General features: G+C 40.5%; 11 protein-coding genes across 29 annotated transcripts; 7 read left to right on the top strand and 4 right to left on the bottom strand.

Annotated features, from left to right (window-relative positions):
* Window positions 1-1,021: 1,021 nt before the first annotated feature.
* nfat5b (nuclear factor of activated T cells 5b) lies at window positions 1,022-28,225 on the bottom strand. Of its 3 annotated transcripts, none has more exons than XM_058628600.1 (13): window positions 27,931-28,225; window positions 14,600-14,725; window positions 12,083-12,716; window positions 11,123-11,312; window positions 10,702-10,892; window positions 10,215-10,387; window positions 9,037-9,171; window positions 8,883-8,935; window positions 8,155-8,287; window positions 7,627-7,701; window positions 7,409-7,512; window positions 5,362-7,258; window positions 1,022-4,789 (listed from the first exon to the last, which is right to left on the bottom strand). In XM_058628600.1, exons 1-13 carry the CDS (start codon window positions 28,001-28,003, stop codon window positions 4,557-4,559), a joined length of 4,017 nt encoding a protein of 1,338 aa, XP_058484583.1. In that variant the 5' UTR covers window positions 28,004-28,225; the 3' UTR covers window positions 1,022-4,556. The 3 variants fall into 3 exon arrangements, with proteins under 3 accessions (XP_058484583.1, XP_058484584.1, XP_058484585.1); XM_058628601.1 differs by lacking the exon at window positions 27,931-28,225 and adding an exon at window positions 17,967-18,034; XM_058628602.1 differs by lacking the exon at window positions 27,931-28,225 and adding an exon at window positions 13,133-13,195.
* Window positions 28,226-30,048: 1,823 nt separating this feature from the next.
* On the bottom strand, window positions 30,049-51,292 carry LOC131459664 (polycystin-1-like protein 2). The gene is made up of 41 exons (XM_058629688.1): window positions 50,063-51,292; window positions 48,255-48,413; window positions 47,968-48,156; window positions 47,314-47,424; window positions 46,720-46,867; window positions 46,352-46,581; window positions 45,855-46,265; window positions 45,638-45,756; window positions 45,426-45,546; window positions 44,570-44,768; window positions 44,376-44,487; window positions 44,149-44,290; window positions 43,357-43,605; window positions 42,970-43,112; window positions 42,707-42,886; window positions 42,473-42,610; window positions 40,990-41,136; window positions 40,786-40,910; window positions 40,587-40,707; window positions 39,618-39,746; window positions 39,312-39,537; window positions 39,038-39,228; window positions 38,727-38,957; window positions 38,240-38,341; window positions 37,988-38,166; window positions 37,288-37,434; window positions 37,000-37,199; window positions 36,062-36,288; window positions 35,759-35,975; window positions 35,025-35,500; window positions 33,947-34,043; window positions 33,715-33,855; window positions 33,446-33,631; window positions 33,027-33,357; window positions 32,389-32,522; window positions 32,174-32,301; window positions 31,939-32,099; window positions 30,980-31,190; window positions 30,753-30,854; window positions 30,541-30,672; window positions 30,049-30,468 (listed from the first exon to the last, which is right to left on the bottom strand). Exons 1-41 carry the CDS (start codon window positions 50,370-50,372, stop codon window positions 30,307-30,309), a joined length of 7,464 nt encoding a protein of 2,487 aa, XP_058485671.1. The 5' UTR covers window positions 50,373-51,292; the 3' UTR covers window positions 30,049-30,306.
* Window positions 51,290-54,291, top strand: bola3 (bolA family member 3). The gene is made up of 4 exons (XM_058629690.1): window positions 51,290-51,465; window positions 51,611-51,719; window positions 53,505-53,593; window positions 53,758-54,291. The coding sequence occupies exons 1-4, from the start codon at window positions 51,394-51,396 to the stop codon at window positions 53,821-53,823; spliced, it is 336 nt and encodes a 111-aa protein (XP_058485673.1). The 5' UTR covers window positions 51,290-51,393; the 3' UTR covers window positions 53,824-54,291.
* Window positions 54,292-55,066: 775 nt separating this feature from the next.
* On the top strand, window positions 55,067-64,668 carry vat1l (vesicle amine transport 1-like). The gene is made up of 9 exons (XM_058629689.1): window positions 55,067-55,584; window positions 56,016-56,145; window positions 56,238-56,453; window positions 57,286-57,428; window positions 59,788-59,891; window positions 60,617-60,672; window positions 60,802-60,996; window positions 63,696-63,779; window positions 64,522-64,668. Exons 1-9 carry the CDS (start codon window positions 55,367-55,369, stop codon window positions 64,618-64,620), a joined length of 1,245 nt encoding a protein of 414 aa, XP_058485672.1. The 5' UTR covers window positions 55,067-55,366; the 3' UTR covers window positions 64,621-64,668.
* A 4,098-nt stretch (window positions 64,669-68,766) lies between these two features.
* On the top strand, window positions 68,767-70,146 carry clec3a (C-type lectin domain family 3, member A). The gene is made up of 3 exons (XM_058628918.1): window positions 68,767-68,926; window positions 69,031-69,117; window positions 69,714-70,146. The coding sequence occupies exons 1-3, from the start codon at window positions 68,830-68,832 to the stop codon at window positions 70,109-70,111; spliced, it is 582 nt and encodes a 193-aa protein (XP_058484901.1). The 5' UTR covers window positions 68,767-68,829; the 3' UTR covers window positions 70,112-70,146.
* A 2,193-nt stretch (window positions 70,147-72,339) lies between these two features.
* usp47 (ubiquitin specific peptidase 47) lies at window positions 72,340-89,451 on the top strand. 2 transcript variants are annotated; one of them, XM_058628915.1, is made up of 29 exons: window positions 72,340-72,640; window positions 75,279-75,335; window positions 76,415-76,609; window positions 78,249-78,365; window positions 79,238-79,391; window positions 79,484-79,580; window positions 79,683-79,828; window positions 79,946-80,025; window positions 81,078-81,227; window positions 81,429-81,524; window positions 81,625-81,777; window positions 82,048-82,206; window positions 82,336-82,467; window positions 82,613-82,689; window positions 83,002-83,057; window positions 83,429-83,541; window positions 83,620-83,721; window positions 83,903-84,110; window positions 84,249-84,364; window positions 84,489-84,608; window positions 84,692-85,559; window positions 86,659-86,834; window positions 86,919-86,999; window positions 87,140-87,255; window positions 87,326-87,444; window positions 87,625-87,755; window positions 87,834-87,881; window positions 87,959-88,089; window positions 88,696-89,451. In XM_058628915.1, the coding sequence occupies exons 1-29, from the start codon at window positions 72,596-72,598 to the stop codon at window positions 88,868-88,870; spliced, it is 4,218 nt and encodes a 1,405-aa protein (XP_058484898.1). In that variant the 5' UTR covers window positions 72,340-72,595; the 3' UTR covers window positions 88,871-89,451. The 2 variants fall into 2 exon arrangements, with proteins under 2 accessions (XP_058484898.1, XP_058484899.1); XM_058628916.1 differs by lacking the exon at window positions 75,279-75,335 and having other exon boundaries at window positions 72,341-72,640.
* A 1,633-nt stretch (window positions 89,452-91,084) lies between these two features.
* dkk3a (dickkopf WNT signaling pathway inhibitor 3a) lies at window positions 91,085-95,026 on the bottom strand. 2 transcript variants are annotated; one of them, XM_058628917.1, is made up of 6 exons: window positions 94,556-95,026; window positions 94,108-94,191; window positions 93,363-93,455; window positions 91,792-91,936; window positions 91,547-91,703; window positions 91,085-91,301 (listed from the first exon to the last, which is right to left on the bottom strand). In XM_058628917.1, exons 1-6 carry the CDS (start codon window positions 94,970-94,972, stop codon window positions 91,214-91,216), a joined length of 984 nt encoding a protein of 327 aa, XP_058484900.1. In that variant the 5' UTR covers window positions 94,973-95,026; the 3' UTR covers window positions 91,085-91,213. The 2 variants fall into 2 exon arrangements, 1 of the variants encoding a protein (XP_058484900.1); XR_009240233.1 differs by having other exon boundaries at window positions 91,212-91,301; window positions 91,547-91,674.
* Window positions 95,027-96,942: 1,916 nt separating this feature from the next.
* On the top strand, window positions 96,943-129,175 carry mical2a (microtubule associated monooxygenase, calponin and LIM domain containing 2a). 7 transcript variants are annotated; one of them, XM_058629140.1, is made up of 24 exons: window positions 96,943-97,228; window positions 105,009-105,371; window positions 109,773-109,980; window positions 110,649-110,765; window positions 111,652-111,753; window positions 113,957-114,112; window positions 114,186-114,286; window positions 114,966-115,223; window positions 115,482-115,597; window positions 115,968-116,094; window positions 116,188-116,278; window positions 117,472-117,619; window positions 118,357-118,556; window positions 118,647-118,750; window positions 118,833-118,898; window positions 118,977-119,111; window positions 119,213-119,320; window positions 119,744-120,028; window positions 122,426-122,533; window positions 123,572-123,752; window positions 124,487-124,563; window positions 124,650-124,755; window positions 126,134-126,196; window positions 128,114-129,175. In XM_058629140.1, the coding sequence occupies exons 2-23, from the start codon at window positions 105,111-105,113 to the stop codon at window positions 126,151-126,153; spliced, it is 3,075 nt and encodes a 1,024-aa protein (XP_058485123.1). In that variant the 5' UTR covers window positions 96,943-97,228; window positions 105,009-105,110; the 3' UTR covers window positions 126,154-126,196; window positions 128,114-129,175. The 7 variants fall into 7 exon arrangements, with proteins under 7 accessions (XP_058485123.1, XP_058485118.1, XP_058485120.1 ...); XM_058629136.1 differs by lacking the exons at window positions 96,943-97,228; window positions 126,134-126,196; window positions 128,114-129,175 and adding exons at window positions 99,359-99,465; window positions 99,676-99,912 and having other exon boundaries at window positions 124,650-126,050; XM_058629135.1 differs by lacking the exons at window positions 126,134-126,196; window positions 128,114-129,175 and having other exon boundaries at window positions 124,650-126,050.
* A 10,749-nt stretch (window positions 129,176-139,924) lies between these two features.
* Window positions 139,925-183,709, top strand: tead1b (TEA domain family member 1b). Of its 8 annotated transcripts, XM_058629106.1 has the most exons (15): window positions 139,926-140,214; window positions 140,640-140,771; window positions 151,499-151,751; window positions 168,583-168,647; window positions 170,356-170,418; window positions 170,509-170,571; window positions 172,302-172,313; window positions 173,269-173,400; window positions 173,690-173,736; window positions 173,836-173,897; window positions 175,621-175,745; window positions 176,659-176,832; window positions 178,714-178,854; window positions 178,953-179,105; window positions 180,448-183,709. In XM_058629106.1, the coding sequence occupies exons 3-15, from the start codon at window positions 151,604-151,606 to the stop codon at window positions 180,559-180,561; spliced, it is 1,299 nt and encodes a 432-aa protein (XP_058485089.1). In that variant the 5' UTR covers window positions 139,926-140,214; window positions 140,640-140,771; window positions 151,499-151,603; the 3' UTR covers window positions 180,562-183,709. The 8 variants fall into 8 exon arrangements, with proteins under 8 accessions (XP_058485087.1, XP_058485088.1, XP_058485089.1 ...); XM_058629104.1 differs by having other exon boundaries at window positions 139,925-140,214; window positions 170,356-170,571; XM_058629107.1 differs by lacking the exon at window positions 172,302-172,313.
* A 1,798-nt stretch (window positions 183,710-185,507) lies between these two features.
* rassf10b (Ras association domain family member 10b) lies at window positions 185,508-187,438 on the top strand. The gene has a single exon (XM_058629744.1). The coding sequence runs from the start codon at window positions 185,857-185,859 to the stop codon at window positions 187,210-187,212; it is 1,356 nt and encodes a 451-aa protein (XP_058485727.1). The 5' UTR covers window positions 185,508-185,856; the 3' UTR covers window positions 187,213-187,438.
* A 19,932-nt stretch (window positions 187,439-207,370) lies between these two features.
* Window positions 207,371-214,732, bottom strand: btbd10b (BTB (POZ) domain containing 10b). Of its 2 annotated transcripts, none has more exons than XM_058630262.1 (9): window positions 214,621-214,732; window positions 214,069-214,216; window positions 212,592-212,785; window positions 211,921-212,236; window positions 211,649-211,751; window positions 210,808-210,928; window positions 209,406-209,603; window positions 209,171-209,281; window positions 207,371-208,393 (listed from the first exon to the last, which is right to left on the bottom strand). In XM_058630262.1, exons 2-9 carry the CDS (start codon window positions 214,167-214,169, stop codon window positions 208,062-208,064), a joined length of 1,476 nt encoding a protein of 491 aa, XP_058486245.1. In that variant the 5' UTR covers window positions 214,170-214,216; window positions 214,621-214,732; the 3' UTR covers window positions 207,371-208,061. The 2 variants fall into 2 exon arrangements, with proteins under 2 accessions (XP_058486245.1, XP_058486246.1); XM_058630263.1 differs by having other exon boundaries at window positions 214,065-214,216.
* Between the last annotated feature and the right edge of the window lie 53,490 nt (window positions 214,733-268,222).

The raw sequence follows: 268,222 nt of genomic DNA on the forward strand, positions 1-268,222 counted from the left end.
GTTGCTTTGATGTGCTTTGATGGGCTTTGAAGTCAGTTGACGTCGATGCTTGTCAGATGAGAGACACGTTCACTGGCTGGGATGTGATTGGCAACTTTGAACTGTGGAGGGCAGCGTTGCACCTTTTAGTGTAGAGCTGGCAGCCTGCGGGAACTTAGTGAGAGAAGAAGAGTGGTGTGGCTTTGGTTGTGTGACATTCATCAAATGCATCAAAGGCAAGACTCCTTTGCCTGAGATAAACATAAAAGGGAAACTTTATAGATCATAGGTATAAGTTCTTCTGTGTTTTAGTACTGTCATGTACACTGCGAGGTGTAATACATGCTGCCCTCCCCAGTTCAAAGCTCTTAATCACAGTTTAGAGTCTTGTTCAGTGCAGCTCACTCCTCTTCTTGTCTCCTCAGTCTCTTCCTCACAGTTCAAAGTTTTCCTTTATTCTCATCTTCATTCTTTTATCGTCATCCTCATTCCATCACAGTTCCTAGTCACAAATTCTCCGAATGTGGTTTCATCAGACTCTTAGACTTCTTTAGACTTCTCGAAAGCTTTTTATCCAGTGGAACATGATTTCATCGTTGGCAGGTTGTACAATAATTATTAACAGCTGTGTGTTTCAGTGAGTCAGGGCATTAGACACATGACACATGATGGGAAATCACAGAATAATAGTAAGCCAATTTGTGGACGACACAGCATTGCTTTTAAAAGATGAAGGGACGTTTCAATTTCAAAATGTACTCTTTACAAAGTGGGTCCCCATATAGAAAGTGTGAGAAAAGTGGGATTTAAACCTTACAAGATTATTTTTAAAGCCTTCTTTTTGAAATTCTCCTGCTCTATGTCTCCTTGTAGGCTCTTAAATAAAGAAAAACTATTAGATTAACACTGTAGATTATTGTTGAATTGCTTTGTGCATGTTTTTAACAGTTGCTCTGGAATCTCAGTCACAAAAACAAACAAACAAACTACAGACACATTGTAATGTAATTTCAGCATGAAATAAAAGCTCTACAGTTACCAGTTAAAGTACAGCATATATGTTTATTATAGACAGCAGCAAGTTTACAAAATGATTGGCAAGAAAGAGAAAAAAAAATCCCAACAAAAGCCAAATATATAGAAACTTTTCCTTTCTGCTCCCCAAGCAGATTATTTGACAATTGTTCACTTTTTTAGACTCAACATTTTCACACTTGCTTGTTTTCAGGAGGCTGTTTATCAGTGTAGTGGAAACAAAGTAAAGAATATATATTTAATCCGATAATGCAGAATGTGTCATTAACACTGTTTCTAAATGACAAACAAACCTTTATGTATTGAAGCTATTGTTTATGAATATGTGAGAATCCCATGATATGGAAGAGGAAAAAAACACTACACCAATAAACAGCAATCATAGCAAGATTTTCATTAACAAAAGGTGGAACACGGTGAAACTTGAATCACAAAAATGGAAATAAATCTGTGTGTGACGTTGCTGAAAGAGAATCTAAAAGGTTTTGATTTTAAGGTTGCACTCAAAGCCATATGAACATTTGTTGAAAAGTATTTATCGACAAGCGACATAAATAAAAGACTGAACATCCATTTCGGTTTTTCAGGAGAGGCTACTGTATATAGAAAAATATATAAAACAAAAACAGACACATCTACATTTACAGTATATCAGCTGCATAGCAGTTTCAGGGAATTCTTGTCTGCATCTACGTTGTTTAGACATAAATGCGAAGGATACTTCAGTACAAACGACAACACATTTATCTGCTCACTGTTGTTGAATTATTGAAAAGCAAAGTGAAGAGTTTTTTGCCTTCAAAACATTCTGAGACCAATTATCACACAGACGACAAAGGTCAAACATCTGGTCAATACTACAACATCTCCTCAAGACCCATCAATCAATCAATCAATCAATCAATCAATCAATTTTAACAGCACCTCTCATACAAAGCAACGCAACTCAAAGTGCTTCACAGGATGAAAACAAACCAGGCACGACAGCTCACCCATCACTCATCCCCACCAACACACACTCTCAGATTAAGATATCATTGCAAACGTAATGGAAAAGACAATGTACAGCTTATGTTAGTGTCTAAAGTGACATTTTAGGGAAAGGAAATGATTGGTATGATTTGGTAACGTTAAAAAAAAGAGAGACCATCGTCTTGTTCTGTTGCAGGGAACAGGCGGGTTTTTTTTGTCGTCTGTAGAACTTTTATCAACAACGTAAAGAAACACACGACAACAATATGATAATGATCTGCCCAGTGTGTGTAGAAAAGAACATTCTGGATCTGAGTGACACATTTCTCTACTACTATCAAATACTGAAACTTGTTGATCTTAAAATAAACTGATCATGTTCTTATTTTGACGGGTTTTTTTTCAAACTTGGATAAACTTGTTACATGTACATTACATAAGTAACCATGCACAGGAATGTCTTTATTAATGTGAGTGTAGGGGATCATCAGTTTGACTATGATTACAGGAAACCATTTGGAAAATAAATTAGATAAAGCTTAGTACAACAACAAAAACAACACAAAACAAAAAAAAGGAAATAAAATCATAAATACTCAACACTGCAAATCGTCCTCTTTTTTTTCTACTTCACAAGTTTAAGAAAGCCAATCACGGATAGCTCAGGTTTCCTTCAGGAGTAAAGGGTCCCTTTAAAAACTGACACACAGATCACACGCTCACACACTCTCGTCTGTGTCGCCGTGAAAAAAATGTATAAAATGTAACTGTGTTTTTTTTGTGTTTCTAACAAACTGTGGAGAAAATTCTGCCATCATCATCATCATCATCATCATCATCATCAGAGACCAGCCCCCTTTACATCACACACTTGAAATAAAACAACACAAGAAACAGAGACAAAGGTGTGACAGAGACAAACAGTCTCTGTCTATGTTTTCTTTGACAAAGGAAAATAAAAGCTCACGAGCCATAAAACTGGCCTCTCATCAGGATTCATTTGGAGTCAAACGTTTGGTCCTGAGGCCGACTGCAGACATGGAATCAGTGGAACTCGCCTTTATTCACAAGAACACGTGTAAAATGGACAACACCTTCATCCAGATCAGATGCTCTATGTACAGTTGTCTCCTCCACATTCACTCCATCCATCACATTAACAAAACTGGTAAAAAGGCTCTTGTGTAGCTTGAAGAATACTATTCCAGTTCATGCGTGCCGGACGCAGACTTGACACTAAAAACATCACGATCCTACCCTTACGACACAATTATACTGATATGCTATTTTACATTCCCTCTGCGGCAGACGCACACACGTGTGTGTGTGTGTTTAAATAGATTTAAACTCCTTCAAACACAATCTGTCCACATGTCTAAGCAAATGATAGATTTTGTTGTTGTAACAAGGTGAAAATGACGATGTTTGTGAGTCTATGCTGCCAAACCAACACGGGGGTGTATCCTGTAAACAATGAGGACATGAAAAAGCCACCTCCTGTGGGACTGTAGTGTACCCTCAGTGAGTTAAGTAGTCACAAAGAACAGCGTTATTATAAAGTGCTGAACATACAGTTATAATATGAAGAAAAAAAAAAGAAGGAATCAGCCATTATTTGTTGTTTGGACCACAACACGCCCTGTGATGTATGCAAAGGAAAAAGAAAAGGCAGCGAACACTGACACAGTCTGAATTTGACGGACACAGACTAAATGTTAGCCTGAACATGTTTATTATTTACCTACATTAACAAAGTGCTCTGTGTACATTGTGTCGACTATGGAGAGATTCTGCGACCGCACTGACAGCTGCGCGCTCAACGACATCACAGAGGCCTAAACAAGTCTGCACTTTATTTATACAACAACAGATGCTAAAGTCTTTTATTTATACACCTGCTCAGCTCACTTTCTGTCTATTTCATGTCATCACTCTGAAGTCCCTGTGAGTGACAGCTACAGTTCATCCATTCATGTCATCAGGAGTAAGTTTTGAAGCGTTTGTGCCTACATGTTTACATACTTTACTTTCTACTTTCTACTTTCCATTTCCTCCACCTGTCCAAACGTCCTTCTCTACACTTTCTGCACTGTTGGGAGAGGATTATTAAATCTGGTCAACAGCGGTGACTTTACCTTCAACAACCTTTCACACCTCAGTCCTTTCCAAACGTCCCTGCTGTACCACACACTCCAGCGTCCATGCAATAACAGAGAAAACAACAACCACAAACAGAGTATTAAAGGGAACACTAGTCATCCAAACCACTTTACGGACAAATAACACAACGGTGCACGTACACATATGGACACAAATTTACAAGATAAATTAATTCCATTACATTTTAGGCCGAATTTCATCAGTGATCGTCGTCATCTGGAGTCTCAGTCCTCATGCGGGACAATCAGTCATAACTTAGTAACTTAGTAAGAGATCATTCACAATCCACTCCATATTCATTTCTCTGACCGTGTTTATCTTCACAGTTCTTTACTCGTGAAACTTCTGAAGGAACCCAATCATGTTTTAGCAGGTTTGAAAACAAGAACAATAGAAGCCAAAGATTCAGGTCAATATGAGCGCGTTAAGCTGCTGCTCGTCTCCTGCAAGCTGACGAGCAGGTCGTCGATCTTCTCCATGCTCTGTGACATGCTGTTCTGCACGGTCCCAGACTGAGACATGGACTGGTTCAGCAGCGACTGGATGCGGGCGTCGTTCTCTCTCTGGCTCTGACCGGACTGACTGATGGCTATGATCTGGTCCGAGAGAGTGTTTCCCGGAGTGTTCATCAGCTGGCCACATCCTGTGGAGAGGGGAGGTGATGAGTCAGAGAGGTTTTCGATATGCAGTAGCTTTGTGCTTCATATGTGCAAAGTTCCCCTGATTATCAGACACAACAGTTCACAACTTATTATAAATAGATAAATAACAAAGATTACAGTGATATAATTTTGTAGTTTCCTTCATAACTGTATATTAGCTTTGCTGACATTGTTTTGGCCACTTGGGGGCAGCAGAAACACCAACACTGTCCCGTGTTTATTTAGTGTCATGCTTCTGGCCGACCTGACAAATCCAAAAATGCAGGTTTTGGATTAGTCTTTGCTTTGGCTACTTCTTATGATGAATATCTGTGTTTGAATGTTGAGCTGTGTACAGTGAGTCTTCACAAAAAAAAAAACAGCCAAGCCAAATCAGAACATTACAGCTGGGGCTGTAAAACCCCAGCTGAACTCATAAATGTGGATTGTACAAGTTGTACGTTTCATGTGCAAGTCGTCAATTATTAACACACCACTAATTACAGCCACCTGAGGGGAACTTCAAAACCATGTGACCGTCATCGCCACAGTTCCAAGGTTATGAGTTACTCACCGTTCTGAATCCCAAACAGGAAGAGGCCGGGTTGCTGAGGCTGGCTCGGCTGATTCATGCTCCCACTGACGGCAGTTTGGAAGAGCGCCCCCGGCTGTTGAACGGGGGACGACGTCGTCGTCTGGAGGTTTGCGACGCCATTATGGGATGCAAACATGGACGACTGCGTGAGCTCTTGAGCCATGCCCCCCTGTAGAGGGGCCATGTTGGATTGAGGCATGAAGAGTCCCACAGGCGGCTGCTCCTGCCGGGGGTTGGAGCCGCTGCCCAGCTGCATCGGCTGCTGCTCCTGAAACATGACCTGCTGGTTCCCCAAAGCCATCGGCTCCGAGCGGTCCTGCTGGTTCACCGTCACCATGCTGGACTGGGAGAAGAGCAGAGACGGGTTTTGGGGCTCTTGAGAAACCAGATTGCTGCTGGTCAGAGGAGGCATCTGGCCCTGGCTGTTGAACAGGAGGCTGGAGGCCTGGTCCGGTGTGGACAGGCTGCTGTTGCAGAACAGGAGGCCGGCCTGCTGTTGCTGCTGCTGCTGGCCAGGAGAGAGTGTGTTTGAAGACGGATGTGAGGAGATGCTCTGAAACAGGGAAGCCTGCTGAGCGGGCTGAGTGTGGGGCTGAGGCTGTGAGGACTGCTGCTGCTGCTGCTGCTGCTGCTGCTGCTGCTGCTCCATGGGGCTTCTCTGCTGGATGGGGGAGAGCTGGGTCTGAGTCTGAAATACTGATTGTGGTTCAGGTGCAGGGGATTGTAGAGCACTGAGAAAGCCCAGCTGCTGTTGCTGCTTCTGTTGCTGTTGTTGTTGCTGCTGCTGTTGGGAATTGCTGGGTGTGAGCTGAGGGGGCAACGGAGTTTGGGGCAGAAAAAGTCCAGAGTTTGAGGGCTGCTGCTCTGGAGACTGAAGTACTGTCATGGTGTTTTGAAAGAGAGCAGCCTGGACCTGCTCCTGGGACACTTTCTGAAACAGAGCCACCTGTGGATCTTGTGTTTCAGCCAAAGTGCTGGGATTGTGGAACATGGGTGGTGAAGGGTGAGAGGGTGTCTGCGGGAGGAAGTTGGTCTGAATAGAAAGTAGGTCATTGGCTTGCTGAAAGAGAGCTGCTTGTTGTTGCTGCTGCTGCTGCTGCTGCTGCTGCTGTTGCTGTTGCTGCTGCTGCTGCTGGACCTGCTGGAAAAGAGACCCATGGTTTGGCACCACCCCCTGTGATGAGGCCTGCTGTTGTGCGTTCTTGCCCTGGGAAGCATCCTGGAACATACCACACTGCATCTGAATCTGCGACTGAAACAGCTGCTGCTGCAAATTCTCCAACGCCTGCTGCTGCTGCTGCTGCTGCTGCTGCTGCTGCTGAAGCTGCTGTTGCTGCTGTTGCTGCTGTTGCTGCATCTGTTGCTGCTGGATTTGCTGTTTTTGGATCTGTTGCTGGTGCTGGATGTGCTGTTGTTGCTGCTGTTTGGCCATGGAATTGTCAGGCTGAAGTGGTAAACTACAGAAACCTTTGGCTTTAAGCTGCCTCACTGCCTCCTCCAGCTGGGCCACTTCATCTGGGGGTAAGAGTGGAAGCTGCTGCTGCTGCTGTTGTTGGGGCGTGGGGTCTCCACACAGCCTCCCCACACCTCCAGAGCCACTGCCCAGCCTCTCCTGTCCAAGGCCTTCTCGAGGCTCCAGGAGGAACTGCTGTGAGCTTTGCTGGAGCAGAGAATCTGCAGGCACAGAAAAGGAGCCGGGGGCAGCGATGTCCTGCTTCTGAATGGTGCTTAAGGGCTCCGCGTTGGTAAAAACAGAGGCCTGGCCTTTGTCGGGGTCAACTGCAGCCTGAGGCAGGCTGTTGGAGAACGGCCTGTTTTTACTTAGATGTCCTGCAGCCATGTCTGTGTTCTGCTGGGCTGGACACAGATCAGCAGTCTGCAAACACACAAACACACGACTACTGTTTAACCCATAACCACAGAAACACCACGACAATGAAACATCCAACCAACCTGCATCATTTTTTAGTTATTTAAAGTTTATAATGAGGTGTGTCGTGTGGTAATAAAGACATCAGTGTGTCACCTTAAATACTCCAGAGGATTGGAGGTTGCTGGTCACTTCCATCGGAGTCACATCTTCTCTTTTCACTAAAGGCAACATCGAGGGCCTCAAAGCACCGTCCAGGGCTGTCAGAGCAAGAGCAGGGACATCATTAAATATATTACTCTCAATGAGCTTTCCAATGCAAGGCAAATGACTGCACCCCCCATGTTATTTATGTATAACTAAAGGATAATAACCTTTCATTTGTTCATCAAAAGTACAAGTCTTCACTGGAGAAGACATCTCTTTCTTCACAGGAACATCTTGATTTGCTGCAAGAGAAATCAGCACAGATATCCATAAATATCCTGTCATTGCAGACGATGAATGTAACACAAATAATTAGGCTTAAAATTAAAGAGGTGCCATTAACTGACTCTTTTAAATCACTCCTTTAAACTGGAAGGCATCACAGATACCATATACACTTTATACATATATATATATATATATATATATGTATATATATATATATATATATATATATATACATATACATACATATACTATATACATATATACTGTATATATATATACACATATAAGTATGTATTATTATATATATACATATATACTGTATATATATATATATACACATATATATGTATATATATATATATATATATATATATGTATATATATATATATATATATATATATATATATATGTATGATCATATATTATCTATCACATTTCTGGTGAATAAAAGTGAAGTGAAACAAACCCAGGTCTGGAGTGTACGTGAACGGCTGAACATCGTGGGATCTGCCAGCGTTGGTCAGCACGTATATTCCCACCAACACCGCAGAGGTGATCGCCTGGTTCTGGTACGGAGGAACCGTCACGATCAAGTGATTCTTGTGGACGAGCAAACACAGAATAAAAGTCAGTGAACCATTTTAGCACAGTAAAAAAAAAAGAAGTAATAATTTAAATAAATCTATGTCATTGTTGTGTATTTAGTGACTTGGGATTGTGGGAATGTTTGGACGAGCAGGTCATCTCTATGTTTGCATCATGCTCCACCTGCACATAGTGAGCATGAGGATGACGTGACACTTTTTCAGTGTACTGTAAAAGTGCACTGGAGTGGATTGACACAGGGAGCGTGACTTTGCTTTCACTTATGAACAACACTGAGCAAAGTTAACAGAACAAGTGTTTATCTCCACTGTTGCAACCACAAGAACCCTTTTTTTCACTCCTCAGCATTTGTTCACGAGGCCAAAGGTTTAAAGTAAACTGTAGAGACACTCAGCCCACACTTGGAGACGCAGTGAAATTAGGTCAGCACACAATGGGACTACTTAAACCTTTGAACCAGCAGCCATTTAAGGATTTAGACGACGACAAGGCCCACACCAATGTGAAATGGCTGTTTCTATGCACTCAGCTCATTAGCAAAACTGCCTCAATCTCTTGAGACAAAAAATAAAACAAAGACAATTTTACCTGGTGAAACAACTCCATGTCAATTTCAGCCTCTGCCTTCCATGATTTGTCATCTGAGAGAGAGAGAGAGCGAGGGAGAGAGACGTCACATTAAAAAAATCAATGAATCTAACTTTCTATTTAACCAAAACAATGTTTTTAAAAAGACTCTTACCAGAAACATTCTCGTGAAATATGACTTTAGTGTCTTTAAGAAAGTTTTTGCCAATGATGAAGACTTCTTCTCCGCCCCGGACTGAGCAACTGTGGAGTGACTTCTTCAGGATTTCAGGGACTCCTGCAGGCTGGGCTGCAGAAAGAAAGAAAAAAGACTGATACAGTGTTCACTTTGTGAGTCTGTGTGTGTGTGTGTGTGTGTGTGTGTGTGTGTGTCATTATGGAACAGAACTTTCAGTACTTTTGGCCAGTGTTTGTTATCTGTTTGTCTGTCACAAAAATGTGTAATATGTCACTGTGTGTAAGTTCAAAGATGGGTGTGAGCACATGCAATTATGTAGTACTTAGTGATTAAAGAGTCACTAGTGATTCATCAGAGAGAACATATTTTATATAGGGACGTTTAATGTTCCCCAACAACTCCTCAACAATGAATACTCAGTCAGTGTGTAGGTTCACTATAGACTCAATTCATACGTGCATAAATATACGATGCATTGATAAAATCAGAATCTTGTTACCTATGTTTTATTAATAGCTTATGAAATAAACATTGCAGCCTTTTTTAAAAGCAGGCGTATATGATCAGGACAACACTAACCCTATTTTTCTCTCTCTAAAAACCACTCCCCTTTCCCTCTAACACACTTCACAGATCTTTTCACTACGCTGTTTCACAAACACACACACACACACACACTCGCATGCACAGATGCCACTAGGGATTTCTTTTTAATTTTAGTTTTGAGGAAAGATATTTCCCTGGATTGCATGCTGGTAGTGTAAACAGTAGAACTCCGCACACCTCTATTGTTATGTCCTTTCCCTCTCATTCTCCCGTCGAATCCACTAACACAGAAACTGTCTTGTGGCCCTGAGCCTCTTTCCTGTTTATGAAACCAACCACACCCTTATACTGTATGTATATTATTAAATAACACCTGAGTCTGAGGGAATATTTACACATTGTCTCCACTGCTGACATCAAAAGACAACAGTCTCCTGACCCCAGGCTACACTGAACTTTAGACACAGGGCCTCTCCTGTTAAAAGAGACGGGGAAAATGGCTCAGTTTACGGAATAAATGATAATTATTAGCTAAGTAGGTCACAGGTCATCTGTATGTTGAGCTTATTCTTATTCTAATCTTATAAAGATGAAGGGGGCAGACGTACTGCACAGGATTGGAGACGAGGGAGTTTGAAGTGTGAGCACGGATCCGTCCGGACGAGGGATGTTGACGCGAAACACCAGGCGAGCGCGCGTGCTCTTCTTCTTGGACCCAGCGACACCGATACGAGCTTCGACGTCAGCGTTACGGAGCTTCAAGATCCCGACGCAGTCAACCCTGCACAGAGACACATCACTGATAAAAGAGCAGCACATGATGCATCTTATCATGTCTCATAATTCATTTCCCCAAAGTTATCGGGAGAATTTATCCGTGAGTTATTCCTGACTTTGACTTTTAGTGCAGCAGACTCAAAACACAACACAGCACCTAGCTGAGTTATAATGATAAATAAAGGTTGCATTTGTATGCTTCAATAACACAATCATTTTATTAAGCAGTTGACTGGATCGATCAACACTTCAATGGGCTTTGTTTTTTTTGTGATTAGACAAATTAACAAACTACCCAGTCTCATGAAGGGTACATACGCTAGTGTCATGTTGGTGCTTGGATCAAGAGAGACCTCAATGACTGTTGTGCCGTTGACGTCCACCTCCTTGCAGGCTGTGGTGTTTCGACCGGTCACCCTGCAAGCTTGGTAAAATCCGTGAGGCTTCACGCGCCCGTTATCGTTACCCACAAACACCTGCAGGATCACTGGGTCGTTCACTCCCTCCAGCTGTGAAAGGGAAACAAAAAACAAACAGATTTTAAACACTGTCTGATGTCAGAGTGACAGTAACATTCAGTGCAAATGTGTGAGTACAGATTGTGTCAAGAAATGTACAAACCATCACTAATAAGTCATTTTTACGCCCCTCTGCAAGTTCACTAAATCCTACACACACGCCTTTCAAAACCTCTGACAATAAGCCAATAATAACTACACACCTTACTAAAGACTGTTACCTTTACAGTAGGGAAGCCCTGCTGCGTGCGGTCCTTCACTGAGCCTCTGCTGCCTTCAGTCAGATAACGCGCTCGGTGCTGAGTCTCGGGCTGGACGAGAATCTTCAGCTCTTTCCCGTCGCTCTTCTGCGGGAATTGCATCGATAGAGTTCCTCCCTTGTGTTTAACGGTCTGATGATGATCATCAGAGCTGAAACAGAGGTCATTGTTCACGTTAGTCTACTGCAGTACACAAAACCTACAAATACATCTTTTACCAGTGCCAGGGTCAGGATAAAGTAACTTATCGATTCATAGGGAGAGGTGATTTACTGACTGTATGACACGCTTGGCATCAATTACTGTATATAAGATTAATAACTTACTTTTACTAATTTATACTCTGGGGTGTGATGCTGTAAATACCCGATAGTTCCCACTGCGAAAAGGCTGAGAAGTTGCCATGGCACACTGAGCAATGCAGAGTTAAGAGGCCGACCATCAGCCAAGCATTTTATATGTACAGCTCTTAAAGCCTTCAGAGTTATCTGCTGAATTAATGTGCCCTGCTTATCCCTGGTGTGTGAGTCACTGTGGATGACCATTGTTTGTACTTTAGTATCCTGCCCCTCCCTTCGCTCACATCTAACCGCTCTTCTTCAGTCGCCGCGCAGTGGTGGGAAATTTCGAGGCGGCCATTTGTTATTTTAAAAGCTGGTTGATGTTTGCTGCTGAATAATAATATTATAATAATATAAAGAATGACATCACCAGATTTTCAATTGTCATTGTAATTTGAGCAGAAAATGTCAGACTGAGAGCCAATTGAGATGATACTGTGAAACTATTGAAATATAAATTCTAGTCTATTTATCATGACTTTATTATGAAAGAATGGTGCATCTAAATTCATTGAGATGACGAGGGACATGACGAGGGACATGACTCAAACAGATCAAGGATTAATTAGGTTCCACAAACCTTCCTTTCGAGCCCGTCTTGTTGTCGGGGCCTAACTGTGACAGTACGAAGTGTGGCCCTTTGGCACTGTCTGCATCAAACACGTCCATGCTGGCTTCTGCTGCACGCACAGACTTGGGACCGGGCCTCTGTCGAGGAGTACGTTTACGGGACTTTCGTGGTACCTCGGTGTTATCGTTGTAAGAAGCTGAACTCATCATGCTGAAGTTGGACAGTGAGTCATCCATCCAGATGCTGTTACTCTGCTCCGAGTCTAGGGACACCTCATCGCGGCAGGACATCTGGCTGTCATCAAACAAGTCTTGTGGAGGCGGAGAGATGTTCAGCACGGTGCGGCGCTTAGACGGGGTCATCTGGTGATGTGGCTGGGCCTCCAGCGACGCCACAGCTCTCCCATCCGCTAGTTCACTGCTCCCTCTGCAGGTTCCACCACTGCTGCTGCTACCATTCCCGCTCTCTGCCCCGGCCACCTCTGGCACCACTCTGCTGGCCCTGGTGTCCTCTGGGTCCACCACACAGCTGCTCTGAGCTGGGTTTTGGTCACTGGTTGAAGCACTGGAATGTGTGATGGAGCTGGAAGGGGTGGAAAAAGCACTGCGGGGGCCTTCCATGGTCATAGAAGAGGACATGGCATCTACAGTGCAAATAATTAGATTGTGAACAAAGGCATCTCAACCAGCGTTGGCTAGCAGTCCCAAGTTTTTGCTGTTACTAAAAAAACTAAAATTTCCCTCTTTTTACTGTATGTTATGTGTGTGTCTGTGTAAATGTACAGTATATGAGGAATAGTATACTGTATGTATGACTCGTGGTGAGAGGTGAGCAGTCCCCCTTTTTAAAAGATGTCAAAATGCTATAAATGGATGAATTGATGTTCAATATTAGCATTTTTTCATGTTCAGAATGGAAGTTCAAAACAGTTATGTGCATATAAAGATGCATGCCAATTAATGGAGCATATTTTAGTTTTGTCTTTTCTTTTTTTGCTACAAAAGTTCATTTTGTTGGGACTGAACGTAGCCACAGAGACAGAATAAACAAGCTTCTGACCTATGAAGCAGAGAACTGCAGACCATTTTATATGCAGACACTCCCTGCTTCAGAGGGAACTTCCTGGAATATAAAAATGAGACAGCGAATGAGCAATAAGAGCTGAACAGTAAGAATTTATTCAGAATGAAAAAAAACACAGGTTTTTTTTTTGTTTTGTTTTTTTTTTGTCAAAAAAGTGCTGCTCCAGCATGCTGACATACACTGTGATGTAAATTCAAAAGCATTCAAATAGTTAAAGTGACCTCGATGAAAGGTGGTGGTGGGGGGGGGGGGTGTAGTTTAGATGTAAACTGTTAAAAATACACTGAGACGTCTGTTAATTTGGTGACAAATGACTTACAGTTGTAAAGAAAACAACACAAGTACATATGTGATGGTATATAAACATGGACAGATGGTGAAAGGTGGTTCATCCTGTCTGACTCTAACTGTCTGTGCTGCATGAAAACTCTTTTACTGGAGTGACTGAGAAAAGTGGCTGATAAATGATCTGCACTACAACATAAAGTACAATATGGATTACTATGAACTTCATTTGTCGTTTTTTTGAAACACTGACCTATTATGTTTTACATCATCATCAACCCAACCTCTTCCTCAAGTGTTCACTTCCTTTAAACGGGAATATTATCTGACTCAGGGTTTGCTGTGTGGGAATTTGTTACAATGTTGAGTTACATTGTTACAATGTTACCAAAGAAAGTCAAGAAACTTAACCCAGTAAATTCCATTTTGCATGGTTGATAATCAAGCCTTTGTTCTATTTTGGGTTAGACACATCTTAAAGGAACAGTTATGATTCATCAAGTGAACTCGGTAGCAAAATGAAACCTCATTTTAAGGCCATTAAGATGTCACGGGTGCTCAGACGGGCTCGGGTGCTCAGGACATTTAGACTGTGCTTGGTGCTACTCGCGTTATATCATTTCTGGACTTTTGTGTTTCTCTGCCAGCATAATTTTCTTCTGTGAACAATAGCTCCATCTTGCAAGTGCCAAATGGTCAGCAAGGTGATTACAGCCATCTAAGCGTATTAATTTCCTTCACAAAAGGGACAAAGCTGTTACAAACAACCAAGCACTTTGTACTAAGCATGCAAAACCAAAAGAAAATCTAGACAATGACAGAGCCTGGCTGTAAATACTGTTTGAGCCTGTTGTACACATTTCAAAACACTTTCACAGCAAGAGCCTACAGTAAATAGTCAGTAACAACAATCATAGTGTTTTAATACAGCCAGCAACTTCATCCAACTCCAATCATTTATATATAAATGATATTTAAATGTATTTAATGTTGTGGGGCTTTTGTTTTTTTGTTTTTGGACCAACACGTGAGGATTACAGAGCCTCGGGTCGTCTGACTGGCTTTCCTGTCGTATGCAGGTGTTTGTTTGCCTACAGATACAGAGTGTGTTGGGGTGGGGCAAAATCAGGAATCAAAATAAGAGGAGCAGGATCCTACCTGATCCTAGAGACACTGAAGGAGGAGGCCCTGCCTCTCCACCACTCGTTTGACTCATGACTTTTGGTTTCTGCCCAGTGGAGGAAGGCAACTGCAGCTCTCTGGGTAGAAAGTCATACACTGACTCTGTGAAGAGAAAGCGAAAGGGACAGAGAGAGAGAGAAGGGGGTTAACGTGGTGAGACATTAACAAAATGTCAACAGTTTTCTTTAGTATAATGGAAACACGGTGGAGCATGTGGATAGCAATTTTGCTGGTTTGCATCGCGGTTTGGGCTTTTTTTTGTGGAGGTTGCATGATCTCCCTGTGTGTGAGGTTAACTGGACACTCTAATGTCGTTTTCACACCTAATAGTCTCCGCGAGATCGGGGGTCGCAACATTCAGCCGGTCCGAGTTTGCTCTCACAGTTTTGCACTTTAGTGAAATGAACCGAACCTTTTGAATAACGTGTTCCCCTCCTCACCTGAGGTGGCGCTGTATCAAGAATTATTGAAGGATAAGACGAGACAAACAATGAACAAGAAAACAAAACAAAGTATCCGCTGTAACAATGGGCTCAGCCATTTCTCCCGGCTATCGTTCGACACGTGCGTATATGTTGGTTGTGTTTACCCACAATGCCCTACATTGTAGTCCACTTGAAGCGAACTGAGACCTACGTTTTTAGGCGGACCAGAGTTCGCTTCTTTGGTGCACATCAGACTTTCACATCTACCAAAACCAACCGAAATTTTTCCAAGCAAACGAACTGGGGTTCGATTAAAAAGCGCTCATGTGAATACACATCTAAATTGAGTGTAGTGTGAATGTGAGCGTGAATGATTGTGCGTCTCCATATGTTTGCCCTGCAATGGACCGACGACCTGTCCGGAATGTAGCGCCCTTTCACCTCATGTCAGCTGGGATTAGCTCCAATGGCCCTGCGACACTCATGTGGAGGATAACGTGGTAAACAAAGACATTACACACTAAAAATGATGAAATCAACATTCCCCATTGTCATTCATTTATAATCAGTGTCGCACATAATTGCAAACAAACACAACAGTAAGAACATACCTGTGACCTGATTGGCACCATATCTGATAAATGACAGGAATCTATGCTGCACTCTAAGCTGTTTTTGGAACGATGTGTGACAATTATAGCCTCAGTTCAGTTGCCAAACAGGCTTCCAACATTTTATTACTGGCAATCTCTGCTGTTGACTCTACAACTTTGTCTTATTATTATCATTATTCTATTTTAGTAAACCTTTTTACTTTGTTTACAAGATCCAACTTTACTTGATAAAACAACAAAAAAACTAGCTCAAAATTGAATTTTTGTGGGATTCATGGTGGACAATAAAATAAAAAAGTAAGTCATATAAATTATTACACTGTGAAGCAGCAAAATGATGTCACACAATTTTCGGTAGCTGACGCATCGATCGTCATCCAGCTGACACACCCCACGGAGGAAAGGCAAGCCTGATCAGAGTTTATCATTCTTAAAAAAATGCAACTTCAGCGAGATCTGCCGTTGCTCAACTATCTCGTCCAAACGTGGTGTTTTCAGATTTCAAAAGGTTGAGATGGCACTGGCCAAAGACATTACCCACCACGTAGCTTCATAAAGAGATTTCTGTTCTCCAGATTTATTTTATCTTCAAACTCAAATGAAATCACTGGAGGCCATTCTTTAGCTTTCATCAGCGATCCTCAACTAATCTCCATGGGTTTCTGTTATTTAGTCCATTAAATACAAAACAGGGTGGACAATATTGACGGGTGTTTCCCAAACCACAAATGACAATTATGTCCCCAAAGCAAAGATTTTACTGCCACGAAGAATCAAAGAAATTACAATAATAGTTCTTGATTCATTAAGTAATCAACTAATCAATCAATCTTTGCAGCCCTAGTTCTCTGAAGCACTTTGTAAATGAGGGGTGAGCAGATTTGATTTGTTGTTGAGGTTTGTTGGGGGACCTGCAACAGTAAGTCACTTAACTGGCCACCAATTTGATTGGATTGTTAGTTGTGCTGTGGGTACCTTCTCTCTCTCTCTCTCTCTAAGCTAAAATGGTGACTGTAGCTCTACCTGCACCATGAGGAGGGAAAACAAACATAGCAGATGGGAAATGACGAGATTAATGATGTCAAATCAAAACCAGTGTCCTGCGGCGGCTTATTCGTCTCTTCCCTGAGGAGCAACAGGACACGGCGAGTGGAGAAAGCCATGGGTCAACAGCATGACAACACTTTTACGAGCAGCCTGATTCATCATCCAAATATTATGGTTTGAACTTGGAGCAGCCATTACAGTCGCCTGACTCTCTCCTCTGCCAACTGCCAGCTTTAATTACTTGCAGCTGAGTCCCAGGGTTTGGTGTGTATATCAGATACTTAACCCTCCCATTGTTACCACTCTCTGTGTACAATAGACAAACCTGGGACACAGTGAAATCAGCCCATGCCTCTTCATTCCCAAAGCCCTCCAGTCTCTTAGCCCTCGCTGTAGAGGAGCAGGGAATGCTGGTTCCCAGAAAGGGAGCTTAAATCTGGGCTCAGCACACTCATATAACTCACAGTGAACCACACATACACACAGGATTCTAGTGTGGTTTTGCTGGTTATCCAAACAAAAATCACACAGACACACACATGCACCAAACGCCCCCCAAACCACCGCCACAAAAACACTTTCTCTGCCCCAGCGTTTACACTTACAAACTCTACAGTCTTCTCGGGGCTCACTGACTGAGGGCACATGCAGCAACATGTGCTCTGAGCAAGCAGCCCTTCCAGTAAACAGATTGCCAACCGCACACACAGAAAATATGTACTCTTCTCTCAAAGCAGTGGTCTTGAATCACTGGCTGGCCTGTTCAAAGAGTTTCCACAGTCCCCGGACTTTTTAGAAAACTCAAAACAAAAAACACATTTAGCTGCATATTTGTTGCGTCTGAAGCAGACAGAGCACTGTTCTCTGTGTGCACCTGACAAACAACACAGGAGAACATTTAAAAACAGAAAAAGATCAGAGAGACAAACAGAAACTGACCATGTGATGTTTGGATTTGTACCTTGGGAGTGCAGAACACTGACACACGGAGGAACCTTTCATTTGCAGCGTGTCTGTGATTGTAACAGACACTGTGCTCACGTGATCGGCTCTACTTCACCTATTTACGCAATTTTATTACATCAACTGAAGGGAAAAGCAACCGCAGTCACAGTCACTGTCACTGTAAACAAAAGGGCAGATAACACACCACATACACTAGCATTCACACCAACAGAACCAACACACACTCACCATACTGTGGTGTGTTTACACTGAAAGAAGTGGACGCTAAAAGTGAAAAAAAAAAGCACTCACCATGTGAATGGCAGGACTTACACTCCCATTCATTTCCCTCACATTCCTGTTGCTTGCTCTTACTAGCCCTGGCACCTGGGGTGTGGCATTGGTTTTTTGGCTGAGTGACAGATTCGACTCCCCCTCTGTCCCCCTCCTCCACCCCCACCTATGCCTCGCTCCCTCTCCCTGTCTTGTTTACTGTGCTCCCAGAACCTTTTCTGTACTTCGACTTGCCCAACAGGTTAGCGGTATTGTCATGTGCAATCCTGTCGAGCGTAAATAAAGCGTATCTTAAAAAATTCAGGCTGCAAAGACACACAAAATGAATTTAAGCCACAAAAAAAAAGTGTTCTACTGCTTCACTGAAAGACATGGGGAAGAATAAGTGCACAGTATATTTGGTATTTAATCCAAGCATAAAAGAAAAACAGTGAAAGGGCTGGCACCTGCAGCAAACCATGTACAACAACCCTGAAATGTTTACAGCCAAGCCTACATGAAGGCTGCCAGAGACTCCATAGCAACACAGATCAGGAGACAAGTCTTTCAAGTCTCTGAGTCTCTCCTGATATAACACGGAAAAGTGAGAAACAGCGTTAAATCGAATGAAGAACTACACGGTGACGATGCAGGATATTGCAGGAAGAACCTTACAACAGTGAAAATGTCACCACATGTAATCTTCTTTGTAACCACCGTCACAAACTAACTGTCATTAATGCTGAATGTAGTACAACCAATGTCACAATGAGTTATTGCCTAATATTACGATTTATAATTGACGGGATAGTTTTAATAACTGTAACTGATTAATTACTTAACACGTAATGGATAATGAAAGTTAAACAGTCATTCACATTTAGGTCACATTTTCATTAAAGTAGCTGCCAATAGACGCTCGACTGGTAATACCGGGAACAAAGCAAAGACCAACTTTTCAGCTGCTGCTCATTGTTTTTACATATTTACAAAACAGCGAGCAACATATTCACATGTCAGTGTCAGCATCTGCTCAAACAACAGTCTGAACACTCTCAACTGTGATTAATGCATTGTTTCAAATCACTGCCAACAGCAAACGACTGTTTTCTTTTACAAATTCAGTTTAACATTTATTAACCTGAATATAAAATCTTTCTCAAGCTACACAAGTTCTTTTTGTGGCACAAAAGTCATAATTTCATTGAACAGACTCCTCTGCTGCAGCTGATCTATGTCTTTTTACTGCACAACGTTTGGAGTAACATTATATGAATTACTTATATAATTCAGGTTGCTCAACTTTCGTTTATGACCACATACGATTATTACGCTGCACACTGAAATATGTTGAAAGAGAAGCTCTTTGCTCAGCACAGTAGCAGACACTGTAATGACAGGTGTGATCAGTGCATTTACAGTCATTGCCTTCATTAAAGGATCATGATGCCGTCATTGTGTTGTGGAGGAAGAGTACACAAGTTTTACTTGACAGTAGGATGACGTGTGCAATCAGAGAAAACCTTGATAAAACCCTGGAGGACATTGTGTTTTGTTATAATTGAACTATAATAACGTAAGCATGTAAAAAAATATGACATATTCAGATGAATCAATCCAATATTCCTACAATGCTCAATATCGATGTTTTAGTTAAAACAAAGGGTCAAAACATGTCATATTTCAGGCCAAATCAAAAAACAAGTGTTTGATTATCTTAATATTTCGATGGTGTTGTTTGATGCCTTACAGAAAAGGGCTCATGCGGCATGAGCTGCAGGTTCTGCACAGTTTTTGAAAAGGTGAAAGTCAGTCAGGCTTGAGAACAAGCTAATTAAATTGTTGCGCACCAGGCTCAGAGTTTGTGGCATGTAGCTCTTTCAGTGCAGCTAATCCTGAACTGACCAGGAACGACCTCCAGGCATCGGTTTACACCACTTGCTTTCAACAAACACCCACCACCATCCTGACTTGACAAAACAGGCACTGAGGCTCTTGTGGGGGCCTAACCACCCGGCTACAAGTCGGGTTAGAAAACAAAGAGGGTCATTACTCATACTTTTATATCCTTACAGCCATGAAACTAAACGTTACTGCTTGGATATTTGGTTGAGTGTGAATTTTTGGTAACTTCTCTGTGTTTATTTGCCGACGCAACACACAAGAGACGCTAGGCTAAACCTAAAAAAGTGTCACTTTGACAGAAGAATTCAAATCCTTTACAAACACAGACACATGTATATGCATCTAAAGTCTGCCCAATACTTCCAGGGGATTGAGGCAGAACTGACGAGATACGTCTGCCTGTTTTCCAGAGAATCAGGGAAGACGACAGAAAATGACCAAACTATGGTCTAATATGACAGTCTGACAAAACATTTGGTGTGCCAACACAGGCACTTCTGTCCTGCTCACAGGAAAACCAGGCTGAGGCAACAGGAAAAAGCCTGTAGCAACACCGCACGCATACACTCGCCCTCTGACCACAAACTCAGACAATATCAAAATGACATTATTCAGAATATTGTGACCTGCAGCAACATTACACCCATTACATGTTTTATTTGGAGAAAGTGAGTTGCTGCAAAGCGCCTGAGAATTGAGCTGAAAACTTTGAGATGTTTATGAATATGAAACTATAGCAGCAGCCTGTTATCTTAGCATCAACATTTAACCATTTTTTTAAGTGAATACAGATATATTATGTATTTTTAAAGTTTCTTGGTTAGCATTTACGTTACAATACAAAGTCATTCACTGTAAACGAGTGACCAGTGAAAGAAGTTTAGAAATCCTGTGAACTGACTTTTGATCGAGGCTGTTGGAGCTCTGTTGGAAGATGAAAGGGGTGGCACTGCGTCAACATTCATTATTGTTATGTTTGAGTCTTGAGGCATCAGAAATTCACACTAAAACAACAAAAAGGAAGAATGTACGAGCATTGGAAACCCAACGCCAACATTTTGCAAACCGAGAAGCCACTTCATATTAAGCAGCGACTTTAAACAAAAAGAATGGAGCCTCCTCGGGCCTTTGACTCGTAAACACACTGTGTCGTCTTTCTGCCCTCATTTCTTAAGTTTTACTAGCGTAAGACTCGCCATTTCCGAGATTTATGTCACTTTGTGTTTCAGCTCACAAGCACTTCAAAGGATCTGGTGCAGCAGACAGAGGAAACAAAGCCCACAACCACACATCTAAATATGTTGAGTGATGTAATGAAAATAAAAATGAAAATTAAAGAGTGCTAATGTTAGTGATCCCATGTCGTCTCTGTTGCTTTAAATTTCCCCTTAAACTAAGGCCACGCAACCTCGTCTTCTTCTGGATTTTCAACACGAGTAAATGAAATCAAACTAATGCGAAAATGCATTGAATCATATTCCGACTAAAACAAGTCGTAGCTTGCTTAAGACAGTGAGCGATGAACACTGTCATTCAGCTGATGACGTCTTTACAGCAAATTAAAAAAAACTCCATCTTTGCCAAACTCATGAAAAGGAACCAGAGAGTCGCAGGAAGGAGAGTCATGAGAAAATAACACTGACATAATAAAGCCCTGTCGTCAGGAAGGCGATGACAAATGATTACAGTTTCTTAAAAGTATTTCTAAAAATGATCCATGCAGAAAAGTATCTGATGAGTCTTTTATTGATTATAAACAAGCAACACTATGTGTCTCGATTCAGTTAGGGTATAAAAAGTGACATTCAAAACTAGTTTGCATAAAAATGTACGTAAAGTAACTCAGTTGAGACCAAGTTTACCTTGAACCTGAGGCAAAATACTGTGTGTGTGTCAGGAAGATAGTAAACAAACATGACCTTTGATTCTAGTGAAACAAAGTTAACACAAGGTTAAACTTTTTACAATGCAGTTTGGAGAATATTTTAACATAGACTCAATTGCCAGTTTATTAGGCCAACCCTTATCAAAAGAATGTTCCCTGCACGGGGTTTCAACGTTAAAATTTAACACAGAGGAAAGACGCAGGTGTTTGGGCTACAAGTGCAAAGGTCCTTTGGTTTAACGGGTAAAGGCGTCTAACTTTCATCTCAGTGAACATATGACATGTGGCTGTGAAATTAAGTTATATATATATGTATATATATATATATATATATATATATATAAGTCACACATGGAGAGTGTTTTTCAACATGGCAACAGTCTCAGTGTCCAAACTTATAACTGCCAGTTAAATCAAGACAACAAAAATGCCAACAATGACAGGATGCAGGGGGGAAATCTGACCGTGCCATGCCAGTCTGCCGAGGAAGCCGAAGATGACTCAGAATAAAAAGACTTAAAAGACAGGATGTTGAGACACCACGACTATAGACTGTAGGATGGATTGTCTGACTACTTTATACCAAAGGTATTCAGATGTGACAGACAGTGTCTGAAGAAACATCAATAGCATGAAAAACCAGAGTGCAGATCATAGCATGTGGACATGACCTGGTGACATTTCCACTCACAATGGAAACGTAAACGATAACAATAACAAAAGTTTGCTACCAGTCCAAAACACAATGTGCATAAAGATAAGGATTTAAGGATGCACCATAAACCAGAATGTCTTACAATGAACATGGTTGTGGTTTTTTGTAAGTGTACTATAAATTGTGGTGGACATTAGTTATTAAACTCCCCTCACTGCCTCCATGTATATACGCTGATGTGCATTTAAGGCCTTACTATCAAGCACTAGTCCAATCTAGACGTTGTGCATATGTGTTGGTGCAAAGGTTAGTGTGTTGTAGACAAACCACCGAACATGTCCGCTGTCCACATCTGAATCCAACTCTTTACCCAAATTTCAAGAGCCTCACTCACATCGGCGGCAAAATAACTCTTGGGTTTGCACTAAATGAAAAGCCAACATATCAGAATGATAGATTAGGTAATTATAGATGTCCATTAACAGCATATTTCATCACTAACACATTACCAACGAGATGCAGTCGTTTGTCAAGTCTGACAGCAGAGAAGCAGCATACAGGACAACTACTGTAGAAGCTATGTGGCGTAAAGAGTAAGACAGATGTTTTAGGGTCAACTCGTTTCAACTTGAAGATTGTTTGAGTATTTTCTTATCAATCACAACAGACAAAGACTTGAATCAACGGGGTTCTGGCACACACTCAACGATATCTAAATATGATAAACTTCACGGAGAGGGGTTTATTTTAAGGCTGGTATATTGGATTACATGAATCTGGTGTTCTGGTCTGTGGTGCAGTGTGGTGTGGTGCGGTGTGGTGTTAGTGCATGTTAGTGCTGCAACTAATGATTATTTTTATAATCGATTAATCGAGAAAATAATCGACAGATTAATCGATTATGAATTATTATTATCGTTTGGTCCATAAAATATCAGAAAACCTTAAAAAATGTTGATCGGTGTTCGTCAAACCTGTAAATGCTGATGTTCTCAAATGTCTCGTTTTGTCCATAAACCAAAATGATTCACTTTTACTGATTTCTTTGTTATCCAGATCAAAGAAATGAAGAAAATACTCACATTTAAGAAGCTTAAACTATCGGAAATGAAAAAGCTTCAAACCGATTAATCGATTATCAAAATAGTTGCTGATTAATTTAGTAATCGATTAAAATAAAAAAAAAATGCAACGTAAAAAAGTTTAAAAACTACAAAATAGACAAATTGGGTGTGTTCGTTTTCTTAAATAAAAATGTAAAACTGAGGCTCAATAGGTCATTAGTTGAGGGCTTAGTTAGTTTATCTGCCAGTGTGGTGAGACTCTGGCCAACCAAGATTCACCTCAGTTCATATTTAATTTCTTGGTTCAGAACCATATTACCCTGGAGAGAAAACACAAGGGTGGACGTGAGATCTCACAGGTGCTTTGAACTTCTCACAGATAAGTGTCATGGCCTCATGTCTTCTTCATCTTCCTCTGGACCAGGGACAAACTGTCAAGTCAGTCTGAAAACATCACATTTCCCAAATGCAACTTCACTAAATGGGGGCGAGAGCAACAAAAGTCTGCTCCTCTTTTCATATAAAACAAAAGAATACGTGATTGTGATCATTATGAAATGTTATTATTGAAATAAAAATGTTATTTTCTGACTATTATATATTGTATATTAAATATACTTTACATATCACACATTTTTGTACAGCTTTTATGTGCAAATCAAGAGAATTTGACCAAAAAAATGACAACAGAGAAAACGCTGAAATGAAACAAACTGCTCAAGATGTCAACACACACACACACACACACACACACATCAGTATGTTTTAACAGGTTAAACCACTCATATTTGCTGTGGCCAAAGCAAAGTCACAGGTGTGCAGTAAATACCAGAGGAGGTGACATTTTGACCTGACCCTGATTAGAGGTTTTACTGGCGTTTGCTTAGCATTAATCATTAATTAAAGAGCTTTAAAGGGAGATAAGACGGCAAGTCACACCACATTCAATGGTGTGGGTAATTTGCATCATAATTTGTTGTACAGGATGTACTGGATGAGTTTATATAAGGTTAACATTTAACTTATTATTTATACAGTACCAGAAGTGCACATCTATAGCACCAGCAGATTCAGTGTGTGCAGAAGGACTGACTGATGCAAGAGTGTTTAAAAATGACCTAGGGTGAACGTTTGAGTAACGAATTTCGATCCCTTCTGTCTGGATTCACAGTAGAAGCTCCTCCAAAAGGGTAATATCTGACACTTTGACCCACTCTTCACCCTGGGTTGTCTCCGTGAACTTGCATTTTGCAGATTCTGATGTGTTCCGGTCCACTGCATTCATAGAACTGGTGCTATAACACATTATAAAAGGATAAAATTGTGCTCCTCCTGATTAAATGTGCAGCCTTAGCTCACTATGTCACTATTCAAAATAGTAAGGGGCTATATATACACACCATATATATATATATATATATATATATATATATATATATATATATTCCCTGTATAGTTATTATTCTTTCATCATCAGTGCCACAACAAGCTTTCAAGGCAATCAAATATTTTTGAGCGCATGCCACTAAGTTTGCTTAACACAGATGTCAATATTAATACAGTGCTTTTTAGGGTCAGGTTTACACACTGAGCAGTGTTAATGATTAACCAGGTTTCGGTGGGTGTCAATAAAAAATATCGAGAAAATGCGGTCTTACAATTGCTAATCAGATTTGATGGAACTTATGGGAAAGCCATAACATCCTTCCCCTATGACGTGAAACTGATGGGAAGACATTTTATGACGTCCATTAACGAGCAGTCTTTACGGAGCACAGAGGATAGTGTGACGAGCATTCCTATCCTGAGAGCCATTGTGTGTTGTTTTTCCTTGGTATTCCCTGGTCAACTCACAAGCTCCAAATGTGTGTTCCTCATTATGTTTCAGCATGACTGACAGAACAACGCGGCACATGCTGTACGAGCAAAGAAAATAATGAAACCTCAATCCATCAAGTCATGGAGTACGTTATAGAAAACCACTGCCTCTGATAGGAGTGTGGGTCATGATTTTTCAATACTGGGGATTTGAGGAGTTTTTCTTCCTCAGCTAAAAAAGGGCAAGCGGTGCAGGTGGGGGAGCTGCATGACCCGGCCTTGTCGGCATGATGAAAGCTAACTTCACCTCTCACATGCAGCCCAGTCAACTGCCCTGACACACATTCACGACAGTGTGATTGGTAAGCAAACAAAGCAGCAGGCTAAAGAACAAGTTAGCGTTGGTCGAGATCGCAGAGGAATTTTGGCGGAGAGAGCGACAATTTAAGTCCATAAAGGGCTTTGGAAATAGTCAAAAAACAATGAATATGGTGAGGAATAAGGAACCTAATCTCAGAAAAAGGTTTCATTTGGAATTATTTGGTCAGTTCCAACTACGGTTTAATATCTGTATAATTATTCTGACGTCCAGAGTAATTACCCAATTTATTTACTTATTTATGTAACATACTTTTACTTCATGCTCAGTGTCGACTGTGAACTGTCAAGAAACAAACAAACTTAAGTTTTACAAGAATGTCGATGCTTTAAGCTCAACAAATGAAATTCCTCTCACTTAAATTGCATTGGCATACAGCAGAGAGGCAGGCGTGTGTGTGTGTGTGATCAGTTGTCATGGAAACCAACACCGGGTCAAAACCACATTTCTGAGGAACTGGTTAAGTTTTGAATTATGGTTACGGTTAGGGCATAAGGTTTCCAACTGAATGGAAGTCAATGCAGTGACCTTAAAAGGATAGATGTGCAAACCTGCCTGTGTCTGTGTGTGTGTGTGAGACACTCATGTCAAATAAACGGTGTATCTGACTAATTGAGTTTTCACTCATTGTAGCATTAAGTAATCAAACCGTTCTAAAGGCCAATTCACGGATCACTGGTATTTCGGAAAATGTGCAAACTCAACGCACAGGAGTATCAGTTAACAGTTTAATCTGTGCACAGTGCTGAGATAAGCTTATCTTAACACAAAGTAATTACATTAAAAAGCATGAGGCTTTGGACGTGTGAGACGCAGTGAGACATGTCAAATATATGAGTCAGGAGAACTTCAAAAGTTTACTTTGCAATAATATATGTGGATGTTTTTAGCACAACATTTTGCAATATTCTTTTGTGTTTTTAAACTTTGGATGTTTGAGCCATAAGAAAAAAACATGCAACAACCCGAGTTTTTCAAAAGATTCAAACACAGAAAAAGAAGACTCTGATCTCATCTGGTCCAGTCTGACATTGTGAGTTTCACTGATCCTTGCACAGGAACTAGGTAACATAGATGACATGTCAAAAAAAGCTTATATACACATGAGCTTTGATAAGATATCACTCCAGCACAGCTGTATGTGATTAGCTAGTGAAATCATATCAAAATACACAGAATCCTCTGCAGTGGTTGTTTCATCTCCTGAGTGTAATACAGTTACTATACATGAAGTTTGCCCGAGGCTTCCACACCCAGGACGGCACACAGTATGTGAGTGAGTGCACAGAGTAGCGCCACCCTCAGGAGCTGAGTGGTGTGTGTATAGTGTCTCGGGGGGATGGGGGGGGGGACGGGCACCAGAAAATACACAACACTGCTTTTCAGCTGGCAGGGGAAAAGTAAACTGGTCTGACCAGTGTGCAGATGCAGCCGCTGAGAGGAAACGGCAAAAAGGGAAAAATAAATATCTTCACCTCGCAACCATGTCTTCAGACGTAAGGACAACATACATGGACATCTATGTCCAGAGATTCTTCACAGATATGACACACACACACACAGGTCAGTGCAGCTACTCTTCTGAGGACACTGCACTGACCTCCATTGATTTGGACATCCTGGACCATGTGTTATAACAAAAGACCCAATAAACCAGTTAATGCCTAACTTTAACTTTAACCAAACACAATTCAGATCTTAGCCTGAAACAACTTTCTGCCTCAATAGGACCAGGTTGTGGTCTCCATGAGGACTGCTGGTCCTGACAAGGTCAGTGTTTGTCCCAAAGAGGTGACAAATACAAGTAAAGATGCACACACACACACACACATTCTTGTCCAGTAGTCTTAGTGAGGCCCCACGTAGACAAAACCACCTTACCTTTACCCTTAACCATCACAACTAAATGGTTGACCTTTACCTTTAACCGAAATCTGGTAAATCCGGGTCTATGGTTTGAGAGGTTTTAGGTACTCGTACTCTCACACACACACACACACACACACACGCTACACTGACTTACATTCATTTATGACAGACTCAACAAAACCACATCCTTAACCATAACCAGTTAATGACTCATTGGGACCAGGTGTTCACCCTCAGGACTACTATTCCTGAAAGTCCACGTTAATAACAGAAAAGTTCCTCAAAACGAGTGCGCGCGCACACTCACACGCGCGCGGGCGCGCACATCTGCGTCAGGTAGGCGGTAAGTAAAAAAACACACAGTTACAGACTCAAAAACACAACACAAGAGCGGCGTGTGAGTGTAAGAAGATTGTAGTGGTCGTTACCTTTATAGAAGAGAGAGGTGGGAGCCGTCAGGTCGAGGTCCCCGCTGAAGAGGGAGGTGAAGTCAGAGGGCATGGCAGTCCCTCACGCCGAGGAAAGCAGACACCCTCAGCCGGACACAGCGCGACGTCACTCAGTTATATAAAATATAGATAAGTGAGTGAGAGTGAGGTGAAAAAGCTGCTGCGTGTGTTCACAAAGCCACTCTCACTGACCTGACTCTGTCGCGCGAGCGCTTTCAACTGACTTAATTCCCTTTAACTGCCTCCGCTCTGCTGTCACTCACACACACTCATACTTGGCCCTCCGCCCCGCCCCCTTTCACTCCTCCCACACTTATCAAGCGGCCCACATGGCAGCCACGCCCACACACATGTGACGCAATACTTTTATCTTCTTTTTTTTAATCAATGAATTATGTCAGTATATATTTAAATGTATGTAAACTTAGTAAACGTATATGCATTGTTTTAGATTTTTTATTAAATTGCTTTTTTTAATTTTTATATATATTTTTTGCTACATATCACTTTATGTAATTCTGCTCCAGAAGATTCCATTTTTACTGTCACACCGGTTAAACAGGTCCTAACATGTGTGTGTTGGTATGCTGCTTTTAAATTGAGTTCATTAGAATCGATTATATCACATTAGTAGACAGTAGTTATTAAGGCTCTCTCACTCGCACACAAACTATTATAATTGGCATTATTATTATTATTGTTATATATGTTACTTTATTCACATGAGTAGAATATTTGTTTCACAGTTAATTTGATGTGTTAGTTTTAACAAAGCAGCCAAATAAATAGTTAATAAAATAGTTAATAATAAAAGAACACACAATAAGGGCAGTGTAACTGGAAATGCAATAGAAAGGAAACAGGCAGCACCTGTTACATACTGTACAATGAATTGAAGTATCTGATATGTACATATAATAGAGCGAGCACACATGTCCGCCATAGGGGGCGCCATGTTGAGTAATTTCTACTAGTAGTAGTAGTAGTTGTAGCTTGAAAGGATAGTGTGCTATCGAGGATGACACCCAGACTCCTGAGAAACTGAGGAATTGTCATTTGAAATGGAAAGACTGAGGAGGACCTCGGTTTTTATCACTGTTTAATTAGAAAGTTGTGAGTGAACCAGCTTTTGATTTCATGAAGACAATCGGAGAGGTTGAGGATGGCTGGCGGGAGAGTGGTGTTAGGTTTGGTAGATGGGTAGAGCTGGGTGTCATCCGCATAGCCATGAAAATGGATATTAAACTTACAGAAGATATGGCCAAGAGGTAAAAGCTAGTCGGTGGCTCCTTAAATCAAATTTTCAGCAGTTTATTGCCTTAAAGCACCAAAAGAAGAAGAATCCGTGCATTCAGGTGACTTTTCCTTCTTTAGCTCGTCTCAGCGACATATTCTTCCTGCTCTGCTGCTGTCATTTGACCTTAACCCTTAATAATCAATATCGCTCAGTGTTATAGAGCAGTGAGGTGACACCCAACATTTGCACCCCACAAAGTTCTATAGCAGTGTCTGCCATAAAACACTTTTTATGGGGACAGACATCACAACACAATTCCTAATGTAGGTCTGCAGACATTTGGTCTGAGCACTGAAACATCACAGCAATGAATCTGTGGATGCAAGTTGGACAGTGTGTGGGATCTTTTCGTTTGTTCTAAGAGATAAATCTCAGCTTATTTTAATGGAAACATAAGCATTTGTTAAATACTTGTGACCAAATAAAGTGAATAGGATGTCTTGATGTTTACATAGGCATTATGCATTTGAATTATTCTTAGATTTATTAGGTGCAGTGTTTGGTCTATTACTTTGTTTTATTCTATTTTTATTTGAAAGAAAACAGAAAATCCCACTGCAAATCCTGCAAAGACACTTTTAAAGGTTCCAACCCACTGACTGTGAGAGTTAATAAATTGGAGGTGGCAGACGCCTGAAAACCACAGCATGTCAACTGTCTAAGTGACTAGACTGTGGAGTAAAGCTGCCAAATATCTGGTGTTAACCTGACAAAGGCCTGACGTCCTGTGACTGTATTATAGTACTGTGTGTATTTTGACTGCATACATACAGTAAAATTGACGAGTCATTCAGTTGTAGTCGTACTGTATGCTTTTAATAACATTTCCATTTAATGCAGTCACAGAAACACATTTATTTGTTAAATAAACACATTGCAGTCTAAGAAAAGTGCCTCGCTTCATAACATAACAATCGTCTCTCTTTGCTCTTTAGTAATGACAGGTCAGTGCAGACGTGCAGGGGTTAATATTCAGTCACAAAAGCCACACGTTGATTTGCATTAAAGAGGCCGACAGGAAAAGCAATAAAACACAAACACAAAGCATTCTTTGTCTTTCAGTTTGACTGAATCACGGAAGAATTTGTCGATGCTGCCGAAACAGACGGAACAAACGGCCTCTCGGTCGGTTCGTCGCCTCCTTGTTTCTTAAATTTAAGGCCAAACAAACTGCAGAGTTTCATGAGCATCAGGTCCACGATCTCTTCCTCCTCTGACGGCTGTGGAAAAAGAGAGTACAGTGTGTGTGAGTGGAGGATTAAGTGGATTCACATTCAGCGTGGGTGAGTCACCTTGTGATGGATCTGCTCCTGACTGAATGCCACCAGGATGACAGAGATGAAGAGGTTCAGCACCACAAAGGTCATGAACACAATGCAGGAGCCGATGAGGAATGCACCAAGCACCGGATTATAATTCAGAACCTGACGGGTCGAGAGGAGGACGTAAATGTTTGCTTTGCTTTTTGCGTATCTAAGTACATTTATAACAGTCTCGCACTCACCTCTTCGTAGTTAAAGATGCCAAGTTGCAGGCTGACCATGGTCTGTGCTGCATCCAGCAGAGTGCGATAGGAGTATAACCTCCACCCGTACATCAGGTTAGACTGAAATGCAGAAAGTTCATCTCCGTGTCAACGTTTTTGGAACGAGTTATGTTTCTTTTTTACAGATTACAGATTACATATAAGGAGCGCAGCATCTCCAGCAGCGAGTGTGGGAAACTCCTCACCGCAACGGAGTAGGCCAGAAACATGATGGTCATGACCACCAGGAAGCCTGAAATATCAGTCCAGGCTCGCTGCAGCGTCGATGTTATCATGTGCAGCTTGGGGTTCAGTCTCAGCAGGTGCCACAGTTTGACTGTAGCCAATAATACTAAGAAGGCAATCAGATACCCCAACACTGCATCGGCCTGCGCTGTCTCATGGAAACTGGCATATCTGGAGACAGTGAGTGAAAAGCAAACGAGCCCTGAATCACAGTTTATACACACATTTAAACTGCTTTTCATGTTGTCCTTTCGGGTAAAGTTTGCACTTTAAACATACTTTGCACTGTGTTTAATGTTGTACTTTGGTCCCAATGAAATACTGGTGTATTGTGTACTGTATATACCTTATGGTGATTTTTATTTTTAAAGTGGGTTCTAATAGTATAAAATACCTTACTTCTTTACTTGATCTACCACTAGAGCTGAAACAAATAATCGATGAATCGATTACTAAATTAATCGACAACTATTTTGATCATCGATTAATCGGTTTGAAGCTTTTTTCAAGATTAAAACAAGATTTCCAATTGTTTAAGCTTCTTAAATGCGAGTATTTTCTTCATTTCTTTGCTTTGGATATCAAAGAAGTCATTAAAGGTTAATAATTTCGGTTTGTGGAGAAAAGAAGATAATTTCCAGGTTTGACGAACACCGATCAACAATTTTAAGGTTTTCTGATATTTTATGGACCAAACGATTAATGGAGAAAATAATCGTCAGATTAATCGATTATGAAAATAATCTTTAGTTGCAGCTCTATCTACCACACTTTGGTCTTGAATCAACAAACATAATTACCTTTACTTTATTGTAAATTGTATTGTACACACATATTCACACCTATGTTCAAAAAGGTTTCCTGGATATAATTGGATCTGATTTCTGTGATGTGTTTTTGTGATTGTCTTGTTGCTCACTGGTCCCGGTTATTCTGGTAGTAGTAGATGTCACGGTTCCCCAGTAAAGTCCTCTTGATGAACACAGACAGTGCACTCCAGCTGAGAACGATGATGGCCAGCTCCAGCAGGTTCCACTTACTCTTGAAATAAGCCCATTTCTGCTGCTTCATCTGTTTTCCCTGTGGTCAAAGGTCCCAGTCAGCATCTTTACTACAGAGTTCCACCGGTAATGGTGAGATTAATAAATACAAACCTGAACAAACATGTAATAAACGATAAAGAGGAAGTAGATGACTTCAGAGGCCATGACAAAGATGTGAAGGCCGCCAGTCGACTGGTAGAGACGCACGCTCTGAAGCTCACTGCGGAACTGGAAAGCTCCTGAAAGAAATGCAACAGTGCAGCAGTCGTGTTACGGACTGTGCCGCTCGCACACCGCGACGTGACTGAGCGCGGCTGAATACTCACCGATGGCTGTGGTCTCCAGCATGAGAGTGACGATGCAGAACAGGTTGACATTGGCGTTGTATACTGTGAACTCGACAAAGACGGCCTGAGTGTACACGTCAAACCAGGCGCTGTCATAAAGACGCTGAAGGGATCTACACAGACACATAAACAGGAAATCAAACTAATACTGAATCAGCAGCAGTTTTAATTTAATTACTTACACTAAATCAGAGGTCTCAAACTCGCGGCCCAAGTTCTGCCCACGATCTTCTGATTATGATTGTTAGCTAGTGCCATGGACAGTGAGCAATATCTTTATAACAGTAACATCTAAGGTTGAGGTTTTCTTTCACCCCAACCTGTCTAGGCAGCTGGCCGCACATGTTTGAGTCTGCTTCTATCAGAGATTTTCTTACGGTTAAAAGGGAGTTTTCCAATTTTCAACACTTTTACTGTGCAATCCTGTGAAATATCGTCATGAATAAAGTGATTGCGTTATCGTGACGGGATATTGTGACATGATTTCAAGCTAATTTCCCACATAGTTGGACTGTTTTGTCACATGACCGGCCCCCCTCATGACCAGACCGAACCCTCATTGGCCCCCAGGGTAGTTTGAGTTTGAGACCCCTGAACTAAATAATTAGAATGCCTACCGACTGGAATTTGGTAAATCAGGCCCCAGATCCACCACAAACCCTCCTCCTCTGTAGAAAACCACACTGCCCCAGAGGGGGAAGGCCCTCAGTTTACCCTGGGATTGATACGTCCACGGGCTCTGCAGGTTCACGGAGACGTTGCCTCCCACAGAGCTGCTCCACGCCGGACCGTAAGAGCCCATGTCCTCCAGCTCCCACGAGTACGGAGCGTGACAGTCCAGGAGAGACTGCTGCATGGAGCGAGCGACATGGCAGGAGTTTTTCTTCACCCTCACCTGACGGAGACGCGCGTTACCCACCAGCTTTGAGTTTCCGTCCGTGATAAATCCTGCAAAATGATTTCAAGAATGAACCAAAAGCTGCTGGAGGGCGTTCATGCAAAGCTTGAGTTGTGTGCATCTTCACCACACACTGACCCGGGCGCTCTCCAAACAGGTTGCTCAGCAGAGTGGTGTTTGCCCAGTGGAACACGTCCTGAATGCTCATACTGTCTGAGATCCCTTTGCTGAAGCTCTGGCGAATGTGGTGTGTCAGAAAGTAAGCGTTGGGATCCCTCTGACCGTACGCCACCAGGAGCAGCATCCACATGAATCCCATGTAGGCTGCATGAACACATCTCGCTTTAGTGGATGGTGGATTGGTGGATTGTATCTTCTGATGTGTGTATGTACGTCTTTTATCTTACCAACAATCTCCCCCATTAGTGTAAAGACTTTGCGCTCTTTGATCATGTTGTTCCTGATCCTCTCGATGTCAGTGGGAGGCGGTGGCTGATAGAAACTACATGTGCTGTCTCTCCTCGCTGCCCGCACAGTGTCAGCATCATCTGAGGATGAGCCATTTCAAACTTTATTTTATTGTTTGTCTTTTATTAATTTGAATGAAATGACACAGAAAAGAGAGACAAACAAACTTGCCTGTGTTTCTGAGACTCTCGTCTATCTTAGGCTCTCCAAACTCCTCCTGGTCAATTTTCTTCAGAACAAGAGCAAAGAAAGCAGCAAAACCAAGAACCTGCAGCAGAAGATTTCCTCATGTCAACATCACACAACTCCATGAGGTAAGATTAACTCTGTACACTTACATCATCAGTTTATTTACGAGGTGCAGCATTGCTCATTTACTTACATAATAATGAATGTTTTTTAAAATAAAAAATATGAGTTGGACTTGGACAAATGGATACAAAGAAATTAAATAATGGAAATTAAATAATAGATTTTAGAGTTTTAGAGTCATTTGCTGCCTTGTATGAACTGCATGAAAGCAAAAATCTTTTTGTAAATACAGATTATTATTGTCTTTTTCTTGAAAAAATGAATTTATTGATAATTTTCAGGATAATAGAATTTTATTCAACACAAAAAACTAATTTGGCTCCAGTTACTGTAGATATTATATTATACGTTATAAAAATGTATTACGCTTCAAAATATAAACTCATGTCCTTTATATTCAAACTAGAGCTGCAACTAAGGATTATTTTCATAATCAATTAATCTTCTCGATAATAATAATCAATTATTTTCTCGATTAATCGAAATCGTTTGGTCCATAAAATGTCAGAAAATGTTGAAAAATGTCGACGAGTGTTTGTCAAACCTGGAAATGATGATGTTCTCAAATTGTCTTGTTTGTGTCCACAAACCAAAATGATTGACTTTTAATGATTTCTTTGTTTTATGGAGCAAAGAAACCTGAAAATATTCACATGTGAGAAGCTGAAAAGATCAGAAATCTTGTTTTAATCATGAAAAAAGCTTCAAACCGATGAATCGATTATCAAACTAGTCAACGGTTAATTTAGTTATCGATTCATCGAGTAATTGTTTCTGCTCTAATTCAAACCATTGTCAAATGACACATTTTCACACTACACACAGGAAGTGACTGAAGGATGCAGCATACAAATAATGTCATTTATTTCTGTTTAGAACGGCCAGACAGAAGAAAAATACTAACTACACTGTGATCATATCCTGTGACGCTCCTCACCTTTAGAGGCTGGGTGATGAAGAGACTCTCAAAGAAGGAAACCAACATGGAGATGAGCCAGCTGATGGAGCGATCTCTTCCATATGTCAGCCCATACATCATGGTGAAGTATCCTGACACTCCACTGGTTGCGATCACCAGGATCCATCCAATAAAGACAAACCACCATGGCAGCCCTGCTGGACAGCATCTTTTGGACGAGTCCCCACCGGTGCTGCCCTCTTCTGGACTGGGGCTGCGGTCAGACTGCTCACCGTCCAGGCTGGACGCTGGCAGGTGGAAGTTCAGGAGACCCTTCATCCCCTGGACCTGATGCATGGCTCGGTTGTAGCTGTCAGGGTTTGGGAATCGAGAAGGTCCCAACAGACTCAGCTCGTTCTCAACGTGACGCAGCTGCCGGTACAGGAACCTGCTGTTGTTGCTCTTCTTCTGAGATTCGTCTGAAGTCTTCTCGGGGCTTTCGCACATGCTGTTGTCTGCTCACACACAAACCAGCAAAGGAAACACCTGAGAGATCTCAATGATTTGTTGATCTACTGGAGAATTAAAATGTTCTTATATCGTGTGTTATTCCTCTAAATGTTCTTGCATAACATTATCTTTCAACTTATTAAAACAATAATTCTTTGTCATTTGTAGATCTGTTTACCTATAGTATTATTTATATTTATTTTATTTAGACATTTCCCTGCATGTAATAAACGTTCATTACATTCATTTATGGTGCACTTTACCTTGTAAACTGACTGCACCTAAACTGAGGATGGCGGCGTGATCCGTTTTGGCGGTGTCCGTGTAGAAGTCTCCGCCGGCTCGGTTCTGCCGTCTGATGATGTCCTCCACCAGAGACAGCAGAGTGTTGATGTCCGCCTGCTGACCAGCATGGACGTCCTGATGGGGCAGTGGACTTTTCATGGCCTTTGAAAGCGACTGAGCGATTTTCTTTATGTCCTGATGTAGAAACCATATCAAGCTCATGAGACATGGAGCAGAAGGAAAGTAATTAACCTTCAGAGACGTGTCATCTATGGCCTCACCTTGATCACTGTGTCTGCTGTGATGTCCTTCAGCTCTTTCTGTGGGGAAGACGTCTGTGAAGGAGACACTCGGCCGGTCTTCCCCTGCCTGGACGCGTCTCTTTTGCCGGTTCTCTCTCGTGGTTGAGTGTTTCTGAAGATACTCACAATCAGTAGATTGATGGGAAACATGATGATTGAACTCTGTATTCCGATCATAACCTGTTGCCAGGTGAACTCGATGTGACCTGTTAGATTAATTCATGGGGAGAAGTTTCTTTAGTCTGAAGTCTTTCAGGGAGAATTAAAGTGGTAGATCAGTTTATTTTCAGTGTGGTTGGATGAGTTATTAACACATTATCAGTTATGACTTTGTTTTCAACGTGTTCACTGCTTTATTTTTTACTATTAAAGCAGAACTTTCCGTCTGGATACAAGTTTGTAAACTTCTCCCTCTCCTGCACCAAAGTCCATAAAAGCTGTGTTTACAGGTCACAGGGAAACAGAAACTCACTAAGCCGAGGTCGACTGCGAACTCATTAATCATCTCATAATCTCACAACTCATAATCCTGTTTAAAGATTTCAAACACCAAAGATAACGTGAACTTACTGATGGAGGTAACAGTGGATTAACAACTCCTGTGAGTCACGATGTAAAATTCTCCCTGAACCAAAGTGCTCAATGAAGAGTGATTTACAATCTTCAGTTTCCAGCAGGAAAAGGCTGTCGAACAGTAAGATCATAAGACATCACAGACTTAAGCAGACATACATTTCATTGCCTGAGCCTTTTGTGAAGTAGCTAAAATGAATGGATCCATGGAAACTCAGTGTTGATACTGTATTAATTCCTCATGCAACCGTCCTTCAAAAACACAAACTGTCCCCTTCAGATATTCCTGTCTGAGGTCATTAACCAAATAAAAATAATGTACATTTATATGGTTTGTTCCTTACCCAGGTCCATGGTCTGCTCTGACGGGTCTGTTGGGATTCCCCAGAACATGATGCTGGTCAGCATCGTGCACAGCAGCAGAGAGAAGCAGCAGGAAACTCGCTGCACACGTGTGAACGTGCTGCACGGAGGTCGACTCACGACGGAGAACCAGATGTGGCCGTCACTAAAATCTTTGGCTGTCTTCATGAAGAACAGGTTACTACAAAAGGGAGGAAGAGAAATTAGGATTGATTAGAGCTTTAGTGACAGTAACATAGTATTCATAACAGGTGAGTGACAGGTCTCACCTAAACCTCTTCAAATCCATTTCTGAGGCGACTGGGAAGACCTTGTCCAGAGCGCACTCTCCCACATCTACAGCCAACCAGGAGTTACACAGGAAATGCCATTTCTGACCAGTCTCCAGATCCTGCACCATGACTTTGTTCACATACCTGCACATGACATCAATATTTACGTTGATCGTTTTTTGTGAAAGTTCATCATGTCTTCTCATTAAACTGAATTTTTTGGTTCGTTTTTTAGACAATAGTAAGTTTTCCTTTATTTCACCACCTAACATCAGGTGAGGGAGGTGGAAGATTCACGCTGTAACTTGTTAACAAAGGTAAAGGAAAACTTACTATTGTCAAAATATTTATAAACTAAATATTTATATCATTCTGTGTCATAATAACCAGAAAAGAGGTCCAGTGTGCAAATTTTAGGAAGGTTTACTGAAAGAAATTGAATATACTCGTTTGTATAAATGTATAACGGCTTTAAAACAAAAGGCCACCATGTTTCTACAGGAGCCCAAATGGACAAAAACCAAGCAGGGCATAAATTCTGCACTGTGATACGTGATGTGGTTACTACACAAAGAAGAATCAGGAAGAAGAGGCCACTTCAGTTCCCTGACACACTTGGGAAATGGAGGGGTGAGTGAGGAGTCACCAAGTCTTACATACTGGGCCTTTAACAATAACTTAAATCTAAATCTCTAACCACGCAGGGTATCCTCCCGAGTTGTCGTGCCACAGTCTGATGCTTTGCAGATCTCCAAGAGAAAAGTGTGTGGTCAGCAGGAACATGTCCACCCCGCCCCGCTCAAACACCGGCTTCTCGTGGTCGGTCAGGTGATGCGGGTCACTTTCTCCCTCTGTGCCCAGCAGAGTGATCGTCACCTACGACAAAAAAGAGCAGCGTGTATCAGAGTCAGTGTTCTGTTATCTCTGCGTTTCATCAGACGCCACTGACCTGAGAGGAGGTGGAGGCACCGCGTCGATGCCCGGTGCCGACACTCAGCACGTAATGATACTCAGCCAAGGGGTCATTGTCTTCGAGCACTGTTATCTTAACCTGCAAGTGCAAGTCAAGACAAAGCTTTCAGGAAGTAACATTTATATTGATTATACAAGAAAATAAAGTTAAACGCCCCTTAACCTAACTAAGCAGATAAAGATTAAAACCTTGACTTAATTGTATGTTGTCTTACAGTTTTATTACATTTATTCATTTATTTGCTCTTAATTGCTCTTGTGTGACATTGTCTTCTTGGTTTTATTTCTCTATTTGGTGATCTGACTCTCATGGCTCTGTCTTTGGTTTGATCAGACGTCTTTTGGTTTTCTGACAAATCCTTATTCCCGTACGCTGCTTTTGTTTTTTGGTTTGTTAAAGAGTATTGATATTACAAAACATTCAATGAACCTGTAACATTCGATCCCACATGGCCTGGATTTACCTTGGCTGAGTCCTGGATGTCTTTCCTGCGAGCCCAGACCACCGCCACCAGATAAGCAGCGAAGATGGCGCCCACGAAACACACCACCACAGGATTGTTAGTGAACGTCGCAAAGAGTTCTGCCGTGCGCGACACGTCCACCAGGTTTGGCATGACAAAGAACGAGCTGCCGAAGAAAGTCAGGTGGTTACAGAGACACTGAGTGACCAGAGGCGTCGTCAGTGGACCGACCTGCAGACAAACAGAACAACAGCGGCTTTAAACGTCACGGCTGATCCGTGTGGATGACGTATGTTGGGTTTTTAACTCACCCTGCAGCCATTTTCACTCCAGGAAGATTGAGTTTCATTCCAGTATTTGCACTGGGCAGCGATGGAAGTGAAAGCGACTGTGGCGTTGATGGATTTGACACCGGGCTCAACAATGGGCTTCAAAACCAGGTAGTGAACGCCGACATCTCCTGTTCTGTTTTGGGGACTCAGCACCCAGGTGTATTTTTCCTCTGTGGTAAAATGACACAAAAATATTCTAAATAAAGTGTAGACCTACATTTGTTTATCATTGAATATGTTTTAATAACATTACCTTCTTTTGAGTTCTCTTGGGGAATCTGAGTCTTTGCCACATAATTCTCATCATCTGGATATTCTTTAAATCCCAGCAACACGATGAAAGAAATGTCTTCAGAAGGCTCCATCTTCAGCACGAGCGTGACATCCGGCGACGGGACGTCAATTATGACTGTGCTGAAATTGGCAAGGTCAATGATTGTGCTGTTCTCCTGCCCTGCATCAGGCCTGGGTAGAAGAATCTGGAAATAAAAAAAACATCTATCAGCATTGTCCAAGTTGTCAGTTTACTCAAAGTGTCTCTAATTTGTTCTTAAATGACCTCGATCTCCTCAGGTAAGTTCTCCACAGGAATGGCAGAGCCGTTGACTCTGGTGAGAGACACTGATCCCACCGTTCCTGTGATGTTTCCCTCTTTCCAGGAATAGGGATTCTTTTCAAAGCTCATCATCTAGGAGGGAGAAAGAAACTTTGATTCATTTAAACTTATTCTGATGTGGTGCAGGTTCACAAAGGCGGGAATACTGGACCACAGTGATTTTACAGAAGCCAACAATGGACAAACTAAACATGTTGAACGCTACATACTGTAGGTTCTCCATCACACTTGGAATGGAAGGTGAGGGACATTCACCTGCAACATGCAACTTTACTAATAAAAAGTAAGTACAATTTATTTATATACAGTAACACCTTCACAGATATAAAATCACAAAGTGCTTCAGTCTGCAGACGGTCAAGCTCCTTTTGTATTGAAAACAAGTAAAAAGACTATTGCAATAGTCGAGGCGAGATGAGATAAAAGCATGTAGGATCATTTCTTAATTCAGCCTTTGACACAAAAGATGTGATAAAATAGCAGTTTCTGATTAGCTGAGACATTTCTGAATCAAACAACAAACACGAGCCTAAGGAATTGATTCGCTGCATGATCAGTGGGATTTTCCCATCAGGGGCAATGATCAGGGTTTCTGTCTTGTCAGAGTTGAGCTGTAGATGATCGATGGTTGTTTAACCGCTTCTTGATGCTCATCAAACAGTTGATTAAAGAGGAAAGTTTATGGAACTCGGTGGATTTGAAAGCGCAGTAACGGCTGAATCATCATCATCAGCATAAAGATGATCTGAGACATAGCTGAAGTGTCTAATGATCGAGGTATAACAGGAGGCTCCAGGACAGAACTGTTGCTAAATTTTACACATTGTACCTTCAATTGTCACAGTGTGAGTGTGAATACAGTCTCTTAACTAAAGTTTAGAGACTGTTACATTACTGTAGAGAGTCACTCACTCTCACGTCCATCGGCTCCTCTGGAGAAACAACATCATCAGGCAGTCGAGGGAAGGAAAACCTGGACGAGCTGCTCTTCTGTACGTTTATGTCTTGCATCTGCATGGACTGTGCAGAGACTCTGCAGACAGAACAGAACACAGTCATTCCAGGAGTCTCTGCAAACACCGGTAAAGTAAATGTACCAGTCATCATTTACCTATTGACGTACACACTGATCTGACCAGAATCAATGATGGCAGGGTTTCCATCCAGCTTTTTATTGGTCAGCAAAGCACTCTGAACGTTGTTGATCCCATTCAGAAGAAAATCGGAGACTTTTTTCTGGTGCAAACATAAATCTGTTTAGTTCAGACTGTAGAAAAGGGATCAAAGAAACAATGTTAAGTGTTTTTTATCTTACATTTGATGAAACACTTAAAATATTACTGGCTGCTTCAACTATGGGTGCAGCCGCTTCGATGACTTCTCCATCGTCGCTGTCGTCCTGATGAACACTGATGGTGTTGAGGGAGGAGCTGAGGTCGACCAACAATGAACCTGCTTCTTCCTGAAGAACAAAAGTGAACGATCTGTGGTCGATCTGTGTCCACACATTTAACTTTAGCATTGATTTTCCAGTTGCTTAACCATTAGAACACAGAGCAGCTGCTTTTTTCCATTACTATATATATATATATATACATACATACATACACTATACTATAATTTTCACCAACTATATAAACACACCTGAGCAAAAAGTTGTTTAAAATCGGATTGAATTTGTGAAATACGTCACAGTTCAATGTTCACTTGGCTCGTTTTTATGAACAAAAAGAAAAGAAAAATGATTTATTTTGTGACTTCTGCACAATTATTGCTACTTTATGTTACTACTAAAAAAATAATCATAACTTTGACTCAACAACACATCAATAACACATTATTTAAAAGCCTGAATATTTGACCTATAAACGCACACCCCATCTTCTGCTGCTGTCGTGTAACCTAATCCGTTACAAGCTTGGTTGTGATGAATATTTATTTGAGTGACTGTTGCTTGTTGTTACTATTATTTTGAATCAGTTTGTCCATATTGGAGACATTCTACTTCAAAAAAGCTGATATTTGTGGATACTTTTTCTTTTTCAGAAATCTTCTCTGAAAAACCTAGCGATGGTTGTGTGTGTGACCTTTCTTCCTCATTTTGATGCCCAGTTTGAAATTCAGCAGGTCGTCTTGACCATGTCTTATGTGCTTAATGTACTTAATGTACTGAGTCGCTGCCATGTGTTTGGCTGATTAAGTCTGCCAGTCGCTGTTAAAATCATTAAATTCAACATTTAATTATATATAAGTTTGTCTAGTGTTTTAATTACACTCGTCTACATGTATATTTTGATTTAACATTTTATTTCTGTCTGTTTTTGTTATTTACAGATTTGAATTATGTCATAAATGTGTTGCTTTTGTTGTGAGCTATGCATCAAAAACAAACACTTTTACTTTGAAATGGCGTGCAATGTCGTCCTGAATATTTGTAATGGCAACAACATAATGGATTATCGAGACATAATAGATTTAATTTCTAATCACTAAACTGTTTTTTCACTTGACCCCTCCTGACCACACTAGAAGTTCACGGGCCCCCAGGTCACTTTGAGTTTGAGGCCCCTGCCCTAGAAGCTAAAATGTTAGAGCATCTTGGGAACAATGTGCAATTTGTCAATATAACATGGTGCACTGATCTGTAATCACTGCTGATTATCAAGTATTGCTGCTTCTGCTGCGAGCACAGACAAGGTGAGTGTTTGTAAACTGTTCAAAAATAGTTTTAAGCAGCTTCATTATTATTATTATTGTTGTTATTGTATATGTTGTTGAACTGATCCAGAGTGGTGTACTTGAGCAGCAGGACTGAGCTCGTCCGAGCGCTGGGTGAGTCCAGCCACAGCTCTGGCCGTCACTTGCACTTCCTGCGTGGAGTTGCTCGGTGAGTCCACAAGCACTGTGGCCATTTTGTTCAGCATCTGCTGCCTGAGCTGAAACACAGACAGAGAGCAGCACTGATTATTAACACATGCTGAAATAACAGCAGTGCATTATTAACAGTTTTAACTTCAGACACACTCGGTTACCTCAGTCCTCGCATCCTTCTGCTCCTCGTTGTCCTCTGCGTTCAGAATGTCTGAGACTGAGGTAAATATTTGCCCAAGAGCCTCAGTGGTGAGCAAACCCTGCTCCTCTAACTGAGTCACAGTGTCCTCCACTGCAGACTGCAGAGCCACCACCGACGCACTGGACTCACTTTGCTGTACCTAAAGTTTAAGATAAATAATGAATGAGTTCCACTTTAGATTTCTTTACCTCTCCGTCGTCTCTGACATTCATGCTGACAAACCTGAGTGGTGACAGTCGTGGAGGTTTTCTCATTTCCACTTTTCACAGTCACCACGACAGACAAACTGTAATCGCTGTTCGCGTCTCCCAGAGGCAGGAAGACGGACTTCACCTCGTTTGTGTTACTGCAACGTAGATGTGTGCCTTAAAAACACAACAAACCATTTAGTAACAACTTCATTACTGTTGATTATTCATCTAAATCAATTCTGTGCATATTTATGTAGGGCAGATTGTCTTACACAAACATTTTAAGTCTTTTTTATTACTTGATGCTTGTGTAACAGCCATGAGATCTCACATTTGCAGCCTCATAAGCTCACTTTCTTGGCTTTTAACACTCAACATTCATTTCTTTTCTCCACTTTTTAATGATGTGCATTCTCACCAGTGTCAGTTTTGAAGCAATAAGAACAGCCCTCAGAGCAGAAGGAGCTGGGTTTGCAGGTGATGTCAAAGGCATCAAGTACAGTCCCTGATGTGGGGGAGATGCTGCAGGACGGAGGGCTCGGGGCTGTCAGAGCCTCAGTTGTCGGAGCCTCAGTTGTGGGAGCAACAGTTGTACTCGGAGGTGGCTCAGTTGGTTGAGGATCAGGTACGGGGAGAGTGTATTTGGCAAAACCAAGCTCATTATTGCCTGTAAAAAAAAGAAAAGAAAGAAAAACATGTATTTTAAAATCAATGTGAAAATTGTTCAGTATTGCCAAGTCACACAGTGGACAGGTGACCAGTCCATCAGGGACAACATGGAACCTTATCATTCTATTAATTATATAAATTAGTATTAATTACTTTACATAATAATTTACTTATAATTTTCCAGCCTGATAGTTTAACCCTTTTAAAACAAACTGTGTTTATTAAATCAGCATGTTTTCATGCATTTTAGCTCATTTTCTATATTTTCTGGGACTATCACACTGTCTATTTTGGAATGTTTGTGCTATATTAGGTTTTATACATATCTGTAAAGGTTTCTGATTGGCACATTGAATGTTTTCTAAGATTTAAAGAAGAATTCATTTATCTTAATCAAAATATTTGTGCTCGTTAGAATTTAAATGTCACGTTTATTATTACCTGTCCTATCACTGCAGATCCGTTTAAGATTGAAAATCGATTATGGAAATGAAACATATCTAATTCTAGTCGTGTTAAGAGATTAAAAGACAGAAATCACCATAAGCGATGACAGTGATGTTCTGCCGCGTGTCCCTCGACACCTTCAGATGTTGACTTTGTACGATATATTCAGCGCTGCCATCCTGCAGGTCAACAGGGGGCGTCCTTCCTGCTCTGGAGTAACACCTTTGAAGGTTAGTCTGTGGAAAACATCTTCAGTTAATACACTCACAGGTCTTATTTTGAAATAAATCATCTGAGGAACGTGCTGTTTCAGACTTATACCTTCACAGGTTTGGGGTCTTCAGTGAACCAGACAACATGTGGACACGTCGTCACGCAGCTCAGTCTTAGCTTCACACCACCGTCCACATTCACAGGAGAGCAGTTATCACAACTGCAAAATATAACATATAAGTATAAACTTTACTGAATTTTAAAACCATCTGTAACCACAGTTGTTGACTTGATTTTGTTACCTGATGGTGACATTGGTGAATTCTTTTGGAGTCACGGTGATGCATTTAGAGTCTGACCCGAGATCTGCCCACTCCCTGAACCAGGTTTTCTTCCTCACAGTTAAAGTGTATTTGAAAAATTCAAAGGGCTTGGGAAGGCAGTCTTTCTCGATGATGTGAAATTCATCCTGTTGTATGTTTCTGCACGTGCAGTTTCCTTCTGTAAAACACGATTTCAACAGCATACAAACGTCCTCAAACACAGCATTAGTACAGCATGTTTATACACATGTGTCATCATGGCAGAATGTTGAGCTGTGAAAACTACCACAGTTTTATGTCTGATGTGATCACCAGAGACCAGAATGTGAAACAAGTATGCTGATCCACTGAAACGTGGCACCAGTAACGCTCAAATCAGACATTGATAATAGGGAGAGGATTGGATTATCAGATGGGGAAATGTAGGCCACATTCACATTAGCAGCCAATTCTAATCAGATCAGTTCATGATCTTGACTACATGTGTCTTGCATATGACTTCCATGAGAACCTGATAATCCTGACAGCTACGTGTATTCTGATAATCTGATTTCTGTGTGCATCAACAGAAATTAAAACTTAAGTGGGAACCAACTGCTGAGAAGAAAGTACTTGGTACAGAAATATATGCAATTTCTGGATGTGGTGGAATTTTGGTGAATGAATGTTAGAATCATGTCAGTATAAAAGTCATAATTTGATCATATGAGCATTAGAATAAAAACACTTTTAAGGCTGCATAAAAATTTCAAAAATAAATTTAACTGATCCTGCTGTTATTATCTCAATCACATGTTTTATTGCTTAATGCTCAGTAGACTGTTACTGTACTTACTACACTTCCATTCAAACGCGAGTCCTGTGTTGGGTAAGGCTTCGGTTCCCGCTGCCCTCAGTGTGACGCTGTGACTGTAGTCGCTCAAAGAGTCAGGAGCAGCAATTATTCTCACATCTGCCTGTGAAAGTGAGCAAAAACACAACTCGTCTGTGCAAATACATTCATATTAATATGATATCACATCATATTAATATAGGCGTTCATCATACTGTGTTTTCATGTTCATGTGCTGAGTGATTTTGACAAGCTTCCAGGATGTTCTCCAGGTCCACATCCACATCAGAGGCTGAGAAAGCGTTCATGGCTCGCACTTGAATCTTTACCAGTCCTTTCAGAAAGAAACATTTTGTATTTAAACACCATGTAGTATGATAAAATCATCATTATTTTCTATTTAATTACAGCACAGTGTTTTTCTTTCATTACCTTCGATTGGATTGGAGAAGGTATAAACCTGTGAGCTGCCGTCAAGCAGGTCCCTGCTCAAAGACTGTGTCTCCATGGCTCCGGTGAGATTGAAGAGAAGCTGCACCGGGGTTCCGAGCTCCAGAGAAACATCAATGACCATGTCAGCTGAGTCTGGACACTTGCCTTCCTCTGACACCACTGAGGCCTGCAGGTTCTCCACAGGCTGCAGCAGACACAGCTGCAGATCTGTGGACACGGTGCGTGCCGTGACACTGTTCGACGCAGCCAGAGTCAGGTTGTGGCAGCCGGACCCGAGCTTCTCCACCGCAGCTGAACTCAGTGTAATGTTGTGAGGTTTGATGCCAGCGTCCACGGATGACTTTGCAACCAAATGTTCTTCATGATGAACAGTGTAGGAAATATTTGTACCTGTTCAAGACAAGAAGAAAAGGGATTCAATTATTGAGTTTGAGTCAGACACATGTTTGCTTATGTTTAGATGGATGTTTACTCACCAGCCTCCATCATCACCTGGATCTGAACAGGACGTCCATACAGAGCGTTGCATTTGTTGCCCTCTGTTGACACGTTCCTGCTATTGCAAGTGATGTCACTAAACTCTCCTACAGGCTCCTGAACAGTGATGGCTCTCTCAGCTGTGACGTGCCAGTCACTCGTGGTGCACTCCACCACCACCACGAACACACCGGGGCGGCTGAATTTGTGCATGATGGTGCTTTCCATCCTGTAAAGGCGTGCAGTAAAAACCAAAGTTACATCACATTTGTGCACAACTAGGGGAATCTGTATGTCCAAGAGATTGATGATGAGTGTGGGATCGACTGATAACGAGTGATCTGGTTGAATGTAAAGTTCTGCTCACTCTTCGGGGCTGTATGGATCAATCGTGTGTCCGTCTCCGGCATTGACCGAGCACGTCAGGTTCCCCTGAAACGGATGAAGGAGCCACTTCACTGTGATGGTGACGTTATCAAACACGGCCGCCAGTTTGCTTATCAGTAAGTAGAGACCTGAGAGGAGATCACAGCGTTAGAGTGATTCAATAATACTCAGGTTCATGTTGAGAGAAAATAAAAAATTAACCATTAATTACAGTGCAGTAACAACATGGTAATAACAATCAATATTAGACACCCGTAATCAATATGGGGGTAAGACACATAGATAATAGACACTGGCACATTATTGGACTCTGTTTTCTATTACTTTACTTTACTTTAGTGTCTGTGAATAAATAGATAGGAGATAAAAAAGCCTTTATTTCCCTCAGGGAGCAATTTTATTTGCAACAGTCGTCCATACACCAACTTATGCAGTGAATAATCAATAAATAAAGACCAAATGCTCATTGGCTGCCAGGTTATTTGTGTTTGACAGCCCTGATCCACAGATTTTTACTTTAGAGACCAAAAGTCTAAGTTTAGAGGACGGAAATGGACAAACTCATGTATCTGACCGTGTTTGCAGTGATACTCCACAGACAGGTAACTTCCCAGCACAGGACACGGTTCAACGGAAGAGCTCAGATCCACTGGAGCCTGACAGGCCTGCAGTCCGTGGCAATGAGCTGCAAGGAGGCAGAAGTCAAGCAAGTCATGACATGGCCAAATGAAGCTGGAATATTATTTTAATTATTGTTTTAGTGATCCATTCTGATTTTCAAAATCCCTCTAATAAAAAAAGCACTAATCGAGCTTCACAGAGGTCTATGAACAATAAGGAGAATCACCGCTGTTTGTTTAGCATGAACTTCTCCTGTAAAGTGAATTCTAGACTCATATGAAGCCATTATTCAGCTCCTATAGGAGGGGATTTGTCTCATGTCTCCTCTGGCAGTGTCATCCTTTTGTCTGCAGTCACGGAGCAATCATCGTTTTGTGTCCGGCACAAAGCGTGAAACAAAAACAGAGTTGGCGTTTATTTTGGTCTGTTTATCTTTTAGCAAAGCCACAAACAATAAGTCCCCATAGATTCTACTGTAAATACAAATATACCTGAATGTATGGCAAAGTAACAGGTGAACGTTGTAGTCATATTATCATAGTAAAATGTATTTTTCCACTTTTCTATATTGATAATTGTATTTTTAAACCATAATTCATGATCGTACCTGTGACAGTGTCTACTACATCTATCCAGCTGCACTCCTCCTGTGAGGACGTGGGTAGAGCGGTGAGTTTAGAGCGGCAGAAGTGAATTGTCTTTCGCCCGTAGAAGCTGTCAACGATCTCGATCACCTGACCTGAACCACACTGCAGTGTGGCGTTTTGGCCATGACATGCAATGGTTCTCCCAGAATCTGAGGGTAAAAAGGGGGGGGGGGGTAAATCAGCAAGAGCAAACACAACAACAGTAGACACTGATACTGTGTGTGATTATTTATGTTGGAGCGAGCACCAAACTGGCAGATGAAGTCGAGCTCCCGGCTGCAGTTGACTGTTGCTTCCCACTGGAAGCCTGAATGTCTCAGGATGTGTCCACAGGCCGCTTGTGGATCTGGCAAATTCACCCAGTTATTGTAGCTGACATCTGAGCTGTCCAGCCATGCAAGGGAGCCTGAGAGAGCGGTAACACACACACACACACACACACACACAGAAACAAAGACAGAAAAAGTTCAAATACATCACACACACACAACGTCCTCCTTTCTTTGTGGTGTGTTAATTGTTCAGATGAAATTACGGATCATAAAAGAACAAAGCAAAAGGCGGAGCTGGTGACAGATGAATGATAGAGATTTGTTCTCTGTGATGGGAAATAAAGACAAGTTTGTAAATCAGGCCACTTGACAGCGATATCTCTCATTACACCTGCTGCTGCGGGGAGATAACGGAGTGTAGCAGGCAATCATGAAACACACGGAACATCTCTTCTGTTAAATGATGAGAAACATCCCAAACGTGATAGTTAGATATAAGGTAAAAATACTTTAAATGCAAGATACTAACAAGGTAGTTGGAGCATCCCTGACTGAATAATGGTCTGCGTCCTTTACTGATGGTTCAGAATGCTTTATTTAAAACTTAATTCACTCCAAACAAGCCGTTCATTTATCCTAAGAGCTAATGAAAAGACAAAAAATGAAATAAATTAAGTTTTCACTCACATGAACATAGGAGTTATCTCCCTTTAACTCCTCTTTAGCCCTTTTAATGCTATTTCGGGCAACCTCTACTGGAGTGCTAATTGTACAATATTTCTACCCAAACATGTTATTTCTATTTTAGGAAAAACACCTTAATATAGGAATAAAGCAATGAAATGTGTACAACTGTGAACAACTGTGCATATTAACCAACTATAACAACTTTAAATGATGTTTCCTTGTAAAAGAGGATGATGCTAATCAAGTTATAATGAAGTGATGCTACTAGCATAACATTCACATTCACACGCCACTCTATAAAGTACTAACTGAGATTAAAAACAACTCCAAACATATAATACCAAATAAAACACATACAGACCGTGTGCCCTTGTCAGCCAGGTGCTAAAATAAATCACGAAAAGTGCTTGAGACTCCGTTTGTAGCCTTAATTGGCACCAAGTTTCTCTCGTTTTTTCTCCTACTTCCGGTATTTTAGCCTTTCAAAAATAAAAGCATCCCTTTTGCACAGATGATCTACCACAATAAAAGTGAGACAGCATTTATGTCATTTACAGTAGTTGATTAGTCGACGATTCAAGGTTTGACATGTGTGTCAAAGTGTCTTTTTTAGCAGCCTTGTCAAAAAAAGCAGTTTAAAAAAGTTCTGGTGATTAACAGAATGAATAATAAACAATACAATATAAACAACACAAATGGAGAATTTATGAATTTACGGGTGTTATATTGTCCTTGTTCAGATACACTTGGCTGTAGCTGGACAGAAACTCTTCTAAACGCCTGCACATGTGTAAAACACAAGAAATCACTTCTATTAAATGATGATCATCATGAAACATCACAAACTTGTTTGTTTAAAGTAAAATACTTTGATTTATTTTGCTGTTTGTACTTGCAAAGTTACAGCACGAGTGTGTGAAGGTATAAAAAAGGTCTGGTGATTACCAGAATGAATAATAAACAACACAAATGTATGGGTGTATATTTCATATTTTACAGTTATATTGTCAGATACAACACCTGCACTGTGTGGTGTCCATGTCTGATGTGATGCTACCTGACTTAAAGCACAGCACACACACACACAACCTCTCACCCTCAGTGGCAGCAGACTCCAGCGTGAGGTTGGGAGCAGCAGGTGCCAGCCCGAGCCACCAGTCCTTGTCCGGCTGCAGGTGCTTCTGCAGGAACTGCTGCGTTTCATCGTTAAGGATGAAGGCCAAGTGTCCTCCTCCTCGCTCACACCATCCCTGGGCACTGAGGAAGGAGCGCTGCAGGGCCACAAACTCGTAGCAGGAGCCGTCAAAGCCCTCCTGGTGGTCTGGGCAGGACAGATTCTGAGCGTAACAAGCCCAGCTGAGGAGCAGAGCCGTCAGAGTCAGTGTGGGAAGAGCGGCGCCGTCCATGTCAGCATCTGTCCATGCTTCACAGTCTGTGGGGACAGGACTTTAAAGGGCTCTGACGTCAGCAGCTCTCACACTAATCAGCTGTTGGGCATCGTGGCCTGACACTGGGATGGTTTCCTTCATGGCGGACCATCTTTGTGTTTGGCCCATGATTGTCGAGCACAAACAAAGCTGAGGCGTGTTGTAAAAGGGGACATGACAAGTGTCAACAGCCAGGGATTGTCCCGCTGTCTCTATTACAGCAGGGGCTCCACAACCTGCACAGTGAGATAAGCTTCTCTTTCAGACCTGCTCCCATCAAAGTGTCACTCAAAGCTTTAACTGCCTCATGGATCTGATGTTGTTTTTCAGAAGTTAGATAGATAGATAGATAGATACTTTATTCATCTCACAGAGAAATTCACATTAGTTAGGACAACTCTATCTCTGTTTTAGCAAAGTAATAAAGTCATATTTACCTTTGAGCGAGGAACTGATGATGCAAAACTGTGATTGTAAGTCTTTTAAATTCTGTGATCTTTGGTATTTGGCATACAACATGTGTCATAAGCATGTCTTTAAATAAACCTGGTGACATTTTTCACAGGACAAACACAGCTGTAATAAAGAAAACAGTAAATAACTGTTCCATAAGTCTTTAAGGAGGTTTAACACACAGTAATAAAGGTTTTTTTATGATGCCGGTATACAAAACTATTATTTTGTAATGAGAAATACTATGATAAACATATGTATTATCTTACTGCTTATTAAGCATATGTTATTTTTGCAGCTGTAGTTGTTCTTTGAGTTTGCTGGTTTATCTATTAACAATAATAAACGTTGTTAATTACTTTATATCATGCAAAACTTCTTCTTTCTTTCTTTATTAGAGGGCTCTTTAAAAAACTGCCGGATGTCTGACGTCATATTGCTGCGACGCGTCTCCACTGAGGACATGACTTGTTGAGCTAACCGGTGTGAATGTAAACATTCCCGCAGATTAATTATTAAACTTAAACTACGTTTGTACATTTTCACAATGTTGGCGTGTAAACGGGCTTTGTCCGGCACAGCGACCTCTGCTCTGCGGCTTCTCGGCAGCAGTCACCGGGTGAGTTTCACCGCCGCTTCGGTGGTTGAACCTCTGTGTGTTTCCTCTGGAGTTCAACTCACCACTGACTGAGCGTTAATCTCACCACTGATTGAGCGTTAATCTCACCACTGAGCGTTAATCCGGACATGTTTCTCCTCCTCAGGCTGTGCAGAGAAGTCTGTCCACGCAAACACACGGAGAAGTCCGCATCGCAGAGATCCTGAAGGAGAAGTTCCCGCTCGCGTCGTCGCTCAAAGTCGTGGATATTTCAGGTAATCAGTGAGTGCAGAGCCGACCCTGCTCCCTAACACGTCCGCCCAACCGCTGTCAACAGTCTGACATAATCTCATCAGATTACTGAGAGGGGAAAAGTCATCATTTCTAAAGTTTCCTGTCAAGAACCAGAGGTTTCAAAGTGTGACAGATGATAATGTCTACTCTTGTTTTGTGCTTCATTAATGAAACTCATACTCACCAGTACTGAAATATAAAAGTACCCTTATTTTGATCAAATTTGACTTAAGTTCTGGTCTAAAAATGTACTTAAAGTAAAGTAAAAACAAGTAGCATGTTTAAAATGTACTCAGAGTAAAAGTTACTTAGTTACTTAAGTTCTTTCTTTCGTGTTGTGCAAAAATGACAAAATGGGAACACAAATCTCACATGAATTGTTTTTAATTAAAGGCAAAACTTTACAAATTAAAGCACTGACAAAATAAAATATGCAAACACATATTGTGCCAGTCAACATGGGTCAAAGGTCACAAATGTTTTAACTTTCTCACTCACTCAGGGACCTTAATTAGTGCCAATTCACCTGTTCTCATGTCCTCATCATTCACCTGTCACCACCTGTCTTCATCATTTACCTGTCTTCATCATTCACCTGTCAGTACTTCAAAAAAACATACTTAAGTTAAAGTAAAATAACAATTACTTAAAAAAAGTACACAAAAATACACAAAAACACATTACTTTCCACCACTTTTTCAGGTGTGTTTATACATCCTAAAGTTTCCAGTGTGGTTTTCTGCTGCTGGCACGCAGCAGTTCTGCATACATAAACAGTGGTTATTAAAATGACTGCTTCTCCTCTGACCTCTGGCATCAATAAGGCAAGAAAGAACTGCAGCTCACTGGATGTTTGCTCTTTTTCTGAGCAAACATCTCTGTAAACACTGGAGATGATTGTGCATGAACATCCCAGAAGATCAGCAGTTTCTGCCTGACACTTTCACCTATAATCACCTTTCTCGTCACATTCTGATGCTTCTGATGCATTCTGATACTTCAGCAGTCAGTGTTGACCAAGTCTACATGACTGAGGTCAGTGGTTCTCAAAGTTTTTATACCAAAACACAACCTGAGAAAAATCGAGCTCTAGGAGTAGCAGAGTGGTGTAAACAGGTCGTCAGCTCCAGACTTTTCACATCATTTGCTCTCTTGTCATCCTCCTCTTCCTCACAAGTATGTGACACAATGGTATAATGGAGTTAAGATGGAGTGAGAGATGTTTATTTGTTTGTGGTACCTGTACCACAGTTTGAGAACCATGGGCTTAGTGCAGTGACTCGCTGTCTGATTAGCGATTTGTGTCAACATGAAGTTGAGCAGACGTACCTAATAAAGTGGTTGCTAAGTGTGTACGTTTTAAATAAGGTGATTCAAATTAACTTGTAGTTAATTTATTAAAAATAGATCTCTTGTAAATGGCTGGTTTTACCTTTTTATAAACTTTTAGAAATGCTTTAATTTGCTCTGGTCATGATTTATATTGTTATTATGTTGTTATTATTATTATTATTATTATTATTATTATTATTAAGGTGGCTGCAGTTAAAAAGTCAAATATTACACACACAATGGAACATATAGTAATTGATTCCTGACATTTTACTGACTTATAAAATTTCTCTGTGATAGTAACTGAGTATAGGTGCAGATTCTCTGTCTTTATTCATGTTTATTTTACATTTATCATGTCGTTATCAGACAGATCCACTCTTATTGTTGTGCAGAAACTCTATGATTGTGTGTGTGTGTGTGTGTGCGTGCAGGTGGCTGTGGGGCCATGTATGAGATCCACATCGAGTCCAGTGAGTTCACAGGAAAGAGGGTTGTTCAACAACACCAGTTAGTCAATCAGGTAAAAAATAATAATCATAACAGTATTTTTTGAATCACCTTTGTTTTCCTCAGTATTCGTGCTGACATTTAAAGTTTCATTTACTCGATACTCAATGTTTTTAAGATAATTGTGATTATCTGTAGCTACACGGATTCAACAATGACCAACATTTTGTTCCACAGGCTCTAAAGGAAGAGATTCAAGGAATGCACGGACTGCGAATATTCACCAGCACCCCGACAATGTAGAGAACGTCCTTCCACTGCTGAGCCACCACTTATTCTATTGTTCACTCTGTCTGAATGTAAACTATCACAGAGGCTGTTTTATAGTAAAATAATTCAGTGTTAATGTCTGAGGCAGAAATGCAGAGAACATCAACACTGAGAAAAAAACCCATAGCATCACAACACAAGTCATTTTTCTTTACTATTGAGAAACATTCTCTGACATAACATGTATACATATATGTAATATATATACAACCAAGCTGTGATACGCACAAATTAACGTTGTAAAGACATTTTACAGGGTTTCAGGGTTAAAAGGCTGCTGGTTTCATGAGGAGTTCTCCAGGAATCACAGTGTGATGAAACCTCGTGAAATGATGCGACTGCTTTTAAGTTGGTTGTCATGCATTGGATTTGTACATGGACCTTGAATTTATGCTAGCTATGCACCAGGTATTCACATAATAATAAACAACAACAGACGACTCACTGTGTTCATTCTGATCTTCAAATGTTTAAAAAAGAAGGATTTAACAAGCGTGATGTGCTGACAATGACACAGACGTGGAGTCTGCAACCCTCCACCCAAAGAAATGTAATCTTTGATCCATAAAATGAAGATAACATCATGTATAAGGTTTTATATACAGATGTAAAAAAATAGTTTGCCGCATTTATGAAATCTAAAAAGTAGAAAAAGAAAACCCTCTGAACTTCTCTCCACATTTCAAACACAAGTTTCAGTTCTGAGACGTAGACATGAGGATGTGACGCATATTTTCGTTAAACCACTTTCCTTTATCGCCTTGATCCCTTAGGTGTTCACTTTGAAATAAATAAATAAAATAAAGATAATTATAATTCTTTCAAAGCTACGGGGAGCCACTGCTGAGGTGCTGAAGAGCCACATGTGGCTCGAGAGCCGCAGGTTGCAGACCCCTGGCATAGGCCATATAAGTGGTCACCTTGGGCACCGTCTACTGGATTATATTCATTAATAACATCTTGGGTAAACGTATAAATCATAAGTTAAAACATTTCTTAGATGCAAAATGTTTTGATACAGAATATACTGAACTGTTCACATTCTAATGTGAATACATCCCATAATTTAAAGCACCTGTACTGTCCTGCTCTCTGTTCTGTTCTCTACACTGTACAGTGCCATCATGAAGCAACACTGAAAATCAATATACATTTGTATAATTAAATTAAAAACACTTTCGCCAGCAGATGGCGCACTCCATACTGAAACCACACACACACACACATATTTTGTGGTTTTCTTTTTTTTTAAATGCTGATTATTTCTGTAACTTAATTTAATTTGACATGATTGCATGAATACGAAAACAGCTCCTGCACTGGGAAAGGAAGAAGCATCCATTCATCCATTCATCCAAGCGCTCAGCGCGTGTCTGCGCACCACATCACCACCACCACCACCATCATCATCATCATCATCAGTGAAGCCTGAGGAGGAGCAGGGAGAGGAGGAGATCAGCAGCAGCAGCAGCGGCGGCAGCATCGGGTCTCTGGTCTCAGGTCTCAGGTCGTCGTCATGGCTAAAGAAGGAGCGGGAATGACCGAGGAGACCGAGTACATGATCGACAGACACGTGGGCAAAGACGCGGACTGCAGCGCGGATTCTCCGCACGACGCCAAAGAGATGCGCGCGGTGATCCTGTCAGGCTTCGGAGGTCTGAACAAACTCCGCGTGAGCAGGAAGCCGATGCCCGAGCCTCAGGAGGGCGAGGTGAAGATCCGCGTCAAAGCATGGTAAATATCACACCATCATCATCATCACCATCATCACCACCATCATCATCATCATCAATGTTCTGTCTCTGTCATTTACTGGAGGATTTCACACACTGATGATGCCACAGGTTGGTTTTTACTGGAGCTCGTTCACACCAAGCAAATCTCACCTGCCCGTGATTTTACATTCTTCAGTGTTTTTCCTGCGTTTTATTCCAGATTAGATGTGTTTAAAGGTTTCTATGCACAATAATCAAACTCACTAATGTGATATTCTGATGACACTGTGTTTACTCTGTGTATTATTCTATTTTCGGTTGTGTAAAAACAGTTTATATTCTTTTACTGTGTGCTAAGTGTGTGATAATAATAAAGTAATAAAGGGTTATCTTATCTTATTTAATCTTATCTCATCTTATCTCATCTTATCTTATCTCATGCTGTTGCAGTGGTTTGAATTTCCTGGATCTGATGGTGCGTCAGGGGACCATCGAGAATCCTCCAAAGCCTCCTCTTGTCCCCGGGTTTGAGTGCTCTGGAATCGTGGAGTCCGTGGGTGAAAACACAAAGGGATTTGAGGTCGGTGGAATGGACCGTGTGTGAACCACAGCGTGCTGAGAGTAGGATCATGTGACCAGTGTCTGTCCGTCTCTAACACGTCTCTCCCTCAGATAGGTGACCGGGTCATGGCCTTTGTGAATTACAATGCCTGGGCAGAGGTGGTTTGCACGCCGGCGGAGTTTGTCCACAAGATGCCGGACAGAATGACTTTTGCTGAGGCGGCAGCGTTCGCCCTGAACTTCGTGACCGCGTACATGATGCTCTTTGAGGTTGCCAACTTAAGAGAAGGGATGTCAGTGCTGGTGCACTCAGCAGGCGGCGGCGTCGTAAGTTCCTTTTCCTGTGACTGTGAGACAGTTAAGGCCTTTCACCACGTGCTCATTAAAGATCCAGTGTGTAACAATGAGAGGTTTATCAGTAGAAAGGGAAAATTCCACCTAAAATAAAGATGATATGGAGCCACAGGGTTGCTGTGGTGGTTCTCTGGTTTCTGAGGATTGGACGCTCTAAATTGACCCTCATGTGGAGGATAAAGAGCTAGAAGATGGATGGAAATGTATATGGTTACCATGACGCTGGAGGAGCTGCTGTCTTTCTGCTGCAGCCTGGACGAACAAACCAGCCACATGGTGCACCAGAGTTCATAGTTCATAGTTAATGAACTGATTCTAATGATTCTAAAGCTTTACAAGTCACTAGTCACTCGTTTGTATGTCACGTGTAAAACGAAGTCACAGCAGTTTCATGCATCTGTGCAGTGATGACTCCGCCCAGGTTGTACTTTTTTGTAGTGGAAAACCAATCTAAACCGCGCCGTGCCGTGCCGTGCCGAGGCGAGCTGGGACCATAGGTGGAAAATGGGCTTTTGATGTCACAAACTCTTACACACTGGACCTTTAAAGCTACTTTTCATAGCAGAAAATGAACAGCTTCTGTTGTGTTTACTGTGTCACGACGCAAAATCAAAAACACACACTGTGCTTTAACTTATTTCCATTCTTGATCAACCTTTAGAGTAGATTTAATTGTGTATTTTTTAATGAATTAGCCTATTTTAATCTACCAATTATCTTAGGAGTGTGTGTTTAGGGAGTTGTGGTACATTCACACTTCATGTCTCTGATAAATTGCCGCACCTCTGTTTGTTATTTTTTTTAGGGTCAAGCTGTGGCTCAGCTGTGCTCCACGGTTCCCAACGTCACGGTGTTCGGCGTCGCCTCGTGCTTCAAACACGCGGCCATCAGAGACTCAGTGACTCACCTGTTTGACAGAAATGCTGATTATATACAAGAAGTCAAAAGGTCAGCGTGTGTGTGTGTGTGTGTGTTAGTCTTTGGCTCTTCATGAAGGAAACATTAACTTCAGTCTGTGGTTAAAATGCGACTGTACTCTGACGTCACGCCGCACACGTCAGCTAATGCGATAATGCGGGGAGGACAGGATGCAGACGATACCTGTTGCCTAATTTGGTCTTGTGTGGCCGTGGTCGCCATGGGAACGCACAGTTAATCTCAGACAGCAGCAACATTGTGTCGGGCGGAGGTCTGCACCGGCAAAGTGGAGCGACTGAGCCAATTAGGCCTAAACACGGAAAACACCCCCTATTCATTCATTCATTTATTTAGATGTAAATTGGATTAAAAAAACTATTTAATGAAAACTATGTGAACTATGAAAAATAACAGGCACAGTGTAATAAACATCATTGTGATTTAATAAATACAATTCATACAGATGTAACAAAGCTATTTCTTTAGCTGTAATCTACTCTCACTTGTGGCTTAACTCTTAACCCTTTAATACCTAAGCCTCAAAATACCATAAAAGAGTCAGAAAATTCTCTGTGAGTAAAGGTTTTTGCCCATTTTTCCAGAATTACTCTTAATATCTGGCAGTTATTTACAATTTACTGCCTGTTAAAATAGTGTATTAACAATTTAAAATGAAGAAAAACAGAAAAAATGGAATTTGAACAGCAGATTTTGTGAGTTAAACCTGAAATTTGAACAGTATAAATCAGTATATAGCATTTGTTTGAGTCTTTGTCTCAAGCCAAAAAATCCAAACGTATGTATCAGCGTTTTTCCAACTCTTTCGTCTCCGATGCTGATTCTCCGTCAATGGCGCGGGTGAAATTCCCATAATAACCACACATTGACTTTGATTTTCAACTTCTCAGCTTTCGGAAAGTGTTGGGATTTTTCCGATCACACAAACTGTCGCGTAATCAAACGTGTCGTGTTCGACGCACTCGGCGTTAAAGGGTTAACACGTGGCCCCTCAGGTGTGATGATGTTTAGTTCAGGGCCACTTCTGTGTTTCATTAGCACTGATTGTTTCAGCCTCTCACATGTAGTCGTGGATTAATGGGCTTCTTTCATCGCTCTCTCTCGCTCTCTCTCTCTGGCCCACACATTCTTCTCAGGATCAAGAGCAAAGTACAATCAAATTAATCTTTTTACAAAAGGCAAAAAACCATGGGAATCACAAGACCGGCGAGCAGGTGTCCACAGAGCCGGGAGGCAGAAAGTGAGGAATTTCCAGGCCTGTGATAATAAAATACCTCTCATTCTTCCGTATCTGCACAAGTCCACTCACGACTGTTTGTACACAGAGAGACAGAGAGAGAGAGACAGAGAGACAGAGAGACAGAGAGAGAGACAGAGAGTGGGCAAAGAAACGTGGGTTTTTCTTCAGATAATCAACGCTGATGTCTTATTATGAACACATGATTAGAGTGGTCACGAAACTGCTGAATATAATCGTAAAACTGTCCGTATATATATGAACGTAAAACTGTCTCAGACCATATTTCATAATGTTTTTAACATTTGGTCGACCGAACGATTATCTGCAAAAATAATAATGGATAATGGAGTTAGTCAGCAGTTGCTGCTTAGTGGGAGGACTTTATTTTTGCAGTACTTAAAATAGATATTTAGATTCCAGAAAATGACTTTAAAGAATGTTGGAGCCTTATTTGTTAGCCACGCCCCCTCACTGTCCACTTTTAAAACACATCTTAAAACTATTTTCAAGAGACATTGTTTTTATTATCTTTTTTTTATAGTTTTATTGTATGACTTGATTATTTGTGTTGTTTTTATACTTCCTTATTCTGAGGTTTTACGTTTATTATATATTTTATTTTATATTTTATCTCTGACGTTTCAGCTGTTGTTGTTGTTGTTTGTAAAGTGCTTTATAAACAAAGTTGGATTGCATTTGGTAAGTAAAAGTCTTAAAGTTTATAATATTTACGGTACTTAAGTATCAAAAGTAGCACTTAAGTTTTATAAGTAAAAGTATTCGAGTTAGAATAGAGCGAGTCGTCTTTTAACTGGAAGGTTGTGGGTTTGATTCCTGGCCTCCACTAGGCTGTATGCAGATGGGCAAGACACATAGATGTGCTGTATGAGTGAATGAATGTGTGAGTGAATGGGTGAAAACTGTAGTCAAAGCAACTCTTCTTCTTCTGATCTTGTAATGGTTGTAACGAGTAACAGGAAATATTTAGAGGAAATGTCAAAGTAAAAGTTTGTTCAAATATAAATAACAAAGTGGACGCTGCATATCCAGTGAATGTGAGTTTCTGTGAATCCTCTTCACCTCGACTCTGCTCTTCTTCTTCTTCTTCTTCTTCTTCTTCTTCTGATGCAGGATTTCTCCTGAAGGAGTGGACGTGTTGTTGGACAGTCTGTGTGGAGAGAACACGGGGAAAGGCCTGAGTCTGCTCAAGCCTCTGGGAACGTACATCCTCTACGGTGGGAGCGCGTGTTTTAAGTGTATTATAGTATGTGTCAACAGACATGAAACATTAGATTTATAATTATTCACCCACACATGAAGAAATGTTGTGTTTGTTACTTTTGAATACGTTCTTTTTATTAGATTATTAGAATTAGATTAGAGAATTAAAAAAGTTGTCATCCTTTGTTTGTTTGGAAAAATAAACGTTTTAATTTGAAGTTTGAGCCCAGAGACAAGTCGCCTTTGTTTTTCTGCTGTTTGACACCATGAAGAAATAAGCTAATGCTAAGAGACAGTTCCAGAACCAGGCTTAATGCTAAGCTAAGCTAAATTCCGTCTGCTTTCTCCTGGTTTTTACAGAAACTACTGACAACAACGCCTCTACGCTCATTTCTGTAAAACTATCATTTCTGGAAAATGACGAAACAACAAGATTAAGTTTGTTATTTTTGTTGAAAACAAATAAGATATGCAAATTGGTAAGCTATCTTTATCCTGGGTTTGCCTCTTGTGTAACTACTGACAGGAAAATATCCCAAATGTCAAAATATTTCTTTAAAGACGAGTCCTTGCATTCACTCAATTGAGTAAAATATAAATGTGTTATTTATCAGTGAATTACTCTGAAGTAACATAATTACAGAGAGTTTTTTTGATTGTTTTATTGTTTATATTTCACCGTCACTCGTGTCTAACCTTCTCCACAGCGCAGTGAGATCCGTTCTCTTTGTGTTTCCAGGCGCGTCAAACATGGTCACCGGGGAGACAAAGAGTTTCTTCAGCTTTGCAAAATCTGTGAGTCAGAGACGAGGCCTGGGCTGCACATCTGAAGGGAAACAGAAGATTTCATGGCAAATAAGACTCACGCGCTGTGAATGAGTCACTCAGGACCGACGTGTGTCTCTGCTTTTCTTCCCCCTGCAGTGGTGGCAGGTGGAGAAGGTGAACCCCATCAAACTGTACGAGGAGAACAAAGTCATCGCTGGATTCTCGCTGCTCAACCTCCTCTTCAAACAAGGCCGGTGTGGTCTCGTGAGATCGGTGATGGACAAGCTCTTGTGTCTCTATGATCAGAAGAAGATCAAGCCTGTGGTGGACTCCCTGTGGGCTCTGGAGGAGGTAGGACGTCGGTAGGCTGAGATCAGATGCTTCGAATGGTGATGGGATTAGAAAATGACGACATGACAACAGCTGTTTTTCAACAGTTGTCGACACATGATTTCTACTCCTTTGCTCTAATTTGTTCTGCCCCAGTGAGGGAATCCCTGTAGATAATCCAATCCAATCCAAATTTATTTATAAAGCATATTTAAAAACAACAAAGTTGACCAATGCTGTACAGTTAGACATAAAACAACAGAAGAAAACACTAAGACCAACTTAAAACCAACAGAAACATTCAAATAATAAAAGCGTTAAGACCAAGGAAAGATGGATTCAAACAGGCAACTCTCATGCCGAGCCTGTCACTGACTTCCCTTGATGAGGATAATAAAAATCCTCATCAAGGGAATGATAATAATAATAATTAATAGTTAATCCCGCAAGTAGTTCATGAGAGAACGCAGCAGATTATTATCTTTGCCGACTGCATTTTATGTCATTTTAAATATTTGGTTATATTTGGGAATCACGGCACCTCTTCGTCCTTCTGTCCCTTTAATTCTGAACATATTTCACTCGCTCTTAATCCACAGGGTTCGGCTGAGCCTCAGGAATTACTGTGAGAGGGGATATTTCTGACGGCATCACATCTGTCAGGTGTTTGTGGAGAACCTGCCTTCACAATCTGTGTTTCCCAGATATCTCACTGCACCTTTCACTGGGTGTTTTTGATCAGTGATATTAAACCACATAAAATGTCTGGAATTTGTTCCACGCCCAGTAAACTCTGGATAAATTTAGATAAAGGCAGAAATAACGTAGGAGGAGCCGATCACGAGTTTCACGAGAACTTTTCTATCTCTGAGAAAACACGGTCTGAGTCGTCAGGTTTTGATCTCTCATGGGAAAACATCCCCCGTCCTGTTGTCATTAAACTTTGGCAGGTTGCTGAGGCCATTCACTGAAATCACTGCCCGTGAACAATCTCATCTGATGGGAGGATGGCGTGGGATGTGGTGTCGGAGGCACAGCCTGCCTCGTTTGTTTATGTGCCTGCGAGGAGAATTCAGAGGGCGGTAGTTTACACGCAGGCCATGGCAACATTTTATTCTGCAATGAAAATAAGAGGCGAATAAATAAATAAATAAATAGGAGGTTTTAGGTTGAGGAAACTTTGGGATCCAAGGTGAATACTGTTTCTGATGCTACAAAATAAGAGATTAACCTCCATATATACAGTATTTCACTGAGTATTGATCATTGTACTAAATTTTTAGGTGGATTTGTCCTCATTTGTTTGAAAACTATGTCATTTCTATCATTATCTACATGCTGAACAAGTGCATGACCTCATTTCGCTCTTGGCTTGGTTTCCAGAATGTCATTTAACAAGTGACTGCCTGTGACACAGTTGCTTCCACACAAAGAGACGCATTCAGTTGTAATGAGAAAGTAAAATGATCCTCCCTTCATGTTTACAGTGAGTCAGACAAAGCTTTAATGAGCTGCACTGATCTGTGAATCGTTGTTTTTGTGGAGTCCAGCGCTGCAGCCCACACTCTCACGTCCTCACGTCTTCACTTTTAGCAGCAGTGGGCTGAGGTTTGCTGAATAAATCATTAAGTGAGTGGACTCCCTGATAACAGACGTCCAGCCTCTCAGTTTGAGTCCATACTGATCAGAAGCCGCGGCTGCAGAGCGTTCAGGCTGTGTTCAAATCAAACACATGCTGTCCTGTCCACAAATCATCTTCATTTCTGCATAAATAATAACCTACATTGACTTTTTTCTGGCTTTCTGACACTGTTGTTTAAAGGAGTCTGATGAGGTTCTGCTGAAAAAGAGGATATAATTCACTCTATACTGCACATTCTTATAACCTCTGTGTATAATAATTAAATAATTCAAACATAGTAATGGAAAATGCTCTGTGTTAAGGGTTACTTTAAGGGTTAAACTGTGCCTTTAAATGTTCTGACCACGGTAAGACGAGAGTAAGAACTGTTATCATAAATCACTGATAACTGCATTTTTGTTAGACCTAGCGCAGCTTTTTCAAGCCTTTACTGCACAAACAGATCAGAGTGAGTGAGACAGATTATCACTGATGAACGTGTTCTTAAAGGAGAAATGATGATGAAAAAGTAAAAATGTGAACTTCATTTAGCTAAAATTGTTATTTTAAGTGTTTTATATTATATAGTAATAATAATAATAAACTTTATTTGTATAGCACTTTTCTTAACAAATGTTAGACTCTGATTTTCTTTTTTAAAGAAAGATTACATTTTTTATTTATGATTGCAGTAAGAATCTTTATTTCCCTCCAGGAATCTGCACAGACGTTTATTATTCACATCATTTATTTGTTCTTAGAGCCAATATACTGTACCAATGTATATTGATCGTGCAGCGGTGATTAAAATGAAGCAGTGTAATTATGTGTCTAATATAGAGGCTGCAGGATCGGTGTTCAGTGTGATGTCAAACACCAGCCAGCAGCGTGAGTCACCCTCTGTTAGTCACCGTTTCCGCCATTAACGCTTCACACTGAGCAACTTTCGATTATCGCTGCCGCTCTGTGTCTGTGTCTGTGGTGGGAAATTAAATTAAATTTGACTGAATATACAGATGTTAACATGTGTAAGGAACCACATGTTAAAAGGTGATCGTGGTGTGAGGTAGAATCTAGTCAGAGTGTGTTTTCTTCTCAGGTGAAAGACGCCATGCAGAGAATCCATGACAGAGGCAACATAGGAAAACTCATTCTGGACGTGGAGAAGTCTCCCACTCCTCTGGTAACAACACTTTTCATGTGCTTTTACTTTGTTTAGTGCAGTATTTAAAGTAAATAAAGACCATTGAGACGTACTTTTCTTTTTTTATGTGGTGGAAACAAAAGGAAAATGTGAGGGATGTTTTGTTTTTTAATGTTAGTGAATAATTAACCACAGAGTTCATTGGCTGAGCTGCAGTGAGGTATGTGTTGTTGGTCAGTCTGACCTTCCTGTGACCTGTAACTGTACTTTTAGGTCCAGTGGCATCTTTGAATGGACACCGTTACTATTACACAACAACATTTCTGTTTTAATTAAATACAAACATAAATACAGATATTGAAATTATGACCTAATAATAACAACAATGGGTTAGCTCTCTCGGTTTTCTCCCACAGTCCAAAAACATGCAGATTTGGGGATTGGGTAAATTGGAATTTGACTGTGAGTGTGAGAGTGGATGGTTGTTGGACGGTCTCTGTTGGTGTGTTCTCACCTCGACCGACACAAGAATGAAGCCAAACAATGCCGAACTGTAGATCAGTGAAAAAGACTTAACAATCCTTAAAACGTGGGTTAATCTCCAACAATTCACACGAAACAAACCACACCTGATTCAGATGAGCAGCTCGTCATCAGGCTTCTGCAGAGCGTGATGACGACCTGAAGCAGGTGTGTTGGAGCGGCGTCTAAAACATGTACGGCAGTTACAGAGAAACAAACAAACACAACTGAACACTATTTAATGTTGTCACTAATGCAGATGGCGAGCGACAGCACAGAGACCAGTGAGGCAGGGGAGGAAGAAGAGGAGCCTGAGGGAGACAACGACAGCAAGGAGCGAATGCCTTTCATCCATTAGACCCTGCAGATCCTGCAGAACCTGTAGAACCTGCAGAACCTGCAGAACCTGCAGACTCTGCAGAACCTGCAGTACCTGCAGACTCTGCAGAACCTCTAGATCCTGCAGACTCTGCAGAACCTGTAGATCCTGCAGAACGTGTAGATCCTGCAGAACCTGCAGAGCCTGCAGAACCTGCATATCCTGCAGAACCTGTAGACCCTGCAGACCCTGCATACCCTGCAGAACCTTCAGAACCTGTAGACCCTGCAGATCCTGCAGAAGCTGTAGATCCTGCAGAACCTGCAGAACCTGCAGAACCTTTAGACTCTGCAGTACCTGCAGATCCTGCAGGCTTTGCAGACCCTGCAGAACCTGCAGACCCTGCAGAACCTGTAGACCCTGCAGATCCTGCAGATCCTGCAGACACTACAGAACCTGCATACTTTGCAGATCCTGCAGAACCTGCAGAACCTGCATACCCTACAGATCCTGCAGATCCTGCAGAACCTGCAGGACCTGCAGACACTGCAGAACCTGTATACCCTGTAGACCCTGCAGAACCTGTAGACCCTGCAGAACCTCTAGATTCTACAGAACCTGTATACCCTGAAGATCCTGCAGAACCTGCAGAACCTGTAGATCCTGCAGAACCTTCTGCTGCGGTGCATTTAGAGACTGGAGAGGCTGCACAGATTCACCACAGTGGAACAGAACCACTCACCAGTGTTGTACAGTATGTGCTGTGTGCATGAATGTGCTGTGTGTGTGTGTGTGTGTTCACAGTGTGTGTCTGTGTGTGTGGCTCCTGTCTGTTACCTTTTGTTTGTTGACAACATTTTTTTTATTATATGAAGGTTCATTTGTCATCCCGGCAGCAAGAACTAAGTCCTTATAGCAGTGTTATAGTTTATTACAAATTAAAGGTACATTTACAGTTCATTTAATCTTCCAGCTCACGTACAGTATTTGCACCACTTGCACCTTTCAGAATTAGATGTAGTAATGAGTGTGTGTGTGTGTGTAACAAGCTGAGAAAATTACATTGAATTCCCCGACGACCTCACATGGTTTTGATGCTTCTAACAAAGGCAGTGAATTAGCCTTCGACAGGTGAAAGAAAAGTGTACCAAGATTATTTCAACGACATTTTATTCTTAAGTGCTGCACTTGTCATATTATGGCATCACCAGTGCCTTTGAGCTGCAGAGGGGTGTCTGTGACGGTTTGATACTTGAAATGCTTTCCACGTTCCACAGAGTTCATATTGAACAAATGAACAGAAACGGTCTGATAAAAAAACTCTTCCCTGTTTGATCATCACAGTTTCATCGTGTATTCACCCACCAATTCAAAAATATACATCACACAGTTTGAGAGATCAGATTTTATTTACATCAGAGTAATAATCAGCCAAAAGCGAGGCTATGATGAATCAGTAACTTCAGGATTTTCTTGGAACAGGCAGGAAATGGAGTCTCTGCTTTACTTACTGTGCGCGACCAAAGTTTACTTGCTGGTGCCTCACATCGAAAGTGCCATAAGACTCCGGAGATAAAGGATTTTTACAGTTAGCTGGTGTTTAAAAGCTTGTGTATGACTTTATTAACGTGGGATTCCCTCCACTCTGAAGAGATAAAACCACTTTATTTTTCATTTAAAGTCAAAGCAAACATGAACTTTGTCATGTTTGCACTATTTATTGAGCCTTTGCTTCTTCATGACGTTTTCATACTGACTCTGAGAATTCCACTAGTTTAGTTACAGTAACTTCTACTTTATTAAAAGAGGGTTTTTAGAGTGTAAATCCAGACGTACAGGATAATAATAATTACATTAGATCTGGATATTTGCATCACTGGCTAAAGAAGTGTTAAGGATTTAAGTAAATGCTTGAATTTCATCATTAACTGTGGTTCACCTGTGCTTGTGTTTTTGTTGTGTACTTTATCTGAGTACAGTTCTGTGATACTTGAATAAATTTACCTGCAAAGTATTCCACGGTTGTATTTTGTCTTTTGTCACTTTTGGCCTGAAAAGTACTTTTCCCATCCAATCCAAGTTTATTTATAAAGCACATTTTAAAGTAAACGAGATTTAAAAACAAGAAGTGTGGACCTGGAGCTCATTCCATAATTTAGGAGCTGAAACAGAGAAAACTCGGTTCCCCCTGAAGCTTCAGCCTTGATTTTGGGACGAGTTGATCTTTAAAATGTTTCTAGCACTTTATCCTCCACATGAGCGTCGCTGGTGCCAATCTCTGCTCACAATACTTGATCAAATTCTACTGGAAAAATGCTTTATGTTGTTCAAATTTCAAAATTACAGAGTTTCTTCTAAATAAAAACACGTTTTTGTGCTCTTTGACATGCAGTAAATTGTAAATAACTGCCAGGTGTTCTGTAAAAATGGGTAAAAGCACTTAATCAAAATCGAATCAATTTTCTGGCACTTTTTTGCTTCTTGTAGCAAAAAAGGCAGACGGACATTTTTGAGGCTTAGGTGTTAAAGAGTTAAATTAAAATGCACATTAAAATTATAAGAGATAAAAGTGTGATTTGCCAATAAAAGTTATCACTTCATTCTTGTCTTTTAAATGCTTATATAAGATGATTATCTGAGCGTTTCAGAGAAAGCTGCAGTAAATAATAATAATGATTTAAATGAGCAGACCTCAGGTGTTAAGGAAGTCTGTTCCACAGGTGAGGAGAAGAAGAACTGGTTCTGCTTCTGGGAAACTCACAGTAAACCACTGGATGGTTCACAGGGAACTCATAAGTCCAGGATGTTATTTTGGTCCAAGACCATTCAGTGCTTTGAAGACCAAGAGTATGATTTTGAAATGTATCCTTTGACTCACAGGAAGCCAGTGTCGTGGTCTGATGTGGTCTGATGTGGTCTGATGTGGTCCAGTTTCCTGGTATTAGTCAGGGTCCACGGTGGACAGCACAGAGCAAACACACAGAGAAGAACCGTTCACTGTGTCACTCTCACCTGCTGTCAGTTTAGAGTGTGTGTTTTGGACTGTGGGAAGAAACCAGAGAACCAGAGTTTATGAATGTTTGCTCTCACACGTGAGAAGTTTGAAGATTTAAAGGAATTACACAGAAATGTATGTGACTCTGTATAATTCCTCAGTTTGGCACCAGATGGCAACAAAGTGTCAAACAATGTACAGTTAGAAGATCATCACGTCTAATTCATCATGTCTGATACACGAGTGTCTCACTGATGATTGTGTTTGACCTTCACTAAAATGTCGACCTTTGATGGCTCATGTGCTGATGACAGAACTGCTGTTTTATTTATGTGCTGCCTTAATCATTCATTATTGATTCAACCACAAGTATTGATCCTCTGCAAAGTTTTCTGTTTCATCCCCAACTACAGCGCCAGAGTTTGGCTCTGATTTCTGCTTCAAGGTGGAAACAGAGTAACCAGGTCTGGTTCAGGTTTTCTGTAGAAACATCATCTCATATTGAAGAAAATAAGTGTTTTCATTAGGGAGCAGAATACGTTATACTTATGTATTATTTTGTTATTTTTGCAACTCTAATTGAAACTTAATGTACAGTTATAAATATGTAAAATGAGAAAATAATACATGAGCATGAGCTTTGGGAATTGTGTTGCTATATCGAGTGCACACGTCCGAGGGTGTTTCATATTTAGCTCTCCCCTCCCGTCTGTGTACAACGTCTCGCTCTAAAAATAACTGGCTGCACCAGAGCTGGGAGCTGGACTTCCTTCAGCTCTCACAGGTTTGATTTTCAATATTATACAGTGAAGAGTCTGTTACTGAAACACTGAGGGTTATATTTGACACGTGTGACCCTCATGTGAAGGGTAAGGCTGTAGAAAACATGATTACATGGTTACATGAGGTGCTAAATGTAACATCATTATTGTCACGGTCTGTTCAGAACTGACATGAGACGAAGAACACTCTGTGTCAGTGAAAGGGAAATACCGCTCCGTGCTCCCTGTCCCGAGTAAATATTTTTCAAAAAGCCAGACACAAGGGAATCGTTATTTGCACCTCCACCCTTACACCTCACCTCCCTCACCTCCCTCACCTCCTCCTGATGTTTGGACAAAAACAAACAGAGATGGAGCCAATGCAGGAGGCGTGCACAGAAAGAGGCTCACACAGGGCCAGTATATATACTGTATGAAGCATTAGCTGGGTCACTGCACGCTCCTGTCCCAGAGGATCCACTGGCCTCAGACATGGCTCGTCCGGCCCTTCCTGTCCTCCTTGTCCTTTGCCTCTCTTTGCTCCACTTCAGCTGCGGCCGCCCGTCTCGCACCAGGAAGGCCGTGTCAGGTATAAAAACTAAACTAACCACACACATCACATGCATGTGCTCTGTAGAGATATTTCACCCCCTTCCCTCCTTTTTCTTCCTGACTTGTTTGTTGAGAATGCAGCTGCAGAGGAAGAGGATGTCAAGTCCCAGATTGAGAAGTTATGGCAGGAGGTGAATTCACTGAAAGAGATGCAGGCGCTGCAGACAGGTACTGTTTTCACTCAGTTAATGTGGTTAAAGAAAACAGATTGGACAGTTCATTACACACAAGAACAGCAGTGAAAACAAAGGTGATTACTGAAAAATAGACGTGTTTTTTTTTGATAATAGTTATGTTTCTTTTAGTCTCATTTGTAATATTTGAGGCAAGAGTTTGGATGCTGCAAAGAGAGAGATTAATAACTTTTAACTAGATTTCAAGCCTGTTAGTGAACAAGTTCACCAGCAGAGGGCAGCAAATCTCAGCTCAATCGGTCAAAGGCAAAGTTAAGTATCACAGGAAATAATAGCTTTTACTTTTAATAATTTGGAGAAATGTTATGTTTCTGATGTCAGTAAATGCCGTAAATGATAAATTGATTATATAAAATGTAATTAATCTATTTTTCCTTTTATTGGCTTATTTATTGGTCACTGTTCCAACTGTTTATACAAACAAAAATGCAGGATTCAAAGGTTTTATAATGTGCATCAGGATCATTTTTCTATTACTGGGGAAACTAAAGGTTGGCATAATTGTGAACTCTGTAAATACCACATGTTTACTTTGAAGCCACTCATGAACTGAGCTCTTTGTGTTCCCAGTTTGTCTCCGAGGCATCAAATCTCACAGGAAATGTTATCTTACCATTGAGGAACCCAAACATTACCATGAAGCAAACGAGGACTGTATCGCTCAAGGAGGAACCCTCGCGACCCCTCGGGACATGATGGAGAACAATGAACTGAGGGACTACGCAAAGAGGAGCGCTCCGGGATCCAAGGACCTGTGGATCGGCGTGGCAGACATCGTGAAAGAGGGCCAGTATGTTGACGTCAACAGTTTCCCCGTCAGCTTTGTGAACTGGGATCGCTCCAAGAAGCAGCCCACGGGAACCAAGAGGGAGAGCTGTGTTGTCCTGTCAGTGTCGGCACAGGGGAAGTGGTACGACGAGGTGTGTCGCAGTCTGAAAACCTACATCTGTGAATATGTCATTCCTTAAGTTTGATCGTCGTGGATTAAAACTGTGTTGTCACATCCGTATTATGGAATATTAAATGTTCTGTTAAGGTCCGGTGTGTAACTTTTAGGCAGATTTTATGGGCCGAAGTTGAATATTCTACCCATGACTATGTTTGTATAATGATTATTACACTAAGCCTCCTTGCTTTATTGTTCTACAGCATTAGAAAGTGGGAACATTGCTGTGTAAACACAGAAGAACACTGTTCTTTGTGGTATGCAAAGGCCACCGTAGCTCCCTGATGACAGGGAGAGCGGGTGAGCTGCTATCTGCCCTCTCAACATTAGATGTCACACACTGGACCTTTAATATAAAAACAATGTTAGGTTGCCAGTTTGCTTTATTAATAAAAATAATAATAATAATAATAATAATAATAATAATAATAATAACCAGCTACATCATGTTTAGGCTGTTTCATAATAATAGTCCCAAAGAATCAGGTGACAACTGAACAGCATGTGAAGTTACACTAAAACAAACAACTGTAAACTCATTTTTTGTTACTAACACTTCTACATCCATATCCTTTATTGTTACAGTTGTAACTACCTCAACAATTTCTGACCCGTGATAATCTCAGTGAGTGACAACATCCCAGTTATTTATTCCCAGAGGCCTCCCAGTGAGAAAGTTTTAAACAAAAGATTAAGAATAATATGAAAAGTAGAGACTGATATAACATATTTTAAAGATAAAACAGACTTCTAAATGGTGTATAGAGTAGCCACAATTCAATATATTATTATTTTCTAGAATAAAACATTTCCTCCATTCCAGCCTTCATATCCACATGTTTAGTGCAATAGTGAGTGTTCATGTTTGTTTACCCTTGAATTATTATTTTTTATATATATAAAACTCTATTTTGGTGCAGTGAACCCATCTCTAATGCCCCAAACCACCTTTGTATCCAGAGTCAACACAGTAACTATATGTAATCTGGAGTCGACTGCATGGCTCGTCCCAGGAATGCGGGGAGAAACCGAAAACCCTCGAAAATAGACTTGAACAAACAGAGAAAGAACACGCAAACATACAGAAAGGGACTGTTATCAAACCTTGACCCCTGCTGCGAGGTGACAACGTGAAATAAAATGCATTCTGAATTAAATTTGTTCTATAAGTATAATAAAAGATCTAATTTTGCATTTTAACATGTACACTCTTGCTTCACAACAGCCACGAGAAAACAAGTCACTTTAAGAGTTTATTAAAACATATACAGTATATTTTAATTACAAGTCAAATGGGTCCATATGTCAGCTGCAACATTTTTTTGTGGTCTCTTCTCCCAGAAACAGAAATATATTTTGTCTCTTGGATAAAATGACTGGTTAAGGCTGTTCATCCCTCTTTCTGTGTATTTATTATAGCCTCCCTGCCCACACACTGGTGTGTGGTAATATGATCAATTACAAATCTATATGTTTTAATAGTTACAACAACACTTTGATAAAGGACTTCAGTATCCACTTCCCATAAGATTTGGAAGTTTACTTTTATGAATATCTCCTGGTTTCTAATCAATGGCACTTGCCACGCAGTGGTGCATTTAATGAGGGTCTTGTGGAGTTGCCAGTGTAGTTTGGTGAGTAATCCATGCATTTTGGATATGATTGTGTTATATTTGGTTGCATTTTCTGCAGTGCATGACTGTTTTCTTCATATAAGAATCATTTTAGGAGAGTGGGGTCAGATTGCTTGCGCTAAACCCCCCAAAATTCATTGACTAATGTATGTACTCCATGCAGAACTGTGGAAAAAACAAAGCTAATGTCACTCATTCATACATGATATTCACACCGAGCTGTTAAACCAGATCTGGTCCAAAGTAAAGAATTAGACATTATATTTCAATGCAGTCTGTCACAGGAAAATATCCTCATGCACTTAGGCAAATATCTCAATACTAAGAATGACCTGGTTGACACCGCAGATGATATAATGGAAGGAAACAATCAATGAAATCTCCATCATGGAAAGAAAAACACAGGAGAAGTCAGGGACGTGGTTGATGTGTTGGGGAAAAGCCTCATAAAGATCAGATCCATTCATGTTCTTTGTTGTCATTGTTGCTAAAGTGAATTATCATCTCATCTCAAACACACACACACACACACACAGGCACCAACCTACGTCACCCAGGCCGCACACATCACGCACGCTTGTCTGGATGGAATGTGACGCCACAGCAGCTCCGTGCGTGCGTGCGTGCGTGAAGTCTCGCGGAGTAAAACACCGGCCATTTTTCTCCGCGTACAGCAGGACACTGTGAGTGTGGCCAGCGGATCCGACATCACTTTCGTGAGACTACAACTTTTGTCAAGTTTGATTTCGTGACGCGACCGTTCAAAGTGGCGACAAGCGGGCACTCCCGCCATGTTTGTGCTCGTCGCTGCAAAGTTTGTCCGCTGACATCGCTCGCTGTCCGGATAGATGCTCGTCTGAACTGTCGCTCAAATGGAAATGGTGCCGAGCGAGGAGAACCAGTTCGTATCCAAAGAGGTGAGGCTACGGTTCGTGGTGGAGTCAGCCCGGGTCGCAGAGTCACTGAACACGCACGTTAATAGCGACAAACAGACTTTCGCACCGCGGTGCTGCGGTGTTTTCACGCAGAAGCTAACTCTCCGCTGCTAACGTTTAGCTCAACATGACTTGAACGGCCTATCATGACACGGCTAACTAGCGTTAGCTTCAGCCGCCGTCAGTTAGTGTCTTTAGACAAAGTGAGTTTACGAGAGCAGCTTAATAAGCTCCAGTGTGATTATTATCACACGATATAACCGTCTATTATGGCCTTTTCATGACTATAAAGTCACACGGTGTCAAATGTTGTCACTGCCATGAAGTTAATCCTTTTAACGGAGACGACATTTGTCAACATTAGTGAGCTAACTTGCAAGTAACGTTAGCCTGTAGGCTAGGCTTTGGCTAGCAAATGTCGTTAATCATTTAAGTCTGGTTTATGGCAACAACTCTAGTTAATCTTTGTGTTTTTGATATTGCAAAAGCAAATGTAGATAGTCACGCCAGTGGACACGAGTGACAGCAACGTTTTTATTATTATTACACCACCGTGGCATCATTTCCTCTTTCCACATTGTTTTGAATGAACTTTAAGCTTTGAGTTCGCTCCTCCTCACATTACTGTAAACTTAGATGCAGGTGTGTGTGTGTGTGTGTGTGTGTGTGTAAAACCGTCATCATATTGTTATTTTGTTTCCTTTGATATAAAGATCAAATTCTATTTTAACGTCCCCGTCAAAGCTTCAAAGCCGTTGCGAGATTATCCTGCCATGTTTGTCTTGGTACTCAAAGCAAACATTAACACGCAGATTGTTACGTAAAATACGAATAATGTGTGAGTCTACGAGGATACAGTGCTGTCATTCTCTCACGGGAGAACAATGCGAGTGTGCTGCAGCCACTGGCATCGACACTGGCGATTCCCACGGACGGTCTTACGTTAACGGGGGGATTTGAGTTGTTGCTGCGTCACACGTCGAACATTGGACGTCACTGGATGTTATTAAGTGCTGGGGGGGTGTGGGGGATGGATGGGATGACGCAGAGCTGCACTTCTTAAACGTTTTTCACAGTGGCAATTATGGCAAGCTTTTTTAACATTTAATGGTTGAAATTGTCACATCAAAATTGACACTAGAGATATCAACAACATGGATTTTGACAAAATATAATTACATTTTGACTATTCTAATCAAGAATCAAGGTTCATTCAGTATGATTTAAGTCCAGTTAATTAAAAAAAGATGTTCTGACTAGTTAAAACTTCCATCTTCTACCGCTTTATCCTTCACATGAGGGTCGCGGGGGGATGCTGTGACAATCTCAGCTGGCATTAGGCGGGGTCACACCCTAGACCGATCACCAGACCATCACAGGGACCAAAGAGACAAACAACGAGTGTCCAAATTACCATCATCCCCATATTACATGTTTTTGGACTGTGGGAGAAAACCTTCAGTCACACAGGCAGGTCATGCAAACTCCATGCAGAAAGACCCTTGTTCAGACTCGGTCACAAACCCAGGTCTTCTTGCTGCAAAGGCAAGAGTGCTAACCACTACATCAACCGTATGGCCCACTAGTTAAAACTTGATTTATCATGTTATTTCATAAAACATGTTCCCTTTTACTTGCCAGTCTAAATGTTGTTTCAATTTATGGAATAGCCCAATATGTGTTAAAGCCAAAATATGTGTCAAAATATAATTTTAGATGAATTAGTGTCTTGATCAATACACATCTTATTTTACAGACTGAAGAGAACATTGTTGTTCCTCAAATATCACACAGTAATCATTTCCAGTGAGAATAATGATGTAAAAATGACCATTCCCTTTAAAATCACAAATCATATTGCAATCACAAATATTATTCAACATTGTTCAGCCCTGGTCTTTTAGGACATTTGCATGTTTTACCCTCCAATAGTCATGAAAGAAATGGACCACTTTTATTTACAAAAAAAAAGACAATAAATTGACTTAAGGATGCAGCAAATCTTTGAATCATGAATATGAATTATTATACCACAGACTTTCTTATGGGGCAAATGTGATAATCACCACTCCTGGTGCAGGTGGTGCAGCCAGAGGGGGCTCCAAAATATCATCCCTAAAAGATCAAATCTGGTTTTCCTTGTGCTCGTGCTGGTAGCCTTGTTTTCAGTAAATGACTGTCTGGGTCCCAGGCTGGTTCAGTGTTGATAATGTCAGTACCTCATTCAGCCACAGTTAATAAAATATGAACTATCCCTTTAACAACTGTAAAGAAATACTGCCTGTTTGTTTGAAGTACCCCTGCATACATGTCAGCACCTTGTGATTATATCCACAGTAAAAATAACCTTTTAATCTGATAATACACTTGGGAGTTGTCAGCAGCTGGTTCTTTAGGATCCGTCAGTCACATTTTTCCAAGATCACAAACTCAACAAAGGGTTCACAACAACCGTAATAACAAGTATGTTTACCTGTAATCATCACCCTGTCACTACTCAAGAAAAAATTGAAGTAGGTGTAGGTGGTGGCTTCATGCACCCTACTGTTACTACTTCCTTTCCTTTTTTGTGTTTGTTTTTAATTTGTTTCTCTCCCTAACTATCTCCATGTATTATTAGGGTGTTTTTTGGAGATGCAGACAAAATATTTTTGATGAGATGAAGAGGATTACTCAGGTAGAGTTGTGTGTGTGTGAGAGGGAGAGAGAGAGGGAGAGGGCTTGTGATGAAGCATGGTGTTAAGTAGATGCATGATGCAGCTCTGCTTATCGTCACCATACACAAGCAAGGATCAAGTTACATCGATGAACAGGCAGCTTGACAAGTACCACGGTTCTCTAACGTTAGACAAATATATCTAAATGATAACAATCAGAGGACAGTTCTAATAGTATCAAGGCATTTAATACAAAATACACCATAACAGGAAATCATGTCGCTTACTAGTGATTTGAATGAGGCTGATGTCAAAGAGAGATTAGCTCTACACATGCTGGTTACATCAATGTTTGATGAGTGACCTTTTGCTGAAAGGTTTTGACATGTGTAATGTTTTTGACCAGGTCATTTTTGTACGACACCAGTCACAAAAAAAACTAACTGCACGTGCTGTGAAGATGATAACGTGACTTGCTGCCTCTTGAAACGTCTGGTCCACTTGGAAAACCTCTACCTCCGTATAATTTATAATTAAATGAAGAATGACTCAAGCATGACTTTGAATAATTTAAATATTTGTAGTTTATTGTAGTTGATTATAATTATCAAGATCAATTGTCCATCAACTGGGTTTGTCCAGTCATGAGGTAAAAAGTTTTTTGCTGATGTTTTTGTGAATGATCCAACTGTCAGTTATGTATTTAAAAAATCATGTAGTATCACATTCCAAAAGTGTTCAAGCGTAGTGATAGACTTAAAGAGATGAGCATAAAGAGATGAGTGCTTGTTTTTATTATTTTATTTTATTATTTATTTATTTTATTAGCCTTAATGATGGATATGAAAATCACAATTTCTTGTGAAGGTATTACACTGATGGTAACCTATAGTAAAACTAATTACAATGTTAATACTTGGATTTGACTTAGGAAATAATGTGGAAATATTACTGTAATATCATGTTAATATAATATTACAATATCATCATGATGTTACTTCTTATTATGAACGTATTATATTCTATTGTTACTGAACTATAAAGTAAAGTTACCCATGCAAACTGACAAAATACATCCTGTGAATCTCTTGATTTTCAGATCCAGAATGCAGCAGAAGAGCCCAGAGTGCTGTGCATTATCCAGGACACCACCTGTGCAAAGACCATCAATGAGAGGGTGACCGTCAACCTGCCTGCTTCCACAGCACTCTCCAGACTCTATGAAGACATTGCCCTCAAAGCAGGATATGTAAATGGCTCCTTCACCCTTATCTGGGGAAATAAAGTGGACATGGTGAGGAAATGTTTGCCGTAGCAGTCGCATTTCAGGGTTTCAACATGATTCTAACACGGTGTGCCCCCTAGGGGTATGTGGAGTTATTACAGAAGAAGAAAATAAGAGGCCTGATCTTCTATCTGTAAATGCGGGAGCCATCTGTTTTTCTGTCCGTCTGTTAATCACATAACTGTCACATCACATAGCTGTTTGACAGGCGTCAAACTTGGCAGGTGACTTAGGGCACCAGTGTGTGCAGGGCTGACTTTGCCAGTGTTTGGATGAGAAATGCAAGAGCTATCGGTAGAAACCGCTAAAAGTCTAAATGAACTGAGCATGGCAGCGAAATCTCTGTGTTTTTGTCACAACTGAAGTTTGTGTTGGAGTTTGAAAACCTTTTAATATATGGTTAAATCTGAACTAATCAATACTTTTGTATTACAATGGATCAATTATTTGCACATGAACTGTGCATGAACTTCCAGACTAATTCTATGGAGCAGTCTAGTGTCTGTTAAATGATTTGTTTTTGGGGTCTGCAGTGTTATTACTTTAGTTTACAGCTCAAATGAAGCTCATTTCCAGTAAGCATGTTTCCTGTTCCAATGAAAAAGTAGTTTAAAATTTCAAACACAAACAAATAAGTATTTTCAGTCAATAGAAAAGTGGTAATATTTCTGTTGATAAAGTTTTAGTGACAATAGAGAGCCTCTCCCTCGCGTCACGAGGGAGTCTGTCACATGGGAGTCTGTCACATGGGACGGCAGGAGAAGTTGTACCAACCAGCATCGCTGCTTTTAGACCTGGAACTCAGAGGTCTGGATACTGTGAGCTGTTTCCACCAGCAAAGGCATGTTGGTTTTATTCAGTAATTTTGAGTGCAGGCAGAGTATTGTAGGTGAACTCGAGTGGGATTCATAATCATGGCTCTTAGCTTGTTTGCAGTCGCATTTATTCTCCATTTCAAAAAAGTTTACGTAAGCGTATGAACAATAGCCCCTTCTTCATTGAAAGGGCAGTGTCTCCATATCATGACCTCAGTGAAGCTGATAGTGGGAGAGATACGGTATTTCTGAAAATAAATGCAGTGGGGTTAGCAGTATTTTGGATGATATCAGAGTCAAAAATGGAATTGTCATACTGTTGTTCCCTGCTACAAAATAAAGTCTGTAATGCTGGTGTTGTGAAAAGAGAGTAAAGAGTAAAAATTAATTTCTTATTGTGCTCTTGTAGTGTTGACTGAGGTTGTTCTCTGTTGTCCGGTCGTGTGTGGACATACAATTCCTTTTCTTAAATGAGCCCAGGCTAATCCTGTCACTGACCCGGGCCAAAGCCCAGGTACTGTGTCTGTTATCTCACTGAGTAGGTCAGTGGATTAAGCCTCTGCATGTTTCCACTGCAGCACTTTGCTGGCTCGTCCTCGGCTTGTTTTGGAGAAAGACAGCTCTGTGGCGTTGTTCACATGTTGGCTTCAAGCTACTTTCGTCATACGCGCCACTACAGGGAATTTGTTCGACATGAATTGAGTAGCTGTGTAAGGGTTCTTGTGAATTCATCCAGTTTGTTAACCATTTGTTTCTGTTATCCTTAAGCATTTTCAGGTATTATTGCTGAGACTGTTTTGTGACCCCCCCCCTCTCTTTTTGCTGACCTCTAGGCACCACTGGATCATAACAGTGAGATGTCCCTCTCAGACTCTGGGTTTGAGCCGGGTGGTAAAAAGAATTTTCTCCAGCTGACAGACAAAGATGGAGAGCAGCCACAGATGGCGTCGGTGAGTTGTACAGTTCCTAATTTCTCAGTATTATATTGGGTGTCCTTTTGGGCCACTGCTTACACACAGCCAGTACGACTTAACACAACTGGTTCTGACCGCACCAGTGGATAACCAGGTGCTGTAGCCCTTTAAGAGCAGCAGTGACTGACGAGCCAATGTGCTGAAACAACATTGTGTGTAACTTCCTGTTTCACTGGTGTTGCACTGGTGTTACTACTTGACCAATTCTGCTTATTTCTAACCACTGTGGCTTGACATACACCACTCGCCTTTCTGGTAAACTGTGGAGAACATACCGTACCTATGACAAGCTTTAGCACTACTAAAGATTGTTATAGGATTTGTAGACTAAATATACACTCACCTGCCAACCACCTATTAACCCCAACATAAGAAGAATATTCAGTCACCAGCGACTTAATTAAGTAACACAGGACACCTAAAAAAGTAGCAGGAGTGGCACCTGGTGTAGACTTCTGCTGCTGTAGCCCAATCTGCTTCAAGATTTGACCGATTTTATGGTCAGAGACACATACCTTGCTTGTAACGAGTGGTTGTTTGAGTTACTGTTGCTATTTACTCTTGCCTTTCCATCATTTTCAATTTCCTGAGCTTTGGGATCAACAAATCATTTTTGCAGGGAGTACTGTCACTCAATAGAGTATTCTCTATAAACCCTGTATATGGTTGAGTGTGGAAATCCCAGATCAGATTATTCTGAAATATTACCAACTACCATGATCACTTAAAATTCTTCTCCATGGGCAGGTTGTCTTGACCGTGTCTCCATGTCTAAATGTACTGTGATGGATGATCGGATAAGGAGCTGTACAGGTGTACATTATCAAACTGTGTGTCTGTGTGTGCAGGATGAGTCGGGAGCAGCTGACAGCAGTGGACTGGATGACAGTTCCCAGGAGCGCTTCATTGGGCCTCTTCCAAGAGACAGCACTCCAGGCTGCAGTGGTGATTACAGCAGTTCATCTTACTCCTACTCATCAATCCTCAACAAATCTGAGACGGGTGTGTTTTGGGCCTACGTTACAGATGTTGCATCACTTCTTTTACGCAACCCCAGCTGACCTCTTACTACCTGTTCCTTGCCTCCTTTATAGGTTACGTGGGTTTAGTTAACCAAGCTATGACCTGCTATTTGAACAGTCTTCTGCAGACGCTGTTCATGACTCCAGAGTTCAGAAATGCTCTCTACAAGTGAGGAATTATGCTCATTGTCCTGTTGACGTTTTACTTTACTTGATGAATGTGTTGTGTGTTGTGTATTTGAATAATTACACAACTTGTGTGCAACCACAGCTGGGAGTTTGAGGAGTCAGAGGAGGATCCAGTCACCAGCATCCCCTTCCAGCTGCAGCGGCTGTTTGTCCAGCTGCAGACCAGTAAAAAACGTGCGATTGAGACCACTGATGTGACCCGGAGCTTTGGCTGGGACAGCAGCGAGGGTTAGTTTTTTTTTTTCCCTCTGTTTTACACATTGTTTGTGTTTTTTTATGGACGGAGACCTTGTGCTATACAGCTGTAAACTAAAGGACACTTTTTTTGTTGGCATTTGTTTTTAGCGTGGCAACAGCATGACATCCAGGAGCTGTGCAGGGTCATGTTTGATGCTCTGGAACAAAAGTGGAAGCAAACAGAGCAGGTAGGAGCAAACAGAGATTTCCATAGACCTTCAGACAACAAACATTCAACTGTCAGCCTGGTGACAATCAGGCTTAACTGTTTTCTGATTTTTGGAATGAGATATAAACTGTAAACACTCTTCTGTGTGTGCTTGTGTGTGTGTTGAATATTCATTGGTGCTTTTCCATTATACAGTTTTAGCTCTACTCGGCTCGACTCTACTGGGTTTATTTACTTTCCGTACCTGGTATCTTGCACTTTGACCTCGCCAGACCTCGCCAGAGCAGGCACCAAACCTGCTCTGGCGAGGTTTCAAGTGAGCTGAGTCTGTACTGAAATGTGACGTCAACAGACGCTTTCAGCAGACGCACTGCGGAAAGCTGGCGATCGTGAGGGGGGCGTGTCCTCCTCCACATTTCAAAATGATGTGTTTGGACTCCTCCACATTTGCCATGTAAAATATAGGTGCGCGACCCATACCACTGAAAATCTACTCCAGGTTTTCCTTGTTATTTACCTACAACAACTCGCAGGACACACACATCGCTACAGCAAGTATAGTGTCAGTGCAGGCTGCTCAATTCTGGATGAGGTAACGTCAGCCCCAGTGCCATCTCAAAATGTTCATCTTATGCTAAAGCCTTATTCCTTTCTTACACAGCCTCTATATTAACCCCAGGTCACTTTTTACCACTAAAACTAGGGTTTTACTAGTGTCAGCTACGCTTTATATTGCACAAAAATCCATCTGCTGTTATTTTTTATTATCAGCAAGAACAAAATAATCACATCCAAAAAGTTTATTGGGAGATTAGTAATTAAAAACTATTTGAATGCCCAGTGCTTCAGTATTTTCTGCATAGAAAGAATTTTGTCTGATACCAAACTGTGTAGAGTTGAGTCAAGTAGAGCCGATAAGTGATGATAAACTTATTCAGTTGGACAGTTTTATCTAATTCAAGGTGTTGTATGAAGATCAGCAGTCAGTTGCTCTGCTGATTTCACACGAGCAGCAGACTCAACATAGCATTTTAGTGCTTAATAGAGTCCCTGTCCCGTCCCTGTCCTCAGGCTGACCTGATCAACCAGCTGTACCAGGGGAAACTGAAGGATTATGTGCGTTGTCTGGAGTGTGGCTACGAGAGCTGGAGGATTGATACCTACCTGGACATCCCTCTTGTGATCAGACCCTTTGGAGTCAACCAGGCCTATGGCAGTGTGGTGAGTTTCTACATTTCATCCCTTTTTAAATATTTAGTACAGTGGCAGCAAAGACAAAGACAACAGCACTTAACTCTCATTCATGCTTCGGAATTCACAGCTACTTAAAGCCATCGTTGCATTCAGTACTTGCCGCTCATGTTGATACAGTCGATGTCTTCTATGAACATACGTAAAACTATATTTCATTCTCTGCCACAGGAGGAGGCTCTGCAGGCATTTGTTCAACCAGAAACTCTGGATGGGCCCAACCAGTATTTCTGTGAACGCTGCAAAAAGAAATGTGACGCCCGGAAGGTGAGCAGACTGAATATGTGACATGGGAGTCGTGTTCAGAGAATGCAGCGTTCTGTTATTGACCCGTCTAATCCTCTTGATAAATGCTTCTTTGCTACAGGGTCTAAGATTTCTGCACTTTCCCTACCTGCTGACACTGCAGCTGAAACGGTTTGATTTTGACTACACCACTATGCATCGCATCAAGCTCAACGACAGCATGACTTTCCCCGAGGAGCTGGACATGAGTCCGTTCATCGACGTGGAAGATGAGGTGAGATCAGAGCAGCATGTTCACCAACAGTAACGTGACTTGATTATAAAAAAATCCTCTGATTAAGAGAAAAAATGTGTCCCACGTTCCACTTTAGTTGTTTTGTAATGAGGGCACAGACTAGTGTTATTATGTAACATGACATTTACTTTATGTGGAATACATGTCATGATACTGTATTTGTGTCATATAAAATGTAGTCAACCTGTCTGTGTGTGTGTGTGTGTGTGTTTCGTCTCATTTAAATCTATTGTCGGCTGATGTTTTCAGAAGTCGCCTCAGACGGAGAGCTGCACTGACAGCGGCGCTGAGAATGAAGGCAGCTGCCACAGTGATCAGATGAGCAATGACTTTTCCACTGATGACTGCGTGGACGAGGGCATCTGCTTGGACAGCACCGGCAGCACAGAGAGGGTGTTGAAGCCAAAGGTGATCATTTTTGACCTGGTTTCATGTGGTTCTGCCCGTGTTATGATCGTGTTAAATCTTAAATCTGTAAATCCAACTCCTCCTGGTCTGTTGGTCTTGTCTGATTTAAGATTTTTGTCACATTCACAGAGTTCGTTAACCTTTGAGCTGTTCTCCGTCATGGTCCATTCAGGGAGTGCTGCGGGTGGCCATTACTATGCCTGCATCAAATCCTTTAGTGATGGCCAGTGGTACAGTTTCAATGATCAACATGTTAGCAAGGTCAGTGTCCAACGTGATTCTCTCACAGTACTCACTTCCTGGGCTCAGCAGCTCTTACTAACTAACCCCAGTCACCCTAACATGATCCTGAGTTACACAGCATATCTGTGGAGTAATCGTGTTGGTGTGCATCTCTGTTTGGCAGATCACCCAGGACGATATAAGAAAGACATACGGCGGGTCCTCAGGGAGCAGAGGCTATTATTCCAGTGCCTTTGCAAGGTCAGTTGTGTGCAGTGCTCCGTGGGTTGACGTGCAGCACATTCCTGCAGTAAACTGCTTTAGAGAATAGAATAATAATTAACTGCAACTTGAAACTGGAACCACTTCCATCTGAGGGGAAACGGGTTGTTTATTCTTTGTTCATTGTGCTTTTCCTGTTAAAGTTTCCTGTTTTTTTAAATGGGGTTGTATCAGATATTTATACTGAGCATTGTCAGTGTTTTACATTCATCTGAGCTCCCTATTTACACATGATATGTATTCTTTCTTTTTTTTCTGTAGTCATAATAATCCTTTTTTTCCTCTCAACAGCTCTACAAATGCATATATGCTGATTTATAGATTGAAAGACCCCTCAAGGAATGCAAGTAAGCATTTCATTCAGTTCAGTCTCACAGGAATAATGTCAACGTGAATGAGATGCCAACACAAACATGAAGATCAGTTAACGTTTATGACTCTTACACATGAGAATTAACATGTTCGTAAAACATTATCAAAGGTTTACTTTAAGCCAGTGTCGTATGGCGAGGCTACAATCGGTATTGATGTGATTGTGATGATTTATTGAATTAATTTTCTTTTGTCTTAATGGCGGGAGAATAAGCAATTCTTAAAACCTCATTATGGGTTTAGTGTTAATGGGAGATGTTTTAGTGCCATCGGTTGTGGTTATTATTTTCTGAGCTTGGTATAAAATGGATCACGTGGTTTAATGTGTCCGCTGTTCTGTCGGCAGAGTATTCAGCTGTAGAAGACTTCCCAGAGCACATAAAGAGTTTGGTTCAGAAGGAGAAGGAGTCTGAGGAGCAGGAAAAGAGACAGCGGGAGATTGAGCGCAATACCTGCAAGGTTTGTTTGGCTCTATTCAAATTCTCCATCGTCATGTGAAAATGGATCCGTTGATAAATGCTCTGCTCTCTCCTGTAGATCAAGCTTTTTTGCATGCATCCTGTAAAGATGATGATGGAAAGCAAGCTGGAAGTTCACAAGGACAAAACACTCAGAGAGGCAACAGAAATGGCCTTTAAGGTTAGTTTGTTGTGTGGTTTTAGCTGCAAAATAGTGATCACTGAATGACCATGTGCCCTTAAAATCATTAGCATGTCACTGTGCATTAGTTCATGTAACACTGGCAACTGTTTATAGGGACCTTTGATACGCCAGTGGTTAAAAATAATCCTTGCATCATTGTAATTTGCATTTCCCTCAGCTGATGGAGCTTGAGGGAGTCGTCTCTCTGGACTGTTGTCGCTTGGTGAAGTATGACGAGTTCCACGAGTACCTGGAGCGCTCGTATGAAGGTGAGGAGGACACACCCATGGGTCTGCTGCTGGGTGGAGTCAAGTCCTCATACATGTTTGACTTGCTGCTGGAGACACGGCGGCCGGATCAAGTGTTCCAGCCGTACAAACCTGGAGGTCGGTATTCTTCTGTGGAGTCAGTTAAAGTAACAGTGTTAATGCAGTTCAGCAGAAGACTAAGCAAACTAAAGTACATTAATTACACTTGAAGCTATTACTGAATGACCTGAGGAGTGTGTTTCTGGTTTTCTGCAGAGGTTATGGTGAAGGTTCATGTTGTGGATCTGAAGAGTGAGACCATTGCCTCCCCAATCAGCGTCAGGGCGTACTTGAACCAGACAATCACTGAATTCAAACAGCTTATTGCACAGGTTTGTGTTTTTACTCTCCTCCTAAATCACTGTGTCCTCTTTTCCATTTGAATCATTAACAGTGAACCTTATGTTGAAATAAATGTGAGATTCAACCTTGTCTTGTGTTTGTGTCTGTCTCTAGGCAACAGGTCTGTCTGCAGAAAACATGCGTGTGGTCCTGGAGCGCTGCTATAATGACCTTCGCCTCCTCTATGTTCCAAACAAGACCTTGAAAGCTGAGGGATTTTTCAGGAGTAACAAGGTCTTGTCAATAAATTCTTATTAGAGAATTTATCAGGAAGCTTCGTGACACCTAACGACCTGTTCTCTCTTTTCTTTCATCAGGTTTTTGTTGAGAGCTCCGAGTCGTCTGATCATCAGGTTGCGTTCACTGACTCCGTCTTGTGGAAACTGTTGGATCGTCACGGGAATACAATCCGACTGTTGATCTTACTGCCTGAACAGTCACCCGGTACCTTGGCCAACAGAACTCTGAGCCAGAAAGAGGGCGGTGACTCTGATGTGCCCTCTGATGAGTCCAAGGGTACCAGGAAGTCTGTGGAGGCTATACTCGAGGAGAGCACAGAAAAGTTAAAGAATCTGTCGCTGCAGCAGCAGCAGCAGCAGCAGCAGCAGCAGCAGCAGCAGCAACAACAGCAGCAGCAGCAGCAGCAGCAGCAGGGCTCCAGCACCAGCACCAGCGACAGCCAGAAAAGCTCTGACACCAGTGACTTTGAACACATCGAGTCCCCGACACAAGAGGCCGACTCTAACTCTTCACTCTGCGTGGCCGCAGACAGCAGAGAGCTAGAGAACCGGATCAGGACCACGGCTGGGAGCAGCGGTGGCGCCTCCTCTGACCCAGAGAACCACTTTGCCAGTGAGGAGCGCTCAGACTCTGAGGTGAACAATGACCGCAGCACCAGCTCGGTCGACAGTGACATCCTCAGCTCCAGCCACAGTAGTGACACGCTGTGTAACGCAGACAGCGGGCCCATACAGTTGGCCAATGGCCTGGACTCGCACAGCATCACAAGTAGCCGGCGCTCCAAAGCCCACGAGGGCAAGAAAGAGACGTGGGACACGGCCGAGGAAGACTCCGGAACAGACAGCGAGTATGACGACAATGGGAAGAGCAAAGCAGAGGCTCAGTACCTGTACTTCAGAGCGGAGCCGTGTACTCAGGATGAATCCACGTGGGATGCACAAAAATGTACTCGTTTTAGAACTTCTGTTCCTTACCCTGCTCTAGTTATCATACAATTTAGAGTTTATTTTTTTAAATGTGGTTGTTTGAGGTATTGATACATTATCTTAATTTCTGTACACCTACCTAGAAACCAGATACTCATTCTCACTTGATAAAATCAGTCTGTGCTGTGTATAAGAATGTGTTGATCCACTGATGTCTTCATCAATAACGTCAAATTGTGTTCGATTGTGTGTTTAAAAACCTTCATTTTGATTATTTACCCAAGTGACACAAACCTAATGAAGCAGTAGTCGACGTGCAGTTGCTTTGTCACCACAACATGGAAATGCTGATTTCTCTATAAGGAGTTAAGTAAAGGAGAGAGAACAGTTTACAAACTCTTATTTCCAGCTAAAAAAAATTGCGTCTAACATTGAAATGAATTATAGACTTAAGCAGGTGTCGCTTTAGTTTAGTGAATCTGTTTTATCAGCATCGTGATATCAGTGAGAGTGAATGTCCAGGTACCACACACGTCTGCACAAGTGTTGGCTCGTCAAAGTCTGTGTTGATAATCAGTGAATTAGGGCTCCGTCGACTAAGCGATTTCTAAATTACTTGCCAACTAATTTAACAATCGATTAATCTTTTTTCTTAGTAATTTAAACAAGTTTTCAGATTTTATTTGTGAATATTTTACGGTTTCTTTGCTTCATATAACGAAAAAAAACATTAAAACTGAATGATTTTAATAATCATCTTAACATTCTTCAACATTTTCTGACTATACATAGACCAAACAATTAATTACGTTGTCGAAAGATTGATCGATTGTTAAAATAATCGCAAGTTGTAGCTCTTATCAATATCTCGTACAACCACACTTTGAAATACTGAACTATTCCTTTTAAAGAGTTTTTCTTTTCATAAAATTAAAATGTTATACTGCAGTTAAAATGACACTGAGCTCTTCCTCCCACAATCATATTTGACTAAATGATCAGAGAAAAGAAGAGCGACCCGCATGTTGAATAAGAACTGTGTTTTATTACCAGGTATTTTCTCATATTTAATTGTAACAGACTGTTGAATTGCTGTTTGTGTGTGTGATCTACCTCAGGTTTAGTTGTTCATGTGGACAAGAGAATAACGTTAGCAGCGTTCAAGCAGAACCTGGAGCCGTACGTGGGCGTGGCCTCCACCCAGTTCAAAGTGTTCCGCGTCTACGCCAACAACCAGGAGTTTGAGAGCGTGCGGCTGAACGAGACTCTGTCATCGTTTTCTGACGATAACAAGGTCGGCATAAATACTCACAATTCATTACTTTATTTATTACCTTTAGTTTTGTGTCGGAGTGAATTAATAATTGACTTTCCACAGATAACCATTCGACTTGGAAGAGCACTGAAAAAGGGGGAATACAGAGTCAAAGTGTATCAACTACTAGTGAATGAAACAGAGGTGAGAACATTTATTTTTATTAAACAATGACTCAAAACTGGTTGTATATATATATATATATATATATATATATATATATATATATATATATATATATATATATACTGTATATATATATTCATCATGATGTTGTTTTTCAGCCCTGCAAGTTCCTCGTGGACACGGTGTTTGCTAAGGGCATGACTGTGAGACAGTCCAAAGAGGAGCTGCTCCCTCAGTTGAAAGAGCAGTGCAAGCTCGACCTCAGCATCGACAGGTGAGGCTTTTAGATCGCAAACGTAAGAAAACCCTGCAGAGGCGCTGACGGTAGTTGTATCTTTGTTTAGGGTTCGTCTCAGGAAAAAGACGTGGAAGAATCCTGGCACCGTGTTCCTGGATTACCACGTCTATGAGGAGGACATCAGCATATCGTCCAACTGGGAAGTTTTCCTGGAAGTTCTCAATGGTAACGTCACGCGTGCTCTTCAGTTATCGTTGTCAGTTTATGCTTCGTTTTTTGTCGAGTTAACATTAAAACTATAACTGCCAGAAACTGGAGCCACAGCGCACGTCTTCCACAGTCTGTTGAAGCAGCAGCTGCAGTGAAATGTGATCTGTGATCCACTTATTTTGTTTTGTTTTTCAGAACCAGAGAAAATGAAGTCCATGTCACAGCTGGCTGTTCTGACCCGGAGATGGAGCCCGGCCGTGATGAAGCTGGAGCCTTTTCAGGAAGTGATTCTGGAGAGCAGCAGTGTTGAAGAGCTAAAGGAGAGGGTGAGTCTCATACTACAGTCACATGTGGTAGCACATACGTGAGGGATTAATGTCCATCTGTGTCTGCTTCCTCTGCAGCTCAGTGAAATGAGTGGCATTCCTCTTGAAAACCTGGAGTTTGCAAAGGTTAGTGAAGTTCACTTCCTCACACGTGACTCGTGTGTTTTCTGACAGTTTAATAACTTCCTCTCTGATGTCTCCAGGGCAGAGGAACTTTTCCTTGTGATATTTCCGTGCTGGAGATCCACCAGGATCTGGACTGGAACCCGAAGGTGTCGACGCTCAATGTGTGGCCTCTGTACATCTGTGATGATGGAGCTGTCGTCTGCTACAGGTAAAACAAATCAAACGCACACAGTTCTGTGTTTTTGTTTTGTCTGTGTAGTATGGAGTTATAAATATTCCTCTGTAGTATATTAGTTATTAAAATATGTTTAGTCAAAATTCATAATAATCCTTTTAATCTTAAACCAGAATACTGGGATTGAGACTCTTATGTTTAGATAGTGAATTTAACTCGTCCTTATTACACACCAGTGTGAACACACACAAGCCGGGTGCAGGAGCCGAGGGCAGCACCCAGGGAGCAATGGGGATTGAGTGCCTTGCTCAGGGGATTTAACTGGAAACCTCTTGGCTGTGGGCTTGTTTATAATTTTAGGTGTGTGAGTAAATAGTAATTTTATATAAAATCACTTTAGAATTGGTGCGTTCGATCATGGTGGCTGAATCGTGAGCATATGGAGCAACTGTGCTAATCTATATTATAATCCAGTAAAAGTGCATCACATTGTTATTCACTGAATCACTAGAGTCAGAATTCCCACAGAGACTTGAGTTTCCAGAGCGTTGTGTCTCTGCAGCAGCGAGTTGTGCCTCCTCCGTCTGTCGCCGTGACTTCAGATCGACGTCACTGAGCTGCGTCCTGGTTGTTTTGCAGGAACAGCACAGAGGAGCCCATGGAGCTGTCGGAGGACGAGCGCAGTGAGTTGATGAAAAAGGAGAGCAGCCGCCTGCTCAAGACCGGACACCGCGTCAGCTACTCTCCACGCAAGGAGAAAGCCCTGAAGATCTACCTGGATGGAGGCCCCGCCAAAGACCCGGGGCAGGACTGAGGCACAGAGAACCGTTCCTAGTCACGCGGTTCATCTGGCTGCTGTAGCATAGCAACCAGGCTCTGGATGTCAGTCATAGTGTCTGGCCTGGTAGTGACTTGAACCTGATGCGGCGCTGCGAGACGAGCGGTCGTCCACACTGAGCTCCAGGACGGGCTCAGAAACCTTACTGTGCACTAACGTGTACTTTACTGTAAAGTTTAAAGGGAAAAACTATTCAATGCAGAAAAGAGTTGAACGTAAAGGGTCCAGAGATGAATGCAGAGGTGTCGGGACTGTGATACTGTGCTGGAGTCCCGCCTCCTGTTTCATGTTCTCTCCCTCCCCCCCCCCCCCCCCTCGTATGTTCACGTCTTCTGAGCTCCGCCCCGCTCCAGGTGAGAAACCGTTGCGATCTCACGTCACTCACACCTTCCATCCACACTTCATACAAACCAAGAGCTACTTTTCAAGCCTCGCCCAGTCCGACTGAACCGCACTCTCTCAGCAACTTTACAACCGGCTGAGACGTCGTTTATACACAGGATTTGAGTCATAATAATGGAAATAAGTAAATAAATAAAGGAGGTGACAATAAATCATTTGTAAGTCAAAGGTCGTTTCTCTTCCTCTAACTGTCGTTCAATGCCAGAATCATGTGTTATCGGCTCTTACTGCTGCTCTCTGTGCATCACAGGAGCGTTGGCCTCTGTTCAGTCACTTCCACCAGATTCAGTGAGACTGTTTTTGTTTGTTGTAAATTATTCTTGTTTTGCTGCAGACTTGATTGTTTAGTTTTCACAGATTCACATCTGCTGTCTGTGTGATCCTTTAAATAAGAACGTGGATTTCTTTGTTCTGTTTTTGTTGCACCATGTGATCTGACTGTACGTGTGTGATCTCTGGATCGTGAGCTTGAGTTTGGCGCTTCTACCTGTCGCTGCTTGATAGACTGACACCAGGTGGAGTCCAAGCTCGCTGGTTCTGCCTCTGTCACTGAACTCGGCGTCCGTGTGGCCGGATGCTGTCACCAGCGAGTCACTGTAGAAATGCCAATATCTGAAGAAATCCTTCTTTTTTTTTGATGTTTATTTCTTTGAGGTTTGAATCCTGTGTGAAAATGGTTTAAAATGATTTTAGAAATGAATTAAAGTGGGTTTTTTTTTTCCATAAGCTTATTTTTTTGTTTTTTTTTAATCATAGTGGCTTTAAATTTATTTGTTAAAGCCACATTTACGGTGGTTATGCTTCACATTTTCTTCACATTTGATACTTTAATTGACAAAGTTCACCCTGACTGACTTGTTCAGGTCTAATGTTTTCAGATCTTTGCTTTAAAGTTAAAAAAGGCGTCTTTATTATGTGAAATACAGAAGTAATGATTGTTCAACAGAATCTCGCTACATGACTACAGTTCAAACCTGATCATTTATTTTTATTATAACCTGAATGTGACTCATATTTAACCATCAGATGATTCAAAACAAGCTGCTGGATTTGAAGAACAGAAGTAATACCGTGTAAAGTTAACAAATACAATACTTAAACAATATACTGCAGATAAATAAAATAAACCACAAGAAAACAGTTAGTTACACATAACCTCTCTGTGGCTTAATCCTGCATAAAACAAACGTTACGTGGCAGCAGAGCAGATTCACGAGGATTGAGCGCCAACGTTTGGAAAAATAAATGTCTCAGAAAACATGGGAAATTAGAAACAATGGTTTTATATATATATATTATGTATATGTGTATATATATATATATATATATATATATAATATATAATTAGATGCTTAATTTTCTCTAAATATTCACAGTTCACACTGCTTTAATGACCTTTCTACCTTGTGTTACAATAAAATAGAGTAAATAGTCATAGATATATATTTATATATACCTGTGTTAAGTATGGACACAGGTCTTTGTGACTTTTGTACATTTGAAGGTCTAGTCTTTAAACTTAAAACTTAATTTCAAAGTTATTAGCAGTTACATTTCCACGCAGGTTCCATTTCTCTGGCGTTCCACATTGTAGATGATGTTTTTATAACTTAACACAAACATAATGCTCAGAAAACCTTTTCACACTGAGCCTGAACACATGAGCCGGGAGTTACATAATCACGTCATACTTTCTATTTTTCTATCATATATCTAAATCTTTCAATCAATGTAATCCTGCATTCTGCATTTAAACTAAATGAACTCAGTGTTGACTCCTGTAAACCTCAGGTTAAGTTTTAAGTTTTTGTTTTCCAGCTCGAGTGCAACGACTGTTTTACAGTGAAGCTCTAGAGTCAGTGGAGCTCAGTCTGTTTGTTTCCACGGCGACGAGAGTCAAACCAAGCTGCTTGTGATCTAGATGATGTAGTCGATCTCTGAGTACAGCGAGTCTGAAAGGTCCTCTTCACTGGAGTCCTCTCTTTTCAGACACATGGAGCCTCTCCTGCAAAACATGTTTAAAAAAAGAAAAAGAAAAACTTAATATCCTGCATTTATTTTAACCCTCAAGAAGGAAAATATTAAGTGAGAGAGTTAAATGTGTAAAAATAAAGGCTAAAGATCTGTGCAGGATCTAATAAAATCAAGTGTTTTCTCTTGTTTTATTCACAAACACATTCAGTTTATTGTCTCATTTAACACAAAATGATGCTGTGATTCTCTCTGCTGTGTGTAAACGAGTGCTTTTACCCCAGGTGCTGGCAGTGCAGCTCTCCAGCACAGGGACAGTGTTTCCTGGCTCCGTTGTCCTCAGGGTCCCAGGACAGCAGCTCCATGAGGTGGTTGGAGGCACCGAAGCAGCGCTCTCGCTCGATGGGCTTGGCCGAGCAGACAGAGAAGAGCAAGGCTGAACACGGAGAGAGAAACAGATGCATGTTCTCAGAGAGAGAGAGAGAGGATGACGTCTGCCTCTGCCTCTGTGTGCTGTGTCTCACCTTTATGCAAAGCACAGCAGAGCTCGGGCCTGCAGTCACTCTGGTGCTGACACGTGCTGCCCGCTTCTCCTCTGGTTGCATTTTCACTGCACTGACCCCACACACACAGCTGGTCACCACAGCACTCTCCGTCCTTCGTGCACGACTGAAAAACGAGGAAACATCCCATCAATTTCAAACCATCACAAAAATCTGCTCAACTCCTCACGTCCAGATTTCAGAAATCCCCAAAAAGATTTTAAAATCCTTTTATTTGTGTATAAATACCTGAGATCAGCTGCTCTTAGTTTTACCTCAGGGGTCTCAAACCTGGGGGCCACAGAGGTCTAGTTTGGTCAGCAGGGGGCCGGTCAAGTGGAGAAAAAAATATTTATGATGATATTTCACATCATTTCAAAATAAAAGTGTTTGTTTTCTTTCATATGGAACGATAATTAGTTCACAATATTCAAAATTCATCTATGAATAAAAAAAACATAACTCACTATAACGTGGTGGGCCACAGAAAATTGGTTGGGGGGGGCCGCATGTGGCCCTCGGGCCGCAAGTTTGAGACCTAGGTTTGACCTAAATCACAGCTGCAGCCTCTTAAGTTGTGGAATGGACTGTCGTTTTCACCTTTGAGACAGTGTGAGACTGTTTTATGGGTGAGGTTTTATTTTTATTATTTTTACTACTGTGCAGCACTTTTTAAATAATAATGCAGTATAACATTAAAGCAAAATTAAACAGAGCCATCAATAAGAAGCTCTTACAGACACTCAATGGCCACTTCATTAGGTACACCTGTGTATCTGCTTAATATCTGATCAACCAATCACACGGCAGCAAGAGTTCAAACAGATCATCAGAACTTGACTTTGTGACTTTGAATGGTTACACTTTTATTGATGCGACAGTGTTTCATGTACAACCCTCTCTAAAGTTTACAGAGAAGAGAGAATGACCTGTTTGACGTCAGTGTACCTAATAATGTGGCCAGTATGTGAATAACAAAGTGAGACATTATATTTTATTCATCTCCTCTCATACAAAGAACATGTTTTGATGAATTATGTAAGTAAAATCCTATTTTCTGTACATTTACAGTAAATATGAGGCCCCAGACGACACCAACGCACAATAACTCAACTCTCAGAGGAAAATCTGCTCAAATATGAATGAGATTGACGTGTCAAACGGTCTCTGACAGCAGGAATCTGTGGTCCTCTGTGTTCTTATATTTATGATCCTTTGGTGCACGGCCAACATCGGGTTTTACTCTGCCCTTCATCCTAAAATAAAACCTGCACCTCTTAATTCATGTTTTTAAGACACGAGGGAGACAAAGGAGCTCTTATTTAACCTTGGTATGAGTTTCCTCTTTCATGTGAGCGCTCACAGGACAGAAACACACTCCGGTTACACTTGTAGACTCACTGCAATGCAGCTGAAGAGAAGCCGCAGCAGCTGCTGCTGCTGATGATGCCAGTGTGAGTCTGCGTGTGTGTGTGTGTGTGAGTCAGGGAGCTACAGTGAGAGCAGTAATCCCATAATAGTCCACATAAAAAGGTAACATGGCTCCACTTTACCACATCCGTTGCTTTGCAGGGCGTGCACCTGGAGCCGAGCGGGGCTTTCACACAGTATCTGCTTTTCCCGCAGTCGTCGTCGTCGACGCATCTCTGAACACAGACGACACAAACACAGTCTCTGAGTTCTGCTCCTTTAAATCTGAGGTTAGAGTTCTGTGTCAAATCATGTCCGTCAACACATGAACACATGAACACATGAACACATGAAGAAAAACATGAGATGCATAATGCTGCAGTATAACGCCGCGTCAGCAGATGGGATCAGATATTAAGTTTCAAAGCTGCTGTAGCGTCAGGGGGCAACCCGGGGACAAGAGGAGAGGAATTGGGCTCGTAACCGGAAGTTTGCTGGTTCCACATCCCCAGGTGCAGGTCAGTGCTGCTCGCTGCTCATTTCTAAATTATCTGATTTATCTAAAGTCAGGATGAGCTGATACATTAGAAAATCCTCTCTGCAGCGATCGTGCGAGCTGTGCACGTTTATTTAAAGATAAAATGGAGGAAAAAGCCTGTCTTACATCACACACCACGGTGGAGAGAGACAGACGACAGAGCAACAGACCCTGCATTTAAAGAAAGGGGCGGAGACCAGTGATGTAAGCGTGGACTAAAATAGCCAGTGACACACTGTGAACGCAGTGGCGGGCGTTTGACCACAGAGGCAGCAGATACCACCATTCTCATCATAAACTGTGAGGATTTCATTTGAAACAAAGTCATTTAGGAGTTTAGTGACACTTACGTGGTCGATGCTGTTGCCCAGCTCACCGCTGCTGCTGCTGCTGCTGCTGCTGCTGATGATGCCGCTGCTGATGTTGTTGTTCTCCTGTGTGAAGGTGACACGTGACGTTAATTAAAGTGTCGTTCTGTGTGTTGTTGTTGTTGTTGTCGTCGCTGATGAGTCGACACGTTGCCAGGTCTGTGACGTCGTCAGGAGCGGTTTGATTGTGATGAAGTTCACGACTGACACTGACACTGACGCTGTCACTGCTCCGCTGACGTCACACACGTCATCATCACAGACACCATCATTATTATGGAATATTTATGTTTTTATAATCAGTATTATGCTTAAGAATAGAAATAAATAGAATACTTTATATTATATTGTACTTAACAACAATAAAAGACAGAAGAAGACAGAAAAACTGCTGTGTCATGTCAACAGAGTGCTGCAGCTCACTGCTTACCTGGTTCGATGCATCCTCGGGATCCTGTGGCAGCTGTGGATCCTGTGGATCCTGTGGCAGCTGTGGATCCTGTGGATCCTGTGGCAGCTGTGGATCCTGTGGCAGCTGTGGATCCTGTGGCAGCTGTGGATCCTGTGGATCCTGTGGCAGCTGTGGATCCTGTGGCAGCAGCTGTGGATCCTGTGGCAGCTGTGGATCCTGTGGCAGCAGCCGTGGATCCTGTGGATCCTGTGGCAGCAGCCGTGGACCCCGTGGCAGCTGTGGTTTCACTTCCACGTAGTCGCGGCTGTGCTGCGTGTGATCCTCCAGGATGACGCCTGAGTTCACGATCTCAGGGAGGATTCCATTACAGACTCCTGTCAGAGCCAAAACCAGCAGCAGGGCGACCCTCATCATCCTCATCCTCATCCTCATCATGCTGCTGCTGCTGCTGCTGCTGACTCTGATGATGCTGCTGCTGTGAGGAGGAGGAGGAGCTAGAGGAGGAGGAGGCAGAAGTGGGTGTGTCGCTGATGCTGAGAAACACAAACCACGTCACAGCTGATTCATCTTCTCACTAAAGATTTTATTGTTAGTTAAGTGATTTTTTTTTTGTTTATTTGTGGTAACTTATATTTATTATATTATATTTATATTTATTTATTTTCTGGTGAAATATTCCCAAAATATCCCTGAAAATCCTGCAACACGTTTATGCTTTTTAAAGTTATTATTAATCCATTAGATAATACATTTGAATACCTGATTCATTTTATTATCCATTTATTTACAAAAATGTTCAAATATCCACATATTTGACATCCTTTCTGCTTCAAATAAAATCTTAAATCAAGTAAATCCTTTTTTTATTATCTTTCTCATTTTCAATAACTGTGATTTCATGTACTGTACTGTATACTGTACTGTATACTGATATATATATATATATATATCATATACTTTGTACTTTGATTATTATACAGTTGCTGTAATTCATGGATGAACCATATGTCTGTAAATTATCATTGAAGGAGGAAAATAAGAGAAAACAGCTGATTGGTCCTCACATTTATTTTATTGGTCTGTTTTGTGTTATTTTACATGATGACATTTCACATTTAAATATTTAAAGACAACAAACCAATCACAATTATTTTGATCCGCATTAGGATCATAACTATATTCTTTGTGACGGTTTTTTATTAATTATTCCTTAAAAATCTCCTCTTTTGAAAAGAACAAGCAAGAAGCAACATTCTGTGCCTGCAGTTTCTCAGTCTGCCACCAGATGGAGCCTTTTTGTTTTTCTTGAAGAGTGAGTGGAGATGTTCTGCAGCTTCTGCTGACAAAGTGTAAAAATGTGCAGCGTTGACTAACGTGAGACTCTCACCTGTTACAGTCAGGTGTAAGTCTCTCTGTGCGAGTGCTAAATAAAACAAAAACAAAAGAAAAGCTGCACACTCATAATCTCTTACTGAAGAAAAGACAATCACTTTTTATTTCTGTGGATGATGCGTTCAAGTGTTCAGGGAAGAACTATAACATCTGTCCGTCTGTCCACCGCTCCCTCCTCCAAACATCCATCTTTAAACACAAATACACACATGTGTTTGTTTTATTCTGTAGAAACATGGAAACACTCTTACTTAAAGTGCATCAGACCAAAAACCAAAATAAATGGTCTTTTAAAAGACGACGCACTCACACACTCACGCTCATGGGTAGAATATTTAGCTTCTGCCGTTAAACTCTCGTGTACATTACACTCATGATATCTGCTGCTGTGGGACTGTGAGCAGCGCGGCATCATGGGAATTGTAGTCACGTTGCAGCAAACTGCAGTGAGTGACACACAATAACCCAATGTCTTTTTAGCTTTCTCGCTGTTTTAAGTTTTTTAGTTTTTAGCTCTGAATGTTGTATTTTTACTGCTTGTATTTTATTTATTTTAATGTATTTTGCTGCTTGAAAGGCGCTCACAAATTAAATCATTATTATTAAAAATACTTGATCCTTAAAGATCGTCCTTTATTTGTCTCGCAGCGGGGAAATTTAAATCGTTACAGCAGCAAAGACAGTAAAGATAAAGATAACAAATAATAAACAATAAAAAGTACAATATATAAAGATATTAATACTAAGACAATAAAAAGAGAAAACACAGTCAAAACGACAGAGTTTAAGGGGAAAAGGCGCCATCTTCCATCTTTGTAAGTAAATGACTCAACAAAACATCAAACATTAATCTCATCTTCTCAGTTACATATTGTATCTTTAACTTCATTGTTGTGGTGATGTGTTGGGGGTGTGGTGTGGTGTGGGTGTGGTGTGGGTGGAGACACCAAATCACAATCCTTGCCAGAGCCCCCACAAAGTCTAGAACCGGCCCTGCTTTTTGAGAACGTGAGGATTTTGCACTTTATCTTATAAATGTTGAACTTTATCACAGTCAGAGCAGCAGCAGCAGCAGCAGTGTGTGAGCAGGGAAGTGTCTTCAGGCTCCAGAGCACCGCCTTCCTCCTCCTCCTCCTCCTCCTCCTGCAGCAGCAGCAGCAGCAGCAGTTACAGTGGAGCGCTGTGAGTGAGTGAGTGAGTGATTGAATGAGTGCGTGCAGCTGATCCAGCTCAGACTCTTCACAGAGGTTGTTTGACACCGGGAGGAAACCGAGGTTTGGACCAGGCTGAGAATATTCGGTGAGTTTTTGACACTTTTCTGTTGTTTGTTTGTTTTGTTTGAGTCAAACGCAGAGTTTTGAACTCGCTCCTCGTTTTAAAGTCAACAGTGTTTGAGCCGCAGCAGCAGCAGCGCGAGCGCAGAATGTTTTCACTCACAGTCACTTTATCTTTCAGTGTCATTACGTCATAATATAGTGAATTAAAATCCTCTTCATAAACATGGATTTATATATAAACAACATTTACCTATAGTGTCTAAATGTAAAAGTACATAACATATACATAACTGTACATAACCATATATTAAATCATCACAGTCATTAAGTTTAATTACACACAAGTGACTTACACACAACTAAACAACACGTTAATGGAGTTAAATGCTTGGTTTCTCCTTCCACCTGCTTAAGAAAATAAGGGACTCACTGATCATCCACATTAGTTTGAATATAATGACTGGTTTTCATGTCATAAACAGTCAGACATAAAGTCTCGTCTCTCCTCTGATAACTATAATAAAGTATTCTCCCTCTTGTGAAACCTGCATTTTTGCCATGCTGATGTATAATCCATGAAAATCACCTTTGAGCATCAATCATAAACCTGTGGATTTGCTTGTTAAACTGGAGCGGCAGCTTTTGCTGTAGATTCCGACACAGTCGAGAAGAACAGAAACCTTTGAGCTGAAGATCCCTCTCACAGCTCCTGTGCAGTTTCCCTCAGACTGCCTCCACCTGCTCTGCAGCTTCTGCACAGCAAACGTCTTTAGTTTGCAGAGACACAGGCTACATAATAAAGAGAGGTGTGGTTCTGTGTCAGTGACACAGATACAGTGCGACCTACGTGACTCCAGGCTGATGCACACACAGCTCAGCCTCTGATTAACAGCAGAATCCTGAGGTTTTGTCCTGTGAGGGAAAAACAGAGTCACAAAGAAAACACTTCCTAAGTCACTGCATCATATCTCTGTCTTCTTCCTCCACATGAGCTCTGCTGTGATTCATACAGTGATGCGTTCACATTTTTCGGAGGGTTGGAAGTTGCTGTGTGATCAATGGTTTCCTGTTTGTTTTGGGCCTTGTTACATGCAGCCGCTGCTAAAGGAACTCCAGTGATCACGTTCACTGCATCTGCTCTGCTGAGCGTCTGAGTCATTCACAGGGAAATAAACAGTTGCTTAGTAAGACACTGTAAGTTGTTCTTTGTGCACTTGAGCAGTGATTACAGGTCAAAGTAACTCTCCTCCCTCCTGAGATCAAACATCAGGGGGAAACCGAGGCTTTGTGTCGTATATGAACTCTGTAATCCAGCCGCGTAATGTAGGACATCGTCGTAAAAGTAATGCAAACAAAGGTGAAACAGTAATAAACATGTGCAAGAGAGAGGAAATCACAATATCCAGGAGTGCGATGTCTGAATGAACCCTGAAGAGTTCCTTTAAAAAACTTCCTTATTTGTTCCTAGCGGCAGAAAATGTCACCTTCCCAAAAACTGCTATAAAAACTACATTACATTATATATTAATATTTTTTTCCACTTTAAATAAGTCAATATTATATTGAAATATACATATCACATGTTTTTGAAATTGTAACCCTTTAAAGGCCATTATGTTTACACAACTCCACTGAAAAGAACTACAATAATATCCATAAAATACATTTCAAGGAGAATTTGATCATAACTATTATTCGGCAGTGTCAGATTTTTTTAAATGAATGAAATGATTCTTGCGTAGCTTAGCCAGTTTAGGCTAATTTAAGAAACTGAAATGACAAAACTGAATAACCTCTGGAAAATCTGAGCTATATTTATTCAAGATTTAAAAACAGAATGTCAGGAAACGCTTAAGGGTTAAAGGACAAAAATGAAAACTTTGACAAAAGAGAAGATGAAATGCTGCAGAAATATATACTTTCTTTGTCAAACAACTTTATTATTATCATACATTTTCTGTGAAAGAGACAGTTAAGAGTCACAAATAGCAATCCTACAGTGACTGAATGACATCAGCTCATAAATCCGAGTAATAAAGATAATATGTGAAGGATGAAAACGATGTATCAGTGTTTGACAGAGACTCATAAGCAGCCGGCGAGGTGTTGTGAACTTTCTCCTTCCGCTCTCTCATATGTTTCCTTCCTTGTTTCCGCTGCGTCAAGACCCGGACACATGTGCTCAGAGAGACAGACACAGACACAGAGAGAGAGACAGACACAGAGAGAGAGACAGGAGATAGCAGCTCTCAGAGATAGGTGGGGAATGTTGAAGCTCAGGTCTCAAACAAAACGTTTGCTGCTGTGTCCAAAAAATCCTACTCTGCCGACTCAGGTCAGCTTTGAATGGACACAGTGTTTTGTGTGGAGCTGAAGCTTCATGAGAACATGGAGCACAGCTGAGGGGGAAGCCACTGATACAGGGAGGCTTCACATGTTCTCAGTTCTCAGACGTTCTCCCTCTGGCAGGACACCCGGGGGTCGCAGTGAAACAGGTTTTAAACGGCGACGTTCCAACGAGCTTTAAAAACCACAGAGGTGGAATCTAGGCCGCACGTCAGCGCTTTGATCTGGACAGGAAACCGCCAGCGCTCTGCAGGAAGAGTTTGGATGGGAGGCGTCTGATAGCGCTCACATGCCATATTTCCCTGTGGTCAGAGCTTTTTCCTCTCTTTCATGATGCAGAGTTACTGCAGCTGATCACAGGTGAACTTTGTACGTTGTTGTGAGTCTTGTTTGCAAGTCCTCGCTCTGGTCATGTGTTGTTTTCTCCTGCAATACGACACGCGTCTATTCTGAGTCTGGCTTTACTGATTGTTGGCTCTCATCAGATCATCAGATGCTCCCGCTGTCGTCTGAACCCTCGCTGTGCCTCCCTCACAGAGTTCCCCTGTGTGTGTGTGTGTGTGTGTGTAACTGCAGTTTAAACAAACGACTGATTAATCCCATCAGCTGTGTGTGTGTGTGTGTGTGTGTCTCAGTATAGTCATGTTGTTCTTGTGTTGACTGATGACATCGCAGTGATTAGTTTGATGTAAAGACAACACACAGTAAACTCTGCTGCTGTATTCTGACAAACGCTCCCTCAGTCAGGTCTGATTTTTGTTTGTGAGCAGAATTATGGAGAAACGTTCTCGGGTTATAAAAACCCCTTAAATATTGGTGTGTCGGCTTCAATGTTACACTTTTAAGGAATTGTAGGGAATTTAAGGAGACTTATGGCCCCGGCTCTACTTGCCCCGGCACGGCACGGTCTAGGAGGCATCTCCACTACCTACTCAATGTGGGCGGAGTCCTCACTGCACAGCTGACTTGTAAAGCAGTTGAATCATTAGAATCAGTTCATTTAAACTATTCGTTCAGTTCTTCCTTTGTGACCGAAGCACAGACTCCGTCTGACGCAGTCACTGCTGTCGCTAAATACACCAGACTCCTCTGTTAAATATGGAGATTTTAGACATTTCCCTGGTGATTGTTGGAGGTGAACCCATGTTTTTAGGAGTTTTAAGTCTTTTTAACTCATCTACAGTTCGGCATTGTTCGGCTTTGATTCTTGTGTCGTCTTTTCCTGTGACGGCACTAAAGGAAGTACCTGGTACCAGGTTACTCTGCTAGTGGAAACACAACTTAATTGTTGTTTCTGATGAGGCGTGTGGAGTGGTGCCTGCCTGTCTGTCTGTCTGTCTGTCTGTCTGTGCTGTAGCTGTGTCCTGGCACAGCTACCACATGTCAGAGGTTAGATGATACTGTTGTGTGTGAGTGAAGACCAGAGCCCTCAGGCTGAAGTCCACATCAGAGCTGTGTTCTCATGCTGACTCCTTATCAGGCCTACAGAAGGTTCCTTCCTGGGTTTTTTTCCTTTTTTTTTTTGCTTGAGTCCAGTCTGTAATTACAGTTTGTGGCTGGCGACGCTGCAGTCTGTGCGTTTCCCAGCACTCCCAATGTTTTCCTTGTGATGTCAGCTTCCCATTGTGCTCTGACAGCCTGGAGCTGGTTTGTGATCTGCAGAAACAAATGATGACTACTCACTTCTACATTTTTAATGTAGGTGATGCATGTGAAGTAAAATAAGGAAGAGGAAATAGCAATGAAACAACGTTCTGGGTTAACTGATTAACTGATTACAGACAGTTGCCAAATAAATCCTTTGTTCTCTAATGTTTTTATTTCTTTTCATCTAATGTGCTGGTTAGTGATGGAACAATAGAGGATATTATCACTCACTGTGATAGAAAACATTTAAAATAAGTTCATTGTGGTGAATTTCTATTATCGTGGTAATCGTGAATCCTTTCTAACTCACTAACGCGTCTTTCCTCGTGACTGATTGCGATCTTTTTAAGAATTTAAAGAGTTTAACAATCTAAAAAGATGATATTAAAACCTTTTTGTTTCCTAATATCGAGAATCACAATTATTTTGCTCCAGATAATGAAGTAAATATCTGTGTTACACTGATTGTCACTGCATTAAACATGATCACTGTAGAAGTGAATCTTCTTTCACACGTTATAAGGAATAAAAACAAGTTTTTCTGATTTCTCAGCTTCTTAAATGTGGATATTTTCTGGTCTCATGACAAAGAAATCATTCAAAAATGAATCATTTTTGGTTTTTGGACAAAACAAGAAAAAAAGGTCTGATAAACACTGATCAACATTTGTAAAAAGAAATTTTATTGCTTTATTGGAAAATGAAAGGATGGTTCATGGTGATTTTCTGTCTTTCTCTCTTTAGTGTGTCCAGGTGTTTCAGGTACATGTTTCACATTCCTATCATTCCCCCCGTCTCCCGTCGTGGAAGCTGATATCTGGCTTTTTGCTAAATGCAGGTGCTTCTCTTATTAGAGGGCGTGTTACAGCACAGTCTGGTTACATTACTGTTACTTTGTCTCCTCCTCACTGTTTGAATACAAGCTCTCTTAAAAAGGACATTTTAATATCAATGTCTGGGAAGAATCATCAGTTTTATATATTTATTTATATATATATATTTATGTATATCATCAGTGTTTTTAATTCATGTACCTGCGCTGTCACATTTATTTAGAGCTGTTGTTTAAATAGAATTGTATAAAATGTGAATAATGTCATTCTATAAGTAAGAGGGATGAATAGCAGTGAGTGGATATGATAACTCAGCATCAGTATCTGTCTGAAATTAGACCAAATCACTGAATCTGGTATCAGAAAAGGAAACAAGCAAAGTTTCATGACATCACTGCTTCATAAACACAGCTAAAGTCATCATGTGACGAGGACACGAGGTAAATGCATCCATGCAAATGTCCTATTAACAGCTAAGTTAATTCAAAGAGATAAAACGTTAAACATTAAACTCTGTCGTCACTGTCAGCAGCAGGTCACGAGTCATTTATATGTACATGATCGTAAAGTAGTTACACAAAGTCAATGAAACCAACGCGCCACAGTTTTAGCTGTTTGGAATGTTGAAAATGAATCTGTACTTTAGATTTTCATGGTCTTCATGCTCTTCATCGTCTTCATGGTCTTCTTCAGAGTTTTGGTGGTGTCGTTGTGACGGCGCCTGGTATGTGCACGTGGATTCTTTCCGCTTTCTCTGTCATTAGCTGTATTTTTACAGCCGTTCTGTGGGTTCAGTCTCGTCTGCCCACAAGTGACTTTCCATGCTGTCAGCGTGCGATGGTGAAGTCATGGCACTGACTGTGAGTGTGAGTGTGGAGCAGTGACTGGGCTACAGAGACGGTCCGTGCTACACATCCTCAGATTCATGCAGCAGATGCTTCCGATGATCGCTCTCTCTCCGTCGCGCTGTCCGCGCGTCTTCATTTCAACTTTTCACCAAAGCCGTGACAGATAATTCAGTTTAGGACGAAGTTTTCTCAGCGTAAACATGCAGTAACTTCTCTGCAGTGAACAAAGTTTATGGGCGTGGTCACGCGTGAGTGGTGGAGCCAGCGTGAGTGAAGGCCGACATGGAGCCACAGTCCTGCTGATGGAGCAATTTAGAGCCACTGCAGACACGTGGCAAAGGAAGGGCCGCTCCGTCTCACTCTCATCACAGGGTCTCACTCTCGACACAGGGTCTCACTCTCACCACAGGGTCTCACTCTCACCACCGGGTCTCACTCTCATCACAGGGTCTAACTCCCGCCACAGGGTCTCACTCTCGCCACAGGGTCTCACTCTCGCCACAGGGTCTCACTCTCGCCACAGGGTCTCACTCTCATCACAGGGTCACTCTCACCACAGAGTCTCACACTCGCCACTGGGTCTCACTCTCATCACAGGGTCTCACTCTCATCACAGGGTCTCACTCCCGCCACAGGGTCTCACTCTCATCACAGGGTCTCACTCTCATCACAGGGTCTCACTCCCGCCACAGGGTCTCACTCTTGCCACATGGTCTTACTCTGACAACAGAGTCTCACTCTGACCACAGGGTCTCACTCTCACCGCAGGGTCTCACTCTCACCACAGAGTCTCACACTCGCCACTGGGTCTCACTCTCATCACAGGGTCTCACTCCCGCCACAGGGTCTCACTCTCACCACAGAGTCTCACTCTCATCACAGGGTCTCACTCTCGCAACAGGGTCTCACTCTCATCACAGGGTCTCACTTTCGCCACATGGTCTCACTCTCGCCACATGGTCTCACTCTCACCACATGGTCTCACTCTCATCACATGGTCTCACTCTCAAGTGGTTTTATGGTTAGTGTTAGAATTAGGTTTAGCTCAGGGTTAGTCAAGTCAAATCCAGTCAAGTTAACTTTATTTCTAGAGCATATTTAAAAAAACAACCAAGGTTTAAAGTGCTTTACAGATTTAACATCAAATCAATAAAAATAGTCATAAAACTGTTTAAAAAGTCTCGAGCAGAAGACGTGGATCTTTAAAAGCAGATTTAATTTCATGGCTAACTCAGCTACAGAGGGACATCATCATCATCGTCATCATCATCGGGACCAAAACAGGATACGACTCGCAGCCAAACAGGATTCTGTGTAAATGAATATATGCTAACTTTAGCCCAGGGACAAACACCGTTGTTATGGTAACAAGGTTCAAAATCTCACGAGATTCAAATCATATTCAAAGTCGCCTCCTGAAGCGGTTTGGATAACAATCTGTCCTCGGGTGTTTTTACACTTAGAAGTGATCTGAACTCAATCCCATCACAGAATTCACTGTCCCTGATACTGTCATGGCACCTGAGGCCCTGGTGTGTGTGTGTGGGGGGGGGGGTTTACAGTGAGAGTGGATTACAGTGAGGGAACCATGTGACCTCTCCTCTGACCGTGTCTCACACGTCTCTGAGCAGTGGACTCCACCCAGACCCTCATCAGCTCCCACGTCTCACTCTGATGCTGTGACTTTCTGGCATTGTTTCCAAAATCTTTGGTGGTTGATTAGAGGAAAGACAGAATTAGACTTGAATTATTCCTGGTGCACATATACGTATGTACTAATACTGAAGGAGGAGGATATCTGATTATTGAGCGTGCACACACAAAGACTGTGGAAGTTTGAGCTGGTATAAACGTTTAACCAGAGAAAAGCTGTTAAAGTGTTTAACTAACCACAAAAATCACTTTCAACAATCCTGAAGAGAGAATTGTCTGCAAAATGTTTAATATTCTTTACAATCTTCTGTTTTCTGTGTGCAGTGAAGTGAAAAAGCAGTTAAAACAGTGTTTAAACCCAATTTAAGGTTGTAAATGCAGTGATGTAATACAAGTGAAGCGCTTTAATCAGACTAAGAATAGACGATGGAAAGTACTTTGCCATGAGATGACATCACGTGTCCTGTGTCTTCAGGCCGGGCATGACGACGCGGGCCGAGCCGAGGGCCGAGCCGAGGGTGTAGCCACGTCTGGCAGAGACAGTGCTGCACATCACGCCGTCCACTGCAGCGGGACGATGGGTGAGACGGACGAGGACAGGGAGGACGTGGGGAAACAGTTTGAGAAGTTTGTCCAGGCGTCGACGTGCAAAGGAGCGCTGCAGGCCTTCAGTGTCCTCTGCAGACAGCTGGACCTGGACCCCGCAGACAACCGCTCCTTCTACAGCAGCCTGAGGGCAAAGGTCACGTCGTGGAAGGCCAAAGCCCTGTGGACTAAACTGGACAAGAGGATTTCACATAAGGAGTATCAGAAAGGCCAAGCATGTGCCGGCACCAAGGTAAATCCTTTACTGTTGTCTTTGTTCTAAATGGTGGAGCTTATGATTTACAGCAGGTTATATCTTAATTGAAGCACCTGATAAATGATTTGAAATGTTTTGCCCATATAAAGACACGCAGCCGAGCTCCAAACACGTCTGTTTTTTTATGGAATAGTTTCTCAGCAGGACGTTGTTTTCTTTTCATCACGAAGTATGAAGTCAGATCTTTGTGAGATGATAAAACAGGTCATCGTCACCATTCAGCCTCCAAACACCACTTATTTCTGTGTGTGTGTTATTTTAAAACCTGTCAGACTTTGGACTTTGACTCTCTCACAGCAGCTGTTTTTTATAGACACAACAATGCACATGTTCACTTTATTTAATCTCATACATATGCTTCACACAGAGCTTTTACTTCACTTTACAAGCTGCTACTTGTTGTAACTGCAGTAACATCGTCAACAAAACAAAGAACAACAAATAAAGCACAAACGCGTGTGTGAAGGTCTAAAATATCACACCAGGGTTAATTCAGGAACCCACTGATGTGACTTCATCTCACATGGTTCCTTTTCTCTTAACAAGCTCAACTTTGTTCCTCTTCATCGTGTATATATATATACATATATATATATAATAGTATCTAAACAGTATGTATTTGCCCTTTTTAAAAGAGTAAAACCACACAAAAGTCACATCACAGAGACATAAATAAAAAGCAACATCTTAACATGTCAGTGAAACAATACAACATGAAATCAGTCACACTTTCAGATGACAGAGCTGTTTAGACTTAAAGTGAGTTATTATGAAGAGATTATGTGCCAGTAGAGTTGGGCAATGATGAAACTCCACAGAAAACAAGTGCATAACAGGAAACTACGAGGCAAGTGTGTTTGTACAGTGCTTTCAGAATATTATATCAAAAAATACTGAACCTTTGTTACGTAAAGTAAATTATATCCCGATATCTGTTGTGATTAAATCATTTTCCATCCCTGAATGCAATTAAATTCAATTGTATTTGTATAGTGCCGAACACAAAACATCCATTATCTCAAGTCTCTGTAGATAAAAAAAATAAAACAGACTCAAAGATGTGCAGCATCTGCCTAGACAGGTTGGTGTGAAAGGAAACAAATGGGGAACAAATGAGAGGTGGGGGAGAGAAAGTACAAGAGGGAGGTGAGGTAGAGACAATACTGGATCAGGTTTAGACAGAACAATGCAATGGGAATAAAGTAACGTGTGTGTTTTAAAAGCTTCAGTGTGAGCTCACGTTCTTTCTCATTCAAGACAAAAGAACTGACTCAGAGTTTTCACTGTCAAATAAAAACCATGTCATTAAGAGTGGACTGCTACGCTGTTGTGAACACATGAACGTGAGCCTCACGCACGTTCAAACAGACGATCTGTTTCCACTTGATGACCAAAGTCTCCCGGGGGAAGCGTGAAGTGACGACTCATGGTTTTATCGCAGCCAGCTCATGAGCGGTGACAGATGTGATATCGCTCAGCGGCACCTCGTCTCTCAAGGATGTGATGTCATCGTCGTTTTTACGGCCGCAGCTGTAAAGTTTTACTGTGTATGAAAAAAAAATGACAAATTGAATAATTCAAGAATTGCAATAATATAATTTAAGGTTTAAGAGCCTCATGTCCGACGACAGGTCTGATAAATGTCACACTTTTGTGCTTTTATTACACAAATTTGCTGATTTTTCTCTGTCAAATGTGATAGAAAAGTTAATAATGAGTGATTTGTCCAAACATGCGATGACATCACATTGTGATTGACATTTCTCATCAAATGACGGTTCATATGAGGGATTTACAGACTCTGTCACTCGTGTTCACTGCAGCATGGATATAATCTTTGTGGGATTATTCTCTTTAGACTCTTTGTTTCTGTGTGAGCTGAAAAGTTCATAATGCAGGGGTCCAATTTGTCTCTCATGTGGTCTACAGTACAGATAGCAGATAAAACCTCATCAGTCGTGTTAGGGAACAGAAAATAGGAGAATATTGAAGGTGATCCACAAACTCAAAGCCATTACAACCAGGGTTAGTACTCATTTTCTCCATTCGCTATCATTCATGTGGGTTTATTATTAAGGAAACAATGAACAAGGTTGAATTGAATGCACACAACCTCATATTTTCATAATCTTGGATTTTTGTTCTTTTTAATCTTTTTTAGTCTGGTTTTCTGTTCCTGGTTTTCTGTTTCATTTTGTAGTTTTTACCTCTACTTCCTGCCCCGCCCTGATGTGTTGGTTCATTTGCTCCGTTTCACTGCCATGTTGTTTCCATTTGTTCTACTTTTGCCTTCCCCTCCTGCTTTATGTTGTTTTTAACGACACTAATTGTTAAATTTTTCATTCTGCCTTTGGGTCCTAAAGTTAAAACACAATCATTTACCAATATTTAATACAACAGCTGCAACAAACGATTATTAATCGTTTAATCTGGTCCATAAAATGAGTTTTTCAATTTATTTGTGATGTGGAGCAAAGAAAACTGAAAAAATTCACTTTTAAGAAGCTGAAAAATTAGAAAAATTGAGAATTGAGTAATTGTTTCAGGCCCAATAATACTCTACAATGCAGTGAGTGTAAATGAACATGTATGGATCTAATCTGACTTAAACCTAATGCAAAAGTTGCATTTTTGTTTAAATTCTGGACTGGAAGATAGTGAAGGGGAGGAGTTTTGCAACACAGTGGAGGTCGGAGAGGTCGTCAGAGGTCGTCAGAGGTCGTCAGAGGTCACAGAGGTCGACACACAAACACACACAGAGCGACTGAATCTAGAAATGATTCATAATCAGCTGCAGTTTTAGTTTCTGAACATGAAACTCGTTAAAATGTCGTCTGCTGACTGACACCCGGCTTCAGATGTGACGAGAGCGAGGTCACAGGTAGGAAGCGGACAGGAAGTGTGCGTGCGCTGACTCTGCAGATGTGGAGGAAAAAAACGCCTCGTATGTGGAAAAACATGTCAGTAAACGGAAAAAAGAAAGAAAGAAAAAAAGGTGATAATCACATGGAAACAGTTGCAGGAGTTCAGATAAACGCGTGTGTGATACTGTGAACACACACCTGAATCCACTGAGTTAGTACTGTGCACAGAAATGATATCATTTAACATCCTGTCGACTCTGTGTCTCACAGATACACTTAGCTTTTGTTCAGAGGAAAGAAAAATTGTTGCCTGCAGGCTTGTCTCCACCTGTGTGTGTGTGTGTGTGTGTGTGTGTTCTCCTCACACCTGAGAATACCTCATCCTGAGCACCTGAGGCCACATGTGACGTGACACCGCTGTGAAACCTCAGAGAGGGAAATCACAGAGTGACCAAAGAGCAGTCGTGTTGTTGGGTTTGCTGACGCTGCGCGTTCCGTCCACACGACTCCGTCTCCGTGTCCCACAACAGACGCGAGTGGAAGTCCCTGACACACAAAGAACTTTACAAACTCCACAGATCTGACAAATGCAAGGGGAAGGAAATAAAAAGGTATTTTCAGGATTTGCTGGAATCTACGCCGACAGTAAGGGTTTGGTCCTGGATTAGATTTCAAAAGAATCAGAAGTCGCACACACGCACACACACACACAGGAAGGAGAAGATAGAGTGTGCCAGCATGTTTAAGCCTGAAGGATGACTTCATGTGTGAGCCACACATTCTCAGACAGGCACCGTAAACCTCATGAATCACCTTTGATATGTGAAGCAATGACGGCTCAGGTTAATGTCGTGCAGGGCAGTTTCCTGATAAGTGTTCCTTCCTCTCCTGGGTTCAAGTAAACACTCGTCTTCATGTTTAATGTTTTTCTAACGATCATCAGTCACTCACGGTCTATAAAGGTCTATAAAGTGCTCTTCAGTGTCATTGTGTGTCCTGTTTTAGACTTGACACTAACATCCATGCTCAGTGGTGTGATTATCACTAGGTACTATTGTCCTGATGTGTCTCCTGTGACCAGATGTGAGCAGATCTGGTTCATTCACCTTATGTTCAGACACAGACTGACTTCAGGTTCAGTCTGTGACTTCACAGAAGTGTGAGTCTGTGCAAACTTGACGGATGACCTCAGAGGGCATCCGTCGAGGAGGCGGGGTCTCATTCATCCCGAGGACACATTGTGTTCATACACGCTCAGGAATGTGGTCACATGTGTCCTAAAACCACCTCCAAATGTGTGTTTGTTTAAATCAAATCTGAGCAGAGTGGAGTTCATGTGAACTGCGTGTGATGGTTCAGGATGAATGTTCATGCCGGGTCTGAACCAGGTCTAGATGCTCTGGCGGTGCAGTAAAGTGCATGTTGTCATTCTCCTGCTATGTTAATAAGACGCTGACGTGACTGTGATGGCGCTCACGTCTCTGAGGTGGTTTGTGTTTCCTTCGTCGCTCAGTGCCTCATCATCGGCGGCGGTCCCTGCGGCCTGCGGACGGCCATCGAGCTCGCGCTGACCGGCGCCAAAGTGGTGGTGATCGAGAAGAGGGACTCGTTCTCCAGGAACAACGTGCTGCATCTGTGGCCCTACACCATCCATGACCTGCGGGGCCTCGGGGCCAAAAAGTTCTATGGCAAATTCTGCGCCGGGGCCATAGACCACATCAGTGAGTATCTGACTTCACAGAGAGCAAACGGGCTGATGGGTTATTAGGCTTTTTTTCCTCCATTGATCTGTGTTCTCATGTTACATCGTCACTGAAGCCTGAGTTTTTTAAAGCAGGTGTGTGTAATGATGGTGCTGGAGGAGGAGGAGGAGGTGGAGCATATTATCAATATTATCAATATTGATAATATTATAATATAATATTCGTTTGACTCGTGCTCTAAAAGTTACACAACGTCTGTGTGAAGCCGTTTGGCAACTTTGATGCTGCTTCCATTCAAAGTGAATGAGATACATTTTAAAAAATCATCTTAATCTTAATCCCAATTCTTGAGTCTATTCTGTTTTTTGGTTTTTGTTTTTAAGTCATTTATTTGAAAGAAAACAGGATGTGAAGAAATAAAATCCCATTTATTTAAAGATACTTATTCATTCATTATCTCCTGCTTTATCCTCCCCGGTCAATTTAGAGCAGGGGTGTCAAACATACAGGCCACGGGCCAGAACCGGCCCACCGGGGGCTCCAAACCGACCCACGGGATGTGGTCTATAGGACGTTGTTTTTTGAATTATGTGAGATATACGAGGACACGGTGATGATTATATTATGGTGAAAAAGCCTGAGCACAGAAGGAAGATGTATGAAAACACTGTGTCTGTGTCTGACAGGCATCCAGCAGCTGCAGCTCACCCTGCTGAAGGTTGCACTCATCGTTGCAGTCGAGTTTCACGTCAACGTGGAGTTCGTCCGACTGCTGGAGCCTCCAGAGGATCAGGAGAACCAAGGTATCGCTGCAGCCTCACGTCCAAACAACACATTAGTGACCGTTGTTTTATGACTCACGCGCTTTGGAAACCGGGACAGAAGTTTGATGGATTGTTCAGTGTGATATAAACATCAGGCTGCGTCTGTCACTTTGTGAGACCGTTACTGTGGAGCTGAGACTCTGTGTTTACCCCCCTCCTCCTCCTCCAGCTCAGAGTCAGTGAGCGACGAGGATATAAAACTAATAAACAGGACACAAACGCAGGGAATACGATAGTTTTTCATCGTGTTTACACGGTCGACGTATGAATTCATGGAGACTTTGTGTCAGAACACAATCAAATGTAATGTTGTTGAATCCACAGCGGTTTGATCGTCTGTCTTTTTCACAGCGTTGTCATGTTGGTGTTTGGTTGTAATGTCAATACACCGATAACACCGCAAGCCTCGGGCCTAAATTTAGACCAGGACTTAACACTTGTGTCAAACTCAGCCGAGCCCTTGACATCATGGAATGCGCTCACACGCCGGCTGCACCAAAACACTTAAGATTCTTTTATTATGAATATGTTCTACTCTTTTATTTGGACAATAATCTGTGCTGACTCAGTGGTGATGGACTGTGTAAACACACATGTGACTTACCAACATGTCTGAGCACTGACCATATTCGTCCTCGTCAAACAGCAAAGACGTTTGTGTTGCACAGACTCAGGCTTGCGTGCGCGTGGCAGGTGGCGGAGCGGTCCACGAGGTGTTCTGATGGAGACTGTTGAAGTGTCCTTGAGCAAAGAACCACGTCCGCCCTTATCTGCTGCCATTCCACATTCCCCACATTCCGCCTGGAGCGTTTAAACCCTCTCACTCTCTCTCTCTGTCTCTCTGTCTTTGTTTCCCTTCTCTTAGCGCTCGGGTGGAGAGCTGAGGTTCGACCCGCCGATCACCCTGTGGCGAACTTTGACTTGGATGTCGTGGTGGGAGCGGACGGACGCAGGAATACTCTGGAAGGTGAGAAGACGGAGGAGATTCCTCAGGGAGACGCTGTTCAAAGCATTCTGGAAAGAAACTTAGGCTTCATTCATCCATCCATCCATCCATCCATCCATCCATCCAACCATCCATTCATCCATTCATCCATTCATAGTCCAAATCCTGTGTCCCTGTAAAATCACTGTATACGACATAATTCCTGCTTCTTATTGGGTCGGTGAGCAAATCATTCACGCAAATGACGCTTTTCATATGCACTCAGGCCACACCTCCACCATTCCTCACGCGTTTTCCAACAGTTCCAAACACCAACCTTCAGTATTACAGCACACTTCTTCTTCTTCTTCTGCGTCTTTTATTCTCTTTCTAATCATCAATGGAAAACGTTAAATCTTCTTCTGGTGGTGAAGGACGAGGACTTGAGTCCGGAAGGTCGCTGGATCCAATCCACCAGCCACTGCCTCTGTCTTCTGTTATTTACAGTATTATTATTTTATTATTGTTTTAAGCATTAATAATACATAAAGCATTAATTAAAGAGTGCTTACAACTAATTATAGTGTATTATAAGATTGGGATGCATAAATTATTACTATAAATTAATAGATCGGGTGCCACCAAGTCTCACTTCAAGGTTTTCTCACAGGTCTGCATACCCTGCATGAATTATTTTTCTTCCAGTGATGGCAGAGAGAACTTGGCTCTTGCTTCCATTTTGAGCAGCTTTCTCCATGGAGCTCCCCCAGAGCAAAGGTCATGAGATGCCTCTCCGGACTCCGCCCCTTTCTGTCAGAACAAATCACGTCAGATCTCTTCTTCCCTCTGACACCCAGCTCCTCCCACAGGAGCGTTGCAGGAGCGTCCATACGCTGCAGCGTCGTTACATCTGCTGTGCAGCTAAACCTGAAACTCACCTTGTGTAAAAGTATACGCGCTGGAAGCCGCTGATCTCTCCCCGTGGGGAAGGAAACACATGAAACCACTAAAAGCTCAGTGCATAAATAGAACAGAGGCGGGGGCTCGGCGCAGCAGCTGATGCATGCGTGTTGGACTCGCTCCATCTCTGTGTCTCACTGTTCAAATGTTGTCATCGAACAAACCGATTCAAATCAGATGCTTATTCCTAAAAAGGGCATTTTGGAGCCAGATGAGGTCATGGCTCATTCTCAAATTATGAAGAAGCCTCTGGGAGCGGATTTTCCTCAACAGTCAGAGATCTGCTCTCTGTTGTTGTTACAGTGTGTAGAGTAAGTTTCCTCTTCCCTTCCTGTGCTCGCTGCGTTAGAAGTTGGTAGGTGGGCACTTTGTCATTGACGTGGCAACGAGAGCAAAGTAAACACATCGTGGACAAATGGAACGACTCCTCTGTACGACTCTGAACGACAAATGTGCTTTATGCAGCGTGGGAATGAAAGCGCTGCATATACATACACTTTTAGTGCTCGTTAATGTTCGAAAAGTGACTGTTCATGATGGGAAACTGCATAAATATCTGTCATTTCACGGTGTTTGTGTTGCACTTCATCAAAAAATGTGCGACAAACCCACAGTGTGTCAATAAATACAACACAAACACTGTGATTTGCTGCTGATATAACGCAGTGACAGATATTTATTCAGGGAATTCGTGGCATTGTCCTGAGTAAGTGTACGACTCGCAGCAGTGAAACGTCTGAGGGAATTCTCTCTCTGTGCTTTGTGAGCAGATGTTTCCCCGCTCGTGGTCATCATCTTTCCTCAGGGTGTGCTCGGCTCGGCCTTTTGTGCTGCTATTGTGTTGATGATGTAAAAGAGTTTTAACACCCTCAACAAAGACTCTGTCAAACATCTGAAAGCAGGCCATTTGTGACTTTTAAAATAAATAATGTCAGCTCAAATATAGAAAGAATCCTAAGATGTTGTAACTAGTGATTCCTCGGTCAGTGTGTTATTGGTGTGGATTACGCAGAGAATCCCACTTTAAGTTTTAGAAAAGGTCCTTTTCTTGACACTTGTGAATAAAGTCAGTGGCGTTTGACTTTAGTTTTCTCCGCTTGTTACATTTCCGCTGACTGTGTGAAGGCTCACCTTGGAAAGCTGCCTCTTATCCTTCAAAAACTGCCTTGTAATTATGGTTTTAGCCGGGATTTCCTTTGGTTTTTAACAGACAAGTTTATGGGACTGGAATTCTTGGGAAGATGAACGTGTTTTTTTGCTGTGTGTCTGTTTTCTTCTCTCTCAGGTTTCAGAAGGAAGGAATTCCGAGGGAAACTGGCGATCGCCATCACGGCCAACTTCGTCAACAGGAACACGACGGCTGAGGCCAAAGTGGAGGAGATCAGCGGCGTGGCGTTCATCTTCAACCAGAAGTTTTTTCTCGACCTCAAAGAGGAGACAGGTGGGAGAGAGGAGAGCCCACGAACTCACCACGGTGTCACTGTCACGCTTTTAAATCTGGAAATCGTTCACAGGCATCGACCTGGAGAACATCGTCTACTACAGGGACAACACGCATTACTTTGTCATGACGGCCAAGAAACAGAGTCTGCTGGACAAGGGGGTCGTGATTCATGTAAGTATGTATGTATGCATGTATGCACCTACATGTATGACCTAAACATCTAACAAAGCAGCAACTCAGTCTCCAGAGTTTGTCCAGAAACTGTGGAAGAGAAAAGAGGAGAAAGACTAGACTGGTTTAAAATGAACAGTAAATTACATAAACACTAGTTGAAAAGAAGGTGGAGCTGAAACGAGTAATCGATGAATCGATTATTAGTCGATTACTAAATGAATCGACAACTATTTTGATCATTGAATTATCGGTTTGAAGCTTTTTTCATCATTAAAACCAGATTTCCGATTGTTTAAGCTTCTTAAATGTGAATATTTTCTTGATTTTTTTATTTATTTGCTCTGGATAACAAAGAAATCATTAAAAGTGAATCATTTTGGTTTGAGAACATCATCATTTCCAGGTTTGACAAACACTGATCAACACCAAACGATTCATCGATTAATCGAGAAAATAATCGACAGATTAATGGATTATGAAAATAATGGTTAGTCGCAGCTCTAAAAGAAGTTTTGTAATTCATCTCTGAACAAACAAGTTGAACTGGGTGTTTATTGGGCCTCCTGTGTACCTAATAAAGTGGCAGGTGAGTGTATTTGAGACAGTTGATGACAAACATTTGAGTATTTCTTACACTTGTATTTGCTAAAGTCCCGTCACGCCTGTGTTCATACAGGACTACCTGGACACCCAGATGCTGCTGAGCAGCGACAACGTGGACCAGGAAGCTCTGCTGTGCTACGCCCGCGAGGCTGCAGACTTTGGCACCAACTATCAGCTCCCCACGCTGGACTTTGCCATGAACCACTGCGGGCAGCCGGACGTGGCCATGTTCGACTTCACTAACATGTACGCCTCGGAGAACGCCGCTCTGGTCCGGGAGCGCTTTGGACACCAGCTGCTGGTGGCGCTGGTCGGCGACAGCCTGCTGGAGGTAAGAGGGACGCCAGGTGTGTGTGTGTGTGTGTGTGTGTGTGTGTGTGTGCTCTTTTTTTATTTCCTAAATGACATCTTTCCTGTTAACTTCTCTGTCATCTCGCACGTACAACATGTTCACTGTTGAGTATTTACCGTGTGCTTCCATCACCATGTTTATATTCCACTTTGTTGACGTTGTATTGTGTATTTGTGTTTGTGTACACTCACAAACAATTCATATTTACACATATTTTTGCTATGATTTCCTGTGCAGCCGTTCTGGCCGATGGGGACGGGCTGCGCTCGAGGCTTCCTGGCCGCCTTTGACACGGCCTGGATGGTGAGGAGCTGGGCTCAGGGTCGGCCCGCTCTGGAGGTGCTGGCAGAGAGGTACGCACACACACGCACGCACGCACGCACGCACGCACGCACGCACGCACGCACGCACACGCACACACACAGACACACACACACACACAGATGTGTTTGTGCAGTGTTCATATTTCCTCACTTTGTTTTCTGCTTTGAACATTTTTAAATCCAGGATAAAAAACACTTATTTTATTATTATTATTATTATTATTATTGTTATATTATTATCATATTATTATTATATTATTATTATTTTTATTTCTAAATTGTTTTTATTTTTATTTCTAAATTGTTTTTATTTTTATTTCTAAATTGTTTTATTCAATTGTTTTTATTTTAATTTCTAAATGGTTTTTATTCAATTGTTATTTTCTTACCGTCTCTGCAGAGAGAGCATTTACAGGCTCCTCCCACAGACGACCCCCGAGAACATCGCCAAGAACTTTGAGCAGTACACCATCGACCCAGGAACTCGATACCCGAACCTCAACGCCTCCTGTCTCAGGCCGCACCAGGTGAGCGGGAGAAAAACAAACTAAATATGAAGACAGTGAGTGTTTGGAGCGACTTGATTGTCGTCATTTCTTTCCTCTCCATTCCTTTGTCAGGTGCGTCACTTGTACGTCAGCGGGGAAGTGAATTCCTGCTCTCTGGAGCGAGCCGCCACCATACGACGACCTGTCAATCTCTGCAGGCGAGGTAGGTTGTTGTCAGATTCCTGAGCGCTGTCGTGTTTCTGCGCCGGTGACAGATGTTGTCACGAGACACAAACACCTGCTTTACTGATTCTGGGCTTTGAGTCAAAAAGTGGTCATTGATAAAAGTTCACACAAATGTCCTAGTGTTCACTTATCTGGCCTCAAACACAGTGATAATATTATTATTTTTATGAGTGAATTTTAAATTGAAATGACTGAGATGATCAGACGGGGTTTATTTTCTTGTTTTACTAAAAGAGGATTTTTATTTGAACATAAAGGCCTTGTGATTGTTTTCTTTCATTTCCTTCAACAGGAAATAGTGACAAACTAGAATAAGTTTGTTTCGTGGTGTCATGACAAAGACAGTTCGTTGTCTTGTGGCTGGCTTCCTGTTTTACAGTTTTGTTCTTTTCGGGCCACAGTGAGAAAAAAAAAGTCTTCATTTACGAGATTAAAGTCGTAATATTCTAACCTGTTGTTTTAGAAGAGACGAGCAAGAAAATGCATCTGTTCTGCAGGCGGAGGACTGGTCGACTGCAGGGTCATCGGCGGATGCATCAGTGGCCGTTCAGACGGGTTTTGTGGTTTCTCTAGTTCATCATATGAATCCATATGATGTGCTCGCTGGACCTCGACTTCTTCTGGATTATTAATTATTAATTATCAGTCAGATTGTTACTTGAGAAACCACAAACCCCTCTGAATGGCACGCTGCTGTATGCAGATATTTCCCGCTCCACAAAAGCAACCATTTCCTCCAAGTCCGCCTGGTTCTTTCTGTGGAAAAGATGCGTTTTCTTGCATTTTCTTCTCAAAGTCGATTACACAGATCGACTGTGACAATATGATGCTGATGTGCTGAAAGGTGAAGTATGTTCTTGTTTGTGAAACTATTCTAAAGTACAATTCCACAAAATGCTCCACGAGAGTGATTTTAAAAACTCATCTGAGAATATTACGACTTTATTCTCAAATGTTTTTCACTAATACTCTGTCGTACTTTGTCAACATTACTTTATTTGTCTTTCTTGAAATAACCACCGTGAATGGATGGCACACGTGTGGGTCTCGCTTGTGTGACTGTGACGCGTTGTGTGTGACTGTGACGCGTTGTGTGCGACTGTGACGCGTTGTGTGTGTGACTGTGACGCGTTGTGTGTGCGACTGTGACGCGTTGTGTGTCTCCTGCAGAGTCCGAGGTCAGACCGGCGCGGCTCCTGACGTGGTGTCAGAAACAGACGGAGGGCTACAGGAACGTGAGCGTCACCGACCTGACGTCCTCGTGGCAGAGCGGCATCGCTCTGTGTGCCCTCATCCACAGGTTCAGACCTCAGCTCATGTACGTACATCCCATAATAGCCCCAGCGTATGTCCTCACACTGAATTAAATGCATCTATGCGTTCATAGAGTGGAAACTTGTTTTTGGGAGGACAATCGTGTTCTGGGTGTGTTAAAAATGCTCGGCATGAGATCTTTATCTTTATCATCGACTCCTCCACACTTCACTGTGGTTTTTAGTAGAAATGTGTATGTTTTCACATCATTTATCAACATGTTTCAGTGTCTGTTTTCCTGTGCGTCCTCAGTGTAAATCACAGTGATGTGGATCTGTGTGTTGCTTCACACTCACACAGCAAACCATTTTCCAGCTCACGGTCAGACTGGGCTGCACCGTGTGGAATTTGCCCGTGCGACTGTAAATGAGTGCGTTTACTAATCTAATTATATCCTCGCACTCTTTAATTATTGCCTTCATACTTTTGCCACACGCCACTGCAATTTCATGTGGTGCCGTGAGTTTCCGAGAAGCGCTGGCACCTCCCCCCCCCCACCGTTCTGCAGAGGGTTAGAAAAAAAGAGGCAAAGTTTGTGTGTGCCGTTGCTAGGTTACCGCTCTCCCCTTTGCATTTTTTCTCAACGTGACTGCACGACGACGTCAGAGCTGAGAGGCTTTTTTATTTCCTGCCATTTTCCTGTAATGGGTTGAACGTGTGTTGAGTTAGAGGAGAAATCGTTCCACTGCGTACGTGAAGACGAATCATGACATCAACCCTTCACTCGTTTGCCTCCATCAGAGATTTCGATTCACTGAATGAAGAAGACCACGCTGCAAACCTGCAGCTGGCGCTCGACGTCAGCGAGCGAGAGTTTGGCTTTCGCTCGTTCACCTCGCTGAAGGATCTGAGCGCTGCTGACGACCCGGACAAAACCTGCATGATCACCTACTTGTCCAGGTTCTATGAGCTCTTCCGTGGAACACCTCTGCCTGCGTCAGGTACTTTATCATCTTTATTGTGAAAAGAAAACGTTCTCTAAGAAATCTGCATGGAAAGCGTCAGTAATCCAGTCGTGTGTTTGACCGTAGGCTCCAGAGTCGTGGATGAAAACAATGAAGATTATCCATCCAAGGACGCGAGGAGTAAAAACAACGGGCTCAACATCGCGGTGCCCAGGAAGCGAGTTCCAAAGGTCAATTCTCCTTTTCTCTAACATGTGAAACTCCTCGTGTGAATATTCAGCCTCACGTTATTTCCTCACTCTGTGCTTCCAGGATGAAAAGAGGACAGATGGCACAGACCCCACCTACAAGAGGAGGAGAAAGTTCTATTTTGAGGAGGTTTGTTACTGAACTGTTTTCACTCACGTCATCACCCACATCACATCGATGAACTCGTGTATTCTTGGTGTTTTTCAGGCCGCCGACGTGTCCAGTAACGGCTGCGCGGTGCCAGACACACAAGAGCCCAAAGAAAATAGAGTACGCTCCATATCCAGTCAGTTATTGGCCAAGTTTGAAAGCAAGCCGAGCAACGCTATCCGAAGAACACAGGTAAGAAAAAAAGAGCTTCTCTGTCTTCATCTTTTCAGCCTTTTCTCTTCCTGAGCCTTTCTTATTCTCTCTCTTCCTGATGTTTTCTGGAATAATCTCAGTCAGACTGTGAGAGGACGACGTCCGTGCTGCAAACACGTGACCTGAGCGAGAGTCTGCGCGGTAGAGTCAGGCCTCGGGTTCCGCCTCAACCTTCTCCTGAGAGACAGGTTATCACCTTCTTATGAACACAGCACAGAGACTTATGAGCACATGAATACATATTTAACAGATCATACAGGTGGTTTTAATGCAGATTAATGCAATATTTCCTTATATGAACACACTCTGTAATCAGAGCATCATCGTGTTCATGAGCTCAGCTTTTGGAAACGACAGGAAGAATGAGGATAAAGTGAGTTTCATGTAAGTGATGATGACGATGATGTAACTTTGGCAGAAGATAAAACATGAAAGATTGACTGTACTGGAGTTTATATTCATGCTGCACTGGCTTGACTAGCACTCGCCAGCGAGGGCAGAAGAATTTGTAATATTGTTTGAAAATGGCCAGAAGCATTTTAGAAAAAACCAAACCCATGAAAGCACCTGCATGCTTCTCCACGTGCATCACCATCTCATATCCTTTCCAGTTTGAGTTCAGCCTCAGAAAAGCCGCAGAGCACTTAGTCCACCTGCCGCCAAAGCCTCCGCCCAAACCCCGCCTCCCGCCCCAGTGTCCATTTCCCTCTGTGAAGCTCAGACACGTTGATGAAATAGACTGTGAGTCGAAGCCTCAGTGTGACCCTGAGAGCACAGATCCCCCGGCCTCCTCCTCCTCCTCCTCCTCCTCCTCCTCCTCCTCCTGCCACTCAGCGATCCAGTTCATGTCGAGGCTCCTGCAGCGCCTCAGGGAGGTGGACGAACACGTCTCTGAGGTGAACTGTCTGTCTTCTTTCCTCTTCTTTCCTTCACGACTTGTTCCTTCTCTGTTCCTCATGATTGCACGGTCTGTCTGCTCCCCCGAGTGAACGTTGATTACACTTGTGTGTGTGTGTGTGTGTGACGCGTGGTGCGACGGTGAAGTCAGACCCTTCATTATCCAGCCACACAGGAATGGAAAGAGCAGGCGTTACAGAGCAGGCGTTACAGAGCAGGCGTTACAGAGCAGGCACACGCTGAGCCGCTGACGCTCGCTGAGCCGCTGACGTCTGCAGATCCGCCGTTTTCCTCGTTCTCGTTGGCCAGAAATCTGCCGACGTTGATTGAGATCAGGTCACGCCACGACTTTATCTCATCGTTGAGTGTCAAAGTCAGGTTTCGGGGTTAGTTTGGAAATCGATCAGTGTCATTTTCAAAATGTTGAATTTATTCCTGCAGTACAGTGAGCAGACAAAATGATGAAGAATGACTATTTTTTAATGATAGTTTAGGGCAGTAGTTTTTCTGTTGGCCCCCCCTTTAGAGGAAGAAATCTCCCCTGACCCCCCGACTCTCACGAAATCGTAACAATGTGTCAAGTATAACATTTATTCAATCAATATTAGCGTTTCACTTTTCTTTCAATAATCTGTTCTGTGCAAATAACATTTTTGCTTTAGCGACACAAATGACCTCAATATTGTTTTGTGAGAAAGAAAATTTCAAATAAAAACATGAAATGTGCAAATAATAGTGTCATTTTAAACAATAAATACATTTGGATAAAAAATAATACTTTCCCAATATCAATCATTTGCTGTGCTTTGTGTGTTTTGAGACACAACACACAGAGAGGTCGTCGTGAATCATTGTTGCGTTCGGCTGACGTTGGCGTGTTGTTAGTTAGAAATAAACATATAAATAAATAAATAAATAAATAAATAAAATGAGTCCGGGTCACAGCGAGACCAAAAAAAAAAGGCTTGTTTAACCTTGTTGCGTTAGAAGAGGATATTGATGCCACTCATGTCTTATGTGCTAAATACAGAGCAGATTATCTTAGATTATCTTAGCATCATGATTTGGCAAAGGTTGGTGTGTTCTCGTCTCCTCAACTCTGACTTAGTTACAGAACCTGATTTTCTGTGAGAGTTATGTCAGGAGCTGTCGGCACTCGCAGATAAATATTTGACTCTTTTTACGTAAAGATAAAGCACGAAAAGATAAAAGGAAACCGGAGCTGCAACAATGTGTTGGCAAACAGCCGCTGGGTGTAGAAACTTCCTGTTGTGTTGTAAGTAAACACAGAGGAGTGTTGACAGACAGACAGTCAGACAGACAGACAGACAGACAGACGTCGACATGTGTCATCCCACGTCATGGACCGACTTTAACTGCATTAATCAAATGAAGAGGTGAATAATCCAGAGAGTAGAATTGCCATATCATTTTGTTTATGGGATATTTTTTTCAATTTTTTTTATTACATTTTGCAAATATAGAAGACTTGAGGCAGTTTTTTCTCTTTGACATAAAACCAGTTTCTGTCTTTGTTCAGGCAAACATGCACCTCACACTCCTCACAGTACTTTCTTTTTCTCTCTTCTTCTTATCTTTTTGACATCTAAAAACACACATTTAAATTACTTAATTATTGTGAAAATACACAAAATGTATTTTAAAATGGTATTTAATTTAAGTAAATTATTTTAATTCGATCATTAACATAGTGTGTGATGGTGTTGTTGTAAATTATGACTTTCCACATTTTTAACATGATTTTCCTGTTCTATTTCTTGATGTGATTATGGATTGTTTTAACACACTATTTTGAAAAAGGAGAAACAATTATCCTCGTTATCGAAAACTAGCAAAGACTTTGTTGCCAAAAGTGTGTGGATGATTTCATGACAGTCGCCATTTTGTAGCAAATATGATACAAATGGTTTTATAGGGTGAAGTCCGCCTTACACCTCCATGTCACCACAATCACCCCGCGTGGACGTACCAGTCAGAACCTGTACGTGATGTGTTCAGTAAACACTGTAAAACATGAGCACGATGACATCGTTTGTGGTCTGTGAAGGCCACCGTAGCTTCATGACGTGAGATGTCACTCGTGCTGTGAGATCTGATTCATAAGCTGAAGATGACTCGTCTCCGATTTCACTTCGGCCGCCTCCGTTTCTCTTTCCTCGTACAGTGTGTGTGTGTGTAACCACATCAAGTGAGGTGTGAAATGAAAGTAATAAGTCGGCCTTCGCTCGTCACAATGGTGTTACTGTTCTCCTCCCGCCGCCGCACACTTACCCGTCAAACCCACAACAGAAATCTCTTTCATCAGCTTATGAAGTGGATATTAGTGCACGTGATTAAAGCCGCTGACGGTTGGTCTGCTCCGTGTCGTCCTTCAGAGAAAAGCTCACACACAACAGACTCGAGAGTTCCACACAAAGAGTATAAAGGACAAAGCTGTTCACCTGAGCGGCTTGTTCTCAGGAGACAGTTCTGCTGATCTCAAGGTGACCATCTCCTGCTGCACGTGTGTTCACAGTGTGTTCACAGTGTGTTCACAGTGTGTTTGTGTGCTGCACGCTGCACGCTCATCCTTTTCTGCACTATAAAGACTCATAATTCACTTCAGGCTTCATTGTATCCACATTGTTTAACTTTAGCTGCAGGGAACTGCACTTTCTTTTGTATTTTTGCTTCTTCTGTGATTCACGAGTTATCACCGTTAAACTCCAGCCTTCAAGAAAACACAAGCAAGTTCCGTTGCTTATAACTGAGGAATTTATGACCTGGATGTCTTAGAATCTTCACATATGCCGTCTTTTTTCTCAATTTGACTTTATTGTGTTTTCAAAACCAAGAATATTGACAGTGAAAGTCTGTGTAACTACACTAAAAATAATGGTTTTTACTACATTCTCTACTATAACACCTTCCCTTCCTTTACTTCATGCCATAAGAACAAAAACACCTTTGTTTTTCATCCAGCTGTACCTAATAAAGTGGCCTAAGAGCTCAGCATGTGATGGCACACATCCCATAGGCAGCACACAGACGTCCTTACTCCTCTATTTACACCGTTTCCTGGCATTAACAGATCTGTGCTTCACACGAGAGCTTTTGCTCCGCGCTGATGTTTTCTTTTTTTTGCCTCTTGTGTTTTTAATTATCCGCGGTCCTCACAGAGCAAAAGTGTGTGTTTTTGTGGTGGCACTGTGTGGGTTTTTCTCTGCTCCACCCATTCCCAAACAGCCGGCTCCAGCTCAGCAGCCAGATGTTAGAGCGCGGCTCACACCAGTGGCTGCACAATCGCCATTCATGCCACTTTTTCAAGGTTTGGATCAAAATCACAATGAATCCTCTGAAAAGCAAGAGAGGATTTTATTCAGCAACAAAGGCAAAATGACTGGTTCTTTATTCCATTTGTGTGATTATGTTACTTCACCTAAAAACCTAAAACTTAAACTTAAAAACTGGCTGCCTGCATGTTGTGAGCACGTCAGCGCCTCCATGAACCGCCTTCACCTGCCTCTGCTCTCGTTTTCCAGAGTTGCATCGTGCGGAGGACGTTCCAACAGACGGGCGACAGGTGTCACTCGTGTCAGCGGCGCGTCTACATGGTGGAGAGAGTCTGTGCCGAGGGCCTGTTCTTCCACAGGGAGTGCTTTCGCTGCTCCACCTGCAACTCGGCCCTGCGACAGGGAGCGCACGCTTTCGACTCTGAACAAGGTTTGTGTCGTCACGTGATACCAAGAGCAACATGTACTGTCCATAAATATGTTTGTATCAGAGTATAATCGCTTTAAAATAAACCTTTTATACTGTTTGTACTTTACGTACGTTTCCCTGATGCTCTGGGGAACGAGGAGTGAGCGGAGGAGTCGTCAGTCTCACACTTAGACCACACTTTCCCACCTATGGTCCCAGCTCGCCTCGCCTCGCCTCGGCACAGCACGGTTTAGGTTGCATTTCCACTACAATATAGTACGTACTCGGCGTGGGCGGAGTCATCACGAGTGACTGGTGATTTGTAAAGCAGCTGTTTTCAGTGTAACTGAATCATTAGAATCAGTTCATTTAAACTATTTGTTCAGTTCTTCCCCCATGACAGGAGCACATATCTAAATCCACCACACTCTTCTGTTAAATACTGAGATTTTAGACATTTCCCTGGTAACTGTTGGAGATGAACCCACGTTTTTAGGATAAAGTCTTTTTAACTGATTTACAGTTGAGTTTTGATTCTTGTGTCGGACGTCTCTTCCTGTGACGGCACTCTGACCAATCAGACGTCATGCTTAGCGTCACCTCAGCTCGCTTAGAACCTCGTCAGAGCAGGCACTAAAAAAAGCACCAGGTATCAGGTTCCTATGTTAGTGGAAACACAACTTACCCGTGCCGTGCTGAGGTGGAAACACACTGAACCTTGAATCCCTAAGTTGACCTTTGCTGGGATCTTGCAGGTAAATTGTTCTGCAAACTTCATTTTGATCAACGTCACTCTGGGACAACTCTTCGCAGAAGCTTCTCTCTGCGCTCAGTGAGTACCTCGACCTTCTGACCTTCTGACCTTCTGTTCAGCATTTTTCTACAAACAGACACTTAGTGTAAAAAACACTGTTTCAGATCCATAATGGCAGTGGAGTGAAGGAGCGCCGCGATGCAGACGCAGATGTCGGGGAGATCCCTCAGCCCAGCGGCACAGCACACCTGCAGAGTCCACCTGCAGCAGGTACCGGGCTCACTTCCTTTATCAGGAAACAGCTGAGCAGGCCCATGAGTGTGACTCGCACGGTGTGCAGCGCCCCCTGGCGTCTGTCCCGCTCCGTGCGCAGCGCGGCGCAGGCCGTCTGCGGCCACCTGAGGGACAACGCCCCGGACTACACATTCCTGTACGAGCTGCTGAGCATGAGCCTGCCCCTGTTGTTTGTTCTGCGGGAGGTTCTGGTGCAGCTGTACGCCGAGGCCGTGCCCGACGAGTCCAGCTCTCTGCAGCCGCTCGTGCTGTGGCTGCAGCAGCAGGTCGGGCACAGGCTCGTCTAGACTCTGAGGAGACGCCGAGATCATCGCTGACACAAGCACCTTTTTAATGTTTAGTTGAATGGTACAGTTTTTTTTTCACACGATATGAAACTGTGTCGTGGAATTCTGCAGTTGTTGGATTAAAGTGCATTCACTGCAGTTAATATGCAGATGAACTCAAACAAAGGACTTAAGGAGAAATATCCTTCAACCCTTTGAATTGTCTTGAAAAAAGGAACCTGTAGTTAAAACGTCTTAACTCAGGTTTAATGCACTTTATCTTTGCTTTATAGACGTCACATGTCACATGTGTTGTCTTTTAATACAGAATATTATGCCACACTCTAGTCATTCACTTTTATACTCTGACTACACTGTTTTACTTTATATAAAGTGTTTTTTTTATTGATTGCTGGATTGTTGGAACTGTGGACTCTGGGTATTTAGTTCTACTTTGCTGCCACCTACTGTCGACTCTAAGAAAACCCATGAAGGCAAACGAGAGAAAAATGAACACACGTCATCTCCCTGTGTTGTGTTTTTAAAAAGACTGTGGACACTGGCGAGCATGCTTGTGCTTGTGTGTTTGAATGTGTTTGCCGTGATTGAGACGCACGTTTTAAAAGATCAACAGCAAACCTCTCTGACAGGAAGCTGCACGGCCGCTTCCTGTTCGTATGCAACATCCAACGACGCTCGTGAAGCACTTTAGAGTCGGATTTTAAAGTCATTATTATTTGAACCGTAAAGCATTTCAAGTGTTTACAGCATGAGATGTTGGATTTTGTGCGTTGTTTCTCGACAGCTTCCTCATGTTGGAACTGAATCTGAACGTTGTTGTTTGTTACGGGAGGAAAACGCACACACACACTCACTGGACTTGTATAATATTTATAATTATACATGTGTTTTACAAGATGAATATAACATGTACAACGGTGCCAACAAACAAACACCTTCATTATGAATGTCAGTGTTTTTGTGTTCATAAAGACTTTTTTGCTACTTTTGTGCACTTGGCTGTTTTTCTTTGTTCTCACTGGTTTTGGTTTGTGTTTGTGTTTGTGTTTGTGTTTGTGTTCCATCAGCCGGAGACTTTTGTGTGTGAGACGACGGGAAGTTTAGGAGAGAAGTGAGCGTTCGTTTCCAAGGTGATCGCCTGCATGGTCACTGTTGGTTGTGATACTGATGAAAAATAACCGACACAAAGTGTCACATGTGGCTTTGAAGTGACTTTGAGCTTTGGCAAAAAAACCCTAAACAGCTTGGGTCTTTGTTCTTGGTTATAATAATAATGGGAATGAACTGGCACTCAACTAACTTCACATCTCAGGGTTTGACACATTCATTCAGGGACAGGATTTTATTTTTGGTGAAGTTGCAGCTGAGTGTCCCTCACGTCACCTCAGCTCAGCTCAGCCTTCCCTTCCATGTGCGATGGAGAAGCTACGTAGCCTTCAGTTAGCATCGAAATTCAACAGATATTTAGTTTGTCCATCGTGAGCTACTGTAAAAACATGGTGATCCAAAATGGCTGCCTGTACAGAGCTGACGCGGCTCCTGATATAAATGAAAAACACAGTTAACACAATCAGCTGATTGTTTGTTTATATTCAATTTCAGTTCAATTATTAAGGTTTTATTCTAGTTTATTCCCCCATGCACTTCAGTGATCGTCCTCTCAACCAGATTAAAAATAATCTTTGCATCTTTGTGTTTTAACTAACAATTATTCTCATAATCCATTCATCTGTCGTTTATTTCCTCGATTAATCGAGTCATCGTTTGGTCCATAAAAAATATCGGAAAACGTTAAAAAATGTTGATCAGTGTTTGTCAAATGTCTTCTTTTGTTTTATCTACAAAGCAAAAATATTCAATTTGAATGATTTCTTTGTTTTATGGAGCAAAGAAACGAAGAAAAAAAAAAATCAGAAATATTGTTTTAATAATGAAAAAAAAGCTTCAAACAGAGGTAGAAAATCTCACTCATAGAATAGTAAATATGTACCTTTAAATAATTAAGTATGCTTGTTATACTTGGTCAGAAAGTGATAGAAACGTCACAAACAGTGAACTGGCATCAAAGAAACCTTTAAACGTGGTGTTAAAAATAAAACTAATGGAGAAACCTTGATGGTGATGTATTCGTGACAGACGTGTGAACTCTCAGTATTCTCTCACGTAATGTTTCTTTTTTTTTTTTTAAATAGGAAAAAACAATCTATTCATTACAGGACCGTTCTTGTCCATTATGCTTTAAATGTTGCCAGTGAAGGTCGGAGAGTGTTGGGTAAAATAAAAAGGTCTCATCTCCACCACAAAGGCCAGTCATGACCGTGATGATCGGACAAAGAACCACTTAACGTTTGCATTCAGAGGTTCAGGACAGTGGAAACATCTGGAACAACGGGTTTTCATTACATTAGAGGACGAAACATGCCGTTAATAAGTAAAGCACATTAGTGGCATTCATGCCTCTGTCTCCTCTCCTGTAACTACAAATGAAAAATGAGAAACGACTGCATTGTGTTCCAAACAGCTCAGGAATGCACTTAGAGCTTTTCAAGACATATTTCTGTCGCAGGTTTCTACTTCAGAAACATCCTTGATTGAAACTTTTCTGCATCAGTGACCACTTCACTTTCACTCTATTCTAACACCGACACTACACCACACTGCATATGTATCATTATAGTAACTCTTTTAACACCCACTAATTTACACTTATAAACTCCTGCAAGTTACATTAAACAAAAATACACTACATGTCCCTTATGCAGCATTAACATTAGTATTTATATATAACACAGTGTCTGAAAATGATTGTGTTTGTTGTCTTTGTCCAAACTCAGGACAAAGACACGAGTCCTTTTCACCTGCAATACTTAGTGTAACTTTATTTATTTCATCCAAAAAACATGTGATCATTTCTAACCCGTCCTGAAACTGACATTTAGACAACTGGAATAACTTTTCTCATTTTTAGTTTTCCTATATATTAAATAATATTATTATTTCTCTTTTATTGACAATAATCAGTTGTAATGATGTGTATTTTCACACAGGAGCCGAGTCACTCCATCGTCTCAGGACTGAGAATGACAGCGTGACGGGATGTTGCTGCTGCTGTTTTTTCTTTTTAATGTGTTAAATAAATGTTGTTAGTGCTGTCGCTAAACACACCAGACTCCTCTGTTAAATATTGAGATTTTAGACATTTCCCTGGTCATTGTTGGAGATGAACCCACGTTTTTAGGACTGTTAAGTCTTTTGAACTCATCTACAGTTCGGCTTCTTGTGTCGGACGTCTCGTCCTGTGACGACGCTCTGACCAATCAGTGGCCGACAGTCTGACGGCGTCATGCATGGTGTCGCCTCAGCTCGCTTGGAACCTGAATATTTAAATGAATCAAACATTAGGAACTATAAGCAGCTATTTTTTTTAATAGAAACATCATATACTGTATTGTCTGTATATGTTTTATAAGTGCCCTTAAATGAAAAAAATCAATTTAAACATTCCTTTATTCCTTTATTGAAAAACTGGCACCTACACGTGCGCAGGAATGCACCTGTGCTGCACGAAGCAGCTGAGCCTTCATCCACTTTAATTAATGCTGCAAAAGAAAAAGAAAACACTTTGAACTAAAAACGTCTGTGACTCTAACATCCTGTTTCTAACCACCTGCCTCTGTCCTTCACTGGTAATTAAATGTTCACAGGCAGGTGAGGACAAACTGAAGGGAGGTTGACATTTGTAAAAAATGAAGAAGGCTTTGTGTTTGACTCCCGCTAAATCATTCATTATTGTCTTGGAACAGTGGACGTTTGTCTCTGTGAGACAAGTCTGTCCGTCTGTCTAACTACTCTCACTGCAAGAAGTTGTTGATTTTGAAGATGAAACTGTTGATGTCCTTGATGATGGCTGACATTCTCACAGATGTTAAAAGTGTTTCTGTTTGGATATCACGATCAAAATGATTAGAATTATTATATTATATTGATTAAGGCCGGTTCATTCTACTACGTAAGACCTGTGCAGAACTCCTGGAAAGTCCACGCCCTCTTCACATTTCTGGCCAATCAGTTGTCGGACACCAAACAAGAAAAAGATGCAAGAAAATAAAGATGTCATTTGTGGGCGCAACCATTGTGGAATAAAGATAATACACAACTATGGAACTTAAAATCTTGACTTTTCTATAGAACGCTAACTGAAGATGGTGGAGGTCAAAGGTCAGTGGCTTCAATCTCATAAATGAGTTTTTTTAAACCACTGGTTTTATTTATATTTATTTATATATATATATTTATATTGCAAATGCAATATAGAAAAGGCAATACTGATTGCCTTTTCTATATTGCATTTGCAACACAGTATGAATTTAGAAAATCGCTCTCACATAATAAAACTTAAATGATGTCCATAGAAAATGGCTGCAACATTAGTCTTTGAACACATACGTACGTAGAGGCCTTTAATTAGAGAGTCAGTGCTGATTGCAGCTCACACGTAAACACGAGGTCAGAATTAGTGATTGATTCTCATTCATCTCAGTGTTGGGAAAAATCCCGACACATGTACACAAAGAAGAGCTGCAAACATTTTTACTTCTGGACCTGAAACAGGACGATGACGTCCTCTTCACCCAGGATCGTCCTTGTACCTGAATCTGTGTGAGAGTATGAATCATGGCTGTCGTCCAGGTGGATCTCGGGAGCTGATTGTTCTTTTTATGCTGAAATGTTCCAACACACGGGACTGGAATCACTTTAGACTTCTTGTTTTAAAATAAACCTTTAAAACGGTGTGGACCTTGTGGTGCTGGTCATTCTTGGGAGTCTCTTCTTTCTTCTTGTTTCACTGAGGTTTTATCATGTTGTCTTTTTGCTGCCCCCCTGTGGCCAAACAAACGTGCTATTAATGAGCCAAAACCAACAATAAACCCAGACGGTAAAATAACAAACCGTCATTGAGTTTTGTCAGTAACTTTGAAATGTTTCACCTCTGAACATTTAAATATTTTGTGTATTGGCTCCTTTCAAACAAAGATTCAGGATAAATAATCCTTTGCCTCACAGCACAGTTGTCTAAAGTGTTATTTAAGTCCCTGCATGTTGTTGTGCGAGCAATCTGTTTACTGACCCCTTGTAACTTTTTCATTTCTTTTTTTAAGCATTAAATTACATGCAGAAGGAACAGGGCTGAAAACAAGTTATACAGTAACAATGATTGGTATTCAAACAACCAAGCAATCAGAGCCTGAAATTGCAGTGAAATTACAGACACTGTGCAAGTTAATGAAAAATAAAAGCTGGGACGAGATAAATCCAAAAATACAATGTCATTATTTTAGCGCAATCACACAAATCACTCTTTTAAACAGTCAAACACAAATCAACCCATAGGGAAGAAACATGTGGGGCTGCGGTAATAAATCAGATTTAATCCATGCCAACATTTAAATTTCCTATAAAAAAGAAAGAAGAAGAAAATGATGCTATAATACAAAGTATTTTGACCTTATTTATACTGGAGTGTGCAGGAAATGTGCAGGTAATATATAAATGTGATTAATTATTAACAAAACAAAATCTGTTGAATAATATAAAATAAAGCTGACATAACAGAGAACCATATGACATAAGCAGATACTATTTCTATTTACTACTGCATGTTGTGATTACGCTGAATTGAATTATACTGTAAGTCTCACTGATCCTTCTTCACACAATAACCGTACCATACTATACCATACCATACCATACCGTACCATACTATACCATACCATACCATACCATACCGTACCATACTATACCATACCATACCATACCATACCGTACCATACCATACCATACCGTATCATACCATACCGTATCATACCATACTGTACCATACCATACCATACCATACCGTACCATACCATACCATACCATACCATACCGTATCATACCATACCGTATCATACAATACTGTACCATACCATACCGTACGCATCATATCGTACCGTACTATACCATACCATACCATACCATACCGTACCATACCATACCGTACCATACCGTACCATACCATACCGTACCATACCATACCATACCATACCGTATCATACCATACCGTACCATACCATACCATACCATACCATACCGTACCATACCATACCATACCATACTATACCATACCAAATCATACTATATCGTATCATACCATACCGTACCATACTATACCATACCATACCATACCATACCGTACCATACCATACCATACCATACCGTATCATACCATACCGTACCATACCATACCGTACCATACCGTACCATACCATACCGTACCATACCATACCATACCATACCGTATCATACCATACCGTACCATACCATACCATACCATACCATACCATACCGTACCATACCATACCATACCATACTATACCATACCATATCATACCATACCGTATCATACCATACCGTACCATACCATACTGAATCATACTACACCATACTGTACCATACCATACCGCACTGTACTATACCATATCATATCATACCGTACCGTACCATACCGTACAGTACCATACTATACCATACCATACTGAATCATATCATACCATACTGTACCGTACTATACCGTACTATACCATACTATACCATACCGTACCGTAACGTAACGTAAAGTACCGTACCCTACTTTATACCATACCATACGGAATCATACCATACCATACCTTATACCGTATACCGTACTATACTATACTATACTATACTATACTATACTAAACTGTACTATACTATGCTGCTGTAATTTGCACTTGTGAGGGTGGAGGGTGGAGGGTGGAGGGTCTTTTCATTGACAGTTCCAAGGTTAAAAGTGTTACCTGTTTAATGCCCGGTGTGATTATTTCTGATTGCTGATTCTTGACTTTCTCTATAGCTGCAAGCAAAATGAAAACATAGACATCCCCTCCCTTTCCTCCCCCAGTGACATATTTTTCCAATGTCATTCCTTTTAATTATTGCATCAAAGCCTCCAAATATTTAGTAATTATTTCTTAAATCTACATTGTGCATTTTATCGAGTATTAAAGGTATTAAATGTTTTTGAACATCATTGTATAAATTGTATGAGCCTCTTCAGGTGGCAATCACGGCATGTTACAAATGCTCAGGTTTAATTTAATTCTAACCCAACAATGCACACAGCACAGCCTTCAACGCGGCTCAGTATCCTCCACATTCACCGATCTTTCTGCTCTGACTGTAAACCTTTCATTTGCTGTTTATTTGCTGTGCGATATTTAAACTTAAAAGAAACAAATCTAAAATAAAACATTTCAAAGCTTTTCTGAGCAAAAGTAAGGACTTTTTTATGTATTAAAAGTAAAACTAACTAAGAATAGTTAATAATGCTACAGAAAACACTTGCATTATAATAGAAATAGTTTGAAAACGGTGATGTTTTTAATGCAGTTACGTCAGGGACACATACCATAAGGCAAAAAATCGATCAGTAGACTATTTCTCCTCTCACTGCCGTCAATATCATTTAACTCAATGCAAAATATGCATACTTCAGTATAGATACAGTAAAGAAAATAAGTTCTTAAGATGCTTTAACATTTACTTATTCTGTCAGACTTCAGAAAATTGTGCAGAATAAAAGATCTAAATACTTTTATAGCCACTGTTGTTACAGTGTGTGCTGTTCTGTACATTCTATTCGACTAAAACCCTTTTTAATGAAGTCGTGGCATTTCTTTTTCTCAGGTTTCAGAGATCCTTGCAGTTTTCTTCATATATAAATACACTAGAACTCTAGAAAGTGTATTTACTGCATATTCTCTGTTTTATTCCACGTCAGGGCTTCACAGACTGTGGACGCCGCCATGAATTGAGCCCTGGATTTCTTTCCAACCTCATCCTCTGACATTTAAGCTGCAACAGTGACAATGAATTTCAATGGTCCATTGTTCTGAACCACTATCATCAGAGAAACCCTGTACCTGGGAGCTGCGCCTTTTCACCAAAAAGCAGGAAAAAAAAAAACAGATCACCCATAATCAGACATCATATGCCAAGATGTTTTGAACAGGAGCATTTCCAGCCATTAGGTGTAATTACAGTCCTGTATCTTTCTTTATATTCCACTGCATTCATACCAAATAAGCCTGTGCGCACATACTAACGCCATCGTCCTGCCTGTCCTTTATGTAGGACAACAGCAGTTCTGGCTGCACTTTAGAAAAATACCCAACAAAAAAAAAACACAAAGAGGTGAGTTTGGCGAGCCTCACACGGAGGACGAGTAGTTTATGTCTATTACAGGTCCAGGAACTTGTAGATGTTTGTTATTGATTTTGGCCAAGGCCTCTAAACAGGAGAATCTATTTAATGAGAGCGACATGGATGTTCTGCAGTGTTACCTTTGCAAAGCTCGTTTCAACATGCTCACGTAATGTTTCTTAAAAAGTAATCAGTCTCACAGCAACTTACTTTAACTTATTTTAACCATACGTCTTCAAATAGATCATGTCATTGTAGCCAGAATCATTTTTCCTGTAGGAATAATGACATTTTTTTTTTGTTTCATACCAAAGGTCCAAGTATTTTTTGCCAGATGGCAGAAATCAGCCGCAGATGATTCTTTTGATGGCAGGACATAAAGCTGTGCTCTGAAAACATGCATCGGTGTGATATCACAAAATCCTCCGCCTCAGATACAATCTGCATGCACATCTGCTCATAATCACATTATCAACATTGGTTATGCAATAATCTGTCTTTAATGTCTGTGTTCTATTGGCAGGACTTTCCAGTGGACAGGAAGGAGAGCTGATAAAGAGATTTATACGCCATGAGCAGGTATGCAAACTGTATAATACTGTTAGACGCAACAAAAACAAACACTGCAGCAGGATACAGAAACATTTCTGCATTTTTGGAGATTTTTTTTTCAGAAATCATCATCGTTTAGTGACGCATTTCTCCCATAATTATCCTTTATTACATACACACGTGTGGGTATTAAATGACATTAAATATACACATTATTTCTTTTGTGCTCATAATATCAGCCTGTGTATGTAACGAGGCTTCAGAGACTCTGCCTTTTTACATCAATAAAATACGGTATTTATTTATTACTATTAGTAAAATGTATTAGTTGTGACTTAAAATGCGGATAATCTCAGTTTTATCAAAGTAAAAAGCATCTGTGTGAGCGAATATGATGCTTTTTACTGGATAGAAATGGACCATCCATCCATCTTCTACCTCTTTATACTCCACATCAGGGTCGCGGGGGCAAAAGACGACAGGGTCACACCCTGGACAGGTCGCCAGTCCATCACAACAGTGATTCTCAAGAAGAATAAAATGAATAATTACAAACATTTATGTGCAAAAAAATAAAATAAAAATAAGCAGCAGTTGTAGGTTTTTGTTGATATTCTCACAGTGTTGTGTTCTTCCATTAAAACAAAACCAAGGTAACTCTTTTTGTTGCCTTGGTTTCTTTTTTGATTGAGTCTTTGGTATTTTTGCTTAACAAATTAACAGATTCTTAATCTAAGTGAGACGTAATAAACGCATGGATTACAGTCTCAAAGTGCTGGGCTGAAAAAAAAGGTTTTACCTTTGTCAGCTTTCTTGTCACTCACACAATGGTCATTTTCATCCATTAAGACTAATAGTCAACCGCAGACCTACGTGCTGTTCATTAAAGGCCAGGCTGGTTGTGCTACAAAGGTTTATTATACGTCTTTTATTATTATTAGGGACCGAGCACTCACACAGTGGTGCGAGGACCTGTTGTAATTGTAGGAATTAATGCAAAATGGCTCAGTAGCGCCCCCACAGGTCACATGCCTATGGAGCAGGCCGAAATTTAGTTTAACCGAATTTCACGGCCATCTTGGATTTGGCATCCATCTTGGCATTTTACAAGTTTCGTAACTGAACAATCTTGTCTGAGGGCGTTTATCGTAGCAACACGAAAAACGCATCAAATTGTACTAGACCCATCCAAGATCAAAAGTTAGCGGAAACTTTTGCAGATTCAAAAGGGCGTGGCCACGGCAGCCATCGGAATTTTGGCGAATTTCGATGGCTCGCCACGAAACAGGAAGTGTGCTATAACTTCGCCACACGTTCACCGATCGGCACGAAACTTTATACATGACACGAGACACCGCCCCTGAACACATCTACGAATGCGAACTTGACCCCAATGTCGGCCATTTTGAATTACACGTTCCGCCGCTAAACAGGAAGTGCCCTGTAACTCTCCCATATATTGACCGATTAGCTCAAAACTTGATATGTGAGACCATGGGCCCGCCCTGAACACATCTGCAAGACATTACCTGCACACAGGAAGTAGATCGTCTGAAACAGGAAGTGCCCTTTAACTTCGCCAAACGTTGACCAATGCAATGTACTGATTGTTCTATGTTTAATTTATTTTTGTTGGATATCATTCACATGTTTCCCCACCTGTGTTTTTACATTTACATCAAAGATGCTTTACCATAGAGGCATAAATAATACACATGTTAAAAGATGACTGCTCGGTGAGAGGCGATAAAAACCTACCAACAAAAAATGACAAGAATGTCACGGTTGGCCTGTTTTTAAGCTACATGTATTTTACATCATTAATTGCATATATTGCATAAAGCTTTCTATCTTTAATGTAGTCCAGTAATCATATGTTTCTAAATGTCATTTTATTCATTTACTGATTATAATGAATGAAATGAAAGAATGTAAAAATAACCACAGGAAAAATTCAAACAAAATTAAAGAGGACGAATAAAAACTCCTCTCATATTCTAGTGACCCTCACTAGTCCTTCTCTTATCTCTGAATAAAGTGAATCAGTGTGGCCGCAGCTGAGCAGTCAAAGCAGAGAGCCAGAGGAGCACCTGGCCTTGCACGGCTATCTGATTAGTAGACGTTGCAGGCCATGCTGAACCAGACCAGTCCAGGCAGTGACAGTGACAGTGCAGATCTTTAAAACGGAGTCAAGCAGGTTCATTCTATTGCACCATGGCCTCCCTTCGAGGCTTTGGGTTCAAATCAAAGCAATGCCTTAGCACAGGCCAACATCATGAAGCCACGAGTCAGGAATTACTACTGCAGTGAAGAAACGGTAGCTTTACTGGTTCAGAGCAGCTGATTAGTGTTCTCTGAAGCATGCTTTCAGTGATTAATCTCTTATTATCTTCAGTGTCCCCAAGCTCCCAAATTGGCTCACAAAAAGAGTCCTCAGACGTATTTTACCTCACGTGACAATAGCATGACAAGGGAGGGCGACTCGGTACAGTGGAGGGTGTACGGAGAGTCTGCAGGATTTGGATTTTTAATTACTGTTATTTTTCTGTTTTCACTTTTTAGCAAAATATAGACAAGCTCTAAAGAGGATCTACAATATATCATTTATACGTACAGTGTATCACAGCATTGAGTAAAAACTTGGTTGGTAGAGTCGCAAGAATTATATTCAAACTTAATGCAACTTACAGCTCATATCTGTCACTTAAACATCAGTAGAGACTATAACTGGAAATATGTACACTAGATCTGTCCCTGTCAAATAAAGCACTAATAGATTCATTATTAATAGTAATAAGTACGACTGTGGAAGGCAATTAAATCAGCACAAAAAAGACCCTGAAATGTGCCGACTGTTGCATGGACGGAAAATTGTTTGTTATTGAGGTGTTATTTCTGAGTGACTTTGAGGCCGCTTCATAACAAGGTCAGTCCCATCACGCTGTTTTTGTGCCGCTCTGATAAAAGGAAATGAACACACAACGGACACAGACGTGCAGAATGAGTAAAAGACGGGAAAGTGTTGACCAGAGTAATGTGCGACGAGTCTGATTATGCTATCTATCCATCTATCTATCTATCTATCTATCCATCTATCCATCTATCTATCTATCTATCTATCTATCTATCCATCTATCCATCTATCCATCTATCTATCTATCTATCTATCTATCTATCTATCTATCCATCTATCTATCTATCTATCTATCTATCTATCCATCTATCTATCTATCTATCTATCTATCTATCTATCTATCTATCTATCCATCCATCCATCCATCCATCCATCCATCTATCTATCTATCTATCTATAGGTCCCTTAACCTTGAGGAATGACTTGTTTAAACCACAATCTTTACCAAAAACCAAAGCAGTTTTTTGCGCTTAAACCTAATCTGCACCATTAACCGCGTATTTATTAATGTCACCATGACGACAAAGGTGCAGTATTTCTGCTGCTTTTAAGTTCCTTCATGGGTTATGGGAAAACAACCTACAGTATATGGCCGGTTGTTTGATGAATAATGCACTGTTGGCTTCGTATATGAGGGATTTAGTCTTGGCACAAACAGTTCAGAGGCTTTTTCTCCTTTACTACATGCAGGAATGAGGACAAACAGTCTCTGCACAGTACGCGCAGACTATCAGGGATTCATGTATCTATAGCAATGACAATGTAGGTAAGTAAACTCCAAAAATGCTGACATTGAGCACTGCTCTTTCCTGTGTTTACCACATTGCTTTTGATTGAACTCCTGTATTTATATATTGTGTATTTCAATAAACAGCCATAAGAATAAAGAGTATATTTAGTAGGTCATGGAATAAAAAGCCAGGATGGTAAAGAATGTTGTGAAAAATGAGTCAATATAAAACACATTTAAATCATTCACCTCTTTGTGTTTCTCTCTCAGACCGACGTGCACAGACAGGTGTTAAAAGGTGTTGATGGATGTCCTCACGGGGCACTCATTCATCTTCACAGATCCCATTCTTTTTCAGGACTGGTGTCAAAACACTGGCTTCTAATGGATGACTTGTTCAGACAGGACCGCAGACGAGTCTTCGGCGTTTCTGTCGATCACTGTTTGAACTCGCACGTGCAAATCTGGCCAAATCCCGCGTTTGGTCCAAAACCAAGACACGTATGATTGAGATGTGACACGGATTCATTATTAAACACATGGTATACATGAATGAATGAATGAATGAATGAATGAATGAATATAGGTTACTTTGGAAACTGAAACATCATGGAAGAAAATGTCCTTTGAAATTTAGATATAATGAAACAAAAATTCTTCATTTACTTCATTTATTTTGCATATTTTACACCGGCTCTTTCACGTTTCTTGATTTTGTGTATTTTCATATTCATTGTTGTGTCCTTGTAGCACTTGTTTGTCTCTTTGCAGCATTTTATGTATATTTGGAGTTTCAAAAAAAAAAAAAGAAGTTGATTTTAATGTTTGCATAGATGCCGTGTCCAAATAATCATAACGAATGCTAGGCCATACAGGCAGTTGCCTAGTGCGCCAACTACTGGAGGGAAATGATCTGTAATGTAACAGCGTTTTCTATATTTATTACTTGAATTACCATTTACTTTTATTTATTGCAGAGTATTTCTTTTGTTTATATAAATTTTGCTTGCAGTGTCCAAACTTCTATCATAAACGTCAGTGTTATATAGCCAGTCTGTTCAAATGGTGGCCCGCGGGCCACATGCAGCCCATAACCAACGTCTTAGTGGCCCAGCCTGTGGTTCCCCCAGAAATAACTGAAGAAATAACGAGAGAAACGCTTTTCACTGTCCCTCAAAGATTCCCACAGGCGTCCGATAGGTTTGATAGAAGTGTTAGTTGTTTGGTGTTCTGTTAAAGGCACTGTGGGATGTTTGTGGGTCGTAAATTACATAATGTTTATCTTATTTCAAAGACAAACCAATGCTAATATTGTGCACCTTTTAGATTTTATGCACTTTGTAAAATGTAAACTGTGCACTTTTTTAATGCACTTTGAGGTGTGGGAAGTACAGGTATGACTAGTAATATATAATATTACTAGTTCTTTTATTACAGTATTTTTTAAATACACTTTTTTGATGTAAGTTTTATATTTGTCATCACCTGCTGCTCACTGTCTGCAGAAAAGGTCTAAATCTCTTGTTTTTAAATTGAATAGTCCTGTTAGTTAGTGTTTTGTTAGTCTCATTGTGGTCAGCAGGAGCAAGGTCATAATAGTTTTGGATTTGTCATTAATCGTCGTTTTAATTCGTTTTTTATTAGTTCTAGTTTTTTGTTGTAGGGAGTGTGCAAGATACAAAAGGGTAATAATAATAATAATAAGTAAACCCAACAAAAGAGGCCATTGTATGAGGACAAATGAACATCTCTGAATCCAATATAACATAATATAGTATACAAGAAATGAGTCTGCAAAATGTGCATCATACTGCTGAGGGTGGATGCAGTTAGTGTGAAAGTCAAATAGCCAACAGACTAAAGACACATGAAAATAACTGTACAGTAAACATAAATGATAATAAATAACCCTCATGAGACACGTCACATGAAAACAACTCAACCCAATAACCAATGTTCTGTTTAACTTGCACAGCCTTATTTATGACCCATCAGTGTCAGTTAGTTATCGTTTTTGTTTTAAACTCTTTAGTTTTTATTTTTATTTCAGTTCCCGAAAGTGTTTTTCCAATTTTAGTTTTCGTTATTTCAACAACAACTATCTACCCCCCCCCCCCCCCCCCCAGAATTCTGACTTTTTTTCTCAGTTTTATTTTTTTTTCTTTAACTTGTTTTCTCTTACATGTGACCCTAATACTCTTCCGTATTTCCTTTCCCTGGTCAGAGTGCTAATCGATAATTCATCCAGAATTGAGCCTGGTCCAGCCAGCACTCCTCCTAAAATGTGCCTGTTGGCGTGAAGGCTGTAAATTCCGAGTTTCCTCGTGTCCGTGAAGGCATCGTGTCTCCACCGGGATGTTGAGTTCCCTCCCTCCCAGGCTCTGCCGCCGCTGCCCGGGCTGCGGAGCCGCCGCCGCTGCTGCTGCTGCTGCTGCCTCTGGCTCTGGCTCGGGATGACGCCACCTCTCGCTCCGCCCCGGCGCAAACTCGCTCTTCGCGTTCATTTCATTCCTCTTCTCATTCCGAGCATTCTTCGCATCTCTTGTCAGTGCGCGAAGCGATTCAACTTAAAAGCAGCGCGGCCGGCGCAGAAACACAACTATAACTTGACATAGTATTAAAAAAAAAGACGCAGTCACAGCACATTACCAACAGAAAGCGTCATTTTTAGATGAGATATCAATAACGAGGTAAGTTTCATTGGTAGTTGCAGGTATTCAAAGTGGTTGCAGTGACTTCTTGTTATATTTCATTTTAAAATCTTCCTCTTTCATTGAGCTTTTTACTATTAAAACGTGAATTAGCGTCAGATAGATAGATATTTAGATAGATGGCCGATTCCGCTGCAACAGGATGCTCCACTTTGAACACTCACTGTCGTAGACCGCGGCTTTGACATAGCAGCGAAACATCTTTGACATTTTTCACATTTTTGGAAAAGAAGCTGCTCCTACGCCCACAGACGAGCCTCACACGCCGCGTGTCCGCTGTCACATCCGCACACAGTCCCGGCGGGATTCGGCGCTGAACTAGAAACACACGCACACACACAAACACAGCAGAACAGCTTTTTGGACAAGATGACGATTGAAAACGTTGCTGTTTCCCTCTCCAGAGTTGGCTCAGCCGGGAGTTGTTGTTGTTGGAGCGTTCTCGGAGCAACTCGGAAGACAAACGCGGGGGAGACTTGTTGCTTCGACGCGTTTGCTGGCGCTTTTATTAACCACCATCTCCATCGAAGTTTTGTGTAAGTAACGCCTGTTATTTTCTGTCTTACTTTACTAAGCAGCAGCAGCATTAGCAGCAGCAGCAGCAGCAGCAGCAGCAGCGTCTCCATGTTGTTAATGTAAGTGGATTGAAGCGTTAGCATCAACTCCTTATATTATTGTTCCATGTTGTTGCTCTGCCTCTCCCTCAATATACACATTGACTCACTTTATTTTGTAGATTTTTAAATAGTATTATGTTGTTGCTGATGTTTGTAATTCCCTTTTATTTTTAAATGATAACTGAAATGTAGCTGGTTGATTAAAGGGCATCATATACAGTCTATTAACAGCTTCTTTGTAGAGTTTTTGGAGCTTTTATTTGGGGTTTCCTCCACTGTTTCCTTCATGTCCTCCTCTCTCTACTTAGGTCAATGCCTGCTCAGCTAAAACTCAAGTCCCCACTAATGTGTGTGTTTTACTAAGTTTTACTATTTCATCCACACACACACACACACACACACACACACACACACACACACACACCTTCACTGGACATTGACATTCATTTAAAGGACTGGTCAAAAAGACTGGTCTTATCTCCAGGATGAGGCGTAAACTAGGTTTGATTTCTTTAAATGTCACGATAGCTTCAGAAAAGCAGAATAACGTGTTATTTATTTACATGTATGTTAGAGTGTAGCTCGTGTACATGTAGCACGGCACCACATATTATTTAGTCAGCAGGATGAGGCACTTCTCTTCTCTTCCATCCTCTTTTTGACCTCTCGTGGCACCTGCCTTGGTGCGGACATACATTTATTGCACTTAGTGTAAGTTAAAGCACTGAAACACAGAGAGATTCCACCTGTTGGTGCCAGGTTTGGTCGCACTCCACCGTATTTGCTGCGTTCCTCTGTCAGATTTGGTTTGCTTGGAGCAAACAGCTCCGGCACATCACCGGGCCTCGGTTTACATGGCTCAGACACGCTGCTGTGATTCAGATGAAATGTCTGTGTTATATAAAATATTCATTTACGATGTTTGTCCGCTGTCTAATCTTTACTCACTCACTGCCTCTGTAGAATAGATAAGTGACGCAGGAGATGAATGTGGTGAGAATAAGATGGAAGTCAAAAAATTGCGACAGACTCCCAACTCCTCAGGTTATGTATTTCATGTGAAACTTCTCTGTACTTCCTTGCTTCCATATTGCGTAATAAAAAATGCAGCTTTGTTGTTTTTAAGTCTGTCAAACTCTGCGATCGCTGGTATTTGGATTGGAACGATTGTTTATTAGCAATTTTTAGGTTTAGCAGTGACATGAATAAGAGTTTTACTCCATTTTTGCCATTTTTAACACTTCAAATGTGGTGTTTTAAAATTCCATACATGTTTCCTGTATTTTATGGACGTGCTCCAGTGAGGTGACACAGTGTGGTCATTGTGGCGTCAGTGCAACAACAAATCTAATGTTGTCCTCAGACTTTTGCACAGCACTGTAACTTTGTCGTGAACTCGGAGACAAAAGGAAAAGAGAAGAAAAGAAAAGAAAAGCATGTACAACTCACAACACACGCTATTTGTTAAATTAATGTGAAAGGGCTCCTTTACAGGAAACGGCCTGAATGCAGTCAGGCATAACCCGAGACATGTCACAGTGTAAATCAGCTTGCTTGAAAGGAGGAAAAAAAAAAAGAAAGAAAAGCAGCAGCAGGAGGAGAAATAGATGCTTTGTTTTGAGCTTATGTAACCAGTGGACCTGTTGGACGGTAGCCTGCATAACATTTGTGCAAGAATAGGATGTTGTCTTTGTCTGAGTTAGACTTCAAACGTGTGAAACCAGGAGTTTCTGGACTCTCTCTCCTGCGGTCAGCGATGCATTTCTCTTTAACTCATCTATATTTTTGAATAAAGCAAAAAATTAAAGCTGATAATAATCTGGTGGAGGGAAGAACAGTAACTTTAATGTATTGTTGGTGGAGATTTTGTTCCTTTTATGTTGTCTCGTGGAGGTCAGAGGGCAGGACTGCACACAGTGAAGTGTGTGCAGAATAATGAGCTTTTGTCAAGCTCACAGTGGATTGTGTTCGTTGTTGGAGTCAAGTGAGACTTTTCCCTTTTTTGGCTGTCTCTGTTGAATTTTGCTAAAAGGTTGTTGGCTTTCAGAATTTCGTATTATGAATTCCTTTGGAATAAACTACAATAATGAAAGAATAACGTCTTTCTGGGAATTCCAGAATCATTTCCAGTCTCGTTTAGAGATGAGCCAGATGAACCGACAATACACGGATGCCTAAAATCTCACAGTGAAGACTTTTATTTTATTTTTGACCCAAACAAATGACTCCTTTTTAACCGTGTTACCACTAGTCTGTTTATTAGCATGAAAAACAGTGGATTTGATCACGAGTGTTAAGAAATGCTCTCCAGAAGGAAGCAGCTGTGTGCAACAGGTGCCACACGACGGTGGTTTTTATTAGTTTATTGTGTTTGAGTTCTGATATTTGGACTTAAGATTGAGGAAGTATTGACATGGTGGGAAATGGCCAGTGAGGTTTGTGTTTATTGAAAATAGTGAAGCTGTTTGTGGTTCGCACCTTTTGCTGTATTCTGCATTTAGGGCGTGTTTTCTAGATTCATGTGATAAATGTGATGTATATCAGCACTGAAAGCCTCTGACGCGAGAGAGTAACGGGCCTGTTAAAAACCTCATTGTGTCGTCCCACATTTAAATAAAATGCAATTCTGAATGTCAGGCTGTAAAAAGATCTGTGCGACCTGTAATTGAATATGGGAAAGTGGTCATTAATCGTGTAGTTGGGTGTGATATGTAGCAGAGGGAGAGAATCACATGAAAACATCAGTGTTGTCCAAGCACGCTTTAAAAAAGAGACGTCCAGACTGTGTGTGTGTGTGTGTGTGTGTGCCCTGAGGTAAACCCTGATCTAGAAAGGGAATTTTAGAGTATGTGCTGCTGCTCAGCACTTTGAGCCGGGCCCACTGAGGCCAGCGGAGAGTGCCACCAAAAAAGAAAAGCTGGCTCAGAGCCACTTACGTCATCTAAGTAAATCTGCTTCAGTACTGCAGCCATAAAATGACTGCCAGCTACTGAATGCACTTTGGCCTTGTCAACTACCTTAGTGGTGTAGCACAGCTTTTACCCTCCGCGTGCACGCCTCGTCTTTGCTCGTTCACGCGTGCAGAACGAGTTTCTAGTCTTACATCAACCCTAACCCTAACCCTCGCTCTTTGAAGTCAAACCACTTTCCTATTACAGTCCTGTAATGTTTACCATATGGCCAGCTCAATCTTTTATACTTGGGAAAAACAAAATATATATTTATAATGTCAATTACTGAGGTGCAGCTCCTTAGAAGCTCTGAAGATTCTGGGATATGCACTTTTTCAATGGAAATCTAAAAGTCAAATAAACGAGCTGCCTCATAATCGCGCGCACACACATGAATCATGAGATGAGTCATTTTCTGAAACCACTATAAACATTTTGAGTTCTTAGCCGCAATGAAAGCAGGAAATCTCGGCTCCAACAACTTCCTGTCTCTGGTGGCCATAGTAGCTGTAGTGGTGTTCAGCTTCCCACTGGTGAAAAGGAACGGACAGAACAAAGGCACACAGTCACGTCGTGGCCTGAAAGAGTGTGTAATTTGCAGCTTGTATTCAAATGTGGGTTATTTAGTCTCTCTGGCACTGGATTTCCCAGTTGTTGCTTGTAATAAATTCCCACGAGAGCTTTTTTTTTTTGTTGTTTATCAATGGTTGTGTTTTGTTATCACGGCTGACACAGATCAGACGGACTCTCTGCCCTGAAGCTGTCCTGGATTCACATGGTTTAATATGTTTGCTTTCTTCCCCTCAGGGAGCAGCACATGTGCTTTTAAAGCCTCTTCTACTCTAACATGAGCATGTATACATGTGATTCTCAAATCCTTGTTAAACTGCTGAACACACTCCTGCATCACCTGTGTGGAGCTCAGTGATAACATTACGTTACACATGTTACTAACTACGTCCTTCCTTCAAATAATAAAATGAATTTAGATAAAAAAAAATATTTCTAACTATTTTTATTAGCGATTAATCTGTTTTTTTCAGATTTTTCGGCTCCTTAAATGTGAATATTCTCTAGTTTGTTTGCGCCATTTAACAAAGAAATCATTAAAACTGAATCAGTTTGGTTTCTGGACAACTTTAGGACCAAACCTCAAAGGGCCGCTCTCCAGTGGTTAAAAAAAAAAAGGTGATGTTTGCTTAAAAAGTGCGTTTGTGTTGGAAATGACGATGGAATTATTTTGCATTCCTTCCAAAACTGAAGCAGACAAAGAAAATCATTCACTCTGGTGCAGATAAAAGTAAACACTGATTCCCATTGGTCATAAAAATAAAACTTCATGATTTATGTCACGAGTTAATGTCACCGATTTCAAATTTTTCAAAGCTTTCAAAAACCTTTAAGCATATTTAAAATAAACAACATCCTGACTAAAGTTGTATATTTCATAGACTCAGATTTCTGCGGAATATTAAATCAAATCCAAACTCTATTCTCTAAAGTATACGTTAGTTAACCGTAGACTTCAGATATTTCATTCTTATTTGAATATTTTGACATTGCTCAGAGGCACCTCAACCCCTGACCTGTCCTGGGATTTAAACGAGCAATCTGAATTTGTCATGACCTTTTTATCACCATATAGAACCAGATAAGAATGGAATTTGGTAAAATATTTAGTTTGATGTTAAATAATATTAGATTTTGCATAGTTTGCATAATTATTTATTATTAAACCACTGACTCGATATATAGAGTATAGATATGAAATAGTTTTTGGTTTCTTCTTCTTCTTCTTCATCAGAAACACAGATGGATATACGATGTGACGTCTGTGGCCTTCCACGTCCTAACCAATGAAAGCTGTCAGTGAGAGCTTTGGAATATATTGCTGGAGATAAAATCACACACAAATTTCAATAAATTGCAAATGCGCCCACAGTCAACACCTGGTTTTTGTTATTATCACGAAAAACCAACGCCTTTTTGCAACATAAGAAAGAGAAGAAGGGAAGAGGAGGGAAGACAGGCCGACGTGTGTATATATATATATATATATATATATATATATATATACACATATATATATATATATATATATATATATATATATATATATATATATATATATATATATATATATATATATGGGGATAAATAATGACAAGAGAAGCCGAGGAAAAGAGATGAAAGTCAGAGGCAAATGCAAATGGTGGCCTTCATGCTCATCACAGTGATTTGTTTTTTCATGCCCATCCGCACGCGTGGTGAATGAGGTGGTGTCCAGCCCTCGCCCTCGCCCTGCTCTGCTCTCATAACTGTCAGGAGATCCTTTATCTGACGGACCTTTATTTACAGCTTTAATTTCCTGAGCTTTATGTGTTCTGCTGCCACTTCACACCGCAGTGACGCGCTGGCCGTGTGTCTGGAATGTGCTGCAAATTTTTTGATAGGCAAATGTCCCCCGAGCTTTCATTACATTCCGTGTTTGCGCGCTAAATCGTGTCCTCGGGGGAGATTTTTGTCTCTTAGATTACTCTGGTTTTTCCCCTCAGAGTGGGAGACCTTTAGCTGACGCTGTCCCGGTCGTGTTGTTGCCACCTGTTTCTCAGTCTGAGGCAGGTACGAGAGGGTTGCCGTGACAGTGCCTGTAAATCAATCCCATTCTCTTGCAAACAAAGATTGATCCCACACTGGCCTGATGGTTGCTGTGTGCTGGGATCCAGAGCTCACATTTGAGTGGGATGATATCAGACAGATTCATGGCACACGAGTGTGCCGGTTCAAAGAGGCATGAAATAAACACTATAGGCCAGTGCCAGTAAAAGAAGCAGCATAAGTAAGCTGTCCAGCCTCTCCAGTGGAGCGTGGGATGGAAATGCTGCTGAAAACCTTGTTTATTTCGTTAACGTGTGTAGATTCTCACATGTAGAATCAATCAAATTATTTCAAAAGTCTCTGCATCTTTAAGTGTGTGCTTCAAAAATGTTTTTTTTTTTTAATTAAAAGCTTTGGTTGCTAAATTTTAATTTATTTCAAACTGTGGCGGCGTACGTCGGCTTTACCTTGAGTGGTAAAGCGTTTCTAAATAAACTCACAAAAGCATCTGCGTAGATTTGCGTTTTTTCTTTTCTCTTCTTTTCTTTTCTTTTCTTTGTGCGTGCGTAACTCTCAAGGTCCTCAAAGACCTGCTGCCAAAGACTTCATTCCATAAACATGCTTTTCACAAGGTAATTAATTTGTTTTAATCACAGAAAGAAACCAAATGGAATTTCAGAAATGTCTGTCATTGTAAACGCTCACAGTTACCTGTTGATCAAACCTGAATTCTTTTGATATTGCTGTTAAAATTATGCAAAAGTCAGGATGTGTCTTTGTAACGAGCAGGAAATGTTGAATTTTGAAACCACACGGTAATTATAGTTTTACACACTGTGGCCTTAAGTATTGTGGGCCATTATGGGGTGCACAAAAGTCATTCACAGCATCATTACCGCGCCCTCTGAGATAACGGCACAAAAGAACTCCACGTGGAAAATTACATTTGAGACCTCTCATCTGCTATTTCATTACCCTGCTTTCTCTGATGGGTGAAATGGGTTCTCTTAATTTAAGAAGCTGGATTCCAGCTTGGTGAGTGATTTATGTAATCTCGCTGTAAGTGTAATTTCTCATAATGCCATGTCACAGCTACTCCTCTGCTTAGCTACCGCATTCACTTATCGCATTGTGGGCCGTCTTTCCCCTGCCTCTCACAAATAAGCCCATTTCTATGGTGTACACCCTGAAGACAGAAGTATGCAATTATCTGCTCTGCCACAAGTGCGTCTATGGCTGACATTCATACCTTCTTTTGACAGACGTAATTAGTCTACGGATTCTAAGGCACTAAGAGACTGGCTTCATTGACAGCGCTGCCAGGTTATTCACAGATTGCATCCAGTCGATGGGATTCAAAGAAACTATTGAAGCTGGGGCTGAGATTCACGCCGTATTATTTCAGTGTTTATACGAGGACGGCAACAACAGAAGAGAAACACCTTGATCTCACACCACAGGTTTATGGGTTTACTTGATCAAAGAGGTTTGAAGTCTGTTTTCTAATACTGGTATTTAATAAGAGCCAGACGTCCACTGTTAAACCACGAGGAACCATGAAATCATGTTCTTCTACTGCTCTCTGATGGACTGCTGTTTTATCCTGGTCCTGGTCTCTGATTGGCTGCACTTGCTGCTGTTATTGCGTATTTTGAGAGGTTTCACGTCGCGATTGCTGACTGCTAGGTTTTTTTTTTCGGGGGTGTCCATTTTTTATCTATTTTTTTTAAAATAACCTTCACATGATTCTTTGTTGCAACATTATTATTTGTCCTGAGGCGGGGGGGGGCGCTATATATATATATATATATTTATTTATATAGCGCACTTCATACACAGATGTGCTTTACATGAAACAAACATTTAACAGTAAGAATTGGAGAAATAAAAATAATTGAAGAAATTGAATAAATACTGACACAATCAGTTTATACATTTCACACCTTTGAACATTCACACACGATTACTCTTGTGGAAGAAGCTGGAGATTTCCTAATTTTTCACTAAAGTAACTTCGTATCTTATTGTTATATAGCCTTCATATTATAAAGGACATTATCAACTGTCAATATGTCAATAGTGGGAATTAAAGCACACAGTTCTCCACAAACAACATCCATTTATCCACCTTTTAAAAGTTAATGATTCCTGTTATTTAAAGGAACCGCACAAATTTGCCATTTTCTTCAGATTCGTCATGTGACGCCAAATAGATCGATACAAATAGATCATAAAAATACGATGTTTATCGGAACTTTGACGAGTTTTGCTGCGTTCATTTCAGCCCGTTCCCCCAAAAGCAGGTGTGACCAATCGGATCGACCGATACCAGTGACCACATCCATCTTGGTGTAAAATTGAAAAGATTTAATACACAACACTGTAAAGGTGGACTCACACACGTCACCCAGGTTCTCCAGCCTTTGCCACCTTCAGGGAAAACTTCTTAAAAATCTTATTTCATGTTACAGCAGCGTTAGTAGTGTATTGTATTCTTTCCTCCCAGGTCTGAACAGCCACAGTTGATAAAGAGTTCATTTTTTCTCTGTCTGTTTCAGAACGATCTGAGACATTGACCCACGTTTTTGACCTTTAATGAAACTTTCACATGTTCCACTTGTCGTCAGACAATAACAGTGGGAGGAGCTGAGGTTAATGTAATTCATTGCATGTTACTCTAACAGTAGTCATTTCCTGATGTGTGGCTTTGGAAGGAAAGCACCTGCAGAAGAGGGGCAAACATCCGTGTGTGTGAGAATCAATTTGCTTTAATGGACAGAGCCACAAGTCACCGAGGAATACTTACACTATCACTTTATCAACTGTAACATATCACAGGAGTCAAACACATCCAGGGCTCATGCAACATTCATAGAAATCCATGTTTGGATGGATGTTAAAATCTTTAGAGGTGTAGACGCATTCAAAAATAAAGCTTAACATGTTGCAGTTGACGCAGAAGAATATCTTTGCAAAGTCGCAGCGTTTCTGTTTCGACTTCCAGCTTTTACAAACCGCTGTAATTCAGTGTTTGGACCCGACGAGGGTTTTATTTTCCTCAGAACCTCGTCTTGCTGTGGAAATGTAAGCTGGAAGTGATTACCAGCACAGTTCATCATTTGGTCGGGATGAGAGGAGCACGTCTTTAAAGAACCCCAGCCTTTTAGTGGTTGAAATGGGAGGTTTTTTCCCCCCTCCCTCATCAGTTTGTGAGGGAGTTCTGCAGTGTCAGCAGTCGGCGCACAAAAACGGAATTCAGTAAAAGCTCTGTGAGTTTTTTTCCCCCGACAGCTTGCTCCCATCCCCCCCTTTTCCCCCTCATGAACTGACATGCTGGAAGAAACATATGCTACTTTTCCCACTTCCTGACAGCTTGTGAGGCTTGAACAGGATCTTGCTCAGGGAGGAAGTCGTTGTCTGGAAAGAGTGAGGATGACGAGGGAAATCTCAGTGACTTTTGTTGCTTTTTATAGTTTAAGTCAAACATCAAGTTGTTGCCAATGACGTTGTGTTACTTTAGACTAAAAGTCCACTCTGTTTCTCTTTAGTCCTGAGATGGACGTGTCACGTGTAGATGTTGTCACCAAACATCTTGTGCAGTCTGAACTGTCTGTGCAGCAGCAGCAGCAGCAGCAGCAGCAGCAGCAGTAACAGCAGCAGCAGCAGCAGCAGCAGCAGCAGCAGCAGCAGTAACAGCAGCAGCAGCAGCAGCAGCAGTAACAGCAGCAGCAGTAACAGCAGCAGTAACAGCAGCAGCAGCAGCAGCAGCAGCAGCATGCCAACAGCAACAGCTGAGTTCTCCATCCCGCGTGCACTGCACTCTGGATATTTTCGGTGCACTCGGGAACATTTGACAGAGCTCGCGGGCCAATACATAATCACACTCCTACAATGTGTCTATGTGAAAAACATGACGCCAAACCCGGTGTTACACAGTGTGATTAATGACGGGGCAGATACATTATAGAAAAACTACTGAACACTTAAAAGCAGCAGTTGTTATTTCTCTCTCTTGTCTTTATTGCTTTTGTTTTTAGTTTTTTTTAGAGCTCTGAAGTTCTTTGAAGTTCAACATTCAGTGCGATGCTTATGTTATTTACAAATGTGGAAGGATTTACCTGTGCGTAGGGATCTGGATCTGGATCTGGATCTGGATCATGTGATCTGCACAGAGTGACTTATGCTGCTCACAGCGAGACAGACAAACCTCCACAACGCCAGTTTTTGGAGTTCCTTTTTTATGTGAGTGGCTCGGAGTCTCGTGTTAGACCTTCTGCACACAGAATGCTTCCCATTCATGAAGGCCACACACTGACTATTAACCACAACACTGCTGGACCTCATTTTACCATATGCACACTTCATGGACGCCCGGTAGTCTGTACACTCACAGAGTTGTATACAGTATAATGCAGTATAGTCGGCTGGTTTCTGTTAACTGGACTTGTTGTGACGTTCTGCTCCTGATACCGCCACCACATAACGACACAGTCCTCGGTTCATCCGAGCGTCTGTTGGTCTTGTCAATAGCTGCTGGCGAGATGAGACGCTCTTCAGTTGTGTGAGCAGCTTGTTGTTTGGTTCTTGGACTGTGAAACAGAAATTGGTTCTGTGTTTTATCTCTGTTTGTATTTTTCTTATTTTCACTTATTTTTAATGATCTTTGCTCAAGAGCACATCAGCACTGTGAGGAATGGGAGTGGCCAATGCCGCTCTCTTACATCCCGACCCAGATTCATCGCTCCAGGTCAAACTAGCAACTTTTCGGGAGACTGTTGTGCTTCGGCACCAAAAATCTTGGATGAGGTTAGAAAAATTGATGTATCTTGAGCTAAGCTAAGACTTTAGTGTTGTGTCGTGTTTATTATCATTATCCCGAGTATTTAACTGATCTCTTAATGAGCTTGTGTCTGCATCGGTGTGAAAAAGGAAGCTGTGTCTCAGTTGCTCTAACCCCATCACATGGGGATGCTGTTTGTTTGCCCGCTGCTTGTCAATGCTGCGTTCTCAGTCGTCTAACGTTTACGAGGACGCGTCGGCTGTTCTTTTGTGCGGATTAACAGTTTGGACGTGTCTTTGTTTGTTTGGGAATTCCAGGTCTCTCCCTAGTCTGCTCCAGGCTTCTGCTTGGAGAGCCCGACCGCCACGATTGATCCCAGCAGCTGGAGCGGCAGCGAGAGCCCTGCCGAGGACCTGGAGAGGATGAGCGACTCGGCGGACAAGCCCGTGGACAACGACGCCGAGGGAGTGTGGAGCCCTGACATTGAACAGAGCTTCCAGGAAGCGCTGGCTATCTACCCTCCATGTGGACGCAGGAAGATCATCCTCTCCGATGAGGGGAAGATGTACGGTGAGTACAGAGGAGTTATTTGCGGCCTTACGGCTGCTCGCAGGGTTTTAAATGCATGAAAACCGAGATCCTTGAGGGTCGAGACCCTGCTGTGACGACTGCAGTTTGCTGCAGCTTTACAGAATGAATTGATACTTTAACCTAAGACAGTGGCTTATCAGCGCTGCTTTGCTCTCCTCCGCCAACTGTTTCCTCTGGATGATGGAGGTTCAGGCTTTATTTTAGGTGACAAAGACCAGTTTGACCTACTTCTTCATTCAATGCGTTCCAAAAAGTTGAGATATTTTATTGTCAGTAAATGATGTGTTTCAGTGTTTCATTGTTTCTTACACATGAAGACTGAACATAAAGATTGAAAACAGCACACCCAACGTTGTTGTAAGGTGACAAAAGTGACAGAAACGCCCGCTGAAGCTCACCAACCACTCGTTTTTTTTAATTCTGTGCACAAAAAAAAAAAGAATTGCCATAAACTCTTGTGGTTGTGACGCTGCAGTTTTATGACCTCCAGGAAGTCGCAGCTCCTGGCCAAGAAATATACCGGCACATAACGACCCACCCTGGCTGCTGGCTGCAGTCTCATATTTAACAGAAATAGCAAAAATATTATTTTAAAAGACACGAAAAAGCATATTTTCCGAAAACGAGTGAGTAAAATTGATCAGTGCATGTGTTGTTTTTTTTGGGGTGATGTAACGTTGTAAAGTCATTTCATCATAAATCTATTTGTGGTGTGTTCTGTGATAGTGGCCATAAAGCCACTACTCTGCTTCTAGAAGTGCAAATTTATAAGTAAAGCAGCATGAACTATTAGTTGGTAGCAGATGGTACCGCGGTTGCCACCAGCTGTGCCCCCTTTTTCCTCCCTCCACTTTCACCAATTCCTGGCTGGGTGATGTCATGGAAAGAGGAATATTTTCTCTCTGTGGTGTTGGACCGTCTCACAGCCTGTCAGTGTCAAGTGAAAGCAGAAAGCCCCTCAGAGCATTCGCTTGCAGCTGTCATGTGACCCCCTCCAGCCAAACAAAATGTAAATTCTAGGAGTTTGCAGTGAAACCCCTCAGCTGCCACTACAAAGATGTGAGCTCAGTCAACAGGACCCTCCCCACCGTCTCTTCTCTTCCTCCAAATCTCTTGTCCCCATACGGAGCAGAGCTGCCAGAAAACCGGCTCCACTGCGGCGGATTAAAGCGAGACGATCCGTTGTTGTACAGTTAGAAATGAGCCACAGATCTCCTTCTTACTCAGCGGATGTTCTCAATATGTGTGCAAATGATTCCTCTGTTGTCGGTTTACATTTATTGTACGATCTTAGGTGCATGTCTTTCAAATCTTACAGTCAAATAATAAAACGAAGTCTTTCTTAGATTTGAAAAGTGTAAGCGTAGGGAAATATTTAGTTTTTGTGGCGTTGAATCCTCCTGAAAATCTGCTGAGGACAGAAGTGAAGGGCTGAATAGACAGACGTTCATCCTGCCAGATGTGCTCTGTATCTGGTTTCATGTTGTCTCACCACCAGTAGCACAATCCTTCGTCTGTCTGTCTGTCTGTCTGTCTGTCTGGACCCGGTGAATCAGAACACTATGAGATAAAGTGGTGAAGTTGATCTCAAAGTTTTATAGGTAACAGATACTAACATTAGTCTCATTAATGGTCGCTCTTCGCCTCGGCCTTCAACTGTTGCTGCGTCCCAGTGCCAACGCCATTATGTCATGAACTTCATTCCCCTGAAGCCAGAGAGAAAAACCAGAGAGAGAGAGAGAGAGAGAGAGCAGCCAGTCCAAGAACATTACAGTGGATTTTGGACGGTGTCATGTGTGGACACTTAAACCTGTAATTACTCGCTGCTCTTTGTAATTTCAACATTTCACAGCCAGTGTTCTGAATCTTTTAAGGAATTCTTAGAACGTTTCTTACCAAATTCCTCCTCAAACATATTCTCACTTGTTTTATATAGTGATAGTCAGCCGACACCATCCATTACCAAGCTGGGGCGATTCTTTTTTAGAATCGATGAATCTGTCGATTATTTTCCCGATTAATCGAGTATTTTTGTCCATGAAATGTAGTTAAAGTGTTGAAAAGTGTTTAACAAACCTGGAAATCAACATGTTCTCAAATATCTTTTCAGTTTTAATGATTTTTTTTTGTCAAATGGAGCAAAGAAACCAGAAAATATTCTCATTTAAGAAGCTGAAAAAAAGCCTCTGAAACTGATAAACCGATGATCAGAATAGATGACGATGAATTTAGTCATCGATTAATAATCGAATAATTGCTGCAGCCCTAGAGCAAGACAGTCTGACTATGTTATTCTCATGACAATTGAAGGAAATTGTTTAAAGATATATAGCTATATGTAGTATAAAGACATTTTATGCGTGGAAATAAATCCAGTATTTCAGTTATTTTACGATTCAAGAAATATGAAATGAAAACTAAGCGTTTGTTTGTTTGACCCTGACAGAAAAACACGCTCTTTTCCCTCAGAGAACATGGATTCTTTTATTTTCCGGCGTCTCTCGGATGCCGTCGGGGATGTAAACAATGACAATTGCAAAGGACTGAATTCTTTACCGCGTGGCGTATATGACGCAGTGATCCACGTCTATACGGTTTGTGACAAACACGCAACACAGAAACTTCTCATGGCATCTGAGATGAAGGAGACAGGTATTTTGTAGTTCTGTAGACTCTGGGGGAAAGCATAGTGTTCCACACAGAGAGCTCATCACAAGAGGAGCTGCCTTGAGTGCCCTTAAGCCCTTTGTTATCGTGGGGTAGAGTGCAGTTAATTAGCAACAGTCTCTATAGCAACTGTGTTGCAGTACAAAACATTTTCTAATTTCTGCTTCTTAGCTTATTGTTGTGTTTACCTGAAGTGTTTCAGATACATGGAGTCCGGCGTCGGCTCTGATTGTAACTGCGGTGGAAGATCTGCGTCGGCTGCATCGCCGAAGCCTTTTGCTTTAGCCGCAGAGTTTACTCAGGAGAATATTGTAAAAAAGTAAAGGGAGATGGAGGACGCTGGCCCCCGGCCAAACGCCCAAGACGCTGCACTTGCATAATTTACCTGCTGTGCCAGGCTGCATTCATTTATCCCAGAAATAGAGTCGATAAATGAAACCACACGTTTCACTCAAATTGTATGTTTATTCATTGACTTATGTATTTTGCACTTGCCCCGCAAGCTAAATGACAACGGTGAATTTTTCTCAGTTATAGGAAATAACTGGATTTTATTCCATCGACTGACAAAATACTCCACTGATGTGACTATAGTGTTGTTGTTTTTCTTCCTTGTTCTCGCCAAAGCCGTCAGTTTTGTCTTTATTGGACATTAATGATGGACTTTTATTAAACTTCGGAGTCATTTGATGACTTTTGCTCCGTCACCAATCCAATCCAACTTTATTTATAAAGCACTTTAAAAACAGCTGAAACAAAGTGCTGTACAACAGAGATAAATAAATATAAGAAATGACATCATAGACCTAGACAACAAACAATAAAAAAATACAATTCTAACAAATATTAACAAAAAATAACTAATAGTAATAGAAACGATGTGGTAATATTCCTGTCACAGACGTGATGCTGGCTTCTGTCCACATGTGACATTTGATGTAAAGCCTCTCCTGTTGCCACTGTGCTGTTTGCCCCGCCATGTCGTCAGTGATCCAGCCCAGACCCCTCCTGTGGGAACTAAGTGGCACTTGGTTTGCAGAGATGCCAAGGATGAGTTAGATATAATGAGCAGACCTGGCTTGCCCCCGATGGCCCAGTGCTGTGCTCCTCTGGGTCTCGTCTCACCGGGCCGAGCATGCTCCGAGACGGAGCGAGCGGATCTGATCCCCCCCGCTGGGCAGATAATGAGGAATTCTGGGATCAGCTCAGGCTCCCCGAGTCACCTGCATTCACTCAGAATGGAGTGTGAGGAACTTCATTGCAGGAGAGACATCACACACCTCCAGAATAATCCTTCATTTGTTCCCCTGCCATTGTCAGAGTGAGGCGGCCGTGTTTTCACACACACACTCGTGAAAAAAGTCCAATTATTTTATGTTTTTTTTTTTTTTCAAAAAAGGACAAACTGTCAAAGGTGTAAAAAAGTACTGATGCAGGTATGACGAGGAAGTGAAGAAGCCATTTTGAGTTGAGATTACAGGGTTTGCAGGTTAGATTGTAAGGAACTGGTCAGGAACTGGGCGGCTGCTCAGATGCTTCATAACTGAAGCTTGACACAATGACGGGGATCAAACGTGTGTGTGTGTGTGTGTGTGTGTGTGTGTGTGTCGTCGACAGGAATTTCATTCATTTCAAACAGAGGAACATTTGGTTTCGTCTTATTTACGACGGTGTTTGTGTTTCAGCAAAAGCGAGAGAGGACGTGAGAGGTGGAGAGGAACTGTGTCGAGCTGACTCTGTGTTGTGATGTGTTCATGGAAGATTCCTCGGTCTAGAATGGTGCAAAGAGCGCTTCATATATGTAGGGTAGAGCTGCGACGGACCATCATTTTCGTTTAATCGCTTGGTCCATAAAATGTCAGAGAACGTCGATCAGTGTTTGTCTTTTGTCCACAAACCAAAATGATTTCTTTGTTTATATGGAGAAAATAAACCAGAAATATTCACATTTAAGAAGGGAAAACAGTCAGAAATCTTGTTTAATCGTCAACTATTTAGATAATCGATGAATCGAGTAATTGTTTCAGCTCTGAGTGAAGCAAACGTCAGTTTTGTGAAAGTCTGAAGCATTTTTTGTGTAATTCAACAGTGTATATGATGCAGTATATACCATTGGCACGTAATTACACACCTAATTATATAGTGTATGTCCATATATCATGATGTGATGTTAAAATAAGCCGTGCTGCTCCCTGTGCACAGATTGTTTTGCAGTGAGCTGCACTCATGGGTCTAATACACGGCTCAGCCACAACAATAACACTGCTAACTGCTTCTTTAATGCTGCCGCTGATCCGTGTGTTTGCGACCATGGAAAAAGCCGTGGAGGAGAAGTTCAAGTTAAAATATGTTTGAGAGCTCTAATATGTGACATTACAGATGGAGCTGAGAGTGAAGTGAAGGAATTAAAAGTAAGGCACAGACACAACATCACACTCGCTCACCTGGTTTATTTGTTACGTGTCAAATAATGTTAATAATGACCTACAATCAGCTGGATTTGAGCGCCTTTGTTCTGCATCACTTGTTCACACGACATCATCTTATTATCCACGCGTGCTCCCGCGGCTGCGAGAACGAGCCGTTCATAATAATAAGACCCAGTGGTGTCTACAGTTGGCGCTCCCCTGTTGCCGAGCAGCAGAATTGATTTTGGAGTGCATGTTATTTCATGGCACTGATCTCGGCACTAACCTGTGACCACGTTTGCGTCGCCGGCTCGACCTCGCGTCGCCGGGGGTTCAAGCCTCGTGAGGCTGCTTGTGCTGAACTGTGGTGACGGACAGATGTTAGTGGGAGACGACAGAGTTGAGTTTTATACTTTTATACTTCATTAAATGAACAAAGTTAGATGAAACTTTAACACGTGAAAAACACGTCACATTACTGCCCTGAACCAGTTTGTATAAATATCTAATTGCAATGATTTTTGACAGGAATAGCAATATCCGATTTTTAGGTCATTGATTATTTTTACTGTGTGGCGTTTGTGCAGATCTGTGAGAAACAAAGATGTTCTCTTCAGTCTATAAATCAAGACGCTAATTCATCTAAAGTGATATTTTGGACACACATTTTTGGCTTTGACAAATATTTTTGGCTTTAACTCCTGCAATTTGAAAATTGTCGTAGGCTGCACTGCGACTTTGATGAAATTTAACAGCATGATAATTTGTTTTAATAGAAAGGTAAAAGTAATAATCACTCAGTAATATCTGGGTATTAATAATGGAAAATGTGTGTGGTACACAGGGAGGATTCATTTAATCTTTATAAGCTATTTCCTGGATATTACTGTGTAAATAACTCAGTATTACTGTAATATTACCGCCTTTATACCACACTTTCACCATTGACAGTCCCATGCTGTAAATCCCATTAGAAACTGGATGATAAACAACAATATAACCTTCCTTTTACAATATTATCATCATGTTATTACTGTAGCATGTGGAAATGTAGTGTTATATCTAAAGAATGCTTCAGGTTGCAGAGTTATTGAGTTAATATTCACTGTCACAGAGGACACTGCATTTCCACACCTTCAGTGGACCCAGAATGGACCAAGTGATTTCCAGACTGTGTGAAAGTGTTTGCACAGAGTGGTTTGACAGCAGGGCTGTGGTTCCCTGCTCGCCTGCCTGAATCCTGGCTGAATCAGGAGAGTAAAGAGGTGTGTCTCCGTGTCAGGCCCTCTGAGCCAGGCTTCTGGTTTCAGGTTGCACGCTCCCAATTGGCTGCTTTTGTTTGACCGAAACACAGCGAGACTCTCGGGTTCTTAAAGACGCAGTGTCACTCTTCTGGCTCCCCTTCGAGCCAAAAATCACCCGTCCTGTGTTGATTACATCATATTCCATTGATGAAACACTTTTCTTCTGACGAGCTCATCGGACACTGATGGGACCATTTTGTGTAATCAGCATATGAATGGAATCTGAATGCCAGTGTTTTTCTCTCATCCTGAACACAGGGACTTCACTCTAGTGCTAAAACACGCTGTCGGCTTCTTTCTGTGTTGTTGTTGAGAAAGAAAAAAAGCTCTCTGAATACTGAGCCGCGTCATTGGGAACAAAGGACGACTGTAGACGTGAAATAATTATGCTCAACGCTGGTTATTATGGTCTGACCTTGATATGCTACACACGCAGTTATTCCTGTCGTTATCCTTGTGATCTAATAGTAAGTGCATATTTATGACTCTCCTGTTTATCTCTTACTTCAAAAAAACTTGGATTGATTAATAACTTTCCGAGCGTTGAGCTCATAATTACAAGAGAACGAGTCGAGAGCTCGTCACACGTCAGCGTGAAGTTTGACTTCTCATTTCTACGTATCCTCCTTTGTGCTCACAAGCTCGATTGATCCTGAGAGATTGAAAATATTGATTTGACTCAGTGTCCTACTTTGTTGTGTGTGTGTGTGGGGGGGGGGATGCACATGCACATGCACATGCACATGCACATGCACTTTCCCCGACTGTTTGCGACAATGTTCACACATTGGACTCGCCACACGGCCGGTTCCTTCGGGAGACTCGTAATTACAGCCGTCGTTTCGGATTAATCCAACAGCCCGTCCAACTGTGGCTTCGCTCCCCTGGTCGTTGGCTCCGTCTGCTTCCCTCTCCAGAGAGACACACCTCCCTCCGCGCGATGACCGAGCCGGCCTCTGCAATAATGTATGTGATGATAAACACGGTGGCTTCTAATTGATAGAGTGATTCAGGCAAGTGTTGGCTCTGCAAATTGGTCCCCGGTGAGTACATCGCACAGAGTTGGGACTAACAGGTTTCTGCTCTGGCCTTGTTGTTGGAGTGAGAGTGGAGCGAGAGTGGGGAGAGAGGAAATGGAATGGGCTGGACCTGCTGAGTGATAAAGAGGCTGTCTCTGCCTCCTCAGCCCCGTCTGAACACAGGCGCGGTTCAGCAGAGGTTGGCTGCCGTAATCCTCTCAGTGTCTCCAGGAAGGCTCAGGTTAGTGACCTGCTGCTTTGTGATGTCTTGTAAGATTTTGAGAGAACACCTCACCTTTAATCCCCCACTGTTCAACTAACACATTAGCTCAACTGCTCCTGACCCGCCCCCCCCACCCCCCCCCACGATAAAGCCTTTTATCCAGCTCAATAAGGTCATTTAAAGTTAAATATTGATTTCTTTAGATGTCCACAGGAAAAAATGGATTTTTAAAGAGCAGTTAATTACAGTTTCACACTGCATTATATGGCCAACTTAATTTTACAGGGACTGGATTTTCTAAACCCCAAGTGGTTCCTACAGTCATTCATTAATGTGTTTGTCCAGAGCTGCATTTACTTTACTTAATCCTATATATACAACATAATGTTCTGTTTGTTTAATGTGTGTGTGACATATACATTTACGTGCACACCATTCGTGCAGGTTCATGCATTTATATATATGTGTATATATGTATATATATGTGTATATATATATACACATATATATATATATATATATATGTATATACATATATATGTATATACATATATGTATATATATATATATACACACATATATACATATGTGTGTATATATATATATACACACACACATATATATGTATATATATATACACATATATACACACATATATGTATATATATATATATACACACACACATATATATATATATACACATATATATGTATATATACACATATATGTATATATATACACACACACACATATATATATATACACACACATATATACATATGTGTGTATATATACATATATATATATTTCAGGAGACCACTGAAGACCGCTAGCTCCTTTAGCTCGGATTAGCTTGTTACGGCAACAACACATTAAACCACGGGACTCTGCCTGTTTTGAAGAGTAGAACTTTATTGACACACTGCAGGCTGATACACAGCCTCTCTTATTATTGTGCGGCTCTCACTATAAGAGGAATAAGTCTAAATATGCAGGGTGACTCAATAAAAAAAAACATAAGCACAAAGAAAGCCGATGTTCTTTTCTATGTTGATTTGAGCATTAAAATGAGAACAAATATTTAGAAAAACATTTACAATAGATAAAAATGTGAACTATGACATTAATGTCATAATGACAGCACTAATATAAACATATATAAGTCTCTAATCACAAGAAGGATGTACTTCTGCTCTCAGATAAATAGACTCAAGGATATGGGTGTTGGATGTGAATAAACACACACACACACACACACATACAGAGTGTATGATAAAGAATGAAATCACAGGCAGTTCTTTCATCTTAATGAAGCAGCGACGTGCTTGATAATCCCACATTATCTAAGTAGGCTCACACAGAACAGAAAAGACGCTCATTGTCTCGGCTGCGTCCGTCTCTGGTGGAGAAGTTCTCAGGCTTATAAATAAACGAGTTGCACTTAATTGAAGGTGTTTCTTTTCTTTCTTTCTTTCTCTCTTTTTTGTCCCCGTCGTTCTCGTCTAAGTGAAAAATTGATAGAGCTGTTTCCTGCGGATGTGGAAGGAACACGCGTCTCCACGTAAGGCCGGCTGTGAAAGAGCCAGCGTGAATGTAATGACACAGTGAAAGGACGGCTTTATGGAAATGACAGTGGGTTCTGAATCAGCGCTGAATCAAAGACGACTATTTTAAAACTCAAAAATAGAACGTATGAACATCTCACATTTAATCTGGCCCATGTTAATGTAAAGTACACATGGCACGTCAATACTGAGCAACTTTATCAAGGAGATTAACATTTTAACCTGCTGGTATTGCTCCGTTTTGTGTGTGTGTGTGTGTGTGTTGGCTGAGGCGGAGATTGTGTGTCCATTGTGTGTCAGAGAATGGCGTCAGTGTTTGGGATCATCATACCGTTGCACATGCAGCGTTTGGCCTTGACAGATTTCCACGCATGTGTGTGTGAGTGTGTGTGTGAGGGTGGACCCAAACAATACAGGAAGTGAGCGCACCGGTAACAAGCAGCAGGTGGCTGCTTGTTAGTGGGATGTTATGAACGACACATTAATGTTGTGTTTAGTCATGTAAAAAAAAAAAGAACTAAAGGATGAAATCTCTTCATTTATATAGTCGTTGTTTGACACTGTGGAGAAATGAGCGGGGCCTCTGTGGGGGTTTGTGCTCTCTGAGTGCTTTCTCTCGTTAACATTTATTTTATTGTTGTGACTCATGTAACTGTTGTCGCTACAACAGCGCTAAACGGACAGAATGGCATTGCTTGTTCTTCACTTGGCACAGAGTGACTTTTCCCCATTGATATTGCAAGAAAAAAGGTTTCCTTCCCTGTTCTGCTTTTCTAAAAAGCCTTTGTTTATGTCTGTGTGGTGTATTGTGATGCTAATATCTGCCCGAGACCCTTGAGTCATCGATCACAGATGACAGAAAATGCTTGGGCCGTCGTTGGCTTTGGGTTTACTACACGCACCTGTGTGTTAAATTTCACATCGTCACATTTTAGATGCTCCAACAAGAACCTATTTGGATATTAATCATCATTAATGGGAGGACTTGATGATTGTTTAAGCAGCATGTTAGATTTTAGTTTTGTATTCGAGGTCTGGATGTGTTTACTTTTTCATAAATGAATGCCATTCATGTGTCTTGATTAATTACAAGCTTATATTTCAATATATAATATATATTAGTTGCTTTAAAAACTTTTAATTATGCTTTAATCTATTCCATACTGTTCAACAATATGATAGCAAGAAAAACAAAATAATATTTTTTTACATAAGGTTTTTTTTTGGCTGATCTCTTTTTTTTAGTAAAAATTCAAAATCGTGTATGTCTTACCTTTATACCTTTATAACGTTATATGTATATATGTTGTTAGTCCATGCGCGTAATTCTTCTCCAAGAATATCTCCGTCACTCTGTTGACGTGCACCTGTTAGTCATTTTGCCTGTGGTTGCTCAGCACTGCCCCCTACCAGTGCGATACTTCGTGCCTCACCCTGCACATTTTCGTCCGATCAGAGAGACTGAACAGGTCACACAGTACATGTGTAATCAAACATGTATATTGGCGATATAAAGCGAGGCAGCGATGGGCATGTGTGTATTTGAACAGGAAATACGTAAATTAAGCGATTTTGACCAAAGAAATGTTGAAATGAAACAGAAAACTGATTTATAGAAAAGTCAAGTAGACAAATTGATTATTTCTTTTATTATTGTTAGTATTTTACTCGCCTCCCCTGACTGCGTGTCACTGACTTACTCTATCAAACATCACAGGAAGACAGAATGTGTCATATTTAAAGACTGCAGCCATACAATGTTTGACATTTCTGCTTCTCAGTGCGGCCGACTGAACCCAACTCATTCCTACTTTAATTCCACTTAAATGGCACTGCAGCGTGAGCTTTATAAATCAAATCAAGTTGATGGGTTAATGAAAGATCTGTCCTATAATGTGTCGGGCAGCGTCACAGGTGTGCACACACAGAGCTGAACACACACACACACACATGCAGGCAAACTGCCGGCTGATTCTTGGCCAGGCCGAGCCCTGTCTCATGGCAGAGTGCTGGGCCAGATGTGACTGTGGTCGTGCCTGCATTAGGAAAAAAGTGTTGTTACAGGAAATGGTTGCTTTTAAAGAGGAAAAGGAAAAACAAAAAAAAACAAATCAGTGCCGAGCCATAAAGAATTGTTCTTGCTGCTCAAAGGATGCAAGTTAAAACTTTTAATGTGCCTCTATGTCTGTGCTACAGAGATGCTTAAAGGTTCTGTGTCGTCATGGCAGCAAAGATGCAGCCCTGGTTAAGTCAGGAGTGAAGTAGAGAAGGAACTGTATTGATTTTACGACATCATATTGTTGGTTAAGTGATTTCTTTCAGAGTTCTCGTGGACTGTCTTCAAAGATCATTTTAAAACGTGGCTCAATCTTCATCATCAGTCCCGGGTTTGGACGTCAGTTTGTCTTCACTTGACTGTTTTCATGCAGGGTGTAAAATACCAGGAGACGCCGCTGTCCTCAGTGAGAAAGCAGAATCAAATATGAAGCTAAAACGTTGTTGTGCTTGTGTAAGAGACTCGTCTCTCACTCCACTCCACCGTGATTGTACCTGTGTGTTTTACCGCCAAGCTGCAAACAGCAACACTGTGATGAAGGGAATCACTTTCCCAAAAAGAAAGTGGCTCTAATAGGTCTGATACTTCAGCCGACTCTGGTGAAGCTGTAACACACGTGGAGTGTATTAATGTGAATCACACGTCTATCAGCAGAGACGATGATTGCACTCTTCTTTCACTTCCTAGTGAAGCAGAAAAGACGTCGCTGGAAAAAGGGAAAGATTCTTTTTTTGTTTTTTTCTGTGGCTTTAATGTAACATGTCGCTATTATACGTATATATATATATATATATATATATATACGTATATGCTTCGTTCTCCCGGTGTCTCATATAGCAACAAACAAAACATCCAAATTCAAACTTGAAATGAATGAAAGTGGAATTTTTCTTTGATGAAACAGTTGCTAACCTCAGGGACTGCATTCCACTGTGTTGTCTCCCACTTGTGCGTGTGCGTTCATGCCCGTGGGTCTGCTCACACTTACTGTGACAGCCCGTGTCACTTCTGATGTACAGTTTACAGTTTGTGTACTCAGTCTCACATTCCATTCTAGTTGTAGCGATTTCTCCCCGTGGACTTCGCCCGCTGTTGTTGTTGTCCTCAGAGTTATTACATGTGAGGGTACCAGTGGACCTCCGTTTCCAAGGTCAGTGTCTTCTAGGGAATGAATTTCAGGAGTCGAATATAAATCAAATATTAAAAAAATCAATAATTTTCCAATGCTGTAATTACTGTTCGTGTTAAAATGTGGCGACGGAAGCCCCAACATGTTGCCAGACGATGCGGCTGATTTTATTAACGCTGTCGAGAGGCACCTGCACGCCGCCAGTGTCCCCATGCAATATTTAACTAAAACGTGTTACATTTTTTATTAAAAGTTCAAATATGATTTGAATATTAAAACGCAGTCATTAGGGGCGTGCAGCAGTTCCCTGACCTCACTTTTAAATCAACAACTTTTCACCTGTGTGTAAGTCATTTACGTAGGATGCAAATCGCCAAAATGGACGCCAAAATTCAAAAAGGCCGACTTCCTGTTGCGTCGAGGCCATGGTTACGGTCGACTTTTTTGTTCGTCTTGCTCGTCTTCGTCTTTCCACCAAGTTTCGGGTTCAGGGAACTATGCCAATATTGCATTTCCACCAGACCTGAGATTTTTATGCAAGTTAACAACCTCAAAAATGACCGGAAAGCCACGGATAGAAAAATAATAATAATATCCTCGCACAAATTTGTGCCAGGAGCCGTTTCGGCCCCTGCCATTCGTGGCTCTGGGCCTAATAAGGAATGGAATTCGTATTGGGTTATAGAGGAAAATTGACAGTTCTAGTGTCTTCTTCGTTGTCTCTTTTGACCAAAACTGCAGCAGGCCACCAACTGGACTGGAAAGTGTTGCACAGTCACAGTCAGTATGTGCAACACTAACCCAGACGTGGAAAGTTTGAGCCAGGTCTAACCAAAGTCGTGGATTTGTGATGTCGTGGACCTGGAGTTCATGCTCCTATAGGAGCGTGTGGACGCTTATTTCCGGGTGTGGTATTATTCGAGCGACACAATGAGGATTTTAGCTCGGTGCTCACGGAGCTTTTGCTCTCCCTGCTTGCCCCCTCACAGCCGCTGCTTCACTGGTTAATGTTCACTCTTCTTACATATATATATATATATATATATATATATATATATATATATATATATATATATATATACCTTAGACATAAGGTGAGAGTCCAGTTTTTCTGCTTTTTGGTTTTTCCAAGGATAAAAATCTGGCCCAGATCCTTCTGCTCACATGCCCTGGCGGTTCTCCTGATGTTGGTCCACAGTCGTCTGTGACAATACACTCCATTGTTATTCACCACAGAGGAGTTCCAGAGAGGATGCTGATGGCCAAATTGAATTTCTGACTGAATGAGGAATCAGCTGCTTGCGGATGGTCTGGAGAAAGCTGCTGGAGTGCCATTCATACGTTGCAGATCCTCCAAGCTCATTAAAATTCAGAGGAGCGAGAGGAGAGTTTCCTCTGGCCAGGTGGAAAGGGCTCCTCCAGCTGCTGAACAGCAACAAATCTGCTCTGGGGGTCACACTAGAACATTTAATCCCCTCCCTGCTGCTCTGAGTGACAGGAACACCCCATAAAGAGTTAATATTCTTAGCCCTCAGCTTTGCTACATCTGCAGGACTTTGTTTAACCCTCAGGGCCTGACTCAGTTTTAGCCGCTTTGATCTTTCACAAAAGAAAACCTTTCAGACAAAGAAGGAACTTTAATGGATAAGTGATGGAGACAAACAGCAGCCGGGACTCACGGACCATTCTATTAAAGTTCTGACCCTGAAACAGTCGTCTTTAAGGCGTTGGACAAATTGCAGGAATGAGTCATATAATAAGGTCAAATGTAGTTGAAGTGTTTGAGAACAGTGACATAAGAGTATAGATGGAAGTGAAAATGCAGCCGTTTTGTCATCTGCTGTGTTTTCTCCTGGCAGTTTAGTTGTAGAGTCTGCAGCAGCGGTTTGAACCAACAACCGTTCATTTGCTGTTGGGTTTGAAAGAGAGACGAACATTAAAGGTATAAAAGTGTAATCACATGCTCTCCATAGCACTTTATTCCATTGTGTGTTGTATGTTGACATCAAACACGACTCACTGGAGGAGAAATGGGAAAAAAAAAGGGACACATTTCTCTACTGACAAAGGAAAATGGATGAATCACATTTTCAGTGTTTGGTGTATTTGTTGTACCTGCTAATTTTGGTGTAAATCTTTGCTAAACTGGAATTTTAGTATTTTTTGTGAAGTTCAGTGCAAATACCACGCAGGAGACACAGTAAACCTCTGAACTAAGTAGAAAGTGCAAATTAAAGTATTTAAAAATGGTTTCTAATCAGGTTTTCTCATAGTTGCTGCGTTTGGGAAGAATATTTCAATAATATCTCAATTACATAAACTGTATTTTTATTGTAAAGTAAGTAAAAGCATAAAAAACACAAAGACAAAAGTTATCTGCCATAATCATTTGTGTATTTATTCCTTACCTCAGGTGAAAAAAGTAGAATTGTGTTGTTTTGCAGCGTCAACTCAGGTAAGAAGAGAGGGAAAAAAAAAGAAGAATGCAGGCGGGCCAGAGCCCACTGAGCTTTTTTCCATCCTGGTGAAAAGAATGAATTATTCAACAGTGAGCAAGCTTTCAGCTCGCCATTTGTGTGGCTTTGATCTACGAATCAGGAGTTTGCATGAATGCCTGTATTGTCATGTCATGTTTCCAGTGTGTGAATTATTGAAAATAGCGCCGGCCCCCTACTACAGCTGCTAAAGTTTACACGGCAGGTGCGCTGGATATCGTAGGCTGCTCATGTGACCGGGTTCACTCCGGTTGGCCTCACCTCAGTATTCAGTGTAAAAAAAAAAAAAAGAAGAATTTTTGTGGTCGTCAACCTTCGACAAACGTCTCCAGTTAGTGACGGAAACAATAATGTGTAGGTGTACTTGTGGCATGGGTCCAGACAGGTGCAGTTAACAAGATCTCACCTGCTGCTCACGGCTGCAACACTTTTATTTAACAGCTTTGATGAAAGCTAAGATTTAACCACGTTCGTCTTTGCTTAAAATCATGTAGCGGGTTTTTAAAGGCAACAATTCAAACTACTTTTTCACATTTTAACCCCAAACAAAAAACATCGGAATTGAAAGCAAGGCGCTCAGTGTCATGATATTCCGTAGTTGTAGTCCTGATTGGTTGTGCATCTATTGTGCATCGATTGTTAAGTGGACTGAAGAGGTGTGGAAATTTACAAGGTTCCTTGAATGCATTATTTGCATCAAGGCGTCTTTGCTGGTTGCAAAATGAAAACACTTTTCCTGAGGAGTTAATGGTCTCACTCACACAGGGACGCTGTTATTGAATATTTACTGATGTTTTATGGGCCATACTAGTGAAAGCACATGAAATATTGAATATGCTGCTTGGTTCGCTGTAGCTCTTGAGCAATACCGAAGAATGCTGCTTATGCCCAGCCAGATGAGGACCTGTGGTGCGTTGCTTACTACAGTTCTTTTAAACCTCTGTGCCGCATTCCACCCCCGTGAATGCCAGAGATGCAGCTTTTTTTAGCACGTGCGTCATTGTGCCATTGAGTCCTAATACAAGTAAGACCGTTAATTGATCATGAGGTGAATGTAGAAAAATGTTTGATTACATGGAGACTTTGATGCATCTCATGGAGGAGTAGAGCAGCACCGTGGCAGCACTGGTTGGCTACAGCTGGACTCATAATTAGAGTGCCTCCTTACCTATAATTTGTGTAATAGTTTTTGGTTTGCAGCGCGTTATTACCATATGAAAGGGCTAAGCTGGGGTCATGTGCATTGCTGCAGCAATTAGAGCAGAGCTGAGGGCAGAAGAATGTTTGGAGCTGTTGTTAATTGGAAATCTCTACAAAGCTATGCTTTAATTATAATTTAGTCAGAGCCATACTGTTTCAAACCCAATATATTCAGCTGCCATTATTTTCTGTAATAGTATGAACAGCCAGGTCTGTTTCCTTTCAAAGCATCAGGCTTTGAAGAGAATGAGATTGAATTAGATTAATTTGAAAGGCTCCTGCCGCTGCTGCTAGATTCTTTTTTTTTTTTTTCATGCTAATGTCACATTTTTTTTCATGAGGAAATGGGATCTGGTTTGTTTAGAAGATGTCGACGTACAAACCCTCGGTTTTACAAGGTTACAGAGCCTATAGTTAGGGTTTAAATTTCAATTTCAACTTTCAACTTTAAATTATTTATGAATTAAATTTAAATTTCATTCTCTCATGTCATACGATTTTAAAGAGTAAAAAAAGACAGTTTTTAAAACATGGCGACAGATTTTTGTGTCGCTTTTTTTGATCCATAAACCATTTAAACCAGAAGCAGCAGCTGAAGTCATGACAATAACGAAATATTCCCACTCAACAATCACAGATACCGATCCCATTGACGTCCTCATCTGCCTTCATACAGTAGTTATTTTATAATTAACCAGTCCACCCCTCCCCCCCCTCCCTCCCCCCTTTTCTCGTTCACACAGGTCGAAATGAGCTGATAGCGAGATACATCAAGCTCAGGACCGGGAAGACGAGGACCCGGAAGCAGGTTAGACAAAAGAGAAGACGTCTCTGTTGCATGCTCTGTCAGAGCGCTGTCAGATGTGAGTGTGAGTGCAGAATGTTGCCTTTGTTTCTGCAGGAGAGAAATAAAGCGAGACAGAGAATAACAAAGCCTTCTAAAGCAGACTCCTCCTCTCTTACTGCATGAGGAGAATTCCCTGGGTTAACATTGTCAGAATGTTTGAAATCCACTATATGCATTAGAAGCACAGCAGTTTCCCATTTTAAAGCTTTTATTTACAGCTTTTCTGTTTCTACAGTGAAACAGTTACTGTGCACACAACTGATCTATAATCTGTGTTGTCACTAGTAGAAAAAGAAACTAAACAATGCTCTTTATGAGTACATCATGAAGGTCGTGTAATTCCGTCCTTTAGAAGCCTTTAATAATACGAAGGTCAAAGCCTTCGTAGATGAGTACCATCTCTGATCAATGAGAGGATTTGCTAAATGAAATCTAAATAATAAATAAATCAGATTCACAGCTCTTTCCCTTACAGGTGCAATATGTAATCGTTATAATTAGAATCCTGTTGATTCCGGTATTTAATGGACCTGATAACGGGCTTCAGTCACTGCTGAATTAGACTTAGAAGCGAGTGACAGTCGATCACTGCATGTGTGTGAACTGATGAGTCTGGACCAGAAAAACCACGTGTTTTCTCTCTGTGACTGTGAATGAACGGCTTGTTTACCTTCAGCTAAATCACACACGCTCCAACGTCTAAATGTGTACAATTTAGTCCAAATTGGTTTCATTTGGTAGAAATTGAAGATGAAATAATGAATAAATTCTTCAAAAGTTGTATATATATGTATATATGTATATATGTATGTGTATATAATATATAAATGTAATTAATATTGTAATGTAATGTTGAAAGCAATACATTTAATACTGTGATAATACCAATGGTAACCCTTATAAAAGAATTCTCATAGCAGAAATATTTAGTATTAAATTGTGTTTAAACACATGAAGTGGTGTGCCGCATGTACAGTAATGGATCGGGGGCCGCCAGTTTGACACCACTGGTGTAAAGTATGAGTCGTTTTATATTTAGAGCAGACGCATGCTCTACAGAGGCGGCGGCCATTTTGGACCGCCATGTTTTAACAATAAACATGTTTTTGCTTCAAAAATCAACTCAATTGTACACATCGCAGGAGCTGCAAACATATTTTGATCTCGGCAGCCACGATTTTCACCGTCAGATAAATGTGGTTTTGTTATTCGCTGTTTTGTCGATAAAAAGCCAGAGAGACGTGAAAAATGTCACGCGTCTTTTTGCAGGGAGGACAAAACAATGTCGAAGTGTGTGTGTGTGTGTGTGTGTGTGTGAATGTGCGCTGGTGAAATGCCTCGTCCAGCTCCCATAAGAATACGAGACGAGCCGATTGTCATTCAGCACACAGCAGATCACATCTGTGTGCTCTTAATGTGTGCTAAAGGGGCCTGCATCCTCCTTAATCAGCTCACTTAAACAACGACAACACACAGCATAACGCTCTATTGGCCGTTCTCTGGGTGCGTGGTTGGGACATGCTTCCGTTATCCGCACCTTATCTCCCTCAAGTGTTTCTTCTTCTTCTTCCCACAAACAAAGACATCATGTGTAATCCACTTTCTACTTTTTTGTTTTCTTGGTTTTTTATTTTCCCTTTGTCTCTTTTGTTTTTTTTCTTTAATGGAGGTGTCTAGTCACATACAGGTCTTAGCAAGAAAGAAAGTTCGAGAAATCCAAGCTGCCATTAAGGTACGTCTGGCTTTGCCCAGTTGTCGGGGGCTTTTCATTGCCATGGTTACAGGTTCTTCCTTTGTTTTCCTCCCCTCCCCTACCCCGCAGGTGTCTAGTCACATTCAGGTTCTTGCCAGAAGGAAATCTCGTGAGTTTCATTCCAAGCTAAAGGTATGCGCTTTTCTGCTTTCGGGCTTGTTGGTTGCTGTGCGTCTTGACTTCCTGTTTCCTGTGGTGACAGAGTGAATGCCTGGTGTTCTGATTCCTCTTAACCCAGAACTGTCGTCTACTCACCATCTCTAACCCACACTCGGGCATGCTGTCACTGTCTTTCTGTGTCTTTCCTTCACGTGTGGCTGCTCGTCACGTCACTGAAAATGCATGAGCGATATTTAGTTCTAAAAACACATAACAGTCATTATAATAGCAATAAAGAGATGAATCGTGAGCACTCTCAGGTTACAGTTCATCCCTGAGCTCCATCGTTCCAATAACTGTTGACACATTTGACCTGGAAACTGTCATCAGGGAGTTCAGAGCGATTCCATGAATGTTCACTTTAAGATGCACTGAGACTAAAATGCAGGAACAAACTTTTCAAACGTCATTCTTTTTTAATAAACTCCAGTTGTAGTTTTAATATGCACCTTATTGCTGTAATTGAACTCTCTCTATGCTCCGTTTAAACGTGTGTGCATGTGAGGAAGCATGCAGGCGTCGGCTGCAGCTGAAGCTCAGAGCACAGTCTTTACATGCTTTACTTTACTGAGCAGAATTCATACAAACGAGCATGTGTTTAATAAATGAAGAGGTGATTACGATGTTTCCTCGGCGTTGCCGTGAAAGCTGGCTGTTTTCTGCCCTCTCTGCTTTCTTGTCTGTTAACGACTCCAGGCTCTAACAATGCGGCGGCTGCGAGTTGCTTCCCTTCCTCCCGGTTCAGATGTCATTATTCTCTCAGAGCAATCCTGTGTGCTATTTCAACACACGCTGAATCTGTCATAATTTGCTTTTTTTTGTGGAATGACATATTCAAATGGAAGAAATCACTTTGAAAGGAGTAATCGTGAATACTATTGACCTGTAATTTAGGATATTTTATCAAGTAATGCTTCTATATCAAAGGACACTTTACCAAATGTAGCATTTTCTTTTCTTGGGGACGAGAGATTTTGACGTTCAACACAATTTAATAACTCCCCCCATTAGTTGTGTGTGTGTGTGTGTGTCATAGGCTACTTTTGGGGACAGATTTTAAAACATATTTTTGGAGGGAAAATATTTTTTTTTTGTGTCACTGGTTAAGGGTTTGTAAAGATTAGGGATGCACATGCAACAGTTAAGGTTAATGTGAGCCCCTGGGAAATACATTTAAGTATATCTAATGTCCTCAAATGTAATCTGTGTGTGTGTGTGTGTGGAATCAGACAGGCAGACAGCCTCATGAATGCCTGCTCTTTCAGGGGCACAGGCGGCAGTCTGAGGAAAAACAGACAGCTTTTGTATGAATCCCTGTCTTTTCTCATTTAAAGCAAATTAGAGTTCAGTGGCAAAGGAGAGCACAACTAGTGGGCATCAATGAAAACCTGCTGTTTCTGGTCCTGTCTGTGGCATTTTAGTGAAATGACAGTCATTAAGTTACTGTTCTGTTGTTTTGTCTCTTCAATGAAAACCACTGATCACATTGTGGAGAAGAATAAAGAGCGAGACACTCGCCACAAAGAACAAGGATCATTTGTAAATACAAATGTCACCATGTGTGTGTGTGTGTTTGCTGTTCTGTGTAAAGAAGCTTGGACCCTAAAATTAAAGTCGAATGATTATGTTTTTTGGTGAGTGTTGTTTGGAGCACATGTTGAAAATGTGGATTTACAATAAAACCCTGTTTTGTTTGCATTTAGGTTACAAACATGGTAAGTAATCATTTTCTCTTTGTGGTGTGCTTTAATTAGAGCCTGCCTCCACTTTTGGCTGCTAGTTATGCATTTTGTGCTTCTGCCATAGAGACACAATAGCTGCTGCCTGGTGTGTGTGTGTGTGTGTTGACATACTATTATAGTGTATTATAGTTCTGTCTCTAGTGAGAATGCATGGGTTTGCTTCTGTGTATCATGTGTATTGTGTGTGTGTGTGTGTGTGTGTGTGTGTTTTTGCTAAATGTTGCAAGTTGTTTCCAGCTCAAAACAACTTAGTGAAAGGAATACGTCACCGATTACTCAGGGTAGTATTAACTAATCCTAACCTCAGTTTCCCCCGTGGTCCTGTTAGCAAAGATGGCGGACACTGTTTACATTCTGGGAATGAGGTCCCGCCCCCTACGAGTCACTGGTGGGCACATAACACGAAAACGTATGAAGATATTTCTCGACTCGCTGGAAACTGACGTTGAGAAGCAGAATTTTTCAAAATTACTCGCCCTATTCCAGTAATACAAATGCAAATGGGTGAACTATTCCTTTAATGCACATCATCCCACAGTTTAACAGCGCTCCTCTGATAATAAAACCTCTCTATTTACTCTGTGTCCTTCAGTTTTACTTCATCTCTGCACTGTTTCTAAATTAGTCAACAAGCAAACATTTAAGTGCATACCACGGCCAGCGATTGTGTTTATTGGAATTTCATTCAACGGTAATTGTTTGGCACATTCCTTAAAAAAAAAAAAAGCCCACACTTACATAGCAATGCTGATGCATCTTCTTTTTAACCTGCTCGTTGTTTACTGTTGTGAGAGAGGTCAGCGGTGCATTCACTGTGTTTTGTTTCGAATCTGCTTGTTGCTGCCTCTGCAACACGCTCCACCTCCCCCTCCTGTGTGTGTGTGTGTGTGTGTGTGAGCGCTAAAGCCTTTTGTGACTGCTGTTAAAGGACCAAGCCGTGAAGGACAAAGCCCTCCAGAGCATGGCCTCCATGTCCTCGGCCCAGATCGTCTCCGCCACGGCCATTCACAACAAGCTGGGCCTGCCAGGCATCCCGCGCCCAGCCTTCCCTGGAGCCGGGGTAAGAGTTTCCCTGGCACCCCGTTTGTGATCAGTGCTGCCCAGCTTCACCCAGAGCAGCCATGAGGCCAAACACAGCAACCCCCTCCAGTCTAAATCACATTACACACCACAGCGTCCATGCCTATCAGATAAGCAGATGATCAAAAGGGAGTGGTAGTCAAGATAACTATATCCACTGAACACGCAGCGAAGAACCGTTTTCATCATGTCACTACAGCTGCACACAATTGGATTTCCTCTGTTATTTGTCCTTTGTTGGTTATTTATACGCGTGTCTAATTCTGCAGTTATGGCAGGGAATGATTTCCGCCGGTCAGCCAGGATCGTCGCAGGAGTGAGTGTAAACTTTTCCGTTCTTTGTCAGAATAGAAAAGTTTGACAAAAAGCAGTGATTTTACTGTTGTGCTGTGTTTCTTTTCCCTCTGCGCTGCAGCATTAAACCTTTTACCCAACAATACCCAACCCAGCCATCATCAGTCACATCAGCCATCACAAGTAAGAATTCACTTTCTTCACAGAAATAACTGAAATGAAAAAAACACACATTTGCAGTTTTTAAATCTGGGCGATATTGAAGTGGCACTTGTGTGTTTGATTTCTTCTCCTCGACATAATCTCTCTGCGATGAGAAAGCACTGACTGTAAAGGTTGGTTTTGATACTTTGAACCTTCGTACTTTTCACCCACAGCAACTTTATCTACAGTCGAGCAGGAGGGAGGAGGAGGAGGAGAGGGGAGGAGGAGAGGAGAGGGGAGGGGTCACGCGTGTTTATTTATTGTCCTGGATATTTTTATCACTCGTCATGTACTTTTTTTCATGATGCTGCTTCAACTTAATGAAAAAGAAATCCGTGAAACAGCAGAAAATCCTGTCGTGTAACATTATGTCTCATTAAAATAAGATGAAACCTCATCTCGAGGATTTAGTTACATCGATTGATTGATTTTATTCTTGTGTCAAAGTCAAAATGAAAAGTACTCAGCAAAAACATGAAAACAGAACTTACCCATAATGCAATGTTATTATGTTTTGTATTTAATGCTTTGGATAAAACACACATACACATCACAACATAAACATCTTTATGTAAAGGTTCAGTGTGTGAGAATCAGTGTTGGAAATATTAGTTACACTTATTAGTTACTTTTATAATTTGTTACTGAGTTACAAATTATAAAAGTAACTAGTTACAAGGGAAAGTAACTATTGCATTACTTTCAAGCTCCACCGCCTCTTTAACTGAACTTTAAATTCATGTGCATGTTCAATTATTTATTTAAATCTGAATATTATAATGAAATAATTACTTACTAACAGATTGCGTGGCACTGTCTTCGTCTCCTTCCGTGTTAATGGCCACTCACGCCGTGGAAGCGTGTGGTGCTGAAAGATGTTATTTGGACGTGGAGAAGCACATTTGTCCGAGCCATAATTTAACGTATAAATTATTTCCTTTAATTTCATTTAATTTCATTTAATTTCATTTAATTTATTTATGGAAAAGTCATGAGTATACTTCCAGTTCAGGAAGCCTGCTTTAGGACAAACCGTGCTCACCATTCAACATGTTGTTGTGTCGTTGTGTGTGTCAACAACACCCGCCCAACTCTGCCTCTGATTGGCTTACAAGAAAATGTGACTCTACCTCAGCCAATCATCATCACTTATGTGGTTGTCGAGGAAGAAGAGTAAAAAAATCCAAACTCTGCCTCTGGGTTTAGAAATATAGTTGGTCTATTAGCTTCAATGAGCTAATAATTATAGTAACGCAGCACATTTTTTTGGTAGTAACAGCGTTATCATGATTGAAACCGTTACTCACATCACTGGTAAGAATCAGACGGCGTTCACTCCTCTCTTTTCCAGGCACGTTGTGGTGTTACACGCTCACAGAGACCATGTTTCTCTTCCTTTGTATTCAAAGTGTGAAACTCACATTCACTCAGGCTCTTATGGAAACATGGTGGCCTCCATGAAGCAAGGCCCCTGCCTGAAGAATCAAAAAAATGCTTCTGCACCAAATTGTCTTGGTAGTGTATTCAATGCCTGCCAGTATATGTTACACACTAGACCTTCAGTCCATCGTTTGCTGTGCATATGACTTTGAAGCGTTGAGCACTGAAGCCACTAACTCCAAACACCAATAAAGAAAACTCAATATAGACTTTATAATAGGACAAAAACACTTGAGTGAATCTTATTCTGGTGTTACTTCAGGTTATGAGTCCACAGCGGCTCCAGCTCCCACAGCACCAGCGTGGCAGGGCCGCTCCATCGGCACGTCCAAACTCCGACTGGTGGAGTTCTCCGCCTTCCTAGAGCAACAGAGAGACCAAGACACGGTGAGAGGAGGAGTAATTGTTCTGATGAGAGGATCCTCATGATCTCACCGTGTTAATCTGTATCTTCTCCTATTATCTGCTCCTGTTCCGCTGTCGATACACGGGCGGCATTTTCCCAGGCAGAGTCTGTGCTGTAGGGACGAGTCTGTCCTGTAGGGACGAGTGTGTGCTGTAGGGACGAGTGTGTGCTGTAGGGACAAGTCTGTGCTGTAGGGACAAGTCTGTGCTGTAGGGACGAGTCTGTGCTGTAGGGACGAGTGTGTGCTGTACGGACGAGTGTGTGCTGTAGGGACGAGTGTGTGCTGTAGGGATGAGTGTGTGCTGTAGGGATGAGTCTGTGCTGTAGGGATGAGTGTGTGCTGTATGGAAGAGTCTGTGCTGTAGGAATGAGTGTACGCTGTAGGAATGAGTGTGTGATGTAGGGACGAGTCTGTGCTGTAGGGACGATTCTGTGCTGTAGGGACGAGTGTGTGCTGTAGGGACGAGTCTGTGCTGTAGGGATGAGTGTGTGCTGTAGGGATGAGTGTGTGCTGTAGGGACGAGTCTGTGCTGTAGGGACGAGTCTGTGCTGTAGGGATGAGTGTGTGCTGTAGGGACGAGTCTGTGCTGTAGGGATGAGTGTGTGCTGTAGGGACGAGTGTGTGCTGTAGGGATCAGTGTGTGCTGTAGGGATCAGTGTGTGCTATAAACTCCCACCTTAAATCCCTGTAATTATGCAAATGAAAGAGTGTGTCGTTGTCTGAAGTGATCAGTCAGAATGACGCTTCTCTAAATCCTCACAGACGGCTAATGTCACATGCTAATGTTTGCCTTGACTTTGTTAACATAATACTGTTGTGAATCACATTTAATGTTAAATTCAGCCTTTATTTGACTTTATTTCCCAACACACGCTGTTTATTTACTCTTTCAGTACAACAAGCACCTGTTCGTACACATCGGGCAGACGAATCACTCCTACAGCGACGCCCTGCTGGAGACGGTGGACATCCGTCAGATTTACGATAAGTTTCCGGAGAAGAAAGGAGGTCTTAAAGAGCTGTACGGGAAAGGTCCTCAGAATTCCTTCTTCCTCATAAAGTTCTGGGTGAGTGGTTATTGTCAGACGTTTGTGCAACTTTAAGGGTTAAAAAAAAAGCATTTTCCATTTGTAACTTTAATCAGAACCAGTTCACGTCTAACCCACGATTTCAAATCTCAGTCCTAAACTTAAGCAGAGGTTCTGCCTCATTAGGACCAGGTTTTGGTCCTGACAAGGTCAGTGTTTATACCAAAGACAAAGAGAAGAGAGTGAATCCTGCTCAGGTTGAATCAGACTGCTCTCCGCCTATATTTGGTCTTGCATAGCAGGGGAGCGTCTGATCAAAGCTGTCACTAATCTACTGTAATATCTCCAAACAATGGAGTGACCCAGTTGCACTCCTAATGGCTGTTTAAACGTTGCATGTATTTCCTCCTCCATGCAAAATGCTAACTAGCGGCAGCCAACAAAGTAGGGGCGGCGCGCACTTGGACCAAGTCCTCTCAAATTCCTTTTGAAGTGACCGTCCAATCTGAATTTTAAATGAAAGACAGAATCTGCACAATAATGAAGGAATAACTGCTTTGCTTAATGAAGGAGGAGAACGCTGTAGGAGGATGTCTCCTCTTTTCTCTGTGGCCTTAATGAACAGGATGTTCAGGGCATAGAAAGGCTGCCCTCGCAGAGCAGGGAAGTTCAACCTGATAAATCAGTCTTTTCATGTAACTTCATTTAATCCGCCTCACAATCTTGTTCCCAGTGTGGAGACATTAACATAGTTATTCTAATCTAAGCTCCACTGTGGTCAGAAACTCTTAATGCAGATGTTTCATCACTACAGTTTGTCTCTGTGTTGCTTATTTTTGTTTGGTTTTCGGCTAAATTCTGTTCTAAAAACCCTGTTGAACATTTTCCTGCTCGATACCAAACACACAGAGTTCATGAGCAGCTGTTGAATGTAATGCAGCACACAGCACTTAGAGGAGCAGATGAATATCTCAGTGAATGATGCTGCTCCATGTCTGCTGGCTGATGAGGACCAACATCCAAACTATTTACTATTTACTATCCGTTAAATATGATGAGGAGCAGCAGGAGGAGGCGGAGTCATGTCATTTTTTAACTGATGAAGATCCAGATTTCAACCAAACGACTCATGTCACATGGTTTCCATTTGGGTAAAAAAGTATCCTGTTTTTTTCGTTGTCACTGCATCATCATTTTTCTTCATATTGATGTTTTTCTTGTGTAAAGTAAATAATTCCCTGTTTCTTTGCTGATTTTTGTTCTTATCTTAACCCTCAAATGTACAGTTTATACAGAGGGAACAAGAATGTGCAACATACAGTGTCTTATATCCTTTTTTTCCAGCACAATCTGATGAAAAAAACTATTCATTTTCACCAACTGTATAAACAAACCTGAGCAAAACGTCCTCAAAATGTTTCAAATCGGATTGGATTTGTGAAATATGGAAATACAGTCACAGTTTTTATGAACAAAAAGAAAAGAAACGTGGTTTATTTTGTGAGTTCTGCACAATTATTGCTACTAAAAACGTGATATAAAATGAATCATAACTTTGACTCAACATCACATAAGAAGATGAAGACAATGCAGTTTTTAAAGCCTGAATATGTGACCTATAAACACACACGCCCCCAGGATGTCCATATAAGGAGTTGTGTGTTATTCCCAGGGCACTTTACCATGGGTGCACCTGCACTAAGGCTTAAGGTTTACTTACATTCCCCACAGAATATCTTAAACATTTAATTGTTAATGTTACAGAAAGATGACCTTTAAAAACTAGGGACTAGACCATTTTTAATTATTTACTAGTATAAATGTTAAATATCTCTAATTTTGATGAACCTGACTCATGAATTATCATCTTAAATATCAGTAAAACACGTTTTCATGCTCTGTGTTCCCTGTGCCCTCCAGGCCGACCTGAACTGCAACATTCAAGATGACGCCGGCTCTTTCTACGGAGTCACGAGTCAGTACGAGAGCTCGGAGAACATGACCATCACGTGCTCCACAAAGGTTTGCTCCTTTGGGAAGCAGGTGGTGGAGAAAGTGGAGGTGCGGACACAAATATTCCCCCGTGTTTAACGTGAATCACAAAGAAGATGCCGTTATTGTTTCCTCTCCTTAAACGTGTTTTTTTTGTTCTCCCTCAGACTGAATATGCGCGGTTTGAGAACGGACGCTTCGTCTACAGAATAAGCCGCTCTCCCATGTGTGAATACATGATCAACTTCATCCATAAGCTCAAACATCTACCAGAGAAATACATGATGAACAGCGTGCTGGAGAACTTCACCATCTTGTTGGTAATTACTCCACTGACCTGGAGGAGGGGAGAGGTCCCTCTCCAGGATGCTCATTCTTCTTCTTCTTCTTCTTCTGTTTAATTGTTGCTGCCTCCAAAAGAAAGAAAGTAGGAGGGTGTGGGGGGTGTCGAGCTTCTCCAGCAGGTGTCACATTCCTCTCATTCCACAGAGGATGAAATGTGATGTGAGGAAACTCATTATCTGCAGGAGGAACCCCCGGTTATTCAGCATCACACACACTCTTAAAATGTCCTTCAGAGATATTGGCAAAGTAAAAAAAGGACAGTCAGACAGACAGTCAGACAGACAGTCAGTCAGACAGACAGACAGACAGACAAAATCTGAAAACTGTGGGGTTTTACAGTTACCCTGATTTCACCTCCTGTTGACCTGTCATGCTTTTCAACAGCAGGTTTTAGTTTTTTCCTCTGGACGAAGGCGTTTTGAGAATTTTTTGTTGTGTTTGACAGAATTTTTTTTGAAAATGAAGGAGAAAATCACAAATTCTGTCAAAATCCATAAAATATTATTTTTGTTTTTCATGAGGTGAATGATTTAAGACTAAGATAGTTGTAAAAATCCATCTTAAGAAAATTTTTTCACACTTTAAACTACATTTGTGTTAATAATAGACATGTTAATATAGTAATGTATGAATATGTAACATGCAGCGAATAGCTCGGTAATAACACAGTAATAATGTGGTAAAACTACACAGAAACAGGGAGATGAGCATTTTAAACACAATCTGAACATTGTTACCTTGAATTTAAAGATTTATGTCGCTTTTTCACTACATGGTCCCGACACGGCTCGCCTCGCTCGTCGCTAAATACGCCAGACTGCTCTGTTAAATATTGAGATTTTAGACATTTCCTTTGCTAAATATTGGAGAATAAGACCAGTTTTAAGGATCTTTAAGTCTTTTTAACTGATCTACAGTTCGGCTTTGTTCGGCTTGGTTGTCGCGCTCATGACTCTGCCTGTGACGACACTCTCTGATCAGTGTCCCGGCATCTGACGACATCACGCTCATCAGCTCGCTTAGAACCTCGGGACTAAAACAAATCCAAAGGTTCCAGGTACTATCGCTAATGGAAAAGCAAAACTGTGCCGTGCCGTGCCGTGCCGTGCTGGGACCATGTAGTGGGACGCACAGATTGTTTATATGAATGTGTAGCACTAACATGACATAGTGATGCTGTAACCTTACTGTAATATTTAGTATTATATATATATATCTGTATAGAAATGATTATAAATGAACAAATACCTCCTGCTGTGAGTGTCTAATAGACGTTTAAAGGTAAAACACTGATGTTTTTTCTGATTTCTCCTGCAGGTGGTGACAAACAGGGACACGCAGGAGACGCTGCTGTGTATGGCGTGTGTGTTTGAAGTGTCAAACAGCGAGCACGGCGCGCAGCATCACATCTACAGACTGGTGAAAGAGTAAGAAGCCCCCGCGTGTGTCGCCTCTTATCAATCCCCCTTCTTTCCATAGACTCTCCAACCTCCAAACAAGTGGCAGTGCCTCCAACCTGAAAGTCACACCCACGCGGCTTTTTGGTCCACGTTATCGAGGCCAATGAACGATGTTTTAGTGTAAATGTTTATTTGACTGCGGCTGTGAATTGCGGTACAGTTGTTTAATGTCTAATTACGGGAATTCACGTCTCAAAAATGTGTTCTGTTGGTCTCTGTTGGGTATAAATGTTCTTAAATAATGGACTAGGTTAATTTGGTATATCTGTGTCGTCGTCTTCTTCTTCTTCTTCTTCTTCTTCTTCATTATTTTGACCACGAAAAACAAAAAAACAGGTAAATGGACGCTGGATGTTTTTCTACCAGCAGCCTGATGTGGTCTGTGTAACGTGTGTGTTGTGAGTCTGTTGTTTCTCATTTGTGACCATATATATATATATATATATATATATATATATATATATATATATACATACACGTATATATATATATATATATATACGTATATGTATATATATGTACTGTAAATATAGAGACATGCACCCACAGCCACTAGATTTCCAAAGAGACTGATAAGTGAAAACACTACATGAGCAGCAGCTGAAAGCAAGTGGTTGTGAATTAGCAGAATTACTGCTATATATATATATATATATATATATATATATATGTATATATATATATAAAAAAGCTTTCAGAACAATAATATTCCTCCCAGTTTAAAGCACTCCAGGAGTCACGGACACTAAGAGTCGTACGTTTGGCCTCAATCTGCTGCGTAAACGTTGGAAACCACCGTTTTATTTGCTCAAATGACTGAAACTGGACGCTGGTGTCGTGCAGAAGCACTTTGTTTCCTCGCCTTAGTTCCTCTGTGACTACAGAACTCTTTTAATGATTGTAACTCTATCAGAAAATCCACGTGCACATGTTTGGCCTCCACTGATCCCCAGCCTTAATACATCTTTATTCACCGCGTGTGTGTGTGTGTGTGTGTGTGTGAACTTTAAAAGATGCCACTGAAACTGTGATCCAACAGGTTAAAACATCATCACACAAACAGCCAAAGTATAAAGTCTACAGTGCCTTAGAATCTATTCTCTCATGACTCTTTTATCCTTCAGTTTAAAATCCGTTCTGTGGATGACACACACTCCTTCAGAAGTCGAACACTAGTGTTTTCAATGCGTCCAAAACAGTCTTGAGAATGTGTTATATTATTATTATTATTATATTTTTCTCTAACTCTACAACATGCTCCTGAAAACCCCGCTCCTTTTTTCTCAGAGTTCACTTTAAACCGAGTCCGGCTGCCAAAAACACAGCGACACAGTCGACCGTTTGTCCCGCGGTGGAAGCGAGGAAGTGCCTTTGGTTTTCAAATTCACAGCTTCGAGAAGATTTAAAAGAAAATAATGATAATCAAAGACCAAAAAAGGAGACATGCTGATGTGAAACCAGTCACCACATTGCCTTTTCAAAGGATTGTAATGACGGCAAACGACAGCTGTGTAACTGTGCTGACGATGCTCGGTGCACACTTGCAGGTTCAAGTGTTTTTTGGGGTTTTTCTTTGTTTTTAAACACAAACGTGACGTCACATGATCGCAGGAAACGTCAGCTGTGATCGACGAGGCGGGGACCAATCAGCAGACAGTCGGCGTTTGGTAGCATTTTGCATTACAGTAAAAATATAATTACATTTTTATTTACTGTGTTTGTTTAATTCACATTCAGTTACAGATGTGGATTCACTTTGACCCGTTTTTTTTATTTATCTTTTATTCCTTAAGTTTGTTATAATTGACAGACACACAGTGACGAGCAGTGCACGGCTTTTATTTTCTCACTTTGACATCAACTTTATTTATTTTTTCCAATCCCAACTTCCTAAAAAAGAAAACCCTGTATTTTTTGGGTGAAGTGGCCCTCTAAGTAATATTGTGTTGTATCATTTAAACTCTAATGCAGCTTCATAATGACAGTAAAGTCCAGACTCTACTGTCAGTGTAAAACTTTAACATGAGAATGTTTGCAAATCAGAATTGATTGAAAGTTGAAATTCACTCGACCTTTTCATTAAGATACAATGACCTGAACACTAGCTTCCTGTTGACCTTAGTTTAGAATTCATTCATTATTTGGTAGCATTTTACATTGCAGTAAAATACCAACATGGTAATAATGAAGTAATATTGTGGTTATATCATTTTAATTAACCTCAATATTTACTCTTTCAGTGTAAAACTGTTCCAATAATCTAAAGTTGTCCATCGTTGACCAGAATAAGACTTTATTTTTACTGTATTGTAAAGTGTTAACATCTGTTTTTCAGAGTCCGTTCACCGACTGTTTTAAATCTGAAATCTGTTTCCAAAAACCTGCTTGAAACAATTCTCGGATATTTCCTTTGCTTCGTTTCCATCCGGTGTATTTGAATGAGACGACGTCTGCGGCGGACGCCGAGTCCAATCCTTCAGTATTTGTTTAGCGTGTTTTTTGCGGGACGTCTGTTGCGTGACGTGTTCTCCTCGTCGTTCTCTCGCGTGCTGCGGTCGTACTTGGTTTTCGTGATGACGTTGTCGGTCGGATGGTGAATGATGTTACTGCTGCACTGCTGGTCTATATGCAGAGGCATGAATGTGTGTGTGGTGGATCCATTCCAAGAGAAAATGGACACTTAAATAAATAAATAAATTTAAAAAAAGGATTTGTGCTGCAAACATGTGCAGCTTTAGCTCGTGTTCTTTGTAATTCTGTAGGTACTGGTACCTGTTTTCTTTGTTTTGTTTCATGACCATTTACAGATGGTGGCTTTAAAGTGATTCTTCACATCGCTCACGTTATAGTTGTCATACACATGTTTTTGGGTTTTGTTTGTTTGTTTTTTTTAATGTATGTAAAAAGGTGCTTTGTACAAAGTGATATCTCGGCTGTTCTCGGTACAGATGTGTGAAATCTTTTCATATCTGCTGTGTTTCTGTTGTTCTGCATATTATGGTCGTGTCTTTGCTCCGTGAACATTATGATGCCTTCTTGATAATATAGTTATTTTGTAGCTTTCTAGATTCTTTCTATGTATGCAATATTGGACTTAAATAAATCTGGAACTTATTGTACTTTTTTCTTTGTTTTCACGTCATGTTAGTGTTGTGTCGAAGCGACGAGTGCAGGAACCTCAGGTCAACACTAGATGGAGCCACATCACATGATTTTGAACTAATCAAAGTCCAGTTTGTGTGAAAAGCACTGATGATGTAAAACACCTGGATCATAAAGTGTGTTTATTACAGACATGGACACATGATCTAACGTCGATGTTCCTATTGGTTTGTTTCCAGCGCTAAAATATAATAACACAAATCATTACTAAGAAACTATAAAACAAACTTTATGGGACTTTGAAATCCCATGAAGAAGAAGAACATGTCACACATGGTTTAAAATAAGTCTGTGTTTGTTTTTGATTTAGAGTCTGACAGCACTCCAGTGTTCTGTAGTACATCACGCCACCATGTGGACATTTGTTAAATTACACCTTTACACATTTTAAGGGTTTAACAAACAACAAAACAACCTGAATCCAGTAAATCTAAGACATTTGTTTTCATGTGTAAACGTTAACTGTGAGTCTGATTCAGTCACAGTGATCATCATGATAGTGCAGAGATATCAGATTTGATTTTATTCAACTGTAATCTGAAGGATTATGCACTGCTGCTGCTTTCAAGATCCAAACTGGTGCAACACCTGAAAACAGCATCTTTAGACTGGATTTCTGCAGCACTGAATCACAACATACACGATCTCAGGTCTCTGCACATAGACGACATCATCGAGAGCAGAGAAGCCAACAATACACTCTGGACCTTTGACACTTTATCTGTAACATTATCTAAAACTGTTCACCCTGAAAAAGCCTCATGTATCCCCAGTATTATGCTTTAAATCACTTAAAGTGCCATTTACTTACTTTATATCCAGAGGAGCGGCTCAGCTGCTGTATTTTATTTATATAACCATTATAACCCATTATTTATTTATTTATATATTTCAACGTAACTTATTCAGTGAAGTTCACATGAAACTAAGACCTTGTAGACATTTCACTGAACATAAAGAACAAAAAAACAACCTCAGTTTATTGATACAAATACAGACACAAGCTGCTCACACAATAATAAAGACACACAAACATCGTCGATCCTCACTGTGTTTGGACACAATCACAGAGTTTGTGAAGATAATCAACATAAGAAGTAGTTCATTGTCAACACCATTTATGACAAAAAAAATATTGATTATTGATTATATACAGGATGATTTTAAATGTGTGTGTGTGTGTGTGTACCTGGTATTCCTTATGTTGTGGGGACATAAATCTGTCACATTGTGGGGACTCGTCGTCCTTACGTGGACAAAAATCAAGTCTTCATAAAGTAAATGACGACAAGTTAAGGTGAAGGCTGAGGTTAGGGTTAAGGTCAGGGGTCAGGGTTAGGATTAGGCCAGTAGTAGTTATGGTTAAGGTTACAGTAAGTCTGCAGGAAATGAATGTAAGTCAATGCAATGTCCTCTGAAGTCAGTGTGTGTGTGTGTGTGGGTGTGGGTGTGTGTGTGTTGTCACAATGAACAGTTCTGAACTTTAACCTGTTTTGAAGCAAGTTTTATGTAATGTACTTTATTTCTATAGCGACCAAAGTGCTTTACAAAATAAAAGCATTACAGACAGAGGGTAAAAACAAAAGCATGACAATAGCAAACAAAAACACACAAGAATAAAAACTACTGAACAAATATGTTTTAAGTTTGGATTTAAAATGTTTTTCTGGGTTTATTTCACTTTTAAAAACTGTTGAATTTAATATTTAATTGTCATTTACTTAACTTTTTATTACTAGTAGTTATTGTGTGCATTAACACCTATTGACCATGGCTTCTGTGGCACACGTGATCTCTCTCTGTCACACACACACCGCTCTGTCAAGTGTCAGTCATGTGACCACAGCAGAGGGAGTTCTTATGAGGGACAAGTTTTTTTTTCTTTGACTTGTCCTCAAGAAAGTGAAGGAGGAGACGCGTGGAGCTGAGGATGAGTTTGGACACCGCTGCTGCTGCTCCTGCTGCTGCTGCTCCTGCTGCTGCTGCTCCTGCTGCTGCTGCTCCTGCTGCTGCTGCTCCTGCTGCTGCTGCTCCTGCTGCTGCTGCTCCTGCTGCTCCTTAAACTTTCTTTATTTAAGTTCATTTAAGGGTTCAATTCAGATTAATGATGGAGTCGCAGGACAGTGATATATCAGTGTGGGTCTGCCGGGAGGAGAAGCTCGTGCTCGGCTTGTCAAAGCGCACGAGCTGCGCTGATGTGGTCAAAGTTCTCGTGGAAGACCAGAACTCTCAGCGCGGACTCTGCGCGGCGCATTCTTACTGCATCGTGGAGAAGTGGAGAGGTTTCGAGCGGATTCTGCCGCACAAGACGAAGATTCTGCGGCTGTGGGTCGCGTGGGGAGAAGAGCAGAAGAACGTGAAGTTCGTGTTGGTGAAGAGCGAAGCGTCTCTGGAGAATCGCGGCGCGCGGAGCGCAGAGGCGCGCGTGGTGCTGAGCAAGCAGAGTCCGTGCGTCACCAATAAAGAATCCACGCGGTCCCCGGCGGCGGGAATTTCACCTGAAAAACAGCGTCGCATTGTGAGGAAAGCGTTCAGAAAGTTGGAGAAGATGAATAAAAAGAGAGCGCGCGTGGCGCACAGACACGCGCCCTGTGCGGAGAAGATGGAGACTCTGGTTCACCTGGTGGTTTCTCAGGATCACACGATCCGTCAGCAGGTGCAGAGGATTTCAGAGCTGGACGCGGAGATCGAGAGGTGCGAGACTCAAGTGCATTCGGACCGAATCAAGAGACACGGGATTAACTACGTCCAGGACACGTACTTGGTCGGTGCTGCTGCTGCTGCCGCAGCCTCCAACCGCGAGGAGGACGCGCGCTGTCCCACCGAGACACTGGCCAAGCTGGAGGAGTACGCGCAGTGGAGTGAGGAGGTGGTGAGACTGCACGAGGAGCTGTGGGAGCAGGAGGCGCTGACGGACATCATCACGGTGCAGATCCAGGAGGAGCTGAACCAGCGCTGGATGCAGAGGAGGAGAGAGGAGCTGCGGAGGAGAGGCAGGGGACCCGGCGAGGGCGCAGCGGGCGCAGCGGGCGCAGGAGGCGCAGCAGGCGCAGCGGCAGAGAACGAGCTGCTTCTGGAAGAAGAGAGGATCAACACGCAGCTTCATGCCAGTTTATACATCGGTCTGCGGCTCAACACGGACTTAGAGTCGATGAGGAACGATTTGGATGTGACGCGGGAGCTTTGCGCGGTGAGGGACAAAGAGATGAGGGATTTACTGCAGCAAGTGGACACTTTGGACATGGATGAGGGCTCAGTGTGCAGCGAGGGGACAAGCAGACAGGAGACAGATGAGGAGACAGAGCTGCTGAGCGCGTTGGAGAGGGACAGTGAGTGGGTGGAGCAGGCGAGAGGAATGTCCAAGGTCCACAGTGGGAACGACGACGACTCAGACACTGGTTTGAGTTCTCTGCACAGTCAGGACTCAGACTCTCTCACTGTGTGGGAGTCTCTGGTGTGAAGACCAAACATCGGCATCATGTGTGAGGTCCAATGTGTGACACAGAACTAGCGACATCTACTGGTGAGAATGCAGATGGTAACACACTTAAGTGGCCTTCACGTCCTTCTTTGTGTGGGGAATTATTTTTCTATAACACGAAACTCAGGTGCTGTAGAAACTCGACACAAAGCAGGGCCCTCACCTTACATGGAAAATATTTTTTATTTTTTATTCTAAAGACATTATACACACACTCATATGAGCAGATTTCTTGTTAGTATATTGCATTTCTGCCCTTTAATAACCGTCATGTGTTGTGTGTTTGCACAGTGCATTAACACTATATCAACATTATCATCCCTTATGTGGCGTTCACTAACATTTAGTGCGCGTGCACGGCAATAAAGTGAAGCTGGAGCTTTTTATGACCTGTGCCGAGGTCATCTGTCCGTCAGCAGGATTACACAGAATAAATCTTTTTTTTCTCATTTCTCAGGATTTTAAAACTCATTGATGGTGTTGAGATTGTTTTGTATTGGTTTTTTTTTCAGATTATTTTCCTTTACTTACACTACGTTTATTTCATTTTTCTAAAGCCATAGTCAGGTGTGTCGGGTTCATAGACAAAGTTGATATAATCTCCGTTTGCAAGCCTGGATTTTTTCCCAGATTTACCAGCTGTCAGTCAAACTAAACTTGCTGAGCTTTATCCTCTAAATTCCTGTGAATGGGCAAAGTCGTTTGGAAAGCTGGTGTCACGTGTGACTGAAGAACACTTGAGATTATGTTAAATGTTGTTATTCATTCAAACTGAGTTCTTTTTGCATCAGTGATAGCCCCGCCCCCCCTGGTGGACACTCATTCAATTGTTACTTCCTGGTGAGACTCCGCCTGCAAACTGTAAAACAATCCCGACTATTAGATTATGTGCACTGAGTGCAGCGGAGATTTTCTTGTCAGACTTTTTCACATTAATAAAAACAACTTTTTGTACCTTGAGTTCATGTTTTCTTAATTTTCCTTGTAAATAACACGTGTTATGAGTGATGCAGACAAAACATTAGGTCATCACAGGATTCAAGTGATAAGACAAATAAATAAAACCTCTCAGTTGTGAATCATGAAGTCAAAACAGTAGGCGTCATCACATTTTCATCACAGATTAGATGAGAATCACAGACACGCCCGTTTATACCCTGAATGAAAAGAAAACAAAGATTAAAAGTATTAGTGATCATGTAAAGACAGATCTAAACTCTCCCTGAAAAGATAAACACATTAAAAAAATATTCCTACTTTGGTGCTTGACAGTGAGCAGAAGGGGATGATCATGAATATTCAATTATTTGTGTATTATCTCCATCAAAAGACACTGAAATGACTTGATAACATGTGCGACACACTCATGCTTTTCAGATGAGAGAAAACATTGTGTTTTATATCAATAATATGTGAATATATTAAACATATACAATAACTATACACAGATACACAGATGCATCAGTTACAGTTACCATATAACCACTGATAAATCAATGGAAGAAGAAGACGAAGGCCAACATCTACGTTTGACTCTTTAACACAAATCCTCTGAGCAGTGAATCGCTTCAAATAAATGACTTAGAGATAAGTGAGAATCCGGGTGTTTCCACCTCATAAATCCTCTGGCTGCAGTCAGACCAGCAAAAACAAGAACTCGTGAATCTGCAGATGAGATAAATCATTCTGGAGAAGATCCGGCACAGATAATAAAAACATACCTAACAGTTGAAAGATACAGGAGGCGGAGACTCCCATAAAATATGAAGGAATGTACGCTGAGCCCACAGGGAACACCGGGAACACCAGGAACACCGGGAACACTAGTGACACTGGGAACCTCCAGGAACAGCAGGAACACTGGGAACACATCAGCATCCTGAGAGAGAAAATTGGATTCAAGTAAATAATAAATAAAAGTCTGAAACAAGGACTGTGTGCGGACTCTCAGAGATAATATTGTGTAATGGATGTTTCCTTTGTGTCTGATTCCATGGAATTCCATAAACCCTGAGTCAGGTTATAACGTGTCATATATTTTTTGTGAAAAAATTACATTTAAGATGCAAAAAATTATCCAATTATTAATCCATCATAATCTTTATGATATAATAATAATCTAAAATAATCTTAATCCCTGAAACATCACTTACACAAACACTGATTCTCTGTCAGTGGCAGAACAACACTCCCCTTGAAGCTAAGAAATAAAAACCTTATTTTATTTAATGTTGTAAAAAGTGAAGGTGGGACACTAAAGAACAACAAAACAATGACACAATATTAAGTTTCCTCCCTTGATGAATCCACCCATGAGTGAATACGCAGTGATACGTAAGACAACAATAAAGTATACATTACTACCTGTCATCAGTGTTGTATTGAATTATTTAAAGCAAAGCAAGAATAAAAGATGAAGAAAGTGTTTTCTCAGCATATACAGTGACTGAACTGTCATGTGTTTATATGCCTGTTCTCAGTATATCACAAGGGATTCATATTATTATTATAATCATATTTTAATTGGATTTACCTGCTGTGGGAGTGTGAAGTGTGTTTAAAACTGCAGACAATGGGAGAAAACAGCTCAAATGAACATGCTTTAATTCTGTCACATCATGTCCTAATTTGATGATAAAGTCATTTGTGTGACAGTCAGAGAGACACTTATAATGACTATATACATATATATATATATATCATGGTAAAAAGTCATAGTTGAGTATGTCGTCCAAAATGTGAGAAAAATGTCATTCGCTCTTTCGTTTGCGTCATTTCAATTTCAACGAGGATTTGAACTTCAGCAACGACTCTGCGATAATGGGAGGAAAGAGTGCTAACTGGCATTTTTGTTAACTGCTGTAAACAAGACATGAGTCGTCTACTGAGCAAAGAAAATATGTTAAAAAAAGAATAGAATGAAAAAAAGAAAAAAAGTTTAGAATGTCGTCCAACAAGTGATAGTTTACTGATGACTGATTTAGGACGACATACTATACTATGACTTTTTTTACCAATTTTGGACGACGTACTATACTATGACTTTTTTTTACCAATTTTGGACGACATACTATACTATGACTTTTTTGACTGATTTTGGACGACATACTATACTATGACTTTTTTTGACAGATTTTGGACGACATACTATACTATGATGTTTAGGACCGATTTTGGACTACATACTATACTATGACATTTCTGACCAATTTTGGACGACATACCATACTATGACTTTTTTGATAGATTTTGGACGACATACTATACTATGACGTTTAGGACCGATTTTGGACTACATACTATACTATGACTTTTTTTGTCTGATTTTGGACGACATACTATACTATGACTTTTTTTGACTGATTTTGGACGACATACTATACTATGACTATTTTGACAGATTTTTGACGACATACTATACTATGACTTTTTTGACCAATTTTGGACGACATACTATACTATGACGTTTTGGACCGATTTTGGACGACATACTATACTATGACTTTTTTGACCAATTTTGGACGACATACTATACTATGACTTTTTTGACAGATTTTTTGACGACATACTATACTATGACTTTTTTTTACCAATTTTAGACGACATACTATACTATGACTTTATTGACAGATTTTTTGACGACATACTATACTATGACTTTTTTGACAGATTTTGGACGACATACTATACTATGACGTTTAGGACCGATTTTGGACTACATACTATACTATGACATTTCTGACCAATTTTGGACGACATACCATACTATGACTTTTTTGACCAATTTTGGACGACATACTATACAATGACTTTTTTGACCGATTTTGGACGACATACTATACTATGACTTTTTTTGTCTGATTTTGGACGACATACTATACTATGACTTTTTTTGACTGATTTTGGACGACATACTATACTATGACTTTTTTGACTGATTTTGGACGACATACTATACTATGACTATTTTGACAGATTTTTGACGACATACTATACTATGACTTTTTTGACCAATTTTGGACGACATACTATACTATGACGTTTTGGACCGATTTTGGACGACATACTATAATATGACTTTTTTGACCAATTTTGGACGACATACTATACTATGACTTTTTTTGTCTGATTTTGGACGACATACTATACTATGACTTTTTTTGACTGATTTTGGACGACATACTATACTATGACTTTTTTGACTCATTTTGGACGACATACTATACTATGACTTTTTTTGTCTGATTTTGGACGACATACTATACTATGACTTTTTTTGACTGATTTTGGACGACATACTATACTATGACTTTTTTGACTGATTTTGGACGACATACTATACTATGACTATTTTGACAGATTTTTGACGACATACTATACTATGACTTTTTTGACCAATTTTGGACGACATACTATACTATGACGTTTTGGACCGATTTTGGACGACATACTATAATATGACTTTTTTGACCAATTTTGGACGACATACTATACTATGACTTTTTTTGTCTGATTTTGGACGACATACTATACTATGACTTTTTTTGACTGATTTTGGACGACATACTATACTATGACTTTTTTGACTGATTTTGGACGACATACTATACTATGACTATTTTGACAGATTTTTGACGACATACTATACTATGACTTTTTTGACCAATTTTGGACGACATACTATACTATGACGTTTTGGACCGATTTTGGACGACATACTATACTATGACTTTTTTGACCAATTTTGGACGACATACTATACTATGACTTTTTTGACAGATTTTTTGACGACATACTATACTATGACTTTTTTTTACCAATTTTAGAGGACATACTATACTATGACTTTTTTGACAGATTTTTGACGACATACTATACTATGAGTTTTTTGCCTGATTTTGGACGACATACTATCCTATGACTATTTTGACTGATTTTGGACGACATACTATACTATGACTTTTTTGACAGATTTTGGACGACATACTATACTATGACGTTTCTGTCCGATTTTGGATGACATACTATACTATGATGTTTTTGTCCGATTTTGGACGACATACTATACTATGATGATTTGTACCGATTTTGGACGACATACTATACTATGACGTTTTTGTCAGATTTTGGACGACATACTATACTATGACTTTTTTTACCAAATTTGGACGACATACTATACTATGACGTTTTGGACCGATTTTGCACGACATACTATACTATGACGATTTGGACCGATTTTGGACGACATACTATACTATGAGGTTTTGGACCGATTTTGCACGACATACTATACTATGACAATTTGGACCGATTTTGGACGACATACTATACTATGACGTTTTTGTCTGATTTTGGACGACATACTATACCATGACTTTTTTGACCAATTTTGGACGACATACTATACTATGACGTTTTGGACCGATTTTGGACGACATACTATACTATGACTTTTTTGACCAAGTTTGGGCGACATACTATACTATGACTTTTTTGACCAATTTCGGACGACATACTATACTATGACTTTTTTGACAGATTTTTTACGACATACTATACTATGACGTTTCTGTCCGATTTTGGACGACATACTATACTATGACTTTTTTGACTGATTTTGGACGACATACTATACTATGACTTTTTTGACCAAGTTTGGGCGACATACTATACTATGACTTTTTTGACCAATTTCGGACGACATACTATACTATGACTTTTTTGACAGATTTTTTACGACATACTATACTATGACGTTTCTGTCCGATTTTGGACGACATACTATACTATGACTTTTTTGACTGATTTTGGACGACATACTATACTATGACTTTTTTGACCAAGTTTGGGCGACATACTATACTATGACTTTTTTGACCAATTTCGGACGACATACTATACTATGACTTTTTTGACAGATTTTTTACGACATACTATACTATGACGTTTCTGTCTGATTTTGGACGACATACTATACTATGACTTTTTTGACTGATTTTGGACGACATACTATACTATGACTTTTTTGACCGATTTTGGACGACATACTATACTATGACTTTTTTGACTGATTTTGGACGACATACTATACTATGACTTTTTTGACTGATTTTGGACGACATACTATACTATGACTTTTTTGACTGATTTTGGACGACATACTATACTATGACATTTCTGACCAATTTTGGACGACATACCATACTATGACTTTTTTGACAGATTTTGGATGACATACTATACAATGACTTTTTTGACCAATTTCGGACGACATACTATACTATGACTTTTTTGACCGATTTTGGACGACAAACTATACTATGACTTTTTTGACTGATTTTGGACGACATACTATACTATGACTTTTTTTGACTGATTTTGGAAGACATACTATACTATGACTTTTTTTACTGATTTTGGACGACATACTATACTATGACTATTTTGACAGATTTTTGACGACATACTATACTATGACTTTTTTTGTCTGATTTTGGACGACATACTATACTATGACTTTTTTTGTCTGATTTTGGACGACATACTATACTATGACTTTTTTTGACTGATTTTGGACGACATACTATACTATGACTTTTTTGACTGATTTTGGACGACATACTATACTTTGACTATTTTGACAGATTTTTGACGACATACTATACTATGACTTTTTTGACCAATTTTGGACGACATACTATACTATGACTTTTTTGACCAATTTTGGACGACATACTATACTATGACGTTTTGTACCGATTTTGGACGACATACTATGCTATGACGTTTCTGTCCGATTTTGGACGACATACTATACTATGACTTTTTTGACTGATTTTGGACGACATACTATACTATGAGTTTTTTGACAGATTTTTGACGACATACTATACTATGACTTTTTTGACAGATTTTGGACGACATACTATACTATGACGTTTTGAACCGATTTTGGATGACATACTATACTATGATGTTTTTGTCCGATTTTGGACGACATACTATACTATGACGATTTGGACCGATTTTGGACGACATACTATACTATGACTATTTTGACAGATTTTGGACGACATACTATACTATGACTTTTTTGACAGATTTTGGACGACATACTATACTATGACTTTTTTGACTGATTTTGGACGACATACTATACTATCACGATTTGGACCGATTTTGGACGACATACTATACTATGACGTTTTTGTCTGATTTTGGACGACATACTATACTATGACTTTTTTGACCAATTTTGGACGGCATACTATACTATGACGTTTTGGACCGATTTTGGACGACATACTATACTATGACTTTTTTGACCAATTTTGGACGACATACTATACTATGACGTTTTGGACCGATTTTGGACGACATACTATACTATGACTTTTTTGACCAAGTTTGGACGACATACTATACTATGACTTTTTTGACCAATTTCGGACGACATACTATACTATGACTTTTTTGACAGATTTTTGACGACATACTATAGTATGACTTTTTTTGACTGATTTTGGACGACATACTATACTATGAGTTTTTTGACTGATTTTGGACGACATACTATACTATGACTATTTTGACAGATTTTTGACGACATACTATACTATGACGTTTCTGTCCGATTTTGGATGACATACTATACTATGATGTTTTTGTCCGATTTTGGACGACATACTATACTATGATGTTTTTGTCCGATTTTGGACAACATACTATACTATGACGATTTGGACCGATTTTGGACGACATACTATACTATGACGTTTTTGTCCGATTTTGGACGACATACTATACTATGACGTTTTTGTCTGATTTTGGACGACACACTATAGGATGAAGATTTGACAAAACAAGGAGAACAAGATTGGTGTAGTGGTTAGCACTCATGACTTTAATGTAGAAGATCCGGGTTCAAGCCCTGGTTGGAACAAAGAGCCTCTGCAATCCTGAGTTTAATTTTGGACTATGTACTATGACGTTTTGGACCAATTTTGGACATCATAGTATGGTAAGTCGTCCAAAATTGGTCAAAAAAGTCATAGTATAGTATTTCGTCCATAATCGGTCCAAAACGTCATAGTATAGTATGTCGTCCAAAATTGGACAAAAACGTCATAGTAAAGTATGTCGTCCAAAATTGGTCAAAAAAGTCATAGTATAGTATGTCGTCTAAAATTAGTCAAAAAAGTCATAGTATAGTATGTCGTCCAAAATCAGACAAAAAAGTCATAGTATGTCGTCCATGAGCGGTCCAAAACGTCACAGTATAGTATGTTGTCCAAAATCAGTCAAAAAAGTCATAGTATAGTATGTCGTCCAAAATCGGTCAAAAACGTCATAGTATAGTATGTCGTCAAAAATCTGTCAAAAAAGTCATAGTATAGTATGTCGTCAAAAATCAGTCAAAAAAGCCATAGTATAGTATGTCGTCCATAATCAGTCAAAAAAGTCATAGTATAGTATGTCGTCCAAAATCAGTCAAAAAAGTCATAGTATAATATTTCGTCCAAAATTGATCAAAAAAGTCATTGTATAGTATGTAGTCCAAAATCGGACAAAAACGTCATAGTATAGTATGTCGTCCAAAATCGGTCCACAACATCATAGTATAATATGTCGTCCAAAATTGGTAAAAAAAGTCATTGTATAGTATGTCGTCCAAAATCGGACAAAAACGTCATAGTATAGTATGTCGTCCAAAATCGGTCCAAAACGTCGTAGTATAGTATGTCGTCCAAAATCAGTCAAAACAGTCATAGTATAGTATGTCGTCCAAAATCTGTCAAAAAAGTCATAGTATAGTATGTCGTCCAAAATCAGTCAAAAAAGTCATAGTATAGTATGTCGTCCAAAATCTGTCAAAAAAGTCATAGTATAGTATGTCGTCCAAAATCTGTCAAAAAAGTCATAGTATAGTATGTCGTCCAAAATCAGTCAAAAATGTCATAGTATAGTATGTCGTCCAAAATCAGACAAAAACGTCATAGTATAGTATGTCGTCCAAAATCTGTCAAAAAAGTCATAGTATAGTATGTCGCTCCGAAAATCTGTCAAAAAAAGTCATAGTATAGTATGTCGTCGAAAATCAGTCAAAAAAAGTCATGGTATAGTATGTCGTCCAAAATCTGTCAAAAAAGTCATAGTATAGTATGTCGTCCAAAATTGGTGAAAAAGTCATAGTATAGTATGTCGTCAAAAATCTGTCAAAAAAGTCATAGTATAGTATGTCGTCAAAAATCTGTCAAAAAAGTCATAGTATAGTATGTCGTCGAAAATCAGTCAAAAAAGTCATAGTATAGTATGTCGTCGAAAATCTGTCAAAAAAAGTCATAGTATAGTATGTCGTCCAAAATTGGTCAAAAAGTCATAGTATAGTATGTCGTCCAAAATCTGTCAAAAAAGTCATAGTATAGTATGTCGTCAAAAATCTGTCAAAAAAGTCATAGTATAGTATGGCGTCGAAAATCAGTCAAAAAAGTCATAGTATAGTATGTCGTCGAAAATCTGTCAAAAAAGTCATGGTATAGTATGTCGTCGAAAATCTGTCAAAAAAAGTCATAGTATAGTATGTCGTCCAAAATTGGTCAAAATGTCATAGTATAGTATGTCGTCCAAAATCTGTCAAAAAAGTCATAGTATAGTATGTCGTCGAAAATCTGTCAAAAAAGTCATAGTATAGTATGTCGTCGAAAATCTGTCAAAAAAGTCATAGTATAGTATGTCGTCGAAAATCTGTCAAAAAAGTCATAGTATAGTATGTCGTCGAAAATCTGTCAAAAAAGTCATGGTATAGTATGTCGTCCAAAATCTGTCAAAAAAGTCATAGTATAGTATGTCGTCGAAAATCTGTCAAAAAAGTCATGGTATAGTATGTCGTCCAAAATCTGTCAAAAAAGTCATAGTATAGTATGTCGTCCAAAATCTGTCAAAAAAGTCATAGTATAGTATGTCGTCCAAAATCTGTCAAAAAAGTCATAGTATAGTATGTCGTCGAAAATCTGTCAAAAAAGTCATGGTATAGTATGTCGTCCAAAATCTGTCAAAAAAGTCATAGTATAGTATGTCGTCCAAAATCTGTCAAAAAAGTCATAGTATAGTATGTCGTCGAAAATCTGTCAAAAAAAGTCATAGTATAGTATGTCGTCAAAAATCTGTCAAAAAAGTCATAGTATAGTACGTCGTCGAAAATCTGTCAAAAAAAGTCATAGTATAGTATGTCGTCGAAAATCAGTCAAAAAAAGTCATAGTATAGTATGTCGTCGAAAATCTGTCAAAAAAGTCATAGTATAGTATGTCGTCGAAAATCTGTCAAAAAAGTCATAGTATAGTATGTCGTCGAAAATCTGTCAAAAAAGTCATGGTATAGTATGTCGTCCAAAATCTGTCAAAAAAGTCATAGTATAGTATGTCGTCGAAAATCTGTCAAAAAAGTCATGGTATAGTATGTCGTCCAAAATCTGTCAAAAAAGTCATAGTATAGTATGTCGTCCAAAATCTGTCAAAAAAGTCATAGTATAGTATGTCGTCCAAAATCTGTCAAAAAAGTCATAGTATAGTATGTCGTCGAAAATCTGTCAAAAAAGTCATGGTATAGTATGTCGTCCAAAATCTGTCAAAAAAGTCATAGTATAGTATGTCGTCCAAAATCTGTCAAAAAAGTCATAGTATAGTATGTCGTCGAAAATCTGTCAAAAAAAGTCATAGTATAGTATGTCGTCGAAAATCTGTCAAAAAAGTCATGGTATAGTATGTCGTCCAAAATCTGTCAAAAAAGTCATAGTATAGTATGTCGTCCAAAATCTGTCAAAAAAGTCATAGTATAGTATGTCGTCGAAAATCTGTCAAAAAAAGTCATAGTATAGTATGTCGTCAAAAATCTGTCAAAAAAGTCATAGTATAGTACGTCGTCGAAAATCTGTCAAAAAAAGTCATAGTATAGTATGTCGTCGAAAATCAGTCAAAAAAAGTCATAGTATAGTATGTCGTCGAAAATCTGTCAAAAAAGTCATGGTATAGTATGTCGTCGAAAATCTGTCAAAAAAGTCATAGTATAGTATGTCGTCGAAAATCTGTCAAAAAAGTCATAGTATAGTATGTCGTCGAAAATCTGTCAAAAAAGTCATGGTATAGTATGTCGTCGAAAATCTGTCAAAAAAGTCATAGTATAGTATGTCGTCGAAAATCTGTCAAAAAAGTCATGGTATAGTATGTCGTCCAAAATCTGTCAAAAAAGTCATAGTATAGTATGTCGTCGAAAATCAGTCAAAAAAGTCATAGTATAGTATGTCGTCCAAAATTGGTCAAAAAGTCATAGTATAGTACGTCGTCGAAAATTGGTCAAAAAGTCATAGTATAGTATGTCGTCCGAAATTGGTCAAAAAGTCATAGTATAGTACGTCGTCGAAAATTGGTCAAAAAGTCATAGTATAGTACGTCGTCGAAAATCTGTCAAAAAAAGTCATAGTATAGTATGTCGTCCAAAATCTGTCAAAAAAAGTCATAGTATAGTATGTCGTCCATAATCAGTCAAAAAAGTCATAGTATAGTATGTCGTCGAAAATCTGTCAAAAAAAGTCATAGTATAGTATGTCGTCCAAAATCTGTCAAAAAAGTCATAGTATAGTATGTCGTCGAAAATCTGTCAAAAAAGTCATAGTATAGTATGTCGTCGAAAATCTGTCAAAAAAAGTCATAGTATAGTATGTCGTCCAAAATCAGTCAAAAAAGTCATAGTATAGTATGTCGTCGAAAATCTGTCAAAAAAGTCATAGTATAGTATGTCGTCCAAAATCGGTCAAAAAAGTCATAGTATAGTATGTCGTCCAAAATCGGTCAAAAAAGTCATAGTATAGTATGTCGTCCAAAATCAGTCAAAAAAGTCATAGTATAGTATGTCGTCCAAAATCAGTCAAAAAAGTCATAGTATAGTATGTCGTCCAAAATCAGTCAAAAAAGTCATAGTATAGTATGTCGTCCAAAATCAGTCAAAAAAGTCATAGTATAGTATGTCGTCCAAAATCAGTCAAAAAAGTCATAGTATAGTATGTCGTCCAAAATCAGTCAGAGTTTTTTAAAAATTGAACTGTAGAATCACAAGCACAAATTGTTTGTGTGAGACACACCAGCGCTGAAGATGGTCCAGTGGACTAGGACGTCTCATCACGATTCAAGACTTCTTGGGTTCGAATCCCACTGGAGGTATGTGTCTACTCGTACTTGTGTGTCTGTCTGGGTGTTTCAAAAACAACTAAACCAAACAACTAAAAACCTTCAAACCAAACCAAACAACTTCCAAAAAACTAAACGTGTGCGTTCGTGCGTTTGCGTCATTTCAATTTCAACGAGGATTTCAACTTCATCATCAACGACTCTGCGACAATGGGAGGAAAGAGCTAGCATTGAAAAGGCTTGAGAAAGCCTCTCAATGCTAGCTGGCACTTTTTGTTAGTAGTGTCAACAAGAATTGAGTCGTCTAAGAGAAAATGTGTTAAAAATGTCATATTTTAGTCAGGCGTCCAAAAAGCTAAACAGATAATAAATATAAATCAGCCTAATGTCGTCATATAGCTGTTGAGTGTGTGAGTGTGTGAGTGAGAAACGCAGATGTGTGTCAGAAACACGAGCTGCAGAAACGTACAATGACAACATGTGATCCTGGCGACCGAGCTGCAAACAGACAGACACACAACGTCTGGGTGTGTGTGTGTGTGCGTGTGTGTGTGTGTGTGTGTGTGTGTGTGTGTGTTACCTCAGGACTATTTATAACTTCAACCACAACCTACGACGCAAGTCTTAATTAACCCTTAAACAAACCTTTGATGGAGGCAGAACAAACGTGTCCTCACGGTCAAGGTCAAAGGTCATCCTCTGACATACACATGTGCGAGTGTTTGTTCTGTGAATTTAGGACAGAATCATTGTGAGCGCAGAGGAAGTGTGTACTGTGTTACACGCCGTGTGAATGGCAGCCTTCCCACTGTAGTACATCCACTCTCATGTGACTCTTTGTTATATGGAGGAACATAAATTTAACGTGACCTGATTGAATATAAAACTTTATCTCACATGTGACAGGCGGCCTCTGTAACTCTATATACGAACGCTGTTCACAGGGAAAACACAAGCACATTCCTCGTCTTTGTGTTTCCGACGTGCGTGGAGGATTTTCCACGGCGCAAATGGAGTTGCATAAATATCAAGTTTTGATTATGTGGAGTGGAGCGGAGCAGAGTGGAGTGGAGTGGAGTGTTCCCTCAATCTCGGGAGCTACTTGAGAAGATTCCCAGGAATCTGAAGTGTCCTCTGTTCACTGAGTCTCGCCTGATTAAAAAAGACAAAAAGCCTTTTTTATTTTTTAATTTTTTTAAATATCAGTGATGTGTTTGAATAATTTAGAATTCTCTCTCTCTTTTATCACAAAGGTAGATGAAAGTTTACGACTCACATCCTCACCAACAAGAACACGGGAAAGGAAACGTCACAGCCTTTGTTTGGGGGTCGTTGTAAGTGTTCAGGGGTCAAGTTATCAGAGGTGAAAGTTAGTGAAGCAGCGCTGCCATCTGACTCTGCCGGGGGGGAGGGGCATGAAGGTGATCCGTGGGAGAGGCAGAAGGTCTGTGACTGTGGCTCCTCCTCCACAGAGAAGAAAGCTTCCTGCTGTGGGAGCAGAGAACTTTGCACCTTAGTTCTTAGTCATTAACTGCAGAGTTGAAACCACAGTGTAACTGACTAAATGGCTGAAAAGTGTTTGTATTTCCTCTCAGCTGCTGACGAGAGGAAAACAAATCTCTGCTCAACAGTTGTCACAGCAAACTCTTTATATTTCAACAAAAGGAATGAACTCATTTGAACGGCAGACGCGCACAAGCGCTCCCTCATCAGCGGAATGTTCCCGGCTGCCTTTGTTCCAGCATGAAGTCACTAATGAAGGTATTGACTCGAGAGCCAGGACTTGAATACCACCTCTGAGGTGCTCAGCCTGCCGTCTCCAGTGTGCACTCATGAGACCTCAGGTGTGTTAATCCTGTAACGCTGGCTGCTGACCTCAGGACCTGCTCTGTGGGACACTGTACGGCCTCTCACCTCCTGCAGACGCACATACAGCCCAGATGTGTCACCTCCTGCAGACGCACATACAGCCCAGATCATCATTACCCTCCAATAACCTTCCTCAGTGATGCTGGAGGTTTGTGGCCTCTCTTCATCAGAAACACTGATGGAGAGTTTAAAGTCATCACAGATGGAGGAAAGGCGGGATTTAAAAAAATGCACACACAATATAATATATATGTTCCATTAGACTTAGAAAAGTTGCTCATATGAAAAGTACCAACATTAACATGTGTATGTCGTATCTTTAGTGAACACGTTCATGGACCCAAACACAGACAAACAGCATCACGTCTCCATCTCGAGTCAGACAGTAACCATGGAAACCTGCCTGAGGTTATGTGATGTGTTCCAGTGGTACCCACACATGTGCAACTCCAAGGACACACAAAAGAGGGACTGGAGTGGAATGTGAGATCGAGGACGAATGTGGACATGCACCAACGTGCAGACACATTATTGATTAGTGCAGGATTACTTGTTACAGTGTCATTTGTGAATAGTTGAAGTGTTTGACTTTAAGCCTTTGGGTAAATATTCTTGCAAGGAAAGAAAGGAACTTGGCTTTGTGGACCTTTGATGTTAGAACTTAGATAAAAGGCACCGTGGACACTTTGATACCTTTGATAGATAAATACTGGAAGATACTGTGTGAAAAGGTTGTTTGACCGTTATGTTACTGTTAAATCTATAGATCGTCATTCACGACCTGGAACATCAAGGGAACGTTTCTGTGTGTGTGTGTGTGGCTTGGATATGATCAGTTATCAGTTAAAAAGACTGAACGATCCTAAAAACGTGGGTTCATCTCCAACAATTCCCAGGGGAAGATGAATGCGCGTCATAAAATTGTGATGGAAATGAAAGAGTTTGCAGAGATTTGACCTGGAAGTGAAAGTGTGGAGTGTTTTTGAGGGTTTTTGAGGGTTTAGCAGCTTCAGGTGGTCTGTGGCGAACGGTGTCACACCCAGGGTTCGGCGAGTATTTTGCGGCGCGGCGTTGCGTCTCAGTTACACATTCTCCTGCATGGGTGTGTTTGCTGTATCAGTTACACACAAACACATGAAGACGTCTGAAAGTCACTGAATTATCCTCGTCTCCACAGAAGTGAATGGATTTAGCTCACGGCGACAAATCACAGGGCTGTTAACCCTTATCAGCTAATGGGAAAGTTTGCTCTCATACAAAGAGAACGAGATTGTGTTGCAGCAACTTTGTGGGTCACACAATTTCTGCTTTTGAGACAAACAAACACACACACACACACAGGTTCACGCAGCTGTCCATGTGAGGACTCTCATTGACTCATTTAGACAGAGCTTCAGTAACGGTGTGGAAATGTTCTCTTTGTGTAAGAAAACCCAGTCTGTGACAATGCAAATGTTTGAAAAGTGATATTTTTATTGTTCGTTGAGGTTTTTTATAAAAACGTGCTGATGTCAAATCGCTCCACAGGTTTGGAAACTGTTCAAAGTCTCAGTGGAAACTTTCATCTTTACAGCTTCCTCACCCTAAACCCTGCAGATACAACACAAACAAACATGTGTCTAATGTCTGTGAAGGTTCTCATTAATGCAGGTAATTCAAGTTTTTGTACTTTAAAGGTAAAAAAACATTGTCCACATTTAAGTTTCTTATAATTCAGTGTAGTTATATTATAATTATATAATATGAAATCAAACTGATGCTGATTAAACACAATCTTAACAACCATAATAAAGCACTTGAAATCTACAGAATCATTTGTCCTCTGTAGTTAATGCTCATATACTTCACTTTTGCATGTTTGTGATTTAACAAACTGTGACTTTTAAGGATTTTAAAGTTTAAATTGACCAGTTACAGATTCAGAGAAAAATGTTTAATAGAAACAAAATATTATTATAATAGATATTTGGTCTTGCAACATTGAATTATATAATATAATATTGAATTATATGGTATTGAATATAATTCTCACTGGGATTGAAACAACCTCTGTCCCAACATCTGATCGTAATTATTTAAAATTAATCTAATGAAGCCACAACAAAGGAGTGTATAAGAGATGTTTGTGTCACTTCCTGTCCTTGAGATGTTTCAGGTCTCAAAGCAGCTCCAGAGAAACCTGCTTATTAAACATGTCCATGTCCTGGTTTCACTTTAACAAACCACGTTAAAAAACCGTCTTCTCCGTTTTCTGCCACAATCAGGCCGGAAGAGCCCTCTCGACGCTCGAGTGCAAACCTCACTAATATGTTAAAAGGTGGGTGCCTCTTCTGGGTGTTGTCATGGAAACGGGTCACTTGGACATCTGTGGGAAACCAGATTTATGAGGAGCTGAGAAGAAACTTTAGTAAGAAGGAACACTGAATGATTGTTGAGTGTGAGAAGATTCAGAAGCTGAAAATAAAGGACTTTATGTGTCAGAATATAGTTAAAGAAATAAAGATCCCGTGATCTTTAAAGAAAGCCATAGTCATAAAAAGTGACTGCAGAGACAATCCCCAGCTGTCCTCTGTCTACACTGGAGGACGTCTTCACTTCTCACTGTACCTGCAGAAGACAAGCAGCATCCCAGAGGACACGACGACAGTTTAACCCGTGCAGTTGTCCTATTCTGTGTGAACTGCACCTGAATGTGTCCTGCAGAGACAATCGAGAAATATTGTCTTAACACACACTGTGACTACGTCTCAGTCACATGGTTTCCACACTCTTATCTACTGCATATGACATTCATGACATGCAATAAACTGCACGAGGCCCCCAAGTCAATGTCCACACCAGAGAGGGTCCTAAAGAGGGGACCAACACACACACACACACACACACACACACACACACACACACACACGTGTCTGGGCGTGACTCTCCTCACACCTCGTGACAACCAATCACAAGCTCTGTTACATGAAGGTCAAACAACAACGGCACGCTGCATCTAAATGAGATGAAATCCTGAGTTACAGAAGTTTGTTATTGAACGAACACTTTTTTAATATAATATAATGTAATATAATATAGTGTAATATAATATAATATAATATAATATAATATAATATAATGTAATGTAATGTAATGTAATGTAATATGTAATATGTAATATGTAATATATAAGATAACATAACATAACATAATATAATATAATATAATATAATGTAACATAATATGATATAATATAATATAACATAATATAACATAATATAATATAATATAATATGATGTAATTTTATATAATATAATATAATATAATATAATATAATATAATATAATATAATATAATATAATATAATATAAGACATGTGATGAGTGAGGACATTAGTTTTTAAATCAGATAACGCTGTGATTCAGTCAGTTTAGTTTTTAGACATGACAGAGTTTAGTCATCACCTGAAACCCAAATATCGCAGCTTCATCACCTGGATGTGACAAATTCACCCTCTCATTTTTATCTTTCTTCAGGTTTTTCCCTCATTTTTCAGGCACAAAAGTCAAACTTGGAATTCTGTAAACAGGTTTTTATCGTCATTTATACAACTCAGCGTGTGGTTTTCTTTATTAATTTAGACTTCTTTAAACTTAAAAGAATATAATCCCATTGACAAAGTTCTAATCCACTGCAGCAGCAGCTTTATTTTCACGGTTGCTATGACACAGTGTGATCGTGAAGACACAAGTCTGTCCATTAGCACATTTTAGTCTCGTGTTACTTTTGTCTCACTCAGACCTTTGACACTCGTCTCTGGTTTCACATCGTGTGTTTGTTGATTCTGTCGAGGACACAAATGAGTCTTTTTGTAGTTTGGGTCACAATGGGAACAGAATTATACTCAGTTATATAACACTGCTGCATACAGATCGTATTTATGGCCTTTCTAGATATTTCTATTTCTCTGGGATTCAGACAGATTTTGTACATTTTGAAATGCTAAATATCCCAAAATGAGAACACGATCCATCCATCAAAGACATTCGTGAAATGATTTCACGTGTGAGTTCACTCTGTTCCGCAGAACAAGCAGATGCTTGATCGAGTTAAAAAAGCGTCTAACGTTGCACGTTCACAGATCTCCGGCTGAGTTGGATTCAATTAGAAGACACCAGAGAGCGTCCTCTCCCATCTGTGAGCGAGGACAATAAAGACTCACGTAGACCATCACAGTTCATGTGACGACCCTGCACATGACAGCATGAGCCTCATGTAGCGTTTCCATGTTTGAGGTTAGGTTTTTAAGTTTTTCTTTTTCTTTTTCTTGAATAAGCTTTATTTAAGTTTAAAGATCAAATAATGTGCAAACAGACAAAAGCATCAAATGAAAGAAAAATACAAAGAAAAATAACAGATATGTAAAAATAGAGGTAAGTAACAGACAATGTGTATAATTTGCATTTCTTGTTATCTTGTTGATTCTATATTCAATATGACATTTTCCTAATAATATACAGAGGTTTACAAAGTTATTATTTTGAAAGACAAAGCCAGTAATGATGTTTTATACGAGGTTTTATCTAAAATACACTTCTCAATTTCTTCAGGAAATCATAGGAAATGAGCATTTCTAATAAAATGTCATCATCATGTGAACATCTGAATGGTTTGTCGGGTAAAATTGTTTAGATGAAGTTCATGGATTTTGATTGTAATTGTAAATTTAAAAGGAACAAGACGTTGATGTTTCATGCTAATTTATGTCTTTGAACCACAAACATTTCCCACAAAGGTTAGGTGTTTAGTCGTGATGTGTTTAAATCCATAAGGATCATTATCTTTTCTAGATGACAGTTATTTATTAAAATGTTTTATGAATAAAAAACAACAATAAAAACCAGACAAATTCAAAGCCAGTGAGTGGGAACCATGATTATTCCTCTGTTTGTTGCACTCTACTGCCGACGTGTGGTGAGAAGAGGCCATGGCAGGAAAGTCCAAACATAAGACAACACTGTAGATTTATTTCTACTCAATTCTATTTATCACTTTATTAAACATTTTTTCCTCTTTTCTTTCTCAGTGAAAAAACAACAATACTTTGACAACTAACTGTTAATTTACAATTATAAATTATATAATGATAAATAATGGTTAACTGGGGGATTATAACATCATGATTATTACTATTATTATTATTATTTAGACCTTTGACATGACACCATTGAATGTCTAACGTCTTCTGACAAAGTCAGTGGAGTTTTAACAGCTTTTCTGTAGCTGTCTGTATTTGTCTGTGCCCTAAATGTGATAAAGATAAAGAAAAGTGGTTTTTATTTGTGTTTTCTTTATTTGTCAAACTCTCACTTCCACTGCTCTGTGTGTTTGGTTGTTGGCTGTTTGTCTTTGGACAGATTCACTCAAAAAAGTAAAGGATGAATTTATGTTGTGGCCAAAAGAAGAAATGATGTGAACTCTGCACCAGATTCTGACATTATTTTATTATTTATTTATTTTTTTTTAAAACAAGTAACGTGGTGGTGGTGGAGATTATTTGAGCTGAGCTTTCTTGGCGGTGATTTGTCCTCTGAGTGCTTTCACCTGCAGACATTAGAAAGGTGTGAGGCACCGAGTGCAAAGGTAATTCAATATTCATTTGGAACAAATGCTGTTTCCTCCACTGTTTAATTTATCACTCTTTTTTTTTTTTGCCTAGTTTCAATAGTGGGCGTTCCATTCCTTTTAAAACTAAATGGGATTGGGCTCCATTTTCAGTCCTGGCTCATTACAGAGAACTTGTCATTGTCTTTGTTTACATCGATCGATCGATTGAAGAACTGTGTTTACGCTGATGAGCGAGTGAACGTGTGATCTGCTCTGATGGAAATGACAGCGCTGCAGTTCCATCAAACCTGAGGACACGTCGTCTATTTTACATCAACTTCCTGCTTCCTGTGAGAGACGAGATCAAAACTAACGGCTACAAAAGTACTAAATAAACTCTCAGACCAAAGAGGTGTAGATTACATAATTAAAATAATTGTCTCTACAAACACGGTGAATGGATCGATGATTAATCAACCACACAAACCAAAAAAAACGTGGTTTTGATGTCTTTATTTCGTGATTTTATTTTTTAAACAACAATGTCAAGCTTTGCACAAAAAGATTGTGACCACAGTCGCCCGTGCTCTGCTTTACGTCTTCACTGTGGGAGGGGCATAACATCACATATCATCGGAAACCAGTCAGCGACCACACACTCCCCGGACGTGTGACGGGAGTTCAGCCATGATGACTGTAAAAGGTGGTGAGAAGTGATTTTTCTTCATGACCAGGACGTTATTATATTAGCGAGTCTCGGGTTCTTAACCCAGAAAGCACATGTTGTCGTTAGGCCACCGAGACAGTCGACACTAACAGTGAAATAAAACCTACAAGTGACACAGAGTGCTCAGCCAAACTCATCAAATTAAGGTACAATAACGTTGTAAATAATATGTTATTAATAAGTGTTTACAATTTTTTTTTCTTCCCCCAAACAGAAAAATAAATTCCTTTGGTCGAGTAAAAAACAAAACGAAAATATAAGTGAACTTTTCCTTTCAGCAGTCTTGTATCCCTCACCTTTCTTCTTCCATAGTCGTCCAGGTTCTTGAGGCTCTAAGGCCGCAAAGGAGGTGTCAAGGCAATATGGTTATGGTGCCCCTGGCGCTCCACACTGCAGCATGCTGGGAGTAGGACTAGAAGAGGAGGAGAGGAGCAGAGGCATTGAAAGAGGACCGGCGAGTCCTCAGACAGCAGGTGAAGGTGCATCAGGATCAGGCTCGTTGTTGTAGTTGTTGCTGTAGTGATTCCCACTCGGTGGGTGATTGGGTAGGATGTCCAGTTCATCCACTTGAGGCCCGGGGTGCATCACCACCAGCTGGTCCTGGGGGATGTCTGCCGCTGCTGCAGCCAGGTTGGTGATGGACTTGGACTTAACGCACTGGAAGTCCACGTGGCGGCTTTTACCCTCCTCCTTCTCCCAGGACATGCGGATGAAAGGCCTCTGGACGTAGTTGTAAATGACCTCTGGGCGACCGCCTGGTCTTTTCTTCACCTTCTCCTTGTATGTGGGGTAACCTGGCAAAGGCAGTTATTTTTCAGATACAACACTCATACATTATTTGTGATATTATACGGGCTTTACCTTTACAAGTATATTCACAAAATACATATTAAACAAATCATCTACAACCCACTAGCACCCAGTAACACTAGCACTTCCATGTGAGGGATGCCAGCAGAGATCAGAGAGCAGCTCGCTGCTGCAGGGTTAGCTCAGGCTCTCTCTCCCTCCCTCTTTGTTGGTGGATATTTAACGTACTTAACGTCATTATGTGATTATTCTCTGCTGCTGCTCTAAAGCAGACACACTTTCACTCTCAATCTCCTATTGCTGACACGTGAAAATTAACCCAATAGGTAGTAGATCACCATGACGCTGCAATGTTTTCAAACGGGATTGCAGTAACTGCATTAGACACTAAAGGTTACTGTTGTACGATGTGAACGTCTCATTGCCGTAACCCCTAGACCGTTTGTGATATCTAGGAAATTCAAAAAACCATGGACTGGCGATCTGTCCAGACTGCGACCCCGCCTCTCGCCCTATGTCAGCTGACATTGCCACAGCACCCCCGTGAGACCCTCATGTGGAGGATTAAACGGTAGAAGACGGATGCATGGATAGATAAAGGAAAGCAGAGGTCATTTACGCGGTAGTCGGTTGAATAACTTTTTTGACAATTCTACAGCCATAAAATCAAAATAAACCCAGGCGGTCTGAATATCATGATGCTCATAAGAGGGTTAAAGATGGGAGACAGTGTTATTCATTCTTTGTGAAGCTCCACTTACCTTCAATGCCCAGTCTTATTTTCTTTAATCCTCTCTCCTTTAAAACTGACTTGGCAACATCTCGGTTTTCAATATACTTAAAAAATCTGTACAGTTTTGTGCTGTAGATGACTGCAAAGAAACAAAGAAGCAAAAACATGCGTTTGTTATACATTTGCCACACACACACACACACACACACACACACACACACACACACACACACTGTGTCTAGAATCTGTACTCGCGTTCTCACTTTGTGAATACTCTTCTCCCATCTGTGGTGGATATTCTTCATCCCAGTCTACGACATCATCGTCAGTGAGGACAACAATGTGACACTCCCTCTCTCCGCTCTGAGCGCTGGCCACCATCAAAGGCAAAACCATTTCCTCCAAGTAAAACTCAAACTGTCGCCGAGCTCCATCGTTAGACAGCTCATGCATCAGGGCACCTGAGGAAGGAGATGAAGAACATGGTTTATGACAACTGTCCGCCATGCATCACATTACAACCTCAGTCTTGGAAAGATAAATGGGTCATTATAACAACTAGTGCCTTTTTCACATTAAAATGATCAGGTATAAGAAAAAGACGCTGAGAACTGCTCCAAGGTGTAAAAAGCAAGTTACTCTAAAAACATTCAAGGCTAACAGCTACGCTAGTGGCCGTTTAGCTGTTCTGACGAACATCAATGAAGCTGCAGCTGATGAAAACCACTGTAGACTGCAGTCATTTGACAAAAGGAGTGAATGCCAACTGGGGCTGAACAATTCATCGAAACAACGCAGCCTAGATTAATTTCTGTCTTGATCTATACACGTCTTATTCTACAGATTAAAAGAGGATCAGATCTGCACAGATACCACACAGTAATCATTTTAAATGTGGTTTTTCAAATGAAAACAAGAATAATGATGTAAGGATTATTGAATTATTGAATTGAATCACAATCGCAATTAGATATTTATTCAAATTTGTGCAGCCCTAATGTCAATTAAACACATTCACACTTGTAACAAAACAAAACCATTTGAACCCAGGATTTAACAAGTAACCTGTGGAAATGTGCAGGTTTCTGGAGTGTCAAGTCAAGATCATCGGCTCATTTAATGATGCTGTAAATCCAAACTAGTTAGAAGTTTGTCTCCATTTAAAAAAATCACATGATGAGTGACGGTGGCTCAGTGGTAGAGCAAGTCATCTTTCAACTTGAATGTTGTGGGTTTGCCGCTAGACTACATGAGATGTGTGTGTGAATGGGTGAATGACAAAACTGTTGCGTAAAGCAGCTTTTAAGAACATTTACATACTAAAGTACATATCAAAACATTGCAGCTGTTCCAGTTAGAGAGACGTCTTCCACAAACACCAAAACAATGTAGAAAACCAGTGGAAACTGAGATAACTAGTCTCGTTTACTGGCAAAGATTAAAGTAAGGCTGCAACCAAAAATTATTTATTTAAAAAAAATTAAAAATGTAAAAAATAATTAAAACAAGTTCTCTGATTTCACATTTCCTTACAATTTATGGACCAAACGTATCAAGTAATTGATGAAAATTATTGACAGATTAATTAATTATGAATATAATAGTTGCAGGCTACAATAACAGATGCATCCCTGACTGAAAGTGTAACCCAAAGGAAATACTCACTGAGGTCTCTGCATTTAATGGTGCTGTAGTCAAAGGAAATGCATAGATAGTCACACGCTTCCCGTAATTCAGGGATGGAGATCCCATCTGGACAACGGATTAACCCAGATTTGTAGTAATCCTGCCAATTAGAGGGAAAACAAAATGTCAAACAAACAATTTCATACCATTAACTAACAATATAAGAGATACAACATCTTAACCTTAACAGAGGGTCAAAGCTTTCATATAAATTCATAAATACAAGCACTGTGTAGTCTGTGTGCTGTTAGCTCAACATATTATCTAAAATAATCTAAAGGTTCAAGTTTTATCATAGGAGAATTTGATAAAGCTGAATTATTATTATTCCAGGTCCAGAAAAAACATCAAATGCCTGTTTTTTTTTAGTTCACAAACAAAGCTTTCTCTATTTTTAACCTCCACCAAGGACTTAGTGTTTTTATATAATCCTTATTTTTAGACAGATTACAAATAAAGTAAGTAGTGAACCTTTACAACATAAATCGAGGAGGGCTGGGCTACGAACTGTAATAAGCCATGACTTTGGTGCAGATCTAAAATGGCAGATCAAATTATTTCTTTATCATTTCCATCACCATGGCAAGAGAATTGTGTAATAAAAACAGATAAAATGATGACGTTTGGTGCAGATCATCTGACTACCAAAGTCTGTCTAGTAATATTCAAAAAAAGCTCTCAAGTAGTCAAAAAACATACATATAATATCACGAAAGATCTCTCTTTCATTTAATTTGTGATGATTTTTTTTGCTGAATAGTAAAATGAGCTTTAAATGATTAATCTACAACAACAGACGTTAATAAGGAGACAGTCTTACCAGAATTGCTCGGAAAACTGTTGAACTGATGCCCTCGGCAACTTCATACTCCCCCTTTTCGTTGGGCCGTGTGAAATTGTGTTCTCTTCCAGAACCAAACATTCTAAAATAAAGAAGTGTGTCGGTTATTTTCTGGAAATCCCTTATTTCTATACGACTTATCGTATGTATTACTATGCACATGTGTTAATTTAAACATTATTAGAGGTTAAATAGTAAAATATTTGAGACAAAATAAAGGCAAAAACAAAATGATAATCAGTGTACTGTACCTGCCCAACATGGTATTGGGTTGTGCAGTGAAGATGGCAGGATCTACTACAAAGCGTGTATTGTCAACAATCAGGGTGACTCTTTCTGAGGTCCGTAAAGTTCGATTCCCGATAGAGGCACTGGCTCCTCCCTCTTTCGGATTCTCGTAAACAAAAACCATTTCCCCGACTGCCAAACTTTTGAAGGCTCCTTCAGTGCTGGACAGGCTGCTGTTGCGACTGCTCACCACTCCACTGCTGCTGGAGCCGCTGGGTGAGACCCTCTGAGGCCGTGGGCTATTTGGTCGTGATGATGAGCCACCATCTCGTTCTCGTTCTGCACACAGAGCAATGACAATGTTCTCTTTTTTAAATTCCCATCAGAAAATAACTGCTGGCATATTGTGCAACGTTATTTGAATGTTCCTTTATTTAAAAGAAACACTGGTTCCTCTTTTTGAAAAGTAAAACCAAGAGTAAAATCCACAGAACTATATCACAACTTGACTTGGTCCTAATACAAACAGGTGGACTGGTGCCGACTTTATCCACAGCCAAAAACAGCAGAGATGTAAACCATCTCTGGGTCGTGACTTGATAAATGCCGTCAGCTGTTCTAGACTGTGGCTGCCAAGAGCTGCAGACCTCTACCATGACATCCATACAAGCCTTTTCATCCCATGCATGCTTACCACTGTTATGTTGGCGAGTGGGTGAGGTGACGTTGCGTATGCAGGGGGTGAGCTGGCCTTCTCTCTCATGTGAGGAGTCCCTGGAGCGATCACTGGAGCGGCGGCGGTCACGTGAACGGTCAAGGCCCCCACTGGCACCATACAGACTCATCTTCCTCTGTCCTGCCTCCACGCGAGATACACGGGCCTGACTGCTGCTCGTCAAAACAAAAGCATTGTCATCATTGCTCTCTCTCTTCAAAGACATTTGTCAAATTGTTATAACACACAGGCACTGAGACACAAATCTCAAATCACCATCTATTCTACGATGCAATTTTGGATGTGTAACACTTGTCTACATATAATACATACAATTCTACAGATTCACCAACAGGCCCAAAATGACCAGGAAACTAAATAAAAATTGAATGAAGGTACAATAGGTTATTTTTCTTAAAAAAAGTCTCAAAACCACTCAGATTTTGATGTTGTCCCACTGTGCCCTCGGGTATGACCTGTTTAAAAATCATAGTGCAGGAATCTCTCAGGTTGTGTACTGGATTAAGTGACAGGACCGCTTCCCCTCCGGCTTGATTCGAGCAGCCAGTCACAGATGTGTTTTCGATGATAGGGCCAAAGGAGGTGACACTTTAGAGCTGTAATTGCAATATACTGATACCATTTCATAGTGTTGGTGTCTAAATATGCAAATTAAATTAGGAGGCAGGAAAGGCCTTTCATACATAATGAGCTCTTGGCATGTGCCCTCTTGCAGGTAGTTGTTTGAGTGCTTTGTCATTTCTGTGTCTCTCTTAAACTTCTGATTGGCAGGAACTTCAACCAATCCAAATCAAAAAAACACAGCAGTGATTTGTCTCCACACTGTTGTTTTATGACAAACAGATTCACCTAATGAATTTTTGAAATTCCAACATTATGATGCTTATTATCAGCTTCTGAAGCTTCTCTTCTTGGTCGTATTCCGCATCTCAGTGTCACACACTCAAGGGGCAAGGTCTTGAAACCATGAATATATGGGGCCTTAGTTTTCAAATTACAATCATTTTCAACCACCGCATTTATAAAAGGCTGATCAGATGTGGGTGGCACACCCACATTTCATTAACCACAAGTGAGACTCGGCGTACAATGATCTTTACGCCTGAATCTGCACCGGTTTCTACACAAGTTTGATAAATGGATGGGTGGATTTCACAAGCAAACTCAGAGCCATATATGACAGTCACCATACTGCAATAAAGACATGCGACATACCCTATTGTTTAATGACATGCAGCAGTATTATCATATTATGAGATTTTGTTAATATCACATTCCCCTTGCAATAGAATAGCAATAAACAATACAGACACATATAGTATCTAAATGGTCTCTAAAATGTCATATCATGACAAAGATTTCAAGTAAAAATCCATGGCTGACACCATTGCTGCTTGACAATGTAGTCGGACAGGTTTTCAGCTGGCTCACCTACCTCGAATGCTTGCAGAATTTGCGAGGTCGGCTCGTGGTTTTACGATCCCAGTTTTCGGTGTCACTGGAGTTGCTGTCATATGAGTGCAGACGTGTTGCCATCACCCGGACAGGGGGGAGTCCGCTCTGGATGCTTCACCGTTCATAATCTGGCGAATGGCAAAAATCAACAAGTCAACTTCATCCGTTTGATCAGCCCCTGGCGAACCACGAGCTGGCTGCTCACAAAATAGTGACTAAATTCACGCGTTCGTACCGTCCACTTGAGACCAGTGCTTCGTGACTGCTGTTAAAAGGCCAAACGAGTGCCTAACATCTCAGAACAAAGTCTGGACGATGTTGTGCTGTCACTCTGAGTCAGCCTACGATCACGTTAGCTTTGTTAGCTATTAGCTAGCTAGCTATCATTAGCCGACACTGCTACTGGGACGTTAAAACGCATTTAACGCAATATTTCGAGACTAATACATTACATGTAACACGGCACCAACACTGCTGACATAGATACGCTAATGCAATGCTTATTTGTGGCAACATATTGAGAAATATCTACCCAACTGTCTCCCGTTTCCGCTGAGGTGTAATCCCAGTCGCTTAGCAGCGGCTAACCAGCTATCTCCTTTCAAAACACCTCACAGATGCTACGTGCTACGTGTCCAACGTCAACGGCCCGACGTGATGACGCACACGAATATTTCAATTATAAACTGCTGCCGCAGAGTCAAGTGACATTTTACATGTTTAATGTTATCTACTCAAAACACTTTCTTACAAAAATGTACAAATGATGTTTGTGAATTTGGTTTATTGTACTGCCACAGCAATAGTCGTACACGTATTCTATGAATGTACTGCAATTACATGAAATGCACTTTTCTGTGGGGTTAAAAACTATTTTTCACATTTTGTATAGAAAGTTTCTTATTAAAATATAATTGGAAAGAAAAAACAATATCCACCAGTTTGAAAATGAAATGAGACTTTATTTTAAAACATTGATGGGATTTACAAATTCCAAAGCCAGGGGTGTTTAAAATGCACATATAGCCTTTTTTTTTGTCTGTTTTGTCATTATTTGTTCTTTCGTGAAAGTCGAATAAAGCATAAACAAGAGAAAGCTGCTGCTAAACATTTTAATCAACATAAAATGTGGCTGAAAAGTGAAGTGAAAGCCAAAATATTTACAATGTGACAATTCCTAGTTCTTCCTAGTAAAGGGATATTTATCTACATGGGTTGAATGTGTTAAAAAAAAGTGTCCACATACATATTGGGAATATCCACATATAACATAACAGTCACAAGAAGACAAAATATACACAGAAGAAATTGATTGAGATGATAGAAAATCACACGGGTATAAAAACGATTTACTTCAAATTCTAGCTCAAGCTGGAACAGTGTTTTTTTCAGATAACACAAAAATGGGAAGTGAATGTACACAGTGTTAAGAGATGCACGACAGTGAGTTAGATTAGTGATTTCACACAGATCAAGAAGAGCACATTTAGTGACATTTGTGTTAGAAATCAGGAGCAGAAGAAACGGTGACGTGACTTATAATCATGCCAAATTAAACTTGAAGACAAACAAAGGATTTCCCGTATGCAGTTACACAACAAGTGAAAATAAAAACACACATAAGACTTGCTGTTCAGTTGGTCCCTATGCTCATTTCAACATACAGTAAACAGCATACTGCATTTAATCTGACACCAGAACGAGAGGTAATAATTCAATTTAAATAAAAGTGTATGTTTGCTTCCATATCAAGGCCTGAGATATTGACTTTAATAACTTTAATCCTACTTACTGTAGCAAAACAATGTAAACAAAACAAAATCAATAATTTAATTACTTTAAACTAAATCTTTAAAATAAAAATATTAGACATATATTTTTAATCCAAACATTCAACATAAAAGCAAGAACGACATGGAATAAAAATAAATAAATAAATAAAATAAATAGCAGTAAGAAAAAATGCTCCTCCAGGTCTGAAAAGGGCTTCTGTTTTGGTAAAATGCAAGACAGAAAATAAGATGAGGGTGATTCAGCGCTTCCAAATGTTTGATCCAAGAACATCATTTGGAAAAATACTCTTCAGATTCCCAGTATGTCCGTGTTGTGGTTTGGCACTGGCGACCGTGATGTCCTTCAACTTCTCCTGGAGCCAGTCCTGTCTTTCTCCAACTTGCTTATGTTCCCGCACATTGTGCATAAGCTGTACCTCACTAATGGTTCTCTTCCTGAAAAAAAATAACATCATCTTTATTCCCTTATTTATTATATAATTATAATGTTCACTTCCTCAACTGTAAAGAACCAAACTGAAATGGATTTTTACCTCAGTGGTTTAGCCACGACATGTAAACTGGCGAGGGAGATTATCAGAACCAAGCTTCTCAATGACAACATGTTTAGTCACTGAAACAAATGTGGTTAAAAATACACGTGATTACTTTATTTCAATCATATACAAAATGTAAATTCAAATGCTGCTCACTGCCATGCCTCGCTTACCAGATTTTCTTGTCCTTCTATCCAGGAAAAAGTGTGGCAGGCTTTGTTGAGATATTGTGTCAGTGAGGTTAAACTCCAACTTGTTGATCAGTCTTTTGGTGTGCAGAGGCTTCTCCCTTTTATATGTGGCGTTGCCCTCCCCTGGTCATCAATAAGCCATTTTCACTGTCAATGTTGTCACTTTTCAATGCATCGATGGGAAGAGGCATCTGCATGACCTCACCTCCACCACCGCTCACTACTAACTCATCTTTCAACACCTCTGCAAAGTGCCTTGTTCGGCACACTGTTTCTGATCTTGTTCCATTTTCACCCTTCATGCTCAATAATAAATGTTTTTGCGAGGCCTGCGCGTGCCTCGTGAAACTGCTGTAGAACAAATTTTTACCTTATTGGCGAGAATATCTCTGATTGCCTGTGCCTCATGCATTTGGACTGCAGTGAAAACATATACTCTCTAAAAAGGCAATGACTGTCACACTTAATTTATTAGCGATGCAACTTTTCTTTTTTTTTTACGGTTTACCTCATGCAAGAATCTAAAGGTCACAGAGACGTGCAGGAGGATCAGTCCTGAGGGAACGAAGCACAAAGACCAATTTAGTACAGATTATTAGTGACTTTCAATGAGGGAGGAGCCACTACTTTTTAATGGAGGGTGTTCATAGATCAGGAGGCTGCACCTGAGGTTTGTAAACTTACCTCCCACCACAGAACCGGCCATTTACTGTGTGTAACCATCACACAAATGACATTTATGTCAATTTAAGACTTCAAGCGCAAGAACTATATTTAAAAAAACTTCATTGAATGTATTTCTTTACACTAAAACAAAGTGTTTGCACATGTGATCCCACAGTGTGTCACTTTGTAGATTTATTAAGAACGGGTTAAACAAACTACTTGTGTAGCTTTGCAGTTATGTGACGCATGGGTTGTGCGTAACCTTGTCACCGTGTCACAAGGTGCATTAGGTAACCATGAGAGACATTTTCTAAATGTGGCAAAGGTATGGCTATGCAATGACTGGAGGAGTGCCTCCGAGGGACCTACTGTATATCCTTCTGTCATTAAGGTTCCCAGCATAATATGATACATATATTATGTGCAATGGTGTCCAGCAATGATGCATCATTTCTGCAGAATTGAATTAGTTTTCCATTTTTTAATCAGCGCAGTGTCATATTGAAAAGTGATGAGTTACTGCAGTTATGGTCTAAGTTTCTGTCCGTGTTGCAGGGTTATTATAACAGGTCAGCGTGTGTGGCTCAGGTTAACGAACCTGCAGGAGAAACAGAAGGATAGAGAACAGTGTTAGCCTATCGCTGATGCTGTCCCATGTCTTTCTCAGCCCTCCCCTCTGTGCGTGTGAAAAACACTCAGCGCCGCCCTCGGCTGCAACTGAGCTGGGTTTTCTGGTGGCGAGCGCATGTAGTATACAACCAAATTGCTCTCATTACCTCATGCAGACAGAATGTGAACCATCTCAGCGATGGCATGCTGCGGGTGTGAGGACCTGACAGGGATTGATGGCAAGAATTGCACACAAATCATTAACTTGGGTCACCCCCATGTCCCAAAGAAAGTAATGCACATAAAAATGACTCAACTCTTTGAACTATATATAAGTACATGGCTGTAAATATAGACAGTGGGGCTCTCAAAGAGTTTGTATTTTCTGATTTCTATTTATTTAGTTTTGTCATACCACTAATGATGATAATAAGAATTAGAACAAAAAACACCAATACTACTAACAATAATATTGATCCAACCAAGATAAGTTAAACTTATCTTCAGATTTGTTTTCTAAATGTTTACAGTCACAGTAAGTGGTGGATTCATTTCTGCGGCCTCTGTGTTGCAGATCTAAAAGTGTGGAGGACACCACCTCCAAGCAATGCTTTCCCCGAAATCTATTAATGGACTTAGTTTTGTCATGAAATGAGGTCACCTTGCTTGTTGAACCTATCATGTAGCGAAACAGAGTATATTTAGCCCGGCGACATCATCCCGTGTGTGTTTCAAAGCAAACAAACACATAGGATACATCTCTGAATCGCACTTTATTGCTTGTAAATGGGCTAAACTGCAGTGCGGCAGTGAGTCGTGCAGATGTCTGTGGATCCGTGTTGTCTTGTCGCTCGAGCAGCAGCTTCTTCGCCGCACTGAACGTTTTCTTCCAGCGTGAAACAGTTTGCGTTTGCAGTCGTGTCAGTGTGAGAAGCCACACACACTCACATCAATCCATCACACACTTTTGCAATGTCCGCCTGACTACCAGGCACAGGTGGTGCTGGTGTCATGTTAGTGCACACAGAGTCCAGACTACAAAGAGAGAGTCCGCCACAACTTATAACCTTTGCTTTCTTTAAGCGTCAAACTCATCCCTAAGAAAACTGTTCATTTCTGTTATGCACACACGACATGGACATGATTCCTAACAATCTAGTGTCTAAGAATGTCTATATATTACATAATAATGTGAAAATAAAATGGGATTAGTAGAGACACATGTGAATTTATAGCATCTTAACAGGAAAATAAGCTTTTGCACAAAGGATTCATATCTTGTGCACACATGAGAGTAACTTTTGTGCAAAAGATTTAAAAACAAATTATGCATGTGCAAGCTTGAAAAAGGTTCTGGAGGGTTAGATCTTAAGTAGAGCGGGGGTCTCAAATGATCTGGGGGCCACTGAGCATCTACTGCAGTCTGGTCAGTTAGAGTTATGTCATGAATTCTATCATGAATTTCCAAATAAAAGTGTTCGTTTTGTTTATGGAATGATATATCGTTCACATTAAAAGTACTTCTGATGCTAAAACAATCTCCAAACAGATCAGAAATAATAAAAACATCGATATTATAACTGGATATTAAATGGCGGGCCATATGAAATCAACTGGGGGGCCAGGGTAAGATTTGAGATTCTCCAGTCATTGATGCAGGGTTATTTTAATTTGTTTGATTATTGGTTTGGCGGAAGACTCTGGAAAACAGAGCCAGAGCATCAGCCAAGCAACAACCCCGCTCAATTGTTCCACTTCGCCTCCACTTAACCTCCACACCAACGTGGCTAACAGGGTGGGTTAGGTCACCAGCTGAGCAGCTACACTATTTATTTACATAAGGTCAAGTTAATTAAATTAACAGCCTGGCTAAACAACAAGGGATGAAGCACTTGAGTCGGAGGCTTTTCTCTCTCAACGCACACACAAGTGCTCATGTCTCACATTATTATAAGTTCTGTCTGTGTGTTGATATTCTATTTAAAGGAATAGTTCAGGTTTTTGGGATGCTGACACATTATTAATACTGACGAGCGCTGCAGTTTCCATCACACAGCCTGGAACCTGCTGATAACATGGCTGCTGACACGGACAGGAGGAAAAACTGATTTTAGCCACTTAAAAAAACAAAACTCAATGTAAACACATGTCTGCAGAAGTCTATGATATAAATGATTAAATATTCCTCTCAGGACAACTTTTCATGGCTCCAAGATTAAGGATTAGGGAGTTGTTCCACTGTAGAACTGCAACTAACGCTTATTTTCATAATCGATTAATCTGTCGATTATTTTCTCAATTAATTGAGTAATTGTTTGGTCCATAAAATGTCAGAAAATCTTGATCAGTGTTTGTCAAACCTCGAAATGATGAGGTTCTCAAATGTCTTGTTTTGTCCACAAACCAAACTGATCCACTTTCCTTTTCCACTGATGATTTATTTGTTATAAGGAGCAAAGAAACGAAGAAAATGCTCACATTTAAAAACAACAACCGGAAATCTTGTTTTAATCATGAAAAAAGCTTCAAACCGATGAATCGATTACCAAAATAGTTGACGATTCATTTAGTATCAATTAATAATGGATTAATGGAGTAATTGCTTCAGCTCTAATCCACTCTTACCTGACACAAACCTGCCAAATAAGTAGGGCTGAAACAATTACTCCGTTAACCGATCATTAATCAATTACTAAATGAATCGTCAACTATTTGGAAAACCGATTTGAAGCTTTTTTCATGATAAAAACAAGATTTTTGGTTGTTTTTTTAATGAACATTTTCTTTGTTGCTTTGGACAAAAACAAGACATTTGATAACTTCATTATATCCAGGTTTGACAAACACTGATGAACATTATTTTAACGTTTTCTGCTCAGTCATGAAAATAATCGTTAGTTGCAGCAAAATAAACAAGGCAGCAGTAAACCACAATCTCCTGTGTTCCCACAGCCTAAAATCACAGCTGTTCTCCATGGACTTTAGTCTGAGAGAGTTTCCTCCAGAAAAGTCTGATAATGTTGACTTGAGCTTTTGTTTGGTTAGTTTTACTTTCTGTTCCTCGTGGCCACCGTGTTATCAGTGAGAGCATGTGTCCGTGTCCCGGGCTGCTTCATGGAAATGGTGACGCTCAGCAGCACATTCACAGAAGTCACTGTTGATAATGTTGATACAGCCACACTTAAATAAAAAAAACCTGAACTAACCCTTTAATCTGTCAAAGCTGATAAAAACAGAGTAATCTTTTTTTATTATTAACAGTATGTATGAGTATGTGTGTGTGTGTGTGTATTTGTTATCTCTTCATGACCTTTTCCCTGACCTTCTCAGTCGTCCTCATTGTGACCAAAACCTTACGGTTTAGGTTAGGGATTGTTTAGGCTGTCCAAATGTGTGTGTGTGTGTGTAATTTGCAGTCAGGGTGCATTGTGGGCAAAGCAGGTGACAGATTTTGACGAGTGAAACCGTGTGTGGAATAAACAAAGAGGCTGTATGTGGTGCTCTTTGTTTTTTTCTCATCAATCCTGCATTGATTCCGCAGCATGAAAACGTCCCCAAACACATACAACCAGAGTCATAAATAAATACAGTCACTAGTTGTGAGAGACTCTGGCCTCCAGAACGCCCTGAACCCAACTTAATGGAATCACTCTGATGTTACATGAAGAGACAGAAAAGACCGAGTCAGCACAAGTCCAGAGTTTGACACAACGTTCTCTAACAAGCAACCAGTGTAGGTTGATATTAGGTATTTTATCTGTGTTTCTGTTTCCTGTAAATCAATCAATTACATTGTTTTTTTTTAAACCATTATCATTTGAAGTGCCGCAGATTTTAGCAAAACATTGATTCCCTTTGAGCTCGTTCCAACCTCTGAATGAATAATGTCCCCACTGCATTAAATAATACATTTCACATTCATGCTTTATGGCCACAGCATTCTATTAAATGGGAATATTTCAGATATGGAGTCTGGCCTGTTGTGTTCGTCTGAAAGAAGATAACACATTCTCTTTTTATGTGTTTTCTTCTCAGCTGGACGTTCACACAGGTGTGCTTTACACCTGCAGGCGCCTCAAACACCTGCTGTCGTGCAGAGTCAGAGGGGAGAACTTGTTAATAATGGCTGGTGTTGTGGCACTGTACAGCTAAATGAAACTGAATCTATAGTATATACAATATCTGTCAAAGGGTAGAGAGAACCACTGTTACTTGGATAATTCAAATGAAATTAAATCCAAATCTGTCAAACTGCTGAGACAATATTTGCATAACATGTTCCCTGTTTAGTTTTTAGAGATATAGAGTCTTAAACAGTACAGCGTAGTTTAGTGTCATATTTTCACACAACTGCACATTATAATTTTAGCTTTTCCACAAGAGGTCGCTCTCATCCAACTGTTCAGTTACACACACACACACATGCACTGAAATATAAGGAAATTAAAAATGCTGTGTTGAAAACACTTAGAGCATCAATTGGTTTGATGCTGATGTTTTAGTTTACACGTCAGTGTCAAACATAAGTGTGATAAAGCAGCAGTGATACATACTGAAGGATCTTTGGACTTAAAATTACAGTACAATATAAATAATGTTATCTGCAGCCACTAAATTCATGTATAAGAAGGATGTGTCTTCAGTGTTATCGCATATTTATAATAGACAACACCAGAAACTGAACTGCTAGATGTGGTAAAAACAAAAAAAATAATAATAAATTGAGGTTATTTTGACATACATTATGCAACATAATTCATATAAAGTACAAATTCTATTTTTCTGCATCTGATCTGTCAGAATGTAAATATTCAACATTTCTTTAGTCTGGCAAACAGACAAAAACACATTTTCTGAACTGGGCTTGTGCTGTTTCTGCAGCTCTGCAGACTTTCATCACAATCCTGTTTTTTTATTCACAAATTTTCTCTTTATCAAATAATTGCAGGGTCTCTTAAATTGGATGTCAGACTCTTTTTTTTGATTACTTTGCAATTCATTGTATTTAGTGAATGAAACAGAGGTAAAATCGGCCATGACTGACTCGTATTTATCCAATAAACTTTGTTTTCCTGTGAAAGAAAAACTCACTATATATATATATATATATATATATATATATATATATATATATATGGTCAGGTATTAAATAAAACATTTTTTACAAAAGCATTCTCTGGGATAAAGATAGTGCAACACACAATTCTCCTCGGTTTACACTTGGGTACCGTGTCATTTTACAGTATATGAATGCAAAATGAAAACAATAACAAGGTTTCTGAGCAAATGGAGGCAGTCTGACAGCTGCCACTTTTCCAGAAAGCTGATTGACTTTTCATTTTTTCTCTTTGGATCGGTGCCACCGGGATGTTACCACGATAATAATAATGTATACAGACTCAAACTGAACCACTGCTTTGCAAGCTAAAACGCACAAACTCATTTTCTCCTGCTGCATAAGGAGGAATCTAAAGAAAAACCCTGAAGAGGCTGCAATCAACTAAAGAGTGAGGCTCTGCTTTATACATTTTGATCTAGTCAAATGCATTCCCGTTTGACCTTTCTCTAAAAAGACAATCTGTAGAACAAACCACAGGCACAGATATTAATCCGATCACAGAATATCAACAGCCTAGAAGACGACAGAGAGTGAAAAACAAACAGGTCGTGCATGTGAGGTAAACTGATGTAAAACCATTAACCTCCTGCCAAGATTGTTCCTGATTCATCTTTTATTCTGCTCAACCTTTAATAACATTTACTCTAAGCTATAAGCACTGTATCCTGGGACTGTAAATCAAGGCTACTAATTTTATTTAAATTACACGGCCAGTCACAGGCTACAATGAATAATCATAACTGCTGCTGTTTTTGTCATTTCATTAATCATACATAATTGTGTTGAAGTTCAGTAATGCTTTGCACAATATATATTAAGTGCCTGTTCTGCCCACTTTTATTTTAATTATAAAGTAACAACAAGGTCACTACATTAGTTTTTGATCCAGTATGTTTCCTATAAAGAACGGCAAGGCCTTATTTATCGCTATAATTAAAATCTCCTTCCTTTATTCCCCCGCTGTATTACTTCTTGATTCATCAAATTGACAACAATTTTGAATTTTAAACAGGAAACAATAAAAAGTGTTTGCCCATGTCTGACATCTAATCAATCATTTATCCCAACCTACTGCCTTAATAGTGGACACTGTGCCTTGAATGACTTCAATATAAAAACATAAATATGTCTTATTGTTGCTCTAAGTCTCAAAATAAGCTTCATACTGGGTTATAAAGATAATAAAGAGGTTAGCGAACTGCTGGTTAGCCTAGCTTAGCAGAGAGACTTGGAGGAAAAAAAGGGAAAGCAGGCTATCATGCTAACCTGCCTAGTCTAACCTATTTATAAAAACATAAATATGTCTTATTGTTGCTCTAAGTCTCAAAATAAGCTTCATACTGGGTTATAAAGATAATAAAGAGGTTAGCGAACTGCTGGTTAGCCTAGCTTAGCAGAGAGACTTGGAGGAAAAAAAGGGAAAGCAGGCTATCATGCTAACCTGCCTAGTCTAACCTATTTATAAAAACATAAATATGTCTTATTGTTGCTCTAAGTCTCAAAATAAGCTTCATAATCACTTATAAAGATAATAAAGAGGTTAGCGAACTGCTGGTTAGCCTAGCTTAGCAGAGAGACTTGGAGGAAAAAAAGGGAAAGCAGGCTATCATGCTAACCTGCCTAGTCTAACCTATTTATAGAAACATAAATATGTCTTATTGTTGCTCTAAGTCTCAAAATAAGCTTCATAATGACTTATAAAGATAATAAAGAGGTTAGCGAACTGCTGGTTAGCCTAGCTTAGCAGAGAGACTTGGAGGAAAAAAAGGGAAAGCAGGCTATCATGCTAACCTGCCTAGTCTCTAACGTATTTAAACTAATTGTTCCATTCCATTAGCAGCAGACTTGGTGTCTATATATCACAACGTAAATAATATTTACCTAAATAATATTATGTCTTTCTATTGCAGGCTTCTAAAATAAGTGTTGGTGTCCTTTAGCTTAACTTAGCTTAGCACGAAGACTTGAAAGAGAGGAACAATAGCTTAGCTTTAGCTAAAAATAACAAAATCTGCGATCAGCTTGTTATATTTGTTTATCAAAATAAAAGTAGGTTTGCAATGAACATTCTTGTACCCGTCCATATATTGAGTCTCTGGACTGTAGCTTCTCATTTTAAGACATTATATTGGTAATTATAATCTAACTCTGGGCCCGAAAACCAAAAGTGCACACATAAGTGAGTTTATGTCCTCCTGTTATCGACCTAAAGGATTATTGTTTTTAAAGTTAGATAATATGCTGGCACCATTACGTACACAAACACAAAGACACATTTCCATCTCTCAGCCTTTCATGAAGTGCAGCTGCTGTTAAGCTTGCATCAACACAATACAAAACAACAAAAGCAGATTTGTGAGGCCTAATCTGAAATAAAAAACCCTCTCACTGCTGTTCTGCATCTGATTTTCTCTCACATTTATTTTCCATGATTGGTGCAACGCTCACAGTCCAAATGGAATTTGTGGACATAGTTCATCCAGGCGGTAATTAGTTGTGATCTGCGTGTATGTTAGAATATGATTCAGTGCAGATACACCATGTGGTCCTTATTCATCATGGGAAGATGTTTCTTTAATAAATTCCATTATCGTTGACTATTTCAGCAAAGACACGACATGTGTTTACTCTGTGGAGCTGAACAAAGCTGCGAGCAGATGCAGCCGCTGACGCTTCATCATTTGAAGTCCTGATCTTTTGATCATTTGAACATTAATGAATTTGAATTTGAACACATTTGCAACTCTCACTTCATACACAGATGAAACAAACACGCGTCCCTCGTGGAGCACACCTCACTGACAAATATGCGTCTCGTTCCTTCAAAAGAAAAACTTTTCCATCTTTGCAGAGTCTCGGGTTCGAAGTTGCCAAATGAAAACCTGTCACATTTTTTGGAGTGGAAATGGAAATACCGTCTTCCAAGCCAATTAATATTTTACGCAAGTAGAGGTTGCTTTAATAAAACAGTGTGCAGGCCAGTCAAAGATATGTTGGACCAAAAGTGTCTTGGGAGAGCTTCTGTTACTACAGTGAAGGAATAGTATCAGCCTGTGAATACTAAAAGGCTGAGGGAGAGATTCATCTTTTGTGTCTGTACGATGGGCCATTATTTCCTGGACGGTTATAATATATGGCTCCAAACTTTCTGCTGCCACTTTATCCAGCTGTCATGTAACGAAACGAGCAAACACTACACCATATACAAAAGGGAGCTTCAGGCGAGAGTCACCTGGGAGGAGAACAAAGACGTACACGCGGGGACGAAGTCAAAGGAACTTAAATGGTCTCATGAACGGCTCCTCATTATAAAGTCTTATTTCTGTGTACGGTCATTTTACATTGATGATAATTGTGGGTCTGTCAATCATATTTTAGTAAAGAGTCTAAGGCTTTGAAATGATCACAGTGAATCTAATGAACTGTATTCATTTTACAGGCTGACTGCCGTGTGTACTTTTAGTTTCTTTTTCTTTTTCATTTATGGTGGTGTGATTTAAGATGTTGTGAAGTGCTACTCGTGTTTTAGTTTAGTGTATTTTTTTCTTTTTGGGGGAAAAAGCAGGATCTATTTGTGTGTCACCAGCTTGCTGACTCATGTTTGTTTGTGCTGTGACTATAATGAACATCTGGAAATAGGAAAAAAAAAACAAGGACATGATTCAGCCCATTTGGGGTTTGTACTGTAAATATGGTGCTGCAGGCGTCAGGATCATGAGAGGAGAGCGTGTAGTGCCGGCTCTGTACAGACTGAAGAGCGGGTCAGGAAGGTCAAAGGTGGGAGGTCAGGATGCAGGAAAGAGATAAGAGGCTGATTCAGGATCAGGGAGAGGGTTGTTAGGCAGCAGCAGATGGAAAAAAATAGCAGTGAGTTGATGATCTCACGGAGGGAATAATGAAAATGGCTGTTATGTGGCTACTATGGCTTAAACCAATCTCCAGTCCCATCATTCATACCGTTGCTTTATTACCAGCGGGACACGGTCTTCACATCAGCCTCCTGTTTTAAAGCCTACTAAGGAAACTCTGACATCTGACAAAATCTCCCACTTGGCAAAAAAAGAAACACAAACTAAGCATCACTGACAGTTAAAATACAGTAATATACTGTTTCACATAATTAAAAAGAATTTTACTGTGTTAGAAAATGAAAAGTAATACTAAGGTTTGCTGCTTCCTGTTGACTATTATGGCACTTTTCCAATTTAAAGTTCTACCATTACTCGGCTAGTTTTCCATTACTTCATAGTACCTCCTCAATGTGGGCGGGGCCATAGCCCAGCTGCAGGAAACTGCCGTGACATCATTTAATATATACGACACAAACACACAAACTAGTGAGTTGTAAAGCAGTTGTTTTCGGTGTAACTGAAACATTAGAATCATTTGATTGAGAACATTTGTTCACAGAATCGTTCAGTAACTTCCTGCATGACTGAACGGAAATACCACTGAACGTGGTCGTGATTGGGCTCAAAGTGTCAGCAGTGCTGTTGCTAAATACACACATTTTAGAAATGTGGATATTAATGCATGCATTTTTAAGGCTTTTTAACTGATCTACAGGTGGAAAATAATAGTTTTCAATAGTCCATAGAACATTATCATCTATTTTCCTCTGAATTGGATGTGCTATTGAAGAACACATAAGGGTCATTTAGGATAATACACTCATGGATAGTATATTCAGTGTCTGTCAATCAACCGTCCTAAATGTTACACGCTGGACCTTTAACTTAAACTTTGGCTCAGTTCTATTCAGCAGTCTCGGGCTGTGCTCCGAGTTCAGCCTTTTGAGGCCGTGTCTGAATGCTAAGTGAGAGTTATTATACCTCATAGATCGGACACAGAGAAGCCCACAGTGCACAGGGAAGGTGTTTTTGATTTACAGCCACCTTTCAGCCTGTAGACGGATGATGAAGTGGACAAAAGGGCTGAAATTGACTGAAAACAACAACAAGAATAATCACTTTAATAATAAAGAAAAGCAAAGAGATCACTGCGTACACAACTATGAGCTCACAATGTCCACTTGAAGGCAGCATAATTAAGAGAACTGAACTGATTTGATCTGCATTAACCTTCTTAAGCCTTTGAGCTATAAACGAACGTTAATTCTTCTTTGTAATTATTTCTATAGCGTGAGAGCAAAGGTTATTTTTCTTATCTTTTGCCATAATTGTGGTGACATCACTGGTGGCACTGGTGGTGTAGTGGCAAACCTGCGAATGACATCATATTATGTCTCTTAAAATTGTCTGTGGCCCTTGATATTGTGTGTTTTCAGTGAAGTAAATAGTTATGTGTGATATAATTTATATACAGCATTTAGAAAACTAAGAGGGAAGAGAGAGAGAGGTCACTTTAGGATACACAAAAACAGGACATCAGACAATGAAAGAGGCTGCAGCAACATTCTCATTTGTGTTTAAATGGTGGATGATGCAGCTGCTGCTTTGGCCAAAGCAGAGTCTAGACGAGATGAGATGCATGAGTGGATAACCTTCTCAAGGTCTGCATAGGAAAGACAGGAACCCGTTTAAGTAGCACATCATTTCCTGCTGCCATCACTGGAGATAATTTGGGAGAACGGATTATTTCGTGTTTCTGAGGAAAAAGAAAAGGAATTAGACTCAAAGATCAATCGTACATTTTTAATCCATAAACATGTGAAGCAGCCTAATTATTTGACACACATTATTTGAAACGTTAAGATTAGAGACTCATTTAACTCATTTAATTCTTATTTGTGAACTCGTCTGCACACGACAAGAAGAAAACAAGAACATAAATATACTGTCATGTGGTAATATTCTCAGTATTCATGCTTTTGCAGGTTTGTTTCAGGTTTAATATAAAAACTGACAAAATGCATACACAGAACGCAGAGTTGTGTTGAATGGATGAACACAGGATCATCGTTCAGGTGCCCGGCGTTTGTTATTTGGCATGAAAAAGAAAGAGAGAAAGCAAAGATATTGCTTTTCTTCTAATAATCAGTGGATCGTGAACTCCCCACTTGTCTTGTCGTGTGAGTTGATGAAAAACAGATATTATGACGGTGCTTGGACGTAACCTTGGCCGGTGGAATCATGGTTCTGCTGCTCAGACAAAGCACGATGGGATGGATTTTGTGTCCTATTATGCACAGAATCACGCTGCTTTCAGTCTTTATGCTCACACATAAGCACACAAACAAGTCATTCAGCGTATGAATGCATGCACTCAGCGACATGTTGAACTATTTCTCTAAACTTCAGCGTGTTATGAAACCAATGACACATAAAGTAACTGCTGGTGTCGCCTGTTTGCATTATTGATCTGGTCTATGTCTATACACAGGAAATGTTCATTAGGACATGTTATTGTTATTGTGCTATAGACACAGAATACATCTGTATTATGGGATGTACTTGGACACAGGGCACCACGGTGTCCTACAGACATCATATACATAATATATGTACGACAGCGGGGGATTTAAAGGATGACAAGTGCGTCCTTGTGGTTTTCGCTAAATTAATTTTAGAAGGTCATCCAAGTTTGGAGCTGAGGTAAAACAAGAGCTTACTCCAGGTTTGTGGACTGAATCAACCTTTATTTTCAAGCATCGTCTTTGAGGACGGAAACATCAGCCAAAGACTCTCATGAGGATATTTGGATTATAGTTTTTTATAGTTTTGCTTAAAACTTTTTCCACTATAATGCAATAATGCATTTAAATGTTAATGTAAAATATCCATCCATCCATTTAAAGCATATTTGTTGATAATTATACCTTTATTTTGTTGTACAGTCATTATCAGGTCACAGAGCACAGCATTAAATACTGCTTATTAATGCTAAATACAGTGGGATTATTTTTCTACAATCTATAATTTGAGAGATTTAGACCGTAGTATTTTCAGTATATCGTATTCTGATCCTAATTTGACTGACTATTATTTCTTATGTTGGACCTATAGGACTCATAGGATACATAATAAAAGTCCTGCTTATTGTCTCCATGGTTACCTAAGAGCTGTGTTTATAATTATCTGAAGTGTGGAAGGGTTTAACTTCTCCTCTGTACTCTACGCTGCATTGAAAAGGAACAATTTTTTCCTATTGGAGTGAAAATAGACAGCTTATCCAGCACTTTCCACCTCTGACTGTGCAGGTCAGTGCAGCTGCAAGGTTTTTAGTTTTTTATGAGGGAAGCTGGAAATTGAGATTGATAAAAAAAAAAAAAGGTCATTTGCAGTTTATGCTTGAGATACTCGTGGAAAAAGGAAAAAGGAGAAGACAGGCAGTGCTGTACTGCTCTAACAAGTAGTGATTTCCAACCTGCAGACTTGAACAGGTGACAGAGATGATGAGTGCTGAGGCTGAAATAAATTGCAGTGCTGTCAACTAGAATAAACCGCCGAGCTTCCACCGGCAAAGTGTCCTCAACAGATGGAGCACTGCAGACGCTTCTCTGTGCACGAGGATATAAACGTCTCTCCTGAAATCCCATGGAAATTACGTCTGATGCGAAGCTATTTTCACTTCTATGCGTCAGAGAACATGTATATTTTCCTGCAGGTAAAACACTCAGGGCTTGATTTATTGCTAAATATAAATCCCAGTGGTTGAGCTACAGGCAAAATACTGCATGTGTGTGTGTGTGTGTGTGTGTGTGTGTGCTGCCACTGAAAGCCTCTGCAGTAAAGTTTGATGGTGTTTTGTTTTGTTGGAGAGCGCATGAATAAAACTTGTTTGTCTCAAACTGTTTTGATAGATTATGGTAAGCGCTGCAGGAGAGAAAACAGGGGGAAAATATAGAATAAAGTTTTACCTTGGAGAGAATATGAGTTTTGCCAGACTCACTGTATCTCTTTTACGGATCGGAACAATTTAAAGTTTCAAGGCCACGGAGCTGCTCACAGAATCTTTATGTTGCCGTGCAAAGGGAAGACATTCAGCACTCAGAGGACGCCGTTATTCTTTCATTTGCATACACAAACATCCAGATATGCACATTAGCAAAAGCAGGAGATTGAAGCAAACAGATAAGATTGGAATCTAAATATTTAGTTATTGATAAAAAAAAAAAGGAAACTAGTATTCAGGTGAGAAGCCCTATGTTGTGTTTACATTTAAGATAAGATAAGATCATCTTTTATTAGTCCTGCAGAGGGGACATTTACATTGTCACAGCAGCAAAGATAAAGATAATAAATAATAAACGTGCATGCAATATAGAAAGATAATAAACAATACGACTATAAAGAGTGAAAATAGAATGTATATTAAAGACAGTTTCCAGAATATATACAGTATGGGCTTGATACATACAATAATAATAATACAAATTCCAGGAACGTCTGTCTGTAAAAGAAGCTTCCGCCGCTCTGCTGTAGCCACTCCCCCTCTCACTCACACAGCACTGTGAGAGAGACAAGGCGCCGTGTCTGCAGGTTCAGAGGAAGCTCTAGCTCTGCATCGCGCTGTTGTGCAACCAATTTTCCATATTTACTGTATATTGTCTGCCATGATGTCAGTATCAGTATTTGCTTGTCACTGTGTGATAGTAACAATGAGCACTCAAACACACCAAACCAACAATGACTAAGAACACACACACAACAGATCTAATTCTAATTCCACTCCACCAATTCATTTGGAAAATAGAAGTATTTTTAAATCCCATAGAGTGGTCCATGATCCACTCTTTGAAAACCACACAATTACAGCTGCAGAGAAAACTCAGGAGAGGTCAAAGGTCATCGTGAAGTAGTTTCTGTATCCTTTGTTACTGCTCGTATGATCCTTTTATCCTGAAACATGAAACCACGCAACCACGTTTCCTCCCGACACACACGTCGGCGGTGAAATAAATTGTTTTAAGCCTGACTTAACACTTTCTTTTTTATCTTTAAAGAGCGTAAGTGAATCATTTGCTTCGGCGGGAACTCTGGCTTTAGAGATTAGGCTCCCGACGGCTACAGAGGAAACTTTGGGGAGATTACATGCACGGAGAAAGCTGCAGGTTTCCAAACACAACTGTTATCGCTGAACACCTTTGTTCTCGGATCATTTACGACCACGACCGTCAACAAAGACGCGACTGACACTTTTGTAACTCACTGCAAAAGAAACAAAGACATCGAGTTGATGTATGTGTATAATATATAGACGCACGTCATTTTAATTTAAAGCCTGATTAAAATGATAATGGGATAATAACTGACCGTTCTCACAACCTCTGCATGAAAATCAATAATTCTAGCATGGATAAGAAAGGAAATTAGTATTGATGTGTGTGTGTATTAAACACTGATATAAAAGACTGAGAGCTGATTACATTGTTCAGTTATTCATATACTGTACATATAGATCATTATCACAGTAAATGTCAGATAAAAGACTTATTTAAACTTCTTTATGGACAGAAAACAAAACATTTTTGAAACAAAAGTGTGATATGCTGAACCTTTGTTATATTGACATTGAATAAAATGATGTCAGAAAATGTTATTGAGACGTCATAGAAGTAATTATTTCTCTTTCTCACAAATATTAATATTGTGAGAAATATGAATATTAATGATTTTAATTAATTAATTAATTAATTAATTAATTAATTAATATGACTTGACCTGCAGGTCTGATCACACCACCTGAACATTTAAAGACTTTAGTATTCCTCACCATTCCTCACAGTCTGGACTATTTTCAGTCCGTGTCTGTCCATGAAATTTAAATCAGCTGTAGGTGGATATTTAGTGAATTTATGTTTTAAAACAAGACCTTGGAAAATCCGCTCAAACAGGATTCAACAAATCAGAGTGGGAATGTTTCTGGCTCAGTGGAAAAGGAGATACAGCCCACAGATGTGCTTGGTGTCTACAATGAAGATAAAAGACAGATTTTTAATGCTTTTGTCTTTATTTAACACTGCATTTGCACACAAAAAAACAACCAATATGGATCAAACAAAACCATCAATTACAGCAGAATGCAGTGCTTATTACAAAAAACAAGACTTTGAAACAGAATTTCAAAGTAAAAGTGCTTGTTTTGATATGGAACGACGTCAACTATGACATTTATGATCAAAAACAGATAAATAATCTGACATTAGGTCAATAATAACATGGACAACTGTAATTAAACACACCAAACAGACTTTTATATGCCGTCTATATGTAATTAATAATGTAAATTAATGTACATTTAATACTGTGATAATAACAACCGAATGTCTTATTATTACTATTATAAAAAAAATACTGCATAGTACCGCCAGTTTAACACAACTGCCTGAAGGGGAATGCCGAGATGTATCATAAATAACAAACAATAGGTAAATAATACGTGGATTAAACAGGAGGACAACATTTTCTAGAAGTGTACCAATATGAAATATTACATTTCAAAAACTGCTCTGTCGTTCTATTTTTAGGGATATAAGTGAAAGTATGCAAATATCTTTTCTTCTTCATAAACATATTTGTCTTCCTTTTAAGCATATTTTTCGTGGATAATGTACGTATGTGCCCTTTAAGTCATAATTGTGTGTAATGGTTTGTTTCTAGGCAGTTTTTAGGATGTTCTAGTTCTACTGCTGTTCTTTGTACGGATACTACAACATGAATGGATGAATAAGAAAGCATTAAACAGCAATAATAAGACATGAGCATACATTTAACAGTTTTAACTTTATTGCTTTTATTTGCAAAATATCAGAGAATAGTCTTTAGATGGGGCCACATATGGAAATAACAGAAGAACAGAGCTCACATACGTCGAGAAAGTATAAATAATTACGAAGCAAGATGTGAAAAATAAACAACATCACGGTTCATACAATTCTTAAATGGATAAAGTATAAGAATCCTGGCCAAGATGTTGAATCACTGAAAAACTGGCAAACGTAACAGCGAGCGGGCGGGCGGTCGAGTCTTCCGTTACGTAAATGTGATTTACTTTCTGTCGCCACTGGACGATCGTAGGAGGATTCGCTTTCGTCCAATTATTAAGAATCACCAACAAACGTGCAACACATACAGTAGCTGTGTAGTAGTTGAGTTGTGAGGGAGGTGCAGCTCCTCCAGTTCCTCCAGCATTTGTTAGTCACATGTAAATGTTGTTATTTGGTTCCTGAAGAACCAACATTTGAACAGTTTCTGTAAAACTGAGGCTGATAGTGAGACCTGAGATTAGGACGACCTTCTAAGAATTAGATTTTCAACAAAGCTTTGATGAACATTTATGATTAGTGTTGTTGTTGTTGTTGTTGTTGCTGTTATTGTTGTTGTTGTTGCCTTGCTTTCCACAGGTGTCCCTGTTCGCCGCTCTGCTCCCTGATACGATGATCAGAGATGTGAAAATAGATATTTTCTTTTCAACAACTCACAGCTTAAATATCGACCGCTAGATTTCTGCCACACACACACACACACACACTCTGTGCCTCACAGACATGACAACTGTGGTCAACCAGGGAGGTGATAAAGGTTTGGATCTGGCCCCCGGCCTTTAGATCCAGCTGGAGGAAGAAAAACTGGACCTTTGACAAAACAGACTCTGTAAATGACTGACTGTTGTATACACTGTAATACAGTGACTGTATAGACTGCACTGACACAGACACTGGAAGTGGAGAGGAATCTGAGGACACACACGAATACTATCGTCACTCTCTCATATAACTTGTCGGCGGATATTTAAGGTGTATTATAACAATAATAATAATAATAATAATAATAATAATAATAATAATAATAATTATTATTATTATAATAATAATAATAATATAATGTTGTCACCTGCTCATCTCCCCCTCCATCATGTCATGTGATAATTCTCTGATGCAGACACACTTTCACTGTCAATCTCTGCCTATTGTTAAATACAGAAATAAGTTACATTTGTATAAGAATAAAACAGGTTTATCTTATTTATGTCAAATCTGGCAACTTATTTGAACATGAATATTTTAACCCTATAACATCGAAGCCTCAAAATGTCCGTCTGAACTTTTATTTTGCTCATTTTAACCATAAACGGAGCAGAGAATGTCCTGTGACTCAGTGCTTTTGCCCATTTTTTTTCTTACAAAAACGTGGCAGTTATTTACAATTTAATGCATATTAAAAAAAAAATGTGTATTAACAATTTAAAATGAGGAAAAACAACATTGTATTTAAAGAGTTGTCCATGAACACCATATTTTGAGTGTTACATTTTAAATTGAAAGAGTTTTTGTCTCGAGGAAACTTATGTACAGGTGTTTTTGCAGCTCTCTCCTCCCTAGCAACAAGGACGCCGATTCTCCGGCTTCCTGCAACGGCGCGAGTGCAATAACCATAAAACAACGCGTTGTTGTGGCTTTGACGTGCAACTTCTCAGCTTTTCACACTCGGCGTTAAAGGGTTAAACACTGAAGGTCACTGTTGTGCATAATTTACACAGAATACTAATGAACACTTGTGTTGAACCACAGAGGTGAATACCTGCAGCGACAGTTGTGTGCACATCCTTCCCAAATGTCCTGCTTTTTTTTTTTTGTATTTCTGCTGCAGTTCATTTGTGAAGAAAAGTGGATTTCTCGTTTCCGGAGGTCAAGAACGAAACTTCAGGCAAAAACGAACGCAGCAGAGCTTAAAAAAAATCCCCCACGGAGATCAGGCGTGGGTTCACACGGGTCAAGAGAAGTTATTTACTTTATTCAATGATAGATTGAAGCGACCAGGTTTGAGATGAACTCGCACTTTAACACAGAGCAGAAAGTGAGCTGACGGCGGACAAATCCTTTTCAAATGACCTTGTATTTTCTTTGTTATGTCAGTTTCAATGATGTATTAAAGGGAACGCTGACACTTACAAATGAACCTTATTCAATCATCTCTTTCATTCATGTTCAAAATGTACATGTACGTGATTTTATAAACCTGTAAGTAGAGCTCCATTAAAACGAGACTTCTAACTGTTTCAGCTTCTTAAATGTGAATCTATTCTTCATTTTATTTGCTCCATAAAAGAAAGAATCATTAACGCATAAAAATGTATCATTCTTTGTTTGTATTTTTTAACGTTTTATGACATTTTACAAAACCAAACGATTAGCTCTGCCTGTAAGATTAACTACATTTATGTACTTTTTTCATTTCTACTTTTAATTATTTTCGTCTGAAACATTTCATTTTCTTTTCTTTAAGTTTAATTGATTTACAATTCCATCTCTGGTGTTTTTAAAACACCTTCAATCTTCCTTTGTGCTCGAAAACAGCTTTTTTAAATAAAACTTGTCTTATCTTTATTATTATTATTCCTATTATTCATAGACGCACCAAACAAATAAGCCCTTTACGAAACACTGGTTTCACGTTCAGTAAGATTTCATAGTAATTTTATTTTCTGCACAAACTCGCTTTACATGAGACGTTCATCTTTTATTTCATCAGCTCTCGGTTGACATTCAGACCCGTGTGTGCAGTCCATCAGAAACACACAGAGCAGAGATAATAAGCACAGCTCCATATTAACAGTGCTGAAGACACAGGAAACAGAGAAGTGAAGCCTCGGGGTGAACGTGCTGCCTGTTAACAAGTGGTATTCACTGGGGAGAGGAAAACTACGGAATATGTTGGCGCGCGATGATTTAGTTGGCTGAAATAGGAAGTTAAGAAAATGGCTGTTGTTGTTATTTACTGGCGGTGAAGCCCAGGGGAACGCAGCAGACACATCAGCGGGAAACGTAATTAGACCGTCTCCTGAGACCATTCCCATTAATTGGAATTATTCAAGGGTGTCATTATTGTAGTCGGAGAGGGATGGAGAATAAAAGCCGCGCAACGGAAATAAAAGAGCAAATACTTCAAAAGTTTGAGTGCATGTACACGAGGGCAAACAAACAAACAAACAAACAAACAAAAACCCTGACCCAGGATTCATCATGTTATGAATTAACTCAAATCTAATATTTTTCCATTTCAATTCAGAAATCTACTGATCAGAAAAGTTTTGTGACGTTAGCGCTGTTCAGTGATATATCTGACGCCTGTTTTGACAGAATTCATTATGGAGTTTTATGGCTTTACTAAATCAAAATACATCAATGTGCCACAAACACTAAATCCACTCTGTCCCACTCTGTACAGCCGGCTCACAAGTTACATAAAACACTGTCAGTTGTGAGTTTATACCCATATTCCATAAATAATATTGTGTATATTGTGTGTTTGTATGATTGTTATTGCAAAATAAACTATCGGAGGTGGATCTTTGTTTGCGTTTGACCTGAAGTTAAAAACACTGAAGGACAAAGTGAAACTTTCTCTGTGTTTTATCCTTTTATCTTCACAGAAATCTTAAAACAAAGGTGGTTCTCGTTCATGACTGTGCTGCTGTGATCCTCACTCCAATAATTCCCACATAACTTTCAGGCTCAAACGGCCTCATCACTCATCAGAAACCTAATCACAGAGAGTCGTTTATCCTGCTGAAGGAATATGACTTGCACTGGCTGAGTGAGTGAAAGTGCTGTGTGTGCAGGTGCACGACACACTCGTATATAACGCCCATCAAACTGCTCATTAACATCGCCCGCCTATTTCCAGCTCCTTGTGCTAACGCGCGCCGCAGAGCAGAGTCGGAGACGTTGAACGCGAGGCCAAACACAGGCCGTCACACGTGAAGTGAGAATAAAGAATAAAGTCAGAATTCTGAGAATAAAGTCAGAAATTCTGAGTTTAAAGTCAGAAATTCTGACTTTATTCTCAGAATTCTGACTTTATATTCATGTGCATAGACTTTCTATTAGGCAAATGTTTGAGTTCTGACTTTAATCTCAGAATTCTGAGAATAGTATTCTGATATTAAAGTCAGAAATTCTAACTTCTGAGATTACAGTCAGAAATACTGATAGTGATTTAAATAAATAAAACAGAAGTATACAGTAAAGTCACTGTGCTAAGTAATGACAGTCATCTCACCTCAGTCACATGGAACTGTGCTTCAGGCTGTAAAACAGATGGCAGACAACTGTACTGAACAAAAAAAATCTAGTTTGACATTTTGAATTTGATGGCTCAGTGCTCTAAGCTCTGACTCCGCTGTCACTGCAGTGGATGTCTTCTTTTAACACAGGCACAGAGACGAGCAGCACACTGCAGAGAGGAAAACATTATTGATATCCAATCAAATGTGTTCATTATCAGGTCTCAGTTCCTCAAAGATATGAGCTGGATCAGAACATGAATCAATAACCAATTATTCCTCCTTACTTTTGTGACCTGAGCATCACATGAAGGCCGCGCGACACAAAGAACACAGAGCATCACCACAGACTTCAGTTTTTTATTTGATGAAACATGTTTTTTTTAATTTACTTCAAATTAATTTGTGTTTTTTTATTCATTCATTTCATCTTCTACTGCTTTAATCCTCCACATGAAGGAGCTAGTTCCAGCTGATGCATAATGATTTTAGAATCTTGTTTGTGGATCCACTATGACAGCTGATTTTTAGATGCTGGATTATTACCTGATTCAATCCCAATCTTATTTTTTTCTTTAACCAGGAAAATCCCATTGAGATTAAGAACCTCGCTTTCAAGGTTGTCCTGGCTAAGACTAAAGATTAAATTTAAGCGCATGTTGTCGGGTAGTTTCCAGTCTTTCTGCAACATATTCCATGCAAAAGGTGCAGAATATGCAAATTAGGAGTACAGGGATGGTGGACTTCCTTTAACAAACATTCATTTCTACATGTTTCCCTCTGGTTCACATCTGTAATCATCATGAGCTACACTCTCCTTTTTTCTTTTTTCTTTTCCATTTACATGGGCACTGCTTTATTTTGGTTCACTTGCACAGCAACAAATTGCCCACTTGTTTTTTTCAAAACGACTAAGTCTTTCCTCAAAAACAAAATTGAGTTCAGATCTGACTTGACAACCGAGATCCACAACACTTTGATCCTAAAACCTGTAACCGTGACCTGCCTCTGACTGTCAGAGCGTTTAAACGCTTCACCTTTAACTCACTTGACCCCGCGGAGTGTGCAACAGATTTTCAGAATAAAACCATATAGTGGAGAAAAAGCAGCGAGACATAAAAAATAAATGAGACAGTGAGAGACAGGGGTGAGGTGGAAGGTGACACTTGAGCTGGCTCAGAGTATCACTGCCACATTAAATCACTGAAATGCAGAAGAAGGCGTATGAAGGGGGGGGGGGGGGGCTCAGCACACACACACACACACAGAGTGGAGGCTTATGTAAGCAACACATGCTGTCACACAGACAGCAGGCAGGCTGTGACTGTAATGGTGCAGCCACAGACTGAGCTCCCAGGTGTCGCCGAGCATATTAATGCCGTGTGAAGAAGACGAAGGTAAGTAAAAAAAAGTCTGTCAGGCCCAAACGAGACAGGAAAGGCGTTTGCGTTTGACACTGACAATAGATTTGTTTCTTATGTGTGAAATCTTTCAGTTTTCATCCAGAGTTACCGTGAGGAAGTTGGCTCCAGCCGCGGAGCTTTGGCAGAGGAGCGCTCCGGTGACTGCAGAGTTCTGGACGGACACGATTGGCTACAGGGGGAGCCGCATCAGGAAAAGCAAAGCAGGCGTTTGCCTTGGGCCTTGAGCTGAGAGGGCGCCGCCGAGAGCAGCTGGTAATACGTTAATCCACTGCAGCGACAATTTGACACGAGCTCGCTGCCAAAAGCTTCATAATTTCACAGACGTGACAGTGGTGGCCATTTATTTTACATCGTATAAATCAGATATGACAAAGGTTTCATTTGTTGCAGGAGAAAGATTGGTGGGCTTGTCACGTCACGGCGGACAAACAGTTGGAAGCTGTGGCTCCCAAGTCCTTGAAATGCCTCCGAGTCGCATCATTGATCAAGCGAACGTCATCTCACTGAATCATGGCGTTACCATAACCCACGGTACCATGATTTATCACGTTTGATGAAAGGATAAATGTGTTTGTGAACTGCAAAGTTAAATAACTGGGTAAGTGGCTTTAAAAGGTACTTAAAATGTCGATTTCTCAGTAAAATCATACATTTGAAGATGGCTCACGTGAGCTCCCGTCCTCAGACCGCGTGGTCTTTCTGTCCTCGATGAGTTTGCAGGTCTGAAACAAAGACATATTTCACCACGGACGAGCTGAAGCCCAACAATCGACGCGACTGAACCCGCGGCTCGGCTCACAGGTGACTGAGCACACAGATACCGCCGCTCAGCAATTAACTCTAAATATGTTGTTTGAACTTTGTTGTTGTTGTGTTTGAATACGACTTCTTTTACATGGGAGTTTATTTGAATAACTCAAAGCCCAAACAGACGGCAGGTGCTTTCAGAGAACGAGCTGTGGGATTATATATAAAACTCAGGCTGACGACGCTCCATAGCATTTATTTTGCTTCTGATTTGTATGATTTTATCACCGACTCATATATGAGGGTTGTGTGAGCAGCCGACCCATAATGCAGTTCAGCAACTCTTGACGCTGATTGATTGAAAGTGTTTAATTTGACGCCGCCGCCGCCGCCACCTCTTAATCGTTCACCTCACTGCGGTTTCTGTGGCGACAAACTTGCAGCTTCATCTTCACACTTTTCCTCCGTGTTTCAGGTTAAAAAAGAGAATTAAAATCAATTCAGCAGAACAACGTCTCCTATTATGAGCGTGTTATGATTTAAAGAAAGAGCAACGCTGATCGTAAATGCTGCTCGTGTTGAGAAACGGCTGCAGCAGAGGCAACTGAGGACATAAACTGTAATGCAACACTCATTACACACTAAATAAAATGTGCCTATACAGTCATCGAGTCACACAAACATCCATTCATCACTGAAGCACCAGGGATAAATGGGAAGGGAAAAAAGACACAAACACGACAGCTTGATGGAGGCAAACGCTCAGCGTCGTCTCGCCAATCAAATTTAACTAAGTCTGGCTTTTTTTCCAGTGACATTAGGCAAGTGAACACTGTTTGGCAGGCGGTAAAAAGTGGCACACGTGGGGGAAGAAGTGGATCACTGACACTGTGTTTGTGTCGAAAGGAGAACAGATGATCAACGTGATGAATAAATATGAGCAAGGCAGAAACTGCACGGGAAATAATAACCGCTGCTGCTGCCAAACACTGAGAAACACTGTGTGCAGGACGAGGACATGTGTGAGTAAACAGGCGTCTCACTGCCAGGTCATTCAAACGCTGAGGGGATTTTATTTCATTAGGAAAAGAACAAGTGATTTTTAATTCACAAAGTTTGCTTTGCTCTGCGTCTCCTGCAGGCTGCGCTCATGTCAGCGTGAGTGCACTGGAGGATTTACTGATTATTTATCCAACAGGACACGTGTAATAAATACAGCATGACTCCTCCTTATTTGTGTGTGTGTACTTGTATTTATATCTTTGTGAGGACTCTGTCAGGGTTAAGACCTGGTTTCAGGGTCAGGGTTAAGGTCGGTGTGAAAAATGCACTAAAGTCTAAAGATGTGATAATAATATAAATAAATAAATATAGAGCAGCCTCACTGCTGTGGGACTTTGACGACGTCTCCCACAGAGTCCCTGACATCGTGGAGTTTGATCTTCACAGCCACTGATCCCTGCTTTGTGAGAAAGGCCCTCGTCTAATCCTCCAAGCCTCTGTCCCACAAAATTCTCCACAGCTAAACATGTTTTTCTTGCACCCACACGCAGCATTATTCTCCTTTCATAGCCTTCATTTTTTTCTCATTCCGCACCCTTTTTTTTTTTTTGCAAATGAATATGTCGCAGCTTCTCTCTCATGGTGAGTACAGTATAAAACCAAGGTTGCGTAAAAACACGCTGGAGCCGCAAAAACAAAAACATGAGCAACGAATATCAAAGCATTCTACAGAGTTCCAATCCAACTGAAAGTGGATCCAGTGATTGAGAACCCTCCTCTCTGCGTGACAATAAACAACAGCTTGCACAGGAACCACTGTGTCGAGCACAAAGTCTCCTCTGTTTCCTTATCAGCTGCTCTTCTCTCTTCTCATTACCATAGCAAAATGCTTGAGACATGCGATACACAGCGAGTGTGAGTCAGTGCAGGTGTTGAAACACGATGCACATCAGATTAGTCTCCTGCCGGTGCCCGCATGTCCCTCTAACAAGCAAACATGTGTCCTCCATAAAAGTGAGTTGCACGTCACGTGGTGCGATTAACTGACCTGCGACCTGCTGACCGTTCTCTCTAAACACACAGATTAAAACACCTCGTTAATGTTCATTAAAGAGGGAATAGTTTGTTGTTGGTGGTGGATTTTCCTAATAGTGCTCGCGTTAAATGTGGCGTCCCACAAGGATCAATCCTGGGAAACTTTCTGTTTACCTTGTATATGATATTTTCTTCATCTTATTCCATATCGACGCAGATGACACACAACTGTGTATGCAACTGCATAAAATTAATAAAAAAAATTATTAAGTGAGCATATGTGTATACGTGTGTTTATAATAATAAATATAAGGATGATTAACAGCAGTATAAAGTATAAATATGTAAATATTTGGTGATGGTGATCCATCTATAAACATGTCTTATTAACACCTCTTGTAAACCTCATTTTAATGCTGCATGTTTTATTTTAACCTTTAAATCAATTTGAGTGATTATTTGCTTGAAAAGAGGTAAATAAATCAAACATTTGTACATTTTACTGTAAAATTTTCAATAATTTCATCAGCTTTAATTGTGACAATCCACAGTATAACACCATATTTTGTGTTTTATTTTGAAATGACTGAGTGAATATAGGACTATATATTTTTAAATGTGATTTTTTTTTCAGGTAAACAAACTAATGTGAAAATCAGTATACAGTATATACAGCTGTCAATTTACAGAATTTGAACTTATTATGTAGGACACAATAATTAAATGTAAATATACACACAGTAATCCAAATATCTTTAACACTGCGACTTCTAATTCTACGATGAAGAGTGGCCTCCTCCAGTATGTTAGTGGTAGGATTTGCAGTTGGAGAGCTTCATCTGTGAGAGCTCCTTCAGCTTTTATCTGCACCCTGAGCTCAGGATAAAACAGGACAGCACTCGCTGTCTGACGCTGGCCCTCTTTAGGCAGTCTGGCTCCGTGCCTACATCCCATGCTGACCTGGAAATGATAAGCACGGGCAGAAGCCTCTGGAGAGACGACAGAGCCGCGTCCCGCTCGTCCTGACTGAGCTGATCTTTAATGCTGCCCTGCCTCTTCTTCAGCCGTCAATCTGCGCTCCCACCAGCCGATAACTGGCTGCTCCTGCCTCCTCCTAATTGTGTCTCTTAAGCTTAAGTTTGTCATAACATACAGTGGTGCATCGCGCGGTGGACGGCCTCTGCCACTCTGACAGCTCGGTGGTTGCAGAGTGTTTTTATTTGAAATCCTGGTCCAGTTCAGAGGACAGACAGGCTGAGAGCGTCTCCTCCATCACTCTGCAGTGTCACAGCTGTGGCTCGACTCCATTGTGGTCACTGGCATTTAGAAGAGTCCTCTTTCATGCTGGTGGTGCATTAATAAAACATTAGGCTTCGCAGGGAAATGGACATCATTAGTGTCCAAAGAATGAAGACGGCAATAAGACTTCTCAGGTGGGTAAGAAGAAAGATATTGAAATAGATGATTTAGGATCACGTCAACAGCATTAGAGGCTTCTGAATTACATTTATAATGATGTTCTGATGTTTAAATGGGACTAAACTCAATCTGCTGCATAAAATGCTGCTAAACACTAATTATTGATGCCGTCAATTATAAATAAAGCCATAATCTGATGTTGTTGCAGATCACTCTTGCTTGACATTAAGCCGCAGGTCAAGGAACTGGATAAAGAGACTGAAAAGGATCCTTTGCTGCATCAGTGAGCGGCCATGATGTGCTTACAGAGCAGAACACGAAGCAGACATCTGATAGCACCGCGTTTCAAACCTGTGAGTCATGCCGTCTCCCGGGACTCAACTCTGACACAACATCTGATAAAAGGGTTTGGTTTCCAATCGCCCGGATTATTAATCTGTCCTCAAGTCTGTAAACGTCTCATTCTGGAGGTGGTGAGGTAGTTCTGGACGTCGTGTATGAATGAATCATGAATATTGTCTGATGAATCTGCTGTTCCTCTACAATGAATATGAATTATTTAAAAACATAATTGTAGAGACACAAAGTAGTGAGATTATCTGACTTATCTCTTTTAATGTGATTGACTTTATCTTCTGTCCTCACGACACTTCTGACCACATCAGAAGCATTGAACGCAGTCAAAAGACTTGATTTTTATTATTATTGCTGCAAAGATGACACTCAGCTCTGCCCGGAAACCTTGACGGCACAAATCTCTTCACTAAAATATTCTTGTAAGCAACGAACACTTGACTCTTGATTATCGAACAATTTAGTGAATAATGAGTGCAGGTCCTGATAATTAGGCATAACTACTCATGGACCCAAAAACCATGATGCTTGACATTTATTGTGAATATTCTTGATTCCTTCAGTCTGGAGAAAAACTCCTGCACAGGTGTGTGTGTGTTTTTTAGGACATTTAAAAGCTTTTATTTCTCTTAAGTCAAAGAAAGAAGAATAAACACATACATGTACGAGAATAACGACCCCAACAGAACAATACATTTATATTTGTCTGATTTTTTCCTCTGGCTCCATCTTAAGAGCAAAATTTACATTTATTTATGAGCTGCATGGAATAACTTTAGATTTATGTTCATAATTAAACCCCCGTGCTGTAATACATCTGACACATTAGACTTTTACTGTAGTTATGTTTAATTAACCTGTAAAATATTAACCCTGAATGTGCCGCAGGTGCACCCATGGTAAAAAATGGGAATAATACACAACTCCTTATATGGACGTCCGTTTATAGGTCACATATTCAGGCTTTAAAAAATTATTTATTTGTTGTTGAATCAAAGTTACGATTCATTTTATATCACATTTTTAGTCGTGATAGAAAGTAGCAATAATTAAATAAAAACTAGCCAAGTGAACTTTGAACTGTGACGTGTTTCCAAATGTCACTATTTCAAAACCGATTTTAAACATTTTGAGGACTTTTTGCTCAGGTTTGTTTGTAGAGTTGGTGAAAATGAAAGAAATGTTTCATCAGATTCTCTCTGCGTGCTGAAGTAGAAGTAAAAGGCCAAAGGACAGTCTAAATTGCACATTCTTATAACCTCTGTATAAACTGTAAGTTTAAACATGGAAGTAATGGATCCGTGTTCTAAGGCTTAAATGCTGTCGTCTCATTGGTTTGATGGTGCTTTAGTGTTGAGTCCACTGACCACAACCAACCAACATCCATATATGTATTTTTCTATTGGCTGAGTTTAATTTGCTTTGGGGTTTTTTTTGTCAATCATTGAATTTCCTGAATCAAAACTTCATCAAGCACAATGTCACCAGGTCTGATGTCCTACCTCTACATGAGAGAAAATAAATCTAGATGGGTTCTACGACGAAAGCATAACCTCCCCAGTGAAGGTCCTCATTTACTGAGCTACAACACAATGTAAAGCTCTCCACAGGCGTCCTTGACCTTGTGCCCGAGTGGGAAGAACATTTGTGGAGTGTCCTCGGGTCAATTCCTCACCCACAGCGGCCACCGAAGCATACTTCAAGAAGTAAACACAAGCTCATTTCTGTGCACGACGAACAAAGCGTGTCAGAAAAAGGTCTAATTGGAGCAGAAATTTGAGCTCTTCAGAAATTTGTCACAACGGTAGAAAAATTCCTTCGATATGAAGCAAAGCGACAGATGACGTTAACACTTAAAGCTCTAATGCCGGAGTTCTAATCACATAAACACGAACAGTTTGCACACAGCGTAAACATCAGTCAACGCTAAAGTAAAACCAGTTTAATTAACATAAAGGAGATGCTAAAATATTATGAGAAGCACCTATGGAATAACTCACTTTTTATTTGCCATAAACTGAGTCAACATTTTTACACAAAAATTCTTGTCCTGAGGCCAAGGGAATAAAATCCAGTGAAATCAAGGCTTCGGGGACCGATATGAAAGCAGATGGTGTTGTTGTTACACACTGCAGTCAGTTTTCACATCGTGTGGACAAGTTTAAGACAGAAGTTAATTCCACGTCTAACTGCTGTGTGTGTGTGTGTGTGTGTGTGTTTTCCTGTGTAGCTGCATCATCCAAGCTTTCATCCAACTCATGATTAAGTCAAATTAGATTTTCCACATGACTGCAATTAGTGCTGCTTTCCCCACTATTTTTACTCATTTTTTCCTAATTTGTTTCCCCAAATTAATTCATTTTATGTGTCTGTTAGGGAGCCGTGGATGAATAGGAAATGGTTTGGAAGGAGAGCAAAGATAAAAAAAACGGAACAATGCAATCCCTGAATGCAATTAAGCAAAAAAGAATTGGACGTCTCTGCAGTGAAGAAGAAATGTCCCGCCTCAGTAGATCCTCTCACTCATGCAGGGAAAAAAGGAACTTTGGTGCTCAGATCAAGTAAAGCCTTTCATCCGTCCATACGAGAGACTCGTGGAGACAAACCGAGGGAATTTCATACTTCACTGACATAATGGAGCTGAGCATTAAGCGTACTTAATATTAAGAACACCTTAGTCGCTTGAGCTGGGTCCTGGATTTTCCTCTCTGTAAACCACTGACTTATGGTCCAAAGTGTTTCTGCTAAATTGACTCCATGTGGATTTTGTCTTTGCATGTGAACATAAAGGTGCTATATGTAAAAATATGAACCGTGGGTCGTCATCGTTTTAAAACACTGGAGAATGTGGGCTGCATTTATACATGTGTCGACGCACACACACATTAATGACTAAGATATAAAGATATATATCTTAGTCATCCTTTATATCTTATATTTATTATTTATTTATATCTTATATTTTTATAAACATTGAACCTACTGGGTCAATTTTCTCTTGTCAGCATCAGGATGAGACTGAAAGTGAAAACAGTTCAACATAAATGGTGATTTTATATCTTAATATAATACATTTCTTTTTTTATAAAGTTCCTTAACTTTCAGTTTTTAATGTTAATTAATTAGAGATGACGTTAAGATATAGTGTTATATGTAAAATATGAACCATGGGAAACATTTAACCTATTGGGTCAATTTTCACTGGTCAACAAAAAACAAGCTTCTGTCTGCACATCATGGTCATTTTACACCTTAATATAATACATTTCTTATATGTAGCATCTTAAATCACCCGTCTTTGCATTTGCACATGGTAAATTGAAATATATTAATACATCAGTGTTCATGTTACGATAGAGAGAGAGTGTCACAATATGTCAGGAGGGCAAATGAGATCTGGCCACAGTCATCAAAATGCTAATTTCCTGACAACATGATGGAGGAGGATGATACATGCACAACGTGTGAATGACATCACACCGTGAGAGAGAGTGTACGAGACGTGAGAGCAGTCAGGGCGTGTCCATTCATCAGCTGACTACAGTTCCACGCTGGTGTCACGAGGTACTGCTCATGTGTGGTGAGGAGAGTGAACGGATGATTTGCATTTGTTGCATTTATGGCCGACTACGTCCATTTTGGTTTGTAGCCATCTGGCACAACTGTGGCCGCTCTGCCGTTAGATCCAGTCTCGTCTTCACCACAGTTTGAAATCAATGACTTTTCACTGGAAAAAAAAAAGACTGTGAAAGGACGGCAGCATCAACATGTGCCAAGTGTTTATTCTGCAATCTCAGCGATGACATGAGCTGAGTGAGTCATACAAAAGTGCTGCAGCAAACCCGGATCCCACGGCCTCGTGCTCGCGCTCACTCGTGTGCAGAACTGAACACAATGTGTTTGCATTTTAAAAGCCGATCCTCGAGTTCAGAGGCTCAGAGACCTGAACTGAACACTGGTCGGTCAGAACTGGGGCAGCAGGTGCGAGCCGTGTTTCAACGGCCCTGAGGGAGTATTAGCGCTCAAGGAAACTCTGGTAACACAAAGATCCATTAAGATGTGGCGTGAGAGAGAAGTCGACCACAGACAAAGTGGCAAAAAACAGACAAACTATACAGTGGGGCAAAACAGTATTTAGTCAGCCACCAATTGTGCAAGTTCTCCAACTTAAAATGATGACAGAGGTCTGTAATTTTCATCATAGGTACACTTCAACTGTGAAAAAAAAAATCCTGGAAGTCACATTGTAGGATTTTTAAAGAATTTATTTGTAAATTATGGTGGAAAATAAGTATTTGGTCTCAGTACAACGCTCTCACTGATGGAAGGAGGTTTTGGCTCAAAATCTGACGATACATAGCCCCATTCATTGTTTCCTTAAAACAGATCAGTCGTCCTGTCCCCTTTGCAGCATGATGTTTCCACCCCCATGCTTCACAGTAGGTATGGTGTTCTTGGGATGCAACTCAGCATTCTTCTTCCTCCACCACATGACATTCTCCCAATCCTCTTCTGGATCATCCATATGGTCTCTGGCAAACTTCAGACGGGCCTGGACACGTACTGGTTTAAGCAGGATTTGATTCCCTGTCGGCGTAGTGTGTTACTGATGGTAACCTTTGTTACTTTGGTCCCAGGTCTCTGCAGGTCCTTCACCAGGTCCCCCCGTGTAGTTGTGGGATTTTTGCTCACTGTTCTCATGATCATTTTGACCCCACGGGATGAGATCTTGAGATCAATAGTCTTGTCTTCCATTTTCTAATAACTGCTCCCACAGTTGATTTATTCACACCAAGCTGCTAGCCTATTGTAGATTCACTCTTTTCAGCCTGGTGCAGGTCTACAATTTTGTTCCTGGTGTCCTTCGACAGCTCTTTGGTCTTGGCCATGGTGGAGTTTGGAGTCTGACTGTTTGAGGCTGTGGACAGGTGTCTTTTATACAGATAACAAGTTTAAATAGGGAACGAGTGGAGGACAGAAGAGCTTCTTAAAGAATAAGTTACGGGTCTGTGAGAGCCAGAGATCTTGCTTGTTTGTAGGTGACCAAATACTTATTTTCCACAATAATTTACAAATAAATTCTTTAAAAATCCAGGATTTTTTTTCACATTCTGTCTCTCACAGTTGAAGTGTACCTATGATGAAAATAAAGACCTCTGTCAACATTTTAAGTGGGAGAACTTCTGACTAAATACTTTTTTGCGCCACTGTATGTCCTGTGATTTTAAAATAACATCTTTAAAATCAGTTTCTGATGAAAGTCTGTGCATCAGCAACAAAGAGAATGAAAGCAAACAAAAACACCATCAAGGAAGGAAGAGCGGAAGACTGCGGCCCCCGGCTTTATTTTAATTTGATGTTCATTAAACAGAAGAACTTAAAAGTGAAATGTGGATCGCAGCTTTCCTGTGTTGTCACTGAAGGTTTGTGTGTTTGTGCTCTCAGAGCAGAGCAGAGAAGAGCCCTCCACACACTGATCAGTCTCTGATTGGTGAATCCATCTCGAGCTTCCAATTACACCAAGTCTTCCGTATCTTTCCTTTGTGTCTTCACTAACTTTTGTTTCCGTCAGCGCTTTGAACGGCAACGACTCCGTTTCCTTTTATCAGCGTCAACTGTGAAGTCAAGAACGTGAACCCGGCTCTAAATGGGTTCATGAGCAGCCGCCGTAAATACAATGAATAAACGCATCCATATAATCTTTTAAATTTGATATTCAGCACACTACGAGGGCAACGCGTCTTAATGTATTCCAAGATTTGCAAAGGTCTTTTAACCTCCCAGGAGACGAGTCTTTTTTCTATTATTCACAGTAATGTGCAGCGATGCAGGCTCGACGGTTCCCACGGGGACCCGACGTTAAAAACACCCTCTTCACACGATAGTTAAAAACATTGCATTGTCTTAAATGTCTGTAAATTCTTAATAAAACAGATCTGAACACTATATATTCTATATACAGTATAATAAAACAGATCTGAACACTGCTTTAGCTCTGACTCTGTCGTACAGAAATCTGAACCACCACATGGTTTATTATAAATGTTTCCACCTTTTTTATCTAACTAAAATAACCCATACATCCCTCACTCACTCACTCACTGCACCTTTTTCTATTAAGTAAACCACACATCGTCCTCAGAGATAATTATCCGACCTCGCTGCTCTCTGGTGACAGAGATAATGACATAGTTATAAAATAAGACGTGAGATATGCTGCTTCAAACTGACAACATTAACATTAACACCCTCTCATTCTCTGTGTATGGTGTTTATTAGAGTATGTGGGAGGCGGGGGGAGAAAAGGGTGAGACATGTTGAGATTCAGGCTGTTTTATTACAGTTATTACTAATATTTAGTGTTATTTTTACTGTTGCTCTTCTTCACTCTTCATGTGACTTTCAGGGTTTTAAGGTTAGCCGAGTGTATAATTAATGAAGCTACGATCAACACAAAACATCCTCTCTATTGTTTTTACAAGATATAATACAATCTAATTATTAATAGTATTAAGGTGTTGGAGTGGAACAGATTAAAAATATGCTATGACTTAATTCATGTCAACATAACAGAGATCTTAGAGCGAGAACTTCTTACAATAACATTGTTTGTATGCATGTATGCATGCATGCATGTATGTATATATATATATATATATATATATATATATATATATATATATATATATATATATATCTCAAATAACTTTGGGCTCATATTAATTTATTTTTCACTCATTACATTTTTGGCAACAGCGTGACTCCATGAATCCGTGTACAATCCAAGTCTCAGTCTAATCCTGAAAGCGTCTCAAACTCCTGCTGCTTATTAAGGACGCGTCTCCGTCCGTCCACCCACAACAACACCATGACGTTTGGAATCAGCAGTTACACACACGACTGTGTTAATGGACTGTCCACCGTCCTCTGCGTCTGTTGCAGAGTGACAAGTTGATTTATGGGACTCGGAGGAACAGTAATGAATCAATTAGACTTGATAAGATTCACCGCTCAAGGTCACTGTCCGCTCACACGTTAACATCTAACATCTACTCACTGAGTAAAAGTTACATTATTATGTAGAGTGAGAATTAAGAGAATTAATCAGTGAATGAGCACAGATACACACAACTGCCAAGTCTTCTTCATCATCTTCATCATCATCATCATCATCATCATCATCATCATCATCGTCCAGCCAGGATTTAAACATTAACCAATGCATTCATTTTAAATGCATCTAATGCAAAATATATACAAATATAAACGGTGCATTTAGTGAAAAACACCACATTTGGACTGAGTTTCCAGACAATTATAAAAAGAGATTGTTAGTTTTGATGCCTGTTGAAATTGTTGTCAAATATTTGTCTATTTCTATACAGAATGTACTTTATCATTCTTGAGCTTTAGTAACTCGATAAGTTTAAGTCTCGTGTTTTAGCTCTGCGTTTGGTCTCCACCATCTCCTGTGGGCGACATCTGGTTTTTCATCTGCTCGATGTTTTAATAATTGTTTACCAGATAATATCGATGTCTTAATCCTCATCACTACTTCCATTAACATCCACAGTCCACGTATTTTAAATGTAGAATACTACAGTCTACAGAGTAAGAGTTAAGAAAGAAACATGTTATTTCTGACACTGACTCTTTGTTGCTATGGAAGCTGTTAAAGCTTCTCTATGATAAACTGATCTTTTCCTTCTCACCCTCTGTTCACAGAAGGTTCCCTGGAACTGTGCTGGTCTCCAGCGGCAGAACAGCCGTCCTTTTATTTCTCCTAATTTGAGCACCGGGAGGCCGAATTCAATCCTGTCTCAAAGCGAATCCGTCACTTGTAGTCACGGCCAATTTCTTCCACTTAACAGAGGCACGAGTGACTGTCGAGATGCCATTGATTGGTCACAGGAATCTAAGAACTTCCACTTTAGTCAGGGAAATGCTTCAGGATCCTTCCTGTGGAGGCCATTAACTCTGGTCAAGAGGCGGAAAGATGGGCAGACTTTACCAAGGCTGTTAAACAGAGCTGCCTGTGGGCTGCAGGTTTCATTGATGATGCCATCGAACGTACTCAAGCTGTGCAAAACACCCATAGAGACCCAGCACGGAGCTCAGGGAAAGAGGCTATTTAGCGGCTCAGTGTATGAGCCGGCGCCATTACATCCCATTTGCAAACAAAGGTGCTGGAGTTTGATGCCGTCGTTTCACTGAGACAATTTCATTTTACTGCTCAACACGACTCAAGGACAAAGGCAGTTAGTTTGTCTACGTAATCTGCTCGTGGTGCTTCCACATCACTGGGAGAATGGGATTGTTGCTGCACGTGTCATCTACACAACGATGTGTCCTACAGTATACACACACACACAAATGCATTTTCACAACATAATGGCGTCATGTTTAGACACATTTAACCCTTAGAACACAGAGCTTTTCAGCTGTTTCTGTCCATTACTATGTTAAAATGTACAGTATATACAGAGGTTATATGAATGTGCAACATAGAGCGTCTTATATCTTTTTTAAGCACAACCTCGGCTATATGATGATTTTTTTATTATTATTTTCTCCAACTATATAAACACAACTGAGGAAAAATTACTCAAAATGTTTAAAATTGGATTGAATTTGAAATACGTCACAGTTCAAAGTTCACTTGGCTCCTTTTTATGAACAAAAAGAAAAGAAAAACACTCCATTTTGTGACTTCTGATATAAAACGAATGAAAATTTTGACTCTGTGTATTGTTCTGTGTATTGTTCCCACGTCAAATTACCATGGGTGCACCTGCGGCACAGATCCATGCTGTGTGAGCACTAAGGGTTAATATACATTGTGTTGTCAGAAGTGACAAACGATGAGATTAACCCTTTAACACCGAGCGTATTGTGCACTTTGCATTACTTTGTGTTTGCAACTTCTCGGCTTTCAGAAACCTGAAGCTGAGAAGTTGCACGTCAAGGCGAACATGTGGTTATTACGGTAATTTAACTCACACTGTTGCAGGAAGTCGGCAAATAAAAAAAGTTTATTTGGACATTGAGATAAAAACAAATTTTTTTTTTGTTTTAAATATGTTTTATACTGTTCAAATTTAAACAAAATGTTTACTTTTTGTATTTCTTCATTATAAAATTGTTAATACACCATTTGAACATGCAGTAAATTTGTAAATAACTGCCAGATGTTGAAAATGATTCTGGAGAAACAGGTAAAAAAAAAAAGGACATTTTCTGGTTAAAATAAACACAAAAAAGTCCAGACGGACATTTTGAGGCTGTTGTGAGGTGATTAAGGGTTTCATTACATTTCATAGATTATTTAATGTAATTAACATTCAACCAGGTCCTTTTCTAAGTTTCACCAAGCATCTGTTACAGCATCATGGAAAACAAAGGTCTGTCAGAGGTCTCTGTGTTAGGACGTGTTTGACTCGATGTTCTGCTGATGCAGGTGAGTTCACACATCCAGCATCTAACACACTGATGACAGCAGGTAACACTCTGTGGGTGAGCGTCGCCAGTGTCGCGTCTGCTTAAAATAAATGTGAAAATTGAAAAATCACAGGTTTCAGGGGGCGACTTTCACGTCTCTATGGTGACGACGCGACAGCAGCTATAGATCCTGTCTGTGCCGTCGTCTCATCATGAAACTTTGTTTTCCAGCCGCTCTTCACTGTGTCAATCAGACACCAACACAAGTCAGTGATATTGTTGAGACGGTTTCTCTCCTCATAATTACCCGTGTGTGTGTGTGTGTGTGACACAGGTGTTAACGAGCAGATTAATCACAGGTGAGTTCCACTCAGCTGTGTCAGTTTCATGCTCTTCCCGCTAAACCCGTCAAAATTACATTTCACACATTTCTTTTCCATATTAGTTTCTTTTCACCTGAATGTAAACATGTGTCGTTTTTGCTTTTTAAAAAGAACAAAAGTCTCCGCTTCACAGCTTAAATGTCCAGTGTGTAAGAATTAGTGACATCTAGAGGTGAGACTGCAGATTGCAGCTAATGAAGAGCTCCTCCGCTGACCCTGACTTTACCAACATTTCAGATTTCAAAGCAAAATCACTTGACTTACCTCAGAACGGTGGATCGGTTCACAAAGATCAGTCAGTTCAGGCAAACGCGTCCAAAAAGGGCAAAGCAAAGGCGACAGTCCAAGAAAAACAGGAACTGTAAGAAAGCTGGAACGTTTGAGGAGGAAACACATACACCTGAGGTGGAGGAGGAGACAACGAGACACAGGTGAATCTAATGAGGGCGGGGCAGACAATCATGGGGGCAGGAAGTGAAGTCATCTGAAACGAGAGGGGAGGTGAGTTTCACAATAAAACAGGAAGCAAGAAACATGACCTTATTGCATATTTATCCCTTTCAAAGTTAAATTGCAATTTATTTAATTAAAGGTTCAACTTGTTATTGTACTGTGCTCTAAACAAAGAATTGTTCAATACGTACAGCTCATATCTCATCCTTGCAGTCTATGTTTTTAATGTATTGCTTCATAATATATATATATATATATATATATATATATATATATATACATACATATACATATATATATATACATATATATATGTACTGTGTGAGTGTGTTTTTCCACCCGATTGTTGGTTTGTTCTGATTTGTCTTTTTTCTTCTTGTACGGCGACCTTCGGTTTCATGAAAGGCGCTTTATAAACCAAAGTTGTTATTATTATTAATATTATTAATAATATAAAACCTGTCTTTGTGAGGACATTTTGTCTGGTCCACACAACTGTTCTGGGTTTTAGGGTTAGGGGTATTTAGTTGTGATGATTAAGATTAAGACACAATGAATGCAAAACCAGCAGATGTGGCTACGAAAACCCATCCATCCATCGTCTACCGCTTTATCCTCCTCAGCTGACATAGAGCGGGGGGAAGCTGGAGAAACCCCCCCCCCACACACACACACAGGGAGAACATGCTACGAAAAGCCCAGTATTTATATTTGAAAGCAATTCTCCACTTAAACAAAGATATTTATGAGCCAATAAATTCTGCTAACTGTTACACACTGGACCTTTAAAACATTTATGATGCAGCAGATTAAACGATGATCCTGCTAATGTTGGCGTGGAAGTGATGTATAATCCTGAATCACAGTCACAGTAGCGGTTGGGAACCAGCGTGCGACGCTTCCATTCTCAAACTAATGCTTGTTTGAGGAGGTCAGACGCGCTCGTGTTCAAAGATTCATGTTTTTCATTTATTAGACCTCGTAATTAAGACAAGTGAAAAGCAAGGGCCTGCTGTTTAATGCTCTTGTTGGGTTACCGTTCGCACTTCTGTGATCATAAACTCAAAAAAAGCAAGTGCTAATGGCAATTAGTGCGATTCTGCTAACAAAGACGATACTGTAACCTGTTTTTTTCCCCATAAATAGATGCACATAACTCACTGATGCTTCTCGTTTCCTCTGAATGTCTTCAGTGAACGGCTGTTGTTGTTTGTTTCTTCTAATAAACTCTTTTGTCTCTTCTCGGCACATCTGTGCACGGCTGTACATCCAGAACACGAGCGACATATGGGCTCAAGTTGTTCATCAGGCATGAGCGGTTTAATGTATATGAGAGACTGATGCTGAATTAGCAAACAGTCAAGTTTCTTCCAAGAGTCAGCAGCCTGTGAGTCTGCAGTGATTTATGGATTCATTCTGTTTTCTTCACTTGTTTACGCAGAGAAAATAAGAATAAAAAAGTGAAGAAAAAAAACACCCATGATTACTTTTTCATCAGTTTTGTCATCAGCGAGTTGTTAAAGAGCATAATAATAAAAAAAAACACATTATAACATCATTCATGTTTATTTTACTCACAATTCCCTGCATCTTTTTAAATGAACGTATAATTCATGTTCCCGTTGAAGCGCGTGAACATCAACTTTAATGAATAAAAACAAACAAAAAGAACTGGATGTTTAACGTGATTGATTCACAACATCCGGCACAGGTTGTCAGTTAGTGCTGCGTTCACAGTCTCTGCTGGGGACGCAGAGTTGCTGAGCAACGCTTTCGTCGCTCGTCTTAATACATGGAGATGAGCTTGACCTCTGCCTACACTGCAACTTCTGCTCAGGAGGGATGTTTTGTTTTCAACGCGGCTTCATTAGCGCAGCACAAATAAACAAATGAAGTCGTTCACTACACAAACTATTTATGGTCTTTCTCTTTTTATGGCTTCATGCCGCTCATTGTCTCATTCTAAGTCGGATTCTTTACAGCTCCGTGTTTGTCAGGAGCAAAAATATCCTCACTTATGGTTTTACTTAATGTGTAATTGTTTTTAAATGACTTTTTTTTTGTCTTTTGCTTTTATTATTATACATTCTATTATTTCTTTGTAATACTCTGGTCACCTTGTAGTTTTTGAAATGAATAAAGTGGATTCTTCTTCTTCTTCTTCATTCAACTTCTGCCTTTAGAGGTCGCCACAGCAGATCATCTGTAGGTGGCGCGAAAAAAACAGAAGAAGAAGTCGCCAAGGGTTGTGGCCATTTCTCAATATCCATACTTGTGCGTACTTGTGTACTCCCGTACTTGGCAAGTATGTACTTCAATTATGCAAGTACATACTTGAGTATTGAGAAACTGCCAGTCATCCGTTCTCTTCTTCTTTGGTAGGAACGCGTCCTATTTCCTGCATCCAAACGTGTACCGCCACCCGATGGTGAAGTCAGGTACTACATGACCCCGAAGCGTGAGTTTACCAAGGCCTGAAGAGCTGCTCATGAACCTGTTAATTATATTATATATATATCTGTATTTACTGTATATAGCTGCTTGACACAGCTTTGCCATTCACTCACACTTTCATACAGCAACATGTAGCACGTAGACTAGCGAGGCCAGGAATCGAACCCACAACCGTTGGAGTTGAAAGACAACTTGCTCCACCACACCTGACGTCTTTCAGTATTTATAATCAACGTCTCAGACCTCGTCAGTGCACGCTCCTGACTTCATGTCTGATAAAAGCAAAGCTGCGTCCTCTGTGTTCAGAGGTCGGCAGAAACAAAAGTTGGCTGCGTGTAAACCCACCACCGAGCAACGAGGGACACAAAGGGAAGACACAGAAGACGCCGGACAAGGGTTCACGAATCAAAGCCGCTGATGACTGAGACACAATCACAGACAGTGACAACGACGACGATTCACACTTCAAATGATTTTCCTTTTCTTAAAATTAAGCCTGCAGGGGCTTTCTTTCATTCTTTCATTCATTCATTCATTCTTTCTTTCTTTCCTTCCTCTCCCTCTCCTCTTCTCCCCGTGCCTCTTGCTGCTGCTTTGAAGTGTAAATCAGATTCTAGTGATGTATGAAAGTGAAGTGCCGACTGTACACCAGAGAGCGTTTTACAGTTCCGAGGGCACGCGGGCGTGGCTCTAACAAGTGTGTGAGTGTTTCTTTTTCACTAAGGTCAATAATTCCTTCTATAACAATGCACGCATGTGTGTGTGTGTGTGTGTGTGGGTGTCACCAAATAACTCCCACATTAACATTTATGAGGCCACACAGACACGAGAGTAAGATTTTTATGGGAGTTCCTTTTGTTTTTGCAACGTTATGATCTCATTCCCTCAACATCGACCTTTAATTCAAGATTCCGCTTGAGATGTGTGCGTCTGTTGACACAAGCGCTCCGCGTTGTTTCTCCTTTAAATAAAAATATCTCAGTGTATGAGGAGCTTTTTTGGACATTGAGGTTTAGCATGAAATGATTATTTTGTTAGGGACAGTGAATCATTCCTGGCTTAAAGGCTTATAAACATGAGGATTTGAGGTGGATTTATTTCTCTATCTATCTTCATCTATTCTCTCCTACAAGCCTTGTGTTATCAGGATTAAATTCACAACACCCAAGGCAAATACAATATAGAGATAAAAATAAGTGTTCAGGGAGAAATTCTTATATTCTACGTTTATTGTGGTCACGACAAAAGGAAAGCGCTGCGTGTATTTCATGATTCAATATTAAATATCTGCTGACCTGAAATTCACTAAAGTCTTTACGCTTTGATTGTGCGACGCCGTGCGGTGAATTATCATGCCGATCGCGTCCAGTGGATGAAACTCGCAGTCAGCAACAATACTCAGACAGGCTGTGAAATTCATATCTGATTGGTACTCAAGGTGTTTTTGTGTGAAACAGTGAGGAAAAACTTTGGGATTATTGACACTGGAGGCCTGTTAATAACCTGCAGTCGTCCTCCTGTTGCTGAACAATGACATTGTGTATAAAAGACAATTAAACTGGGTATGACTAACAAAAGTGAATTCTGCAGCTCAAAAAACAATGTTGTTTGACTTCTGTTGCCTCTTTATGGAAGCACATTGCATTCATTTAAAAAAAAACTCTCTTTTTTATATATTTGTTGGATTTTATGTCGTTCATACTTAAAGAAAACCTGCATGTGGATCCAAAATGGCTTCCACAAATTTGTCGAGTTTAGGGAAAGTTTTCAATATCACATTTGATGACACTGACGCACAAACACTTTTATTTATCCCCTTGATCTCTAAATAAAATGAGGTCTTTGAGAAAAAATAAATAAAATAAATAGAAATAAACTTGGCTTTTTTTTTTAGAAAGGAGCCACTGCAGAGGGGCTGAAGAGCCACATGTGGCTGTAGAGCCGCAGGTTGCAGACCCCTATAGACTAGATATACTTCTTGCCCCGCCCATCTCTGCACTGCTGCTGTATACACACAAATGCTCCTTCAGTCAGGCCTGACAGTGTCATTTAAAAACATCAAAACCAACAACAATGACCTAAAGTGTTTGCACTGCAGCTTTGATTTTAGTTTAACTCACAATGTTTTTTTCTACATGAAATATCTTTATCCAAAAAGCAGAATAACTAATCCATGGTCCTGTCTCACTGCGCTGAGACAGCGAGCGTTTGGTCAGACACTTTTCACTAGATAAAACTTTATGTGTGTTTGTTGGGAGCCAGGAGTCTGTTGGCATCAGCAGACGGCGTTTGTGGTTACGTGAGCGAGCGGTGGCACCGGAGGTAAAGCTCATAAAAACATTTAGAATACACGGAAATGACTGCACATCAGTGTTTAAGGAGCCAAAAACTGTGCTTCTCTTCATTTTCATGCTCTGACCTCCATCGTCCTCTCACTGTCGTCTCACTGTCACGAGCCCGGTGACAGGAAGTGCCCGGTGACAGGAAGTGCCCTGTGAATCTGCAGCAGGTGCAGAAATATGGTTAAAAACACTGACCTCGTGGAACCAATAAACATCACGCCACAACTGAAGGTCCTGAACCACGGCTGCATAATCTTACAAAATCTTACACACTGACGTCAAATACTACTTCAGTTTTCTGTATGAAAATAATCTGAAGCTTCAATGAAAGAAACAGGCCTAATTATTAAATTAATAAAAAATATAATAATAATAAAATATATATATATATATATTATATAAATATATAAAAAATAATATATATATGTATATTATTATATAACATGAGAGGTGAATGTCACAAATGTCACATTTGCACAAATAAGAGAATAAACAGATAGAACATAATAAAATAAAATCTGGTGATTAGAGTTCATCACTGTATTTACATGTGTAATAATATCATTTCTATTTTAATATTAGTTCTATTTTCTTTACTGATGTGATATTTAGCAGCTCCTTGTGAACTCTACATACTTCATACTGTTGTAAAAATGCATGAATTGTGCGTTACTTACATTGCTGCTTATTATTTAATATGACAGACACAGGCGTACTATTTCCATCACTGCTGCTCCGCTGTAGCTTGGCAACTGTGAAATGGAGGCTGTCAGGAGTTTGATTTCTCCTCATGTGAAACAGTCTTAGTGGATCTTCCCTCGTTCATCCTCTGTATATGAACAATTTTCAATTTGTAACAGTTAAAGAGCACTTTAACAGAAATGTTGATATCTTGAGGTCTTGTTTTTAACCTCTCGTGTTAAAGCCAGGAGGCAGAGACACTCTTTAGCATCTCTACACTGTCAGGACTTGATATTAAAAACAAGTGTAACACACACTTATGCACACTGCATGGTATATTTCTGCCAAGAGACCTAAAAGTTCTTTATGGTAACATTAAAAACATGAATGCTGTAGTTTGTGACTTTAAAATATAAAGAAATGCTTGATGCATTCAAACCACAATCCAATGACTTCATACAGTGTCTGTGGCAACATCGCCGCGCTGCAAACAGAGCGACCATCATTTTACGTCCCAACTGAACAGGTGAGACAAAGACGCTCACAGTATACGACGATTTATCATCATCACAATTATATATGCTGATAAAAAAAACAAAAACAAATAAACATACATGTATAACTCACCTAAGTACGGCAGAAAACATATAAACCTGTCTTTATCAGGATATTTTGTCTGAGCCCCTCAACTTTAAAGGGCTTTTTCAGGGTTAAGACCTGGTTTAAGTGTTAGGGTTAGACACTTAGTTGTGATGGTTAAGGTTAGGGAGAGATAAGGTAATAAAACAGGTTTGTGTGTGTGTGAGACTGGGGAGGGGGCGGGGAGAAAAAGTAGGTCAAATCAAAACCGTGTGCGTTTACATGCATATTAAAAATAGACTATAATTCGGTTTTCTTAATGTCACCTTAAGACAGTAGTCTGATTAAATCCGAGCTTGCGTTAGTCAGACTAACATATCTGGATAATGTGATTCATAGTCCAATAACTCCTGCATGTATACACTGAGTCTGACTTGAGTCTGACTTGCCGTTCTGTGCATGCACCAGAATGTTCTCCCCGGTCTTTAGTCGAGTCAACGACATATGTATATATATATATACTTATATATGTATATATATATATATATATATATAAGTATATATACATATATAAGTATATATATATACATATATGTATTTATATACTTATATATATATATATATATATATACTTATATATGTATATATATATATATATATAAGTATATATACATATATAAGTATATATATATATACATATATGTATTTATATACTTATATGTATGCCAAAATGTAGTTTTAATCCATGTAAACAATATTTCAGTGAGCATCACATGGTTAAAGAAATGAAGAATTTGTTTCATTAGTCTTAGTTAGGAAACGAGTGGTACAAAGCACATCCTGGTTTTATTATTAAGAACAAAAATAGTCTGAAACGCGGGGAAATTCCAAACAATTGAAAACTATTTGGATAAATTTGGCAGACAGATGCGTGCACAGTTATGAAAAGTATAAAGCCATTATTTTGCAGAAATTTCTGGAAAAAAGACGTAGATTTAGACATTTTGTCTTGAGTTGGATTTTGGAGCCAACTTATAAACTCTTATAAAAGACTCTTTTACTTGCCATACTCTATTTTTATTAATTTATTTTTGAGTCTCCAGTTGTTCTTTACATTCACTGAAGTTAAGTGATCTGGAGTTCTTTAAGTTCCAACTCACGCCTCAGTGTATGCATGACATTTTATTGTGAAACGTTAAAGTTCCTCAGCCTGAAACCAAAAACCGTGACCCTGTAATTCAGTCACCTGCAGACAGGTCGAAATCCTCCCACTGCATTTTCAACGCGTCCTTAGATCTGATCACAAAAACCACATTCAGAGGAGGTTTGACGACGTAAATGTCCTTTCATGTTCCAGCAGCGTGAGCGGAGCCTTGTTTCACTCACATTTCATGTCTCTTTGAATAAAGTTCACGAGAATCCAGATCTGACCTTACGTGCTTACAGAGGAGACACAGTGAGGATATCACACTAATGGACTTAATCACTGACGACGTATGTAAGTAAATACCAGGTTCGAAGTGAGTCAGTGTCTGAAAAAGACTTCTGTGGATTCACTGTTGTGTGGAAACACAAACAGTCAAAGTTCAGCAGGGTTCAGTAAAGAAATCTAATTAGATTTAAACACTTTAAACTTAGTTGTGTTTAGTTTCAGGAACAGAATCTCTCTTTTCTTTTACTTCTGCTGTCAAACGTGTCAAAAGAAAAGTGTTTTCACGCCACAGATGAATGTGTAACTTGTGTTTGTTCAAGTTTAGCTGACGATCAGAGTCAAACTTCACAGCAATGTTTCTTTTCTTTCTCTTTTCCTCTCTCTCAAGTTTCTCTTTGTTTGCGTCTGGTTTTTAAATTCCATTAGTCAGCGTGAGACGCTCTTTCATCTCCATCTTTGACCGACTCTCTGTCTCATTTTCAGAGCGACTTTAAAATGCATTTTCTTTAAAAGCCCAGACGAGGACGCAGAACTTTGTCCTTCAGCATTCTGTCAAGGTCGAATACTCACTCACACATTTTTCTTGCATCAATAAAAATACATTCTATTGAATTTTATTGCTTCCACCGTGTATTTTTCACCCTACAGAGAAGGAAACGTTAACATGTGTTATATTGTTCACTGTATTCTCATGCACTCTGTAAACACTTAACAATGAAATATTTAACAGTGCTTTACCTGAGAGCCGCGGGTTCTCATTTTGGTTTTATTTGAACAGATTATGGTATAACTCCCTCACGCTGGTGTGTGCTCACACGTGAAAACACACACACATTATTTATTCCAGTTTTTTATTGTCGTTAATCTCATTTCAATGCAATGTAGAAATACTTTCATGTTATGCTGTATGTTTTATCCAATCTCCTGAGGGTTTATGTTTTTATGGATTTTCAAATTTCTTCAAATGTCGGAGATTTTAAACCGACAAAAAAACAGCATAATGATTTACGATGAATTATAATATCCTCATAATCCAGACTTTTCTGGGAAACTTGAGTGATAACTTTTGCATTATACATAAATCTGATGTGATTTTATTTAAAAAAAAATCACCAGCAATGAAGAAAAAATGTTGCATTGTCATGGAAACTCTCCTCACACGCTCTACATTGCATGTTTTTTTGTTTTTTTTCAATTATTATTACTTTATTTTTGTAAATTCCTGTTTCTTTTTGTGCTGCAACAGCACAGTTTCATATAAAAGCCTCTCTTATCTTATCATTTACACAAAAGAAAAAACAGATTTAACTGGTTTGGTGAACAGTTAGAAACAACCTTGTCAAAGCTGGTGTGAAAGCTTCCAGTTTTGGGTAATTAGGACGAACTCAGGCCTATTTCACCTACTGCTGAGCTCCAGAATTAAACGGCTTTGAGCCACAAAGCCTTTCTTCATAAATCATGATGAGACCACATATACTGTACATCATATGAACTCCATTAACAGGTTTAATTGTTGCCTTCTCGTTCTGTTCCATTCCATTGTTTTAGGCTTCAAGGTTGGTGGTGATGGGTAAACAAGGCTCATGAGCACATGTGAATATTAAACCTTAAACCTCAGAACATGGACAATCCTCTTAGTTCTTAAACTACTTGTGGTCTCATGTCCACTTTGTCTTGTAAGTTTTTTTTAAAGTCTTGCACCTTATTTGCTACATTGCGCTTCACTGGTTTCATCATGTCTTACAGCACAATGTGAATGATTATGATTAGAGAGATCCGGAAAAGGCTCGTACTTTTCACTCGGCAAAAGTCCTACGGGACGCCACTCGCGATGAAGGGCTCTATAAATAAATTAGCCTGAACTTAATGTGATCGTGAACTCTCAGTGTCTGTGTTCACATCACAGCCTCACACGTCACGATGTGAGGCTGAATTAAAGGTGCAAATATTACATAAAACACTTCAGAAATACTATACTAGACGTTATTTTTATACGTCAGAGAAGATTTTGTGTAGATTAGCGATGCACAGTAATAGTTACCTGGTTATCAGCCAATCATTTCATATTGTTGCATTTCAAAAGGTCTTCATATGACTGTGGTGTGTGCTCACCTGAGGGTAAGCAAGGCTCGGCTGTCGTAAGCAGATTTAATTATTCAACATCACACAGCTCTGACCCGACTAATGAAACAACAGCAGCTCTGACTCTGCAACACAAGGAATGAAAGCCTGTATTCGTGCATGTTTATATGTGTCTGTGTTACGGACTCAACATGTGCCGTGACGTCGTTGGAGTTCTGTTAATTGACTTTTCCTCCTGCTCCTGGACAACAATCAGCCTCCTGCACCAGTTAAACGTGAATTAACCAAAAGTGATCCGACGTCTCGGGGGAAATTTCCTCTCTCTTGTCAGCCCGCCCCCCCGCAGAGAGTTCCGAGCACAGGGTCAGCTCGTCTTTGTGTCAGACATTTCTACGTTTTAATGGGATGACGGCGGAAGCAATCAGGAGGTCGGGCTGAGAGCAGGACCTTTAGAGGGAGGGGATTTTTCAAGAATCTCAGCCCCGGTTGTTGACAAAATTAATTTTCTACTATTTAAAAGCATCATTTTCAGATGAAGTCATAATGAGTCACCCTCGTCTGCATTATCAGGGCCTGCTTACATGTGAAGTGTGCGCTGGGTTGATTAATGGTCAGCGTGTCTTCAGCGGAGGAACTTCCTGCAGCAGTGTCTTTGCCTCTCATCACTTTGGCCCTCACGGTGATGATCGCAGGATAACCTTGTGCACAGTAATTAATCAGTGCAGGAGAAGCGCGTTCACTCAGACTGCATGTGACAGCGGCTTGGCTCAGCGGGAGGATTATAGGCAGCTCATACCAACCTCACAGTGTCCCTATAGACTGGCACCGGTTCAGGGGAAATCGATAGATATTGCAGCTCTAACATCTGCAGCTGTTCACGTCTTGTTTATTCAGTGCGTGCGCGGCTTTGACTTTGTCGTCAAGACAACACGCGGCTGTAGTGTGAGGAGCAGTTCTGTATTCCTGAAGTGTCCTTTGTAAAGAAGAGGTCAAAAATATAAAGTGAAACCGGAGCCGTTCACACCTCGCGACGCACCAACCACACCAACACCTTTGAGTCTGTCCTTCAGAGCCACTGCACGCAGATCATTGTGCTCATTAGGAAATTCAATCTGCTTTAATTGTATTCGTCTCCACACTGTGCACATCCTGCACTTTGAGAAGCGTCGCACAGGCCGTTTGAACTCGGCGCATGAAATGATTACTTTTTAATTGGAATAATAGTTTGGAACAAATTAACGTTTGTCCGATTTCACTTCAATATTAATCAGATCTTTGCTTTGGAGGTGATCTCAATGTTGGAACTGCTTCAGTTTTAACAAATGATGAGTCACAAGACAGAACAAAGCAGACAGAAGGGGGAATTATGAATAATGACATTTGTTTATAAATGTCTACATGAATGGTATTTATAAAAGTTTCATAGTTGGTCCAATAGATCACGACAGGCGGCAATGGCTGCAGTGTAATCTTAGTCATATGACTCAGATTGTCATTGCAAGCATGGGCGTAGGTTTGGTTACAGCACCGGTGGAGACACGGCGCCGCAGCTAATTATCGTCAAATGTATCTACAAACGCACGATTTCAGGCCAATTTAAAAACAAACTTAATGGACAGAAATACCCTCTGTTTCACATAGTTTTGTTGATGGATAACTGATAAATTAACTTACTACAAACTTACCGTGAATCTCCTTCACTCATGGCTCCAACATGCTTCCTCTTCAGGTGCTCATGCAGCGATGTTGTATCAGCTGTGCACATGTTCTTTGAAGGCCACACAAGGCGTGGCATTGGTTCTCCTCTTCTTCTTCTTCTTCTTCTTTTACGGCGGTCGGCATCCAGCTTAATGGCACTTACTGCCCCACATTAGGGGGTTAGCAACTGCACGTGAAATAACGTAGACCCAACTAATCGATTATTAAATTAGTTGCCAACTATATTTTAATAATAATTGATTTTAAGCGATTTAATCGATTAGTTGTTGCCTCCCTATAACAATCCCAGCCATTTATTGGCAAAAACAAGCACTTTTTATCGATTACACTGCATATATATGTATATATCTATATATATATATACATATATATAGATATATTCATAGTAGTTATATATATATATATACATATATTCAAACATGACTTAACCTAAGCTGCAGACCAATATTATAGGTTTTTGAAGTGTTGTTCACGCAGCACATATTTAAACGACATCGTCTTGGGATGTGACTTTTTATAAAGCGAGCAAATCAACAGCTTTAACAAGGAAATAATGGACAGAATAACAAGTGAGGATAAATACAAAGACTTTTTTTTATTAATAAATTGATCATTTCAAACACACTGAATATAACAACATTTAACATGTACGTTGTGGAGAGGACAGTTTGTACCAGCAGCAGCTCACATTTCTGTGGATAAGGTACGAAAAGGACAAAGAAAACAGTTTTTCATTGTGTAACTAAAATGTAGAAAAAACCTTTCTCATATTACAAAACTCTGCTTCCCAAACTGGCTTTTCTGTGCACTGACAGGTCTGTTAGCTGAGATGAATGTGCAGCATGCTCCTGCATTGATCAGCTCACAGTCATAAATGGCTGCGGCTAAGCAGACAGGACCGGGGAGGTGGTCTGCCATCAAGTCTGTGCAGGAAACCTGGGCAACACCGGGGCTCTGTGACTGACACGTTAAACCAGAGTCAATTATTGACATCATTTTGGGTTGAAAATACTTTGACTTTAAAGATTTTCCAGCTCAAAACTTTGCCATATTCCATATACTGACTATTTTCCCTTGCATGCACAGTAATGGAGGTGTATTATAGCAGCTCAGTTGCTCTGAAGAGCTGGTGACTGCAGGCGCTGCTGCAAACACTGTCACACTTTTACTGTCAGTGGAATATTTGGGAAATGAAGTGTCTTTTAAAAACAATAATTCATGCATTAATGTAACTATTATCTCTGTCAGTGACAGTGATGCTTCCACTCGCTCTGTGTCAGTTTGAATGACACGAGCTGTGATTAGCAAATAATCTCACTACTCTAAAAACACGTCACTGAGCATGTCATCATTTCACCGAGGTGATCCTGAGGAAGTGCCATCGGACGATGAATTCCCTGGGCTCTCGCGTCGCTGAGCTTTGATACACAGGCCTCAGTGTAATGATGTATACATGTATGTCGTGCACTCGACCACACGTGTGTCCTTGAATTGCCACTTGGGGATAAATAAAGTTTTCTGAATCAGAATCTGCACTCTTCATGTGCTTTTCCAGTAAGGGTCCTCAGTGACAGAAGTGCGAGCTACTGTATATAATAATAAAAAAGGATTTTTATGAGGACGACTTGAAAGAATTGACAAGTCAACCAGCATCAAAGACTCCGGCATGGGGGGAAAATAACAAGCTGGCAGGTCCACAACATCCAAAACTCTGCTGCACCGAGCATGAGGACACATTTGGAGAAACTTTCTATACACAGGGGCTGCTTTTTTTTCTCCAGTGGTATTTAATGAGCATCTACGGGCTGCAGAAATAACAAGACCTGAGACCAAAACCATTAAAACAATGCGCACACACTCAGCACACTTTGGTAGAAAATGACCAATTTGCTGCACCAGGTTAAACTGCCGCTTGTCAGGTTCAGATTGTCTGCAGTATGTTCCCTCAGAGCGAGTCGGCTGTAATTAGTCGGCCTGGTATCTTTCCCTGCACTGGTCTAATTACAGGAGCCTGACAGCAGCCTCTACTCTGCATCCTGTGTGTCTCATATAGAGCGCTGGACACGAGCCAGACCAATATAACATGACCCGGAATTCTCACTGATTCTCGTTCTCTCTGCCTCTCACGTTATTTGATGCCGTCGTGCAGCAGGTACAGTCTCTCGCTGCTTCATGTTGCTTTGAAAAGCTCTCGCGGCGATAACCTGCTCCTGCCTGTCAGGATTAAAAAGGGAGGTAGAACAATTTATCAGTCGGGCTGATAATCATCTGCATCTGCATCGACCGGGGGGGGTTAGAATATAGTGAATAACCACTAGGGGGCGACGCCTCTGGCTGCAGAAATGAGTCAATGGCAATGGAAGTCTATGAGAAACAGAGATCAAGCAGAGGCAGATTATGTCCACCTACAAAAACAAGTCACCAAACGCTTTAAATGAACAGTTCTGCTGCCAGGAATCTCTAATGCCGCTTTTCCACTACATGGTCCCAGCATGACTCGCCTCGCCTCAGCATGGCACGGTTATTTTTTTTGTTTTCCATAAGCGATAGTACCTGGTACTTTTTTTACTACCTGCTCTGGCGACGTATCAAGCGAGCTGAGACAATAATATGCTGCCAGCCACTGATTAGTCAGAGTGCCATCACAGGAAGAGTCATGAGCGTGACGTCCGACACAAGAATCAAAGTAAACAATCAAAGTAAAATGAC

This window comes from Solea solea, chromosome 5 (assembly GCF_958295425.1).
Source record: "Solea solea chromosome 5, fSolSol10.1, whole genome shotgun sequence".
Classification (NCBI taxonomy): Eukaryota; Metazoa; Chordata; class Actinopteri; order Pleuronectiformes; family Soleidae; genus Solea; species Solea solea.

Bases quoted from the DNA above. Each gene is read 5' to 3' on its own strand.
- clec3a (XM_058628918.1), top strand. From the start codon at position 68,830: ATGGCTCGTCCGGCCCTTCCTGTCCTCCTTGTCCTTTGCCTCTCTTTG. The intron at 68,927-69,030 runs GTATAAAAACTA...TTGAGAATGCAG, and splicing joins CACCAGGAAGGCCGTGTCAG to CTGCAGAGGAAGAGGATGTC. The intron at 69,118-69,713 runs GTACTGTTTTCA...TTGTGTTCCCAG, and splicing joins GATGCAGGCGCTGCAGACAG to TTTGTCTCCGAGGCATCAAA.
- LOC131459664 (XM_058629688.1), bottom strand. From the start codon at position 50,372: ATGGACGGCGCCGCTCTTCCCACACTGACTCTGACGGCTCTGCTCCTC. The intron at 42,887-42,969 runs GTTTGTCAGCAT...CTTAAACTTTAG, and splicing joins CCACGACTGTCACCACTCAG to GTACAGCAAAGTGAGTCCAG. The intron at 33,358-33,445 runs GTCAGTGTGTGG...ATCATTTTGCAG, and splicing joins CCTGTTTGGAGAGCGCCCGG to GATTTATCACGGACGGAAAC.
- dkk3a (XM_058628917.1), bottom strand. From the start codon at position 94,972: ATGATGAGGATGAGGATGAGGATGATGAGGGTCGCCCTGCTGCTGGTT. The intron at 93,456-94,107 runs GTAAGTGTCACT...GTCTGTGTTCAG, and splicing joins TGGGCAACAGCATCGACCAC to AGATGCGTCGACGACGACGA. The intron at 91,704-91,791 runs GTGAGACACAGC...CTCCGTGTTCAG, and splicing joins CTGCTGTGCTTTGCATAAAG to CCTTGCTCTTCTCTGTCTGC.
- tead1b (XM_058629104.1), top strand. From the start codon at position 151,604: ATGAGCGACTCGGCGGACAAGCCCGTGGACAACGACGCCGAGGGAGTG. The intron at 151,752-168,582 runs GTGAGTACAGAG...TCGTTCACACAG, and splicing joins CGATGAGGGGAAGATGTACG to GTCGAAATGAGCTGATAGCG. The intron at 175,746-176,658 runs GTGAGAGGAGGA...TTACTCTTTCAG, and splicing joins AACAGAGAGACCAAGACACG to TACAACAAGCACCTGTTCGT.
- rassf10b (XM_058629744.1), top strand. From the start codon at position 185,857: ATGATGGAGTCGCAGGACAGTGATATATCAGTGTGGGTCTGCCGGGAG.
- vat1l (XM_058629689.1), top strand. From the start codon at position 55,367: ATGGCTAAAGAAGGAGCGGGAATGACCGAGGAGACCGAGTACATGATC. The intron at 56,146-56,237 runs GTCGGTGGAATG...TCTCTCCCTCAG, and splicing joins AAAACACAAAGGGATTTGAG to ATAGGTGACCGGGTCATGGC. The intron at 56,454-57,285 runs GTAAGTTCCTTT...TATTTTTTTTAG, and splicing joins ACTCAGCAGGCGGCGGCGTC to GGTCAAGCTGTGGCTCAGCT.
- mical2a (XM_058629135.1), top strand. From the start codon at position 105,111: ATGGGTGAGACGGACGAGGACAGGGAGGACGTGGGGAAACAGTTTGAG. The intron at 119,112-119,212 runs GTAAGAAAAAAA...GAATAATCTCAG, and splicing joins ACGCTATCCGAAGAACACAG to TCAGACTGTGAGAGGACGAC. The intron at 119,321-119,743 runs GTTATCACCTTC...TATCCTTTCCAG, and splicing joins AACCTTCTCCTGAGAGACAG to TTTGAGTTCAGCCTCAGAAA.
- btbd10b (XM_058630262.1), bottom strand. From the start codon at position 214,169: ATGGCAACACGTCTGCACTCATATGACAGCAACTCCAGTGACACCGAA. The intron at 212,237-212,591 runs GTAAGCATGCAT...CTCTGTGTGCAG, and splicing joins CACTCGCCAACATAACAGTG to AACGAGAACGAGATGGTGGC. The intron at 211,752-211,920 runs GTACAGTACACT...TCTTTATTTTAG, and splicing joins CCCAATACCATGTTGGGCAG to AATGTTTGGTTCTGGAAGAG.
- nfat5b (XM_058628600.1), bottom strand. From the start codon at position 28,003: ATGCCCTCTGACTTCACCTCCCTCTTCAGCGGGGACCTCGACCTGACG. The intron at 14,726-27,930 runs GTAACGACCACT...TTCTCTTCACAG, and splicing joins CACCTCTCTCTTCTATAAAG to AGTCAGTGTATGACTTTCTA. The intron at 9,172-10,214 runs GTACGTCTGCCC...TTCTTTCTGCAG, and splicing joins CTCGTCTCCAATCCTGTGCA to CCCAGCCTGCAGGAGTCCCT.
- bola3 (XM_058629690.1), top strand. From the start codon at position 51,394: ATGTTGGCGTGTAAACGGGCTTTGTCCGGCACAGCGACCTCTGCTCTG. The intron at 51,466-51,610 runs GTGAGTTTCACC...TCTCCTCCTCAG, and splicing joins TTCTCGGCAGCAGTCACCGG to GCTGTGCAGAGAAGTCTGTC. The intron at 53,594-53,757 runs GTAAAAAATAAT...TTTGTTCCACAG, and splicing joins AACACCAGTTAGTCAATCAG to GCTCTAAAGGAAGAGATTCA.
- usp47 (XM_058628915.1), top strand. From the start codon at position 72,596: ATGGAAATGGTGCCGAGCGAGGAGAACCAGTTCGTATCCAAAGAG. The intron at 83,058-83,428 runs GTAAGCATTTCA...TTCTGTCGGCAG, and splicing joins AGACCCCTCAAGGAATGCAA to AGTATTCAGCTGTAGAAGAC. The intron at 87,000-87,139 runs GTGAGAACATTT...GTTGTTTTTCAG, and splicing joins TACTAGTGAATGAAACAGAG to CCCTGCAAGTTCCTCGTGGA.